The sequence below is a fragment of the Nelumbo nucifera genome, chromosome 3 (genome assembly GCF_055504915.1).
Source record: "Nelumbo nucifera cultivar China Antique chromosome 3, China Antique-T2T, whole genome shotgun sequence".
NCBI classification, from domain to species: domain Eukaryota; kingdom Viridiplantae; phylum Streptophyta; class Magnoliopsida; order Proteales; family Nelumbonaceae; genus Nelumbo; species Nelumbo nucifera.
In genome coordinates this window covers 34,412,358-34,699,346 of record NC_142651.1, presented here as the reverse complement: position 1 = coordinate 34,699,346, position 286,989 = coordinate 34,412,358, and the positions used below count along the sequence as shown (strand labels likewise).

Sequence of the window (286,989 nt, the reverse complement as noted above, 5' to 3'; positions counted from 1 at the left end):
ATAAAATAAAATTTCTCCAAGTTTTACGAGCACAAGGATTTCAATATTTCATCACCACTTGGGCTTAGGCATTCAGAGATTTCAATGCAAACTTGCAAAGAGCCTTCCTGCAATATTGTCTAATTACTCATATTGGAAAGACGTTTGTGTATTGTGGATATGGTAATAAGCAGCTTCTGCAGAAGACCCCTGTTAATAAGCTCTTGCGTGTGTTAAAAATAAATAAAAGTTTCATTAGTGCAGAGAATAATTACATCCAAAGACAAAATGTAGGCATGCAGCAAAGCTTTAATTAAACTTACAAAGGTTGTTTTTGGATAAGCTTAGGATTTTTGCTTTGAAAACCCAGCAGCATAAAGCTCCAAAACCCCAATTGCAGGCCTTGTGCTTTAGGGCTTAAAAGTGTTTTGGGTTCAGATTATATCATTATAATGTTTTTGAAAGCAATTCTTCCCAAACACTCAAAACACTTTTTGACTATTACTTTTCACAGCCCAAAGCTCAAAAGCAAAATGCTCATCCACATAGAGCTTAATATGGTAGATTTTATTGATCTCTCCAAATACATGTGTTGAATGATCTTTTTTGCACAGAACTATTTTAATTTGGTGAGTGGGTCACGGGTGGGATGGTCCAACCATCTGGTTTGACTCGCTTAAAATGAATTCAAAAAAAGGAAAATTATGAAAATAGCATATAGTTCTATATCACGTTTTAAGTATACCTTATCTTACAAACAATTGATATACCCTATAATTTCAAAAATTATAGCTGTTCAGAAGGCTGTGGAACCAATAATAACATGCTTATTTTCCTAGGTATCACTTAGGTGGATAAATAACTTTTTCACTTGGGAGGAAAGTCACTAACACTTGAATGGGACAAAAATACCCCTTTTAATAATGAATTTTTATGGCTAAAATGATCATTGCCTTATTTACCTAGGAAATAAAAGAACATGGGTAAATGCACTTACTTACCCAAATAAGTAATTTACCGAAAAGCGAACGGGCCTAACTGAATATATGGAGTTGTGGAAAACAGCCAGAACAAGAATTTCAACACAGCATATGAAAATCCAAAGAAAAAAAAAGAAACTCTTAAGACTCTTAGATGCATCTCTTTTTATGGTATCTACAACTCCAGCTCTTGCTATCTCGTTTTGGGGTTCTATTTTTCTTTGAATCTTTGTTCAACTGTGATTAGGGTTGGAACTCAGGGTGGAAAGAAAAAAGTGAGTTTGAAATTTCTTGAAATGGCATCCGGTGGTCTTTGAGACAACTGTTGATTGTTATGCCTTTATCTCTCTCTCTATATATATATAGATATAATGGTGACGGATATGAACATAAGAGTCATTTAACCCTTCATTTCATCCATTCATTAGGTTCCTAGCAAGAATGGCCCATGCAGTCTAATTGGAATGCCAGTACAAAGACGGTATAGAGATGGAAGTCTTCTCCATGCAATTCTTGGCATCTTCTCTTCTAGTCTTCTTAGGGTATCAATGCAAAGTTAAATTTGGAAAATTTGGAATGCGGATTAGCTGAACATTTTAGCTATGCAGCAAGCTGTGAAACCAATGATAATTCCCACACTAGTGATAAACTATATGGGCCCCACAATGAGAGGTTCTTAGTTATGGGTATCATGTATTTTATGACTGGTGTGGATAGGGCTGTCAATGGGTCAGGTCTATCTAATAGATCCAAACCAACCGAACCGATTATAATGGTTCTGGCTCCAAAATTTTGTCTTGATTAATAATTGGGTCAGTTCCGGTTTTTACTTGTCCTGACCTATTTAAATACATATAAGATAAGATTTTCTTAATTTTCTTATAACTTTTATCATATTTTATGTTTGAAATGGTAAATTTGGTAGATAATATATATGATGATATTATTTAAAAATGTATAATTTATTAAGATATAAATAATTTACTATATTTTTGTCATTTTTAAGGTTATATTATCAAATTTTAAATTTTAGGTTATTATTTGAATAAAAAAATATAATTTTCAATATAATCAAGTCTGGACCCAATAGACCCACCTATTAATTGGGATAGTTTTGGGTCTGTTATTTTGTCCCAATTAATAATTGGTTCAGAACTGGAACCGCCCTATCCAGACTCAGACACAACCTATTGACAGCCTTAGGTGTGGAGCATTATGATTGGTTCCACAGCCTACTGAACAGTTACTGCATTCAGCTAATCTTATCTCTGAAATATAACTATAAAATATGATCAAAGTTTTCGCAGTCAGTATATGAGAGTGAAATACAATCAAAGTTTCAATACTAACAGAGACGAAAGTCTTGCAACACTCTCCCATTCTTTGTGAAGATGATGAACATCAACTTTACTGTTCACCATTTGTTATTGTTGAATGGTAAACAAGGCATATATAAGCCGTTTGGTTCGCAGGAATAGGGGTCTGGAATCGGAATCCGAATGGGCTATTCCAATTCCAACTGTTTGGTTGAGCAGAATCAAAATCTCATTCCCATTCCTGCTGGAATGGCATTCCCCCATTTGAGGGAATGGCCATTCCCTACCCCTCTCTTGGGAATGAAATCTCATTCTTGCTGCTTCTAATTCTCATTCTTATTTCTGTCTGAACCAAATAGACCATGGAAATAGACCATTCTGATTCCGATTCCAAAGGATTTCGATTTCGATTCTGATTCCAATTCCGACTGTGAATCAAACGGACCCTAAGTAAGTATCCCTATATGTTAATATACATGTATTTGAGATAGATTTGACCAAGTCAATATTTCATGATGAGGAAGCCTAAAAAACCATTCTCACTGCCATTCCCTGGTTTTGATGGTCCAACCATCTAGTCCAATCTTAGTTTAACGAACTATTTTGAGCTTTAATTCTATCATTTTTGTGGAAAAATCTATGCTACCGGAAAGACATGATACCTGAATCTCTCTCCACTATTATAGTTAAAATATTGTATATTAAAATTAAAAAAAGAGAAAAAAAGAACATTGTGGATGGAGTTAGGGGTGCAAACAGATCGGATGGGATTCGAATCAAGGTATATTCAAATCCGATCCGACACTATTCATGTTGGATCCGATCCAATCCAAAAATTCGATTGGATATGATAGGACTCGATTTGAATTCCAATCCTATCGGTAAGTCGGATCTGATCTGATCCAACTTGTATTCTTTAAATTTTAACAAATTATTAAAAGAAAAATAAAATATACTAATTTAAATAAAGTAAAAACAAAAATACATGTAATTTTTAATTATTTTCATCATATATACATATTTTTTTATAAAAAAATAAATAATATAACAAATTTATAAAAAATATATTTATAAATAAATAAATAACATATATGTATTATATATGTTTATATTTATAAATATATAATATACATCAGATCGGATCGGATAGAGGTGATCCGAATCCGATCCATTTTTTTTTATGAAATCCTATTATCCAATCCAATCCAAAGATCCGATCAAAGATTATCTGAATTCGATCAAATAAAATCGAATCAGATCATGATCCAATCCATTTGCACCCATAAACGAAGCATTAACATATTCACTTATGATTGATTACATAACCAACCATAAATCAAGCTGAGCACAGGATTGGTTACATAACCACCGATCCATTTGCACCCCTTGACGGAGCATTAGCTGTATGAATTTTGGTTTTATACATTGTGCGATTTATCTTTGGCATATTTGAAGGCCAAAAATAAATCAAGCTGAGAAAACTATTCCTAATCAAAGCTTGCACGCAATAGGCTGCCTATATATCAAATATAGTTGCCTGTTGGGAAAAATTGCCATCTTCCATTTGTGAATCAATCAAAACCCTAATTCTACGATGATGCAAAGGTGTTGGATTTAACTCAGCTTACATGGAAGAAAACAATCAAGAATAATGGCATTAAATATTTAAATTCAAGTTAATGGATTTACTTAGTTTTGTTCCTACATAGTATGCCAAGAAACATGATATTCAAGAAATCTCATACATAAAGATTAGGAGAGTTATTGCTAAGGTCATTGACTAAAGCCCTAAAATTGATAAAAATCATTGACTTGATCAAAACCTATCCAACATGGACGGCTGAATCAATGACCCGTTCGACCCGATTACCAAGTCACAGTTTATATTATATATATATATGTTCTTTTCCTAGATTTCTTTGCCAAAAAAAAAAGGAATGGTGTAATGGTAAAATCTTGGGCGGCAAGAATAGGAATGTGAATTCAAGCTTGAAAGGAGGACCAGAATCGGCTTCAGTCAGGGCAAAGCCTGTTCGAGCAACCTTTACTGCCTTGCATTGAGAATATCTCCGTACTTATATGCTTTATTTCATAGAAAGATATTCCCAATGATAGGTATCAAATTAAAAGACTGTTAGAACGGTGTGGGCACAGGTTTGCCCTGATGGAAGCTGATCTCTTTAGGACCAACATTCCACCAAACACAAAGCTTAAAGTTGGGGTTTTGTACCTTTTAAGCTTGAAAGCACATATCCTTTAACCAAACGCCACCTAAAATTTCTTGGAGTGTCTGAGTGGTACCAACTAATTTGTAGGGCTAAGACCATACAACGATGAAGAAGATATGAGACTATTTATCGACGAAGTGCATGGAGATTGGATTGATAAATGTTTGAATTAGGATTTGGTTCTTACGTAACCATCCTCACAGCCTTTGGCAATCCTGCATGGATAACATCTTACCCGTTATGTGTTTTTTTTTATTGGATTTGGTTCCCAATGCACGGCTGTTAGGGGCTGTTAGGACAGTGTGAGGACATTTTGTTAGTACCAAATCCGATTCCCACTCAGATGGACAGTTGTAGGCTCTGCGGAGTAAAGTACATTGGCCATAATGCTGCTTAGGAACATCGTGTTCTCTCTTAATTTTAGAGAGCATAGTATAGTTTTCTCTCCTAAATTTAGAGAGCAGAGAATAATTTTCTTGTCTCGTCCTTTGCCATCTCTCTCTCTCTCTCTCTCTCATTCTCTCATCTTGTGATTTTCTGGTTTTTTTGAATTTGAATCAGAAATGCATGAGCTCTGTGATCTGAAAATCAATGTTAATGGGCAACACACTTTCTTTCTAAACGAGGTAATATGAACTTCCACCAGTAATCGTGTCCTTTAATCTCTGTTTGTTTTCCTTGTATGGTAACTTTAAATGTTTCTCTTCTTCATATTTGCAGAGAATTATCTCGATATTCTCAGGAAGATTGAAGAAGATAGTAAAGCAAGAAAAGAGAAAAACCCAGATCAGAAGCTCAGCAATTGAAGTTATTGATTTCCCTGGAGGCCCAGATGGGTTTGAGCTGATTTCAAGGTTCTGCTACAACAATGGCAGAATCCTAGTAACCCCATCAAATGTTTCTCTCCTCCATTGCTCTGCCATATTCCTTGAAATGACAGAAAAGGTCTCAAGCTTCAATCTTCTGCAACAGACGGAAAACTTTCTTGAAGGGATATTCGACTGGTCGTGGAATGACACATTGGTCTCTCTAAAGAGCTGTGAGTCGTTCTTCTTATCTGCAGATTCGTCCGGTCTTCTTCAAAAGCTCATCTCTTCACTTCTAGCAAAGATTGCTCAAAATTCAGATACAATCCCCAATGCTTTGTCATCCTCTTCTTCATCATCCCCTGAAACAACCTCTGGGTTTAGATTATCTTCATCCACTAAGACCGCACCAGAAACAGTGAAACCATGTTCTTCTTCAACTTCAAGCAAGGCCTGGTGGTTTGATGATTTGACCATTTTACCCCCCAAGATCATTGAAAAGGTCATCAAGACAATGGGCGCTTATGGAACGGATAACAACAGCTTAATCCTCACCAAGTTCCTACTCCACTACCTCAATACCGCTGTCCAAAGGAAAGGTGGAATTGGGTCCAAGTTTGAATATGGTGCACTTGCAGACACAGCTGTTTATGGGGTGATTTTGATGGGCAAAACCGCTTTCTCTTGCAGAGGGCTGTTTTGGGTATTGAGAGTGGTTTCTGGTTTGGGTCTGAGCAGAGAATACAGAGTTCGGTTGGAGAGATTGATTGGTGGAATGCTTGACCAGGCAACGTTGGATGATTTACTCATCTCTGGTCATGAAGGTGGTGGTGTTTATGATGTGAATCTAGTCTTGAGATTGGTTAGGGTGTTTGTTAATGATGATGGGCTGACAGTGCAGAAGATGAAAAAAGTTGTGAGGTTGATTGATAAATACATGAGAGAGATTTCTCCTGATCAGAACCTCAAAATCTCTAAGTTTCTTGCAGTTGCAGAGAGCTTACCTGACTCAGCTAGAGACTGCTTTAATGGAGTCTACAGAGCTATTGACATCTATCTCGAGGTAAATATCACCAACCCATCATTTCCTTTTCATTCTCTTTCCCCTCATTTCCCAGATTGTAAATTGAATGTAATTTTTTAAGGCACATAGTAAATCCACTTCTCTCTCTCTCTAGGAAGTTCTTTTGTTTTTCAAAATAATAATAATAAATAAAAACATTGTAATTTATATAATATGATTTCTCCCTCTTTTTTTTGTTTCCAAATTAGTAAATTTTGTGTGAGAATGACTTTTGGACATGGTTTCATACCCATCTGTAGTTCTTGAATGAAGGTTCTGAATTTCTTTCTTTAATTCTATAGTTGATATTGATATTTGTTTTACTTAGAGGTTTTTATTGATTCCTCCACTTCATAATTTTTTTTATTGAATTTGTACAATTGAAAATAATGACACGTGTAATTTATTTCACCTAACAAATTTTTATGAATTTGTACCATTGGAAAGGTGGGGAATGTGGGGTATTGTAGCATAGGTGGGGTTATATTCCTTTACTTTGATGATTCTATATAGCAAATTCTATATACCCAAATCGCTCATTCTCTTAGACCCAAAAAAAGGGGGAAATTCTAGATTAGTACCTATACTTAGGGTCTAGTAACATTTTTATCCCTGAATTTTAAAATGCGATAATTTAATATTCCAATTTTTAAAAAGTGTCAATCTAGTACCTTTCATTAACCAGCCCGTTTACCAGCTATTAAGTGCCATTTAAAAAGACACGAATACCCTTTGAGTGTAACTTAATTCTTTTTATCAACTATTCAAACATTGACAAAAAATGAACAATCCAAAATCCTTGCCTCTTCTTTTCAAGAAAGTTGAAATCACCAAAATGTCCATTGAGATGCAATCCTAACTTTCTTGAATAGAAGAGGTAAGGGTTTGAGATTGTTTATTTTTATCAATATGTTGATGGTTGATAAAGAAAATTAGATGACACTCAAAGAGCATTTGTATCTTTTCAAATGTCACTTAACGGCTGGTTAACAGATTGGTTAACAACAGGTATTATTAGATTGACACATTTTGAAAGTTCCAATATTGAATTGCCACGTTTTAAAGTTTGAGGACCAAAGTGGCACCAAATCCAAAGTACAGGGTATTAATCGAGAATTTACCCAAAAAAAAAACTAATACCTCTTTCTGGCTTTCTCCCCAAAAGAAAAAAAAAAAAATCATCCCTTTCCCCTTTCCTACATTTTATTTCTAATTTGGCTGCATTTGGTATAAAAGTGCTACTATGAATACTGAGTTTTTAAGTCAGAGATAAATCCTTATTTAATGCCAAATGCAGCCAAAGTCTTATCTTCAGCCCAAGGGCCCAAAACTTGAGAAAAACTATTATGTATTATCTGTAATCTCTCCCTCTCTCCCAATGAGATGAAATTTATGACGGAAGTGAATTAAATACTGATAATATAATGGATAATTTGTGTAGTCACATCCTACACTCTCTTTCGAGGAAAGATCAAGGCTGTGTAGATGTCTCAAGTACGAGAAGCTCACACTGGAAGCCTGTAAAGACCTCGCCAAGAACCCTCGAATTCCTCCAAGGATTGCCGTCCAAGCTCTCGCCTCTCAACAATCCAAGCTACTGAGCAATGATCCTGCTGTTCCTGAGAGCCCTAGCCCAAGTGAAACACAGTTGGTTTCTTACAATGAACCCGATGCTGAAAAGTTTCTGGGGCTCTCAGAAGACAAGCAAGAGACGAGAATGAACTTACAGAGGATGCAATTCAGAGTGGTTGAGTTGGAAAAGGTCTGCAGACAGATGAGAGGCCAGGTGACAAAGTTGGTGAAGGATAAAGGCATGACCACCCCTGCACACAATAGAGCCTTACCAAGGCTATGTTAACTGTTAAATCTCCTTCTCACATGAAATCTCAAATGTGCCATATTGTAAGAAATCTCTTCTCTGCGTGTGTGATGTTTTGAGATAAAGGGTAGTTCTGTAATTTTATCAAGTGAAAAAACTTTTTAATAAACTCAAACATTTTTAAATGCCAGGAAGACTTTGAGCCAGTATTCCCCACTGAGGCACTGAATCCCTCAGGCCCTCAGCCTTTGAGGGAAGCTCACTGCTCACCGTACTCTGGACCTGATAGAGAGGTATTTGGAATTTACTAAAATGACCTGATAGAGAGGTGTTGAAGACGAAGAGGACTGGACTGAACATTGAACAACTCCCACTGACTTGATCAGTGCTAGCTGGCAGCCTCCCCACTTGAGAACTTGAGATCCTCTCAGTGTCTCATGGGAGATCAGTAGGGCAAGAAGAGAGAGAGAGAGTCAGTCCAATCATGAGAGCATTTAAAACTTTGGTGAAGAGCAAATTTTACAGAAGCCAGATGGGGACCCACCTCTAATGCTTTCACCAAAATTATCTGGGTGGATTTATGTTCAGCCATCTCTAATCAAATTGAATTTTGTATTGATTGTTTTCATCAGATTTATTAACTGAAGGAGTAGAAGATTTTTGCAATGGTAAAAATTCTGGACTAATAAGTGTCAGAATTGTTTACCAAAAAAAAAAGATGAGTGTGAGAATGTGGACTCAAATATCTGAAAGTGAGTGACCTATTTCTGAAAAAAAAAATGGCAGAGGCCAGAGGATAGGTCTGTATCAACTTCGTCCTTCTGCCAAAGAGACCAGATAACGGGGACCAACATTAGATAAGGCCATAACGCCCCCCGTTCTTTTTGGCAATTGCTTAAATATATTTATAATATAGTTTGGTAGCGTTTGGGAAGTTTTGTGTGGCTTTTTTGGGCTCTTCAAAGTACAATAAACAAAAATTTGGTCCTTTGACAATGAAAGACAGGAATCTAGAAAGACTTATGTTTTAAAAAGATGACATAAGCCTAAAATGGATAAAACTTTCTGCATTTTTACATCTAAAATCTTTCATTTGACAGCTCTACAGACCATAGTAGATTAAGGTGGTGTTTGATTTATGACCTTTGAATTTCAAAAATGTTGCTTTTCAGATACCACTTATGTTTGGGTTAAGTATGAAAAAATGATCTGAATGTATTTTCAGATCTGAATTTGTAAGAGGCGGGCTAATGACTTAACGCGTTTAGACGTTTTTTAGACCACATTAAAAGACAAATGCTCATTCTTGTTATGCCCCTTGATGATGCGCGATCTGGTGTTCCCAGCTGGCAGACAATTCGGACGTTGGATTCAATAAGTCGCCTAGCTGAGCTATAAAAGGAGAGATCAAAGAGTCTGGGTTGCTTGACCTAGGGTGGACACTCCAATGCTTAAGTCAATGAAAAGTTTTAAGAGAGTTCTAGTGAATTGTGAGAGCTAAATCGCGCATACCTTTTATGAGGAAGGGGACACCTTTATATAGGCAAGCTGCCATGAGGCTCAAGAAACGCGTCCGAGATCTCCGACCTGTCTAGTTCGGAGGTGGTTTCACGCCTGGAAGTGGACTTCGCGCAAGCGAGTAGTGCTTATCCAGTCGCACCCGAAGCATGCGGGGTGATAACCGACTCTTTCGATATGGCATCGTGATCTTGGGGAAGTCAGAGATGACAACCCGCTTAAGGAGGAGGTCGTCCGATGCATCAGGCAGTTCGCCAACTAGGTCCCAATTAGGTTGGCAGGGTCTCAGGGGAGATCGCCCCTAGTGCCAAGGTTCCTAGCTCGGTCGTGATGAGGCCGCCACCTGAGTCTTCGTTAGGTCGGCGATGGTAGGTTGCCTCTTCTATTGGCCTAGTCTTGTCGAGATCTTACGCCATTAGGTCGGCGGAGGTAGGTCGCCAGCTGAGTCTCCATCAAGTTGGCAGAGGTAGGTCGTCAGTTGGGTCTCCGTCAGGTTAGGGGAGGTGTAGGTAGGTTGACCACCATGTCATGTAGGTTGCTACGTGGACATCAGTCTGGTCAGTGAGACCTTGGCGGGAGGTCTACCTTCGTGCCAAGGTTTCAAGATTGATCCTAAGGTGGTCGTCCCGATCCTGATGAGGCAGTGATGAAGCACCCTCAAGGCATGTGAGGCACATCCAACGTGGTTCCAAGTATATCTTCATCATTTTGTCTAAGGCAAGTCATCACCTTCGTGGTGCTGAGGTGTCATGCGACAATTCTGGGATCACCACATGGCGCGCTATCACTAGAGGGCTAAATCTGCCCTCATCAATTGCCCGCCACTCCTGAGTTGAGGTCAACTCGGAGAAGGGAATAGTTCGCTACACGTCTTAGGCCCGAAGTGATAGTTTAGTTGTTTTTTTTCTCTTTTTTTTGTGCCAACCCAATTTGCTCGCTTGAGCTAGAAGAGTCTAAGGGCTAAATGCGACACTAGGCAGAACATCGCCATCTTGACCACCGAGTGCAGGAGCGAACTCATCAATATGAGGAGAGGCACAACGAGCACTCCGAGGACATCTACCGAGCTGTGATGTAGTCATCGAGGAGTTCCGTCATTCGCCCAAGTACCTCAAAAGCAAAGTTTGTCATGCACTCCCTCAAGAAGGGATTTAAACTGTGCCATGCTTCCTTAAGTCGCTCCACTCACAAACTTCTATGCAATGTCCCTCAAGTCGGTCCTTGAATGGGTGGCCGACAAGGTCGATGTGAAGCCCAAAACCAAAGTGGAGGATAACGGAGAGGGCAACGAGAATGATGCCAATGAGGGTGTTGTTGACAAGGACAAGGATGATGTTGCATGTTTGAGCGAGCCGACGTGCGCTTAGCACAGGTCGGTCATCTGTTGTTGTCGTGTTTCAAATAGGTCGGCTTAAAGGAGCCTTAATGCTAAATGTGGTTTGGCTTCCCATTCGTAGATTTTCATTGAAGTGCTTGTATTGCGATTTGGCTCATCCAAGTCACTAAAGTTGGTTTCAGTCAAGTTGGCAGAATCAGGTAGCTTCTTACGCCGACCTGACCTTGCTGAAATATTAACAAGCCAACTTGCTCTTAGCACCTCACCCTACACACACCTCATCACCTCAGCAGGGCTGACTTGCAAGGGCGGCTCCATAGTTTGTTAGTCGTCAATTCCCACGAAAACCATATAGGGCTAACCTACGGGAGCGACTCCACAATCTATTGGCTATCAACACCCATGGGAACCATGGATGGCTCAACCTGCGGGGGCGGCTCCATAGTCTGTTGGTCATCAACTCCCATGGGAACCATACAGGGCTAACCTATGAGGGTGGCTCCATAGTTTGTTGGTCGTCAACACCCACAGGAACCATAGAGGGCTCAACCTGCGAGGGCGGCTCCACAGTTTGTTGTCCGTCAACTTCCATGGGAACCATGGAGGCCTCGACCTATGAGGACGGCCTCACAATCTGTTGGCCATCAACTCTTGCAGGGAGCACGGAGAGATCGACCCACGAGGGTGGCCTCACAGTCAAGGTTGGAAGATTCTATCCGAGCTGATCATTCTGATTCTGCCCTCCTACGAGGGTTCCTTCAATTCAGGCACTGCTATTGTTGTTTAAGGATTCCATCACTTGAGGCTCAGAGAACAGTTGAGAACTTAGCTTTTGTGTAGCATATTCCCACAGGCGGTGCCAATTGATGATGTGCGATCTAGTGATCCCTACTGGCATAAAAATAATTATTTTTTTTATTTTTGATCATTTTAAATGCAATAAAATGGTTGTGGATTAAATCTGAATCTGATCTGAAACCTGAATAATAATTGCATCATGTAGCTGGATCCCATCCGAATCTGATTCATTTACAGTCCTAATTTCCCCTTCCATTGTGCCTCATTTCTTGTTTTATAAATGTAAAATAAAATAGGTGAAAAAATAGATTTGACTGCCCAATTCAACAGAGAGGAGAGAGGACTAGAGAAAAAACATTGAAGTGAAAACTTTAACCCTTTCTTCTTCATCCAAGGAATAAAATCAGGGTGCAAGATCATGAGAGAATTTCCACGGGACAGTAAGAGCATTTTAGGCTGTTGGGCCCAGAGCAGCCCACATCCTGGGCCTAGGCTGGGGCAAGTAATGTAGGCTTAGGACGAAACAATGTTGGGTTGGCTTAACCCCTTAACCTACATACAAGTTGGGTTGGCTTATGTTAGATTGAGGTCAACCTTAACCCAACCCAAATTTGTTAACTCCCAAGTCACAACCTTAACTCTAACCTAACTTGAGGTTAAGACTCTAACCAATCATAACCGTCGTGAATTTTGGTGAAAATCTAATTGGCTGGTTCCTATTTTTATGATGCCGATTGATTGGTTATAAGTTTTTCCAATATCATGTTTTTATGGCATCATAGTTGAACTCTTTTTTTATTCACGCAATAACCCAACTTGAGAATGGGTTGGCTTAATTTATTCACTTTTGTACTTTTTAGAAAAAGAGAACTTTTTGCCCATGTTAAATGTCCTAACTTAAGGGGTGTTTTACAACATGGTTGGTTTTGTTGCCACATCAGTAAAACCAACCATGTTATCGAACACTCCCTTATGTTGTGTTTGGTTTGAAGGAAAAAGTAACGTTAGGAAGAGAAAGATAAGAAAACCTTTACAAACCTTGTATAGGTTTCCCTACTTTTTCCTTCAAACCAAACATAACCTTAATGGTTAGTTTTGAAGATTAAAATGTGTTGACAACCAGTACTTGCAAACACTAACATTATACGATAGAATTCCAATACTAGTGAGGGACCCGTGTGATGCACGGGTTTTGTTTATAAGCAAAATTGAGAACATAACTCTATGACATTTCCAATTAAGCAATGCCCATCTAAGTCCAATTCAAATATTATTTTTTGGGTTATGTCTAATTTATCCTGTCATAATTTAAGTTGCACTTTAGTGATAGTGGTCAGTTTCCTATTCTCTAGATAAATTTGTATTATATTTTGTATCCTAATGCTACCTTTTTATTAACAATTCTATAAACCACCTTTGTGTTTTGACCCTAACAAAGGCCTCTCCTATAGTTTTAAAGGTTGTGTTTGGTTGCAGTGCAAATTTATTTGCACTAGTACAAATGCATGGGAGTGCAAATGTAAAAAATGAAAATTCTTGTTTAATTATGTTTTGGATTTTACTTATTCTGCTTCATGTCTTAATTTACTTCATTGGTACTGCAATCAAACAAAATAAAACTAAAATTTGAAACAAAAATAGCTAAAAATTTACACTAAAATCATTTGCACTGCCATGGTTTTGCATCTGTGCAAATTAATTTAAATTGCAACCAAACACAGCCAAAAAGAAATTGCAATTACTTCATTTCTCTTGGCTTTTCTGTAACAAAAACATTGAAGTTACCAAAATACCCTTATCATTGTTAAAGCATTGCCGTACATAATTTAAAGTTTTTACTTTATCCTCCACTAATTTATTTTGCCCAACAACTTTCAAAAAGTATTTCTCCCTACCTGGATGAGGGAAGGTAAAAGGTTGAAGTGAAGTAAATTTACATGTGAACTAAGTTGGCTAAGGGTAAATTTAGTATTTAAAAAAAATGTATTACATCAACATTTTATTTGAAATACTAACGAAAAGAAGGTATTTAAGCCTTTTTTTTTCAAAACACTAGGGGAGGTTTTTGTTAAGGTCAAAACACAAAGGAGCTTCATAGGATTGTCAGAAAACCCAATGAGGTTTTTATAATTTTTCCTATTTTTAAATGGAATTTAAATTGATTTTAAATTAATTAAACTACATTTAAAATTAATAACTTTTATTAATCCTTATTAAATTTAATTAACTATATTAAGTTTTTATTTTTTAGTGGAACTTAAGTTGGTTTTGAATTAAAATAAAATAATTATAAAACTAATATAAATTGATATTAGTTTTTAATTTGTCTTATTTAATTCTATTGATTAAATTATTTTATTATATTAATACTATGATTAATTATTTTTTATTATTTTCTAGTGGAATATAAATGGATTATAATTTTATGATGTTTTATTCATTGTTTTCAAGTTGTCGTTGACTCGGACAATGAACCATTCAAACCATCACGTGACCCTATTTCTAATTTTGGGTTTCCTAAACCTGTTATGTTTGACCTAAGCAATAGACCATTGACCCAATCATTGAGCCACAAGTTACAATATACAATGCATTGAAAACTTTTGGAGGATTTAACTTTATGCTCGATTGTCTTATTGTGGACGATCTTATTTCTTTATTTTAGATAATTTTTCACAATCTTTGCAGTCTCGCTAAACAAAAAAAAAAGAAAAAAAAAACTAAATGTTGGCCTCAACTTTCAATTTTCAGCTCTAATATTTATAAAAAAATTAAAAACAAATAGACATTCTATTCTACATAATGGATGTTGTGTCATAGACTCACAGTTTGATTCAAACCTAGATAGTTGAACCATTGAACTATGACCTAGAGGCAAAAACTATTCAACGGCCAAGTTAGTTTTTAAAACATAGATTTTATTTTTTGGGTGGAGTAAATAATATTTATTCTGAAATGCAAATTATTTGATTAATTAACTTAAAAATTAATAATGGGAGTAAATTATTTAGCCTAAAAATTAATAAAACATTGAATATCTTCCTTTCAACATAATTAATCTTTATTAATAATTACAATTTAATATAAATGTATCTAATCTATATCCTCTTTCCCATTCTTTTACTTGTGTGTGTGTGTGTGAGTTATTGAAAGATGGAGTTAATGGCATAATTAATGAAGAGAGATAATTAAAAGAATTAATGGGACAGAGGATATAGAGTTAATAGAGTAAATGAGGAGAATTAAAAGTCTTCAAGGTGATTGGCCATTTGAATTATTTTCTTCAATTTTAAAATTATAAAAATTCAAAAAAAAAAAAAGATAAGTGCTTTTGAGAAGAAACTATATGCTAACTTGGCACATTCCATTTTAATATATATATATATAGATTCTGATTTAACTTTTATGAATGAGTACAAAATTATGATGTTTACCAATTGATGGTAGGGGTGTTAATGGACTGGTTTTGGATTGGACCCATCCAAATCAAAATGAATTTGGACTGATTGGACAAATCAATAGAACGTTGAATTTGACCAGTCTAGTCCAAAGTATTTATTTGATTGGATTAGACCTGATCCATCCATAATGGGTTTATATTGGATTGGACCAGATTAAACCAATATCCAGTTCGTTGATAAAAGATAAGAAAACAGGTGTTAATGGAACAAGTTTGGGTTGGAACCAATCTAAATTAAAACCAATTTGAACAAATTGAATGGTCCAAATATTAAATTGGACTGGTCCAAACTTTGGGATCACTCCTTGACCAAGGCTAAATCCAAAGTTAAGCCGAGTTCATACTTTTCAACACCAACCCTAACCCACTCACAACCCAACCCGAAGGGGTTTAGTCCAACGACTCCAACCTAATACTATCAAAAAAAGGACATGGTTTTCAAGCTGTCATTGTTTTGGACGGCCAAACCAATCAGCCCAAAAATCATTCAAGCAATCAGTTCCGTTTCACCATTGAGCCTTTTTTTTTTTGTCAAAATCCATTAACTTGGTCAGCAAACCATTGATTCAAGCAATCAAATCAATTTGACTCAAACAACGTTTTTTTATTGTTTTTTATCTTAATAATTTTTTATTTTCTATTTTTTAAATTTCAACGGGCTATCGTGGGAATTATCTGTAGCTTTCTGGTACAAGTCCGATACACAGAATGTATAGAAATTATCTATAGCATTCCTTTTTGTATGTATCGGACTGTTTCGGGCCTGTATCGACCAATACAGTTCCGAAACAATCCAATACAGCCTAATACAACTCCCCTTCTCTTTCATTAATTTCATATTTACTCCTATAAGTGCAATTTCTCTCTCATTAATTAGTTAATTACTCCTATAATTAATGCATAATTGTAAATTTCAATTTCAATTTTAAAGCCTAATTGGAATTCTCTTCTCATTAATTTTGTTAATTAATAACCCTCTTTCTCATTAAATTCATTTTGTTAGTATAAAACTACAAATTTAACAACTAGAGGATCACCACTAAGCCACAAGTGCCCCCACACCCATCTGCTTGCTAAAGGTTTATCCATTTTTATTTATAAGTAAATTTTCTCTTAGTAAATATATTAAAATTTTGTTTTTTCAAATTTTAATTATTTCATCATTTGTCAATAGTTACTAAGTGTGTTCCAATATCTTGAATTTTATATAGATCATTAAATTACAGTTTTTTTTACTTTTAAATAACTTATTTACAATTATATAAACAAACTTGTAACTATTGTTATCAATATATTTTTAGAAAAATGATGACCTAGGGTCAGAATTCATAGGCACAAAGTACAGTTGGGATAAGTATTAGCTCGGAATTAATACTAATTTACGGGCAGGCATTGGTGCATAGGGTGGGGGTCATTGACCTTTTGAAATATTGTAGATCTGCAATAGAAATCAGAATTTTGCAATGGACCTATCCGTACTTCTCCGTATATTTTTTAGGATTTATTTAATTTTTTTTTAACATATTTATATATACCTTGATTTTTCGTCTATACTTATGGTTATCCCAATATATCTATTAAAATGATTTTTTTATACACCTTACGTTTTCGATAGTTTAAACCTTTCTTCTAACCAAGAAACTGGTAACTAAAGCGATTCCAATTCCGATTCGATTTGTAAAACATTGGAAAATGATGATATCTATGTAACCAGTTGGGTCTTGTTTATAGCGATATACTTGTATTTACAGATATGGGTATCAGGTAGGTCGCCAATACAGAGATACAAATCCAAGGACCCTTCTGACCCTCTGATCACTCTAGAAGCCAAATCTCAAGGCATAAGCGCCATCACTTCTTGCAACACCAGTACTGTCTCATTGTATCGGTTTTGCGTCAACGGAATGTTTCGGATTTTCACCGCACTATTCAACTGCACCCCACATTCCAAAAGGAAATCATTAGACATCACCCAATCGTACGGCCCACATTCACGAACCAGAGGGGGGTACAGAATTCAGGAGTTACCTCGTCGATGTAGTGGAACAATCTGTTGGCAAGGTCGGTGAGAGGCTTCTTCTGTTCCTCCGACGCCCTGGAGATCACTTGGTTGAAGTCACAATACAGGAAGGTGGATCTGAGGCGGAGATCTCTCCCTATGAGGTCCCACGAATCCTCATCGTCCATTAGATCCCCCATCGAGAGTAGGTCAAACGCACACTTCTTAATACGGTTGGCGCTTCCACTTGACTCGATATCCACCATTGCTTTCTCTATCTCGCCAGGCGAAACCCTAACGAGACAAGGAGAAGGGCAAATTCGTCATTAAACAGAAAAATAAAAATAAAAACCTTTGCGAAGAAGAAAAGCACCGAAAAAGGAGAAGGGCAAATTCGTCATCAAACAAACCATAATATTTGGATTTTCTATGGGTCTTATGATTCCGTAAAACGACGAAAATACCCTCGTGGGAGAGTAAAGAAAGCAAGATTCATTCAGAACTCGTAAAAGAAAAGCAATTTCTTGAACAATAAAGAACGCAAATAAAAAGTAATCCAGAGCTCGAAAATCTGATCAGGCAAAGAAACCAATATGGACTAACAGTAAACAACTGCTTCGGATGAACGGATAAGGAAGCAAAGCCCCATTTTGGATTTCTCAACCCAGCATCGGTTCCAAGCAAAACAGACCACTTCGCATTTATCAAGGAAGAACAGAGAAAACAAGAGAAAAGAAGTTACCTCGATTTCTTCAAAAATCTGCTCTACCAACTGAGCCTTTGGAACCAGATTATTAATGCCCGAAACAGAAGACCTGGAACCCTTATTTATACGTAGAAAGATAAAAAGACGAGAGAAAGGGGGAAGGAAAGAATAAAGAGTAGGGGGATGACGATTGTTAACCTGGACGAGACGATTTTGTCCGTACGCCTGAAAAGAAAGGAAGAAAGAGAAAGAAATAGAGAGTAGAAGAGACGTAGAAAGATACGGAGTATCTGACTGTTGGTGGAGAAGAGAGTCGTATTTTTCTTCTATTTATGCTCAAATACGGTTTCTACCTCGTGGCTCTCATCAACTCCTTGCTAGCTAGTAGTCTTCCCGAGTTTCATTACCTAGGGATTTTGGGTACGACTCGAATTCTATTTGATTAGTGAGAGAAGGATTACTTGGTAGTTGATTTGTTAGTTAATCCCGAATTCTAGCTACTTGACAAATATAGTAGGGGAGCTCCCTTTGGGTAATGCAAGTGTAAAGAGTGTTTCTTCATACCAACCGATGAGATGATCCCACGAGTCCACGTCATATTAAGAGGCCAACCTTGGATTTTTAGTGGGCTGAGGAATAAGGATTCGTTGTCAATGGAAAATAACTTTTGGGTTCCCATTGCAAAGTGGCTTCGCTTTATCCCCTTTCTGCTATTCTTACAAGTATTTACCAGTTGAATTTAACTTTTATTACATGCACATAAAATCAAATAATAGTTGTGCTATGAAAGGCAAGTAATAGCAGTGGTATGCATGGATGGTACTCAAGTCCAGTATATGATTTTTTTTCCATGCCTACTCACACATCACTGGTCATACATTAGAACATCTCCTATATTTGCATGCTATCATTAATGGGGAGATGTTTTTATGTACAGTATAGTGTCATGAGAGTAGAATTCTGTGTAGGAAAGCCAAAGCCAAATTGTGCTTGGCTTCACGTCCAGGCCATTAAAGTTTAATAGCAAGTTTACTCACAAACCGCCACTCTGTACTTAGGGGGTGATGGGGCCCACTTGATTCACTTTAAGGAACCCATTTCTGAAGTTTGGATCTGCTCCTCAAAGAGTGTGCCTCACACTAATCTCACAGCATGTTCCAGCCGTGCATTGGAAACATCTCCCCATGAATAAAAATTTACAATTTTAGAGATGTTCCTGATGCACGGATGGAACGTGGTGTGAGATGTGCTCTATGATGAGCATATCCAAACTCCCATTTTTGGCTCATTATTGCCAAGATTGGACAGGAGTGGAGAATGGATCATGCTAAAATTTGATATGGTCATCTGTTCAATTTCTATCTAGAAGTGGGCAAGAATTTAAGCCCATTTCTTGTCCAAGTGTGGCATACCAAAAAGTCCTACTGTACTTGGGTACATGGTTTTGAAAACCGTATCGGATCAGATGGTCAAACCAATTGACCTAAGAACCGATCAGGTAACCAGTTCCATTTCACCCTAAAATCGCTTTTTGGCCAAAAACCGTTGATTTGGTCAATGACCCACTAACCCTAATGGTCAAACCGTCGACCTGGACAACGGTTTTTGCCAATTTTTTTATTTTTTTGAAGTCAGAATGAACCATCCATTCAAACCAGACAGTCAGACCATTCGACCCGGAAACCAGTCCCCGGAACAGTTCCATGTCTGGTGCAGTTTTTAAAACCTTGCTTAGGGTAAGAGTTGGCTTCATTTTTGGAAGAAATATGAAAATAGAATACAAAATATAAATTCACCAGCACACTATGCTTTATTACTTATCTTTGCTTTCATCAGTTTAATTGAGAATACTAAAATTATTATTGTTATTTTAAATTGTTACTTGCAAATTTACATGCACATTTACTAGTTAAATATAAATAATAGAACAAGTAGAAGCAGCCCATTCTTTATATCAAGTTGTGCTGCTTCTGCAAAAGGATGGGCCGGTAGTTGATTTTCTTTGCGGTGTTTAGTTTATGGTCTTAATACGGGTCTTCTATTAGGTTGCCTCCTTTGGTTTCGCTGTGTTTTTTAGTCTCTTTGTAACTATATATGTTGCCATGTATTTGTTTCTGGTGTGCGTTGAATGAAGCCATTATTTTTCCCAAAAAAATAAAACCCTACATTTTTAACAATCAAAACAATTGGATCAAATCAAATTGAGCTGAAATTCAAATCAGATATCCAGATATCCTTTTCTAACCTCTACAATCAAATCAAATCGAATTCAAATAATATATCCGGTAATATAATCGAATGAAATTTGAAATGTTGGAATTCAATTTGATACATTTGTATCCCTAGGGGCACCTTGGGTGTAAAGGAGAACGGGACTCAGCCGGCAAAGAGAGTTGCTCCGGAATACCTAAATCAATGAAATTTGTACAAGATGAAAAGTTTGGAAAAATAATGACTCGCCATGGTAGAATAATGTTACTTTTGGAAAGTGGCACCAGACGTCATTAGATTTTTAAAGTGATGCTGACTATTCCAACTAATAAAATATCAGCAGACAAAAAGCGCCACGGCTGTATTATAGTATATGCTTGGCATCGATGCTGCAGTGAGAAAACAGTGCTCCTGATGTGTGGTTTGAAACACCATTTTCTCAGAAAATTGTGCATTTATTTTTATTTGGAATCGTTGCAGATAGGTAGGATGTTTCTTGGAGTAACATACACTTTTTATGTTTAAAACCATTGCTCCAGGAAACGTTTTCAGCACTGGTACCCATTATCCAATGCCACATCACTGCCCTATTGGCAGAAGCAAACTGCAGCTCCAGGAAACACCAAATTTGGCGTTGCTCCAAGCCATGGCTTCCCGATTTCCGAGACATGGTTTGAAGCACCACTTTTTATGGAAGAATGGTTCCAAACAAATGCCCGTTTCCTGGATCACCGTTTTTTCCAATATGGCGTCGTTGCTCCAGGAAACAGCAACGATGCCAAACAGCCCCATAGAAATTCAAGTCCCTACTCCCTACATCTTCGCAAGTTTAAGTGAATATGGAGTTCGTGGTAGGTTTTTTTAGACACAGGTGTGATGTAAATTATTATGGTTGTGGTTGATAGGTTTTTAAAAATGGCTCATTTTGTGTATGTGCAAAAATAAGAATGGCAAAGGGGCAAGGCAGGGCTGAGTTTTGTCAGGCCCCGTACCCGACCCCAAATTCAAATTCCCTGCCCCAAACCCCGGCGGGGCTAAAAATCCTAACCCCATCCCCGTCCCTGTGGGGAATGAGGATCCCGACTTTGCCCCGCCCCACCCCACCCCGTTAATTCTTACTTGTATACATTAATTTATTTTTTTTATTTATTTTGAAACCTACCTTGAACTATTTTATCTTATGTAATATAAATTATATAATATAGTATAACATAACATAATATAATATAATATAATATAATATAATATAATATAATATAATATACATTAACATATATTAATAATTATATTTATATATATTATGTTTTATAATATAATCGGATTTTCCCCGAACCCCGATCAGTGGTCAAAAACCCGCCCCGATCAGGGCAGGGCGGGGCGGGGCGGGGCCTTACAGGGTGGGTGAAATTGCCATCCATATGCAAAAATAACAGATGCTACCCGTATTGCATTTTTGTTCTTCGGGAGATCATCGAAACTAATGGGTCGGCCAAAACTATCTCTTTACTCTTTAGATAAGAGTCTTTTTTGGAAAATTTTATAGTCATATAGGTATTGTCTATTGACTACTGAAGTGGTTAGTTGGAGTATGGAGGATAAAGTGTTTGGTGGGAAAAATGTCTCACACAAAGAGACAACTCTATCACAAGCAGATTTTGATTGAAACAATAGTAGTAAGAGGACAATAGGAAAGTCTTGTTCATGATTGTTTATGGGCGAAAGCCATTATATGCAGTTGATCTGGCACCTTTTCCAATCATGATGATACAGAAACCTTTGCTGAAGGATTCAACATATGATTCTAAAATGCGAGAAAATTAGAAAAATTAAGTTGGAGATTTAGTAATGATCTACAGTTTCCTATGTGTACATCTTTTTGTAGATCTTTGTGTACATCTTATAAATTGGAATTTCAAAAAATTAGTCCATGCAAGATGTTAAAAAATGAGTGAAAATGTAGCAAGAACAGTAGGACAATGGATTTATCCGATGTTTATTTTAGTCAACCTCTACAAGTACCACACAGATTCTATCCAGGAAGATGCGGCCAAAACTTCTAATGGATTGCTCAAATGCCCAGCTTCAATGTTTCAATTATGAAAAGTTCAAAGATGTCTTCCATGTACGGAAAACAAAAATGAGGAATGAGATGAACTCTATCAACAATACATTCATGAAAACTCATCAAGAGCCAGAAGCAATGAATATCTTGATCTTTTGACAAGGGAAAAGTAGAAATTGTGAATAAAATGGTGTATTCTGATCTATACACAAATAGGGGTCAAATAGGTATTTTACATATGGAATAGGGAATTTTCACCATTAAAAAAAAAGTCAGGGCTCAGTTTGGGAAGAGTACAAATACAAATATGTATTTGCATATACATATATGTTCCGTTTACAAGGTTTTGCACGAACATATTTGTATTTGCACTCTTCCCAAACTGAGCCAAGGAAATTTGTTCAAGCTTAGTTGTCAAAATCAATCCTAGAATGTGAAGTCGACTAATACAACTTACCAATAAAAAAATAACTAATACAAACTTTGGAATTTAAAAAAAAAAAGAAAAATAGAAAGTAGATATAAAGGTCTGGGAGTTTGTATGGGTGTGTTTAACAGTTCAAGGCAGGCAATGAAATTTAGTCTTTCTTATGCAACTAGTGTGATTTAATCCTTTGAATGCTAAGACCACAAGAGCAAACATTTGGATTTGAGTCCCAGGTCTTCCATTGGAGTTTTGGGATGAAGACTATCTAAGCTTAATCCTCAGGGATATCGGCCCAGTCATCAAACTAGACAAGAACACCAAAAGTCTTGCAAGAACAGCTTCCAAGAGTTTGTGTAATTCGGTTAGTGTTAATATTGAGAACCCATTCATTCTCGAGAGACATCCTACTGTGGGAGGAATGTGCAATATTTATGACGTGCTATATGAAAACATATTCAACCTATGTATAGCACGTAGTAAATCAAGGCACAAAGCTGGTGGGTGTATCTTCAATAGTAAGAGTGCCAGAAATGTTGAAGCAGGTGGATGGACAGAGGTAAAAAATAGAAAGAAAAAGACAACTAGTAGGCCAAAGATGGCTTCAAAGAGACGGGAGGACCAGAGAGGCAGAGAGCAATGATATATCCTAGATGGCAAAAAAAACTTGAGAAAAAATAAAATGCAAGGGAATCACAAGAAACCCAATACCCATTAAAACCAACACTGTTACTTTCGGGTTCATAACTATGGTACCAGTTGGAAATGGTGTGAAATGGGTGGTTAGGAATGAAACCAGCATGTGGGGTCATCTAAAAATCAAGAAGGCTCTGTCGATCTGAACCTCCTAAAAGTGACTCTAATGGCAAAGGTAACAAAAAGTGGAAGATGCAAGATGATGGCTGACCAATCAGATGCAGACTCAAATTCAGGTGAGGACCTCAGCAATGAAGTGATAATGATGGAAGGTAATGAAGGTGTTGAGACACAAATAAAGGGAATACAAGTGTACAAGAAAAGGCCACGTCAGCCTTTAAGTAATGTAACTGACAGCCAACCACTAGAACAAACTAAATAACAAACTGGACAAGTGGAGAGGCTGATATAACAGAATTGTATAAATAAGGAAAGGAAGCCAGAAGAGGAATTATTGATTTTGGGACTCTCTCTCTCTCTCTCTCTCTCTCTCTCTCTCTCTCTCTCGTTCAGGAAATCAAAGAAAGCTTCGCATCCTTGCTTGAACAACTGGAACAGACACCACCAGCGCCGAATCGGGAAGGGCAGGAAGAACGCAATGACACCAGTCATTGAAGCGGATCAAGAACGGCAAGAATTGAGTTTCCCGTCTTCGCAGGGGGAGATCCCACATCCTGGCTTCTGCGAACAGAAAGATACTTCGATTACCACGATCGCAGGGACCTGGTCATGTTCCATTAGCTTCCGCACACCTGGAAGGAGAGGCGATCGTCTGGTACCAGTGGTACCAACAACGGCACCCAAGAGCTACATGGGTGGACTTCACCGATGCCTTAACCACGAGATTTGGAGTCTCGGCCTTTGAAAACTATGATGAAAGCTTCACTAAGCTACGACAGACCGGCTCCGTCCAAAATTATCAGATGGCGTTCGAAAGGTTAGCTGTGCGCGTGCAAGGGTGGACAGAAAACGCACTTGTCGGCAGTTTTGTTGGTGGACTTAGGGAAGAATTGCGGCTGGAGGTGAAAGCCACGCAGCCCACCACCGTTCTTGACACATCAGCCTTAGCTCAACTCCATGAAGACAAACTGAATCGGGCAAGAAGGATTAATCGACCTTTGGGAGTTGCGGTCAGACCAGGTATACTGAATCCAAAACCAGGTATCTTGGGTAAACCGGAGTCCAAACCAGGAGTAGGAATCATAGGCAAGGACACCAACTTTGGTTCAGGCCCCGGCTCAGCCAAGAGGTTAACCTGGGCTAAGATGCAAGCCCGGCGGGAAAAGGGCCTTTGTTATGCATGTGGAGATAAATTCGGACCGGGCCATCGCTGTAAGATGCCGCAAGTTTTCTTCCTTCAACCTGAAACCGAAAACGTCGAGCAATCAGCAGACATGGAAGAACCAGTGCACAACCAAGAATGGGGGCAATGGACAAAGGAATACCCGGAAGTATCCCTGCAAGCCTTGATCGGCCTTGCTTCCTCTCAAATTATGAGAGTAGTCGGACTGGTACAAGGGCACCATGTGTCGTTTCTGATAGACAGTGGCAGCACTCTCAATTTCATTACCCAAACATTGGTCAGACAACTAGGGATTCCGGTCCAACCATGTACAGCATTTTGGGTGCACGTAGCTAATGGGAGCAACCTGGTGTGCGACAGTACGTGCATAGGATTAAAGATGAAGATACAGGGACACGAGTTCGAGGTAGATCTACATCCCCTGGAAATCAGTGGAGCAGATGTAGTTCTCGGAGTCCAATGGTTAAGGCAACTAAGGCCGGTGATATGTGATTGGGCCCGTCTAACCATGGATTTTCAAGTGGGCAGCTCACAGGTGCATATTCAAGGACAGTTGTCCAAGGGTCCAGGACCCATTAGTCTCGCCACCCTAAGAAAACAGGCAGCAGACCCAGCCCACATCATTTTAATGCAGATAGACTCCCACAGAAACGGCCCAATTCTAGCCCAAGGAAGTAACTCCAGCAGATCCGAAGAAGCCCACATACAACTACAACAGCTACTTTCAGAAGTTTTTAGTGATCTTCCAAGAGCCTAAAGAACTACCACCGAAACATGCTCATGATCATTGCATTCCATTGCTGCTTGGAACGGCACCCACAAATGTAAGGCCCTACCGTTACCCCTATTTTCAGAAACTAGAGATTGAAAGACAAGTGCAAGATATGCTTGATAGAAAAATTATACAACCCAGCCAAAGCCCATTCTCCTCGCCGGTATTACTTGTGAAAAAGAAGGATGGGACATGGCGGTTTTGTATAGACTATAGGGCCCTGAACAACATTACTGTGAAGGATCGATTTCCCATACCGGTAATCGATGAACTCGGCAAGGCCACCATATTCTCTAAACTAGACCTGAGATCGGGATATCATCAAATTCGAGTCCATGAGGGTGACAACCACAAGACTGCCTTTCATACACACGAGGGGCATTATGAGTTTTTGGTCATGTCGTTTGGGTTGACCAATGCGCCAGCTACATTCCAAGCACTTATGAATGACATATTTCGACCCCAGTTGCGCAAATTTATACTCGGAACTACTAAGGACTCATTAACTCTTTGCAAATGAGTCAAAGTGCGCATTTGGACAGACGCAAGTACACTACTTAGGGCACATAGTCGAAAAGCAGCAGACCCAAAAAAGATCTCAAGCATGATAAATTGGCCCCGACCTCAAAATGTTAAGGAGTTATGGGGCTTATTGGGTCTAACAGGGTACTACCGGCGATTCATCAGAGGATATGGACTGATTGCTGCCCCCTTGACAAGTTTACTTAAGAAGAATGGTTTCTGTTGGACTAGGGAGGCCCAACAGGCCTTCGAGACGCTCAAAACAACTGTCTCGTCCCCACCGACGCTTGCACTTCCATACTTCTAAAAGGACTTCATCATTGAATGTGATGTGTCAAGCCAAGGAGTAGGTGCGGTCCTCATGCAAGAAGAAAGGCCACTAGCGTTTTTCAGCAAAGCAATGACAGCACATCTTGACTTGGACTTGAGGATGCAACTTGGGAACCTAACTTGGACTTACAGACTAGATTTCCACATCTTGACCTTGAGGGCAAGGTCGCTTTCAAGGGAGGAGGGACTGTTGAGACACAAATAAAGGGAATATAAGTGTACAAGAAAATGCCACATCAGCCTTTAAGTAATGTAACTGACAGCCAACCACTAGAACAAACTAAATAATAAACTGGACAAGTGGAGAGGCTGATATAACAGAATTGTAACAGAAGTGTATAAATAAGGAAAGGAAGCCAGAAGAGGAATTATTGATTTTGGGAATACAATCTCTCTCTCTCTCTCTCTCTCTCTCTTTCTCTCTCTCTTCTTTCTCTCTCTCTCTCTCTCGTTCAGGAGGCAGGCTTCCTCGAAAAAGTCCCTGAGTTAGGCAGTTCCTAACAGAAGGTAACAAGGAAGAGGAAGGTGGTGAAGAAGACTATGGCGACCTAGAAGAGGAAAGAACAATTCTGTTATATGTATGCTTTTTTATTTGCTCTTATTTGTATGCTTTTTTCCTTGATAGTTACACTTGACATATGTACATGGTGAATGGATGGATTTGGGGAGAGATGTATGATGAATGCAATTTTATTTGCTCTTATTTGTATGCTATTTTCCTTGATAGTTACACTTGACATATGTCCATGGTGTATGGATGAGTTGGGTAGATATGTATGGCTATGTATTAGATGTTTGTGACAATATTATGGGCTTGGGGGAAGGAAAAATAAGTGGGTTTATTTACCTGCAATGGGTTCATCGGAGAGAGATTTGATTGTGTGAGAGGCTTCCTCGAAAAAGTCCCCGAGTTAGGCAGTTCCTAACAGAAGGTAACAAGGAAGAGGAAGGTGGTGAAGAAGACTGTGGCGACCTGGAAGAGGAAAGAACAATTCTGTTATATGTATGCTTTTTTATTTGCTCTTATTTGTATGCTTTTCTCCTTGATAGTTACACTTGACATATGTACATGGTGAATGGATGGATTTGGAGAGAGATGTATGATGAATGCAATTTTATTTGCTCTTATTTGTATGCTTTTTTCCTTGATAGTTACACTTGACATATGTCCATGGTGTATGGATGAGTTGGGTAGATATGCATGGCTATGTATTAGATGTTTGTGACAATATTATGGGCTTGGGGGAAGGAAAAATAAGTGGGTTTATTTACCTGCAATGGGTTCATCGGAGGGAGATTTGATTGTGTGGGAGGATAATAAGAGAGATTGTATGGAAAAAATTGTAGGAACTTATTTAGTGACAATGAAGTTCAAAGATAAAGGAGATGATTTTGAATGATGGTTAACTAATGTGTATGGGTCCTACTTCATGTAGAGAAAGGGAGAATCTTTGGGTGGAAGTGGAATTGTACAACATAAGTAGAGTGTGTGATGGGGAACGTTGTGTTGCTGAAGACTTTAATACCATGAAGATTCTGTGACTTGATGTATCTTATTAGTATAGTCCTTGTTGTACACTACATTACTTGTATTCTTTTTTCTCTTTCAACCCTAGATGGGCATTCTTGATTCTTGTAACTGTACATATCTTTTAATACATAAGAGACTCTTTGAGGTGAGGGTCAACTATTTCTGGACACTTCTAAGATTATTCTTGTTCCCCTCTATTTGGCCAAGAGTAGGAGTTCTCATAAAAACCTGAAAAACAACTGTGGAAATGGTATCTGTGATAGCTTAGAAAGTTAGGGGTGTGGGTAGCCCCCTTCACCCATGACACGTGAAATGGCTAATCGAACATAGGCAGATGTTTTGTTTCTCATGGAGACTTGTGTGAACCCCAAGAGTGGTGAAAAAATTATAAAATCATTTGGGCAAATCTGACACTAGTAGTTTTTCGGTTACCTTTGCTTATGCTCTACTAAATACAAATGAACAAGAGAGTGTGGAAATGGATAAGTGATATAGAAGTGTAAGTACATAGATCTAGGTCTTATGGAGAATGCACTGAAGACACTCAAGCAAGAGACCACAGCGCACTCTCATCGCGTCTGCAAGCCCGAATTTCCATGCTCAAAGAACAAAAGAAATGCTTGAAGAACACCTGGTGCATTATTGGCCTGTGCGTAAACTCTGCCTGACATTCCCTTGAACCCCCATTGAAGCCCTTCCCAAGTTTTCTGTAACCTCCCTCCCCTTTCCTCTTCCTCTTCAAAGCCATCTACCGTCTTTCAGGTAGACCCCTACTGTTGCCTTACTTTAGTCAATAAGCAAGAAGACTACTTGAATATAGGATTGTGCATTATTGGCAATCTAAATGCATATTGATCATAATTGATAAGAAAGGTGGCAAAGCTCCAAAAAGAGAGAAATCAAAAAAGTTTAATGAGATGATCAAGCCTCATGAGTTTAATCAAAAAAGTTTATATGAAAGGGAAAAAAAAAAGATTGGTGTTAACAAGCATTGAATGGGAAACAAAATACCTGAATTTGGTTATTATCAGAACAGTTCCAATGTGTTGAAGTTTTGGAGTTAACAGCTGTAAACAGTGCACTAGCAGTGGTCCTGTTTATATGGTAAGTCTCTTCAGTGAAGAGAGATGGAGGAAAGATTCGTAGAAGCAACAAGATGGAGGAAAGCGATGAAGATTGAAGCAAAAGATTTCATCTTCGAAGAAATAAGGATCAGAGGCCTGAAGAGCTTGAAGATTAGGGAGGCAAAGAAAGCCACAATACTGCTGGAAGGTCTGGAAGTGATCGAATGGATGCAGTAGTTTGTTTTAGAAGCAAGTTCTAAAGGTAAACAAGTGAACTTTATGGAGTTCAACTTAGATGGAAGAAAGAGATATGAGCTGGAATGTAAAAAGAATGCAAAAGGATGCTACATAACTCTGCAGGAATTCTTTGGAGGAAGAAAGAAGCAGTTAGTTTGCTTCCCAGAAGGTAGAAGGGGTAATGGATGGAAGGTAGTGGCAGAGTTACTGAGTGATTTTACTCAACAGCTGGAGAAAATGGAGTCCGAGGGTTTTTCACCGGCAGGTAAGTGGAGAAAAACTTTGACACTAGAAAGGAAAGAGTTATTATTAGAGGAGATCTTTTACCAAAAAGATTTCGTGATAAAGATAAGAGAAGGCAGGAGAGAACGATTCTGCTGGTGGGCGAAGTTGTACCCTGGTTTCAAAGTTTTTTGGATGGAGCAGGCTATGTAAGCTGGTGTGAACCATGGAAAGGAACCTTCAGCAGACAGTTACGGAGAGAATATGTTGCTGAGAGAAGGAAAAATGCCAAAGGCTGGTTTGTAACATTGGAGGAAAAGTTCGAAAAAAAAAAAGGAAAAAACAAACAATCATTATCCCTGAAGGTGACAAACTGCAGGGATGGATTGTGATGACTAACGTACTCCACAGGAGACTAGTCAATAAGGAGTCGGTGGCGGTGAAGACACAGGCAGAGAGAGTAGACCATGGATGGAGCAAGGAGGAAATGGTAGAAAGAAGGAAGAGACTGGAAAGGCTGGGTTTAGAAAATTCAGTTGAAAGCCAAGAACACCCAACAGTGGCATTCACAATACCAGAACCAAAAGTTTCAATGGTAAGGGAGAAAGGAGTCTGGGAGAAGAAATTATTCCTCTCTATGAAGGAAGGGGTTAAAGATTGGAAAGGGCTATTAGGGAGGTGACGACGAAACTCAGGTTACATAGAACTGTCATCCTAATACCATTCAATGAAAAGAAAGCAGTTCTAGATGTGGGGGAGGAAACGGTTGACTGTACCACAATGGAAACAAAGGAAGGAACTTTGAGAATTGAAAAGTGGTGTCCTTTGGCTAATGAGGTAACCTCTGTTGATGGGAGCTTCAAACTGAACTGCTGGGGCTACCCTTTCACCTATGGCAAAAAACCATTCTGGAGAAATTAGTTCTGGCAATGGGTGGTGTTCTCCTGCCATGCAAGACCTTAGATCTGAGAGAAGTCAATCTAAGGGTAGCTGGTTTGAAGCCTGAAGCTGTGCCAAGAACGATCAATCTGTGTGCAGAAGGTTACTGGTACAAGATCTGGGTCGCCTCAGAAGTCGAAGTGTTGCAGTGGTATGGGAGGGGGAAGCTTGAAGACAATGATGGCATGACAAGGTGGGTAACACTTGGCGGGAATAAGGAGAGGACTTATGGGCACATCAACAAATCTGGGGAGGACGTTTCTTCTAGAGAAAAGAAGATACTTTCCATGGAAGCTGAAAAGTCAAGTGCAAAAAGCCGAGTAGCTTTTATGGAAAATTTTTCAAATAATTTTGAAAATAAAAGAAACTTAGCTGCCAGTCTGTCCTATGCAGAATTGGTCAGAAGAGGAACTTGGTCAAATCAGGGGAGGGGCCAAATCAGAGCTGGAAATGGAAACCACATAACCCGCTCTGACCTGACCGGCCTATTACTGGGTCGTTCTGGGTCTAACCTTAAGGAGACCCACGGTGCTACAGTCGACTCATGTGACTTGTTAAGTGGTCACGTGAGTCGGGTCTCAAAGGAGTCATTGGTGGACCTTAGTGAGGGTCTATCTTCTTCCCCACAGGTGCTGAAATCGGGTGAAAGTAAAAATCTCTCAGGTGGACAGAAATCTTCGAGGCAAAATCTGTGATGGCTTCCAGTTGCTAAATCTAAAGAAGGGAACCAGGATAAGATGGGAGAAGACAGGCCAAACCCAAGATATTCCAGGGTTAGCAGAGATGAACTTGAAGAAGAGGATGACAGCTGGGTAAGCTGCGATTCCTCAGAGGATGACTTAGAGACAGATTGGGAAGCAGAAAACCAGTTTGACGAACGTAAAGGAAAGCTGGAAGACACCTTCAGCACAGCCATTCTATTTTCTGAGAACGCAGAAGATGCTACCTACTTGCTGAAACCCTCCACTGACAGTGGGACGCTAAATGATGCCAAGCGCTACTTGGATGCTAGGGGGGAAAACCGAACCTCAGGTAGGAAAGAATCAAGCCAGGAAATGAACAATGGGCAAGGAACTTGTGAGAAGACAATGGTTGATCACCAGATTTTAAAAATGGATATCTCAGGAAGGGATGAACGACAGAGCCTCGGAAGTACTAACAAGGGTGAATTAAGTCTAGGTTGTTCCCTGCAAAGTCCTACTTTGTTATTGACTGGTCGAACCCAACCGATTGATGATTGTCCACTCCCTCCAGACCCAGGTATGGTTTTGTTTTCGGATTTTGATACTAATGTCTGCTCTGCTCATGATGTTTGTCTCCCAGATTCCATACCTGCCTCCTTGCCGAATACCCATGGATTAGAAGCTGATAGAGGTGGTAATGTTGGGTAGGTAATAGGAGGGGGGTGAGAGGGAGGTGAGGGTGTGGAACTTAATAATTAAAGAGCTGGATAATTTGACTAGGGTGGAATTGAGAAGGAAAAGGTGACGGAGAGTAAGAATAGTGAGTCCAAAGTAGCCAAAGGAAGGATGGATCAGGAGAAGGAAAGCAAGAGGCACAGAGAGGACGGAAGTGAACAGACTGAAAAGGGAGATGAAAAAGAGGACTCTCTAGCTGAATTTGTAGAAAATCCAGGGTGCAAGGTTAAAAATCTGAATGAGCTGAAAGGGTATTTGAAGAGTAAAAAAGAGGATGGGAAAAGGAGAAAAAGAAGGCTAAGTGAAGTTCAGAGGTTGAAATTGGATGTGGAGGGGGACAAAGAATTTAGTGAAAGGAAGGGCCTTACCACAGATTGGCCCTCATACTAGTAGTTTCACCTGGTCTAATCTCCAAGTTGAACCAATTTGCTCCAAACTAGATAAATTCCTATTTACCACAGATTGGGAAGAGCACATTGGCAAGAATTGGTGTCAAGGGCCTTACCGAGAGTTACTTCCGATCATTGGCCAATTATGCTATGCAAGTCTGAATTTGGAAACAGTGGACCGTCCCCTTTTAGATATGAGAATATGTGGCTGCTTCACCCGGATTTTAAAGAGAAAGTGAAGAAGTGGTGGAACAAAAGTAACCCGAGGGCAAATTAGGCAGGGATGAAATTCCACTAGAAGCTAAAAGAGCTGAAAGTCAAAATCAAGGAGTGGAATGTTCTTCACTTCGGGAGGATAGAAGAAAGGAAGCAACAGTTGATAAGCCAAATCGAGGAATTAGATGCAAAGGAAGAACTAGGATGTTTTGGGGAAAGGGACAAAGAGTTGAGGTGGGAGTTGAGAAAAAATCTGGAGGACACAATTTTTATAGAAGAAATTAGTTGGAGGCAAAAATCTAGACACAAATGGGTGAAGGAAGGAGATAGGAATACAAAATTTTCCCATGCTATAGCTAATGGCATGAGAAAGAAAAACTCCATTTCTAAGTTGGTGGTTGATGGTACAACTTTAACCCAACAGAATTAGATTGTTGGGGCTTTTGTTGAACATTTCAAATCTATCTTCAGAAGGCCTCTAAACGAGAGATTAAGGATTGAAGGGTTGGATTGGCCCCGGCTCCCCGAAGAGTTGATTGAGTGGTTGGAAAGAGAGTTTGAACTGGAAGAAATAAGGGATGCCATCTTTTCTATGGATAGATCTAAAGCCCCGGGCCCTAATAGTTTCACGATGGATTTTTATCAAGACTGTTGGGAGATAATTAAGGTTGACATCCAAAGTGTTTTCTCAGAGTTCTTTGAAAGAGGGGTGATAAATCCATGCCTGAACTCTACCTTTATTGCCTTAATTCCAAAAAAGGAAGGAGCTTGTCACCCTAAAGAGTTTAGACCCATCAGTTTGGTTAACAGCCTCTATAAGGTCATTGATAAGGTGTTATCCCGAAGAATTAGAGAGGTGCTACTCACAATCATATCCCCTAATCAAGGTTCTTTTGTGAAGAATAGAAAAACTATGGACCAAATTGGATCTGGAAAAGGCTTATGATTTGGTGTAAGTGGATAAAAGGGTGTATCAGAACATGCCACTATTCTATACTGGTGAATGGCAAGGTGGTAGATCATTTTCCCACTACTAGGGGTATTAGGCAAGGGGACCCCCTCTCCCCCTTCCTTTTTACCCTGATTGTTGGAGTTTTAGGGAGGCTTATTGAGAGGGCAGATTCTAGAAGCTTTGTAAGTGGTTGGAGAGTTGGGAGGTGTGAGCTGAATGTTGTATTCGAAGTAGAGAAGTGAAGAAGAAAACCACTGGTATGCTGGAAAATGTCGAACTGAACTGCCCAGTCGACCAGCTATTATTTATATTTGAATGTAGTACAATGATACAAGAGTTTACTGGAATGCCCCTGATTAGTGATGGGACACCCAATTAACTTAAAAACATTAAACAGGCTTAGGCCCATTAACCCAGGCCCAGTTACAGGATAACTTAACTTAAGTATGGGCTAATAAGACTCTTATTAGCCGAACACTCATACAAAGAAACTTCATTCTAACATTCTAACACTCCCCCTCAAGCTAAGCATGGATATCAATCATGTTTAGCTTGCCAAGTAGGTCTCTGAACTTTGTTGCTGTCAGTCCTTTAGTCAATACATCTGCAATTTGCATCTCAGATGGTATATAGGGTACACAGAGTTCTCCTGAAACAATTCTCTCTCTGACAAAGTGTCGGTCAATTTCACTATGTTTTGTCCGGTCATGCTGCACGGGATTGTTGGCAATGTTGATAGCTGCTTTATTATCACAATACAGCCTGAGAGGGCCCTCAGCCTTAATACCAAGCTCGTTAAGAAGAGTTCTGAGCCATAAGAGTTCAGCAACCCCGTGTGCCATAGCTCGGTATTCTGCTTCTGCACTTGATCTAGCCACCACATTCTGCTTCTTACTGCGCCATGTGACCAGGTTCCCTCCTAAGAATGTACAGTAACCTGAGGTTGATTTCCTGTCTCCAATAGAACCAGCCCAATCTGCATCAGTGTAGGCTTCAATTTCAAGTTTGTTGCTTTCCTAAATAAGATTCCTTTCCCTGGGCAAGTCTTTAAGTACCTAAGAATTCTTTCCACTGCTCTCATATGAGGGGTCTTTGGCGAGTGCATGAATTGACTGACAACATGCACTGCATAGGCAATGTCTGGCCGAGTAAGGGATAAGTATATCAGCTTTCCTACCAATTTTTGGTACCTCTCTTTATCACAGTATTCCTCACCCATTGATTCTTGTAGTCCGTGGTTCGGTTCTATTGAGGTGTCTGCTGGCCTACATCCCATCATGCCTGTTTCCTGTAAGAGGTCTAACACATATTTCCGCTGACATATGTAGATTCCTTCTCTTGATCTAGCAACTTCAATCCCAAGAAAATATCCCAGATTTCCCAAGTCTTTGATGTCAAATTCTAAAGCTAAGAACTCTTTCAGCCTCTTCATCTCTTCCAAGTCATTTTCAGTGATCACCATGTCATCCACATAAACAATGAGTGTTGTAAGTTTGTCATCCTGTCTCCTTGTAAACAATGTGTGGTCTGCACTACTTTGAGTGTACCCCACTTTCTTCATAGCCATACAAAGTCTCTCGAACCATGTTCGGGGAGACTGCTTTAAACCATATAATGCTTTCCTTACCTTACATACCTTCTTTCCAACATCATAGCCTGGTGGGGGTTCCATGAATACCTCTTCACGAAGATCACCATTTAGGAAGGCATTCTTCACATCTAGTTGATGGAGTTCCCAAGATAAATTTGTTGCTAGTGATAGTAGGACCCGGATTGTGTTGAGCTTTGCTACTAGGGCAAAGGTTTCTTTGTAGTCAATTCCTTCCTTTTGTGTAAATCCCTTTGCCACAAGTCTAGCCTTATACCTTTCGATTGATCCATCTTCCCTGTGCTTTACTGTGAATACCCACTTGCACCCAACAGTGCCTTTCCCCTCTGGCAGGTCAACCAATTCCCACGTTCTTGCTTTCATTAGGGCTTTCATCTCTTCATTCATGGCTTCTTTCCACCTTGGATCAGATGCTGCCTCTGAGTACCTGGAAGGGACACGAACATGTTGGGACATAGTCAAAGAAGATTTGATTGAAGTCTTCAAGGAATTTGAGGATAATTCAGTGATTAGTCGTGGAATTAATGCTACTTTTTTAGCCTTAATTCCCAAGAAGAAAGAGGCCAAGCATCCAAAGGACTTTAAACCTATTAGTTTGGTGACTAGTGTATACAAGATTGTGGCTAAGGTCTTATCTTTGAGGATCAAAAAGGTGCTTCCTTGTCTTATCAGCCAAGCCCAAGGAGCTTTTGTTCAGGGGAAACAAATAGTAGATCAAATTCTAATAGCAAATGAATGTGTGGAAGAGGTTTGGGTATTGGGAACATAAGGAATAGGAACTTGGCACTGCTAGGGAAATGGCTATAGAGATTCTCATTGGAGAAGGATAAACTTTGGGCGAAGATAGTGGGTAGTATTCATGGGGTTGCAAACAATGGATGGGATTCTGGGATTCTGGCAAGGACTACAAAAGCATCTCCTTGGAAAGCTATTCAAGCTATTTTTCCATTGTTCTCTCCATGGATCAAGTATGACTTGCACTCAGGCAATAACATTAGTTTTTGGGAACATGTTTGGATTGGGGATTCTTCTTTAAAAGACCAATTCTCGAGTCTTTTTGCTCTTTCCACATTTAAAAATGAACTGGTTTCTTCCTTGTACCTTCTAACTCAGCTTCTGGGTTTGGCTGGAACTTGGGTTTGAGAAGAGAAATCAAGGACACAGAGTTAGATTGTATTTTATCCTTGTTATCCATTCTTGAAGGGGTTTTCCTAGAGCCAACAAAGGCAAACAATAGAATTTGGACACTCACTCCTTCGGGTTCTTTCACATGTGCTTCTTTCTTTAAAGCCCTAATACAACCTTCTTCTTTTTTTAATTGTCCTTCCCTATTAAAGAGGTGTTGTGTCATCCTATACCTCTAAAACTTGGGAGTTTCTGTTGGAAAGCCTTTCTGGAAAGAGTTAATATAGGAGATTAACTTCAAAGAAAAAGACCCAATAGTTGTTTGTCTCCTCACCGGTGTGCTCTCTGTAAAACTGATGGTGAATCTGGATACCATTTACTAATTTCCTTTCCTGTCAGTTTACTAAAGTCATTGGGAATGGTTTAATTCTTTGTTTGGGTGCAGGTGGACCCCCCCCCCTGAATGTGCAAAGCTTATTCATTTCCATGCCGAATTGGCCAACAAAAAGGGCCAAGATTATGTGGAGATGTATTAGGGCTGCAGTTTGTTGGACTGTTTAGGAGGAGAGATTCACGGATCTTCTCAGAATAGGAGAGAAGCTTGGAAGTAATATTGGAGGTCATCCATATTAGGGTGATACATTGGTTGAAAACTTTGGCATTGTTTGCAGAATTCTTAGTTGATGAGTTGCTAAGAAACTAGAAGGAGATCGCAGAATTGGCTTCAGCTAAGAAGGCCTCAAACTCTTGTTGGATTCCTCCACCTCATGGCTTTACTAAACTGAATTTTGATGGCAGCAGCATGGGTAATCCAGGGCCATCTGGAATATGGGGAGCAATAAGAGATGAACAAGGGAATCTATTAGCTATGTTTTCTGGACCAATAAGGGTGGGAGATTCCTTGAGGGCTGAGATACTTGCAGCTCTTGAAGGTGTACAAAGGGTCAAGGATATGCATATCAATAAGTTGATCATAGAAGGAGATTCTGAAGTTTTAGTGAACTGGCTAAAAGAGGATAGCTCTAGGCTCTGGAATTACAGCAATGAAAAGAGAAAACTTAAGTGGCTGACTAAGGACATTGAAATTCAATGCACATGGGTAAAGAGAAGTGCAAACTCATTGGCAAATGGTCTAGCTAGGCAAGGGGTGAACAGAAACTCTATATTTTGGGCTGTATTGTAATTGTTTTTGGTGTTCAATGGTTGTACTCGGGAGCTAAGATTGTTTAGCTCCGTTGCTTTTGTAATTTTTCATAATCTTCATTCAATTCACAGTTATTGATAAAAAAATGAATGTGTGGAGGAGATGAGGAAATCGGGTCGTCAAGGTTATGTTTGTAAACTAGATCTTGAAAAGGCCTATGACCTAGTGGATTGGGGTTTCTTATTACTCGTGCTAAGGAAGTGTGGGTTCGGGGATAGATGGTGCAAATGGATAAATGGTTGCCTTTCCTCTTGCCATTACTCCATCCTAGTCAATGGGGTAGTTAATGGTTTTTTCCCAGCTAGTAGGAGTTTGAGACAAGGTGATCCCATGTCACCTTTCCTATTCACTCTAGTTGTCGGCGCTTTTAATAGACTCCTCTCAGAAGCAGATAGGGTCGAGTCTTTAAGAGAGTGGAGAATAGGTAGAGATAGAGTTTTAGTTACCCATCTTCAATTTACAGATGACATACTAATCTTTTGTGAAGGTTGTGATCTGATGGAGGTAAGGAATCTGAAGGATTTAATAATTCACTTTGAGAGGGCCTCAAATTTGAAGATAAATTTTGAGTTGTGTTGTGGGCATGGTTTCAAATGTCACTAATGTCGCCCGACATATGTCGATGTCGAGGCTCACCAACATGAAAATGGAAGGTAGTATAAAAATTACATTATTTCGGTCGACATTTCCTATATTTCGGAAATGTTGACCAAAACGGTCCAAGTAACCAAAAAAAAAGACAATTTTTCCCATTATGTCGACAGGATGTCGACTAATGTACATTAATAATATAATATATTAGTAATATTATATTATTATAATACAGTATATTAATATAAATTATTCCATTAATAATTTCTATTTAATATTTCAAATAAAATATTTATAAAAAAGAATTAACAAAATATAAAAACAAAAGAATACATTAATTACTTTATAATATAAAACATAAAATATTTTTCAAGTAATAAAATATTAACTAGTTAGTATTTTTTAAAATATTTATAAAAATCGGAAAATGTTTATTAAATTTTATAATAAAAAATATTCTACATTTAATATAAAAAAATCAGAATAAATTTATTAAATTTTATACTAAATCATAATTTATTATAAGTTTAGTATTAAAATCATAATAAATTCATTAAGTTTTATAAGAAATCAGAATTTATCATAATCTTAATACTACAAAAAGGAGAATCAGTTTATTAAATTTATAATACAACATAAAGTATTATAACTTTAATATTTAAAAATCAGAATAAATATATTTCTATTTACTAGTGTGAAATAAATATATTAGAATTTATAATAAATCAGAATTAAGAATAAGAAAAGAAAATATCAGATAACCTTGTAAAAACATCAAAATGCATAACAAATCAGTAAATCGTCATTTACTAATTTGTTATTGATCTTAGTTTCTTATCTTTATTTAATGGTTGGGAATAAGACAATAGTTTAGAAATATGTATTAATGCTTCTTTTATCATTTTACAAAATATCATTGCATATTTCCACATATTTCATAAAATTTCCACAATGTCTCTAATTTTTACAACATTTCCCCTCGACATTTCCGACATATGTCCTATATTTTGGTAAGCAACATTTCCATCGACATCAACATTTTAAACCTTGGTTGTGGGAATAAATTGCACTTGGTCTCAGTTGTCTTTATCCTACCTAGGACTTCCCTTAGGTGCAAATCCAAAGGAAAGTAGGTTTTGGAACCTGGTGGTGGAAAAATTCGAAAAAAGATTGGCAGCTTGGAAGAGATACTAATATTCCTTGGGGGGTAGAGTTACTTTGATTAAGGCAACTTTAGCCAACTTTGCCATTATACTTCCTGTCAGTCTTTAGAATTCCTAAAAGGGAGACAAAGAGGTTGGAAAAACTGATGAGGGACTTCTTATGGGAACCTAGGGAAGATAAAAAATATCACTTGATTAGGTAATAGGTGGTGAATCGAAGCAAAGAAGGAGGCCTAGGCTTAGGGAATGTAGTGAGTAAGAATGAAGCTCTTTTAGGTAAGTGGCTTTGGAGGTGGTCCCTAGAGAGGGAGAGGTTGTGGCATGAAGTAGTGAAAAGCATCCATGGCTGTTCTGAATCAGGTTGGGACACAGGGGTATTTCGAAGGGCTTTGCTCACAACACCCTGGAAGGTTATTTCTGGCATTCTCCCCAAATTCCTCAATTTTGTAAGGTATGATGTTTGTTTTGGAAACTCCATTCTTTTTTGGGAAGATATTTGGGTGAGCACTCAACACCTAAAAGACCGTTTCCCTTCCCTCTATTCCATCTCCCTCTTTAAAAAGAAACTCATTTCATGGTTCCTCCCCGCCCCCTCCCCCTCCCCCGGTTCTCCCTTTGGCTTTAAACTGGGATTTTGGGTTTTGAAGAGGGTTAAGGGTTGAAGAAATTTCTTGTGTTTTAGACCTCTTGTTGCTTCTAGACTCGGTGTGTTTGGACCCCCCTAACCCAGATAAAAGGGTTCGTTCTCTAACCCAAGTTGGCTCCTTCACTTGTGCATCTTTCTTTAAATCCCTTTGCTCCAACCCCTCCTCTCAAGCCTTCACCGTTAAAGAGGTCTGGTCAAGGCCAATACCCCCTAAAATAGCAGTGTTTTGTTGGGAAGCCTATTATGGTAAGATCAATACTGTGGAAAATTTGCAAAAAAAAAAACAAAAAAACCTTATATGTGTTTGTCCCCAAATTGGTGCTTTATGTGTAAAGTGAAGGGTGAGGACTGTAACCATTTGATGACATCATGCTCTTTTGCTGCCAATATTTGGCACTGGGTTGTCTCATTATTTGGGTGCAGGTGGAACTTGCCCTCCAAAGTAAAGCTGTTGTTCATTCCATCTGCCTTTGGGAGAATGACAAAAAGAGGGAAGCTAATGTGGAAATGTATCAGAGCCGCTACCTTGTGGACGTTATGGGGGGAGAGAAATGCTCCTTTGATGACTTAAGGAGAAATTGGGCAGTAGTGCCTTCTACAGTCTCCACAAAGAACAAACCACAAGTTGAATGGAAACCCCCATCAGATGGAGTGGTAAAATTGAATTGTGATGGTAGCTGCCAAGGTAACCCAGGGCCATCCAGAATAGGAGGGATTCTGAGAGACAAAGACAGCAATATGTTGTCTTTATTTTCAGGACCACCGGGTGTTGGTGATTCTGTAAGGGCCGAGATACTAGCAGTAGTACAAGGTATACAGCTGGCCAGTCAACTTGGAGTGAACAATTTGATAGTAGAAGAGGATTCCAAGGTAGTAGTGGGCTGGCTGACAAGTCCAGAAACAACTTGTTGGGGCTACAGGGATCTGTTAAAGAAAGTTAAATGTCTGACAAGAAATATGACAGTCGGGGTTCAGTGGGTCAGCAGATCAACAAATGCAATGGCTGATTCTCTGGCCAAGCAAGGGGTATCAAAGGGAGATCTGTTTTGGGCTACCTTGTAATTATGTTTCAGGCTTATGTATGTTTAGTGTTTATGGTTCAGTCCTTGGGGGAGGTAACACCTCATGCATCCTCCTATGTTGACTGTACTTTCTTTATTTGAATTAATAAAATTACTCTCACTTATCAAAAAAAATACCCAAATGTCGTTTTAAAAAATTTGGCTTTTCTAAGTTTGGACAACTACCCCAAGTGGCTCAAAATAAACAAGAACTGGAATTGGGGGGCAAAGCCCTTTAAATTTTAAATAATGTGGGCCACTGACTCCTTTTGCTAGAACAGGTAACAATAACTGCATAGCAGAGAAATGCTATTGGATCTAGGGGTATGAACTAGAATTGGGGGGAAAAGCCCTTTAAATTTGAAATAATGTGGGCCACTGATCCCTTTCTAGAACAGGAAATAAGAACTGCATGGCAAAGAAACACTATTGGATCTAGGGGTATGCAATTAGTGGAGAAAATAAAAAATATGGTTCAAAAAATCCTGGAATAGGGATATTTTGGAAATATCCATAGGAAAAAACAATAAACAATGGACCACTCAGATAAAACTCAAGAAGAAAAACAAAATGACCCAGAAAATAGAACTTTAGAAAATAAGGAAAGAGCACTACAAAGGCAATTAAATTTAATTCTTTAGAGAGAAAAATGCACTAGGCCCAGAAAACCAGAATTTAACGGCTCAAAATGGGGGTCCAAAATAATAAATACTTCCATGCAATAACAATCATCAGAAGAAATAAAAGTAGGATTCACAAAATCAAGAGTTTAATGGATAATGGAGTAAAGACAAGGGTATATATAAGAAATGTTTCAAGAATCCTTTATTAGAAGGTTCACATCGGAAGGAACTGAGAATGTTGATGAACTTCTTAACATCATCAAACCAATTGTGGCTGAGAATCAAAACGAGAACAAATAGAGCTTACAGAAGACGGGATCATCCAGACTCTAAATTATATGCAAGATTTTGAAAGCCCCAGGGCCGGATGGCTTAAACTTGGCTTTCTTTAAGAAACATTAGGAAATAGTTGGGACTGGCATAGTCTTCCATTCAGGCAAAATGACTCAAGAAGTAAACAAGATATACATTACTCTCATTCCAAAATCAGAGAACCCTGAAAATCCGAATTATCGACCAGCAAGCTTATGAAATATGATATGTAAATTAATTGCAAAGATCCTGGTTAGTAAAATCAAGCCTATTCTGGGAGTATTGATATCCCCGTACCAAAGTGCCTTTGTCCCTAAAAGATAGGTATCCGACAATATTTTAGTAGGCAGAAACTTTTTTGTGCCTGTTTGTAATCTGTGGAGGGGTCACCTTGTTTTTTGAAGGTGACAGTTGTGCTAAGTTTCTTAAAGAATTAATGAAAGTTACTGTGTCCAATCCAAAAAAAAAAATCAGGTCTGATAGCATGCAACATTGATATGGAAAAAGCATACAATCAAATAGAATGGGATTTCATTAAAAATGGAGAAGTTTGGGTTCTCACCAAAATGGACCAACTGAGTTATGGAATTAAAGGCATCCTTTAAAAGATAAGGAACTATAACTGAATTATAAAACCGGCTTTTATAAGTATGGATTAAGCATTTAAGACCCAACTGAGTTATGGAATTAAAGGCATCCTTTAAAAGATAAGGAACTATAACTGAATTATAAAACCGGCTTTTATAAGTATGGATTAAGCATTTAAGACCCAAGCATGGACTTGTTTGGGCTTGCCTCAAAGGGCTTCATCAGAGGTTCAAAGGCAAAACCCCAGCCAAGCCATGATGCTTTAAAAAACACAAAAAGTGCACATAACCAAGGCACATGCTGAGGCGAAAGCCTCTTTAAAGGGAATGTGCCTATGCCTAAATGAGGCACAGGCCTTGAAATGCGCCTTTCTTGTGCACCTAGGTGCACCTTCTAAATCACTGATCCCAACCCAAAACTTAATCCCAACAAGAGGAATAAGACATATGGACCCTCTCTCTCCCCTTATTTATTTGTTTTATGTGGAGAAGCTCTAACCCGAAACATTGTCAAGGAAGCAAGGACCGGTAAAAACAGCGTAGGAATAAAAGGCCTCGAAAGACATCCCATTGGTTCCGATTCTGCAGTTTGTGGTATTCTCTACTCAAAGACAACAATTCTAGCATGCAACAAAATGACAAAAAAATTCTATCTAAACATGCAAAGGCATTTGGACAGCTCCCAAAGTATAGCAAATGGGCCATGGAATTCTCAAGAAATATGCATATACAACACCAGAAAATTCTCTCAAATATTCCAAAAATCCCAATCTCAAGTCAAAGCAACAAATATCTGGGAGCCCTTAAAATCAAAGGGAGGGTAACAAAAAACACCTTCAAGGAAATAGTTGAAGCTATGAAGAATAAACTTAAGAGTTGGAAAGGCAAACTCCTCTCATTAGGTGGTATGATTACGCTACTTAAGTCTGTAACAAGGAATATCCCTCAATTTATGTTCAGCTTTAGAGTTTCTAAAGAAAATCTAGAGCAAATTGACAAAATGTAAAGAAACTTCCTCTGGGCTAAAGATGGAGAGAAGTAACCCATGGCTCTAGTAAACTGGAATAGGGTTTGCAGTGCAAGCCAAGATGGAGGACGTGGCATCAAGCAAATGGAAAAAAATAATAATAATGTAGCAAACATAGCAAAACTAATTTGGAGAAGAGCATCAGGAAAGAGGAGCCTATGGGCGGATCTAACGAGGAAAAATATCTAAAAATAAATCTACTTAGGAGGTAAAAGTGAGACTCGTGAACCTGGAGAGGCATGTTTCACCGTAGGAAAGTGGCTCAACAAGGCATAAGGTATAGAATTGGAAATGGAGAATCAATCAACATTTGGAAGGATATTTGAGTGGGGGAGAAGCCAATTGAGAAAACAATCAATATGGATGAGATTAGTGAAGACATGAGATATCGGAGGTTAAGGACATCGTTGACAGAAAAATTAATCTAGGAATACTAACCTAATAGAAGACAAAATTCCATGTCATATCATCGAGGAGATTAAAGCTATCCCATTACCTCAAAGAAATAGAGATGATGAAATAAAATAGGGATTGGAACCCAAAGGAAAACTTTCAGTAAAATCAGCATATGGAAGTGCACAAAGGAGTTGCACAAGAAATTTTCGTTAAAAAGACAATACAAATAAAAAATTATTGCCCCCCAAAAATAAAAATTTTCCTATGGCTATTAGTTCCAGAGACGCAAGCTGCTGACCAAGAAATTCCCCAACAATAGAAAAATGGACACAGATATTGACTGCTCTTATTGTGGAGAAGTAGAAGGCATTGAACATGTCTTAACTTGTGCCTCTAACAAGACAGTTATTAGCAATAGTGGAGGAGCTTCTTCCTGGGCCAAGAATGAGCCAAGAGAGAACAAGACAGTGGTGGGAAAGAATGGAAGATGAGAACACAAAAGAAAACTATCCAAACTTACGGGAAAAATTAGTTTTATCTTATGGCTAATTTAGAAACAGAGGAATGAAAAATTATTAATAAGGAAACCTTCCCAGTATTATGGAAGAGTGCGGAAGGACTTAATTGAATACTTTGAAGCAAACAAAACATGCAACGAGAGGATCATTATGGGCCCAAAATGAGCCTGGATGAGGTGGCAACCCCCCCCTCCCGACCCAAGAGAAGGTATGATTAAAATCAATTTTGATGCCTCAAGACAATTAAATTGAAAATGTGTCTGTGGTTGTATAGCCAAGGATAGCAAAGGAAGGACCAAACAATAAAAGCAGGTACAATCGGAAGTACAACAATCAACATAGCAGAATTTTGGACAGCAAGAGAAGCACACGAGATAGCAAGACAAAGTGGAGTAGCCAATCCAGATCAAGGGTGATTCTATTGGTGATGGACTGCCTCCTTGAAAAGGAAAACCCTCTGCACACATGTGAAACCCTAGTGGAAGAAGGCAAAAGTAATAGTTGTACAAGGGATTCAGATTGCAAACCAACTTGGTGTGCACAGCCATAGAAGGAGATTCCAAGATGGTCATGGGGTGGTTGCTGGATACGGATTCTGTCACTTGGTGCTATAAGAACCTTCAAAAGAAAGTCAAATGGCAGACAAGGAATATGACAACTAGAAATGCAATGGCTGATTTCCTAGCCACACAAGGGGCTTCTAGGGAACATCTTTACTTGGATGTGTTTTTGTTTCTAGTTTTTTGAGAATTGTAATATCTTTTAAGGGAGAGGCCGTGCTTCATGCCTCACTTTGGGATGCTTGTAACAGTTTCCTTTCCTCATGAAAGTTTATTCACTTAAAAAAATGCAAAAGTAATAGTAAGAGATGGGAAAATGGAGATTTACTATGCTCACAGCCTCGCATATGGAGAGAAGGAAACCAAGTAGTGGAATAGTGGATTGGTTGGAGCATCAAGGTTAATACTGGTTATTATCATTTATTTTCTGTTTAGGCTCCCTACAAGGGCAGAAAAAAATAAGTTCTCAAATTGAAATGTTTCAGCCATATTTTCACCACTTTTATGAAAAAAAAAAAAGTTGTCTGCCCCTTGTACATCAAAATAGGCACAGCACTACTTTGAATTTCAATTAGATATTTTAGCACTGTGTGATCAACCACTACAATGCACTTCTGCACCTCCCTCTCCTTTTTCTTTTCAAACTTCATTTTATTTCTTTACTGTCCTTTCTGCATACTTTTTTCCTTTTTTATTATTGAAATTGCAATTTATTAGAGGATAGTGTCATATCTAGCATTTACATAGAAGTTGAACAAAAGCATCCAACAAACGGTAGTTTGAAGTAATAGATCAAAAAGATGAAGTAAGGGACTCTTGTTTTGATTGTGTATACAATACATTTTATTTTGAATACACAAAAAAGAATTTCAGATTGCAGTTGCTAATTCAATGGCAAATCAAACTAAACAAAGCCAAGAAGGAAAAAATGAAATAAAAAGAAATGAATAAAAGAAGATTGAATTCTGATACACGAACAGCATACAAGATGAATACCTGAACAGTTAACTCTTCCCAAAGTATTTACACTAAATTTATTCTGAAGGAGAAAAAATAATTTTCTTGGTAAAGAATTTGAAAAGAACAAATAAGAAAGAAGAGACAACAGAACTTTTCACCTTCATGAACTTGAGTGCAGAAGGGATGCTTTGGCAAGAACCAAATTGATGCTGATGTAGCAGAGAGATGATAAAAGTAATTTTGTTTTAAGTGAAAAACAAAGCCTCCAAATATTCATCTATATAAGCTAGGCATGGCCAATGATCAGTTCTAATTCGAACTAATGTTGATATATCACATACCTCCATCTGAAAAAGAAGATGGAATCTTGGTGGGAGAAATATGAGAATGAGAATATGTCCCATGTCTCTCTTACTAATGCTGAAATGATTTTCTCTGCCACTTTCACCAACATACTCAAGCTGAAGTGGACCACCATTAAAATCAGTTGCTGAGGTAGTATCAAGGACAGAATCTAGTGTCTCATCTTTCCAGATGATATCCCCGATGACCCCACCATCCTTCATCCTATTGATGAGAGGTCTCCCAGTCACACTTACAATAAAGGGTGCCAAGTGGCGCTCAACAGCTGGAATAAGAGACCCTGAGGGAACTTCCAGTAGCTTGACTGACTGAGTTCCACTGATAGCTGCAGAGCATTTGCCTCCTCTCAAAGGAAATGTCTCCCGTCCAATGTTTGATGAGTTACCACATGCCTCCCACAAAGCAACAAACAAGTCTGAGTAATAGCAAGGAACTTCATCTTCTGGGATGTCAGATGGAACATTAGCCTTGAGAAACATATCCTCAATGCCCACTGAGATGCTTTGAAGATGACCATGGATGATTTGTCCACTCTCTGCATTTGCTTCAATGGAAACATCCACTAGACCAGGCATTGGTTCTCGAGGCTCCAATTCAACCACCACTGGGACTCTGAAGTTTTCCTCCTCTTGAGATTGAGATTCATTTTCCACCAGAACAATATCAAGACAATCCCTTTTCTCTGAAGTATGATCTTTTCTGAGAGATTCACCAAGAAGAAAAGGTATGTGGCACGATGGAATAGACCCATACGGTGAAGAAGATGAAAATGTGAGTACAGTCGCATATATGGCTGGCATAGCCAATGCATCCACTCCATCCAAATTAGTAGCAGGTAAACCCCATATGCGATTGAAGGGCTCAGCTTCAAATCTAATAATACAAGGTATTCTAATTTTGATTCCTGGCATGTGTCGAAAATCAGGGATGCATGAAAAGTGCCTCCGTAATATCACCAAAATCTCTGAAACTTTTGTATCCATCACACGCAATGGCTCCGGTGACTGGCGATTTCTTTCAGTATTTGAAACAATCTGGACATCAGAACTGCCTTCAGGTTCTGTTTCCACATCTACAGGGGCTTCACTGTCTCCAATGCCCTCCAAGTAGCTGGTTCCTTCATCACCAACACTGAATGTAGGTAGAGACAAGGACCATGATTGTTTGACAAGCAATGGAATCACCCTCTCAAGGTAGATATAGGATGACAGATTCCTAGATTTCCTAAGATCATCATATGGCTGAGGAAATTCAGCATGGAGAAATGAACTACCAGGTTGTGATGGTGAAATACTAGGAAGTTGTTCCCCAAGGTTTAGTATGTCCCTAAGCTTCTTTCCTGGTATGCATACGAGCATCCGCAAGTAGATCCTGAAAACGTAAGAATTTCATGAGGGAAATAAAGTTCTCATGTAAAAAGTTTTAAATCTCTTTCATTCCTATAATCATTCTTAGGCATTCTTTTTTTTTCTTGTCCCCTTCTATATATTATTTATCACATTTTTATTTATTTTAAAATGGAAAATTTATTAATTTATGAAAAAGAGTTAAGAACAAATAAATGTGCCAAGCATCCTTATCAAGTGTTAGGCTAGCCCGAGCTACTTAACCCTTGTTTTCTGTTGTTTCATTTTTCAAATAAGTTGGGCATATAAGCTAGGAAACTACACCTCAAAGTTGAGAACGATGAGAGAAATACTGGGAAAGAGAGGAATTTATTGGCCCATGACCCAACTACTGACCTGCCCAAGTTGCATAGTTTAACCCGCTCATCAAATAGATGACCTTGGGTTGGGAGTATCTTGAATCCCCTTGGTAATCTGGCAAACACATTCACTCTTCTCCAGGTGTACATTATTTTTAGGGCTGCAAGTCAGGTTGCCTGACTTGAAGAATTTCAACTACATTGGGCTCAGATTCAGGCTAGGGCCTTTTGAAGTTTAGACAATGCCCTCAATAAAATTTTTCAAAGTTATTGGTCAAAAAAAAAAAAGTTTAGACAATGCCCAACCCAACCTGACCCAAGTTGCACCCTTAATTAATTTCCAGGAAAAAAAAACTATTTTTCACTTGACTATGTTTAGTCATGAAATTTTCCCTGGGTATGGTAGTAGTCAAACCAAAATGAGAAGTAAAGATGCAGTACAGCAATAATTTATTAGTGATAAATAGAGCAACTACCTTGCATTGTCCCGAATCTCTAGATCAGGAAAGTACAGGCAAGTGAATGCCAGAAGGTGGGTAAGTGTAAAGAAAACTCTGGAGCTATTATGATGCATGAGCATTGTCCGACAAATACCAAGAACTTTACTTCCCAGAGACCATGACTTCATTCCTGTATCTGGTCCATGTTTCTCCACTAGAGCAACTACAAATGAAGTAAGTAACTCTAACAATCCATGAGGAGGTATGGTATCATTCTCAGCAATCCTATTGAAAATTGGGAAGTAAGAAGCCAACTGGTAGTCCTTTATGACCTTTGGAAGCATATGCTCATCAAATGTCTGGAGCAGGCGCTCCCCCAACCAACAATGTGAGTGACAGCCCAACAAACGGTCAATGAAAGCAACGATTACTGGAACGAGTCTTCGGAACTCTAATGCCATGTTCACTAGCATCCTCTGCATCATTTGAAATTTTAAACAACCTCATTAGCAATAATCCTCTTTAGAGTAGCAAATATACAAGAAGAAAATAAGAAGTATGCATTCTTTTTTCTTTTTTTTTATAAGTTGAACAACAAGTATACATGTACCATTGCAAATCAACATTATAACAATGATATCAAAGATATCCTCTTGGCACACTACAAGGATAATACATTGGTACTTCTTTTTCATATTTCTCTGTTTACTTTCTTCTGACAAATCAAGGTCAAATCGTGTCAAGAAAAAGGCAAAAGGGCATATGACTGTATGCTAAGAACAACATATCTAAGACAGCACAAAAACCACGGTGAGATGAAGCACAAGGAATTAGCTATCCTTTGATGAATCCAGCAGTGGATGTAAACAGCCAATCATCACAGCAGCAAGGTTAAAACCAAATGTTTAACAATATCCTGTTGATAACTCAGAACAAGTATTACCTCTAAACATGGCACAGGGGTTGAAATAATATGTGATCTGTTACTGTTTGATAAAATAAACAAATATAAAAGGAGAGGAAGAAAGACAAGAGAAACAGCAAGGCTAAAGAAAAACCTGGCATGGAGAAGAGAAGAGAAGAGAGAATAACTTACTCTTCTCTCATAACCAGAATTTTATTTATATGTTTCTTAAGAAAAACAGAAAGGACTAAACTACCCTCTTTTAGCAAAACTTAAGTAGATGGACAATATTACCCTGCTGCCTACTCTAATACAAAATTGGATACTGTAGAGACCTTTATGGGGTTCGGTTTTGTTCTCACTGCAAACGTGAGGGTCCAATTGAAATGTGCAGATTATTGAATAACAAGACAGCTGGTTATGCTAATCAGAGTACACATAATGACAGTTCAGCTACACAGGATGGTAGTATGACAGGGCAGACATCTACACCCACTACTCCACCAGAAAGTAATAGTAGTATATTTACCAAAAAGGAATACATGAGACTTGTCTCACCTTCACAGGATTCCACTTCCACTGCCACACTAGATCAGATAGGTAGCTCATCCTGCTGCTTATCTACCAGCTCTCCAAGGGTCACTGACTATGGAGCCTCCAATCATATGAAAGGCACCCAAACTATTTTTACTCAGTTTCATTCTGTTTCTAACCCTTCACAGCATGTAAGCCTAACTAATGGATCTTCTTCTGTTGCTTCTGGCATTGGTACTGTTAAACCTACATCCCATCTTTTTTTATTTGCCCGTCTCTTATGTTCCCCAATTTCCTTTTAATCTCATGTTAGTTAGTAAATTAACTAAGTCTCTTAATTTCCTGTTACATTTTACCCTATTCATTGTGTGTTTCAGGACTTAATGACAAGAAAGCAGATTGGTGATGGACATGAACTAGGCAGTCTATATTACCTGGATGGTAGTGGTGATAGAAGTTTAGCCTTGTTGTCTTCTTCAATAGATTCTTGGCTTCAGTTACATTACCACCTTGGACATCCTTTTCTCTAGAATATGCATCTTTTGCTTCCATCTCTTAAGTCTCAGTCTAGTCTTCAATGTGAAGTTTGTTAACTAAGTAAACACCATTGGGTTTCCATTCCTTCTAGAACGCATGAGATGTATGTCAAGTCCCTTTGAATTAGTCCGTTCTCTGTCTGGGGCCATGTCTTATTGTTTCTTATTTGGGGTTTTGGTATTTTGTTAAATTTGTAGTTGATCATTCTAGAGCAATTATATTTGATGAAAAGATGAGTCTGAACTGTTTTCTATTTTTTTATGGTAAAGAATTGTTTTCTAGATTTCAATCTTTTATTATGAAAATAAACACACAATTTAATACCATTGTTCGTCCTTTGCAATCTAATAATGCAAAAGAATACTTATCTTCTACAGTGTTTTAAAAGCGCAAGGCACAAAAAAAGTGCAGAGGGTATTTTGCACCCAAGGCACAAGGCGATAAAATTCAAAAAATGTAAAAATCAAAATAAATTAAGAAAACATTAAAAATAATATTTAATTAAAATGCAAATTTTAATTTTAAACTAAATATTTTAACAAGCCTATTATTCAAATTAAAATGCATAACCATAACATATAAAACATATTCAAAGTGAAAATGCAAACAATAAAAGAATTAAGAATCACAAAACCTTTTTTTCTGTAGGAATTAAGAATTTAAGACCCTAACATTGATTTGTTTAGGCTTGCCTCAACAGGCTTGATCAGGGGTCTGGGGATGGAGTCCCCGGCCCAGCCATTGTACTTCAAAAAAACACAAAAAAGCGGAAGAATTAACAAAGGGGCACACCTGAGCTGAGGCACAAAGTGCACCAGGCATACACCTAGGCACACTAGATATGCACCTGTTCAAAGGGGCTGCCCCTAGGCCTAGGCAAGGTGCAGACCCTAAAATGCACGTCACCTGTGGGCCTAGGGTGCGCCTTTTAAATCATTTGTAGTGATTATGGAAGTTACCAAGGCTCTTCTCCTTCATATGTCAATCCCAAAACCCTATCGGAATGATGCTCTCACTGCTTGCTTTCTGATAAACAGGATGCCGTCATCTGTTCTTGGTGGAAAAATTCCCTATAAAGTTCTTTTTCCTAATAGTCCTCTCTTTTCTCTTACTCCTCGGCTCCTCGCACTTTTGGTTGTGTTTGTTTTGCCCATCAATTTGATTCCAAACTAGATAAACTTGGCCTTTGTGCTATTAAATGTGCCTTTCTTGGTTATTCCCAGACTCAAAGGATATAAATGTTACAGTTCTATTACACATCACCATTATATCTCTATTGATGTCACCATTTTTGAGTCCACTCCTTATTTCTCTTCTTCTTCTTCTTCCAGTTCTTCTAATATCTCACTTCCTATACCAGTTCTATCTCCTAAGCCACTTATGAGTTATGACACAGGTTTACACTGGACGGCTTCCTGCTCACATTCAGCCATAAATTGCTGAGACATCTGATAATTCTAGAGCTACATCCAACCTTAATATTACTCTAGGAAAGGGTAAGCATTCTTGTACTATGCATCCTATCAGCAATCTTGTTTCTTACTTTGTCTCCTCCAGTCCATTCCCTTTATTTCAGCCTTATCTGCCATATCTATCCCTAAGTCTGTACAAGAGGCTATGTCTAACTCTGGATAGAGGGCAGCTATGAACAAGGAGATTTCCACCCTACATCTTAATGATACTTGGGAGTTAGTACCTCTTGCACCTGGTACGAAATTTGTTAGGTGTCGATGTTTTTTTTTTCCATCAGCAACTAAAAGAAGATTTCATTAAATAAAGAAAAGAGGTACAAGTTTATGAGTATATACCATCAAGTATTTACCTGATGGCCTGATGGTCCTATTGAGAGACTTAAGGCTCACCTTGTTGCAAAGGAGTTTACCCAAATATATGATGTTGACTTTGCTGACACTTTTTCACCTGTTACTAAGATACCATCAGTTAGGGTTACTATATCTCTTGCTGCAGCTTTTCATTGGCCACTTTATCAATTAGATGTGATGAATGTCTTTCTGTATGGTGATTTTCATAGGTGTATATGGAGCAACCTCTTGGGTTTATTGCAGATCACTTCTTACTGATGCAATAAGTGATATTTTATGCATATTGCCAAATAACCTCTTTATGATAACAGCCGAAGTGGCTTAGCTAAAAAGCTTATTACTTTTCTTTTAGTAAATAAGTTTTTAAGGAGGTTCTGGGCTCCTTAGTGGCTGAAATTGAAGTTGGGTAATTAACTATAGCCTTGAATATTTTACTGTTTAACTGTTTTATCCACTAAAATAGAAAATATTGTTTAACTGTTTTTTTAGTGTTAAAAGAAACCAAGTAATTCAAGTAGAAAAGATAATTCTGTTTCTAACCCACGTTTTGCATCCTTCTCCACTCTTCTTAAAGCAATTATTTCACACAATAAAAGAATAAAACTAAAAATAACAATCTAAATGTACCTGTAACCTGTGAAAGATGGTAGACTCCATCAGAACCCTAATGGTCGAAGAATCACAAATAGAATGAGGGGTGGCGCCTATCAAGAACTTATGGAAGGTACGGAATGCCACTGCAGTTTCTGTGCTCCATGGGGGCAACCATTTGAATGCGGAAACAGAGACATGACCGTCTTCAAAGAGTTTCACCACAGAAACTTCAGTGTTCACTTCTTCACTTAAAACACCACTGGGATTTTCGGTCCTCGAGAGGTCAAGACAAATGGCACAGTAGGCAAGGATATCTAGCTTCAACGCTTTCAGCGCAAGTGGATCAAATACAGTGGGGTAAAAGCTCAATACCATATTGAAAATGGGATTTTTCTTTGTTAGTTCTCTCCTCTGTGTCAAACCAACAAAACCCAACAACCAGTGGATAGCAAGTAAGCGGAAAACCAGATGATGTTGAACTTCCCTTGAAATTAGCATCAGACGCCGCGCAATCTCAGCCTCTTGTCCATCAAATGCATCTGAGAAACGCGAATATAGCATGAGAACAACATGGCATAGGATAGGATCATACGAGTAAAGCAGGCCAGAGAATTGCACCTTCAACAGAGATGCCTGCAACTCCAGAGCCACTGCAACGCGCATTAGCATTGACATGAATTCTATCATTCCACAGGGGGTTAGAATCTGGGGCCTTTCCAGCAAGAAAGCCATCACTTTCCGAAGCTCCCTGATATTCGAAACTGAAAGCTCCTTATTCAAACCTGAACTTGAACCTGCTTCCCCTGTCGCAAGGAGTGAATGTGGAACATTGAAAGGCACCAGAGGAACTGATGTGGTGAGAATCGAAACATTCGTTTTTGAGATCACGAGATCGTGGATCACAGACGTTAACAATAGAATGTAGCTCTGTGAAGCATGAGTCCTCTCGCTCTGACACAAGCTCCACAAATGACCGGCAATCTCAGCAAGCAAACAAGGGTAGTTTCTCTCTAATTCCCTCAAGCACACACAGGCAATTGCTCTGGTCTGCCGATCCAAGCCGTGGTTCGGCCTATTAATAACCGTCAAGAGCAATTCGGTCAAGCTCTCGACATGCCGAATTGCACTCTTGAATCCATCAATGGTGATAACAACCGATGTAACCGAAATCATCATCTGTTCCTTAAGGGAATACGTCACTGAGATTCCATCCATGGGTGCTTGAACTACAGCACGAAGAGCTTCGATTAATCGGCCCAAAGCCTCTTCGACCTCGAATTCTCTAATCAAGACGTCTGCGAACTCTTCGAGGAAAACAATGAGCTGGAGCTTGAGCGGGAAATCCTTTCTGAGAATGGAGGAGAGAGAGACTTCGAGAAGGGCAAGACCTGAGTACTGTGAGAGCCATCTTTCTCGACGAGGGGCTCCAGATTGGAAATCGTCGATCAGAACCTCCCATTCCTGTGTTGAGAGCTGCTTTAATGGCTTCTCCATCTATATATAAAACCCTAGAAAGCTATCAATGCGCTAATTTTACTGGGAATATAAGAACTGAACCAGAGAAAGAAACTCTTGAAAGAAAACAAAGTAGGCATGTAGGGAAACAAAGTAGGCATGTAGGAAAGCCGCGGAGGTAGCGCCGGAACAAAGAACCAAAAACTGAAAAACTTCAGAGAGAGAGAGAGAGAGAGAGAGAAAGAGAGAGAGATCTGGGCGTCGGTCTGGGAGATCAATTCTAGTGATTCCATGAAATCTGGCTCAATTTGGAAGGCTCTTAGAGCTGCTAGATTGGAATAAGTAGTGGGACCCCATAGTATTTTTCGATAAATGACAGAATTCCACCTTGTACTTTGGGAGTAGTCACATCTTAAACCCCGAAGTTTCATTTGCGACAGCCCTTATTTTTTGTCGCGTCTACTCTGCGCCAGCCCTTAGCTCTGTTAGTTAACTTTCTCAAAATGACTCTACCTACCCCCCTGGACACCTCAAGGCTCAACCTATGGGTGAAGGCAAAGACTCGATCCTAGGCCTCTCCTTCGCAGGTTAATTGGCACCTTCCACAAAATGTTTTTATGAGATTGCTACGTGCATTTTTAAACATTTCTAAAATTAGGATTCATTGTTTGTGGTTGAATTGGAATCACCTATTCCCTACTCCCATTTGGTTTGGACTTCAATTGGAATCGGATTCTAATTGTTGTTAATTGGTTCAACCGGAAGCTAGAATTTGAATTCGCCGAAATTTCCAATTTTGCCTCTGTTCAAGTGGTAATGACAAAGAGGAGAATAAGACGAAGAATAAGGGAGAAAGGATTGGAGAAGAAATAAGAGGAACGGATTTGCTTTGTTCGGTTGTTGTCACAATGGTGGCAATGGGAGGTGAAGAAGTGGAAGAGGGGAAGAAAGAGGGTGGATCTACTAGATTCAAGTGGGTAGAGATTTGGAAGAAGAAGGGGAGGAAAAGAAAATAAATTATATGGGAATAAGAATAAGAGGAATCTACCAATACCGACCATCAAAATATTAGTAGTGGCGGTGGCAACACATATGAGGAGGGAAAAGGGGGTGAATAAGAGAGATAGGGGGGATGAAGAAGAAGAGCAATAGGAAGAATATATGAGAGAGGGGAAAACGGCCAGTTGACGATTAGTCTTACCTTGCCAGAGATGGTAGTTGTCGACAGCTACCTTGGATGAACGTACAAGGACTTGTGGTCCATAGACCTGTTCATGGGCCAAGCTCAGGCTTGGCTTTTGCCAAAATTTGAATGGGGCCTGGCCCGAAGCCCGACACAATGTAAGTTAAGCCCATGAACAGGCCTGGTGGTCGAGTAGGGCACTATAATGAGAGGAGAGGTTGGAATGGGAATCACATCCCCAATTGGGTGGAAATAGCCATTTCTACGTGTGGAAATCCCATTACACCTGGAATGGGAATGGGAAACCCATTCCGATCAACTAAGGCCATGTTTGGTTCACTGCTCTATGCCTCATTCTTTTAATTCTTGTTCATTATGGGCAAGATTGAGCAATAACGAATAACATTAGAGTGTTTGGTTACAAAATTCTTACCATGGGTCACATTCTTTTTATAATGAAAAATAAGTCCATAGCACAAAAATTGAAGTAGCCTACAGCATGAAAAATAATCATGCCCCATCTTGTTTGTTTTCATTCTTTGAGGAAACTCTGTCTACAAACCGTTACCATAGATGTTTACTATCATACTACTACGGATGTACTTTTACGAAAGCACTCTTACAAAAGTACTTCTACACAAAATCGCTTTTACAAAGGCACTTTTATAAAAAGCATTTTTGTAAAACCACTTTTGTGAAAGTACTTTTATCAACATATTTGTATGAAATTACTTTTACAAAAGTACTCTTACATAGGACACTTGTCGATCTGAAAATAATTCATTTTTAGGAAAAGAAAGTGTTTGGTTCATAGCAATATTTTCTCATTCTATCTATTTTTACCCATTATTGTCCATTTTAGAATTTCATGTAAGAATGATAATTGAACAAACATGGCCTAAGTGGTTGGAATTGGAATGGACTATTCTTATTCCGATTCTAGGTGCCTATCATTTGTATGAAATGAATTTTGTAGAAATTTTGATAAAATACAAAAAAAAAGTCATAAAATAAAAAAAAAACATGGCCAATTGTATGAAGTATATAAAATACAACATATGATTTGAAAAAAAAAGAAAAAGAAAACAAAATACAAATATATATATATACAAATAAGGAAAAAAATAAAATATAAATCATTTAAGTTTGTAATGAAGTGAAAACAAAATCAACAAAACATAAACTTAGAGGTTGGGACCTACCCTACAGGGGTTGGTTCCAGGTTTTTGGAGCAGGAACTTACCTTGTGAATGTTAGTTCCAAGGTCAGTTGTGGCCTTGGCGATTTTGGAGTCAATTATAGGGTTTATGCATGGAACTTGTTCTTCATTTACTTCCCATTCAAAATAAAAAAAGAAAGAAAGAAACATGTTTTTTAAAAACTTGATTTTTAATAAACATAATACATAGTTTAAAACTTATATTATCTTTATTGATTAAAATGATAAATTTAATATATAGATTATCATAATATATTAATATATAGTTGAAAAATATCGTTAAATTTTAAATTTTGTAAATATTACATTTTACATTATTTATTATACACATTCAAATATTAAAATGAAAACAAGACCAAATCACTTAAGTAACTCAATGGTCAAGTGAGACTGTGGCATTTGTAACCATGAGTGTTGGGGTTTAAATCTTTGCATCCTTAAGAGTATTTTGGGGTTTATTTCAAGTCAAGTTTAGTTCGATGACTTGTTCGACCAATGTTGGTTCCACCAAGGCCAACCAAGACTAGTTCATCAAACCGGTTCTATAGGATTAACCCCTAAACCATAAAACTAGCTTGTGTGGGGGTCAATTCCATAAATTTGGAACCATACCTACCTTGTAATTGAATGGGTATAGTTAGTTCAAAGCTAGTTCAATGTTGATTCCATTCGGTACCAAGTAGAACCTAACCATTTGCTCATCCATAATTAGTAGGAAGCAAAATAATATATCTAAACATTCATGATGAAAGCCAGTTGATTGGTTCACCACTTTTATGACATAAGTTAATTGGTTGTAAGTTCTTCCAGCATAATATCTTTCTAATTGATGTAACCAGCCAACAAAAGAAATATCACAGTTCGAAAACATTATTCAACCAACAGAGTATGAAAGTAAAGGTTCAAAGGTATCACAAATATTTCAAATATGTATCACAATATGCTTTAGACATGCATAAATGCCATGAAAAAATATGATAAGTTGCATATTAGTACCATGTACTTCATGGTAGTCTCACTTTACCTAAACTTTAAAATGTATCACCAGAGTACCTAAACTCTTGAAAACCGCCACCTTAGGCCCCTCGTTAGTATTTCATTAGTTATCTAGCACACGTGATGTCACATGTGATTTTAAACTTTTAAAATTCCAAAATTGCCCTCCAAAAGAAGACATTATTCATCATATTTTTCATCAACACTAAACCATAATAGTAGCAATAAGAGGTATAAACCCACCACCAATCCACCTCCTCTCCAAGATGCTTTGATGCTAATATTAAGTCATCATTTAAAGTCATAATGAAGAATTCCTTGTCTTTACAGTTTTAGATGAATGGAGCGAGTCCCCCAAATATAGGTGGCATATGGAAGAGACCAAATCGTCAATGACTTGCCAAGCATGGGGGTACGCCAACATATGGAAGAGACCAGTTCATTGATTTTATAAATGTATTTGGTTGTTTATGCTAGTTAATGCCAACTTGATAATTTTATTACCCATTTGTAACATTTGTTAAAGATGTTGGAGTAAATTGGCATTTTTCAATAGTTTAAGTATTATCATGGCACATTTTGAAGTTTAGGTACTAAAGTGAGATTACCCTCAAAATACATGATACTAATATGAAATTTACCCAAAAAAATAGAATATACATAGATATGTAAGGAAATTTTGAGTAATCATAAAAGTTACATGCTTTGATGGTCTATGTGAATTAAGGACTATTTGGGCACAATTAATAAATATTGAAATTTTAATGGAATAACTAGAATTTGAATGTATATTAGCGTATCTTAATCATAAAAATATCAACATAATTTATGTTAACATTTGTAAATATATAAATTAAAATAATCAGTTTTTAATATTTATTGGTAAACATCAACTATAAAGAAAGAAACGGTATGAAAGTTGTGATTTAGAACCCATGTAACCATAACAAGCAATTAGAGCATATATGTTAACATTGTCTTTCAAATTAAAGGCTAATGCTAGAATCTTTTCTTACTTGTAGGTTTCATATAAAACCAGTGTCTTATGGCAACGTTCAAAGCAATAATACACACGATATGCATAAGAGGGACAATAACATTAGGATGCGTTTGGTTAGAGGGAATAGGACCCTGGAATTGGAATCGGAATGGGTCTTACAGTTTGGTTGAGTGGACCATTCTTGCTGGAATGGGATTCCCCCATATGGGGGAATGGCCATTCCCGACCCCACCCCAAGGAATGTGATTCCCATTCCGGTCCATTTATTTATTGACAGAAAACACCCTATTTGATTTTAACCCTTACTCCATTAAAGTTTGAAGGCTGTGTAAGCAATTCCTTCAACCTCCATACTACCCGCTGTGGTGCCACCGTCGACCCCATCTCTGATGAAGTAAGACAACCATCAACCAACCCCATCTTTGATGAGTTAAGACTGTTGTCGACCATCTTTGGTCCTCTCCTCCTCCTTCTTCTTCTTCTTCCTCCAAATCAGCCACCACCGTTGCCGCTGCCAATCCCATCTCTTCAATTTCTAGATTTTTGTAAATATCATAAACCAGAGAGTAGAAGCATGATGTACGAACACAATGTGAGAATGGAGTTAAGGAAGTTGACGGAGCAAAGAAATTCATCAAGGAAGAGAAGTTTCAGGTCGTCGATCTCAACAACATGTCTATGGAATCTATCCCCAATCCGTCTCTGGATCTCGCCACTATCAGCAACTTAGATATTTCTGCTATCTACAATTTTTTATTAGCCTATTGGTTTCTATTTTGCTTAACTCTTGGAGTACTTTTTATCTCCACATATCAAATCTAAATGCAGTAAATGAGTCTCAGATTGTATGGCTTCTGGTTCTTCTACTTCTTTTGAAATTATTCTTTCCTCTTGGCATCATACACTCTACAGGTCATCCAATAATATTATTTTATTTCTTTGTTGTATTTTAATGTAAATCCAAGCATGTCTATCAACAGAAAATTTTATAAACATGCCTCTTCTTCAGTTATCTTGATTTATTCATAAATTTAATTTATCTACTTTTTTTTCTACAATGTTAACAGAGCATTCCAGTCATTAAACGGCAAGACTGTTGAACATTGTCGTGTCAAATGTTTACTCAAACCAGCTTAAAGTCTCTCCCAAACTCGACTGGATGATATTCCAAGCTCCAAGATCTTGAATATCTCTAACAACCTTATCAAATCCCTCCTTAAAACTATCGAGAATTGTAGGTGGGTCCTTTCTTCTTCTTCTTCGGATTACTGTTTCTTCACCAATACCATTGAAGTTCTTTTAACAGGGTCAAAGTTGGAAATTTAAGCTGATTCCCATTCCAGCTTCTGGTTGAACCAAACAGCAATGGTCAAAATCTGATTCCGATTCCTGATTGAACCAAACAGGCACCAGGAATTGGTGATTCTGATTTTGATTCCTAGAGATACCGATTCTGATTCCGATTCTGATCCTAGCCATGAACCAAACGGACCCTTAATTTTTTATTTCATATTAATATATTCGACGATAAACAGCCTACTATGGCTTAAATGCTTGAATGTAAAGAAACCCCTAAATCCATGTACATTGTGTTTCAATGGATTCAAATACCAACACGTATCATACAATACATTGTAATATCTTGAACCTCGTGTTATAGTAGTCAAAGGAATTTAATAGTGTGTGATCAAATCGACCCAACAAGTTTAGATTTAAAAAGTTACCTTAAATATATAAATTAATGAAGCAGAATAACTACATTAGTTGCACATATAAATTAATGAAAAAATCTTATTATAATACAAAAAAAAAGTTTGCCCACATAAACTCCCTTCTCCTCTCCCATTCATCCCTCTAAAATATTTGAATTCTCTGGTTTTTATTGAAAAAAAGGGTGCATTTAATGCTAGAGGAATAAAACCATTTTGTTTGAAATAGTCTTTTTGTTATTGTTAACATTGTTTAAAAATCAATGTCAAATAAACGAAACCAATAACAATAACATAAATTTATATGAATGGATAGTGAGAAAAATGCCTCGCTTTATATACAAAAGTGGTCTACGACAATCCCTTTTATGGGGAAAAAACATCATACACCCATGAAGATACATTCTCCTTTTTTTTATTTTTTCCATTGGCCATAGGTTTGTCCTTTTTCTCTATTTTTTTTCTATTGTTTTATTCATGCACTAATTGTATGACTTTGGTCATTTGAATGTTTTCTTCTTCTTATAGCCATAGAATACATCTGGCGAACTGATGGTGAATCGCTTAGAATTGATGGTTGTTTTCACTCTTTTTTCACTTTTCATAGTTAGAAAGTTTTTTTCATGTTAAAGTATTGTTTAATCATTTATATTATTTATTTCAAGAATCCTATTTAATACAAATTGTGTGTAATGCCCATGTTCTATTTTTAAACTCTAACAATTCTATAGGAAAAAAAAAATCAACCGGTTCCTATCCGTAGAACTAACAAATTGAATGTGTCAAAAAGTTGTTGGGAAGGGTCTTAGAATGCTCACATTGTTAGGAATCTCCAGGATTGGATTGCTCTCTATGCCGGTTTTGATGATCCAGTGTGCAAAGAATCTTCTAATGCATAAATATTGGGATCAAAGTTGGGAGAGTTGAGATCTCACCATTGCATGGAGCCGAAGGCTCCAAGAATAAAGATATGTTGATGGAGTAGTAAGTGGTAATGTTGGAGGTTTGGGTCATCATTAGAGATTGCTGGGGTGCTTTCTATTATGAAAGAGCAAAGAAGACTCTATGTTATTCGATTGAATAAGTATAAGTTCTTGTATCAGGCTATGTTTGGTTTGAAGGAAAAGGTAGGGAAAAGAAGGGAAAAGTAGGAAAACCTTTACAAACCTTGTGTAGGTTTCTCTGCCTTTCCCTTCCTTTCCCTAATTTTTCCTTCAAACCAAACACAGCCTGATGGTCTTCATATGGCATTAGACTTGGTGTTTCATCTATTGAAGTTGAAGTGGACTCTTATAGTTTACTTGATTAATTTACGCAATAATTACTTGTTTTTTTAAATAGAATATACCATTGAATATTATATAGGTTTTAAATTATAATTAAATAGAACTTAATTTTATTATGAAGTATATAGTAATTATATTAAGTTAATTTAATCTAATTAAGCTAATTATGTTTTAAATTTTTTTTGATTGAATTTTATTTTTATCAACAATTATAATTAAATGTAAATATACATAATGTATATAAAATTATAATTAAATTGAAATGGATATAGTCATATAGATATAGATGAAGTTAGTGAAACTTATAAATTTTAATGAAGTAATTGAAATGTTAGAGAATTAATGACATGAATTATTGGAGGGGAGTTAATGGTACGATCAATGAAGAAAGATAATTGATGGAGTTAGTGACAAAGATGATAGAGTTAATGATGTGGCTTTAAAAATGATGCTTTTGGTGATTTCTTCAGAAAAGTCTCTATCCATTATTTGTTTCCAAAATGATGCCACTTGTTTTAAAAAACAGAGAAAGGCCGTTTCTATTGTTTTTCTTCCTTTTTAGTATTAATTAAACAATTTATTAAGTGTTTTATTTTTTCATGATTGCTTATTTATTATATGACAATTTTAATATTTTTATTAATTATTTAAGTATTTCCCCTGTTGTATGAAGTAATTAATTATATTGGTGGTAGAAGGGTGTCATGTGAAACAGAACAGACTTTATGAAAGTCTATTCAAATAATATCAGGAATCAATTCTACTCAATATTGTCTTGATTTTTATGGTAATTTTTGGGTGATTATTCTTATCCTAGTCCAACCTATATAGCCTACATATTTTCAAGTTTTGACAAATAATTTTATGTTTGGATCTTACCCACCACATTAAATCCATAAATTAGTGGGCTGAGCCAGATTTATAAAACTAGGCCCAAGCCCAATCCACAAATTTGTTGGGATTAATGTGGTGGGTAGGACCTAATTACCTAAACATAAAATCCTAGGCCTAAGCTTGAAAATTTGTAGGCTAGGCTAAGAACGATCACCCCACCAAATACCATAAAAATCAAGATAATATTGAGTACAGTTAATTATCGTTGATGTTTGAATAGACTTTTACAGTACGTTAGGTTTTACATGACACACTTCTACAACTAATAAAATAGAAATAACAAATTAGTTCATTCATTTAAACAAGGGTAATATTTAAATAATTAATAAAAATATTAACACACTCCATATATTAAATAAGCAATCATGAAAAATAAAACATTTAAAATTTTGTTTATTTAATGCTAAAAATAATTAACCATATATATATGTATGTGTGTATGTATGTATATATATACACACACATGAAAATGATTAAATAATTAACAAAAATTAATTAAACAATGAATGGAAAATTTTAACTACCAATAATTAAATAGTATATAGCCATATTGCATGCATGATGCCACCAAGGTCCTGTTCGCTTTTCAGTAATTTGCAAATGTAGTTACCTGGGTAAGTATTTCCTGGGAAACATTTACCTAGGTAAGTGCATTTACCCATGTTCTTTTATTTCTTATGTAAATAAGGCAATGACCATTATAACCATACAAATCCATTATCAAAAGATGTATTTTTGGACCATTCAAGTGTTGACAACTTTCCCCTGGGTGGGAAAGCTATTTACCCATTTAGGAAGTGATACTCAAGAAAATAAAATTTCCCCAGTCCCCACATGAGTATGAAAAAAGAATATGGGATTCTTGGTCAATGAAAACCAAAATCCCATTGACCAATATCCCCCTCTCAAAATCCAAAAAACGAACGCCCCCAAGTGGAAATTAACATGCAGCAACATGGCTTTGTAGAACCCCACATTGCATAGGGAAATTTTGGTTGTCTCCTGTCGATAGGAATTCATGTCAATTTTCTATCTTGTTGTGATACGTGTTTATGAAACTCTATATGGATTTTTTTTTCCATTACTATTTCCCCCCTCTCTCTCTCACACACACACACTCGCACACAAGCATGCACACACCCCTAATCCATCCAAGAGAACTAGTCATCTGTCGCTGGTAGAGACAGTTGTAGTTGTAGACATTGATAATCTCCATCAAAGGATAGTCAACTGATGCAGACGAGGTTAATTGTATTTGGTAAAGGCATGCATCTATTCTAATCTCCGAGAATGTAATATTTGATGAGAGTGACAAAAGGAACACATTGTAAGAAAATCAGGTTTTCTTCTCACATGCCTAGTAAAAGAACTTTGGTGGTACCTTGATCTGATTCATGGAATTACGGTCAAGAGTAGCACTAAATTGGTTGTTGTTCATCACTGGGTACGGAAAAAAAAAATCAATGGAAACATGTGGGTAGAGATCTTTTATGGATTGGTTGTATTCCGCCTAATCCGATATTTTTTCTATGAAGATGACATTTTAGAAATGGAAACTATTGATTCTAACCAGTGGCAACTATGGAATGGTGAGCAATAGAAATGGCAACTATAAAAAATTCCGACCGAAGGTGGTGTCTTCTCTACTGAGAGAAGGGGGAGGAGAGGGAGAATGAGCCAAACGAAAAAAGAGATGAAAGAGATGGGATATTGGGGATCATGGAGAGAGAGAGAGAGAGGAACTTGGGGCCGATGGAATGGATGGGTGAGACCGTGAGAGATACAAAAGAAGAGGAGAGGGATAAAAGAACCATGGGCAAGTGGAGTTCTTTTGGCTTTATTTAGAAATGATGCAAATGGAGTGTAAATCCCGGTTCAGGGTAAATTTGCATTTTGGTTCACTTTTGCTTGTATTTGGCAACATTACATTTATGCATTGACAAATGACAGACCAATAATTAAACCCCTCTCGAGCCGTATATTGTTGGAAGGCATATGAACTTATATATTAGGTGTTGAATTTAATAATATATTAAATTTCATGTGAATGATAATTACGTATTATCTACATGTTTAATTAAATAGTTAGCACTTCATTGATGCTTGTTTGTGTTATTTTACTTGTTTATTGCTTATATGTAATAGAAAATTAGGGGTAGGTTCTAAACTAAACCAACCAACCCAACCCACTCACATTTAATGCAAAGAAGGTAGGGTCCATGAGGGTTTTGCATTTTGATATGTGAGAAGGGTTTGGATTACTAACTTGTGGATTTTGGGGAAGGTACTGGTTGGGAAGTCTAGGGAGACAATATGGTCTAAAATTTACAAAACCCTCCCCACCCACCATATTGCCACCCCTGATTATTAGTGGAAAGCCTTTGCTCAAAGTCAGTGTTGCAATCTAACCCTCCATGAGTATTCTTTCAATTTTCTCCTGAAAACAAATTCGGAAATCAAGAAAAAATAAAGAGTTTCTGGTGAGCCAAATCTGATTCAAATCCTCGTATTTTCCATTGGTGTGATTTGAATAGATTGGCCCAACCTAGAGGTTCTCGATTACTAAGATGGTAAATTTGATATTGTTAAAAATTTGTCATAGCCATTTATAAATGAACAATATAAACTTTGGGCCTAGCTTTAGAAATCCAAATACATCTGAGACAATTCCCTATTCTCTTATTCCATTAGGTTCCTTTATTTTGGAAGTCTGTGGCTCCCAAATTGAGTGATTTTTTTTTTCAGATAATTGGGTTTCTAGTGAATTCAAACTCATAGTTGCAATTGATTAGGTTCCTTGTGTGAAGATAAACAATAATGTATAGTTGTCCCAACATGTTTCATCAACCTTGAAGAATATCCCAATTTCGTCATTCATTTCAAATGGTTCTTGGAATCAATAGCTTTTTCAACATCATTTCAATAATGAGGATCTTCAAGATTTTCTTAACACTCGTATTTTTCCTGAGGAAAATTCTACTGCTTGGGTCATGAGTCTTCATCCCTCTGGGAATTTTTTTACTAAGCATGCTTATTTCCATAAAAGATGCTTTAAATGCATTTGGAAGCATCATGTTCCACATAGATATCAACTGTTCATTTGGCGGATTCTTAGCAGTTTTATTATAGTAAGACAATTCCTATTTTCACCCCAAAGATCAACAATGTAATATTTGTAAACAAGATTCTGAAACAATCAATCACTTATTTTTTGAATGCCCCTTCGCTAAATCTATCTTGTTTGTTGCCCCTTGGAATATCAATATTCAAAATGTTTTTCAAGGGTCCTCCTTAAATTGCATGAATGCACTAATAACCTCGCTGCCTGACCGTAATTTGATTTCTGTTGTAATAAGTTGGTATGTCATAGCTCTCTACAAAGTTGTTTTAGGGCTAAACAGATTTAGTACATCAAATCCTAGCTAAAATCAACAATACTTTCCTTTATGTTAATCCTCCCGTTTTTAATGGTCATATTGCTTTTATAAATCAGAACAAGTTTACATTAAGGGTGAATACAAATGTTGATTTATTATTTTGGATAAGTTCTCAATTAGTATCATGTACTTTGGGTCTAGTATCACTTTGGTCCCCAAACTTTAAAATGCGACAATTCAGTACCCAAATTCTAAAAAACATGACAATCCAATACCTGTTGTTAACTATTTGTTAATAAGCCATTAAGTGATATTTAAAAAGACACAAATACCCTTTCAAGTGTCATCTAATTTTCTTGATCAACTATTCAAATATTGACAAAAAAATTCATAGTCTTAAATCTTCGCCTCTTCTATTCAATAAAGTTGAAGTCACCAGAATGCCCACTCAAACGTAACCTCAGCTTTAGGGTTGTTATTTTTTTTTGCCAACGTTTAGATGGTTGACAAAGAAAATTAAATAACACCCGAAGGAGATTTTTGTCATTTTTCAAATGTCACTTAACAATAGGCTAACTATTGATTAATGACAAATATTGATTGTCATGTTTTAAAAGTTCGAATACTAAATTGTCATGTTTTAAAGTTCGAAAAACAAAATAGCACTAAATACAAAATACAAGGTACTAATCGACAAATTTTCTTATTATTTTTATAGATAGAAGAACAATATCCCAAATATCAATACTTTTGATGATATTTATTTACCATTGGAATTGTAGGGGGGGACTTCAAGGAACCGGGGATCGTGGTCGTGGAGGAAGCTGAGTTAAATGACATTCTACAAGGAATCCAATATGTTGCTAACTTCTTGAAAGGCCATATTTTGATGGATTCAGTTAATGTGATTCAAGTTTTGCAATAACCTAAGATCAAGCGCTCCTTCTTATTTTTTTGTATCTATAATCTATAAAAAAAATGCATAAACCTCTCAATTATAAAGTTGCTTGAATATTACTTTGGATCGTCCATGGTTGGACTTGCCAATAAATACCAGCGAGTTCGTATAATTTTTTGCCACGTCATGCGTTATCGCTTGACCGGCAGCCCTAATAATACAATAAATTTTGTTGTTAGATAAAAAACTAGCTCTAATAATACAATAAAATTACCAAAAGGCAAAGAACTACATACAAACTGGCTACGTTAACGACGCAGGGGCAGAGCATTTCACCATAAACCGGCAAGTCCTGAAACATGAAATCCTCCACACTTCCGGGGCATTTTCGTCCATTGATATGTTACTTTCGCTTCCGTTAAGCGTCTTAGCGGCTGTGCCTCAAAATTGTGTATACTCGAAGGGGGGTTTTGTATGAGTCTAAACGCAGACGATCCGGAGTGCTTTCTGGTCCATTGCCATCTCGGTAGAGAAAACAAAACCCTAACCAGTCCGAGTTTTAACTTCGAAAAGTCGAGCTGACGAGGAGAGAAAACTTCGATCGTCGGAAGATAATGGTTAAAAGAGTTGAAGATTGACACAAACTGACCTAGATTCAAAAAACAAACTCCATTGAAGTATTTTCCTGGAAATTGTTTACGGATTGAAGCTCATCTGCTGCAAAATTAGATTGAACTGAAACTCCTCTGAATACTCTTCCATACCAGGCATGTATTCTATTTCTTCTTCTTCTTCTTCTGAAACGAAAACTGGCCGTCGCCTGTCTTATTCTTTTAAACGAAAAAAGGGACTTCGCCCCATCTTCAAACTCTCTCTCTCTCTCTCCGCTTATTTGCCTACTCATCTTTACACCTGGTTGCAGGTTAGAGAAAAATTGGAGTTTGTCTGTTCAATTAAATGGTTCTATTGCTTATGTTTTTGCTCTATGCTTCAGTTATCGTCATTTCTTCTTTCTTTCATTTATTTTCTTGGAGCAGTCAGTGTTATGGTTTATTGTTTTATTCTGTAACGTTATACTCTGTATAAGCTTGGTTTTATTTTAGTGTAACTTAACTTTTTTAAGCTTTGGTGCAAGCAACGAGTGGAATGAATGTTTTGAAAATTTTCACATTTTCCAGACGCTTGCAGAAATCGATACTTTGCTTATAATTGACGAATTTTTGTTATTATTTCGTTTGCTTCGTAACTTTTAGTGTTCACAAATTATTAAACCTGCATCGTTGATTCTGAATTGGACGCTTCTATACAAATCTCGATAAGCAAATATATAATCATATTAAACCATTGCATTATGTTGAAGAATTGGGGGTCTACAGTCAGGGATGCTTAAGGTTAGAGGACATAGTCGATTTTCCCTGTCTTTTTTTTGGTGCTGCTGATGGTCTCCCAATCTAATTCTCGGTGTAGACTTCCTGGCTTATACTAATATTTCCAAGGTTTTACTACAATTTCAGATTATTTTTCTTACTTCGATAGTTTGTTTCTTAGTCTTTGAAATTTATTTCTCATGTTCACCATTTCCTTTTTATGTGAACATGGCACTGTATTTGGCTTAATACTCTGTGCATTGGATTCTTATCTCGTTATCTCTATATTTAGCAGATAAGTAATGTCCTCATCACAGGAGCTGCAGTCTTCAGCTTCTGGGATAACAGCTCAAGCCTCTGGTTTAGGACAAGCTACAGGCCCTTCAAATCCAACTGTTGCCTCCCCTGCACCAGTTTCGGGCCCATCAAATCCAAAGGGTCCAAGTGGTACCACAAATGAACCAGCACAAGAATCCATCAGAGCAAAATTCATTACCGGACCAGGCTATGTTGTTCCTGCACCTTCATTCTCTTACAGTGTGATTCCTAAGCAAAACACTGCTTCTGGAAGCTCCTTGGAGAATTCATCTAGTCCTGTAAGTTTCCACTTTTTTCATATCAGCAAAGTAAGGATTTATTGAAAACCTTCCAGTGTTTATCTCATCTTTTTGATTTATATAGATATTATCCCCCTCCGTTCCCCCATACAACTTTTTGTTTGTTTAATGCAGGCTTTAGTATCAAACCAACCAGCATCTGCAACAGCTTTTCAACCTTCAATCCCTGGCCAATCTTTATCAAGTGGACCAACTTTCTCATACAACATCATCCCACCTGCTAAGATAGGCTCCTCTGCTCAGCAGAAATTACAATCAAGCACCGTAAGACTTTGTACTAGTTTATAAGGTTTAAGATGCCAGTGTTAGTAGAAATATTGGCCATCTAAATATAAGAAATATGCCTGAAGTGTCAGAAATGCTATACGAGAATATTATAAAAATTATAGACATGGTGGAAGCATTGTGAAATGTGCAAAAAATATACAATGAATCTGATGCGTGTCCAAGAATCTGACTCAGCAAGATGAGAAAGCATGGGCTTGTAGACACGTCTATGGGAAAGTATAGACTACTAAAGTAATTCTTTTTTTTCTTTTGAATTCTGACATTTTACCTACAAAAAATGTTGTCTTTGTTACCAAGTGACATTTGATATCAAAACCAATACTTTTAGATTATTATGTTGTTCCAACTAGGCCTGTTCATGGGCCGGGCTCAGGCTTGGCTTTTGCCAAAATCTGGGTCAGGCCTGAAGCTCGGCTTGTGAACAGGTCTAGTTCCAACCCACCAAACAAAGCCAAGAAACTAAGGGTAATACAAAATAACATGCTGCAAAATTGTCCTGTGGATCTTTTAAGTGTTAAAACTATATAAGAGTAGGCTGAAGCAAAATTTGAACTAAAAAATTTAAAAACAATTACTGATAAAAAAGTAAAAATAATTCTAATCTATCAACCAGATAATCAATTACACAAATAAAAATTAGGTTTTAACATCACACCCCAAAAAGATTTTGAGATGGTTCAAAGTTGTCAGTCTCCATTACTTGGCCATTAATACAGCTGCTCCACGTATCTACAATACTGTTTTCAACCCATCATGTTATAACACCACCTTGTATATTCCACATAGTGCTAGTAGTTTCACTTGGGAGTATGTTGATTCCAATAGTATTTCGTGTTGGTATCCATGGAAATCAACACGTGTTCTGGAACTATTAGGAGATATGTTGACATTTTAAACATGTAAAGTAAAATCTGAGCATTATCAACCAATTAAACAGCAGTATGCAAAATGGGAAATAACTGCCATTTTGATTGCATCTAGGAGATATCCCTTACCTGATTTTTTTGATGAATGAACCTTACCTGATTTTTAATTGATTGGATTATCCTAACCAATGCAATCTATGCATTCTTGATTCTTCTCAATGGTTCAGAAGTATAGCTGGTGTCCCTGAAACCAAGTGAAAGATTGGGCACTTGGGATCATCAATCAGCTCATTGCTTAGCAAACTTGGTAGGTAGATCCCATCAAGTGGTAGGTTCAGTTCTTTTCTTTGTGCATTATCATAACTACTGAGATAGTGCAAGTGGATATGGGGGTGCTTGAGTACTTGTCAGTATTCAGTGTTAATGAATGGCATAGTGGTAGACTTCTTTCTAGCTAAGCGTGGGATACGACAAGGAGATCATCTTTCCCCTTTCTTTTCATACTTAGGGCTAGTGTGAGGTTGGAGAGTGGGAAGTGAAGATGTACCCATTACCCATTTACAATTTGTAGATGATACTATTCTTTTTTGTGAAGGAGACAACTTGGATTGGGTAAGGAATTTAAAACTATCAATGCAGCTGTTTGAAAGGATGTCAAATTTAAGGATAAATTTTGAAAAGAGCTGCTTAGCTGGGATAAATATAGAGAATGGGGAGCTTGGCAGAGTGTGCACGTATTTTAGGTTGCAGTGTTGTGTCATGGCCTCTGACCTATCTGGGATTGCCCCTTGGAGCAAATCCAAAAGAAGTGGGTTTTTGGAATCCAGTATTAGAAAGGTTCTGTAGAAAGTTGGCTAGTTGGAAGAAAGGATATTTGTCTCTAGGTGGCAGAATTGCTTCAATTAAATCAACACTAGCTAACTTGTCTATTACATGCCAATTTTTAAGATTTTAGAAAGTGTGAGCAAGAAATTAGAGGTAATGATGAGGGATTTTAAGGGGCTAGGGGAGGAAAGGAGAGATCACAAGATAAGCTGAAGTGGTGTGTAGGGATAAGTAGGGGGTTTGGCCCATAGTGATTTGCAAGGAAGAGAGGAGTGGAGGACCTGCTCCTTTTAGATTTGAAAATATGTGGTTACTCTATCCCGGGTTTACAAATAGGGTAAGGGAGTGGTGGAATGGGAGGGGATGGGATTTCATAAGAAGCTACAATTCCTGAAAGCTAAGATCAAGGAGTGGAATATCTTGGAGTATGGGAGGCTAGAAAAAAGGAAGAGAACTCTGATGGACAAAATTGAAAGCCTTGACTTTAAAGAAGAAAGGGGAGAATTTGGAGAGGGGGACAATGAACTAAGAAGAGACTTGAGAAGATAGTTAGAGGATTGCCTACATAAGGAGGAAGTTAGCTGGAGGCAGAAATCTAGGTGTAAATGGTTGCAAGAGGGGGACAAAAATACTAGGTACTTTCACTCTTTGGCAGATGGACGGAGAAGGAGAAATTTCAATTCCAAACTGGTTGTGGATGGAATTGAGTTAACTCAGCAAGAGGAGATAACTGGGGCATGTATAGAACATTTTAAATCCATTCTAAGAAGGCCTGTAAGTGGAAGGGTGTGGGTGGAAGGATTGGACTGGCCAGATGTAGGGGGGGATAACAGGAGAAGTTTGGAGAGGGGGTTTGACTTGGAAGAGATTAAGGAAGCTGTATTTTCTATGGATAGAACAAAAGCTCCGGGGTCGGATGGTTTTACAATGGCTTTCTATCAGGATTGTTGGGATATTCTGAAAGAGGACCTTCTACGGGTGTTTGAGGAGTTTCATAGGAGAGGAATTATTAATCGAGGGGTGAACTCCACTTTCATTGCTCTGATCCCCAGAAAGAAAGAAGCCTCACACCCAAGGGACTTCAGACCAATTAGTCTGGTTAATAGCCTGTACAAAATCATTGCAAAGGTGTTATCTTTGAGATTGAAGAAGGTATTGCTAGACTTAATTGAACAAAATCAGGGTGCCTTTGTGAGTGGAAGACAGATTACAGATCAAATCCTCATTGCCAATGAGAGTGTGGAGAGTTCCAAGAAGGATAAAAAGAAGGGGGTGGTTTGTAAATTGGATTTGGAGAAGGCATATGACATGGTTGATTGGGAATTTTTGAGGAAATTCATGACCAAATTGGGGTTTGGGGCTAGATGGTGTAAATGGATCATGGGGTGTGTTTGGAACTGTCATTACTCAATACTAGTGAATGGGATAGTGGTAGATTTTTTCCCAGCCACTAGGGGTATAGGATAGGGTGACCCCCTATCCCCTTTTCTGTTCTTACTTGTTGCTGATGTGCTGGGAAGGTTGATTCACAAAGCAGACTCTAGGGGCGTCGTTAGAGGATGGAGGGTTGGTAGGGAGGACATCCCACTCACTCAGTTTGTTGATGATACAATCTTGTTTTGTGAAGGAGGTAATGTGAAGTTCATTAGGATTTTGAAATTAGTGATTCAACTTTTTGAGCAAATGTCAAACTTGAAAGTGAACTTCGGGAAAAGTTGTGTAGTGGGTGTGAATATGGAGGAGGGAGAGGTTAGGGGGAATGCAAAAGTGCTTGGGTGTGAAGTATCAGATTGGCCTTTGAGTTATTTAGGTTTGCCCCTAGGTGATAATCCCAAGAGAGAGAGAGCTTTTGGAGCCCGATGGTGGAGAGATTTGAAAAAAAGGCTTGCTTCTTGGAAAAAGAATTATCTCTCCCTTGGTGGAAGGACTACACTGATCAAGGCCATGCTAGCAAACTTACCCATTTATTTCCTTTCAATGTTCAAAATTCCAATGAAGGTTCCTAGTAGGTTGGAGAGATTAATGTGAGATTTCCTTTGGGAGCCGGGAGAGGAGAAGATGGACCATAAAGTTAGCTGGAAAATGGTGACCAGGAGTAAAGCTTCTGGAGGTTTGGGGCTCGGGAATATCGGGAAAAGGAACTCGGCCCTCTTGTGAAAGTGGTTGTGGAGGTTTCCTTTGGAGCAGGAAAGGCTATGGGCTAGAATAGTGGCAAGCATACATGGGATGGAGCATAATGGGTGGGATGCTGGAATCAAAGCAAGGTCCACAAGCAATTCACTTTGGAAAGCCATTCATGATTTGCTTCCAGTCTTCTCCCCACTTATCAGGTATGATTTCAATTCTGGCACTTGCATAAAATTCTGGGAACAAACTTGGTTGGGGAATGTTCCACTTAAGGACCAGTTTCCTTCCTTGTATGCCCTCTCTAAGTTTAAAAATAAGCCAATTTCTTTTTTCAGCACCCCTTCCTCCTCCAGTTCTGGGTTTGGGTGGAACCTGGGATTGAGGAGGGCTGTGAGGGACTTTGACTTCCACAGTCTCTTGAGCCTCCTTGACCTTCTTGAATGTCTCCATTGACTCCTCTAAGGTGGACTCTAGAACTCGGACCCCGACCCCCATAGGCTCTTTTTCCTGTGCTTCCTTTTTCAAAGTCTTACGTCAGTCCACCAGTCCTGCAACCTCCCCTTTCCCGGTTAATGAGGTTTGGTGCAGACCAGTTCCTCCTAGGGTTGGTATTTTTTGTTGGGAAGCCTATCTGGAAAGATTCAACATTGGTGATTTGCTTCAAAAGAAGAGACCCAATACATGCTTATCACCTTATTGGTGTGTTCTATGCAAAGCGGATGGGGAGACTGGTTTTCACTTTCTGATGTTGTGCAAATTTGCAAAGTTAATTTGGGAATGGGTTTTTTCTCTCTTTAGGCGCAGGTTGAACCCTCCATCAGATTTGTAGAGCTTATTTTCTCCTTCTTTGTTCAGGTGGCGTGTGAAAAGGGGAAGGACTATGTGGAGAGGACTGAGGGCTGTAGTATGCTGGTCTCTATGGGAAGAAAGAAATCTTAGGATCTTCTCGGATGAAGAGAGAGGGGCTGAAGAATTGAGGGCTGTGATCCATATCAGGGCTGTATAGTGGCTGAAATCTCTAGAGCTATTCACAGGCTACATAGTGGATGACATGTTGAGGAAGTGGGGTGAGATTGCAAGCTGTATGAAGTCCAAATCAGTTGTGAAGGTGTCTAGGACACCCCCACCTGCTAGATTCCTAAAATTGAACTTTGATGGGAGTTGTAGGGGGAATCCTGGACAATCAGGGATTGGGGGTGTTTTTAGGGATGAGAACGGGGTCATTTCAGCCATGTTCTCAGGTCCAATTGGAGTGGGGGATTCTTTTAGATCTGAGATCTTGGCAGTTATGGAAGGAGTTCAGAAAGCTAAGGAGATGGACATCAGAAAACTCATAATTGAAGGGGACTCGGAGGTGGTGATAGGGTGGCTGAGGAAAGACAACTGTGGATTATGGAAGTACAGCAATGAGAGAAGAAAGTTCAAGTGGCTGGTGCGGGAAATGGAAATCAGGATGAGTTGGGTTAAAAGAACAGCTAACTCTATAGCTGATGGGCTAGCTAAACAGGGGATAGAAAGGGATGCAATGTTTTGGGCTAAGTTGTAACTAAATTGCTTCTTTTTTCCTTTTCTTTCTTTGAGGACTTAAGTTGTTTTTGGAAGATAAAGAGTGTTTATCTTCCTTGCTGTAACTATTCTTGTGATATTTTAATAAAATTGCTGAAGTTGTTATTGATCAAAAAAAAAAAAAAGAATAAATACAACTTTGTTAGGGAAGTGACTTTGGATGTTGCCTCAGGATAGGGACAAACTGTGGACAAAGGTGATAGCGAAGCGAGTATCCATAGGCTCTTGGACAATGTATGGGATGCTGGTATAATGCCTAGTGCAATTCTACGTTTATTCCTTCCTTTTATCATATACCACCTTTGTAATGCTAACAATGTTAAATTTTGGGAACACAATTGGTTAGGTGCCTCCCCTTTGAAGGACCAATATCCCTCTCTCTTTGCCTTACAAAGCTTTAAGGATGAGCCAATTTCTAAGATACTTGTTCAATCTCCATTTTCAAATAATGGGGTTAATTGGGATTGGATATCTGGAGGGGTGTTCGAGACTCAGAACTTCAGTGTGTTCTTAGCCTATTACAATTATTGGAAGGAGTCTTCCTTGAACCTTCAAGGCTTGATAACCGAGTCTGGACTTGTACCTCCTCGGGGTCCTTCTCGTATGCCTCCTTCAAAACCTTGTTACAACCCTCCACTAGTGGTCTGCCTTCTTTTCCAGTGAAAGAGGTGTGCTGCAAAGCTATCTCACTAAGGATTGTTGCCTTTTGTTGGGAAGTTGTACATGGAAAGATTAACACCCTTGATATACTTCAAAGAAAGTGGCCAAATGGTGTTTATTCCCTCATTGGTGTGTATCATGTAAGGCTGATGGTGGGAGTTGCTTTCACCTTTTTATCTCTTATTCCGTTATTACTCCTATTTGGGGTTGGTGCTTTTCCCTCTTTGGGTGTAGGTGGAATCCCCCAGCGGATGTTCAAAGCCTATTTGATACAACTACCTTTGGTTGGTCAACAAAGAGAGGGAGAATAATGTGGATATGCATAAGAGCTGCTGTTATGTGGACGGTTTGGGAGGAAAGGAATGCAAGTATCTTCTTAGAAAAAGAAAAACATAAAGATGATATCATTGAAACTATTAAGATTAAAGTGGTGCTCCTTGGCAGCCTTCTCTCATGTGTCAACAGCTGATTCAGTAAGAAGTTGGAAGGAAGTGACCGATTCTTCTGTACAAAGTCAGTCATTAATCATCTTTGGTCACCACTGACTAGAGACTTTGAAGCTTAATTTTGATGGTAGAAGTTTGGGAATCCTAGACCATCAGGTATTGTAGGTGTATTTAGAGACGAGGAGGGTAAAATTATTGATATGTTCTCGGGGCCAGTTGGGGAGGGAGACTCTCTGAGAGCAGAAGTGTTGGTAGTAGTGGAAGTCATTCAAAGGGAAAAACTAATGAACATTTGCAAGCTATTTGTGGAGGAAGACTCTAAACTGGTGATTTTCTGGTTACAAGAGGGGGGGGGGGATGAACATGTGGCTCTTTAATAATGAGGGGAAGAAAATCAGGTGGTGGCTAACCAGAGTTATGAATATAAATGTTGGGTGGGTTAAGATAACCGCTAATTCTATAGCAGATGCTTTGGCCAAACAAGGGATGGGGAGAGATTCTCTGATCTTGGCACAATTGAAAGGGAGTTGGATGTGTTGGGGGAGAGATAAGAGGTTTTATCTCTCGCAGTCTTTGTCTGTATTGAATGTCTTGTACATTTTCTTCCTACTTTAATTAATAAAATGCTTTAGTTATTGATAAAAAAACTACTGTTTCATCATTATACTGTTGTTGCATTCTATCCTGATAAGCATCTTATATACCTTCTTCATCTTGCGTGTTACTAATTTTTTTTCCTGTCAGATCATCAATCTCCTCTTGGTGCTTTTTTCATTCCTTAGTTTTCATCTTCTTAGTTCTATACTTGTTTATTTATTTTGTGCTTTGTTTTTTTTATCTTTTTTCTGCAATTGATATATAACCATTGTTTTGTTGCATCTTAGGATGTTGGTTCAGGACCTTTAGGTCATTCACAAGTTGGAAATAGTACTCCATCAACCACCGCAGCATCCTTGCAACCTCCAGTGCCAGGGCAACCTGGACATCCTAATACTTTTGGTCCTGGAACTGGTGCACAATTCATGGCATCTCAGGGCCCTTCACCTGTCTCTGTTCCAAAGGGAGCACCATCTATTGCAACAAGCTTTTCCTTCAATAGGATTCCACAGTTGGCACAGAAAGATCTATCGTCGAATTCGGTAAGATTTTTAATTGCATATATGCTTGATGCATGTGAGACTTGATAACCTTTAAACCTAGTTCTCATGCTTTTTGTACTGAATACTTACTTAACTGGCCTATAATCTTGAACAAATTTAAGAAAGATTTAGCCTTAGGCTGAATGCAGATTGGCCATTATAAAGTTTGCCTTTATATTCAAACATGATATGGTTCAACTTGGCTAAGTAATAAAGAATCAAATGTTAAAAGGTTGTTATCTACTGCTCCGAGTGTGAGTTGACCAATATCTGTCTATTTATTTGGGTAGGAGAGTACTGATAAGGTTTTAAAATTCAGTTTTAATGAAAAAATTACTCCATATGGAAGTGGGATTAATTTGTGGAAGTTTCTGGAACTTCACAGAAACATTTTAAAATTATGAAAATGATGAAAGGCTAAGCAAATGTTGGATATCTATGAAAAACCTTTATAAAATACGAAATAAACATCAGTACACACTTAGGACTTGTTATAGAAGCAGCACAGGTATTTAAAATAGGAAACATAAAATACGGAAAGTGATGCATCATGCATGTCCTTGTACATGTATGATAGTTTTAATATGGACAAGAAATCCTTTCATTCAAGGGGGAATTGAACAAAGGGGGCACAGTACACAACTTATGGCTGAACGTAGACAAATAATGATATATGTCTATAACTGCACTCCTGGGCCTGGAATCTCTTATATAGATTTACATATCCCTACCCTCCCTTTGCAAGTGAGTTATCAAGGGCATTGTAAATCAGTCAACTACACAATCTAATTGGCACTTGGAACTTTTGCTGGCTACCTTTTCTTTTCTGACTTCCATTTTGCTAACTGTGAATGCTATAACCCTCATTGGTTAAGAAAAGATACTAAAATGAAAAAGAGTATATTAATCTCATTCAAAATTTGAATTATTCTTGGAAGACTGGGTGTTGATTTGAGTCGTTGGAGGAAGGAGAATGATTGGGTTGAAAAGGGTGATGTTTTGGTGATTTCAAAAAGAAACCCAGAGCTTCAAGTCTAACGTTGTTCATGTTACAAAGGTTTTTTGAGACAGAAAGATGGTCTGGTAGGAGCAGGGCCTACTAACAAATACAAAAGAATTTATAAAAGAAGAGAAGCAAAATCTAGAAATTTTTGTTATGAGAACCCCCAAGTGGAGAAGTGATCTCTGCAGGTTGGATATGGGAATGAGTTTCATCCCTCTAACCCCCAAGATGATGGTCTGAAGAAGAAGGTTGGCTTGGTAGAGAAGATGGTTTGCTTGGATGAAAATAAAAGCCTTGAGATTTCTTCCAATGTGGTGCCATAGGAGAAGAAAAAGAAGGGAAGTGTGGATTTGAAGAGGTTAGTTGATAGAGAGGTGGAAATTGGCAAGTCCCTGGGCTTATTCTTTTTGGGAGGGGAGAGTTTTGCAAGGAAAGCTTTTGAAGCCTTTGAAAGGAAGAGGAAGGAAGAAAGTCTGAGAAAAGCTGGTGGTGCACTTGGAGGAGAAATTTGGGATGAGGAAGGAAGCCATGAAGAGTTTGGAGAGATTGAAGATTAATTGAGCTTCATTGTTGCAAATTTGCTTCTGATGTTTTAGTGGAAATTCGTTCTCTTTTGAGCTTTTCTTTGAGTTTTTGTCTTAGTTTGGGTGGGAGTCTTTCTATGATGTTATCTTAACACCTGTTTATTTGGTTCTATTCGGTTTTTGTTTCTTTAATAAAATTTTCCTTTTACTTATCAAAAAAATTATTCTTTGAATGGTTGCAGAGTGCCTCAGTTGCTGTTGCTCGAGAAGCTGGGACAGTATCTCCTGCATCGTCTAGTTCTGTTCCTGTATCGATGCCTTTTCATGTTTCTCCAAGTTCATTGGCTGCAGCTACGTCTCCTAACTTGTGTCCAGCAACATTGTGGATGCCTGTTGCACCATCTTTTGTTCCCCCTCCTGGAATGCCAATAACTCCTGGAACACCTGGACCCCCAGGGATAGCTCCTTCCACACCATTGTCCTCTACGGTCACTGTTAATTCAGAAGCCATGGATTCTTCATCTTCTACATCTCTGAGACCCGTCGTTCCATCAACCGTCCAGCAGCAAATGCATTCTCCTTATCCTGCTCTGCCCAGCATGCCTCCACCTCCTCAGGGACTTTGGTTACCACCACAAATTGGTGGCTTGCAAAGGCCTCCTTTTCTACCATACCCTGGTGTCCTTCCCGGATCCTATCCTTTGCCCATGCGTGGCATGCCTCTTCCTTCTGTTCCTGTGCCCGATTCACAACCTCCTGGTATTTCTCCTTTGGGACCTCCCGGAGGAACCCCCTCATCTTCTGTGGGATCTGTTCATCTGCCGTCAAACACCACTGGGAAACAACCAGATTTACCCCCTCCAGGAACTGGTAAGTCAAGACTCCAAAGTAGGGTGAGGTAATAATGTTGGATTTGTTAATTCTGGACTAATCTTTTATGGTTTTTGCAGATCAGCATAAACATATTGATGACCTTGCTGACAAAGTTGGAGCTACTGTTAATGCCAAAGTGGATGCGTGGACAGCCCACAAGACTGAGACAGGGGTTGTGTACTACTATAATGCTTTAACAGGAGAATCAACTTACGAGAGACCTTCAGAATTTCACGGGGAGGTAGTTGCAACTACGATTTAACATCTTTAGTTGTTTATGATTATTTATAACCATAGTTGCAGGGTGATACGAGTATGACTTCTTTGTCTGCAGACTGCAGTCATATCTTTTATAATAAATTCCTTTTTTTTTCAAAATATAAATAAAAATTCTTCCAAATTGAAATATCTAGAAATCCATTTCATATCCAGAAATCATCTATTTGCATCTAGCAAACTGTACCACCTTTTTGCTATTAAGAAGTTCTGTGGTTAGTTTTTTTTTTTTTTGTATAATGAATGTTTAGATGTAGGGAGGAAGACCTTGATGGACATATTTCTTTTTTTTGATAGTAAAGTGAAAATTATATTAAAGAAAAAAACAAGGTCTACAAAATTGGTGAAGGCTTTGCAGCCCAAGAGATTCACCCTAAGAACTAAAAGACCAAAAACATGAGACCCAACAACTTGGCAGCCAATTGCCTCAATCCTAAGGTAAACACCTATTACAAGCACCTAGATCCACCATTGAGCTCCAATATCCAACTACCAACCAAGCCGGACCTCCTAAAGCAACTCCCAGATGTGCTGATAGAAAAGCAACTCCCAGATGGTCTTTCGAGTCTTGACTGCCTCTGACTCATTGTGGCAGTTTCAATTTTCATGCAATTCCATCCACCTAAGTGTAGCTTCAATGATTTATTTTCCAACTAAGGAAAACAAACCCAATGATTCAATCACTTCTACCTCACAAGCCAGTGAATCCACCACTTTGTCCATTAGGAAACTTGGAGATGTTATCAACCTCATGAAACTTAATGTTTGAGCCCTTGCTTGTATCCACCTCAGTAGGATCAAAGAAAGTGGAAGTTGTGGCTCCCTTTCTCCCCCAATTTCAACGGTACTGATTACTGAAGGAAGGCAAACTCATCTTCCTTTGTCTTTGCATCTGATAGAGGAAATGCCTTATACGATTAGAGGATGTCTTTAGCAGAGTAGAGACCCTAGCCTTTTGTCGATGGCTTGCACTGGGGCCACCACTCATTGACCAATAGCAATGGACTAGGTGTTGCCACTGTGGAAAGTGGGAACTACTTTAGTTGAGGTCCTTGAGGAGGGCACTGTTATTGAGATCCGATTGCTCACTTCGTTTGAGCCAAGAATGGTGGATTCAGAAGTTTGTAAGCCTTTGACTCCAAATGTTAAGGCCCAATTGGAAAGAGTACTTTCTTCCCTACTCCTTTAAAAATCATAGGGATGCCCCTGAGAACTCTTTTTTTTTTTTGATAATGAAAAAAATTTTATTAGAAGAAAGTAAAAAGAGAATGAAGGTGACCAGCAGTCACTCGAGAGAAAAAAAAACACCCCCCAATGAACAGGACATGACCAAAACCCTCCAACAAAATACAGAAAGGAACAAACTCTCCATTATCCTAATAATTATATAGAAATCTCTTTACTTCTCCTACACGATTTCTTTGACTTTTTTTTTCACCTTCTTAGTAGGCCCAACTCCGTACAAACCCCCTTTAACCTTGCAAAGACTTTTGAAACTTGGACTGTTCTAAGGGCATTCTGATTATTGAATTATCTTACAGTGTTAGGTTACTTCTTCAGATCACTTAGAGCCATTTGATCATCATTGATTCTTCCCAACTCCAAGACTACATTCCTCTCAGAAAACTGAATTGGTGCCACCTCTTCCTCTCCTTTACAACCAGCCCCACCTCCAAGCAAATTTAGCTTCTTTTGATGACAAATTTAAGATGGATAGGAGGTAAGAAGCGTTTGGGGCTGTAGAGGTATAGGCTGGTCTTTTGTACCATTGTGAGAAGCTTCAGGGGGCATATTAACAATGTTGAGGAAGGAGGTGGTGGAGTCACTGGAAGAACTAATAAGTCGGTTCTCGTATCCTTAAAATTCAAGAACTTGGGTGGTGGCTTTACTTGTGTGTTGATGAACATTTATGGTTCCAATAGATATAGACAGAAAAGTGAATTATGGGAGGAGCTTTGTGAAATCAGAGGTTTATGGAATGGACCTTGTTGCTTAGGTGGAGACTTCAATGTGGTCAGGTTTACCAGTGAGACAAACAACCCCAAACAGGTAGTCTATACTAGTTAGAGGAAATTTAATGAGTTCATTAAGGTTTGTGAGCTTAAGCAAATGCCTACTCAGTAATGTGTGTTCACTTGGTCCAACTTACAAGTCCCCCTCAGCTGCTCAAATTGGATAGGTTCTTATTTAATATTGAATGGGAAGAACATTGGATAGGACTGTTGGCAAGAGCCTTACCACGAGTTACCTCTGACCACTGCCTAATTAGTATTGGAACTACAGATTTCTTGAGTGGCCCCAAACCTTTCAGGTTTGAAAACATATGGTTGACGACACACCCAGACTTTAATCATAAGGTGGAGGACTGGTGGGGAAAAGAAGTGAGGGGAGGGTTTTGGTAAGGTGTTAAATTTTATAGAAAATTACAAAGGCTTAAAACAAAGAGTGGAATAGAGAATATTTTGGAAGAATTGAGGAAAGGAAACTATTTGTAACCTCTTAAATAGAGCAGTTGGATAATAAGGAGAGTTAAGGTTTGATAAGAGAGGAGGACAAGGTCTTGAGATGGTCTTTGAAAAAAGAATTGGAAGAAATTTTGGTAAGGGAAGAGAATGTTGGATGCAGAAATTGAGGCACCAATGGATCAAAGAGGGGGATGGCAATACTAAGTTTTTCCATGCACTTGCTAATGGCAGAAGAAGGAAAAATTTTGTGGGGAAATTAGAAGTGAATGGAGAAAATTGATTGATCAAGAAGAGATTGTCAACTGTTTTGTCAATCACTTTAAGTTTGTGTTTAAACGTCAAGATATTGTGGGAATATCTGTGGAAGGATTGGAATGATCTAGGCTGAACCGGGAGATGGCAAGAATGTTGGAAAGGAATTTTGATCTGGAAGAGATAAAGGGGGCAGTGTTCTCAATGGATAGGTCAGAAATACCAGGACCGGATGGTTTCATTATGGCTTTTTATTAAGATTGCTGGGAGATAATTAAAATCGCTTTTTGGATAGTTTTTGAGGAATTTGCAAAGGAACATTTCATAAACCCAGGGATTAATTTCACCTTTCTAGCATTAATTCCTAAGAAGGGAGATGCCATTCGATCGAGAGATTTCAGACCCATTAGCCTGGTTAATAGTTTCTATAAAATCGTGGCCAAAGTCTTGTCCTTAAGATTATAGTTGGCCCTCCCTGACTTGATAAGACGTTCCCAAGGGGCGTTTATTAACTTTATTTAGGAAAGACAAATCACAAATCAAATTCTGATAGCTAATGGGTGTGTGGAGGATTTGAAAAAAGGGGAGAAAAAGGTTTTGTGTGTAAGTTGGATTTGAAGAAAGCCTTTGACATGGTTGATTGGTCTTTTCTTTTGGACACCCTGAGAAATTTTGGATTTGGAGGGAGGTGGTGTGGTTGGATGAAGGATACTTGAAAACTTGTCATTACTCAGTCTTAGTTAATGGAGTGGTCAGAGACTTCTTTCCCGCAACCAGAGGATTGGGACAAGGGGGTCCTCTCTCCCCATTCTTATTTACCTTGGTGGCTGAGATTTTTAGTAAACTTATCTCAAAAGGCAATGTCTTGGGACTTTTTAGAGGTTGGAGGGTGGGCAGAGAGAGTTCGGTAGTTACACACTTGCAGTTTGCTAATGATACAATAATTTTTGTGAAGGTGTGAAACTGCGAATCCTCAAAAGGTAAGGATTTTAAAGTAGATGATAAAATTGTTTGCATATATCTCTAAGGTTAAGATTAATTTTGAAAAGAGTTGTGTGATGGGGATGAATTTAGGGAGGAGGTGTCTAGGGTTGTTGAGACATTAGGTTGTTTTACCACTAGATGGCCGCTAAAATACCTAGTTTTGCCCTTGGGAGTCAACCCAAGGGAAGGAAACTTTTCGAGCCCAATTCTTGAAAGTTGTACTAAGAAATTGTCAGCTTGGAAGAGGAACTATGCATCTCTAGGTGGTCGTATTACCTTGATGAAGTCTACTTTAGCAAACCTTCTAGTTTATTACCTTTCAGTCTTTTAAGTGCCCAATTCTTGAAAGTTGTACTAAGAAATTGTCAGCTTGGAAGAGGAACTGTGTATATTTGGGTGGTCGTATTACCTTGATGAAGTCTACTTTAGCAAACCTTCTAGTTTATTACCTTTCAGTCTTTAAGTGCCACAAAGGGAGGTGTGGAATTGTAAAGTATAAAAAATCATGAGGGATTTCTTATGGGAGCTGAAAGAAGGAAGAAAAGATCACTTGGTGAGATGGGAGGTAGTTTGTAAGCGTAAGGAACAAAGGGGCTTAGGTATAGGTAATATAGGGAAGAAGAATGCAACTCAATTGGGTAACTGGTTGTGGATATGGCCATTAGAGAGGGAGAGGCTGTGAGACAAGGTTATAGGAAGTATTTATGGACACGAAGAGAATGGTTGGGATGTTGGAGTATTTTGGTGGGCTACTTTGAACCAATGTTTTAAAAGCGCAAGGGGCAATTTGCGCCCGAGGCGCAAGGCGAGGTGTGTGCCTTTTTGAAGAAAGGCGCAAAAATACAAAAAAAATGCTAAAAAAGTTGGAAAATTAAAAAAATAAAAAAATAAAAAATATTAAACATAATATTAATAAAAAATATAAACTTAAATGTTTTCAAAAACCTATAATCTAATATTAAAATACATAAATATAACATGTAAAGTGTATTTAAATGAAAATTTAAAAATAAAATCAAACATATAGATATTTCTAAGCATGTAAAACCCACAATCTCTTTTTTTCCTCAATTGCATTACTTTAAGTAGCTAATGTGATATAAAGCATATTACATTCTTGATTCTACGAGCCGCCTTTGTGCCACGTCTCTCGAGGCAAGCCCAAACAAGTCCATGTTATGGTCTTAAATTCTTAATTCTCACACAAAAAATAATGATTTTATAATTTAATTGCCTTTTAAGAAGATCAATGATTTAAAAGGCGTGCCTAGGCACAAACGGGGCGCATTTTAGGGTAGGCGCCTCACCTAGGTCTTAGGTGCAACAATTTCAAAAGGGGCACACCTGGTGTGCCTAGGCGTGCGCCTTTTGAAAATTTAACGCTTTTTTGCATTTTTTTGAAACTATCGCCCCCGGACCCTGTGCCACGCACCTCGAGGCAAGCCGAAACAAGTCCATGTTAGGGTCTTAAATTCTTAGTTCTCACACAAAAAATAATGGTTTTATAATTTTATTGCCTTTTAAGAAGATATCTGCTCTAGTTCGCTCGCTTTGCTCACTCACTGAAGCTTCGAGAACCCCCTATTTGGTAATGTTGTTCATTCATTCATCCTAATAAAATATCTTTTAAAAAATCAATTAAAATTATAAAATCATTATTTTTTGTGTTAGAACTAAGAATCTAAGACCCTAATATGGACTTGTTTGGGTTTGCCTCTAGGGGCGTGGCACAAACGCGACTTGTAGAATTAGGATTGTAAATTGTTTTAAATCACATTAGCTACTTGAAGTAATGCAATTGAGGAAAAAAAGTGATTGTGGGCTTTACATGCTTGAAAATGTTTTATATGTTAGATTTTATTTTTAAATTTTCATTTGAATATGCTTTACATGATATGTTTATGTATTTTAATTTAAGATCATAGCTGTCAAGGCGCCTAGGCGAGCCTAGGTGACCACAGGGTGCTCAGTTGCCTAGGCGACTAGACGGGCGCCTAGGCGATGGAATTTGAAAGTATAAAATATATACCCCTACCCCTCTTAAGCTACTTTATTGGTTTTTTGTACTAACCAACATACCTGTATGCTAGCTATTAACAATAAAGTCATTAGAGTAAAACATAAAATGCCATAGCTAGCATCCAGGTCAACAAAAATGGGGGATTGCAGATAAGAAAAGAGTGAAAAATAAGGGGGCAGAGCTCCTGTTTCGTTCCCAACATAAGTTGTCCAAGAGGACGGTGTGGACTGTGTTTAAGGGGGTGGAGATCCTGTTTCAGGCTAAAAAAAATGGAGGAGGAGGATTGTTGAAAGTAAAAAAGAAGAAGTACCAGTCTGATTTTAGAAAGGCACATCAGGCGCACACCTAGATGCACCAGGTGTGCGCCTTTTGAAAAAGCTGCACCTAGGACCTTGGCGAGGCACATACCCTAAAATGTGCCTAGCCTCTGTGCCTAGGAATACCTTTTAAATCACTGCTTTGAATTCTCTGTGGAAGGCTATTAATGGCATTCTTCCCCTCTTCTTGAGCCTTATCAGGTATGATGCTTGTACTGGAAATAGGGTTCTTTTTTGGGAAGACACCTGGATTGGCAACTCCACCCTTAAGGACCTCTTTCCCTCTTTGTATTCCCTCTACCTCCTTAAAAATGGATCCATTCAGTGGTTTGGGTCTTTCTCCCAATCTTTTCTCTTAAGTTGGAATCTGGGTTTTGGAAGGGATCTGAGAGACTCTGAGCTAGACCAAGCCGGTCTGCTTCTTAAAACCCTTGGCCCGGGAAGTGTCTCTTGGGAAAATAAACACCTTGGACATCCAGCAAAAGAAAAGACCCAACCTTAGTATTTCCCCTAATTGGTTTATCCTTTGTAAAGCTAATGGAGAAAGCTGTTACCACATACTAATCTCTTGCCCTTTTGTTGTAACTTTGGGAGAAGATTTTTGGTTTTTTTGGTTGCAGGTGGACGATGCCCTTGCAAATTGGGGGACTCTTTGACCCTACAAGCTTTCGGTGGCCTAAGAGAAGAGGGAGAGTTTTATGAAGATGTGTTAGGGCTGCTTTTGTATGGATAGTTTGGGTGGAAAGAAATAACAGAGATTTCAATCATAAAGAGAGGGACGAGGATTCTGTTTGGGAGTGCTTGCTAAACAGGGCCATTAATTGGATTAAAAGAACTTATTTCACAATTCTCTTTAGCTGACTTGTGGAGAAATGAGAAGTGATTACAAACTCCTCTTCTACTAAGAACAAACCGGTTGTTGTTTGGAAGGCCCCTGAAGGGGGTTTTATCAAGCTAAACTTTGATGGTAGCAGCCTTGGCAATCCTGGGCCTTCTGGTATTGGAGGTGTGTTTAGTAATGCAGAGGGTCAGGTTGTCACCTTGTTTTCTGGTCCAATTGGAGTGGGTGATGTGGTTAGTGCAGAGGACTTTGGTGAAGGAGCACTGCTGGCAAAAGATTTAAACTTCACGAGTTTGGTCATTAAAGGAGACTGTAAACTGGTAATTGGGTGGCTAAAAGAGCCAGAGACTGTAGCGTGGTCATATGGGGGGGGGTGATGAGAAGATTTAAGTGGCTAACCTCCAACTTAACAGTTAGAGTTTGGTGGGAAAGGAGTTCAGCTATGGCAGATCTTTTAGCCAAGCAAGGGTGCGTAGGTATCAATTATTCTGGGCTCAGTTGTAATTTTCCTTTGTTTCTGAGGCAACATCTCACGCCTCTTTGTGGAACTCTATCATGTACTTTATGTTGGCTCATATTAATTATTCTTAATAAATCACTTTATTACTTACAGAAAAAAAGACAAGTTTACCTTGAGTTCTGAGCAATTTCCTTGGAACCCAAACTGGAATTTCTATTATTCTTCAAAGGCATTGTATATCTTCTTCCAAAATTTTGAAACATTTTCCTAGCAAAATCCTCCCTCCAAGAATATGTAACTCCAAAGTTTACTTACCTCCATTTCTACCTCTACCACCTTTTCCAAATCAATTGTAATCTCAACTGCCTGAGTCTCATCCGTGATCACTTCCTCGCTTCTATATGCACCTAGTAAGAAACTTAATATAGAAAGATATACTGGTTGCATTTGGCTGGATCTGTCTCAGATAGGCATTTTACCATAGGCTATTACACCTTTTTAAGAGGTAATCTAATAATGTGAACAAGTAATAAGGAAAGTGTGGTGGTGAGAAGCAGTGTAGAGGTTGAGTACAGAGCAATGGCTCATACTACTTGTGAGCTGATGTGGTTGAAGCATTTCTTGACTGAAATTGGATTTCCTTTCACAAAGCATATGCCAGTTTACTACGATAACCAAGCTGCTGTTTGTATTGCATCCCTGGGCCTGTTGTTCTGGGGAGGGGAGGATTTTGCGAGGAAAGCTTTTGAGCAGTTTGGTAAAGTTAGAAGGGAGGAGAAAAACAAAAGAGAGGAAAGTATTAAGAAGAATAGAGGTTGGGGCAAAGAAGAGGATGAGGAAGAGGTGCTGGGTTGAGGACTTGTGAGGGGTTGAAGCCCAAATTTTGTAAGAGAACTATGAAGAGGGGGTAAGGATGATGGGTGAGGATGAATTAAGGGTAGTAGGAAGGATGGACAGTTTGCGGTGGCTTCTTTTTCTCTATGCTGGGTCCTTTGGATTGAAGGAAGTAGAAGATAGTTGGAAGATAAGTCAAAAGTTCTGAGTTGCTTGTGATGATGGTGGACTGAGTATCAGTGCGTTTAGAATTGGATCGAAGTAGTTGATCAGATATGGGGGAATATTTTTTGGAATGTCCTCGAAATTCAAGTTTGTAATACTGAACAATTTTCTGTTCTTTAGTATGTTGCTGTTTTGTATTGGTGAGGTGTAATCTTGTCACCTTTCGGATTGTATTTTCCGTTTTTGATAATGATGATTTTCCTTTTACTCTTCAACAAAAAGTCCACTCTTCCATGTAGGAACCAAACATATTGATATAGGCTGTCATTTTGTATGGGTGAAAGTCCTTAGTGTAGAGATGACTACTCCCTATGTGAAGACTGTAGATCAGTTTGCAAATTTATCCACAGATTCCCAATAAGAGTAGGATGGGTTATATTTATAACAAGTTAGAGCTTTTACACATCTAGGCACCAACTTGAGGGGAAGTATTGATGTGTTAATATGGTCCCTTGTTATTTTGTTGAAGTGTTAGTGAGGTCTCATGTCATTTTATGTTAAAAGGTTTTGTATGGGTAGTTTTGACTTTTCTCTTGGTTATTTGAGGACACTCCAGTCGTTATTTTTTACTTAAAAGAGACACTGATGCAATTGATCAATTATTACTAATCTATTTATACCCTGCCACCTGGTAGGTGTGAGATATGTTATTCATGCTCAGACATTAGGGAGTAGTGATCTCCTGTCTTGGCCTGGGGGGTGGGGGGAGTGTTACATTGTGTCAATTCATTAGGAATTTACTTAGGGAGGGGTGTTGTTGTCATAACACCTGTAAACTACAAGTTGGAAACAGATGGGAGATAAATTCTTAAAAGTAATTACTCTCCAACTTCTTTTTCTTATTTTCTTTTTTTGATCAGTAACAAGGATGGCATTCATTCAATTTGGAAAAAAAACCCATACAGTTCATGAAGAATTACATGGGAAAATGTATAAACAGCTTATAGCTGACCATTGTTGTTCTATATAGATGATGATGATTTTAGTACAAATCCCTCCCTGGATCTGGCAAACCCCTGTCTGAATAATTTTTGTGCATCCCTTCCCTGGATGATGCATCAGCAAATCTATTTACAGAATGCACATGAATGAGTTGGTTCATGTTGGATAGAATTTGCAGGGTATTTCTAATAGTCCAAGGGTGTTCATCTTCTGTAGTAATCCAGTCAATTATACTGTGGTTCATCATCTTTTATTCTATGTATCCACATGAATGAGGTGCTTTGATCACATTAAGAAATTATTAGACTGTGGTTCATCATCTTTTATTCTATGGTTGCTATTCTCTTTCATTATGAGAGGTTTTGTAAAACCATTTCTCTAACATACTGACGGAGTTGGAAAACAGGAAGAAAACTGAATAACTGCGGTATGTGGCCTGAATTTTAAAGAGAAAGAAAGAATGAGACCAACTCTGACATATGTCATAATTTTACTCTTTCCCTAACTTTTTCAGTTTTTGTTTTTTCTTTTGTATTGTCCAAAAACATTTGTTTTTCATATTCACTTTCATTGGAAAAATTGTTTTTATTTTGTAGCTTGTAGTTTGATGTTCAGACCTGGAGTGTTTTAGAATACATCTTCCTGCTGTATTAAAATATGTAATTTTCTATTACTATATCTTTTGTCAACAACATTATTTTTGAGTGATGCTTCTTTGATGACACGTTATATGTTGTACCTTTTATTGCAGCCAGATAAAGTCACTGTGCAACCAACTCCAGTTTCTTGGTAGGTTCAATGAGGTTTCCCTGTACCTTTGGTGTATCCAATATTATTTTTGTCTTGTCAGAACTCTTCATGAAGTTACTTCTTTTACTTTCTTCAGTTGGCTTATATATCCTTTACAAAAAAATAGAATTGCTAAATATAGTGTTTCACCTATCAATAAAAAATTTCCTTTCTGCTATTATTTTCTTGACAGAGATGAACAAATAATGGTTTCGTCAAAATGTAATTTAAATTTTGTTTTTTAATGGTCTCTAGAAACTTGTGTTTGAATTGACAAATTTTGACATCACAGATATGCTACTGAGATTGGTCTTGAACTTATGACTGCGTTGCAGCACTTGGGTAGTTACTCTATAGATGTTTCCTGGTTTCATCTTTACATCCTTTCATGTTACCATAAAGGAACCTATGCATGGTCTGGAATTTTATCAAAATTTTTCGATATTATAACTCATGGAGTTTCTTGATTGAGATGCTCAAAGTCTTTTGAGGAATTCTAGGAGACGAGTTTAAGCAACTCTTGGAATCATCACCCTACATAAATGGTGAATCCCATGAAAAGGCATTATAAAGAAAATTTCACAAGGGTCCCACCATGTCTGTAGGGAGGTATCAATAAGTTACACAAACGTTGTTGTTTACTAGCCTTCCTCATATGTTTTTTGATAGGTAACGGCTATTTTATTGATAAAAAGTATGTTTATAAAGAAAAATACACAAGGAAAAGGATAAGAAAACCTATGACACATATAGACCCTTACTAATGTTGTCCCCTTGGAACAAAATAGAAAACTAATTATTTTGAGCACCTAATTAGCACATTCCACTTGGTATTGATATTGAGTCTGTTTATGTCCTTGAAGTCTATGGGAACAAAAGTCAATTTCATAATAAAGAAACTTATATCCTTGCATATTCTATGCATTGGTCTTGTTTTTCTTTCAAAAATCCTTCTATTTCTCTCCTTCCAAAGACCCCACAATCTTTCTAGAGGGGCTGTGCCCTTCTTCATGTTTTTTTTTTAATTAACATGCATTCTGAATGGTATACAAAACTAGGGAAATATGAAAAGTTTTTTCTTTTTAATTTATGAAATTCTTATCACTTGAGCATAGCTTAGGCTAGGTGCCTGCTTTGATGACTAGGTGCCCCACTGTTGACTAGAATTGCATAGACTCCTTGATGAGTCTGGTTGGATACCATATTGCCTACAGTATCAAAACAGCAGGCATGCCTGTGGAGGTTGGTGTGCCTTGTATAGTACCTGAGATTTGTTGTCTAATTGGGGATGGGTTGAATCTTAAGGAGGATGGGAAAGCTAGAAATGGTGTTCAAATTTCACTTGAGAGGAGAGAATTTCCTTTTGAATTGAGAGTTCTTTAAGGGACTCGTCAAGGAATGTCTTGTGGAGTTCCACGTGTTATTCAATGAGGTTGGCAGTGTATATGTGGGCAAACATGGAGGTAGGGAGACAGCTGTCAATGGGACTGATAATTGGATAGGCTAGGGTTGAAGAGTGTCTAGGAGTAGGCCTGAAGAACCAAAGTACAACCCTTCTCTGGCTTGGTTGACTGAAACGGAGCCCACCAATGGATGCTTCATCAGTGGACTGTACTGGATTGGCTCTAGTAGCGTGATCAATTAGCGTAGTGGTACCCAACCCAATCGAGGTGTCAGTTTAGTTGAAGCCCAAGATACTTAGAGGCTCACCAACTCACCTATGGGTTCATTGAAGGGTATCACAGCAAGTAGGGGTCTTCATTCCTGTTGAAGAGGAGCAGTTAGCTGGTGTGCCAGAGGGGCATCATCGGCGTATGCAAGAGGCGGAGTTTTGAGATCAGTGCTCCCACTGATGGTGGTGTAGGATGAAGCCTTGGATGTTCTGCTGATTGTAGCTTTAAGAAATAGACTCAGTGCAGTTGTGCGGCACATTCACATGTGATCAATGCTAAGCCATGGGATTAAGTTGCCTAATATGAATACATGTATGGTCTTAATACCACACTCTGGAATTCTGGTACTAGCGTTTATTTGTACTGAAAATGAAAGTAAATTTGTTTTCTCAACTGTTTTTGCATTCAATGTTGGAGCCAAGTTTGCTTCATAAAATGGAAGTTAGTGTAAAATAGGTTTGTTCCAGCTGTTTTTTGGTAATCTGTTGGTTCTAGCATTGAGATTCATGTTCGATCCATTGGGTTAAGTCCTTGAGTAGTTTTGATGATATTTCCACAAATTACCTGCTTAGGAAGTGGAAGGAGGTAGCTGATTCTTCTCTTCCAAAAGCTGTTATCAGGCCGGTTTTGGTCTCACCTCCTAGTGGGTTTATTAAGCTGAAATTTGATGGTAGTAGTGAGGGGAATCTGGGCCCATCAGGTATTGGAGGTGTTTTTTGAAATGAGGAGGGAGGAATAATTGCCCTCAACTCGGGGCCAATAGATGTGGGAGACTCCTTGAGGGCAGAAATCTTGGCTGTGATGGAAGGGATCCAAAAAGCCAAGGAGTTGATCATAAGCAGATTGATCATAGAAGGGGATTCAAAGTTGGTAGTTAACTGGCTGCAAAAGGATGAGACAGGCTGGTGGAAATTTGCCAATGAAAGGAGGAAGATTAAGTATTTAACACAAGATATAGAATTCAAGTTGCAGTGGGTTAAAAGAAGTGCAAATGCCTTTGCTGATGCTTTGATAAACTCTTCTGGGCTGCTCCGTAATTTCTGTATTCTTCTGTCATCTTGGAGAGAGCTAAGAGAGATTATCTCTCTCTGAGATGCTCATTTGTATCTTTTTCATTAATATTAACAAAGATTTCTAGTTATTGATAAAAAAGACACTATAAATTTCTCAGTTTAAAGTGGAACCGGGTTCACATCCTTCTACTTTAACAAATTTGCATTCATATCAATGCATTCACTTTTAGCACTCTTACCATACACAACCTAGGGGGAATTTTTTTGATGTTGGGTCTGTTGACCTTCATATTCTGCTTGTACAGCTTTCTTTCTTTCTCAAAGTCTCTTACCTATAAAAAAGAAAATACAAATCTTGTGAGGTGAAGTCTAAAGTACCGGTGGATTAGCTATGAATACATTTTACAATGGCTTAATAGTACAAGCAAGGTGTTCCCACCTTAGAGAACCTCTTAAGTGAATATTAGCAAGATGAGAGTTTGGTAGGTCTAATTTATCTGTTGTTATTTGGGCTGCGTTTGCAGTGCAAAGGTATATATACAGATATGAATGCAAATTTGGTCAATAATGGGTGCAAGCTTGGTTTGGTTTTTCACTGATAAATTTTAGTGTCTTGTTTGGTTGTGATGGGTATAAAAACTAATTTCAAGGCTGGAAGAACCTATTTTACATTGATCAACTTCGAGTGCAGAGTTTGTTTCCATTTTTTGGAAGAAAACTTTTCTCTCCTTTTGAAAGAAAAGATGGTGAAAAATAATATGCTTAAAATTTTCAGTACAAAAACACATTCTTGCCAAACACCAGCAAAACAGAACCATAATGCAAATTTGCTTGAGTTCTGCATTTACACTCTTACCAAATGCAGTGCGGTGGTTAGAAATTAGGTTGCTACTTGGGTTGGGCCAACTGAATCCAGCTTGGCAAACTTTAGTTAGGCATAAACTGGATCATGGTTATAGTGGTTTAGGGCTAGCCCTAGGCTTATTTTGAAAACAGATATAAATATACAAGTAACAAAAGGCAATGCAACCCTGGTTGCAGCAGACTGAACAAAAGGCAATGATATTAAGGTGGTTTGGGCATGTGAATACTGAATAGAGGACCACCTATTCACTACTAAGAAGTGATCTGATGTAAGTTGAAGGATGTAATAAATAGGAAGGAGCAAAAAAAGACATGGGTTGGGGTAGTGAGAAATGATTTCAGGGCAGTGTTTTAAAAGTGCAAGGTGAGGCGTGTGCCTTTTTCAAGCAAGGTGCAAAAATACAAAAGATTGTAAAAAAATAAAAAAAATGTCAGAAAAGTAAAAAAATGCCAAAAAATTAAAAAAAATATTAATTATGGTTTTCTTTTTCTCTATTTGTGTCACAAATAATTGAGTTATTAATCACTAATCATATTGTTTTTCATTTATGCATCACAAATCTCAAGAACTTTTCTTCTATTAGAATTTAAATGTATCTTGGAATTTTCATGTCTTATAATTTGTGGATCTTGTATTGAAGCTGAATTCTCTTTTCACTGTTATTGACTTATAATAAAGTGTAATACCATCTGATAATATAGATTTACAAAATTTGCTGCCTACAATTGAATCTTTTTTTGGTGTTCCCAGTGAGAAGTTGGTTGGTACAGATTGGGCTTTAGTAACTACAAATGATGGAAAGAAGTATTATTACAATTCCAAAACCAAGGTATGTTTGAATTTGCATTTTTCCCCTTGTTGTGTTGAATAACACTATTGATGTTTTTTGATTTTATTATCTGTGGATCATGAAAACAGAGAATTGGATTCTGTTATTTTTCTCACCATATGCCTTTGTTTCCCATCGAGTATGTATTAGGTTGGCCAGGTGCAAAATGTTAGAGTTATTGTAGGTTGGTCATTGGTGTTTATGAAGATGTTAACTCTAAATATCTTCTTTTGATAGGAAGAAGTGTATAATAAAAGAAAAAAGAGGTACAGAGGATAAGTACAACAGGATAAAGCAAAAAGAACAGGCCTGCTAAAAAAGGACCTAAGCAGTAAAGCTAATCTAAAAAAGGGAAGAAAGGGAAATGTAGAATTACAAAGGATGCCAAAACCACAAAATATACTTATCCCATTATGTAAGACTTTACAAAGAGACATCCCACCACTCACCAGGTATGGGCAAAAACCACTAAAAGGATGCTGACACAACCTACCCATTGACATGCTAGGCCCACAGACAAAGATCCTCCTTCACCAAGGAAAGAATTATAAAAAAGAAAATGAAAAGAAGGCTGCAATTTAACTTCCTTAAGATATACTCTACTAAATTTGCCATTCAAGTTGAGACTTGAGACCTATCTTTTCACCTTAGCCTTCCTTCACTTCTTTCCACAGAGAGCTGAGCAATATCCTTCTTAAGCAGCTCATTTACTTTTCTGTAGGGTCAATTTGTCAGCTATGATACTCTGATATGGTAAGGACATGGGTGGATAGGGTATCAGTCTGTCAGATACGATATTTATGCTAAAAATGGAAGTATCAAACATGATACCGTTGTATATGTTGAGAATTTAAGACCCTAATGTGGGTTTGTTTGGGCTTCCCTCTGGGGGCTCTGTGCAAGCGGGTTGTAGAACTAGAGTAATGTGTTTAGGAAAGAAATAAAGAGATGAAGTTTCACATGCTTGTCTTATTGAGTGCTTGAATATGTGTTATATGTTATGTTTAACTTTATTTTTACTTTTTTACTTTGAATTCATTTTTATATGTCATATTTATGTATTTTGTTTTGAACTAATATGCTTTTTATAACATTCAGTTTTAAGTATGCATTTTTAATTAATATGGTTTTTATTTTTTTTTTCAAATTTTCATATCTGTTTTCTCTTACATTTTATACATTTTTTTTTGAAAAATTTATGCCTTTCTTTGTTGTGCCTTGCGCCTCAGGCGCAAAAAGGCCCTTGTGCATTTTTTGTGCCTTGCACTTTTAAAACACTGGTTGGGCCTAGAAGAACAATAGGTGCTTGCGTCTAGAAATTTGCAGGTTGGGCCGGGCTGGGCCAGGCCATAAATGATCATCCCTAAGTACAAGGAGCCTTATGACATTTCAAATTGAGCCATTATTATTTTTAATTGATTTTTATTATTCTATATGGAATGCAAATGGATGATTTTTATTACTTTTATTACTTTTACCTTTTATTTATTAATTTTAAATTTTTAATATTAGTTATTTGTAAATGCAAGTAGAATGTATTTTAATTCTTATTTTATGAAGTACTAATTTCATATTTTTTAACAATTGTGTGATAAAATTATTAGTTTTTAATATTTTTATTAACTTAAGTAAATTTTATTAATTTTTTGTTATCTCTAAGTGGGTTTTAAATTATAATTATGACAATTAATAAATTGATTTTTAATTAATTTAAACAAAACAATAAATTTTTATTATACTTAACTAATATCACTATTTTTAAATGGAACTATTAAGCGTGCCCGTGCTTAGCACGTGGCAATTCTAGATGATGATAATGATAGGAATAATGTATCCAAAATTTTTCTATAAAATTCATGTATTTTTTTTTAATTTTTTGTTTTTCACTATTAATTGGATGCATACTGCAAAATCTGGATCTGATTATGTAATGACCTCATATTGGGCTACAAAGTTTTGGGTATCATTGGCAGGCCTACCTATTTGGTTGGACTCTTCTTTTTGTAATGTTTTATCTTCTTAGTAGTTACTTTTTTGTTTATTTATAAAAAAAATGTAAGATTTAAAGAGGAGGAATTGAATGAGGTGAAAATTGTAGTTCAAACTACATTTTAAACTTCACAATTGAATAGGGATTAAATTCAAAAACTGGGCATTTTAGTCAAAAGAAAGTTCCACAATTGTATTCATATTTTATAAGTAGTGTAAATATGGAATTATAGATGTGTTCAATTTTTTCTATAATTTTTTATTTCCATGTGTGTAAAAATATTACTGTTATTTACACTTATTTTTTGTTTAATTTGTTAAATGTATGATATTATACATGTGCCCAAATGTTTTTTTTTTTTGTAAAATTTGTATATATATTTGTTTGTTTTTCATCATTTATTAATTTTTATTATTTAGTTATGACATTCAAGGTTGAAAGATTTAACCCAAAACTTGAACTATTGGTCTCTACCAAATAGGAGAATACTTTCATTTTTTGTTAGTTTTAGATTATGCATTTCATTTTAATCATCAATAAAAATAACTCTTGTTTATTACGCTTGTTTTTTAATTTGATTAACAAAAATATCATAAATGTGTTTATTTTTTCTACATTTTTGTAATTTTTTATATTTATTTCTATTTAAAAATTTTATTATCTAACCATGGCTTCATTGGTTGGCCAATTTGATTTGGATAGTTGAATTGCTTAGTCATCACTTGGATAAAGAATGATTTTTCTTTTGAGTAAGTTTTAAAATATATGGGTTTGTATTTTTAAAAGTATTGGGCATAGATCTAATTGGTAGCATTTATTAGTGAAAATTAACTTAAACATGAGATTTAATAAGAGAGAATGGGAGTTAATACCATAAACACAAGAGTTAATGAGAGGGGATTAAATGAGGTGAAAAGCATTAATTTTAATTACATTTTCAACCTTCATAATTAGAGATGGACTAAAGAATAAATGAGGGCATTTTAGTCAAGAAGAGTTCCACACCTTATTCGTACCTTTTATAATAGTATAGATTTGAATGTTTGTATCAGTGACTTGTAATTGAATCCCACTTTACACATGCTCTCTCTTTCTCATTTTGCAATACAATTGAACAAATAGGCTTATGATGGTAGAGGTGGGCAGTAGTAGGCTTTGGAATATTTAAATATTCTCTCTCTCTCTCTCTCTCTCTCGTTAATGATAAGTTCATGACTTTAGTCACTTTTTAGAGAAAAAAATTCAGAAAAAACCACAAAAAATATAGCTGCCAGTGTGAACGTCCATGTTTTAATATATTGATATCAAGATTGTGTACAAGTCAAATTATTTCAGTAAGGAAAACAAGGTTTAAAAATAAAAGAATCATATTGAAACAAATTATTTGCATGATACGTATGTATGTAGATGTAAATTGAAACTTTTTATATTGTTATATTGTAAAACTTGTTAAAAACAATATATTTTGTTTCAATATGGTAATCCAGTGGATCTCAACCAGGAGATTTACTTGGGTGTGTTGGTGCATTTAAAGGAGATAAATATTTTTTCCAGAAATTAAATATAAAAATATTAAAATTTTAAATAATTATGTTTAATCTTCCTTTTTGGTTAGATCAGATTGAGAACTATCTTTTCCTATCATTTGTTCTATTTTCCTTTCTCTCACTCTCTCTGAATTATAGTGTGTTAGTAAGTGAATCACATTCAGAATGGTAATCCAGTCATCCATCACAAAATTCCCATTTGTTCTTTTAGGAAAAGATTTTCAAAAAATTTTCTATGATTTTAATGAAATATTGGAAAGTTTGATGATATTCTAAAATTTTTAAATATTAGATACTTAATTTACCAATAAAATTGAAATTTCCTCAATATCAGAAATATGAGTGAAAAAGATTCATGAAATGAATGTTTCATATCTTCCCCAAGCAAAATGGGGACATTTCGCTAAACCTCCCCAACATTGTCAGCCATGATATAAAGTAAATAATATGATACATATATAAAGATGCAAACTACATGTAATGTTCGGATTTTATATGTTATGCTTGCTATTTTCTGGAAAGGCGGATAAAGTCTAGAAATACTCTTAACTGCTTATATATTCGTTCTTTCTGCTTGCAAACCTCTAAACTTTCTTGCTTGGATGATTGTGTAATCCAGATAAGTAGTTGGCAAGTCCCAATGGAAGTGACAGAACTAAGAAGGAAATATGATGATGATGCTCTGAAAGGAAACATGACGTTGGTTCAAAATTCTGTTGCATTTTCTGAAAAGTTATCTGCTCCTATCAGTGTGACTGCTCCTGCAATTAACACGGGTGGTCGTGAGGCCACATCTCTTAGACCTTCAGGTGTAGCAGGGTCATCATCTGCATTGGATTTGATAAAAAAGAAGCTGCAGGACTCCATTGCTCCTGCTACTTCCTCACCTCTTCCAACTTCTTCAGGGCCAACCACAGCAGACTTGAATGGGTCAAGACCTGTAGAGGCTGCAGTCAAGGGCCTGCAGAGTGAGAACAAGGATAAAGTAAAGGATATTAATGGGGATGGGAATATCTCTGATTCATCTTCAGATTCTGAAGATGAGGATAGTGGGCCTTCCAAGGAGGAGTGCATTATCCAGTTCAAGGTATTTTGGCTGTTTATATTCATGTGAAATTCATTAATGTATATCTTATGTCCTTAGTTGTTTGACTTCTCACTTTATAAGAGTCTATCTGTGGCTAATATCAAGTACTGCAAATGGGCTGGATTGAATTTTCTTTGGTCTTTGACATTAAGAACCTTGGTGAAGCCTGGCCTGTGGCAAGTCAGCCCAAAAGAGCATCATTCTTTGTTACCTCTCTCCTAAGCAGAATTGTTACTCATTGATACTTGAATTAGTAATTAGAGGTGGTAATTGATTTTGGGTTGAGCTATAATCCACAAATTTAACCCATGCACCTAACACTCATTTACATTTAACCTAAATGGTGGGGAGAGAGAAGACCAGTCTCATCGTGCTCCTATCCTTAATTTTTTTGATCAATAAAGCTTTATTAAAGATGTGAAACTTTAATTACAAGAGGGGGAGGTAAAATGTCTTAACTCCTATTCTTAAATTAATGGGCACACATTACCTAATCCAAACCCATCCATTTAAGTTGGACAGTTTGAGTTTGCCACCATTTGTTCCTATCCTGTTCCTATCCAGTCCACCCTTCCCAAGACCTCATATAGCTGGGACCAATATTGGGTAATGGCCTTTTTTAGTTCGAGCTTGCCTTGAGGTTGTGCTGCTTTACTTGGGTCCTTCTGGATTCAGAGACTCTATTAGGGCAGATCTATTAGCTGCTGTACAAGGGGTGCAATTTGCATACCAATTGGGGGTAGAACAGCTAATAATTGAAGAGGATTCCAAGGTGGTGGTGGGCTGGCTGAAAAACCCTGAGGATACCATTTGTTGCTACAAAAATGAAATTAAGAAATTTAATTGGCTGACAAGGAATATGTTGGTTTCTATACAGTAGGTGGGGAAATCAGCAAATGCTATGGCTGATGTGTTAGCCAAGCAAGGGGTAAATAGGGAAGTTATATTTTGGGCTCAGCTGTGATTTCTGTAATTTTTTAGTGTACTTGTAAGCTGCTAGGAGGGGCTGCAGCTCGCGCCTCTTCATGGGATGTTGTACGAAATTACAATTCTAAATCAGGTTCTGAATTAATAAAATTTTACTATCACTTATAAAAAGATGATAATTTCATTAATCAAAGAAGATAAGCTGTTACATGCTTCCCTTGGAGAGGTGCGAGGTGCAGCCTCTCCTAAACATTACAGTGAAACAAGAGCAACAAGAAAAATTACAAACTTGCCCAGAAAAGCTCTTCCCTAGATACCCCTTGTTTGGCTAGCAAGTCAGCCAAAGCATTTTCTGACCTATCTAGACCTGGCAAAAAGGTGACCCAACCCACGAACCTGACTCGACCCGACCCAGGAAAAACTGGGTTGGGTTGGGTTAGGTCATGGGTCAACCCGCTGACCCGAATGTCAAGTCTAATTGGGGCTATTTATGCATTGTTAGAACTTTCCACTCTTTAATTTTTTTCTATTTAGTCTTTACTTTGTTAAATGTTCAAGTTTTTTTATTTTATATTTGGAATTTTAAGGTTAATTCCTTTAATTTTGTCATTTTTCATGTAGTTTTTCTTTTTTTTTTTTTTTAAATTTCAGTTATTTTTTGGGATGATCGAATTGACCCATGGGTCAACCCTAACCCGAACATTTAGGGTTAGGGTCTAGCATTTGATAACCCAACCCGAAATTCAATCCGGCCCAAAATGAACCCGAAGTGTCTTGACCCAACCTGAACCCGACCGACCCAACCCAATTGCTAGGTCTAGACCTATTCACCCATTGGATTCTAATAGTCATGTGTCTTGTTAACCATTTAACTTTTTTCATAAGATCCCTATAGCACCAAGAAGCTGAATCTGGGTCTGGCAACCAACCCACAATCACTTTAGAGTCCCCTTCAACAAGTAATTTCTCTAATCCCAAGTTGGTTGGCAATCTGAGTTCCTTGTACAACAGCCAACAACTCAGCCCTTGTAAAGTCACCTACTCCCACTTGTCCTAAAAACAATGATAAGATATTGCACTCCTTAGTTCCAGTGATTTAAAAAGGCGCGCCTAATCGCACAGGCGAGGCACATTTTATGGTAAGCGCCTCACCCAGGTCCTAGGTGCAATACTTTCAAAAGGCACACAAAAGTAATTGATAAAATATCTTCTTAAAAGGCAACTCAAATTATAAAATCATTATTTTTTTTGTGTGGAAATTAAGAATTTAAGACCCTAATATGGACTTGTTTGGGCTTGCCTCGAGGGGCATGGCACAAAGGTGGCTCGTAGAATTAGGAATGTAATATGTTTTACATCACATTGGCTACTTGAAGTAATTTGAGGAAAAAAAGGAGATTGTTGGTTTTACATGCTTGAAAATGTTTTTTATGTTTGATTTTGTTTTTAAATTTTCATTTAAATATGCTTTACTTATTATGTTTATGTATTTTAATTTTAGATAAAAGATTTTTTAAAACATTTATTTTAAAATTTAAGTTTATATTTTTAATTAATATTTAATGATGATTTTTTTTTTTGCATTTTGACTTTTTTTTTTAAAATTTTTATCATTTGTTTTTTGTATTTTTGTGCCTTGCGCCTCGGGTGCAAATTGGCCCTTGTGCCTTTTTTGCGCCTTGCACTTTTAAAACACTTTAATTCTCAAGACTCCTCCAATCCTTGACAATCCCAGATTGCCTTGGCTACTCCCACCAAAATTCAGTTTTATAAAACATTCCAGAGGTGGTGGCCAAACTACTGCAGGTTTATTTTTCTTAGTGGACATGTTAGCTATTACAATCCAATTTCCCCAAAAGTCAGCAAAGGAAAATGGGGTAAAGGAGACTCATCAAAAAAAAGGGGTAAAGGAGACTCATCAAAAAAAAGGGGTAAAGGAGTCTAGGGTTCTTAGCCAATGTATAGCTCTAGTTAAAATTTATTCCTTCACTGCCGAAATGGTTCTCTCCTTGTCAAGAAAGATTCTGGAATTCCTTTCTTCCCAAATAGTCCACAAAATGGCTGCTCTGAGGCATCTCCACATGCATCCCTCGTTTTTTGTTGGCTAGACAAAGGTGGACGAGCTAAACAACAGTTTTACTTCTGGTGGTAGTGTCCACTTGCAACCAAATAAATTGGACATCTAATCCCGCAAAGCTGTAACAAAGGGGCAGGAAATCAGTAAGTGGTAGCAGTCCTCACTATGAGTTTTGCACAAAATACACAAGTTTGGGGATAGACACACAAAAAAGGCCTTCTCTTTTGCAAATTTTCCAAAGTATTAATCTTATGGTACACTTCCCAACAAAAGACAACTATTTTGGGGGGAATAGGCTTGGTCCAAACATCTCTCACAGGGAACGACCCAGGCACGTTACTAGAACACAGGGATTTGAAAAAAAAAAGAAGCACAGGTAAAAGAGCCTTGGGAAGCAGGGTCCCTAACTCTCTTATCGAAAGAAGAAGGGTCTAAACAAACATTACCAAGAAAAGCGAGCAACTCAGTGATACAAGGAAGTTCTGCCTCCCGCAAACTTCTACGAAATCCAAAATCCCAATTCAAAGAAAGAGGGAGGACGGGAGGGATAGAAAAGATGTAATAAGCTCTTTTTTATAAAGGGGAAGAGCGTAAAGAGAGGGGAAGAGATCTTTGAGAGGTAAATTACCCACCCAAATATCTTCCCAAAAAAGAACTAGATTGCCTGAACAAGCATCATACCTTACATATTGGAGAAACTTGGGAAGAATGCCGTGTGTTGCTTTCCAAGGAGATGATTGCATAGCCTGACGTGATATTTCGACATCCCAACCTAAATCAGAACAACCATGAATGCTAACCACCACTCTATGCCATAAACTCTCTCTCTCTCCACTGGCAATCTCCATAGCTATTTCCCCAACAATGCTTCATTTTTAAGAGCCAAATTCCCTAAACCTAGTCCCTCTCCCTCTTTGCTTTGACTCATTTTCTCCCAACTAGTTAGATGGTCCTTCTTACCCCCTGGTTCCCACAGAAAATCCCTCATCATCTTTTCCAATTTTCTAGCCTTCCTAGAGGGAATCCTGAAAACAGAAAGGAAGTATATTGGAAGATTGGTAAGCGTGGCCCTAATCAAGGTTACCCTCCCCCTCAAAGAAATGTAATTCTTTTTCTATGTTTCCAGTCTTTTTTCAAACTTCTCCACAACTGGATTCCAAAAACTACTTTCCTTAGGATTCCCACCCAAAGCCCAAGTAAGTCATGGGCCAGGAGGCAACATAGCACTCCAAGTAGGCAACAATGGACTCAACCTCATTATCCTCCAAATTGATACCTACCATGCAACTTTTTTCAAAGTTGACTTTAAGGTTGGAGACACTCTCAAAACCGGTTATTAAATCCTTAAGGTTGCTCACTAACCTCAAATCGCTTTCCTCACAAAATATGATAATATCATCCGCAAATTGAAAGTGGGTCATTGAAATACTATTTCTACCAATTTGCAGCCACTTATTACCTCCTTTCTATCTGCTTTGGAAATCCATCTACTAAGCACATCTGCCACCAAAGTAAAAAGGGAAAGGGAGAGTGGTTCAGCTTGTCTTAAGCCCCTAAAAGCTGGGAAGAAGTCTCTTACCACTCCATTGACTAGAACAGAGTAATGAGCCGAGGTGAGACAACTAGAGATCCAGTTATACCATCTTTCCCTGAAGCCACAGATTCTAAGTACCTCTAAGAGGAAGCTCCAATCCACCAAATCATATGCCTTCTCAAGGTCCAATTTATAGGCAAAACCTTGACTCCTGGATCTCCTCATATCCTCTACACACTCATTTATTATTAGTATTTGATTAGTAATTTGTTTTCCTTGTACAAATTAATGGGCCAGAATTTTGTAAATGCTAGTCACCAAACTAATGGACCTGTAGTTTTTAGGTTGCTTAGCATCAAAGAAAGCACCTTTGCTAGAATTTTGTAAATTCTTGGCCCCAAACTAATGGGCCTATAGTCTTTAGATTGCTTAGCATCAATCTTTTTAGGAATAAAGGGCTAGGAAAGTGACATTAACTCCAGGGCTGATTATATGTCTCTCTTCAAATTCCTTGAAAATTGCAAGTAGGTCCTCAACTATTTCCCAACAATCCTGATAGAAAGCCATGGTAAAGCCATTTGGTCCTGGGGCTTTTGATCTATCCATAGAAAAGACTGCTTGTTTTATTTCCTCTTCCTCAAAATCCCTTTCCAGCCATTTCAAGCGATTCTCCTCCAGTCTAGGCCAATCTAATGCTTCCAATCTTTCTCAAACCAAAAGAGGTCATCTTAAGATTGACTTGAAATGGTCCACAAAAAGCCTTGCTATCTTTTCTTGAGAATGAATCACTTCTCCATCTATCTCTAATTTAGCCACAAAAATTTTCCACCTCCTCCCATTAGCTACTGCATGAAGTATTTGTTATTTCCATCACCTTCTTTAATCCACTTGTACCTTGACTTTTGCCTCCAAGAAATTGCCACCATTGTCCCTAATGAAAAATGAAACACCCATATGCATTGTTTGGGTTCAACCAGGTTGGATTACATTTTGCCACTCCTAATACCTAGGTTTTGAAGATGTGCCATCTTATATTCAAATGAATATAATGCATTAAAAGAAACCAAAGCTATCACACCTCCACTTCTTTTTATAACCTGTTATTATTATATCACAATAAACAAATTTGAAGGCTTTCGAACTTCTGTACCGAGTTCTTGCTAAACAGGGGGTATTGAGGGAACATCTGTACTGGGCAAGGGCAACATTGTAATGTATTTGGTGTAGTTTTTACACTCACACTCAAACTCAAGGGAGGTTGCACCTCGTGCCTCTCCTTGGGGTTCTTGTAACATTTCTGCTATATCATTAATAAATAATTTCTTATTCATAAAAAAAAATTTCTGTATTGTGTTAATATATGATGGGGAACATGGTAAAATGCTTCCTCCACTTTTATACAGAACATTTTTATTATTAAAAAACCAACTTTAAGGGTAAGAGCGTAGGTGCATTACCTCGTATGCCTAATGCCTCCATACTGTAGGTGTACCCTCAGGCATCTCTACGGCTCCACTATGTGCCTCCAGGCATGTCTCCATCACCTTTTAAAACCCTGGTTATGATACAAACATTTCACACTGAGTTTCATTTTCCTGCAGGAGATTTATTAAGCAGTCATTTTTTTATATGCTTTTTCCCTGAAAGGATAGAAGTTCCCTGTCCTATATGAAGTTTATGTATGCAATGGATACATAGTATCTCAAAAAACACATGCTGCAGAGTTGATGCTCTTATCCTTGCTTGTCTTTAAGATCTCTTGTTTTGTATGCTTAACAATTTTTATTTCTATTAAAGTGAATAAATAATTGATCATACCTATCAAATTTGCAGGAGATGCTTAAAGAACGCGGAGTGGCGCCATTTTCGAAATGGGAGAAGGAATTGCCAAAGATAGTTTTTGATCCACGTTTTAAGGTTTGTTGAGTCTAAAGATTATGAATTATTTAGTACGGGAATTTTGGGCCTTTCCTACCACTGGAACTCCATGAAACAGGTTTGTTGAACTCATGTATTTTGTTAAGTTGTGACGGGGGAATTTATTTTGTCTATTTTCTGTAATAGTCATTTGTCATGCTTCTAGTATTCTATAATTCAATTATTGAGTGTGCTTTGAAGTACTTGTGTTTGCATATCAGAATTTTTCGTGAAAGCTTGGAAGGTCCAATGCCTCTTTTAGGGGCAAGTTAGTTATTGTTTTTTTTTTTTTTGAAATTTCTGCCTGAGAAAAAATATGTATGAAAAGAAGTCATGTCCTTATTGGAAATTTCACTTGTCTTGGTCCCCTTTGTGAATGCGTTTTGCTGCAAGCATCCAATATAGAAATTCTTGGTGTATACAATCAGGTGTGGTGGATAAGAAGGATATCCGTGCTGCATACCACAATTCAACTCAACTCAAATCAATAGAACCTTCTTCATCTGGTGTCAGATACGGGAATTCTTTTCTGCCACTTTGCTCTATTCAGTGCCATATCCATTGTTACATTTATGGAGAAATGATTAGCTGAATGCAATAGTTGTTCAGTGGGCTGTGGAACCAATGATAACACTCAATGCATTAATAAAACACACAGGCCCACAATCATTTAACCTCTAACTGTGGGCCCCATGTATTTTATCACTGGCATGGGGCTTCAGTGAATTAAGATGGTTATCTCTGAACTGTTCAGTAGAAAAAAAATCGTCATGTACAATGTGCAGAGCTTCCCCTTTGACCATAGTCATTGGTTGTTTGTTTCTGTTTAGGCTATATGCAGGTCTTCCAATTGCTCTGGTGTAGGGATATTGATTTTGTTTTCATTATCGGTGGGATTCCTTTGCCACTTGATACAACTCAATCTTTGGGTTAACTTCATCTTTTCTTGTTGTTCAATGTATTTTTTTGTTGGTATTTTGTTCGAAAACAGATGCTACCATATGCTCATTTGATTTTTCTGAGCTTTTATTGAATAGCTGTTCTAAAGTGTCACTCTTGTGGTGATATACATATATGCATATGCGTGGATCTTGGTGCAGAAATTTCATTTTTTTTCTAATTTACTAGTATAAAATGTAGTTTAAGCTTAGTGACCATTTGGACAATATAAGTTGATATTCAAAGAAGACTTGTGTATTGTTGGATTGTGCTTCCCTTTTTGTTTGGTAAGCTAAATTTGTTAAATAACAAGGAAAAACCTAATATTTGGAGGAGGAACTGGACAAAGTAAAGACCTCATATAACCACGTTACACAAAATGATCTTTTCCCATGGTCTCCCATATTACAAAAAAATTCAAGCAACACCTGAATAAGTTGAAATTTTCAGTTCATTCTACTTGGAATCCAGTCATTGGAAGATTGAGAGAAAGGTTTGGGATGTTAAATTGTGTTGGATTGAAATTTTCAGTTCATTCTACTTGGAATCCAGTCATTACAGGAGAATTAGCTTACAGAGGGTGGAAATGGAAAATTTTCAGTCAAGTCAAGTGTTATTGTGAAGCACTTAATAATAATCAGGTGGAACAAATTCCTTTGATGGGGACTTGGGGCAATCCTGTTACCCCAAGGGTTGAATAATTAATATAGTTATTATTGTTATTGAATAATATTTTGACAGTTGATCTTTTTTTTTAGAGGGGAATCTCTTGTTAGACAAGAGCTGGGGGGGGGTACATGAGATGATATACAGGAGGGCTTAGTAGTAGCAAAATGAAAAGCCCAATCAATGAAATGGTAAAATGTTTGCATTATACAAAAGATCCCTTTCCATCCCTATTTTAGCTAATGAGGGTGCAGTCTGATTTAGATCTCTAGGAATCCATCAGAATCTGCAATTATGAAATCTGAAATGTCAGCTATTCCATGAAGGAAAAATTGCTAGGACTTTGTTGTACAGTTTACAACCTGTCAGGCCTTTGTTTTCTTTGCAGAAATTGTGAGGTTGTGATGCATTTATTTTTACAATGAAATCCAGTGGACTTATATGGTCATGCTTTTTTCACGTACCTACGAGGCTAGAAGATCATAATTCAGACAGATAAATTTGAGAGTTTTTCCCTGGTACCTATAGCTGTGGGTAAAAAGGTAAAGATAATATGGAATGGTTGCTGCCTTGCTGGCTTATGCTGAATTTAAAGGCCTTCAGCATTGTCTTTGGGATCTGATTTTCTGATGATTTGAGGCTTAGACTTTGTATTGGAAGATGATTAATTTCTTTTGTAATTTGTTAGGAATTTGCTTTCTTTTTAGGTGATACTCTTCACCTATTGTAGTCATTTTTTATCACTATTTTTTAAGTATTTCATCACCATCATCATCATCGTCGTTGTCGTCGTCTAAGCCTTATCCCAACTATGTGGGGTAGGCTACATGAGTTCTGTTTCGCCATTCTGTTCTGTTTAATGCCATATCCATTGTTAAATTATGTGCTTAAATATCTTACTACTTTGATCCATGTCCTTTTTGATCTACCCCTAACCCTTCAACTTGCAACAAATCACTTCTTCTTATGGGTACTGTGAATGGTGTTCTATGCACATGACTAAAGCATCTTAGTTTACTTTCTCTGCTATTGCCACCTATTGGATTTACTTCTACATTTCTTCTAATGACTTCAGTTTTGACTCTATCCTTTGTAGTTTTTCAACTCATCAATCTCAGCATATGTGCTTCTGCCACGCTTGTATTTTGGACATGTTGTTTCTTGACTGCCCAACACTTTGTTTCTTTTGATGAGTTAATGAAAGTGTTATTGATCAAAAAAAAAAAATTAACTGTTTCATAGAGTTTTCCTTTCAATCAAGGTGGTATTCACTTATCATATAAATTTTCAGAATGCACCCCTCTATTTTGGCCATCCTTCTCTAATTCTATGGGTGATGTCCTCTTCAATCTTTTCCTTGTCATTAAATTATCAAACCAAGGTAATGGAAAAGGTCATAATGAATCCTAAGTGTCTCCTGATTTGCACTCTTATTGTTAGTAAATTTTCATATCTTATATTTTGTTTTAGTCCTGATTTTAAAAACTCTTGTTCCTAAAGTATTTATCCATAAAGGCATAAACTTAATTGGTTTTTGATCAACAACTAAAGCTTTTATTAGAAAATTTAGAAACAGATACAAGAAAGCAAGGGGAGAGGTAAACCCTCTTAACCCTTCCAAGAAAGTTCAAATTACAACATGGCCCAAAATAAACTTCCCCTTCGCACCCTTTGTTTTCCAAGTGTATCCGCAAAGAAATTAGCACCTCTCTTTATCCATTGTAGCTTTAGCTCAAAGTCCTGGGTCAGCCACTTAAACTTCCTTTTTTCATTCAAGTTTCAAAATTCCATTATGTTCTTTTTGTAGCCTACCTATGACCAACTTTGAGTCACCTTCAACAATCATGTTTCTAATATTCAACTCCTTTGCTCTTTTTATCCCTTCCATTGCCGCCAATACATCAGGTCTAAGTGAATCTCCTCCACCAATAGGACCTGAAAATAGAGCAATAACTTTCCCTCCTTCCTCCCTAAAAGATCCTCCTATACTTGAAGGACCCAGGTTACCTTCATTTCTTCTATCAAAATTCAACTTAGTGAAACCGACATTCGGTGGGTACCAAAGTGGAGAAGTCCTAGTTTTGAGGGGGGCTGAATTAGACATCCTTCCAGTTCTTAAACAAATAATTTGTAGAAATACCCTCAAATAAGTGCAAAGACATCACCCTATGAACCATCCTTACATCAACGGTTTCAAAGATGGCTTCTCTACTTCTTTCCTTTAAAAAAAAAGTCCTATGTTTCCTTTCTTCCCAAATTGTCCAACAAATAGCAGCTCCTGCAGATCTCCACAATATTCCACCCCTCTTCTTTGAAGTTTGAACACTTGATAGAAGAGTAAGCAAACAAGCTTTTTACATTTGGCGGGGGGTCCATCAAAACCAAACAATGGGTGAAACCAATCCCAAATCACTTAAACAAAAGGGCAAGAGATTAATAAGTGATAGCAACGTTCACCATTAGCCTTACAAAGGTTGCACTAATTCGGGGATAAACACCAATTAGATCTTTTTCTTTGGAGCAAATCACAAGTGTTGCACTTTTATAGGAAAGCTTCCCAACAGAAAGCTCCCATCCTAGGTGGAATTGGTTTATCCCAAACATCCTTTACTGAAAAGGTTGCCCAAGGATATTAGTGGGTTAAACATTACCCTTTTATCAGAGCAAGATCTAATATCGTTTTTTATCAGCATGAAGTTGATTTTATTAATTAATTAAATGTAAGATAACAGTACAGTTTGATTACCATAAAGTCATCCCAAGTAATGTTTGCTAGGTTACGTAGAAGCCCAAAACAACTGCTGCCTTTCCGCTCCTTGTTTAGCAAGGGAATCAGCTAGCCAGGTGTGCATGGTTCGGTTCTGTTCGGTTCCATGGCAGAACCTGGGACCTACCATATAGGGGTCGGTTCCAGGTTTTTGGAAGGAACCTTCCCTGTGAAGGTCGGTTCTAGCCTTGGTGGTTCTGGGGTTGGTTCCAGGGTCTACCCGTGGAACCTGTTCTTTATTGATTAAATTGAGTAATTTAATATGTAGATTATCATAATATATATGTGGTTCAAAAGTTGTCATTATAATTTAAATTTTGTAAGTATTACCTTTTACATTATTTATTATATGCATTCAAATGTGGAAATAAAAACAAACGATCAGAACACTTGAGTAACTCAATGGTCAAGTGAGACCATGGCTTTTGTAACCATGAGTGCTTGGGTTCAAATCTTTACTTCCTTAAAAATACTTTGGGGTTTATTTCATGGCAAGTTTGGTTCCAAGGCCGGCCCATCGGGTCGGTTTGGGTAGGGTAAACCTCTAGACCTTGGAATCGATTTGGTGGGGGTTGGTTTGAAGAATTTGGAACCCGACCCTACCCTGTAAAAGATTGGGTAGCATTGGTTCAAGGCCAGTTGGAGCTCGGTTCTGGGTAGAACCCCTATCCATTTGCACTCCTTACCCACTTGAAATCAGCATTTTGTTCTCTTGCAATCCTTTCAACTTCCCTGCAAGCATTCTTGAGAGTCCAAGGGATATGTTTGTTACATCTCGCCCAAGAAATAACTACTTTCGAATCCCCCTTCCAGTTCTATCTGTGTGAAATCCAGTTGCTTTGCCAACCAGAGACCATGTAGTTGAGCCAACAATTCAGCCTTCACAGAATTAGCTACTCCAATTTGTCCTGAATAAATGTCTAATATCTTGCCTTCCAAATTGCTGATTGCCCCACCTATTCCTGCCATACCTGGGTTGCCCATGGAGCTTCCATCAAAGTTCAACTTTACTTTGCTGCCTTGTGGGGGTTTCACCTCCAATCTTATTCTTTCTTTTTCTCTAGAGGATTGTGCTACCTCCTTCCATGCCCTTAGGATATCATTAATTGTGGAGTTCTGAAAGCACTCCATGGTTTTAATCCAAAACACAACCTTCATTTTTATGGCCTCTATTACATCCTTCAGTTCCACTCTTTCAATTGAATATTCTACTGTTCCTCACTTCCCAAACCAACAAAACATTTGCTGCCCAAGGTTTAAAAAAGTCACAGCGTATTGGCCAATATGTATTGTTTCCAGCGATATCCCAATAAACAAAACGCTACAAATCCAGTAGTTTTGTTCCTTTTTGTATGTTTCGGATAGATACAGACCCGTATTGGGTCGTTTTGGATTGATACAGGACAGGTACAGACCGATATACAATATGTATCGGCCGATACATATTGTAATATTAGATTCTCTCTCTCTCTCTCTTTCTCTCATAAATAAGCCTATTTAATAATTTGTTCTCTCTCTAGTAATTCCTACATTTAAGGACACTTGCCCTAAATAACTCCTAATCCCCTATAATTATTACCTCTCTCTTAATAACTTCTTTTCTCTCTTAATTAATTACTACATTTAAGACAATGTTCAAATTCAAATTTTAATTAAACTCACCATTAAAGCAATAAATTCGAAGTTGACTTGTCATTAAACCTACTTATTTAAAACTACAAATAAGAGAGGTAAGGAGAATTGAACCCTGGTAATTTGATTGTAATAAACATAAACAAACCACTATGCCATATTCAATTGTTGATTATAATTGTATGTATTTTTATTCTTAAGCAAATATTTTTCTTCTTAATGGATGTTCATTTATTAATGTTAAAATTGATTATTATAATTTATATACTAATAAATATAAATTATCTTCAACAATTACCAATTTGTCCCTATATCTCACATTTTATATAAACTATTGAGGTATGGGTTTGTATGTTTAAATAACTTGTTTTCTTTATAAGTGTTTAAATAACTTAATTAAGGCCATATAAAACTTATATTTATTGTTATTAATGCATTTTTTAATATTTGTATAAGCTCCCTAATGTATCTATGCATATCTTGATTTTTCATACGTATCCATGCGTATCCCAAAATGTCTCTTAAAATTGTCTTTCTAATACACCTTACGTTTCCGATACTTTGAACCTTTTTGCTGCCTTTGTTGGATCTAATATTGTTGTTGCACCAAATTTGCTGCTGATGTCTTCATTACATGATTTCAACACCTGTATGGATGAGCAGTGACTCTCCATCAAATGTAGATTCTTTTATGGTCGAAAAGAAGATAGTTAGGTGCATTATGCACTGATGTGGATACTGAAGCAAGAAAGAATACGTGGAGAAACAAATAAGTTTTCCATTCCTACAATAATCAGAATTTTTGGGTGATAGGATATATTGATATTGTTTGAGCTTTATATATATATGTATATTTGTATGGGTGTTTTAAGAATAGGGTTTTAGATTTTCCAGCAATTTTCCATTGTTTCAAAATTACTATTTACAGAACCTTGGACTTATGATTTATAATATTGTTCGAGGTGGTTTATTTTAACTTTTTCTAACATGAAAATTTTATATGGTTTCAGGCTGTGCCAGGCTATTCTGCTCGTAGAGCATTGTTTGAACACTATGTTCGAACACGAGCTGAGGAGGAGCGAAAAGAAAAACGTGCAGCTCAGAAAGCTGCAATTGAAGGCTTCAAGCAGTTGCTAGAAGAAGCTTCAGAGGTTATTAATTGATTATACTTATCCACTGTCCTGATTCCTTCAGAAAAGTTACATTTTGGAAGCTTTTGGTTTAAAATACATAGAGATTTGACACTTATTTCCAACTATCTTACATTTCTCAGGATATTGACCAGAGAACTGATTATCAGACATTCAAAATGAAATGGGGCAGTGATCCCCGATTTGAGGCCTTGGACCGCAAGGAGAGGGAGCTTCTATTGAATGAAAGGTATTACTTAATTCAGAGTGCTTGACTTCCGTTTTGTATGAGATGTTTGCATCTATAAATCAGCTAATGACTTTGCTGACCCTTTTGTGAGAGACTGGGTGTGGAGTGCTGCTTTAGAATTGTATCGGGGGTGGGGGTGCTATGAATTTTTTTAAGTAAAAAACATGTATCCTAGGGTAGTTCCCGAGTTTTCATAACCATATTTCCTTAACAATTATCCATAGTTTTCATAAGAAAAGTATAAACTCCATGTTAAAGTATAGAAAATCAACATATTCCAACATATTCATTAGAAGAAAAAGAAGAAAAGAAAATTAAAAAAATATAGGGGCTGAACCCCTATTTCTGTTATAGGAAAATAAGAAAAGAAAAGGTGGAAGAAGAGAAAATGTGTTGATTAGACAACATTTTAAGTTATTCCTTACTTAGTGAAGGCTTTGAGCGTTCAATATAGCATTCAGCAATGCTTGTGTTGATTAAACCCTAACAAATTAGAAGATGATAAAAAGAAATTAGTATATAAACACACAAAATGAATATTCTAGTTTATAATTGTAACCTCAAAAAATTAAGAATATAAAAGTTTTTTATAACACACTATAGAAAACTGCTTGCCGATTAGGTGAGGTGAGCCTCCAAGGGCACCTTGTCGCCTAGGCGGGCGCCTAGGCATCGCCTTGACAACTATGGAAACGCCTAGGTGACAAAGCACCTTTGGAGGCTCGCCTCGCCTAATTGCCAAGCAGTTTAGTATACTGTGTTATAAAATACTTTTATATTTCTATTTTTTTTTGAGATTATAATTAGAAAATAGACACATTACTAAACTAAAATATTCATTTTGTGTGTTTATATACTAACTTCTTTGTATTATTTTCTTATTTGTTAGGGTTTAATAAATACATACGTTGCTAACTGTTGTATTGAACCCTCAAAGACTTCAAAACCTGAACCAACAAGTAAGGAAGAACTTAAAATTTTGAACCTTCAAAAACTTCTTCTTTTGCTTCTTTTACTATAACAAAAATAGGGGTTCAGCCCCTATATTTTTTTATTTTTCTTTTCTTTCTTCTTTTTCTTCTCATGAATATGTTGATTTTCTATACCTAAACATGAAATTTATGCTTTTCTTTTGAAAATTATGGATAGTTATTATTGAAATATGGTTATGGAACCTAGGGAACTACCCTAGGATATATGTTTTTATTTTAAAAAATCCATTTCCTAGGCGACAAGGCGCCCCTTTGTCACCTACTTTCACCTTGGTGCCTTGAAAGCTATGGGTATCTTGGTGTAATGGCATAGTCTTGGGCTGACAAGCCTAAGAATGCTGGTTTGTGGCTTAGAGCAGCTGCTTTGTGTAAAATTCTTCAAAGATTAGGTTTCTATCCAGTCCATTCATATCAAGGCCCTAGACAGCCAAGAGCAACATTTGGTAATGGCCATTGGCCTCTGACTCAAGTCTGTCTTCTTTTGCACGTTATTAATAAATCTCCCTTGATTGTTGTTACTTGTTACTGATAAAAATACAGTCTGTTGTAATGTCTATCAGGAGATACGGTTGAGAAAATGAACCAAACTGATTGGGGGATCCTGAAATTACAGTCTGTTGTAATGCTTTCTTTTTATTTGTATTTGACTGGTTGTTACTTATTTATGAGAAAGCATGGAGTACAATAGTGTAATACATTCTACTAAGGGCGAAAGCCTGAGCTACTTGGCCCAACTGACCCTAGTCATATACAATAGTCGCACAGCTTACCTGAAGGGATGGCTGAGCACAAATTCTTCTGAATCACCAAATCTTTAGCAAGACAATCTGCTATCTCTTTTCATGACCTTCTCATCCATTTGAATGAGGTGTTAATTATAGTGGCTAAAGATCCTTCACCCTTCCTCTGATTAGATGTATGGAATTCCAGGTTCTTCCTCCTTGTTTCTCATCCACTAATTGCTACTTAACAGTCTCCTTCAGATTAGAGTGACTTAAGGTGTAACTCGACTGCAGCCCCTGAAGAAGCGATATGTGCTCATCTTGGATGGAACCCTCTTTCCAATTTATTTTAAGTACAGTTATGATACTTCTTGTGCTTGAGTTCTAACCTACTTATCCTGTGCCTAAATGTGATTCTTGAGTGATCTTTCAAAGGGTTCACTTATGGATTGAAATAGACTTTAGAGAGATCTTCTATGAAGGATCTTACAGTCTTTTCAACTTTTCAAGTGAAAACTCTTCTCATTAATGGCCTTTATTTAGTGGAAGTGGTCCTTACTCTCTAATGAGATTACTTTTATTAGAAATGCCAAGGAAAAGATTGAGGAGGATGATTTGGTTTTAAAAGAAGAAACAATAGAGAGAAACCCAGGGAATCAAATGGTAAAAATCCTACCATCCCACTCATTACAGTTAACTTATCAAAAATACATAATGGAAATGATCTATCCAACTTGAACACTCTTTAACCCTCCTGAATCCAAAATTCAATGAGAAGCTGTTAATAGTAGATTGGAGAGGTTGATGATTAAGGCCACGTTAGCAAACTTACCCATTTATTTTCTTTCAGTGTTTAAGATTCCAGGGAAGGTTTGTAGTAGATTGGAGAGGTTGATGAGAGATTTCCTTTGGGAGCCGGGAGAGGAGAAGAGGGACCACAGGGTTAGCTGGAAGGTGGTGACCAGAAGTAAAAACTATGGGGGTTTGGGGCTTGGGAACATTGGGATAAGGAATTCGGCCCTTTTGGGGAAATGGTTGTGGAGGTTCCCTCTGGAGCAGGAGAAGCTATGGGCTAGAATAGTGGCAAGCATACATGGGCAGGAGCAAGATGGATGGGAAGCTGGAATCAGAGCAAGGGCCACAAGCACTTCACCTTGGAAAGCCATTCATGATTTGCTTCTAGTCTTCTCCCCTCATGTCAGGTATGATTTGAATTAAGGTAATTCCATAAAATTCTGGGAACATATTTGGGTGGGGAATGTGTCTCTTAAGAAACAGTTTCCTTCTTTGTATGCTCTTTTCGAATTTAAAAATGAGCTAGTTTCTTCTTTCATCACCCCTTCTTCTAGTTTGGGGTTTGGGTGGAACTTGGGTCTGAGGAGGGCTGTGAGGGATTCCGACCTTGATAGTATTTCAAGCCTCTTTGAACTTCTTGATAATGTTTTCTTGGACCCTTCTAAGGTGGACTCTAGAATTTGGACGCCTACCCCCACAAGCTCTTTTTCTTGCGCTTCCTTCTTCAAAGTCCTTTGCCAGTCCACCAGTCCTACAACCTCCCCTTTCCCAGTTAGTGAGGTTTGGTGCAGACTGATTCCTCCTAGGGTTGGTAGTTTTTGTTGGGAAGCCTATTTGGAAAGATTCAACACTAGGGATTTGCTCCAAAAGAAGAGATCCAATACTTGTTTGTCACCTCATTGGTGTGTTCTTTGCAAAGCGGGCGGGGAGACTGGTTTTCACTTACTAGTGTCTTGCCAATTTGCAAAGTCAATCTGGGAGTGGGCTTTTTCTCTCTTTGGGTGTAGGTGGAACCCTCCATCAAACTTGCAGAGCCTATTTTCCCCTTCCTTTTTCAGGTGGCACATGAAAAGGGGAAGGACTATGTGAGAGGTCTGAGGGTTGCAGTATGCTGGACATTATGGGAGGAAAGAAATACTAGGATCTTCTTAGAAAATGAGAGAGGGGCTGAAGAATTGAGGGCTGTGATCCACATATGGGCAGTACAGTGGCTGAAATCACTAGAACTATTTGTAGATTACACAGTGGAAGACATGTTGAGAAAGTGGGGCGAGATTGCAAACTGCACTCAGTTCAAACCAATAATAAGGGTGTCCTGGACTCCCCCACTTGCTGGCTTCTTAAAGTTAAATTTTGATGGGAGTTGTAGGGGGAATCCAGGACAATCAGGGATTGGAGGTGTTTTTAGTGATGAGAACGGGGTCATTTATGCCCTGTTCTCAGGCCCAATTGGTGTGGGGGATTCCTTGAGAGATGAGATCTTGGCAGTTATGGAAGGAATTTAGAAAGCCAAGGAGATGATTATCAGGAAACTCATAATTGAATGGGACTCGGAGGTGGTGATAGGGTGGCTGATTAAAGATGAATGCGGTTTATGGAACTACAGAAACAAGTAGAGGAAATTCAGGTGGCTGGTGCGGGAGATGGAATTCAGGATGAATTGGGTTAAGAGATCAGTCTTTAGCTGATGGATTAGCTAAACAAGGGATAGAAAGGGAAGCAGTGTTTTGGGCTAAGCTGTAACTTAATTGTTTCTTTTTCTCTTTTGCTCTCTTTGGAGGGTTTAAGTTGTATTTGGAAGATAGGAGTTCTTGTCTTCCTTGCTGTAAATATTTTGATATTTCAATGAATTGATTGAATATGTTATTGATCAAAAAAAAAAAAAAAGCTGTTAATAGGTCAGGATAGGAGGGAAGAAATAGGTTGAAAACTAATTCACTGGTCAAATAGTACCTCTGTCCCAAAATATGTATAGAACCTAATAAACAATATTTTGATTAATCTGGATTTGTGTCTTGCCGTATATAATCTATACTACTAATAAAAGAGCAAATAACCCCATTTTCTGGACTTTTCATTAGACATTTTTACCCCTTATCTAAGCAACATACAATGGGCATAAAAAAAGGGCATATATGTCATTTACTCTCACTCCAAAAACTGCCCACTTATAACAGTTAATAAACTGCCCACTTTTAACTGTTCAAAAACTGTCCACTTATAACAGTTAAGAAACTGCCCACTTATAACTGTTCAAAAACTGTCAATGAATTGTAAATAGTTTTGTCTTGGAGATACTGTCACGTGCACGTACATGTTTACTAGTTTACTTATAGTCTATATGGATTGTGATGTAGTACCTTAAGACTTTTGACAAGGAAGGATTAATCTTTGTTCTCTCTTCTTTGGCATGCAGTAGGCATTGTGCTCTCCAGGTTTTCCCACGTAATAAGTCTATGATATCTAACCTGGAGCTTACTGCAGTTTGTGATGAGTTTTCCAGATCATGGTCAATTTCATGCATGGCATTGTTTGTCTGTCAAACTCACTTGTATTGGGCTGATGAATCATGCACATTTCATGCAGGGTTCTTCCACTAAAGAAGGCTGCTGAAGAGAAGGCCCAAGCTATACGTGCAGCTGCTGCTTCTGGCTTCAAGTCATTGCTTAGAGAAAAAGGAGACATAAATACAAGTTCTCGTTGGTCAAGGGTAGGACCCTTTGTGCATGGTTGAAATTTATGTTTTTTATTTTTTATTTTTTGCATACAAAGAAAGGAACATGAATTTGTTCTTGATTTTTCCTTTTAATATTGAAGATTTTGTTGCTGTTTTCAATAAGTGAACTTTTCTGAAATCCCATTTCATGTATGAATAAGAATTAAATAGAAAGTCATTTTAGCCGAGTAATTGCCTTTATAAATGAAAAAGAAATACTATTTTTAATTGGAAACTAAATGAGAATATTATTAATTAAATGAGCAAATATTGGAAGAGTATGGTAATATGGAACATGAACAACTTGAAAAAGAAGCAACAAACCCGGGCTCACCGCTCACTGCACACCCTTTTAATGCGTACACCAAATTTCTAATTAGGAAGGACTGACTAGAAATTATGATTAATAAACACAGTGACACATTGCAATATTGTCCTGTAGGCTTTAAGAGTTAATGTTACAAAGTAGAGAATGTGCAAAAGATTCTAATAGATCATTCAAAATGATCTATTACACAAGATAAATCAAAGAAGGAATGCCACATCACATCCAAAAAGCATTTTGAGTTGGCGGAAAGTGGTCTTCGCATCATCTTTGTTAAGTTGGCAATAATACTGCAACTCCACATATCTGCAATGTTTTGCCTAGTCATCATGTTATAATACCATCTTCTGTACTCTATATAGTATTGGTAATGTTCATCAAGGAATATGTCTACTCCAGTAATATTTCGTGTGGTGCCGGGTGCCCATGAAAATGGAAATGTATCATTGAAATATTAGGAAATATGTTGACATTCTAAACTATGGTTTAAACTGTAATGGTTTATTTGTGTTCTAAAGTTTCTGCACCTATAGTATGAAAAATATCTCCCTAAGCTTTCTTCTGTTTCCTTTTTATATTTTAAATTTCTTATGGAATTGGTTAGTACACATCCCCTTTTTGATAAAATAGGTTGATCCCTAATGAAAAGACAAAAATATCAGATTTATCACAGAAGTGAAAATAATGAGGGTGCTAAAAGCAAATGATTCGAGATATCTTTTAAAGCTGCATTGTATCAAAATATGCTTAAAATAAGTTTTATTTGATTATAATTGGTTTCATGAAGTCAACCTTTCTAAAAATTGGATGTGTAAAATCTTATTTGGCTGCCAATTCCCAGTTTTGATGGTCCATCTGGTTTGGTCTGAATTTGACATCACTAGAGGGAAGATAAAACCACAAAATGACCAATAAAAAGGATAAAAAAGTATACTTGCTATAAATGTTGAAATTCAACATTTTTTAACAAGCACTGATCAAAGATAAATAAAAAAGTGTATTTCTGACTGGATTTGTAGAAAGTTGAGAATGATGTCGTAGCTTATGCTTCATGGGTTCATGTACTGGTATCAGTTGTGAATGTGTCCAAGCACCATATCCTCCTGACATTAACGTTTTTACCACTAAAATGAAACATCCATCACCCATATGTCCCTGGTCTCTGAGTGTCAATCTGGGTACCTTGGGGTAAATCCCAGAATCTGGCAAACATCCTAACACAGATTGTGGCTTGTAACATTTTCAGAAGCTAATGTAGTTATAAGTTTATAGCAAATACATAATATCCTTCTGATAATAAGAGTCACTATTGGTTTTGTTATGAGATCTTCAGAAGAACGTGTAGTGTAGTCTAGATCAAATCGTATTTATATCATTGTATATCATTGTGCTTGTATTTTGTTGCTTTGCTTTCATTTTTGTATTTTAATCAGAAATGTATGACTTGTCATTGGTGCAGGTTAAGGATAGTTTAAGAAGTGATCCAAGATATAAATCTGTTAAGCATGAAGATAGAGAGCTTTTATTTAATGAGTACATATCAGAATTAAAAGCTGCAGATGAGGAAGCAGAACGGGAAGCAAAAGTGAAGAGGGAAGAGGAGGTAAGTGTATGGTCTTGTATATACTGTCAAAGAGATATGATAGTTAGATGCTAATGCACTTATTACAAGTGCATTATGATTGAGTAGTGGTTGATTATTATGGGATTTGGAAAACTATGATGCATACATGTTTGTGTGTTAGTGCATGCTCATGTACACACTCCTATCAATGTCCCATCTTTTTTTTTTTGTGATATCTTTTGAAGGACTACACAAGGTGTTTGAGCAATGATTAGGGCATGAAACTAGTGTAAAAGACAATCAATTTGTATACATGCCACAGAGATCAGCTATGGAAGATATCTTGATATTTGTTCATTTGGAAAATCATATGATTGGGTCCCTAGAAAAGTCATCTGGTGGGTTTTCAACTACAATGGTTCACAGCAAGGCTAAGATAGCCTTTTGCATTAATTGTGGATGAACTAATTAGACATTTATATGAGGAGATCCAATGGCGTATGTTTACTGATGAATGGATTAGGCATTTATAGGTGGAGGTCCCATGGTGTATGTTGTTTGGTAATGATGTAGTATTGATTGATAAGACTAAAGAGGGCTGAATGCATAGCTAGAAAAATTGAAAGGTATTTTATATTTGAAAGGTTTTGAGATAAGCCGGATTTGGAATAATGAATTTCTATTTTAGTAGAAATATTAGTAATAATGGTAGTGCAATTAAAATTGATGATGAGAAGATAAACTAAACTGACCTCTCTGGTACCTTACAAAAAATTAGTAAAGCTGCGATGATGATGTTGAGATGGATAGGTGGAAAGAGTAGGAAGGATAGAATGAGAAATAAGTGCATCATGCATTGGACATATCCACCGCTTGGTTGGGTTGGGCATTTGTTAAATTTTGAATGTGCCAGAACCCTAACCCATTACCAATGTTGTTGAAGCTCTTCAATTTAGGCAATCAGAGTTGCAACCCTAGGTGGTTTTACTTGGGCAAAACATAACGTAGGATTGTCTACATGTACTTTGAGAATGTACACAGGTCTTAATTGCAGTACCTATCAATAAAACGTGCTTCCACTGATTCACCCCCCTTCAAGCACAAAATGTAATTCACCAAGTGGTCTGGATTGGTTGTAAGCTTTTTGTCCCTGTGGATGCTTACAACAAGAACAATGCGGATTGATTGTAAGCATTCTGTTGTTTTGGATGCTTACAACAGGTAACAGTTTAGATTGGTTGTGAGCATTCTCTTCATGTGTTTAAAGATGTCTAAGACAATTAATTATCAAACTGTCAAAAGTTCATATAATGTGCATACAAATGTACAAGAATATGTATCTGACATCTTTCTATTGATTATCAGGATAAACTGAAGGAAAGGGAGAGAGAAATGCGGAAACGGAAAGAAAGAGAAGAACAAGAAATGGAGAGAGTGCGTCTGAAAGTGCAAAGAAAAGAGGCAGTTGCTTGTTATCAAGCTTTACTCGTAGAAACAATTAAAGATCCTCAGGTACATTTAGAGTCTGTTCTATTTCAGTGATGGGGCTACTGATGTTAGCAATGGTTGCCAATTCAAGAGTGTAGCTTCTACCTTGTTCAACGTGTATCCAGCAATTTTGAAACAAGGTTACTAAGTGAGGTCTGAGTTAATTTTGTGCATGAGTGGCAAATGATTCAAAATTGGCATGGATTGGAAAACAAAAATGTTGCATTTTGATTTTATCTGTTTTCCTCTCGACACAGACCTTTTCACTGGTTGCTTTTCGCTTGTAATGAATTTTACAGAAAGATTAATTTTTTATGCTGCCTGTTGTACCTCAATTTCTGAACTTTGATGAACTCCTAATTTAAACATTTCCCAACACTGCTTTGTAAATCAATATTGATTAACAATTCTATGCTTAAGCTTGTTAAATATGCCTGACTTGACCATCTTAAATGGTTTATTGGTCAACGGACGAGGACACAAAGTGTCATGTCTTGGTCTGGTGCTCATGGATTCTTGAGGGCACTTCTACATAACATTTCCTTTTTATCTCCTAGCTTATTTGACATAATTGAACAGATAGTCTATGAGATAAATCTGCTTTTTGTATATCGGGGGGGGGGGGGCTTTAACATGGTAAGATTTTCTCTTGAGAAGAAAGGGGGTTGGGGAGAAGTGGGGGAATGAGAAGTTTTCGCCAATTTATAAATAAATGGGGGCTGCTTGACCTACCTTAGTTGGAGGCCAATTTCATCTGCTCAACTAACTAGGAAGATCCTATTTTGGTGAAGTTGGGTTCATTGTGTCCTTGGATTGGGAGGACAGATTCCCAAATTTGACACAACAATCCCTGCCTGAACCTCAATTGGGTCGTACCCAATAATGTTGGATAGTGGGGGCCTGCTGGTGTAAAAAAATTCCTTTTAGCTTTGAGCATTGTTAGCTGGAAGAAGTCTTTGTGGAGTTGATGCATCAATGGCAGATAGAAGGATCAGTCATGTATTTGCTAAAAAGCTCCATATGTTGAAAGAGAAACTAAAAATAAGGAGAAGGAAGTATTTTTGGGTGTTGAGTTAGTTAAAAGGAGTGTTTGGACATATCTGCTGAAGCTGATGGAGCTGAGGAGCAAAAGTGGACTTTGATAGGGTGGAATACCAAGAGGAATTTAAATGGAGACAATGGTTCTGTTGTTTGCGACTTGAAGGGGACCAAAAAACAGCATTCTTTTACTGTATGGCTAGTGGGAGAAGAAAGGAGAATCTTATTAGAAAGCTGGAGGTGGATGGGGAGTTAATCGGGGCCAGAGTTATTCGCCAATAGATTGCTGCTTAAACACAGATTTGCTGGCTGGGCTTGATGGAATCACGATGCCTTTCTACAAGAGATGTTGGGGCTTTTTGTGATCCCTTCTTCCCTCTCTTATTCAATTTTTGTCAGAGGCAATAAGTGCTCGGTAGAGTAGTAGGGGGGGGTGTCTCTTTTTCAAATTTTCTGATAACACTTTTTTTTTCCGCAAAACGGCTTAGGACCATATTGAATTTAAGCTTCATTTTGAAATGGTTTGAAGCTGTTTCTGGGCCCAAAACCAATATACTAAAAGGTGAATTAATAGCTGTGGGAGGAGCAAATGTGCATATGCTTGCTGGGTCTTTTGCTTGTAAGGTTGGGAAGCTGCTGATGAAATAAATATGTTGGGCTGCCATTGGGGGAGAGATGCATCTCAAAAGATGTATGAGAGCTATGGTGGAAACGATGGAGAGAGGATTGGCTTGGTGGAAGGCCAAATATCAATCTAATGTGGAAGTGTGCTCTAATACATTCTGAGTTTTCTTCCAATTTATGTGATACCTCTTTTCCATATTCCAGCTAGTGTGGCTGGGGTTTTAGAAAAGAAGATGAGGGACTTCCTATGGGAGGGATGGAAGGATGAGTATAAAATGTATTTGGTTAATTGGAACGTTATTCTAGAAATGGTGGTGGGTTTGGCATTAGAAAAATGAAATAAGGCTTAGTTAGGCAAATGTTACTGGAGATTTAATGAAGACGTTGACAGTCTTTGGAGGAAGATTATTTATGATATGTACTATTCTAGAGGTGGGGCATGGGACCCGGATGATATTAGGCGCAAGCTATGGTTGTGCTCTTTGGAAAGAGATTTATGATATGTACTTTCAGAGGCATTATATATGGGATTGGTGGTGGAACTAGAGTGAGGTTTTGACTGGATCCATGGTGTGAGGAGCATGCTTGTGGGAGCTGTTCCCTTCCTTGTTTGTGGTGGCTCAGAACTAAGAGACTATGGTGGTTGATATGTTTGTTTATTACAGAAGTGCTGGGGCATTGAGTCCCACTTTTAGGAGAAACCTAAATGACTGGGAAATGGACAAATTTTTGGATCTATTGCAGAAAGTAATTTCAGTTGGCCCGAGTTTGGAAGTGCACTAAATATGGTATTTTCTAAGTTAAATCATTTTATAAAAGTTTTGCTGGTTCTGGGGAGGCTTATTTCCCTTGGGCCAGGATCTGGCACATGGTTGCTCCTGTCAGGGTTGCCTTTCTGTTGTGGACTGTTGAGTAAAACAACTGTTTGACTACAGCCAGTTTAATGAGATAGGGATTCTTGGTTTGGTTGATATTGTCGGATGCACTTTGTGGAATTAGAGTTTGGAGTTGATGGATCACTTGTCTCTTCATCGCTGTTTTGTATTTGCAGTTCATAGATGTTTTGGGGGTACCCCTTATGTTTTATATTTGTCTCTACATCTTGCTGTAGGAGGGATAACTGTTTGTTCTTTTTGATTAATACAATGCTTTAACTTTTCAAAAAAAAAAGTGATAAAAGCAGCATATTTTGTTGCTATGTAATCTTAGGAAGTTAGAATTCAAAATATATGAATTTATTTTAGTAGTATGTACTTTTCCATAGACATTTCTTTGAGTCCATGCTTTTTCATCTTACCGATTCAGACTCTTGGACACACATTTATTCTGACTCCCATGTCTGTGTCTGTGGTCCATGCAATACCGCTTTTGAGATGCATAATTGGCAGCTTGTTTCTTTCTTATTGGGCCTGTTTTATTTCTTACTGTTACTATTTTTTATTTCTTATTATTTTTGGGCTTTCATTCTTTTATTAGTCAGTCTATGGGTTAGGTGGCTAATTAGTTATTATCATTACAGATCTAAATTCCCCTTTAGTTAATTTAATCTTTATTTTCTGCTGTTATCAAGAAAGTCTACTTGGTTCCATAGCTCCGTTCAATCCTTTTACATTTTTTTTTCATGTAGACTCGAGATCAGCTATCTGCATGAGGGATTGAATGAGCTGATTGACTGCTTGTTTGAGGCTTGGTTTCGGAGGGTTTTTGGAGTACCAGTCAGTGGTTGGTTGGTTTGTAAAGGTTGGTTCAATGATTGTTTCCCAAGAATCAAGAAACCAGAGAAAAACTCTTGTCTGATCAGATTGGCCAAGGTAAAGATCAATCTGCTGTGGTGCTTGGGTGGTATTAGATCGGTTTTGATCTTTTTTAGTGTGTTACATTTGGGATTTTTTCTTGGAACTTTTGAGTGAGTGGCTGCAATTCTCCCTTTTTGAAGGATCTCAGCCAGTCTTCTATGTAAGCCGGTTGGTTGTTTTTACACTATTGTTGCAAATGGAAGCCTTAGGAATTAATTACAGAGATCCCTGCTTCACTGTAAGCACTCCTGGAGATGGGGTGAATACCCAGATCAGTACTATGAAGTTGGATGGTGACATTTATATGTAATGGGTCTCCATCAGCATGGATGTCTCAGTGATTTAAAAGGAGTGAATACCCAGATCAGTACTATGAAGTTGGATAGTGACATTTATCTGTAATGGGGCTCAATCAGCATGGATGTCTCAGTTATTTAAAAGGTGCGCCTAGGCGCCTAGGTCTTAGGCGCAGCCCTTTCAAAAGGCACGCCTAGGGCTGATGTGCCTTGTGCCTCAGCCTCAGCCCAGGCATCCACTCCGGTTTGCACGCTTCGCTCACTCATAGAAGCTTCGAGAGCCCCCTATTTGGTAATGTTGTTCATTCATTCATCCTAATAGAATATCATCTTAAAAAGCAATTAAAATTATAAAATCATTATTTTTTTGTGAGAACTAAGAAGTTAAGGCCCTAACATGGACTTGTTTGGGCTTGCCTTGAGGGGCTTGGCACAAAGGTGGCTCATAGAATCAGGAATATAATATGTTTTACATCACATTAGCTACTTGAAATAATGCAATTGAGGAAAATGTTGTATATGTTTGATTTCATTTTTAAATTCTCATTTGAATACGCTCAACATGTTATGTTTATGTATTTTAATTTTAGATAATAGGTTTTTTAAAACATTTATTTAAAATTTAAGTTTATATTTTTATTAATAATATGTTTAATATTTTTTTATTTTTTTACACTTTTTTGATTTTTTTTTGGCATTTTTTGATTTTTCTAACTTTTTATATTTTTTAGGATATTTTTTTTTTGCCTTGCTTCAAAAAGGCGCACACCTTGCCTTACGCCTTGCGCCTCGGGCGCAAATTGGCCCCTGCGCGTTGCGCTTTTAAAACATTGGGATGTCTGTAGGAGGAAATAGCAAGCTTGGTTATCTGATAGGGGCTGAAGCTGAACCTGACTCTTAGGGTCCTAGTCATGGAAGTTGGTGTAATAGAACTTACTTGCCACGTCATGGTTGGTGATTTTCTAAGTAAAAATTTTATTTTTACTATCCGAAAAGAAATCATTATTTCCCATACTTCTCTACCTTGAAATTTCTGTAGCAAGAGATAGTTTGTTTAGAAATTTCTGAGTGGTCGTGCTTTAAACTTTTAAATTCTTTGCAAGATTGAATCTTGAATATGATATCACTAGGCAAGATATTCTTGTTAGGGATGATATTTCTGTATCTCAAGCATGCTATCTTGTTCATGGTGAATAGAATGAGAGAAAGACTTTTTTGGGGGACTTCTACAAATCATACAGCTGTTGTTACATTTCAGCCTACATTTCCTAGGTTCTGGGAAAGGCAAACCGTGTTGAAGATTGGGGGCATATTTATTATTCTTTGAATTGGGGGTGGACTACGAGAAAGCAAGTTAATGCAAATGTAGCTGTGTATCATCTATGTCTTTTTAGAAATGCTAATTCCTGGGGCTCCATTTCTACATCTACACCTATTCCATTGACTGCTTTTTCTAACTGAAGTACTAAAACTTTTGACAATCTTGCTATTGCTTTAGGTAAGTCTATTCTTTGGATTATTGTATCTTGTGCTTCAGACCATATGAAGTGTGTATAATTGATAGGTCTCTTGCTCCAATTACAAGGAAGGGTAGCATTAAGATGACCAATGACTTAAGTCTTTTGTTTGTACTACATGTTCCTAAAGTAAATACAAATTTACTTTCTATTAGTCTCAGAAAAGGTTATGCAGCGTAGTGACCTTTTTCCCTAGTCGTTGTGAGGTTATGGAGTTTATTCTTGATTCTGCATTTTTACTAGATAGTTGCAGGAGTTCGGTTATTCATTATGTTTTTTTTTTTTTGTTAATTTGATTCAGTGGATTTGTCTAGTTTGCAATGTGGGAGTTGTCAGTTTTCTAAGCATCGTAGAACATAAAATTCAAATAATAAAGGATGTGGTTCTCCTTTTGATATTGTTCATAGTGATGTTTGGAGGTCATATTAGATGTAAATCAGTCCTCAAATATCAAGAACAAATTTAGGGATTAGAAGAAGTAAAGAATAGGTCTGAACAGCTATACATGAGAAGAAGATGGCAAAAAGAAGGTAAGAGAAGGAGTCAAATTAATCTCCATTCTCTTCTAACCCTATTTTATTAAGATCTAAATATTAGATGATGACAAGAATGCCCTTAAGTGGGCGGCCAGCTTGGCAGTTACATAAAGAGAATAAAACAAGAATAAATAACAGGCCCATTAAGTGTGGCCCATCAACAATAAAATAAAAGATATTACGAGAGAGGATGTTAGGGCCCCTTCGGCCCAGTCTCTTTACACTCCCCCTCAAGCTGAGCATAGATGTCAATCATGTCCAGCTTGCTTATATAGTGTCATTTTCCCTCTTGGAACTCCCTTGGTCAAGATATCAGCTAGTTGCTCTTCTGATGTGATGAATGGTAAACAAACTTCTCCTGAGGAAACTCTTTCCCTTATAAAATGCCTATCAACCTCAATGTGCTTAGTTCTGTCATGTTGAACAGGATTATGTGCAATGTTGATAGCAGCTTGGTTGTCACAATAGAGCATCATTGGTTTCTCGTAGTCCACCCCCAATTCTTCTAGAAGGGAACGTAGCCACAGTAATTCTGACACACCATGTGCCATTGCTCTGTATTTTGCTTCAGCTGAGGATCTAGCAACTACAGATTGTTTCTTACTCCTCCATGACACAATATTCCCAGCAACCAGAGCATAATAACCAGAGGTGGATTTTCTTTCATCAATACATCCTGCCCAATCGACATCAGTAAAAGCTTTCGGCTTCATGTGACAATGTTTAGCAAATAGAATACCTATCCCTGGGGTACCTTTCAAGTAGCACAGAATCCTTTCTACAGCAGCTAAATGAGTATCTCTGGGAGAATGCATAAATTGACTAATAACACTTACTGCATAGGAAATATCCCTAGGGTACCTTTCAAGTAGCACAGAATCCTTTCTGCAGCAGCTAAATGAGTATCTCTGGGAGAATGCATAAATTGACTAATAACACTTACTGCATAGGAAATATGTGGCCGAGTCATGCAAAGGTATAACAACTTCCCAAACAGTCTCTGAAACACTCCCTTATCAGACATAAGCTCACCATCTGTAGCAGAAAGCTTATGATTAGGATCAATAGGAGTGGAGATGGGTTTATCTCCAAATTTACCAGTTTTAGCAAGAAGATCAAGGACATATTTACGTTGAGAGATGAAGATACCATCCTTAGATCGAGCAACTTCAATGTCCAAGAAATACCGAAGATCTCCCAAATCCTTGATTTCAAATTCAGAGTTGAGAAATCTTTTTAGTTTACTAACCTCTTCAGTGTCATTACCCGTGACCACAATATCATCAACATAAACAACCAAGAAGGTCACCAGAGAGTCATTTCTCTTCAAGAACAGTGTATGATCAGATTGAGTTTGAGTGTAGCCAAAGGAGACAAGAGCAGCCCAAAATCTCTCAAACCAAGCCCAAGGAGATTGTTTGAGACCATAAATAGATTTGTATAGTTTACACACCTTACCTTTCATTTCCTTCCCATACACTCGTGGAGGTAGAGACATATAGACCTCTTCATGCAGGTCTCCATTCAAGAAGGCATTTTTAACATCAAACTAGCGTAGGGGCCAGTCAAAAGTAGCAGCTAGAGATAGTAAAACCCTGACTGAGGTCATCTTAGCTACAAGAGCAAATGTCCCAAGATAGTTAATGCCATACATTTGAGTGTAGCCCTTAGCAACCAACCGATCCTTAAAACTTCTCAACAGAGCCATCAGAGTGATATTTAATGGTAAACAGCCATTTACAACCCACTGGTTCCTTCCCTTCCGACAAGTCAACAATATCCCAGGTATGGTTCTTATGCAATGCATCTAGTTCGGCCATCATAGCATCCCTCCATTCAGCTTGAGGTAATGCTTTCGGTACAGACCTGGGTATCACATGGGAAGAAACAGAGGCAAGAAAGGAGTAGTAGGAAGGGGAGAGAAGGCTGTAAGACAAGTGTTTGGAGATACAATGGGTTGTACACTTTCGCTTGCCCTTGCGGAGAGCAATAGGAAGGTCAAGGTCTGGGACAGTCAGAGATGGGTGAGTAGAGGGCTGACCTGTTACCTCAGGAATGATGGGAGTGGCGAGATGCTCTTTTGAAGGAGGGGAAACAACCTACACATGTCTGAATCTCTGCCTTCGGTACCACCTTTGGAGAGCAGGAGCAGGAATATCGGACTCACAAGGAATATCAGAGGTAGGTCCAGTGGGAGAAGTGGACACCCCATGATCGGACTCACAAGGAATGGGAAGAGGAACAACTGGAGACATAGCAAAGGGCTCGCCAGATTTCTCCCCCTCAGGAGGAATGCTAAAGAAGGGAGTCAACTCGGCAAAGGTGTCATCCCGAGATACAAAGCGGGTTCCACGAACTGGATCAAAACAGCAATAACCCTTCTGTGTGGAAGCATATCCCAGAAAAACACATCTATGGGCCTTAGGTCCAAACTTGTGCCTTTGATGACTATGAATATGCACATAGCAAGTGCACCCAAAAACACGGAGAGGAAGAGAAAGAATATCCTCATCTGGGAAGAGAAGACTAAAAGGGGTTTTAATGCTAAGGACCCGGGAGGGCATACGGTTGATCAGAAAAGTAGCAGTAAGAACAACATCTCCCCAAAATTTTATAGGAACATGGGATGCAAATAAGAGGGATTTGGCAACCTCAACCACATGTCTGTTCTTTCTTTCCGCCACCCCGTTTTGTTGTGGAGTGTAGGAACAAGAACTTTGATGAATAACCCCAAAAGCTTCAAGATAGGTGGAGAGGGTTCTCTCAAAATACTCCTTAGCATTGTCAGAACGAAATATTTTGATACGAGTATTAAACTGGGTGAGGATGAGTTCATAAAATTTTTTCACAATAGCTAGTACTTCATCCTTGGATTTCATGAGATAAATCCAAGTGTAATGCGAATAATCATCAATAAAAAGGATAAAGTACCTGTAACCCCCCATGGTTGGCATATGATATGGCCCCCACACATCAGAGTGAACAATATGGAAAGGAGAAAGAGATCTTTTATTGCTAATTGAATAGGAATGTCTACAATGCTTTGCCAGTTCACATGACTCACAATGAAGACTCGATAAAGACACTCCTTTAAACATATTTGGGAACAAATGACTCAAAGCAGAAAAAGACAAGTGACCAAACCGAAAGTGACATAATAAAATTTTGTTAACAGACTCTGACACAACTGACTCTAAGGCAACTCCATGAGGTGGTCTCAAAGCTTGATCCGGTGTGTCCAACAAGTATATTCTGTTCGCCTCATGGCCACTCCCAATCATCCTCTGAGACTATAGGTCCTGAAAAACATAATGAGTGGGAAAGAAGGTTATGTTGCAATTCATAGGTTTTGTTAAGCTACTAACAGATAAAAGGTTTGTGTTAAGTTTATTGACATGAAGGATAGAGGATAAGAAAAGGGTGTCAGAGGTCTTTATATCACCTTTACCAGAGATGGGGGCAAGGGACCCATCGGCAAGGGATATTTTCTCTTTTCCAGAGAGAAGGTGATATGAACAAAAAAGATTAGACAGGCTGGTCATATGGTTTGATGCATTGGAATCATTAATCCAAGGGGTTTTATGATTACCTGAAACTGAAGCATGATTTGCAGAAGCATGAATACCTGAGTGAGCAAAAGCCGATGAAGATGATGTGTTGTTGGAAGGGTGAGCTGAAGAAACCGTAGCTTCCAAGTGATTTAGGAGCCTTCCATACTTTTCAAAATCCAGCTTCATTGCAGCCAACTACTCAATGGTTGATTTCTCTTCACTCTCCTTACTAACCCCTTCAGGTGCTGTAGCAACATTAGCAGTCTTAGGTTTTCCTACCTGACTGCCCTTCTTAGAGTTATTGTTATTCTTAAACCTATCAGGGAGAAGCTCAGGATGAAGCTTCCAGTAGGTGTCCTTTGTATGCCTCGGTTTCTTGCAATATTCACACATCTGCTCTCTTTTCTCAGTAGGGCCCTTTGGCTTCATTCCTACATGTGCAAAATGTTCTGTAGGTGGACTCTGCAACTGAACCTGCTGCCTACTCTCCTCACTACTTATCATAGCATATGCTTGTGAAAGAGTAACCTCATCTCTGGCCAAGATATTTTGTCTAATGTCAAACTCAGGGTTGAGTCCAGTGAGAAATTCAAACACCCTATTTCTCCCTCCAACTTTCTATACATTTCAGCATCCTTCTTACTCTCCCATACCATTGTCTCCATAACATCAATTTCCTACCATAGGGATTTCAGTATAGAGTAGTAGATTGCTACACTCTTCTCCCCCTGTCTCAGGTTCTTCACATCACTTTTCAACTTATAAGCTCTAGCTACATTCAATTTCTGTGAATGGGTCTCAGTAACACTGTCCCATATCTCCTTATCCGAAGACATCCAGAGATAGTGCTGGCTTATATGAGGTTGCATAGAGTTGACCAACCATCCTATGACAGTATAGTTCTCTTGCATCCGTTTTTCAAATTCAGGGTCTGTCTCTTCGGGTTTCACCTTACTGCCCGTGAGATACCCGAGTTTTCCTCTACTACAGACATTGATTCTTATAGACTGTGCCCAAGCAAGATAATTTGTCCCATCTAGCTTGACTGTGGTTACACCAGTCAAAACGGAATCTACTGAGCCAAGGCTAGAAACCGGGTGCTTGAAAAACTAGGGTTTTGCTCCGTCCAGCTGTTGGGAGGAAGAGAGAAGATGCATCCGCACCTATCGGACCAACCCAAATTCTTCCAAACTTGAACCGCCCTCCTTTAATAGTCACAAGACACCTTCCAAGCACAGAGCGCCACACCCAAGCTTCACCTTTCCTGGTAACCTCGAAAATCTCTAGTCGGCTAGGGTTTCGGGCAGCAGTAGAACAACACCGCTTCTTGGCAAAATCCAGCCAGATCTAAACTTTCCAAACCCTCTACCAAATGGGCAAGTGATCCTCTATACTATAGAGAACCTATCTCTCCATACACTCCCTTGATTTTAGAGTATATGGGAACGAAGGAAAAGAAAGAAGAACTAAACCTGCTATGATACCAAGATGTAAATCAGTCCTCAAATATCAAGAACAAATTTAGGGATTAGAAGAAGTAAAGAACATGTATGAACAGCTATACAGGAAAAGAAGATGGCGAAAAGAGAAGGTAAGAGAACAAGGAGTCGAATTAATCTCCATTCTCCTCTAACCCTATTTTTAAGATCTAAAAATTAGATGATGACAAGAATGCCCTTAAGTGGGCGGCCAGCTTGGCGGTTACATAAAGAGAATAAAACAAGAATAAATAACAAGCCCATTAAGTGTGGCCCATCAACAATAAAATAAAAGATATTACAAGAGAGGATGTTAGGGCCCATTCGGCCCAGTCTCTTTATAATATTATATTACTCTGTTCTCTTGGGTTTATTTGATGTGTTCCAAAAGCTGAGGTTTCCGCTCTAGTTTGACAGTTTCACCAAATGGTCTTGGCGCAATTTGGTGTGAGAGTTAACTTTTTAGATATGATAATACTAAAGAGTATTTTGAGAAGCATCCTACATCATATCTGATGGGTATATGGAATATCAAAATGCAAGAATGGACAGATTCTTGAAGTTTCTAGGAATCATGTTTAGTAGCAATTTTCCCATTCATTTTTTCGGGTGATGCTATCAAAACTGCTGTGTTTCTTGTTAATAGGGTTCCTTCTTATGTTCTTGGTCTTAAAACTCCATTTAGTGTTTCAGTTTGACTATGACACTGGAAATACACGATACCAGAAAAATTTAAAACCAATGAACCAGTATCTTGAAAGTGGTAACCAATCAGGTGGTATTTATAAAAATTCATGAGGGGATTTTGACTTGTTTACGGGTTTATTTCTACACTTGCTTTGTTCATGTTATGAGTCTTCATAGGTCCAAGTTTGACCCCAAGTAGGGCTGTAATTGAGTCCCCATCATAGGTAGGGCTGCAAATGAGTTCAATTTGATCCGATTCAAATTCCAATTCTGATTGGTTTAATGTTGGATTCTGATATCCTTTAATTAAAAGTGAGTCAGATTGGATCACAAAACTTGATTCTTTAAGATCCAATACGATCTGATCTATTTACAACATTATGTATTATATGACTTTTATGAATATAAAAAAATCTAAGTTTCTATTTTCATTCCCTTCTCTTTAACTAATGAGTTAGATTGGGCGTAGAAGGCAAGGTGCCAACCAGCTGGTTGGTAGGTCTCTTGCTAGTTGTAGCGGAGACTTGGGATTGAATCCCACCTGCACCTAGTTTGGGGGGATGGGCTACCCCCTCGTTGTGTAAAAAAAGTAAAAAAAAAAAAAAAAAAAGATTGGGCATGGAAGCTGAAACTTGGAAAACCGAACGACAAGGAACTCGAAACTTGTAATTACAGTGCTAATTACTATTGTATGTGGAACCCCTAATAGTCAAGTTAGTAATCAAGTATTTTCTTATTTAAATTCTCTACTCAATCTGTTTGGGGTTTGTATTTACTCTCATTGTGTATTTGAAATGATTTTTCTTCCCTTGGTTTCTTGGATTTCTCTCCAAATCCCTAACCAATCCAATGACACTCTTGGTCCCCTTATTCCTTTCATTGTTTCTCCACATGTGAACACAAAAGTTAAAAAAGTATGGGTTGATTGAGTTCTAATCTTGTAGTTGTATGTTGTATTTGCTTGATCATTGGTTTTATGGTGTACCTTTTTATGCTTTTTAGATTGAATTCGATTTGGATTAGTATCTCACTTTAGGGTAGGCGCCTAGGTGCACAGGTGAAGCGTGTTTTAGGGTAGGCACCTTGCCTAGGCCCCAAGCACAACACTTTTAAAAGGCACAAGCCTGGTGTGCCTAGAGGGGCGTGGCACAAAGGCGGTTAATGTAATATGTTATATGGACTTGTTTGGGCTTGCCTCGAGGGGTGTGGCACAATGGCGACTCGTAGAATCAGGAATGCAATATGTTATTTTGTTTTGCATCACATTAGCTACTTGAAGTAATGTAATTGAGGAGAAAAAGAGATTGTGGGCTTTGCATGGTTGAAAATGTTTTATATGTTTGATTTTATTTTTAAATTTTCATTTGAATATGCTTTACATGTTATGTTATGTATTTTAGTTTTAGATAATAGGTGTTTTAGACCATTAATTTTAGAATTTTAGGTTTATATTTCTTACTAATATTATGTTTAATATTTTTTTTGCATTTTTTTTTGAAATTTCTAAAATGTTTTTAGCAATTTTTTGTATTTTTGTGCCTTGCTTCAAAAGGGCGCGCGTCTTGTGCCTCTTGCCTCAGGTGCAATTTGGCCCTTGCACCTTGCGCTTTTAAAACAATTCCGATAACATTAACGAATCAGAAGAGAATCTTAATATGAAAATTCTGCCTGATCCTTATTGAGTTCGAATCTGGAAATTTTCTTATAATATTGAATTGAATATACCTGAATCCAAGTTCCAATCCATTTGCATCCCTAATCATAGGGGGACGGTTGTGGCGAAAAGAGTGCAAGTCGGCCTCCTATTCTCAAGGTTTAAAATGTTGATGTCGATGGAAATGTCAGTCATCCAAATATAAGAAACATGTTGGAAATGTTGTAAAAATTATAGACATGGTGGAAACATTGTAAAATATGCAAAATATAGAATGATATTTATGATACGGTAAAAGAAGCATATGCACACCTTTTTAAATATTATCTTGTTCTTAATCATTAAACAAACTAAGAAACTAAGGTTATAGACAAATGAATATGTTCTTAAGTTAACATATTAACCTTAAGATTTAGAGCTTCATGATAGAATGAGTTAAAGAACAATTTTAACTCAAAGAAAATGTAAATAGTTGTAATAGATCAATCAAATAATCTATTACACAAACAAAAAACTAATATTTAACTTCATGTTTGAAATGAATATTGAGCTAGCTCAAAGTGGTAATCATTTAAGTTAGGCTGACAATAACATTGTTACTTCACAATTCACATATCTATAATATTGTCACCAATGTTTTAAAACATGGAGGCGTGACATGAGACGTTCCACTACCTAGAGGTGTGAGGCATAAGCCTCCCGAACACAAGGAGGCGTAAGCCTCCTTAAGAGGGGGGGGATCTAATTTGTTTCTTTATTTTTAATAAAAGTCTTTTATATAAAGAAGAATAGAGATGCATAACAGTAGTTGAAAGGGGGGTCTTGTCGAAAAGGGAGCGGGGGAGAAACCTCGCGCCTCCAGGCATACGCCTCCCAGGCCTTTTAAAACACTGATTGTCACCAACTTATGTTGTAAACTTATAATACTATCTCTTGGATACCACATAGTACTGGTAGTGTTCATTGGGCAATATGTCGATTCTAATAAAATTTCATGTCGCTACCCATGGAAGTGGAAATAGAAATATGTTGTGTACTGCTATAGGTGATAGCCTAGATAAGCAGCTCTAGATGTACTAGAAAAGAAGAAAGATTGTTGCTCATGTGCCTTAGTTGACATCTCCTTTGACGATACTGATCTTGGATGATAACACTTGCCTCCATGCAAATCAAATGTAGATTGTCCCGTTGTCGTTAGGAAGGGTAAGAATCACACTTCTACTGTTCATGGCATCTCCTAGTTTATTTCCTATTATTATTATCTTCTAGGTATAAGTGTATTCTTTCCTTCATTTCCTATGTTTCTTTCCAATGAATGTAACTGAAGCACTAGCATAGCCTGAGTGGAGATTTGCTATGTAGAATGAGATGGATCCATTATTGAATAATGATAGTTGGGATATAGTAGGGGTTCCAAACAGAAGACTCCTATTGTCTGCAGGTGAGTTTTTACTGTAACGTACAAAGCTGGTGGAAGTATAGATCATTACAAGGATCTGTCTTGACATTGTCTACTCTTTTGAGTATGGTCAGTTAGTGTAGGGATGCTCATCGTACCCACTCATCTATCAGCTATACATTATTTGTTGTTTACTTTATGAGATGAAGGTGGAGGTGTTTACGGATGCAGATTGGGCAGGGTCCCTTCTGTGCTTTTGTTAGAGGAAATCTTGTCTCTTGGAAGAGCAAGGAGCAGTTTGTTGTTGCTCATTCTAGTGCAAAGACAGGGCATGAGGCTTTTATCATTACTTGTGTTGTATTATGATAAGCAAGCAGCCATCAACATTGCTTAAATATATTGAGGTGGATCATCGTTTTATTCGTGAATGCGCTATTTCTAGAGAGAGATGTCATCCTTATATGAAGACAGATCAGCAGGTGGCGGATGTGTTTACCAAAGGTGTGCTAGGCTTGCAGCTGCATAATATGTTTGGCAAGCTGCAAATTTTTGAACATCTATTCTCAGATTGAGGTGGAGTGTTTAGATCCATTATCCACAAACTTGTTTCTTTCTTATTGGGTTCAATTTATTTCTTACTGTTGCTATTTTTTATGTCTTGTTTTTGGTGGGCTTTTATTCTTTTACTGTTGTCTGTTGGGTCTTTGGCCAGCTTGCTAATTAGTTATTATCATTACTTCGTTCTGCAGCCTATGTGGGGAGAAGCAAGAACCCATGACCAGTCTTCTTAATCTTTATTTGCTGCTGTTATCAAGAAAGTCTACTACTGCTTAAACATACAAAAATAAACAAGACAACAAATAAATAAGTAATCTTTAACTACTCAAACCAAATCAGGAAACCCAATTCTTGGAATTTGGGAGTATGATTTGTTCATTCTGATTTGTTTTATAACTGTCCAACACTCAGCGGTAGTTCAAGTAGTTAATGTTATTGATTTGTAGGGTTTTAGAAGATTATAAAGGCTTCTTCTATTTGTTCTCTCTTGCTGACTGCTATTGATAACTGATTTGCCTGCTCTTGATCTACTTTTATTGATTACTACAATAGATGTTCCTCTTCTGTTGTTTGTGTGCTAGTTTCCAATTTCCGGACAATTAATTCAAGATTTGTTCATTCAATATGGTGATTGATTTGTTGACTTGAGAGTCGGGGTTTGGTTGGACCTGTGAAGGATGTTGTTGATGGCCCGCATGATTCAACCATGGTCACAGTTGGATTTGTGTACATCTATATAAATACTTATTAGTTGTTTTCACTTGCATTGTTAGGTATCTTGGACTGAATCGAGGCCTAGATTGGAGAAGGATCCCCAAGGGCGTGCCACTAACTCTGTTTTAGATTCAGGGGATGCAGAAAAGCTCTTCCGGGAACATGTGAAGATACTATATGAGGTAATTTTAAATAACATATATTAAGATGGTGCACTATTTTTACACTTTATAGTAATGCTTCCATGTAATATCGGTGAATGTTGTCTCAGTGGAGATCTATCAAGCATCACAAACCATAGTACCTAGAAGTAGTACCTTAGCCTCTTTTTCTCGTTTATCTTCCTTTTATTGCTTGATTACATGATTTTCAACCCTGCACATTGTCTTTACTATGAATCATATACACATTTGCGTATAGTTTGTATCTCTGTTTCAAAATAAAGATGTAAGCTGTAGGTGTTAGTGTGTTACAATAGCTGTGCATTGAACTTTGACAGAGATATTCACTACCTCTTACCCCCGTTTATTTAATCTTTCCAAAACCCAAGAATCCACGGTTGCTTCTTGTCTCCCTGCAACAGCTTGGAGCCTATGCTTAAGAAGACCTTTAAGGGATGTACAGATTGCTAAAATCCCAGATTTGCTACATTCCTTAAGAGAGGTTTATCTTTCTCCTTCAAACCCAGACCAATGAATTTGGAAGCTTCACCCTGATGCCAGTAAGTTTTCAACCAAGTCTTTTTTCATGAGGGGTTGGGACTTTTTAAAAGTTGGAGGGTTGGAGGAGAGACCACGGTTGTTATACATTTGCAGTCTGCTGATGATACAATTATTTTTTGTGAGAGTGCTATAATCCTCAGAAGGCATGTGATATAGGAGCTGAAGAGTAAAAAAGTTGAATTTTGTGAAGTTTTATGTATTTTTGTATTTTTGGACACCAGGGATATTTTTTCCATTTTACAAATTTTCTGTAGGGTTCAATAATAGGATTTGATTATCTTTTTATAGTTTGTTTATGTTTAATATTTTGGAGTCATTGCATAAGTAGGATTAGAGTTATTAAGTCTTCTTTGAATTGAAATAGGATATGACAGCTTAGTTTGAGTCCTAGGATTATTGAGTCTAACAGTTTGACTCCTGGGACTATTGTGAATCTAACAGTTTGACTCCTAGGATTATTATGAGTTTAGAGTCTATAAATATATATGGACGTTTTACACAAAGAGCAATGAAGTTTATTGAGTTTTCTTCAGCTTATGCTAACTAGGGTGAGTGATTCCCATGCCCTAGAGTGATTCTAGGCACCTTGTGAATGATTCCAGGTATTTTGTCTCTCTTTCTCTCCCTATTTTCTCTCTTATTTCTTCAAGAAGCCATTACAGCCATCAACAGCCATAAAATTCTAATCAAAGAAAACCATTCAACATCTCTAAGGATTAGAACTGAGCTGGTCCTACATCAACATGTAATTTGAAGTAGGTGATAAAATTGTTTGAATTTGTATCTAAATTGAAGATCAATTTTGAAAGGAGCTGTGTAGTGAGTGGGGTTGAGCGTGGGGGAGGAGTTGGTTGGGTTGCAGAAGCCATAGGTTGTCCTACCACTAGTTGGCCATTGAAATATCTAGGTATGCCTTTAGGAGCCAACCCATGGGATGGAAGCTTTTGGAGCCCAATTCTTGAAAGATATGCTAATAAATTATCACATTGGAAGAGGAATTATGTGTCTCTAGGGGGTCGCATTTACTCCGATTAAGTATACTTTAGCAAATCTTCTAGTTTTCTTCCTCTCGGTCTTTAAGATGCTACAAGGGGGGTGCTGAAAGTAGAGAAGATCATGAGGGGGTTCTTATGGGAACTTGGTGAAGGAAGAAAAGATCACTTGGTGAGATGGGATGTAGTATGTAGAAGTAAGGAGCAAGGGGGTTGGGGGTAGGCAAAATGGGGAAAAAGAATGTTAAATGGCTATGGAGATGGCCTTTAGAGAGAGAGAGGCTTTGGCATAAGGTTGTTGATTTAAATTAATAATTTGAATCAAGATCTTTTTGTTTAGCATCTCTTCTCACTTTCATCAAAGGTTAAATCACTTGGGTTCCTCCATATTATCCAAGTGACTTTCTCCCTACTCTTTTTCGATTTCCTTCTTTTTCTTCAAGATCAATTGAAATCCTACTCAAATTTAGTCGTCCCTCATCATTCTGCATTAGAATTTACCCTATTAAGTTTCTAATCCAAAATTGAAATTTGGGTTTTCTTTCACCAATGAAGCTTTTCATCCCTTTGTGGCTAAACTAAATAGAACTTGTTCATATTTATTTCCCCATACATCCATTCCAAGACCTACTGTTTTGGTTCTCGAAAATTTTATCTGTTCAAGGAGAAACTGATGAATTGGTCAAATTGCAGTTCTGTGGTTGATCCAATAAACTCTCCTAAAGCTACAGTTTATAGGTCCTTTGTTTCATAGCATCTTGCCTCATGCCTTTGCATTTTTGTACATTGCAAGTTGCAATTATGTGATTATTTTTTGAACTCACAGATTGCTTGCATTGTGTTAGCAAACATTAGAATTCTAGCTATTTCATTTTTGTGTTATAATTAATTTCCATCAAATCGAGAAATGTTGAATTTGTAACCTGGCTAAGTGTATTAACATCATGCATGTACGTTAGTATTTGCTGTGTGCTTAACCCATTGATATCCCTCCTAGTTGATGGTTTGATAAATGGGGGTTGACTTTGTTTTGTTCATATGGGAGTTTGGAACCAAATGAAAGTATTAATGTGAAGTTTCTTACAGTTATGATGGTTTAAGCAGGAAGAAGTGAATCTTATGGTAATGTCATAGTTTGTCAGTTGTATGCAGATTCATATAGCTAGGAATTACATATTTCTCTCTATTATACAAGAGTTTTGGTATAGGGTTGCTGAAATGTACTCTCAAGCCCAGAATATATCTTAAGTGTATCAGCTGAGAAGGGAAGTGGTTTAATCTAAATCAGGGCATGTTTTCTTGTGTACAAACTAATTTGGACCAAATAGTTTAGTTATAAACCTAGAAGATTAGGATTTTTTGAATTCTTGCCTTGTTTGAACTCACCATGCAACATATTCTTAATTGGGATGCATTGAGTTTTCCTCAAGCATGGGCATTGGTGCAAGGGAAAGAGACTTGCAAGCTGACCATTCTTCAATCTTATTGTTCTAGGCATGCTGCCATGGTCTCTGCAAAGACCAGGCAAAATAACACCATAGAGCTTTGGCTAAGGTATTAGATAAAGTGAACTGACCTGTTGCCATAAAATACTAGTTTTCTCATGACAAATGTTGGAAGCTAAATTGTCATCTGAGACCAATAAGATTGCAAGGTATAGCTGCCACTTTAAAGTCTTTTTTGTCAAGTGATTTTACTCTTACTAAGTTACTATTAAATTGTTCTCTTTCCTTTACTTAGATAGCTAATCCTTCCCTTACATATCATGTTTCCACATCCCCCCTTTGAATTGTTAGCTTTGGTTCTTCAAATAAATTTCTTAGTTACATTCCAAAAATTTACTTTTTGGCCATGGTAAAGTCCCTATGGTTGATGGATCACTAGATGCTTGTAGAGATGCAGTTGACAGTTTATTTTCTGTTTATATCACCTGTTTTTGTCTTTTTTGTATTGCTTTTATTATCATGGTCATTGTACAATATTTTATTGTCTCCTAAAAAATACCAATGGTTGGGGCCGCAGGATCATTTCTGCTCCCCTTTTCACCCATTCTCTTCTCTGCTTCTTCTCTTATTTTTCTGCTTCTCTTTTGTTCTTTTTTAGTGCTGTTCTTCTTCCATTCTTCAACATTAAATAGTGTTCTAGTTATAGACCACTCAACAAGTATCCTATCTTTGGGAAAGATGATGTTAAGTTTAGTTACAATTATAGACTGCTCAAACCCACAGAGCCCCAGGCTCTCTATGATATGGCCAGTGGGCCTCGTGCACCGTGCTCTTTCACCACCCCTGATTCCCCTGCATTGTGTGCTATGTAATAGCAAAAAAAAAAATTAACAAGAAAAAAAGCTTTGTGACAATATCACTCGTCTTTATTCTTTCATGTCCCCATATTAACCACCAATCTTATTTCTAGGATGTGGGCAGGAGTTTTTTTTTTTTTTTTTTGATTTATCAGAAGAGGAAGGTTGGAAGTGGTCATAAAGTTAATGAGGTTTATTGTTGTTTATTGTCCACCTAAATAATCTATAGCCTATCATCTTGCGATCTTAACAAAGTCATGGTCTTCAATTAATGAAGCTTGGGTTGTGAAGTTGTGTTGTGGTATATTTGACTTGGCCATATTTTTTCTTGTCTCTTCTACTTATTTGGTCATCTACGTCAATTTCTCCATTGAGTTTCAGTATGAAGTGTGTCAGCTTATCAAACATTGTAGATCATATTTTCCAAGTGATTAAAGAACTTATGTTTCTTTATTTTGTGCATTAGTATATAGAGGCCTTACTATTTTCCCATTATGGGTGGCTACTGGTATTTTTCTTCTTTCTTTAGATGACTCTTCACATTAAACTTGGCTTTATCTGTATTGCATAATAGATGAAGTTCCACAAATTATTAAACATTTCTATGGTATGGTGGAAACTGGAAACTCAACTTGAAAAAGAATCAAGACTTTCCATATAATGCAAAGGATTACTTAAAAGAAAATTGACATTGTTCTTTGAGCAGACAACCACCTACATGATCAATCAGATGCCATCCACGTTGCTTCAATTTAAGTTGTCATCAGCTCTTGTTTGCAGATCTGCCCGCTTTTTAACCTTCCTTAAGGTTATTTTTTATGGGTGCTTTGAACCCAAGTGCAAATGTGATCCTCAAGCCATTTTATATGTTTTTAGGGTATGCACCTGTTCAAATGGGTTATTGATTTTTTTTTTTTTTTTGAGAAACTTTAACCAAGATTTATTGAGAATAAAAGGGGGGGGGGGGGGGGAACCCCTGCAAGTTACAAAGGAGGAAGCTTGTCGCTATACAGATGCTCCAAATACACACCAAATTTAGCTAGGCCATCTGCAGTATGATTGTATTCCCTAGGAATCCAAACTAAGTTAACATTCAATCCATCCAAAGAATCCCAAGCTTCAGTCAGAAAGTGGTAAAGTCTCCAAGGGCCCCCTTTTTTGTCTCTTAACCATTTTATTGTATTTGCTGAATCACCTGCAATGATCAAATTCTGAATTCCCAAATTCTTAATTATCCTGATTCCGGTGAGAGCAGCCTTCACTTCAGCCTTTGTGGAGTCGGCCCAACCGGTTGGGCCACTAAAAGTCCAGCAGATATTGCCCCTTTCGTCCCTTACTGTACCACCAATACCTGCAAAGCCTGGATTGCCTAAGGCACAACCGTCAAAATTAAGGGTTATTACACCTTCACTGTCAAAATTAAGGGTTATCACACCTTCACTGATGGAAACGGGATGCCTCAAGGGAGGGAGTTTGCTAAGGATGAGGTAGAAACAGAAAGGGGTGAATATTTCTGATAATATCATTGACTGAAAGTCCTTTAAATAGATCTGAATTCACCGACCAAAGGATGCAAAGATAGGTAATATCTGAGATTAACTCCTCCAAGGTTCTGCTTTTATTGTCAAAGACATGGGTGTTTCTTTCATCCCAAACGCCCCACATTACTGCATGAGGCACTGATTGCCAAAAGACTTTACCCCTTTTGCTAAGCCCTATTCCTTGCCATTAATTCAAGTTGTCCATATGTGTTTTGGAAAAGCCCACCTGTACCCTGCCATATTCAAGAAATGGGTTTATTGATGTTTTTATCCTTTATGAAATGGCTCATCACCAAGGATAGTACCTTTTTTTTTAGTGCTGTCCATTTTTCCTTTTCATCTCTCTCTTTAGAGGGAAATTACTGATGAAAAGGGTTTTTGCATTTCCTCTTCCTATTCCAACTACTGATGATAATCAGAATTCTCCTGCTACTGAGACGCCATGTAAAGAACACCCCCATTATCGATCTACTACAGAAATCAGATACCTTGGACAGGTAACTTAGCAGGTTATTCCCTTCTTTGTTTTTTTTCTTCATTAATTAATCACAAAAGCAATTACAAGGAGGAAGATAAACTTTCTTATCTTCCAACTTGAGCTTGAGCTCCCAAGAACAGAAAAAGTAAAAACAACACTTGTGCCCAAAACATTGACTCCCTCTTGACTCCTTGCTTAGCTAACCCATCAGCAAAAGTGTTGGCTGATCTTTTCACCCAGCTGATCTTAACTTCCATCTCTTGAACCAGCCACCTAAATTTCCTCCTCTCATTACTATACATCCATAATCTGCTATTTTCTTTATTCAGACACCCTACCACCACCTCCGAGTCCCCTTCAATGATGAGTTTTCTTATATTCATCTCCTTAGCTCTTTGGACTCCTTCCAAAACTGCAAAGATCTCAGCCCTGAGTTATTCCCTTATTTCTGGTCTTGGTATTCGTTCATCCAGTCTTTTAGTAGGAGAAAGTGTACTGAATCCTCTTCCAGTGTTGCTTATATTCTATCACATTTTGTTTCGTATGATTGATTTTTCCCTCGTTTAACTATGCATGTGTGTTTCCATTGATCAGAAGGAAAGAAGAGAAAATGATGAAATGAAAGGAAGAAATGCCACTGCACTGTAAACTTGTCTGTTGCAACTTAGGAAGAACTAAGAACTGTCTTTATTGTAATATTGTGCTCTTTCATATTCCTAATCCTGTCTATGGTTCCATTCCCAGCGCTGTGCACGTGAGTTCCGTACTCTATTATGTGAGGTCATAACCACTGAAGCAGCTTCCCAAATGACCAATGATGGGAAGACAGTTCTTACTTCTTGGTCCACAGCAAAACGTCTTTTAAAAACTGATCCTAGGTATTCAAAGATGCCAAGGAAAGAAAGGGAAGCCCTATGGCGGAGACATGCCGAGGAAATACTGTGGAAGAAAAAGCTCGTCTCAGATCCAAAGGAAGAGAAGCTTAATATAGAGACAAAAGCAAGAAGCTCACTTGATTCTGGTAGGTCCCCAACAGGGTTGAGGAGATCCCATAGCCGGAGATAGCTTATTTTATATAAGGTAAACAGTTGAACTTTCTTTTCATCTTTATGTTACAAAATTGTTTGCACTTTCTATTTTTAAGACCTCAGGGTGTAGTTTTGCAGTGTCTGTGTATGTTAATATGTTGCTTGAATCAATTACTGTGATTGTTTCTATCAGTAAATAATGATAGCTATGGCGGTTAGAAGTTACTATATATTATTAGACTTAATCCTATAGGACCTCCACAGTAAGGCTTGGACTTGGCCATTGACTGGTAGATTTCTGGTGAACAATATTTGGACAATGTAGACCATTTAATTAATTGTGAGAGAGAGAGAGAGAACTTCCTGGATGCTTGGAACTGGCTAGATTTTTAGACTGAATTTCTTACGTGTTGGGCTTATTATTGATCTAGTCCTGAACCCCCCTTTGGTGGTGGAGGTTGTGTTGCGATGCCATAATGCAACAGTGTGCTTGGTTTTCATACATTGATATAGTTAGTAGTACTCACTTGCATGAGCAAATATGAAATTGCATTTACGTGAGCTCTGATGTGCCCTGATTTTTTGAGCTGAAAGTTTCTCAAATTGAGACTCTTTGAGATTAATTACAAATTGGTATACCAGTGAATGTTGCAGAAATGGCAATTTCATATTCATTGAGATTTTCCTCCTGTTAGGTGAACTGAACACTGGCTAGATGCAGGGAACATGCTGTAAGAGACCAAGTTAAGATTATTCTGAATGAAATCCTGGTGCAGATTGGGGCTGTCACGGTATTAAAATAGAACATTTGTATACTGCTCGGCGGATCAAGGGAACCAAACCAAAAACTGAGGCACGCTAAGACCTATTTATGAAGAACTTGAACTTAGCAAGTCTTTTCTGCCTTTAGTTGCAGTCAGCGTTGCATTCAATGGTTATCGCTTACTCAAATATTTTATGCTTCAGGATGCCAAATTTGCTTATTGGCAATTCTATTGCCTTTTCTTCTGGAAAATGTGAGCTTCATTTAGCTTGGCAACTTCCAGCATTCATTGGATGTATAAAATCTTACTTGGGATCTGGATTTTTAATTTGAGCTGAGCTGTCCATCATTCATCCTGTACTGAAATTTGAGTTATATGATATCTATTTTTGCCTACTTATGTTTATTGATCAAAAGGACAGTCAGGGGACTGAAGGGTTCAGATGTGTTGTAATGCCCCACAAAATCTGATTTTTACTGAAATGCCTTAACCTGATAATTTGACAATAAATCTTGTCTCGTTCTCTCTCCCTTCAAAAGATCTAATATATCTCCCTATAAAATGACAATGAAAATATATTAAAGGGCCCGTTTGGTTCGTAGGAATAGTGGTCCAGAATCGGAATTCCATTCCCATTCCTGCTGGAATTGAGGGATTGGCCATTCCCTCTCCGGTTTCCCCTCCCTTGGGAATGAGAATCCATAAAGTAAGGGGAATAGACCATTTCAAATTTTCAATTCTGATTTTGATTCTAACTATGAATCAAAATGTTTATAGATTCCAACGGACCCCAACATGTTTATAGATATCATTGTCACACACGTATGTATATGCGCACAAGGATATACACCTTATATACAATGAAAATATACACCTGATTATGGTATTGTATCAATGGTCCATTGATACATTATTTTTAAGGGATTTTCAAAAACCAATCTTTTTAAATGATTAATAATGTTAAAACCGGCCCCCTGTGAAATTTTGAAAGCAAAAATAAATAAAAATAAAATAGTTTTTCATTCTATCAAAAACACCTGATATGCATGTTTGTGCGTATCACCCGATATGCATGTTCCTCTTCTTTGCTTCTAAATTCTAATCGTCTCTTCTAGTAGTAGGCTTGGCGACAACCCCTTTTCTGCAACAAGCTCTCATCTTCAGATTTGAAACAAGGAAAAGATGATGAAAGGTAACTAGACCCGGCAAAAAGTTGACCCAACCCAACCCGAAAAATAGGGTTAGGGTCTCATATTTAGCAACCCGAATGTGAAAATGACCCGACCCGACCTGATCCGAAAAAACTGGGTTGGGTTGGGTCATGGGTCAATCCGTTGACCCGATTGTTAAGTTTAATTGGGATTATTTATGCATTGTTAGAAGTTTCCACTTTTTAATTTTTTTTATTTAGTCTTTATTTTTTATTGTTTACTCATTAAATTGTTAAATGTTCAAGTTTTTATTTTATATTTGTTATTTTAAGGATAATTCTTTTGATTTTGACATTTTTCATGTAAAATTTCTTTATTTTTTTTTTAAATTTCAATTATTTTTTGGATGACCCGAATTGACCCATGGGTCAACCCTAACCCGAACATTTAGGGTTAGGGTCTAGCATTTGACAACCCAACCCGAAATTCAACCCAACCCAAAATCAACCCGAAATATCTTGACCCAACCCACCCAACCCGATTGCCAGGTCTATATGTAACAGCCCACAGATCCATGTTCCACCACCTCCGCCGTTGCGGCAACCATCAAAGCGATAGTCATGGGGAAGGCAACCATTGATGTTCTTGTCGGGGGAAGAGATAAGGAGAGAGAGAGAGAGAGAGAGAGAGAGAGAGGGAGAGAGAGAGAGAGATGTAATAATTACATCAAAAAATTTTGATGTATTTATTACATTGATTACCAATGTAATTATCGGTTTAAAATTCATTTTACCAAATGCTTGCAAAATCGAACTGGGGTGCAAAGTTTACCCTGGTTCGATTTTACACCTCTACCAAATGCAGCCAAAATGATTATAGGTTCATGACTAAACTGGATCTAATTAGGTTCATGACTAATATCAAAACACTTACGCCCCCATTCATTTTTTGGTAAGTTATTTACCTGGGTAAATGCAATTACTTGGGTAAGTGTTTCCTTACCCAGGTAAGTGCATTTACCAATGTTTTTTTATTTCTCAGGTAAATAAGGCAATGACCATTTTAGACATAAAAATCCATTATTAAAAGGGGCATTTGTGTCCCATTCAAGTGTTGACAGCTTTCCCCTTATGTGGTAAAGTTATTTACCCACCTAGGAGATGGGTATCACTTTCCTAGGTAAGTGATACCAAGTAAAATAAACTTTCCATGGTCACCACATTAATCTGAAAAATGAACATGGGATTCTTGGTCAATGAGAACTAAAATCCCATTGACCAACTTTCCCCCCTCCAAATCAAAAAAAAAAAAAAAAAATTAGAAGAACCTACCAGTAGGTTAGCAGCTCTTTCCCATTTGAAGTGAAACAAAGGTTGCCAAATTTGAGTTGGCTGGATTTACTGCCAATATTTGCCATGGTTTTTTTTATTGTTGTTTATTGCTCGATTAATTATATATTCATACATTACTTTATACCCACATACGTTATTTCTAACTCAGTATTTTATAGATTGAAAATGTTTTAAGGAGGTCCTTTACATGTTCAGATAGAGACAAATTTGATAAAGTTTTACATGTAGAGTTCTTTTAAGTGAGTTTTAGCATATTAAAGCAACTTGAATTTGTAATATATTTTGAACACGTAGATGTATACAAAATACACTTGAATCGTAATTTATTGTTTTAATAATATAGTCTTTTTATTGGAAACTTGTGTTCAAGTTCCGGATTATAAGTATGAAGAAATAACTTGCACGGAAAACTTCAGGCATTAAGATTTAGCCACGGTTTTTTAGGAATTGTAGCTATAAATTCAAAATTTTAAAAGATATAGATTTAAATATTAGTTACATGATTACATCTTACGTACATCTTTAAACTATAGCTATAGATTCATATTTTTAGCTATCTACAACTTGAAAATTGTAATTATAGATGAACTTTTAGGTTGTGTTTGGTTGCAGTGTAAATAAATTTGCACTAATGCAAAATTATGGTAGTGCAAATGATTTGGATGCAAATTCTGATTTATTTTTGTCCCAAATTTTATCTTATATTGTTTCATTGCAGTACAAATGAAGTAAAATAAGACGTGGAACAAAATGAAATAAAATTCAAAACTAAATTAAACCAAAACTTGTGTTCTTTTTATTTGTACTCCCATGCTTTTGCACTATTACAAATAAAATTGCACTGCAGCCAAGCACAACCTTAGCTATGGTTTTGTCCACAGCTATAAGCACATGGTTTTCAGTAGGGGGTCCATGAAAAATTGTAAAACTGAACCAAACCAAGAAAACTGAACCGAAAAATGTGGTTAACCAAATTGGTCAATTCGGTATTTTTGAAAAACCGAAGGACCGATTCAGTTTTTGGTTAACCTACAAAAAACCGGTGGTTAACTGAACTAACTGGTATATATATTTATATGTATATTTTATATATATTTTTAATATATGTCACATATTTTCTATATGTTATATATAAATATATATTCATTATATATATAAATATATACATATATTATATTTATAATAATCTATTATAAATATATTATATATTTTCATAACATTTATAATATATTATATATCATTTATTATTTATAATATAATATTATACATATATTTATATAATATATATTATAAATATAAAAAACCGAAACTGATAGGCCGATTAACCGGTGGTACCGGTTCAGTTTACAAAAACTGCCCATGGTTCAGTTAACGGAACCGTGGACACCCCTAGTTTTTAGTTCAGTTTTTAGCTATGAACGGAGACCATAGCTGTAGGCGGGTTTTAGCTACAGATTCTTTTAGCCTTAGCTATACTTATATTATTATTGCTATTAAACATTATATATATATATATATATTATGTATTATTTATATATGCACGTGAGATTTAAACAAATTAACCTATACCTAAATACAATTAGAAAGGATAATTCCGAATAAAGTAATAGGAATAAATTTCCTTATTTCCATGATTATAGTGTTTAGATGGTTGCTTTAGTGCTCCCTAAATGCTAATATAGATTCTAAAAAACCTCAAAATCCATTCTTTAAAATAACTACACGACTCATACTTAAAGTCCCATAGCCACCCAAAATCCACAAACTCAAGCCAATCTTATTAAATACCAATATTCATATCCCCTAGACTCATCTTAAACATGGTAAAATGTTTGAAAAATAGAAATGAATAAAAAATTATAAATTAATTAAAATTTATTAAAATGAATAAAAAATTTAGTAACAAATAAAACAACAAAAAATGTTTACAAAGTTAAGAAATTGTTTAAAAATAAAAAATATTACTAATATTTTCGTTATCCTATATTCCTATATATATATATATATACATTTCCATTTTATCATTATCATCATCATTATTGTTACTAATACTATTACTACTCGTGCTACCAGCATTTTTGTGTTTAGAGGGTTGCTTTAGTGCTCCTTAGATGCTAAATTGCCAATAAAGATTTCACAAAACTTCAAAATTCACTCCTCCAAATTCCAACCTCAACAACTTCACAACCCCTTAAAAAAATAACTACGACTCACATTTAAAACTCTAAAGGCCACTTGCTTATCAAAAAAAAAAACAAAACCCTAAATACAAATAACATCCCAATATTACTCATACAACACATCCCAACAGTGTATCTCGCAATGACAACTATGGGAGATGTTTCCCATACACACTCAGATGTGCATGTGGGGCACCCGTGGGGGCAGGGCAGATCCAAATTTCCAAAAAACATCCACAAAACACTAATTCACAACCTCCAACCAAAAAACCTAATCTCAAAACACCCCCAACCTCAACCTGTCTTTCCTGAGAAAACTTTGCCTATTTGGGAAAAACAGCTGGGCAAATTTGTCATGAGTGTGGGTAAAACAATGCTTACTTGCAATTAATATTCTTCTAGCCAAAAAGACAAACGAGGACCTCAGTTAGAGTTAGGTAATGTGTCCTTTACGGGAAGTTGGAAATCAGCCCTTGGTAGTTGGTAAAAGGGTGTAATCACCTTCTTTCTTTTTTAGGGATATTATCTAAAACTTGCTATGACTTTTTTTGCATTTTCCTTAAATCTATCATGACTTTTCCAAGCCTCTAGAGAGCCCCTATTTCCTATTGATGAGTTATTGTTCAAAATTCATCTTCCATTATGATTTTCATTAGATCATTAACAGAAGTTGTCCATATAATCATTTGAATATTTTACATGACCAAACTACCCTTGAATGATCATACAACCTTATTAAATATTTTCATGACAAAATTACCCAACTACTACAGGCCTGATGTAGGTTCGGGCTCAAGTCACAAATAATTTTGTCACAAAAAATACTAATAAGCTTGATTGGCCATTTAAGAGTAATTTGGTCATGTAAAATACTCAAATGCTTGTGTAGACAACTTTTGTTAATAATCACTAACATTGATTTAATGAAAATCTTAAAGGAAGGTGAGTGACACTAAAAGTCATGGCTAGTTTTAGGCTGCATTTGGCATTCCTTATTTTAAGGACTTATCTCTTTTTTGCAGTTAAAAATTCAATGTTCATGGGACATTTTAACTGCAAAAAGGAGATAAGTCTTTAAAATAAGGAATGCCAAATGCAGCCTTAGATAATATCCCTCTTTGTTAATATAAGGGCAATTTAGTCATAAGAAAATTGTTTATCTTCTCATTCACTATTTTTCGTAGAGCTGCACTTTGGTAAGATTGCAAATACAAATATGTATGGCTCAAGAAAATGCATAATTGGTTTAGTTTTGCATGAATAAATTTTGTATTTTTGTAAAAGGCATTTGATTGTGTTGGGCACAAACACAGATTTGAAGACTGAAATCTACCTTTTTTTTTTCTTTTACATTGACCAACTTTGAGTGTAAAGATTGCTTCCATTTTTTGAAAGCATACTTTGCTCCCATTTTGAATGCAAAAATGTGAAAAAAAAAGGGAAAATCTATAATACCGAGAAAGACATGGTATTGAAGAGTTTTGGCCCATCAAAACCCACTTGTAAACTTTGATAAATTCCACCTGATTGGTTAACATGCTTACGATACAGGTTGATTGGTCACAAATTTTTCCGATATTATGTCTTTTTGGTATCATAGTCGAACCCAAAAAATTACAAATGTGTTGCCATTTTTAATACAAGGATTTTTTGCAAAAAAAAAAAAACCAAGTTTGGTTAATTGACAAATTCGGTTATGTTTCATAAATAATATCGAATTCAGTAAGAGAAAACATAGACATTTTATGATGAAATTACCCTTTGTTAAAAACAGAATCCACCGAATCTTGTTTCATTCGTTCTTCTCCAAGCTCGAGTGATTTGGGGGCTCCCATTCTCTATCTCACGTAGATAACTGAGTAAGCATCTATTCAAACTACAGTTGGATGGGAAGCATGGACTCCATCTTCAAAGCAATATCAGAATCTACAACTGAGAAGCATCGACTCCATCTTCAAAGCAATTTTAGAATCTTCAACTGGGAAAAATCGGTTCCATCTTCAAAGCAATATCAGAAAATGTATATATGTTCAACCGTTAGTTTCAATATGTTTTGTCTTTCATGCTAGAATTGATGACAGAGGGTTTTGACAACTAAAGTTCCTTAGTGCTTGGTTTGGTTCAAAGCGGAGCTCCAAATCACTATTTCTAATTCTTTGAACACCTTCACCATATGAATAGCTTGAAAAAAGTTTTGGCCTCCATAAATCCCATGCATGCTCTTGAGAATCAGCATAGAATTAATTTTTTGCACGTTTGATTTTATTTTCATGCTTAGGTTGATGGCAATATCATATTTATTCTCTACCCTGAGTAGATTGCATGTTGAGAATTGAGCTAATTGATTATTCAGATTATGCAAAATAACTTTCTCTAATGTTAATTAAAATAAATAATTATGGACAAATCTAATTACTTGACATAAAAATAGTCATGTAAGGTGTTTATTTCATTACTCATATAGACAACATAATATTGTGTCTTACTTCATTGATGTATATGTAAGTAATTTTGTCTTTTGTTTTTTGTTCATTCTATTCAATCTGTTTTTTTGTTCTTCAAACTCATATGGGAGAATATGCTTTGTTCGTTAATGAAAAAGACCATCACGATTAGATCTTTTGACCCCTTAAAGATCAAAATAAAATAAACAGAAAAAACCCATGCATTAACAGATTCCTAGGTATTGGCCCCATTCCTTCATCATTGAAAGTCTTTGATTCCAGCCATATACTTGGTCATCATCAATAACACAACACATGCATTAACACATAAACAACAATATTAATTACTAAAACAAAGCTATTTAGGGTTCCTTTCTTCCCTTTCTATTGATTTATTATTTACCTTCATCTAAGAATCCAACAATGACATCTTGCCCATATCTGGCTTTGTGCATTAAACCTTCTCCCTTACTCCTATCAAGTCTATCTTTTACACCCAGAAATTCCCAAGACCTTGTAGTCTAAAGAGACCACTTCTTTGCTTGGTTTGGAAACACATACACCACTTCATCTAGATCGATTGGAAATAAGCCATTTAAGATCAAAAGATAAGCTAAAGATAGAGAACAAGAATGACAAGAACCCAATTGGAATTTTTTCATACCAGATAATTTGGTGACTTCATCTGGGCTTAACAAGGTAGCAAAGCCATTGATGTTGTTCTTATAACTATAGATTATTTTATGAGAAGGTAAAGTAAATTTATTAAAAAAGAGAACTAGAATACAGCTCAGCCCAAGAAAGGCTGAAACAAATGCCATTACAAACTCCAGACTAACTGAGTTCTTAGGACATGAGATACATTCAAATGAGTAAAAGCCGGATTGATAGCATCCCAGGAAGTAAGCTTGCCCACTGCACAATGCACCATCTCTTCAAGACTCTTCTTTCTGTTATAAAGCACTTTGTTGTTCCTCTTTGACCAAATGGTCCATAGAATAGTTGTCAAGATTGTCTTCCACACCACTTTTCCTCTTTCCTTCAAGCCTCTGATTTTCCAACTAAAGAATTCTTTGATAGTTCTTGACATGACCCAATTGAGTCCCACCACCTTGAGAAAATGAGCCCATACCTCGGCTGCTATAGGACAATGCAAACACAAATGATCAGTGGATTCAGGATGTGTTTCACATAGCCCACAACAAATATCAGAAATTTGAACCCCTCTCCTCACTAGATTCATTTTGAACAAGCATTTGTTAATAGTCATAGTCCAAACCAGAAAATTAACTCTAGAAGGACTGACAGAAGTCCAAGTCTGCTTATTTGGAAAATTCTCAATAACTGGACTACTTAACTTGCAAGCTGAAGAGTTAACTGAGGAGTTAACTGAGAAGCACCCATTCTTGCTCCATTTCCAACTCCACTCAATATCTGAATTAAAATCTAAAACCTGATTTTGAAGAATTGTCAGCAACCTTACAACCTCTTCCAATTCCCAGTCAAACAAGTTCCTCCTAAACTAAGGGACTCATGCTCTACATTTTCTGAGATGGAATAATAATAAGCAATCAAAGCATCTTGATTTACAACAACTTGAAATAGGAGAGGGAAGGAATCAGCCAGAAGAGTCTCCAAGCACCAAGGGTCATTCCAAAAGCAAACTCTATCACCTTTTCCCACTTTAAAATTTAGACCTTCCCCTAAGGAAGGGAAAAACTTTAAGATACCCTTCCAAATTGAACAGCCCCAACTAGAGAAGGGATCTTGAGAACTCCAATTCCCACTAGTTACTCCAAATTTGGATGCAATAAGGTTCCTCCACCAAGAACATCTTTCATGAGCAAAATCTCCACAGCCATTTACTAAGGAGTGTCGGGTTGAAGACCTTGATTTTCCTTTAACTTAATCCACCCTCTTCCAAAGGGAGGCAAATCTAATCCCATCCAACCCAATGGATTTTCTTTTCATCCTCCCAACCCTTCAAAAGAAAATTCTTTTGTAGAGTCTCCAACTTTTTGGCCACTTTGGAAGGGACTGGGAACAAAGAAAAGAATGAAGTAGGAAGATTAGTAAGTGTACTTTTCGACAGAGTAACTCTACCTCTAAAAGAAATAGGTGGTGGGTGTTTATAGTTCTTGTAACTATAGATAAGGAAAGCCTCAAGCATCCTCTTTTCTTTATAGTGGAGAGAAACAAGTGGTGGGAATCTTCAATTTCATGCAATGCTTTCTCTCCATTGTGTTCTCGAAAGTGTAATACATAAGGTCGCTGCTAAGATTAAGAATTTTGGTGAGAACATTAGCACAAATAAAGAGAACAATTTTTTTTTCCACATTTCTTCATCTATGAATAAATTTGGAGCATTATGTTTTTATAGTAAAGTGTTTGACTCACAGACACTTATTGTCCATGTTGAATAATTTTAAACAATTTTATGTTTTTTACTTATGTACAACAATATGGGAGAATGAGGACGACATGCTCAAGATAACACACCATATGTGCCTTTGATACGTTTTTTACTTATATTTTTTACTTGATCTTTCATCTTAGCAATCCAATCTTATGTTCCATGCAGATCAACTCTTTTCCATTAGGCATATTAATGGGTATGGGCTGCTCTACCCCAAATTGCATCATGCATCTATTGGGCAAGTGCCATTCCACAATGTTAAAACACACAAGCCATGTTTGTGCACGTCCATAAATCTTTGCCTCTAGTGCCTCTAATGGGACTTTTTCAGCTTTCAAATCATTATATGGTTGCCATTTAACCTACAATTCAAATAAAGATTATAAATAAGTGTATATATAGAAGTGAAAAAAAAGCATTACCAATATAAACTACTTACATGCTCTATGCGGAGCAAGTCGAGCTCTTAGCGATAAAATAAATGGTTGTGATGAGGGTTTATTCTGTATCTAGGCACCCAACACTTTGCAAGTGACACCTTTCTTGTAGAACCAATAAGGGATGGTTCTGGATAACCAACCAATAGATGTTCATGTGCCCAACACGGTTAGGTAGTATTGATTTAATATAATAGTGCACAAATTGAACAAATACAAAATACCATAAAAAACATACTTACAATAATGTTAGGTATACATATATATTTCTGCAACTAGGAGATGTAGCCTTTGATAATGATCTATAGAGGTATGCAAGAGATGCAACACCCAATGCATATTTCCATACCTTTGTAATATTATCGAATAATTGAAGATAAATCGGGTTGACAGAAAACTTGGTACTATTAGAGAAAATGGTACATCCCAGCAAATATAACAAATAAGCTCTAGTATGATGTAGGATGACCATTTCACTATGATTTCTCAACAAATGACTGAAAGTGTCTCTTAACAATTTTATTGACACTCTTCCATTTCTTATTTGTGGGTTTCTAGATCCTAAGTGTTTTAAACATAGATCTTTTGCCTTCATGCTTGAACCTAATACCACAACACCAGAAACTTAGAGGCCAGTGATATACCCCACATCCTATAATGTAATTGTCATTTCACTCCAAGGTATATGAAAGGTATTTGTTTCATTTCTCCATCTCTCAACAAGTGAATTGACCAAATGATGGTCAATGTGTATATGTCCAACTATGCGAAGTGGTTCTAAGCCACATTGTCTAACGAGACCCTTCATATCTTCATTTTCAATAGCCCACATGGTTAAAGCCTTTGTATGCTCAATGCACTTCAACATTCCCCTTTCCTACAAAGAAAGAATAAGTGATTATGTATTGTGTAATTATTGGGTTATATGCTTTAGTTAATTATTGAATCAATTATTCCTATTACCTTTCCTTGCCATATTTCTTTGAAGACATGGCTATCTTGAGCATACAAAATAGATGGATCTTCAAGTCCTGGATGATTTTGTGCCATATTGCATATGTAGACCACTTGTTAGTATATTTATTTATAGATTGTTTAATCATATTTTCTCTTGATTCAGATTCTTACAATCTCATGGAACCAAATGAAGTAATAGACAAATGCTTATAGGGATTGAAAGTAATCACATATGATGGGAGCCAAATGAAAGCAAAACTTCTTAGGAATATGCTCATTCAGTTTTCTAGAGGAATCAAGTTCCAGATTGGTAATTGATCCATATTAAAAGCTTGGAATGATAATTATCAAATAAAAAACTTATTATGGCTAACAAGATACAGCATTTGCCTGAGTCGATCATTGGATATCCCTATTAATACTTCTCCCCATGTGATATCTTGGTGCATACATAATTTCCTTTCAATATATATTCTTAATATTTTCTTGTCTATCTTTGGATAATCTTATGCTTTCAATTGACTTGATGTTGTGACACATTGGCTTGACCAAGTTGTTTTGCCTAATTGTGGATTTGAGATCCTTTTTTTTTTTTGTTTCTTGATAATTATGCAGAATTTTAGGCTATGCTTTATTAAGATCCTGCTCCAAAGAATTACTATTTGAAGCATGTGTTTTGAGCCAACAATGATTATTTTTTGAAGAAAATATTTATTCGCAAAAGTCAATTGTTAGAATGAGTTTTGAGCCCATAAAAGGAATTAGTTCCAGAAATTCTCATACATCCAATCTTAAAAGTGATTCATAGAATTAAAAATTCATTGGAATTATTCTTTGATTGGATTCCAAAAAATAACCTTATTGAAGAAGGTGAGGAGGGGGGTGACACTCCAATACAAGAGGAAAGCAAAGAGCTTTCAAACTACTACTTAGAAAAACACCCCTTCTAACTATCATAAATGATAAAAGATCCACTTGTTATAGATGTTGGATTTCTGAATCCCCTCAAATTATCTAAGGATTAAAGTCCATGAAAATTTCAATCATTCAATGGGCTTTCCAAAGGAAGCGACAAATAGGAAAAAGGAGCCAATTCCATAAGATGTTCCTTATACTATTGCTGGCCAACAGGCTACTAACCCCACAAAGTCATCGGGAATAACCTATTACCATCTTCTCATCTTTAAGTTAATGAAGTTACAATTATTGATCCAAGAAAACCTATTACGATCCTAACAACTTAGCTAAATGCCATCACACAGAGGCTGAAAATCTGTAACGGAAGTTCTAAAATATTAATAAGAATGAGGTAAAAACACATTCATTTGTCATGGCTTTTCCTCTCGCAATCATATTGATGGTATTCAAGAATTTATTCAGGTAAGCTGTCCACATGAAGAAGCACGTTTTGGTTGGAATTTGAGTAGACCATATACACTGCCAAGGGAAGCACGTTTTGTTGGTTAATTGTACTCTTCTAAATTGGGGGTTGTTGGCTACTGGGAATGTTAGCAAGGGGTTGAATGGGTTAACATACCATGCCCATGACCATTCCCAACAACTTAGGTTGTTGGCCTTCAACAACCAACGTTTTTTTCTTTTAGGCATTTCATCATATAGGTGGGAGTTTAACTTTCTATAACACTAAAAATTAGTAACTACAGAAGGAACTAGTTATTCATCAACCAAATGAACAAAGAACACATGAAACAAGGTGCTATGAATCAAAAGAAGCCAAAGTTAATTGCTTTAATTGACCCAGGACTGCTGGCAAACGTCAATTACTTAAACAATAAAATACAAATACAAAGAAACAACAAACAACAAATAAAAAGAGTTGGAGAAACAAGAAACAAGAAAAAAGTGCATACATTCATTTTCCTTCGAGACTCTACCCGTCAAACAAAGAAACAAGAAGAAAAACCCGAGATACGAAATCAAACTAAGTGTTTTTCTAATAAAACTTAAATAGCAAAATCAAACTAAGAAAACCTAGGATACGATACCTCTGAGAGATGACAACAAGCTCAGATTGATGTTTACACCCTATTGTTGCAAGTGCGATACAGGATTGAACTTGGAAAGATGGAGCCTTCGAGGTTAGAAGAAGAGACCCCTCCCTGCTAGGTCTGAAGTTTGCAAGAAGACAAACAACCAAACGGGATAATTTCAAACTCGAAATCAAACTTGGAGAATGGAACCCCAAATCACTCGAAGTCGAACTTGGATCGAGAATGGGACCCCGAATTACTCGAGATCAAACTTGGAGAAGAATGGGACCCCAAATCACTCAAACTCGAACTTGGACAGAGAATGAGACCACATCACTCGAACTCGAACTTGGAGAAGACGAATGAAACATGAATGTCTTTTTGGATTCGATGGATTCCGTTTTTAACAAAAGGGTAATTTTGTAATAACAAGTAATGTTTTCTCCCGCTCAATGAATTCACTATTATTTTTAAAACATCATTGAAAAAAGCACTTTCGCCCTAGGAAAATAATTTATAAAAACTATATTGCACTCTATTTCAGAATTCTAAATTCTATTGCAGATTTACAATAATTCAAAATTTTAAATATCTTATAACACCAATATTCATCCATGTTTTGACATCAATTCAGAGCTGGCACTTACTCTAATTGTACGTTAGAGCTAAGATTTATTACCAAAAAAGGTATGATACACCTTCGACCAATTAAAAAATAGAACGCCTGTGATTTTTTTTTTTTTTAAGTTAAAAAACACGGCATTTACCACCTGATCGATTGGCACCTTTATTGAGATCGATTGATTGATATCATAATCGAACTGTTAGATCGGAATATGTTTGATAACAGGTCATGTTTTCTAGAAGACGCCATACGTGACGGAGTCAGATCTCCTGCCCACATAAATTATAATCACGTTTATTCATATAACATGGCAATCACACATGGAAAACATCTTATCCATGTTTCCGATTGATAGGGATAATGTGTTGAGGGGCATAATTCTTGTGTGTAGGAGATGTGGAGTCAATTTGATGTCGAAAATGATTGACCATTAATGGGATTACATGGCAACTAGTAAGCTGTCCGAAATGGCGAAAAGATATCAATTTGAGAATCTATGATGCCGTAAGGATATGATACCTGAAGAAGTTTGAGGAATCAAAACGCTCCCGCCAACCAAATGCGATGAAAACCACCTGATTGGCTATGACCTTTTCGATATCATGTATTTTCGGTATGAAAGTTGATGAGCATTGTCGTTCAGAACGGAGACAGGAGACACTCCTGTAGGTGTCGCCCCTCGCCCCCCAAACTCTGCTTACAAATGCAACGTGGCATTTTTTGACCAAATTAAAATATGGTAACCGTAAGATCAACTTAATCCTCTAACCTTCAACGGGTGATATTGATACACGTGGCATGCGAAGACATATTCGAAAACTCGAAAAGAATTAAAAAAATAAAAGTTACAGGAAAAAAAGCAACGTTTATTAAGGAGAGGGAAGGTGAAAGAAGACACTCCGGCCGTTAGGCTGTGAGTAAGCCCCGCCTTACTCCGCGGGGACTCCATAACAGCACCTCGATCCGATCGCAAAACCTTAAAAATAATTTTCTCTCTCTCTCTCTCTCTCTCTCTCTCTCTCTCTGTTTCTCTCTGTGTGTGTCTCTCTCTTTGTTTCTGTTTCTGTCTCTCTTGGTTCGACTTAACGAAGCTCAGAGCTTCCGACGATCATGGAGGAAAAAATCGAGGACGTCGACGGGGAACCCGTAGTAACTCTAAGCACGGGACGTCCGCACCGTAAAACGAATTCCTACACTCAGTTCGGTAACTTCGGTTTCTCAGGAGGCACGAAGCGCAATACAGTGAGGAAGCACAGCCTCGACGAGGAACGAATTGGTAAGAATTTCGATCGGTATTTAGAGTTGCCCGACGATGAATACAATCTCTCCGGTGCTGGTGGCGGCATTGGTGGTTTTGGTAGTGTAAGCGAGCGTGAGTATATGAGCCAATTCAAGGAACAAAATCCTGCGGACGGTTCAGACGAGCAGCGGCGGCCGTTGCCAGAGTTTATAGGTAGCGGTGGTGGGACTGGGATCTTTAAGGTGCCGGTGAGGGCGGCGGTGCATCCTGGTCGTCCGCCGAGCTTGGAATTGAGGCCTCATCCGTTGAGGGAGACGCAGGTGGGGTCGTTCTTGAGGACCATTACGTGTACTGAGACTCAATTGTGGGCAGGACAGGAATGTGGTGTTAGGTGTTGGAATTTCTCGGATGTATTTGTGCCCGGGTGTGGATTTGGAAAGGTTCGGAGAGGGGATGAGGACGCGGCACCGTTCCAGGAATCGGCGCAGACTCCTCCGACAATTTGTATTGTTGTGGATAAGGGGAATAGGTTGATTTGGACGGGGCACAAGGACGGGAGGATTAGATCGTGGAAGATGGATCAGTCTTTAGATGGAACTTCTTTCAAGGAAGGCCTCTCATGGCTCGCTCATCGTGGGCCTGTTCTATCCATGGTTATCTCTGCTTACGGTTGGTGTCCTTCTTCTTTTTTTTTTGTATAATAGAAATAAAATTTTCATTAAAAGAAATATAAGTTACAAGATCAGGTGCTAAACTATCACGAAAGAAAGAAATTAAAAAAAAAGGAAGAATAGGAAGATAACATCAACAACATCCACCAACACCCAGTGCAAATCCCTTCAAGAGTCATGAGCATTCCCAAACCACACCCACGTAATGATAATACCTCCATCTGCGAAAGAAAAAAGACCAACCATCAATTGTTCATTTTGTTCTTTCCTTTTTTTTCTCTGATTATTTGGAATGCTTTTGTGGAATTCCGCTTATTTAGAAATAATTCTGAGAAAATGGTAGTTTGCATGGAAAACACGAAACTAAACATGGAAGACGGGAATATGATGACTATATGGTGCTCTTGGATTAGTTGCACTAGATGGTAGAATTGTTAATTGGGTATCTGGAATCACACATGAATTATTTTGGAATGGAATTCATTCATTATTTATTTATTTTTTTCCCAGGGTGTTCGAATTTACAAGATTAATATTTTAACCGGAAACGTCAATGAAATGACAAAAATGAAGTAATTTTAGGACTTTCTGGAACGAAGCCATCAAGCCATTTGGAAGTTTGCTACTATTTCTTGATTATTTCGAATTCTTCTCCTTTCACAGATGTTACCTTAACTAAGTAATTTGTGGTGTGACTGGTGTCTATATACCGCATGGGCAATAAGCAATTAAGTTGCTTCTTTCTTTCTTATTTTTAATTTGATGATTTAAATTGTTAGATCCTGCCAAAAATACTGTGGACTCTCTATCTAGGGAGGGAATGCATAGAAATGATTTATCTTCAGTATGCCAGATCTGGATGGGATTTATTGAGTGTAAATAGTAATTTTTTAATAGAGGAGGGAGCATGAATAACTTATAATATAGCTCCTGGCTATGGTAGCAACAGAAAAAGAATTCTTTATTCAGTCCTTAGTATTGAAAATACAATAGAATAGAATAGGTTGTCCTCTACAAGATCTGTTGACACTCTTTTATAGACCCAAAAGCAACAACTTCCAACTTGTTCTTGCACTCTAACTCCTACTTCTATTCATACTTCAAAAATATAGAAACTTCCTTTTCAAAATAGGACACTTCCATAACTTTCTAGTTCTAGTAAAACTAATTAAATATAATAAACCAGAGTTTACTATAATAATAAGTCATGATTCACTATGATGAAACTTGCTATGTATAGTGTTACAACCTGGGAAGAAGGCAAGAAAAAGGAAGGGAAAAGGTAGAGAGAGGTAGTGTACAGAAGAAAGTAAGTAGGAAAGAAAGTGAGAGAGAAAAGAAGTCTTGAGGAAGAAGATCTGAACCAGTCTCTTCTCCCCCATTGGCCTGAACTATTATTCCACTGTTTAGAAATTATAAAGTTACAAAAATGACCCTGTTAAGTGATTTTTAATAGGGGAAATACAAGGCTATACCAAAAGACAAAAATGCCCCTCATGGGCATGCATTTCAACACTCCGCCTCAACCTGGATCATATATATTATAGAGCTCCAGCTTGTTACAAATATAATCCATTCTAGTATAACACAAGCTCTTGGTAAATAAATCTACTAGCTGATCTTCTAACTTGACATAAGGAGTAAAAATATCACCATTTGTCACCTTTTCTCTTACAAAATGACAATTAACTTTAAGTGTCTTTTAAAAAGATCTTTTATCAAGATGAATGAATGAGCAACATTAGCAAATATGAGGTTTTATAGGAATTAAGAATTTAAGACCCTAATATGGATTTGTTTGGACTTTTCTCGAGGGACTTGGTACAAAGGCAAATCCTAGAATCAAGAATGCATAATGTTTAACATCATATTAGCTATTTGAAGTAATGCAATTGGGAAAAAAATAAAGAGATTAAGAGTTTACTTGCTTGAATATGTTTTATATGTAATGTTTGATTTTATTTTTAATTTTCATTTTAAATATGTTTTACATGTTATGTTTATGTATTTTAATTTGAGACAATAGGTTTTTTTAAAGCATTTATTTTTAAATTTAAGTTCATATTTTTAATTAACAATTTGTTTAATGTTTTGTCAATTTGCATATTTTTTGAGTTTTTGAAAATTTTGTCATTTTTTTGAATTTTTTTAGATTTTTCTTTTTTGCATTTTTTGCGCCTTGCTTCAAAAAGGTGTGTGCGTCGCTTTGGCCTTGGGCACAAAATGGCCCTAGCTCTTTTTTTTGTGCCTTTCGCTTTTAAAACACTGCTCTGAAGTAGTTGAATGATCATTTCTGGGGTTGACATACCCTTTGGATACGAGAAAACACCTCAGAGAGGGAAGGGAGATCACTACTTCCCAAGGTTTGAGCCCTCACAGGTTCAAACTTAAACCCCAGTCCTGACAAGAATTTGGCAACATCTAAATGTTCCTGTTGAGCTAGTTGTACCTTTAGATTGGGGGAAAGAGGTTAATAAACATTCAACTCATTCTGTAGACTTTTTAAGGTAGCATAATATTCCTTGACACTCTTATAATCCTGTTGAAGAGAGAAAAAATCTTGGTAAAGTTGGTAGATCCTTGTTACATTATCCTGCTTTGAATACAATTGTTGGGCATGCTCGCAAATTTCCTTAGCAGTATCCAAGAACATAAGATTGGCATTAACATTTTTCTCAATACTATTCCATAAGGCAGTCATAATCTGAGCATTTTCTTGCACCCATTCACCGTAGCCTTCAGACCCACTCTTCGGTTAATATTCGTTAACATATTTCAACTTCCCTCTTGCAATTAAGGAAACTTCCACAGATTTTATGCATGGTACATAATTAGTACCATTGAGCTTAACAATAGTTAATTAGGTGTTCATAAGGTCCGATTGCACTACTACAACAGACTTGGAGTTACTATTGGTGGCAGCCATAAGTAGAATGAAACACCAACCAGCAAGGAAATCAGTCCCAAAACTTTATTCACCTCGACTTCTTCATTCATCACTGTTTCAAGTCAATTGATCCATCAACTTCATGAGTTTCATCTAGTATCACTTCCACCTCTGCTGGTTGACCCCCTTCTTCAGATTCAGCTTCCATCACCACCTTTGCTTCTTTCACTGGTTTAGTTCTGTACTTCCTTTTCCTTTGGAAGGCATTTAACTGAAAAATTTTGCACCTTTCTTTCTCTACACACCCTCCTTTCCATCATCAACACCACCCTCTTTCTTAAATTCTCCCAGGTAGACCCGCTCACCTCCCCTTTTTATTTTTTTTTATCAGAAACACAGGAATAATTTCATTAATAAAAAGAAAGCATGGGTACAACAAGAGGTTGTGCAAAAAGAACACAACTATACAAAAGCTGACCCAGCTCAATAATTACAATTGAGCTCAATACATATGAGTTCTTTGCCCCTTGCTTAACTAGACCATTTACCAAGCTGTTGGCAGTTATCCTCGCCCACTTAACTCAGATTGTCATGTCCTCTGTTAGCCATTTAAATCATCTGAATTCATTCCTCAAATGCCATGTCACCCCTCCCCCTCCTTCAGCCATTTCACAACAGTTCTTGAGTCACCTGCAATGATTAGGTTATCAATACCCAGCTCTTTTGCCTTCTCAATCCCATATACTGCAGCCAATAGTTCTACTCTTTTCACATCACCTTGTTCAGTAGGTCCCGCATATAAGGCTATGATGTTTCCTCCCTAATCCCTAATGACCTTCATGCCTGAAGGGCCTAGATTACCCAGACAATTCCCATCAAAATTCAGTTACTCAGCCACATATTGGGGGTGACCACTTCTCAACAGATTTCTGTCTTCTAGATGATGAGACAGCAACAACACCCCAGGCCCTAAAAATGTCTTCAACCTTAAAATCTAAAAAAAGTTTCAGACTTTTTTCTGAGTGTGCCATTCTTAGAGTTATGATTTCTACCAAGGCTTCCTTGCTTCTTTCTCTTTCTTCAAATATTATTGAGTTTCTTTCCTCCAAAACTGTCCATAACAGCACTGCTCTTGTACATATCCCCATTATCCTGCCGCTCCTTTTAGTGTAGCTAAAAATAAAGGGCTAAACAATCCTTTCAGGAGAAGACCATTTGCATCTAAAAGGGGAAGAAAGCCAATTCCAAATAAAGCTAACAAGAGGACAAGAGATTAGGAATCCCAACAGAACTTAACTTACATGGTACGCACCAGCTGGGGGTCTAACACCAAGTTGGTCTTTTTCTTTGAAGCAAGTCAAAGGTATTAATACAATTATGAATCCCAACAGAAAGCACTGATTTTTGGGGGAATGGGAAAGCGCGGGATTTCCTTTACTGGGAAAGAAGAAGGGGAGGTGGATACCAAGGAATTAAAGAAAGATTACAAGAGAACAATCCATAAGGATTAATGCCTCGAACCCTGGAACCCAAGCCACCTTCTCCCAAACACACTGAATTCAGCAAGTCTAACAACTCAGACACACTAGGAATTTCAGATTCTCCAAGGTTCCTGTTAAAGCCAAAGTTCCAATTCAGCCTTGAAGGATGAAGGTGCTGGCCTAAGAAGTTAAATATATGTCTACCCTTAAAACTGGAAAGAACAAAAAGAGCAGGAAATCTCTCACCCAAGGGGATATCCCCAATCCACACATCCTTCCAAAACCTAATTTTCTGACCCGAAGCCAAATCATACTTGACATGATTTAGAAAGGTAGGAAGAATCTCGTGGATGGCCTTCCAAGGAGCAGCCAGCGTAGCTCTACAGAGACAACCAGCATCCCATCCATTGTTTGATATGCCATGAATACTTGCAACAACTTTGTGCCATTATTTCTCATTCTCATTAGGGAACCTCCACAACCATTTGCTGAGCAAAGACAAATTCTTTAACTTGATATTACCAATTCCTAACCCCCCTTATGCCTTCAATTTCACCACTTTTTCCCATATAATCAAATGATCCTTCTTTTTTAACCCTGGTTCCTAGAGAAAATCCCTCATGATTTTTTCAAATTTCCTCAACACCCTAAGTATCTCATAGGCCACTCTCCCTTCTCATAACCAAGAGAACCTGTCATAGCCCTCAAATCATCTTTTTCTATGTTGATTCCAACAACTAAGCTCTTCTACCAATTGATCCTCAAGTTAGACAACCTCTTGAAAGAGTTTTCTTTTTTTTGATGAATGAAAATAATTTATTAAATCAGAAAAAAGGCAGTACAGGAAACCCTGAAGAGGCACAAGCTGTTACCTCTTCAGAAAAGTATTACATCAAAATAAAACATAATTAGCCCTAAATAAAATTACAAAGCAGCCCAAAATAACTGCTCCCTTGTAGCCCCCTGCTTAGCTAACCCATCCGTTAAGGTGTTTGCTGATCTTCCCACCCAAAGAGAGGTAACAGTCATATTTCTTGTAAGCCAGTTGAATTTCCTTAATAAATCTCTGTGTCGCCACATGGCTGAAGCTGGATCTGTCAGCCATCCCACAACAATTTGAGAGTCTCCTTCAACTACCAAGTGCTGAACTCCTAACCTCTCAAAGAGTTTCACCACCAGTTTCAAAATTTCCACCCCCTCATTGTAGAAATTCAGGAGATCATTTGCAAACTTCAAGTGATTAATTAAAATATCTCTCTCCCAACTGACTAACCTCTGAAAAACTGCAAGCAATTTGCTCTTGAAATCAACTTACTCAGCATCAGCTACCAACTTCAAGCCAATCTATGTAACCACAGATTTGAGCAGCTTGAGCTCTAATACCAACTAAAGCAAAAATCTCCCAGCATGCAGCGATAGGCTTGAGCCAAAAGTTTCTCAGAGCAAAAATTTCAACTCAATGTAATGGTTGGATGAAGTACTCCTACATGATAAGGAAGACATACTTAGGAAGCTACTTTGGCATAGTGCAAATATACAGGATACTGATTTTCTATTTGTGTTAACTGTGCTTTGGGTATTTATACATTTAGCCTCTAATTTTAGCTTCACAATTTTCAGCATCCCTTAAATATCTACAATCATTCTACAAAATCTAACAAATTTATGCTAGTTCTGAACAATGTTTTGGGGTTTATCTTGCTTAGTTCTATTTAATCTCGTGCTTCTCAAAATTATCTATTATCTATATCAATGACATAGAATTGTTTTTTTTATTCAATTTATCATCTGATTGCATCAGGAGTTGTTGCTTGAAACTTTATATTCTCAGGACTCCAATTCCTCAAATGAAAGCAGTTATATGTGCAAAAATTCATAATTTTATGATTTTAACTTTTAATTACTCCAAATTCAGGTGACTTATGGTCCGGTTCTGAGGGTGGTTCTGTTAAGATTTGGCCTTGGGAATCAATAGAAAAATCCCTTTCTCTAACAGCAGAGGAACGACGCATGGCTGCATTATTAGTAGAGAGGTCATGTGTTGACCTGAGGAGCCAAGTCACCATTAATGGTGTCTGCTCCATATCTGCTTCAGATGTCAAATTTCTTTTATCTGATAATTCAAGGGGAAAAGTGTGGAGTGCTGGTTCCCAGTCATTTGCATTGTGGTATGTATTTGCTTCAAATAATGTCCTCTCTAAGATTTTGTTTATCAGTATTGCCCATATACTGAAAGCAGACTAGCAATTAATTAATAGGCTTGTTTTTTTTGAATACTTTCATGGTATCACCTGAATTCTTTAAATATTTGAATGTGTTTTGTTTATGGAATTCTGGAGTGTTATCAGAAAGATGTTCTAGGAGAGAATAGAAGAACGTCTATTGAAATCCTTGGATTATTTTTTGTCTCCATTGGAGTGAAAAACTTAAAGGGTCATTTACTAAGACAGCCCCTGTACTTTATCATATTAATTAAGACACCCCCTGTAGTTTCTACCCATCTTACTTAATGCTCTTTCTCTTTAACAGAAGTTTAACAGAAGTGTAACTTGGCATTTTTAACCTTGAGGTCTGTTAAACTATATTTTTTTAAATGAAAACTAGTGTAAGAGTACGTGCTTTGCACATGTACAAGTTTTAACCATATATCATATATAGTATTTGGGTTTAACTTTTATGACCTGCACAGAACCCAAGGAAAGTATCCCAAAGAAATTGTTGTGAAGACTAGCAAACTATGTGGGGCCATTTCATTCATGGGTACCTCCTTTTCTGTAGTCCATTTTCCTAGTTCAAGGTATTCAAGACATGATAATCACCATGGCAATGAGAAATCCCCCTTTCTCATTTGAAGATCCCTTCCTGAAATTTATCATTTATCAATGGGATTGAAGACAAAACACAAGACAAGAACCCAAAAGTTAGGTTCAATATCTGATTCTAAGAAAACTGTTGCTGGGAAGTTCAACAAATGGTATTATGAGGAAGAGGAACAGGATAGACTGTTGTGGCAACTCTTGTTCACAGGGAGAACAGCATGCGGTGGTTGACTCTTTCCATTGATGTTTTGTGAAAGGTTGTCTCATTGAATCTGTATTTTAGAGTTATTCTGTAATTGTACCTCAACTGAAGCCTAACTTACTTTCTTTCCCTTTTTTTTTTGCTCTGTCCATGGGATCCAGCCTCTTTGTTGTTCTTCCTTCCTTGCTAAGATTAACTAAGCATGCTTACTGGAAGAAATCCAAACCAAACCTTTCGCATAAGATTTTGTCCTGGGTTAACCTTCTTTTCTTACAAGTCTTATCTGTTAATCATTTCATCTGGTTTACCATCTCACTTTGTCTCTCTATCTGTTGCTCTGTTTCTTTCTGGTTCGTTGTTATCTAATCTGGGGGTAGATTGTGGATTTCTTCTTCAAGGATCGAGAGAAGTTATGGTGAGCCAAACAGCAAGCCAAATGAAATTCGGAGCATTGAAGCATGAGAGTGGAATTGCAGGGAACACGACCATTATTGCGGAGACAGTTGTTATACGGTGAGCTGTGTTGATCTTAAGAGATGAATATCATGGTATTACCCTTGTAACAAAGTATGCTTAGTATCCAAAACCTATCTGGTGGTCAGTCAAATGGCTGATGACAACTCCAGAACTTGTAGCTTCAACGAAGCAGGCTCCAGCTCCAAGGATGTCCAACAAGATCAGAAAAACGGAGATTGGCTTTCAACTGGCAATTGGTGATAATAAGATGGAACCAACCGCTCCAACAGTCAGATCAGATGATTGGTTGAGCATGATCTGTTACTACCTGGCGGTGGCAGTGGTAGTAGTAGCTCACAATTTAAACCACTATTAACCCCTCTCTTCCATATGAATGAGTTCAGATCTCCTCATCCATGCAGTGCTAGTGGTGATACCAGTATCATCGGTATGCCTTTGTTCTTTCCGCACCCAAGGACCAGATTGAGTGTTCCTCAACTGGAGGTCCCATGGATTTATGAGTCACGTGACCATTCATGGACAAAATCACAGACAGTTCTTGATGGACAGAGCATTAAGTAAGATGGGTGCAAACTACAGGGTGTGTCTTAATAAAATGACCCAAATTTAAACATCAATATTTTCAAAAACCCAATGACTTTTATTGTTTCATCACGATGTTCATTGTAGATTGAAGTATGAATGCCCATTTTCAGAGATCATTCTATAAGAGCAAGTTTGCTTAATGATGTTAGTGTCTTTTTCAAAAAAATAAAATAAAATAAAAAACCCTTCCAATCTGAAGGATTGCCTCTTGTTCCACACTTGCATGTCTATCATCCTAAGCCAATCCAGATTTGGTTTTTATTCTGCAGGGATGCTCGTACAAGGGAACTTTTGAAAGTTTTTAATGTAGATGGCCAGATTGAAAATCGTGGTGACATGTCATCAATGCAGGATTCATCTGTAGAAGATGAGGTGAAGACGAAATCAGCTTCCACATCAAAAAAGGAGAAACCACAAGGCTTCTTACAACGCTCACGAAATGCTATCATGGGAGCAGCTGATGCTGTCCGCCGAGTAGCAGTTAAAGGGGGGGCTTTAGGGGGAGCATTTTTAGATGATAATCGGAGAACTGAAGCAGCACTCCTAACCATGGATGGAATGATCTGGACTGGATGTGCAAGTGGGTTACTTGTGCAGTGGGATGGAAATGGAAGTAGGATACAAGATTTCCATCACCATTCTTCTCCTGTCCAATCCATTTGCACTTATGGGGCACGAATATGGGTAGGCTATGTAAGTGGCACTATACAGGTTCTAGATCTTGAGGGTAACCTGCTTGGAGGATGGGTTGCTCACAATGGTCCTGTTATAAAAATTGCTATTGGAGCAGGTTATATTTTCACATTGGCTAGTCATGGTGGAATCCGTGGTTGGAGCCTTGCATCGCCAGGTCCTCTTGATAACATATTGCGATCAGAACTGACCAGCAAAGAACATCTTTATATGAAGCTAGAAAATCTGAAAATATTGACAGGCACTTGGAATGTTGGACAAGGAAGAGCCTCTAATGACTCCCTTGTCTCTTGGCTGGGTTCTGTTGCATCAGATGTTGGGGTTATTGTTGTTGGGTTGCAAGAAGTGGAAATGGGTGCTGGTTTTCTTGCGATGTCTGCAGCAAAAGAAACTGTGAGATGTCTTGTGCTTCCATATCTAATATTTCTTACTTGCATTGCTGATGTTGTGGTTGTGTTGGAAACTAACTGAAATTCAGTAGTTAAAACTACATAAGGAACATGGATTACTCCATTGATTTACATGTATCATCATTTTCATAGTTCATGCTATTATTTTTTCATATATCCACAACCCATGAGTTCCAATATGGTGCATGGAAATATGTCTTTTATGAACTCAATAGCATTGCATATTTGCAAAAGGCCAGAGACCTGATACCAAAATTGTTGCATTCTTTATTTATATCTGTGTGTTATTTTATGCTTTGTTAGATTTTGTTCTTCAGCACTGAATTGACTTCTGAACCCTAAAAAATTTGCTTTTCAGATGCAATAAGCTTATATATATATATTATATTAAATATAATATAATATGTAATATTACAGAACAATCTTTACTATATAATGTTGATGGTTTCCTTGGCCCCATGTCAATATGATAATCATCTCAAACTTTTAGTGCATTTGTTTTCCTCTCACTCAATTAGTATAATAGAATATCATATATTCATCAGAAAATATTATAATGTAACATATTAAGATATAGTAAAATGTAATGTTATTTAATATACTTATTATATAATGTAAAAGTTGTATATTGTATGATATATTAACTTTTATATTTTGATATATAATATACAGTTTTATAGTATATTATATTATACTATATTATATTGTTATATGATATAATATTATAAAATATTATAAAAGATATAAGATATTAGAGAGAAATATTTCTTCCCTAGTGATATCTTGTCACCATACTCTTGTATTTCCTAAATCCTTTTTTATTTTAATGAAAATTTATTTTATTATCAAAAATATATTTAGAATTGCATAAAAAATTATAATCATAATATAGTTATTATATGATATAGTTCATGGAGGATTTGAGTTTGGAGAGAGAAATGCAAGAGGTGATACAATTTTAGAATTTCCAATAGCTTATGATATGGAAATAGTAAACACATTTAACAAGAAGGATGAACCTTTAATAACATTTAAAAGTATATCAAACTTAATTCAAATAGATTTTTTTTTTCCTTTTTTCTCTGAAGAAGTATTTTATTGTATTAATATTGTATACAAAAGAGCACACCAGCCCATGTACAATGAGAACCTCTACATTGGGAATATACAAAACATAGGGAAATCAACCAAAGAAAGGTCCAACTTGAAAAAAAGAACTAAGTTGGACACCATGAAATAACATTCGTACACCTAGCCTAGAACAAAGCAAACCTATAAGATTACTTTTAACTTCTTCCAGGTTAGAGTATTTGTTATAAAAAATGTGATGATTTCTCTCCTTCCATAATGTGCACATGATGGCAGCTGGGGAAGTGTTCTCTAATAGTTTACCCTTACTATTTGTCTCCCTACAACAAAGGCCCCTTTGGTTTTGGGAAACTACCAAGGGTAAAACAACCTTTAGCCTTTCTGCCAAGACTTTGCAATGATTTTGTAAAGGCTACCAATAAGACTTATAGGTTTGCAATCCTTAGGGGTTCTAGAATCGAGAAACCATCAGGTCCCAGGGCTTTTGACCTTTCCATATTGAAAGACTGCCTCATGGACCTCATCCTCACTGGAGGCTCTTTCCATGAAAGCAGCTTTATGAGTTGGAATCTTCTCCCAAATCAAGTCCCTTAAATCCACAGTCCTTTCTTCTAGGGTGGCAAAAATTGATTTAAAATAATCCACAAAGCACTTTTCAATTCCCTCCTTTGAAGTTATTATTCGGTCTTCACTCACAATGCTAGAAATTATATTCTTCCTTCTCCCATTTGCCAAAGAATGAAATAATTTTGAATTTCCATCTCCATCCAGTAACCACTTACACCTTGATTTTTTGCCTCCAAGAAATTTCTTCCTTAGAATTTCCTCTAGCTGCACTTTCAATTTCCATCTTTCAGATCTGTCTTTCAAACCACACTCTCTTTGGGCCTCTTTTTGGTCTATTTCCTCTATCCTTTTAGCAATCTCCTCCTTTTTCCTGACCACAAATTTCATTTTCCTGAAAATTTGACCAAGTGATAGAGGCTTGTAGCAGTTGAGGTTCTTTTAGCTCTAGGGACTCTATCAGGTTGTTGAACTTTCTCATGCTTTTGGTTATTGTCTAGTTTGTGTTATTTGTTTCATTTGTGTACCTAATAACATTGAACCCCCCCGACTCCCCTCCCATAATCCCCTTACTACAGCTAGTTCTTCCCAAAATGAGTCCCTATCTCTGTATGAGTTAGGGCCATACACGTTTGTCAGCACCCATTCTCTACCATCACTTACATTCTTTGCTTTTATTGAGACAGAAAATTGGCCAAGCAGTTCTTCTTGGCACTCCACTTCCTCATTCTTCCATATTGTTAGTATTCCCCCTGAGGCACCCCATGATGGGGCATAGGCCCAACTTAATCCTCTACTGCTCTAAATGCTTCCTTCTTACCCATCACTTGTCCACATCTTGGAGTTTTGTTTCTTGCACATCACAACATCCTGTCTTTCTTTCCTCAATACATTCCTGATCACTCTCCTCTTTTTAGAACTTCCAAGAACTCTTACATTCCAGCAAATAATCTTCATTTTGAACGGTTTGAGGTGGCCCTTTCCTAAAACCCAGCTACAAGTCTCCCCTCATTTTCTCCCTTTTCCGGTTTTCTACCTTATCATAAGTGACTCCACTAGCTAACTTCTCCACTTCCTTCACTCAATTTCCTCTTCTTATTTTTCTCCTTGCCCACCTCTCTTGTTAAACAAGGAAAACCCAAATGTTAGAAGTGTTAACTTCCACATTCATTATAGAATTTTTAAAATAAGGGCATCAGTTGAGATTAGTTAGTTTGATCTCCGTTGCTTTCCAGCCCTAATTCTTTTTTTATCAATATTCCAGCTCTAGCTCTCCTCTCTATTCTCTTCTCTTCTTCCCCACATCTTCTCTTCTTATTTACTTCTCAATTCTGAATATTTTCTGGCTTTCTTTTATTTGTTTCAGGTCTGATCACATGGTATCAGCGCCATAGTGATCGACCTGTTCTGTTCCAGATGTCATATAACTCTTTTCAAGTAGATAACTCTCTCTACTCATTAGAGAAAGGAAAAGAGATCTAAAAGGACTCATTGCCTTCTGAAGGAGGTATTCATGCCTCTACTGTGGTTTGTGTGTGGTTGGTGGCTTTCTAGAATCCCTCTAGTTGGTGATTCAAATAGGGGTTGCTTTCAGATGTTATAGGTCACTTGTTTAAATTGTTGATTTTTCCAATGGATAGTATGCTTGAATGCTGTGGGTTGATGAGATAATCAAGTCCTGTGCATGCCATTGAGATCAGCTAGTGTGTTGTGGAGGTTTTATATGATGTTCTGAATTGTGGCTACTAGAATCTGGTGTTTTGGGTTTTGGAACTTTCTGTTTGGTGATTTCTTATGTTGATTTCGATTGATTTCTTGTGAAATATAGTTGAAAGCATATTAGAATTGTGGGAAAATCTATGATGCAGGAAAGACATGGTACAAAAAGAGTTTTGACCAATCAAAACCCACCCATGAATTTTTATAAATAACACCTAATTGGCTACCGCATTTATGATTCCTGTTAGAGTTAGCCGAATAAGGGTAGATTAGTCAACTCACCTTGGTTAAGTTATGAGCTTATGTGGCAGTCTTATTAGAGGTTCTCTGTCCCATACTTAAGTAGGGGCAGTTTAGTCCTTGTACATTTAATTAGAAGCCTAATCACTATTAAGAGGTCGACTGATAGGGTTTAGCTATCAGGTTTGACAGTTCTTTCATCTTCTTCTTCTTCTTCTTCTTCTTCTTCTTCTTCTTCTCCTTCTCTTTCTTCTTCTCCTTACTGGTTCGGACTACTGTAGCTACAGTAGAAACATGGTATCAGAGCGTGACAACTTCAGTTCGTGACCTGTTTCAGTTCGTGACAACTTCAGTTCGTGCTTCAGTTCTCTCCTTTTCTTCTCTGGGCTGTCAATGGAGAAAAGTGGTTCGTCCCAGGCCTGAAACATCACAGCTCTTCTTTTTTCTGGTGCACAGAACCTCCTTTCCTAAGAAAACAACTTCAGAGCAGTGAATGGTTGGCTGAAGCTCTCAAACGAAGGTTGGTTATCTCTCCTCTGTGTGCTGTTGGTATTTCTGGGTTGAAAATCTTCAAGAACTTGAGAGGACTGATCAGAACCTAGAGAACTAGGTTGGTTGTTGCCCTGGTTCTTGGAAAAATTCCAAGAACAGGCTGTGTTTACAGTGACCAAATGGTGTAAGGACTGCTATTGTAGGTGGCCGAATGGTGCAAGGTGTAATGCAATGGTACTAGTTGAGTTTTTGTTGGTCTTGTGGTGCCCTCTTAAAAGCGTTAAAGCAGGTCTGTATTGTGTGTGACAGCTATGGCTGTGTGGTGGTGCTTGTGATGCACAAACTCTGTTGAGTAGTTGTAAGAGAGCTTGCATGTGGTTAGTAAGTGCTGAATTAATGTCGGTGTAGTCTGTGTTTTTTTTTTGTGAAATCAGTAGTGGTGTGGATAAGAACAAAGGCGTGTGTATCTATCATTGTGTTTAGGGACTGCTGTAGGTTCTGGAACATCAAACTCTTGACAGCAGCACTTAGTTGGTGATTGGGAATTCAGATTAGAGGCAGCATTGAAAGAGTATCATGGCAGCAATGGGAGATGGCTGTAGTGATCAGAAACCTAGTGTGGTGGTTTCCTCTAACTATCTAGGTGTACAGATGACCTCAATTAAACTGAATGGGAGAACTATGTTCCATGGGCCAAGTTGGTGGAAGTTTTTCTCAAGGCAAAGAGAAAAGTGAAGCATGTGAAAGAAGATAAACCACCGGCTGACTCTCCAGGGTTTGATGATTGAGAACAGGAGGATGCTCAAATCATGACATGGCTATGGAACAGTATGGAACCCAAAATAAGTGCCAACTTCATGTTCTTAGATACAACTAAGGACATATGGGAACATGCCAAGAAACTGTATTCTGGGCAAGATAATACTACAAGGGTATATCAGCTCTATCAGGAGTACTTTGGTCTGCAACAAGGAAATAAATCCCTAGAAGAGTACTATGCCAGTATGAAGAACCTCAGAAATGAACTCAATGTCTATCATCCTCTCACTCCAGATGTTAAGGTTCAGCAACAACAGAGGGAACAACTAGATGTTACAAGGTTCTTAGTGGGGTTGAAATCAGAGTATGAACCAGTTAGGGCCCAAATATTGGGGGGCTCTACCCTTCCTACACTTGAGGAAGTGTTTGCTCGGCTTCGCAGGATTTCTTTGGGACAGACAGAGAATCCCACACAGTCTGATAGATCAGCTTTTGTGACAGCCAGAGGAGGTGGACGTGGTACGAAAGGGGGAGGACATGCCTCCCGAGGAGGTCGTGGTGGTTCCATATTTGGCCGTGGCAAAGAAAAAGGCAGCTCTACAAGGAAGTGTACCCACTGTGGCAGGGAAGGACATTCCGTAAATTTCTGTTATGATCTTCATGGCCGCCCTCCCTCTAAATGGGCCAATCATGTTGTTGCTGGTGGGGTTGATGTCAGTGATAATCAACAGGTAGACTTAACTCCTTCCACATCTACATCTGTTTCCGGAAGGGAGATGGTGAGTGTACCGCGTGATGAGTATGAGCGGTTCCTTCAGTCCACTTCACAGCACACTACTGCTACTCTTGCCCACTCAGGTATAGCTTGCCTGTCATCTAAAACCTCTCATTGGATTATTGACTCTAGAGCCTCTGATCACATGACCGGGACTCCAGGTGTGTTCTCTTCTCTCTTTGAAACTTCCACATCTCAAACTGTTACCCTTGCCAATGGTTCCTCCTCTCCCATCTGTGGTGTTGGCAATGTTGACATGGCTTCTCTTTCTTTATCATCTGTTCTATATGTCCCTAAGTTTCCATTCAATCTTATGTCTGTTAGTAAATTAACCAAGACTCTTAACTGCTCTGTTACTTTTTTCCCTTCCTCTTGTGTTTTTCAGGATCTCAGGACGGGGAAGAAGATTGGTGGGGGGCATGAAGCTGGTGATTTGTATTACCTTGACGGTGGTGAATCGTCAGTTGCACTTCAGATTTCACTCACTCCTCTATAGTGGCATTGTCGACTGGGACATCCTTCTCTCAAGGCACTCAAGATACTAGTTCCGTCTTTGAGTCATTTGTCAGTGTTACAGTGTGAGTCGTGTTAGTTTGGGAAACATCGTCGTGTTTCCTTCAGTCCTAGAGTTGAAAGTCGTATGTTGAGTCCTTTTGCTTTGGTTCATTCAGATGTTTGGGGCCCAATCAAAATAGAGTCTTATAATGGTTACAAGTATTTTGTCACTTTTATTGATGATTGTTCAAGAATGACATGGATTTATTTAATGAAAGAAAGGAGTGAATTATTTTCCATTTTTCAAAAATTCCATGCTGAAATACGTACACAATTTGGTGTTCCAATCAAAGTTCTTCGTTCAGATAATGGTCGTGAATATTTTCTAACTTCCTTTCAACAGTATTTAGAACAGCATGGCATCATTCATCAAACTGCTTGTGCATCCACTCCTCAACAAAATGGGGTGGCTGAACGGAAGAACCGTCATCTCCTTGAAACAGCTCAGCCTATTCTTCATCATATGAGTGTTCCTAAACGGTTTTGGAGTGATGCTGTACTTACTGTGTGTTTCCTCATTAATCGGATGCCCTCCTTTATTCTTCATGGTCGGTCTCCCTTCTCTATCTTGTTCCCCACCTTGTCTCCCTTTCCATTAACACTTCGTATCTTTGGCTGTGTGTGCTTTGTTCACAATCTGAGTCCTGGAATAGACAAGTTGGATGCACGCTCCATTAAGTGTCTTTCTTGGCTACTCTCGGACTCAAAAAGGGTACAAGTGTTACAATCCCATTACTCGGAAGTGCTACGTCTGTCCTGATGTCACCTTTTTTGAGTCTGTTCCCTTCTTCTTAGGAACTGAAGCATCTTCGTCTCCACCTTTACTTCCTCTTCCTTTTCCGGTCAGTGATCCCGTTCCGGGTGTTCCTGTTGGAGTTGACTCGTCACCTCATCCAGTGCCGATCCCTACTGAACGATCACCAATTCGGCAAGTGTATACATGTCGAACGACACCAGTCCCTCCTCCAGCTTCTACCTTGTCCGCGGATCCTGTCGTTGCTCCTGTTGCTGAACCTTCAGGACTTGTCCTACCCATTGCCTTACGGAAAGGTAAACGTAGTTCTACTCTCCATCCCATTTCCAATTTTGTTTCAATATCTCGCCTTTCCGCCTCACATCGCCAGTTTGTTTCACTATTGTCATCTATTTCCATACCTAACAATGTCCAAGAGGCTCTTAGTTCACTTGGGTGGAGGCAGGCAATGGAGGAACTCTCTGCTCTTCAGCATACTCACACGTGGGAGCTCACTACTCTTCCTCCTGGTAAGCATGTTGTGGGTTGTAAATGGGTGTATACTGTTAAATACTTGCCAGATGGTAGTGTGGAGCATCTGAAAGCCAGACTTATTGCTAAAGGGTATTCACAGTTGTATGGAGTGGACTATATGGAGACCTTCTCTCCAGTGGCTAAGATTAGCTCTGTCCGTGTGTTAATTTCCCTGGCAGTTATGTATGATTGGCCCTTATTTCAACTTGACATAAAAAATGCCTTCCTTCATGGTGACCTTATAGAGGAGGTATATATGGAGCAACCACTTGGGTTTGTTGCTTAGGGGGAGACTGGTAAGGTGTGTAGACTGAAAAAGGCAATTTATGGGTTGAAACAATCACCTCCTGCTTGGTTCGGGAAGTTTAGTGAAGTGGTGAAGAATTTTGGAATGAAACAATGCCAGGTTGATCACTCAGTGTTCAGCTATGACTCAGAAGCTGGAAAGATTTTATTAGTGGTCTATGTGGATGATATTGTCATAACTGGCAGTGACAAATTGGGGATCGACAAACTCAAGGTCTTTTTGCAAAATCATTTTCAAACAAAAGACCTTGGGACATTGAAGTATTTCTTGGGTATAGAAGTTGCTAGATCAAGACAAGGTGTAAACCTGTGCCAAAGAAAATATGTTTTCGATCTATTGGACGGAATAGGACTGTTAGGTGCAAAACCGGCTGAGACTCCTATGGAACCAAATGTTAAGTTGAGCAGTGATACAGGGGAAATATTTGATGATCCTGGAAGGTATAGACGACTAGTGGGGAAGTTGAACTATTTGACTATAACGAGACCAGACATCTCCTTTGCAGTCAGTGTGGTGAGCCAATTTATGCAGAACCCTCGTATATCTCACTGGGATGCAGTTCTTAGAATTGTAAGATATTTGAAGGGAGCTCCGGGCCGTGGGCTATTGTATAAACCAAGAGGAAAACTTGAAGTAGTTGGGTACACGGATGCAGATTGGGCGAGCTTTGTGTCTGATAGAAGATCTACTATAGGTTACTGCACATTTCTTGGAGGAAATCTTGTGACATGTAAGAGTAAAAAGCAGACGGTTGTGGCTAGAAGCAGTGCTGAAGCCGAGTACAGAGCCATGACACACACTACATGTGAATTAGTGTGGTTGAGGAATCTCCTACAAGAAATCGGGTTCCACATGGATAAACCTATGAAGTTGTACTGTGACAATCAAGCTGCGCTCCATATCTCATCCAACCTTGTTTTTCATGAGAGAACAAAGCACATAGAGATTGATTGCCACTTTGTGAGGGAGAAGGTTCTTACTGGAGAGATAAGCACAGAACATGTAAGCTCAGGTGATCAGTGGGCAGATTTGTTTACAAAAGCCTTAAGCTCAGGGAGAGTGAACTATATATGTAACAAGCTGGGATTATATGACATATATTCTCCAGCTTGAGGGGGAGTGTTAGAGTTAGCCGAATAAGGGTAGATTAGTCAACTCACCTTGGTTAAGTTATGAGCTTATGTGGCAGTCTTATTAGAGGTTCTCTGTCCCATACTTAAGTAGGGGCAGTTTAGTCCTTGTTCATTTAATTAGAAGCCTAATCACTATTAAGAGGTCGACTGATAGGGTTTAGCTATCAGGTTTGACAGTTCTTTCATCTTCTTCTTCTTCTCTTCTTCTTCTTCTTCTTCTTCTTCTCCTTCTCTTTCTTCTTCTCCTTACTGGTTCGGGCTACTGTAGCTACAGTAGAAACAATTCCAATTACTTGGTAAGATATTTTCGGATATCATTTCTTTTCCATATCATAGTGGAACCCTAGAATTGTACTCTTGTGCCATGGCATCATTGCAAAGTGAAATTATATCTAGTGTAGTGATGCAACTATACTTGTGCCATGGTTGTCCAGATGACTTTTGTGAAGCTTAATGGTACAAATTACATACCTCAGGAAAAATCTGTTGAAATGAGTCTAACTACTAGGGGTAAATTGAAGTATATTAAGGATAATAAACCATATTCAAGTACCGCTGGGTATAATGATTGTGTACTCTTGTAATTTTCCTTTTATTTTAAACACCCTAATATATGAGTTAGTAAGGGCACCACCCCTGACATATTTTGGCAAATATTTTTCTCTTTTCTTCTACCGTTTCTCTCTTCTCTTCTTTCTCTTCCACTCTAGATGGTATCAAAGCAGGTTTGATAGCAGTTTGAGGCTCGAGTGGATCTTTCTTTCTCTTCTCCCTCTCTGTTTTCTCTGGAAATGACTAAAACTTTCCAAATCTGAAAAGGATCTGATTGGGTAAGGTTTTCTTTGCTATTCCTTTTTTTTCCTTTTGGTTGTAGGACCAAAAGGGTGATTGTTTGGGTGCTTCTATCATATCCTATGATGGGGTTTTGAGTATGTGGAGAGGCAGCTCTCAGTTGTTTTCTGGTTGTGTGGTTTGAGATCCATTTGGCTGTGTGGTGTGCCTTGTTTTATGGATCTCACACCAGGTTCCAACTTAAGTGATATTGGTAGTGCTGTATTTGATGTTTGAAGTGCCTACTAATCCCTTGAAAATCAAGTTTTTTTGGTGGTACATAACCTCTGAGATTCAGCTAAAGATTTTTTCTTTCCTTTTTCTTCCTCTATTACTCCTACATCACATGTATCAACATCAGGTAACCAGGCCTCTGCATTCCATGTGTCTACTTCATCCTCCAACCCTTGGATCATTGATTCTGGGTCAACCAACCACTTGGCTGGTAAGCCAAATTTGTTTTCAGCATATCATTTACTTTCTGGTAGAGACAAAGTTAGGCTAGCTAATGGTTTTCACACCACCATTACTGGCCAAGGTACTATGCCCTTACATAATGGGGTTCTCCTCCATTCAATCTATCATCATGTACCCAAATTTCCTACCAACATTTTATCTATTAGTTGCATTACCAAATCCTTGAATTGAAGTGTGACCTTTTCTTTCGATTCTGTGTTTTCCAAGATTTGACTTCTGGGAGAACGATTGGTTGATGGTCTCTACATCCTGGATGATGTTGCTGCTCTGGTGTCAAGTAATACAACAAATTTTGTGAGTCAGATTGAGAGTCCTTGTAATAAGGCCCAAATTTTGTTGTGGCATTATTGACTGGGTCATTTGTCTTTTCCGTCTTTGAGAATCTTGTTTCCAAAGTTATTTAAGTCAGCGTCTGAGTCTTCACTTCAACGCCCAACTTGTCCTTTAAGCAAACATTGTAGAACGAGTTTTCCTCTAAGAAATAAAATTGTTGAATTTCCTTTTCAAATTGTTCGCTTTAACGTGTGGGGTCCTACTGCTATTATTGCTGAAGGTGGTTATAGATATTTTATTAGTTTCATTGATTTTCTCACGATACACTTAGACTTACTTCATTCACAGGATGAAGCTCCTAAAATAATACAAGGTTTCCAAAGAATGGTGTTTACTCAGTTTCATGTGGAAGTGCAAATATTTCACTCAAATAATGCTTGTGAATATTTCGGAGATGATCAAAGTCAGTTTTTTTTCCAGCATGGTACCATTCATTAGAGTACTTGCCCCAGGACCCCTCAACAGAATGGTATTGTTGAGAGGAAGAACAAGCATCTCCTTGAAGTGGCTTGTAGCTTGATGTTGCATATACATGTTCGTAAGAGATTTTGGGCTGATTTTTGCGTTGGCATGTGCATTTCCTTAGTCCCCATTGTTTTCTATCTTTGTTCATACTTTCAGATGTCGATGTTTGTCTAGGATTTGTCACCATTTTGTGGTAAGCTTGACCTGCCCTCTATTCCTTGTATTTTTTTTGGGATATCCCACAACTCAAAAGGGATATAAGTTTATGATCCCTCTTCTCATCACACTTTCATATCCATTGATGGACTTTTGATGAGTATCATCATGCTTCTCTTCAAGGGAAGAATAGTACTTTGGAGGAGAAACACATATTCTTGTTACGTCGTTCACGTTCTCTTGTTCATGCTTTTGTCCAATGTGTTTACTCTCGCTCTATATCTTGTTCCCGCCCTTCACATTGTCTGCCAGATCACCATACATCACCAAGTGAAGGCAAACTTGAAACTGTACCTTCTGAGCATATGGATTCTCAAGAGGCAAACCTAAAGAGTAGTGCATCCCCTATTAAATCAGGTAATGTTTCCCTTCGTGACCTTAAATGTGATCTTGATCTCCCTATTTCTGTTCAGAAAGATACCCATTCATGTACTACTAAGCACATCATTAGCCATTTCACCACTTGTAGTAACTTGTATCCTTATCGTTCTTTCCATTTTGCTATTTTTAGTGTTTTTGTTCCCAAGTTTGTTGCAGAGGCCCTAAGTTCTTCTAAGTGGAAAAATGCTATGTTGAAGGAAATTGATGCTCTTCATGAGAATTGCATGTGGGATTTGGTTGACCTTCCTAAGGCTTGGTTCAGCAGATTTAATAATGCAGTCAAGCAGGTTGGTTTTAAGCAGTGTCAGAGTGGTCATACTCTCTTTGTTGAGAGATGGGGGTCTGGTGGCTATTCTTATCATTTATGTGGATGACATTTTTATTATAGGGAACTGTGAGTTAGAGATATAGAAACTAAAAAATTTCTTGGGTGCTTAAATTGATGTTAAAGATATAGGTCCTTTAAGGTATTTCCTTGGGATTGATGTTGCAAGATCAGACAAGGGCGTCTTTATTTCTCAGAGGAAGTACATCCTAGATCTCCTACAAGACATTGCTAAACTTGGAGTTAAGCTAGCAAATACTCCAATTGATAGTAATCATAAGCTTGGGGAAGAAGGTGGTGAGCCCCTCTCTGATGTGAGGCAATTTTAGAGACTTATTGGGAGATTGTTGTACTTATCTATGCCTAGGCTTGACATTGCCTATGCTATTGGGGTGTTAAGCCAGTATATGTAAGGGTGTGAATGGACCGGTTTTGGATTGGACCTCGTCCCGTCCAAAATCAATTTGGATGGATTGGATGGACCAACAAGGCATATTGGATTGGACCAATCTGGTCCAAAATATTTATTAGATTGGATTGGACCTGGTCCGTCCGTAATAAATTTATTTTGGATTGGGTTGGATTAAACCAATATCTGGTCGATTCTTATAAGGTAAGAATATAGGTGTCAATGGACCAGGTTTGGGTTGAAACCAATCTAAATCAAAACAAATTTGAACAGATTGGATGATCCAGACAATGAATTGGACCAGTCCAAAATATTCATCGGATTGGATTGAACCTGGTCCATTTATAATGGACTCATATTGGATTGGATTGGATTAGACCAAATCCAGTCCAATTGACACCCCTAAGTATATGCATGCCCCTAGGACCACTCATCTTGCCACTATAGAGCATGTTCTAAGTACTTGAAGAAATATCCTAGTAAAGGTATTCTCTTTTCCAAGCATGGTCACTTGAAGGTAGAAACCATCATTGGTTCTAATTAGATGGGCTCAGTTGATGACAAGAGTTGGGAGTTGAAGTTACATCCCAATGTCATTGTATTCTGATAACAAGGCAACAATTAATATATCCCACAATCCTGTCATGCATGAGAGAACAAAACATACCAAAGTTGACAAACATTTCATTCATGAGGAACTTGAAGCTAGTGAAATCTGCATTCCTTATGTAAATTCTGTGGATCAGTTAGGTGATATTTTCACCAAGGCTGTTTCAGGTACCTGACATGTTGGCATATGTACCAAGTTGGGAATAATAGATATATAGCCCAACTTGAGGGGGAGTGTTGTTAGGACTGTTATTAGACTGTTAGTGGACTGGTTTTATTGTCTTTTCTCTATTAAGTTGTAATCAGGGGTACTCTTGTACTGATTCTCTAATATATAAGTCATTCGCCCCTAACATCTTTTGGCAATTATTCTTCTCTTTTCTTCTACTGATTCTCTCTTTTCTTTTTTCTCTTCCATTCTAGAAGTGTGAATATGATGCTCCTATATACTACTATAGAAATTTGGGACCACGCTAAGCAACTATATTCTAGACAGGATAATTTAACAAGAATTTATTAGCTGTATTAGGAATATTTTTAGTTGCAATAGGGTGATAAGAATGTGGAGGAGTATTATGCTAGTCTCAGGAGTTTGCACAATGAGTTAAATTCTTATCAACTGTTGTCAAATAATCTGAAAGTACAACAACAACAAAGGGATCAGCTGGATGTTGCACGGTTTCTTTCAGGAATGAGAACAGAGTATGAACCAACTCGTGCACAAATCCTTGGTGGTAGTGAGATTCCTACTTTGTCAGAAGTCTTTTCTAGAGTGAAAAGAGTTTCCAATCTACAGGTCGATAGCTCTCCTATTTTTGAGTAGGCTACTTTAGCTGCAGCCAGGGGTGGTAGAAGTAATGTTAGAGGAAGTGGTTGTGGCATAATAAGTGGTAGGGATGCAAGTGCTATTAGAGGTGAAGTCATTGGAGGACATGGTATAGCGTGTGAGTGTACCCATTGTGGGCATGAAATTGTGAACTTCTGTTATAATCTACATGGCCTACCATCCATATGGGCTAATCATGCTTTTATAGGAGAAGACCATGGTACAACTGGTGATGACTCCTCTGCCTTAGGTTCTTAGGAGATGGTATCCATTTCCCATGAGGAGTGTAAAAAAACTTCGTTTATCTCTTTGTTCTACTAACATGCTACCCTTGCAAAGTCAAGTATAACTCGTTTAGCATTTTCTTCCAGATCAAACATTATAGGTTCTGGAGCTTTAGACCATATGACTAGGTCTCTAGATAATTTTGTTTTTTTATTCCCTTACTCTACATGCGAAACTATTACTTTTGCTAATGGTACTACCTCTACCATCCAATACAAGTGATGTCTCTTTTGCTTTGGGTCTTACTTTACCATTGTTCTTTGGTGGCTAAAGGTTATACTCAGACTTATGATGTTGACTACATTGATACCTTCCCTCCAGTTGCTAAGATGGGCTTTGTACATGTTATATCCTTGGCTGCCCACCATGACCGGCCTTTATTTCAGTTTAGATGTGAAGAATGGGCTCCTCCAAGGTGATCTTTTCGAGGTGTATATGGAGAAACCTCTTGGATATGTTGCTTAGGGGGAGGTTGGGAAGGTGTGTAAACTAAAGAAGCCAATCTATGGGCTGAAACAATCACTGTGAGCCTAATTTGGTCGGTTTAGTAGTGTGATACACAGTTTGGATTGTAGCAGTGTAGTGTTGATCACTCTGTTTTTAGTAGAGATATATCTTCTGGTAAGATTGTCCTGGTGGTGTACATTGATGGCATCATTATCACAGGGAGTGATACACATAGAACCGAGGAGTTGAAACAATTTCTATAACATGTCTCAAACCAAGGACCTGAGACATTTGGGATATTTTCTAGGCATTGAAGTAGCAAGGTCGAAGTGGGGAATCTCCCTCTCATAGAGAAAATATGTAGTACACTTGGTAGAAGAAATAGGATTACTAGGAGCACAACTAGTGGGCAATCTTATTGATCCAAATGCCAAGATATCTGATAGTGAGCAGGAGTTCCTGGATGACCCTGGAAGATATAGAAGACTAGTACGGAAACTCATTTATCTCACTATCACAAGGCCAGACATCTCTTTCAGTGTTGGAGTATTAAGAAAAGAGGAGAACTGTCTTTGGAAGGATACATAGATGCAAACTAGGTAGGATCTATTTCTGGAAGGAAGTCCACAATAGGCTATTATATGTTTATTGGAGGAATTCCGATTACTTAGAAAAGCAAAAAAGCTGACTTTGGTTGGAAGGAGTAGTGCTACAAGGCCATGGCACATACAACTTGTGAGTTGGTTTGGCTAAAATAGCTACTATATGAAATTGGTGAAAAGGTTTCAGCTCCTATGAGATTATTTTGTGATAATCAAGCAGCAATTCACATTTCTTGTAACCCATTGTTTTATGAAAGAACCAAACATATAGAGGTGGATTGCCACCTTGTAAGGGAAAGGTCACAAGTGGAGAAATTTGTTGAGATGGATGAGTGGAGAAACTAGAAAGGATAGGGTTAGAAATGAAGCCATTAGAAGAAACCTAGGAGTAGCTCCGAAAGGTGATAAAATGAGAGAAAGTAGACTAAGATTGTTTGGTCACGTGCAGAGAAGACCATCTACATCACCTATAAGAAGCAAATCTATTACAAATTGAAAGGGGCTAAAAGAGCTAGGGCCAGACTTTAAGTGCTCCTAATTTAAGAATTGATATTGTAATGAACAGAACTGAATGACAAAACAAGATTTATATGGTTGATCCCATAGTTGGGACATGTTGAGAATATGTAATGGAATGTATTATGTAGTGTTCCAAGGGTATGTCAGTCATTTTACCTTTTTTTATTTGGGTGCTCATTTAAGGGCAATCTTATATTTTTCCTCTAATATAAATACTATGTTTTTGGTGTGAATAGTAACAAGACACCATTCATAACTTGTCTCTCTTTCTCTTCTCTTCTTCTCCCTCCTTATTCTTCCTTCTTCTCCAATCAACAACTTGGTGTTAAAGCACCTTCTAGGTTCGTGGGAAGACTTCTTCTGGTGTTCTAAATCCTAGATGTGACCTGCTGACATCAGACCACCACTGGGTGATGTCAGTAGTCCGTACAAGTGGTGGCAACAATCCTTGATTCTGGTACAGTTCAAATTGCCCTGATTTTAGGAACTTTTTTGAATGAGTTTCATAGCCATACGAAGCTGGTATGATTTGTTATGATTTTTCCAAAGTGAAAGTTCACAGAATTTTCAGATTTGATATTGAAGCTGTTTCAGTACATTTGCTGGAGTGTTTCTCCTTTAAGCCATCACTATTTGGATTGTTTTACTTTTCAAAGACTGTAGCTTTATTTCTGCTGTTATATCTGCTGTAGTGGGCCTTCTTTATGGGCCTAATTCTTATTTCTTGCTTTTGTTTTAAGTCAGCCTCCCAACTAAGGGCACTCCTGTAACTTTACATATATTTTATTTCAGCATATATAAATTAAATCAGATAGACAGAGAGGAGAGATTGAACAACTCTCTTTCTCTTCTCTTCTCTTCTCTTCCATTTTTCCATCTTCTCTCTAAGCTTATGCTGAACCTCCTCTTCTCCTTTTCTTCTTCTTCTTCCATTTATTCTATTTTCAAATTTATTACAGGTGTGTTTTGCAACTTGGTATCAAAGCAGGTTCCCACCTTCGACAACTTCTTCCTTTTTTTGGCCCATACACTAGTGTGTATGGAGAACTGATCGGCTGATTGATTAGCAGCTTCTGTTGCCTAGTTTAGGAGGGTTTTTGGAGAGGTTTTTATCCTTAGTTGAAGCCCAAGGCAGGTTTTTGGAGATTTTCCCAGAAACCCTAGATAACTGGAGAAACTAAGTTATAGGTTCTAGAGACACTTTGAAGCTGTTACTTGGGGCTTAAAGGGAACCTTTTTGATTTCCTTTGAGATTGATTCAAGTTGGATAGCGTTCTGGAATCTTTTGGTAGGAGCGGCTACACTTTCTCTCATTCTCTCATGTTATCGGGTCCTATGAAACCCTAGTTTTGAGTGGTTAAAGAGCAGTTTTTGCATCAGGTTAGTAATTCTTGATTAGTAAAGCCCTAATTTGATATTTGTTTGTGCTTCCGTTTAGTTAGTGGAGCAAATTGGAGGAGAAATAAAATATCCCACAAATTCTGGGTTAGGGCATGGAGGGTTTGTGGAGACTTTATTAGGGGTAGTAACCATTGTAAAGCTGGATGGAACCAATTATTTGGCTTGGTCTCAGTCTATAAAGATCCATGTGTGTAGTAGAGGGAAATGGGGGTGGCCCTACCTATGAGAAGTGGATGCAGGAGATTACATAGTAGGGGGCTGGTTAGTAAACTCCATGCAGCCAAATATTAGCCAACACTACCTATGGATGTTGATTGCGAAGGAAGTGTGGGATAGTGTCACAGAGACCTATTCCCAAAAGTTGAATGTTGTTTGGGCCTACAAACTAAAGAATAATGTGAACAATCTAAGACAACTGGAGAAGCCCTTAGTTGTCTACTTCATACCGAAATCTTTGGCAAGAGATTGACTTGATGGAGATTGTTGTATGGGGGTGCACAAAAGATGTTGAGCAAATAGGAAATTGGTGGAGAGAAACTGGGTTTTTGAGTTCCTCACCAGTTTGTAGAGCAAATAGGAAGTTGTTGAGCAAAAGATGTTGTCTCAAGCCTATTTTGTGGTGAGTAGTAAGGAGAGCAGGAGACAAGTCTAGTCTGTAGAGCTTCAAGTTGATCACTATGCTAAATCTAGGATTAAGTTGAAGGTCAATATTGGGAAGAGATGTATGTGAATATTGCAAGAACCCAAACATATTAAGGATACCCATTGGAAGCTGCATTCAGAGCTCATGCCTACCAGATTCAAGAATGAAAATAGTGGTAAAAAGAATGAGAGTGGAAAAGTGGTAAGGCAAATGTAGCCACCTCATCATAGAGTGAATAGGGGCTAAGTGTTTTGAAGTCAGTGAGGGAGCAACTTGCAGCCACCAGGGCTGAGTATGAGAAATATGGTCGAATTATTAGTTACTTGGAGTCTACAAGACAATTCCCTCCTCTGGTTATGCACACTCGGGTATTCACGCCATTGCAAATCATGCTACTATTTCAGGCAATTGTAAAATCCCTTGGATAATTGACTCTAGTGCCTCTAACTATATGACCAGTGTTTTACACTTATTCTCCTCCTACCAACTTCTATCTAACCGAGATAAAATATTCTTTGTTAATGGATTTCTTTCTCCTATCATAGGCAAGGGAGACATCAAGATCTTACATGCCCTGACCTTATCATCTGTCCTTCATGTGCCTAAGCTTAATAGCAATTTGCTTTAAGTTAGTCATCTAACTAAATCCCTGAATCGTAGTGTAACATTTTCCCCTTCATATTGTGTTTTCCAGGACATGAAATCTTAGAAGGTGACTGGGAGTGGTCATGAGGCGAATCAGATTTATCTGTTAGACATGCTTGAGTAGAGCCAAGTATAGCGTTAGAAAACTGCCTTTGTTTCAAAGTCAACTAGTCACATTATGTTATGTCATTATTGTTTGTATCAATTGTCCTTTTCTTCATCAAGTCTTTTGTTTCCAGCATCATTTAAAGGAATGAGTTTGTTTAGTTTACATTGAGTCTTGTGGGTTCTCGAAACATTGGAAGAACACTTATCCTTCGAGCAATAAAAGATTTACTATTCCTTTTGATATTATTCACTGTGATGTGTGGGGGCCTTACCATTTACCTTGTATGGGTAGCTATAAATATTTCATCCTATTTATTGATTATTTTTCATGATATACCTAGATCTATCTTATGGACTCTTGTGCTAGGGTACCTAAACTTGTGCAATAGTTCCATGAATATATATACTCACTCAATTTGATACCCACATTAAAGTATTCTAATCAAACATTGCTAAGGAATATTCTAAGAAGGACCTTACCACCTATTTTGAAATTTGGAGTTGTTCATCAGAGTTCTTGTGTCCATACTCCACAATAAATTGGAGTAGTGGAGAGGAAAAGCAGGCACATTGTGGAAGTTGCAAGGAGTATTCTTTTTGCTACCCATGTTCCTGTGAAATTCTGGGGTGATGTAGTTTTAACAGCCACCTACCTTATTAATTGTATGCCTTCTCGAGTCTTGGGGTTTAAGTCTTCTTTTGGTATCCTCTTCTCTGGGGTTGATGTCTTTTTCATCCCTCTACATTTCTTAGGTTGCACTTGCTATGTACACATTCCCAATTCCAAGAGACATAAGTCTGAACCCAAGGTTTGGAAGTGTATCTTCCTTGGTTATGCCTCCACACAGAAAGGGTATTGTTGTTTTGATCCCATTAGTGGCACCCAGTTTATTTCTATGAATATCACTTTTGTAGAATTCGTTCCTTTTTACAGTCATTCTTCTGAGGGGGAGAGTTCTCTTGAATTGTTTTCTTCACCTCTTCCTCTGCCAAATCCTATTGAATCTTGTGTTGAGTCCTCCATAGTTCCTTCCACTTCCGTGGAGTGCTCCTCTCCTCATAGTTCTCCTATTCCTGTGCCTCCCCCTCTTCCTTATAGTCCTCATTTTTTTATCACTCATCCCTTTTTTTTTGAAAAAAGGTTAACTTTATTCGATAAAAAGAAGAGGTACATGAGGAGATGTACACAACAATTAAGCACTCAGAAAGTTACATAGGCAGAAAACTATCACTAAATAGGTAATCCCTGTGAGCGCCAGATCTAGCTAGACTGTCAGCTTCAGAGTTTAGCTCCCTCGGAATCCAGACCACATGAACATTTAAGGAAGAGAGGAAGTCTCTTGCTTCATCCTATTCTCTAGAGGTGGTACCAACGGAAAATGCTAAGGCATACATAGGTTGTTCCCACATCTCCAATTGAGCCTCTGGTGCTTCTAATCATTGAAGAAAGGACAGGTCCGACATCACCATCACCAGCAACTTCTTTCCAAACCTTGACCTTCCCATTGATGTGAGAAAAGGTAAGAGGAAATGTACAACTCATTGTATTTCCAAACATCTTTTTAACAACCTATTGCCCCCTTCCTGTTATTCTTTTCTAGCCTCTATTTCCTCTCAACCCAAAGTGGAAGGGTGCTACGAGGATTGAAACAAAAGCCCTTCATAAAAAATAATGCCTATGGGATATTGTTGACTTGCCTGTTGGGTATTAGTGGGTTTGCACCATCAAGTATCATTTTGATGGATCGATTGAGAGGTATAAGGCATGCCTTGTTGCCACGGGATATACCTAGGTGTATGGGATAGATTATACTGAGACCTCTCTAGTTGCTAAAATGACTTCCGTAAGGTTTTTTCTATCTTTGGCAATGAGTTATGATTGGTTTATCTATCAATTTGATGTTAAGAATGTATTCTTAAATGGTGACCTCATTGAAGAAGTATATATGCCTCTTCCCCCTAGTATGTATGGTAAGGAGATGCAAGGCAAGGTATGCAAGCTAAAGAAGTCACTTTATGGCTTGAAGAAATCTCCATGTGCTTGGTTTGACAGGTTTAGAGCTGCTCTTGTTTAGTTTAGATACACTTAGACTCAATCAGATCATACCCTCTTTATTAGGAGGAGAAATTTCTTGGGCATTGAAGTTTCTAGATATAAAGAAGGAATCTTCATTTCCCAATGGAATTATGTGCCGGGCCTTCTCGCTAAGACTGGGAAGCTTGGTGCTAAACCTGCCTCCACCCCCATTATTGGGGAAACTTATTTACCTTTGTATGACACATCTAGACATTTCATATGTTGTGAATGTAATTAGCCAATTCATGCATGCTCCAAAGACATACATATGGCTGCTGCAGAAAAGGTGCTATGTTATCTTAAGGGCACTCTTGGGAAGGGCATACTATTTTCCAAACATGGTCATGTGAAGGTAGAGGTCTATACAGATGTTGATAGGATAGGTAGTATAGATGATAGGAGATCCACATCGGGTTATTGTGCTATGGAAGCTGGAAATATTGTCTCCTAGAGGAGTAAAAAGTAGTCAATGGTAGCTAGATCTTCAATTGAGGCAGAGTATAGGGTAATGGCCCAGGGGGTTTCAGAGTTATTATGGTTTAGATCTCTCTTAGATGAGATGGGTATCTCTTTTGATAAGCCCCTAATGTTATATTTTGATAATTAGGGCAGCTATAATGCATTGCTCATAACCTAGTTCAACATGATAGAACTAAGCACATTGTGGTAGACAAACACTTTATATGGGAGAGAGTGGCCTCAAGGGTAGTGTGTCTTCCTTTCATTGCTTCAGAAGAACAACTAGCAGATTTTTTTGACTAACGGAGTTCCCAGGGCAAAGCTATAACATTATGTAAGCAAGCTGGGCATGATTGACATCTATGATCAGCTTAAGGGGGAGTGTAGAGAGATTGGGCCGAATGGGCCTTAGTTTTCTTTTATTCAAGTAGTATAATTTCTTCTGCTATATCTGCTGTAGTGGGCCTTCTTTCTGGGCCTATTTCTTATTTCTTGCTTATGTTTTAAGTCAGCCACCCAAGTAAGGGCACTCTTGTAACTTTACATATATCTTATTTCAGCATATATAAATTAAATCAGAGAGACAGAGGATAGATCAAACAACTCTCTTTCTTTTCTCTTCTCCTTCCATTCTTCCATCTTCTCTCTAAGCTTCTGTTGAACCTCCTCTTCTCCTTTTCTTTTTCCATTTATTCTATTTACAGATTTATTACAGGTGTGTTTTGCAACTAACTTGAAATCCCCATATCTTATTTCAGCATATATAAATTAAATCAGAGAGACAGAGGAGAGATCAAACAACTCTCTTTCTTTTCTCTTCTCTTCCATTCTTCCATCTTCTCTCTAAGCTTCTGTTGAACCTCCTCTTCTCCTTTTCTTTTTCCATTTATTCTATTTATAGATTTATTACAGGTGTGTTTTGCAACTAACTTGAAATCCCCAAGTGAAAGCATATGTGGATGGGATGTTTTACTATGCTTGGATGACAACCTCCACTAAAACAGCCCTGAGGAAGGAAGCTCGTAGGAGGAAGATGAGGGGTTAGAGAAAGAAAGTCTATGTTGCAAGCAATGTTTTGTTGATTCGAAAGGGATGAGAGTTATATGAAAATGGAAGAACAGAATCTAGATAAAGAGAAAGCAAAGGTGTTATGCGAAGAAATTATTATTGCGGTAAAAGGAAATGGGTCAACATGTGGCAGGTCATACGCTTAGGCATTGACCAGTGGAATTAATGGTTTTCAGCATGTGCAGAAGAGTTGAGATTTTAATGGGAAGTTGAAGATTTGTGGAGAGGGTCATGGGTTGAACTAAACCGTTGAGTTCAACTAGGGGAATCAAGTGAGCTAGGCCCCATTGTGTGACATATTAAGTAGTCACATGAGGGTGATAGGTAAAATGTGCAATAGGCCTAACAGTCTAAAGCTTGCAAGTGTAGGGTTAGTCTACAAGATAAAAAACCTTTGTATAAATCTTAATAATCACCACAAAGGAGGAAATGATTTTTAGGAGATTTGGGATTTAATTCAATTGTGAGGGAGTTTGATGAAGAGGGAAGTATGGGGCTGTTAAATTTATGAAAGAGGACAAGGCACCAGGTCTGGATGCGCTCAAAAAGCTACAGGAGGAGATGATGGGCATGTTCAAATAGCTATAGAAGGAGAAGAAATTTGAAAAAATGGCTAATGCTACTTTTATATCCTTGATTCTAAAGTTGGAGGAGGCATGTAGAGTGAGAGAATTTAGACCAATCAGCTTAATTTCCAGTCTGTATAAGATCATAGCAAAGGTTCTATCAGCTAGATTAAATAGGGTACTGCATCTTCTAGTAGGTCCAACTCAAGTGGGTTTTGTGGAAAGGAGGCAAAGAGGCAAATATTGGATGAAGTGCTGATAACTACTAAATGTGTGTATTCGAGGATTAGAAGTGGTGTGGAAGGAGTCATCTATTAAATTGATATAGAGAAGGTGTTTGATCACGTTGGTTGGGGTTTTGGAGGAAGTCCTTACAAGGATGAGTTTGGGGGAAAAGAAGTTGGATGCTTACATTATGTTTGGTGTAGGGGACATATCTCAATCCTTACTTGAGGAATATGCGGTGACTTTGGGTTGTCCTGTGGGTGAATTCCCTTTTACTTGGATAGAATAGAACAATGGTTGGCTGGTTGGAACTTGGAAGGGGGACTATCTATCTCTTGGCCAATGATCAGAGATACAACGAGATTTAATAGACTGCTGGCAGTTGGGAAAATGTTCCTCCCAAGCATTGGTCATAAGGAACATGTCCAGTCTTCTTCTTACCGCATATTCCTGCATGTTTGACCAGGTAAAAGAGCCATTGCTAAGAGGGAGATCTCTAAGATTGTGCCTTGCAATAAAGTCTGAGAAGTCTTTCATGCTTCTTGTTACTCTCCTACAATTAGAATTCTCAATACAGCATATTGGGGCAAAATCAGCTGCTACTTCCACGTGGCAACTGATGTTGGATAGAATAGAACAATGGTTGGCTGGTTGGAAGGGGGACTATCTATCTCTTGGCGGTAGGCTTGCACTCATCGCAAATGTTCTCTCAAATCTACCCACCTATTATCTATCTATTCTCAAAGTCTAGGGGTTGGTGGCTGAAGAAATTGAAGGGATTCAAAGAGATTTTTTATGGAACATTAAGGTGGAACAAGAAAAAGCTTCACTTGGTAGGATGGGGTTGGTTTGTAGAGCAAAGAAGGATGGAGGCTTGGGCATTAGAAGGGTAAGGTTATTTAATAAAGGATTGTTGGGGAAATGGTGGTTGGAAGCTTGGAGTGAAGAGGGAGTCTTTGTGGAGGAGGGTGGTGGCGTGTATGTATAGGGTGGTTAACTTCGGGTGGGATTCTAAGGAGGTTTCTTCATCGTATGGGGTGGGTGTGTGGAAGGGGATCATGAAGTTCCATTCTTTAACAGTGGGCTGCACATCTTGGAGAATGGGGGAGGAAATAGCATTAGGTTTTAGGAAGAAGATTGTGGGGGTGGAGAAGCTATATGATATGTGTCCAAGATTGTATAATTTGAGTGAGAAGTTTCCCACTGATTTGTGATGCTGCAGGCATTGGTGGTTTGGTATCCTAAATTTTGAAGATCATTGTTGGATTGGGAGATTGAGTAGTGTATGTTGTTTCTGTCAAAGCTACTAGGGGTGGAGATCAATCTGGAGAGGCCTGATGCAAGGTGGTGGAAGGAATACAAAAATGGTAAAAAGAGCTATATTGAATTGTATTTGGGGTAACCCTATCCCACCAAGGGTGAAATTGTTCTCTCGGTTGGTGGATATGGATAGTATCCCTACTCAAAACCATATGAGAAGCAAGGGATTTCAAATGGCTAATAGATGTGTGTTGTGTGAATCAAAGGAGGAGGATGTGCTCCATCTATTCTTTGGTTGTGTCTTCACAAGATTTATTTAGGGTTTCTTCTTTTGGCTTGTCAACAAGGATGATTGGAATCCAAGGTCCCTTAGTGAGATCTTTGCAAAATGACCTGTTCTTCATGGAAGCAAGAATTCTAAAATATTTTGGATCTTTGTTCCTTTTGTACTAGTTTGGGAGGTTTTGAAAGGGAAGATGTGATTGAGGATAAGCTTCAAGCTGCTGGATTGGGTCTTGGTCTTACCATAATTTAAAAAAGTAAATAGTCATTTGGGGAAGGGCCGGCAGGTGTTTGGTCTTTATTAGAATTGCAAAATGTTGAGGTTAGGGGATAACCTTTTGTATTTTGTTATGTTTATGTATTTTTCTTTTTGGGTGATTGCTTCACCAATTGTGATGTAATTTTACCTTTTCTATATTAAACAAATTTTCTTCTTTAAAGAAATGATACTACTTTTTTGTGTCAACTTCCACTCATTTGCTAGGAAATGCATTAGACTTTTTTTAAAAGAAGAAGAAGAAGAAGAAGAAATGTATATCCAGCATGAAATTAAAACTTTCAAAATTTCTCCTCTTTGAGTATTATGGATATCATTGATTCAGTGAAATGCTTACATTACATAATCATATCATCCCATGAGAAATTCGTCTTACTCAATTGACCTTTTCTAGATATTGGGTCCTTTCTATATGCATTGCTTCTTCATTTACCATGTTTATACTAATTGCAGGTGGGACTTGAAGGGAGCTCCATTGGGCAATGGTGGCTTGATACCATAGGTAAAACCTTAGATGATTTTGAACGTCTGGGTTCTAGGCAGCTGGCTGCATTGCTAATAGCTGTTTGGTAAGTTAACCATTGAAGGAGCATTAGGAGATTCTCTTTCCTTTTTTTTCATTTTTGGAAAGCAAGCCTTTTTATGTATGGACTTTTAAGTCTCCTTTTCCATGTTAAGGGTTTAATTTACTAGATATTCCTTAGGATTTTCTTTCCTTGATAGGTTCTTTAACGGTTAACATTATGAGTTAATATTTCTTTTCAGGGTTAGGAAAAGTCTTAAGTCATATATCGGGGATGTTGATGCTGCAGCAGTACCTTGTGGATTTGGGCGTGCCATTGGCAATAAGGTATATGTGTCTTTACAATCTATCTATGCAATTTATGAAGGCCTGTAATAGGTTATACTAAAATATTTTATTGAAAAACCAAGTTGCAATAAATGATTGAGTTTGAACAGTATTCAGGTGTTGTATTTACTCCTTTAATTAATTATTTTTGAAGAATCTTCATGATAGCATGTTTAATGAGTGCATTTTAGTTCTTCCCGCTGTTAGTACTATGCTATTCATTGTCCTTCCAAATAATTGAGATGACAAGTTAAATGCAGCATATCATTTAGAACAAAGATATTATTGTCTATCTAATATATATGTTTAACCTGTTTCTGAAAATCAAAATTCTGCATTAATCTTGATTTATTTATTTTCTGTTGGGAATGTTATAGTAGGTTGTCCAAAATTGTGATCACAAACACTTTCTTCAATGACTTTGATTTCCCATATAAATTGCCTCATACTTTTCAAGTCAAAATTCTTTGTCTTGGTCATGAGTTCCATTAGTGTTGTAAATGTGTAAGGCGGTGACCATCACTTTGGCCTCTCTAGTAGATATGGTGACTGGTTGTTACCTAGGCACTGACTAGTCGATGGAAAATAGATATGTTCTAGATTTAAGATGTTGATGAAATCTCATAAATGAATTAATATAGGTGATAGGCTACAACTATTCAATATGCCATTTGCTTGTGGCAACTCTATATCAACATGCCATTGATTGGAAAAAGAAATTTCCATTGTCTTCTTTCTTTTTTATTTTATATACCTTCATCCAATCATGTTTCATCACAAATATTTAAAGAAACAACACGAATCTAACAAAATGTAAACATATCCTATATTGCTTCAAATTATTGGGGATAAGTGACTAGTCATTCCATTTTTTAGTAGAGATTAGCTTCCTACTTTGAGCTGAGTCTTATGCACAAGTTTAGAGTGAGGGAGGTGGAAGAGTTGCTATTTCAAATGTATGGTATTACACCCTTGGAGAGATGAGCATGATGATAGTGATAATTTTTTTATTGGTAATCATGATTGTAGAGAAGATGGGTCGAATGGCCCATAGGTTGTTTATCCTTTTTTACCTTTTATGTTTTTTGCTGTAATGGGCCTTAATCTGGGCTTTATTCTTTATTATGTTATGTCTTTTTAATTTTCTGCCCAACTAGGGGCTTCTCTGTAAATTACTAAAGTTTAACTTAATGAAATAGAATTAGGGGAGTAAGAGAAGAGATTATGTTCGAAAATCTCTCTCTGAACCCAAGTTGCCGCCACCTTCTTCTTCTTCTCTCCTCTTGAACTCTGACTTCTGCTACTTTCTTTTGAATTTTTGCAACTTTCTAAACAATCCTTTCTTCTCAAAAGGTTGTTTTTCTTCTTGGTATCAGAGCCAGGTTTGTTTTTCTCAAAAGACTGAATCGTATGAATAGTTAAAGAAACCTATTTCAGCCAGTTGTTGTCCTCTTGACAGATTCAAGTGTGTTGCCCAAAACCCTAATTTTTTGGAGAAATCTGATTGCGGGCCCCACAGGGAGTTTGACCTGGGCGCTTAGTGACTGAAGGCCTACTCATTCTTCTTCTTGAAGATTGAATCAAGTGGATTGGTGTTCTGTGAAGTCTACAAGGAGCGGCTGAGTTTTATCTGTTTCTCCTAGCTTCCGGGTGTGACGTAGGTTATTGGTGCGGCTGCATAGAGGTTGGCTCACAACACAGTTTTAAGAAGATGAACTCCTCAGACTTTGAAAACAAGCATGTTGTTGGAGCCTCTGTAGACTCTCTACTGGTTGTGACCACAGTCAAGTTGGATGGAACTAATTATCTGGCTTGGTCACAATCAGTTAAAGTTCATATTTGTAGTAGAGGCAAATGGGGTTTTATCTTCGGGAGCAAAAAGGCTCATCTGGAAGATGATCCATCATATGAAAAGTGGATGCAAGAAAATTATACTGTTATAGGATGGCTTGTGAACTCAATGCAACCACAGATTAGTCAGCACTATTTGTGGATGAATTCAGCAAAGAAAATTTGGGATAGTGTTGCTGAAACATATTCCCAAAAATTAAATGTGGCTAGGGTTTACAAGTTGAGAAGTGATGTGAAGAATTTGAGACAGGGGGAGAAACAATTAGTTGTATACTTTTCAACATTGAAGTCCTTATGGCAAGAAATAGATTTGATAGAAGTTGTAGCCTGGGACACCACTAAGGATGCTGAGACCTACAGAAAACTGGTTGAGAGAAATAGGGTGTTTGAGTTCTTGACAGGGTTAAATCCAGAGTACGACATTACAAAGCAAAATATTTTATCCAAGGATAGTGTCTCACTGTCTCAAGCATACGCCTTGGTAAGTAGTGAAGAAAGCAGAAGACTTATCCAGGTCCAAGGTGCTGGTCTAAATGATCACTTTGCTAATATGGGAGTGAAACCCAAGGGGGTTGCAAGGACTCCAAGTAGCTCAGGGAAGAAAGAGATTATCTGTGAGTACTGTAAAAAGCCAAAACACACTAAAGACAAGTACTGGAAATTGCATCCTGAGCTCCTACCACTTCGGTTTCAGAAGAAGTCTGATAATATAAAGGCAGGGAGTGCCAATGTTGCTATTGGTCCAGATAGTGACAGATATCAAATTGAAGAGATGATGGATAGTGAGCAGTTAGTAGCTATGAAGGCAGAATGAGAAGTTTGGGAGGATGATCAGTCACCTAGAGGGTGTGACCTCTTCTTCCAACCCTCCAGGAAATTCAACCTCTTCTGCATTTGCTCATTCAGGTATACGGGTTTCTGCCAATCATACAACCATTTCAGGTAATCGTAGGATCCCTTGGATTATTGATTCTGGTGCTTCTGATCATATGACCAGCCTTTCCACTTTGTTTGTTTCATATGATTTACTTCCTGAACGTGACAAAATCACCCTAGCTGGTGGCTCTCTTGCCCCTATCTCCGGCAAGGGAACCATCAAGGCTACAGATTTTTTGGTTCTTCCTTCTGCTCGTCATGTACCCAGGCTAAATACAAAGTTGTTATCTGTAAGTAGCCTAACTAAGTCATTAAACTGCTGTGTAACCTTCTTTCCTTCCTACTATGTCTTTCAGGATTTGGAGTCTCATAAGATGATTGGGAGTGGCCATGAGGCGAATGGAATATATCTACTGGATACTCTTGGACAGTGCCATGAACAACCTGGAAAAACTGCTTTTGGATCTACATCTACAGAGTCCATCAGTCAAGTCATGTTATGTCATTTTCGTTTGGGTCATTTGTCTTTTTTTGCATTAAGTCATCTATTCCCAGAACTGTTAAAGGGAATTAGTTTGTCCAGTCTTCATTGTGAGTCGATTGAACTATCAAAACATTGGAGAAACAATTATCATCTGAGTAATAAAGATCTTCTCCTTTTCATATTGTGCATTCTTATGTGTGGGGGCCTTACCACTTACCTTCTATGGGTGGCTACAAATATTTTATCTTGTTCATTGATGACTTTTCTCAGTTCACTTGGATATTTTTTATGAAGTCTTGTGATGAAGTTCCCGGACTTGTGAGGCAATTCCATGAATTTGTCATAACCCAGTTTGATACCAAAATTAAAATTTCCATACCCGACAATGCAAAAGAATATTTTGAGAAAAACCTGACTTGCTATCTCACTGATTTGGGGGTTATTCACCAAGGCTCCTGTGTTAGGACCCCAGAACAGAATGGAGTTGCTGAAAGAAAAAATAGACATATTGTTGAAGTCACAAGAAGTATTCTATTTGCCTCACATGTCCCTACAAAATTTTGGGGTGATGTTGTTCTCACTGCTACCTACCTTATCAACCGTATGCCATCCAGGGTTTTGGGGTTTAAGTCTCCCTTCAATCTTCTTCATTCGGATAAGGATCTTTTTCCTATTCCTCTTCGTGTCTTTGGCTGCACTTGTTATGTACATATCCCAAGTGTCCAGAGACATAAATTTGAACCAAAAGCCCACAAGTGTATCTTCCTTGGTTATTCCCCCACACAGAAGGGTTACTGTTGTTTTGATCCGAAGACTGGAGAAACATTGTCCAAAGGGGAGGATTTGTCACAGGTGTTTACCCTTCCTCTTCCTGTCCCAGTTGAGTCTTTTGTTGAGTCTCTTCCTCCTTCAAATGAGTCAAGGGAGGATCTGTCACTTCACTCTCATTCAAGTGTTCCTATTCCTCCTCCTTTACCTCCTCGCCCTCTTTTTAATCCCGGGTTGTACCAACGGCAGAGAACCGGAAATGAGCAAATTGTTTCCCCTCCAACACATGAGCCTCATGCACTTCCAGTTACAGATCAGACAACAGGTATTGTTATAGCCCCTGACCTTGATATCCCCATTGCTATTAGGAAAGGAAAAAGGAAGTGTACCGCACATTGCATTTCTAAACACCTTTCTTATAGTTTGCTCTCTCCTTCATATTTTGCCTACTTTTCTTCTGTTGCTTCTAACCCAATTCTCAGGTCTGTGTCAGAAGCTCTTACCATTCCAGAATGGAGGGATGCTATGAGAACAGAAATTGATGCCCTGCACAAGAATGACACTTGGGAAGTGGTTGATTTGCCTGAAGGGAAGGATCCAGTAGGCTGTAAGTGGGTTTTTACTATCAAATATCATGTTGATGGCACCATTGAAAGGTACAAGGCTAGGCTGGTTGCAAAAGGCTATACACAGACATATAGGATTGATTATCTGGAGACCTTTGCCCCTGTTTTGTGAGAGTTGTGCTATCTTTGGCTGCACACTCAGACTGGCCACTTTATCAACTGGATGTAAAGAATGCATTTCTGAACGGAGAGTTATATGAGGAGGTCTATATGTCTCTTCCTCCAGGGATGTATGAAACAGATATGAAAGGAAAGGTCTGTAGGCTGAAGAAATCTCTTTATGGACTCAAACAGTCCCCTAGAGCATGGTTTGAAAGGTTTTGGGCTGCCCTTGTTAGCTTCGGCTATGTACAGACACAGTCTGATCATACCCTCTTTGTGAAGAGGAGAGGATCCTTGGTCGTTTACCTGATTGTGTATGTTGATGATATTGTTGTGACTGGTAATGATGTCTCAGGGATTAATGATCTCAAATCTTTCCTTCATACAGAGTTTGAGATCAAAGATCTGGGGGAATTGAGATACTTTCTTGGCATAGAAGTTGCTAGATCCTAGGATGGGATCCTTATCTCTTAGAGAAAGTATGTTCTTGATTTGCTCTCTGAAACAGGGAAGATTGGTGCTAGATCAGCTGCTACTCCTATCGATATGAGCCATAAACTCTCTGCTTCAGATGGAATATTGTTAGAAGATAAGAGAGTCTTCCAGAGACTACTTGGAAAACTTCTTTATCTATGCATGACTCGGCCAGACATTGCATATGCTGTCAGTTGCAACAGTCAATTCATGCATGCTCCCAGGGATACTCACATGGCAGCAGCAGAGCGGATTCTGTGTTATTTAAAGGGCTCCCCTGGAAAGGGAATTCTATTTGCTAAGCATGGCCATATGAAACTTGAAGCCTACATAGATGCTGATTGGGCCGGAAACATTGATGACAGAAGATCTACCTCTGGATACTGTAGTTTGGTGGCAGGTAATATTGTCTCTTGGAGAAGCAAGAAACAATCAGTTATTGCTCGATCTTCAGCCGAAGCAGAATACAGAGCCATGGCTCATGGAGTTTCTGAACTATTGTGGCTTAGATCCTTGATGGAGGAACTGGGTATTGAGCATGATAAGCCAATGATGTTATACTGTGATAATCAGGTCGCCATCAACATTGCTCACAACCCAGTGCAACATGACAGAACTAAGCATATTGAAGTTGACAGACACTTCATTCGAGAAAGAGTGGCTTCTGGAGAAGTGTGTCTACCTTTCATCACTTCAGCATGATATTGGCAAGCTTGGCATGATTGACATCTATGCTTATCTTTTATGTTCTTTGTTGTAATGGGCCTTAATCTGGGCTTTGTTCTTTCTTATGTTATGTCTTTTTAATTTTCTGCCCAACTAAGGGTTTCTCTGTAAATTACTGAAGTTTAACTTAATGAAATAGAATTAGGGGAGTAAGAGAAGAGATTATGTTCGAAAATCTCTCTCTGAACCCAAGTTGCCGCCACCATCTTCTTATTCTTCTCTCCTCTTGAACTCTGATTTCTGCTACTTTCTTTTGAATTTTTGCAACTTTCTAAACAGTCCTTTCTTCTCAAAAGGATGTTTTTCTTCTATGACAGAGATCATTGTTATAAATTCCATGAGTGCCTTACTGGGCTCAATAAGAAAGGTAACAATTTTACTGCAGTAGTGTTCCTATTGAACCATCTATTGCATCTATATCTAGTGGTTCCAAAAAGTTTGTGACTATTCCTAAGAGTGGTATGATTATTCAATGATTTTAGTGAGGAATAAGAAGAGAAGAACATAATTTAAAATGTTCATAAATTTCCTAATATTTCAATGGCATTTCCATTTCCATGGCTATTGACAGTCTGAGATAAAATATTTATTAGAACCAACATATTCCTCAATGAAAGCTATTGGTACCATGTGGAGTACAAGATATAGTATTATGACATAAGTCGGACATGTCAATCTGCTAGGATTCCACACCACAACCAAGAGAAGAAGAAAACAAAAAGGGGGGTGTATTTGAATGAGTGCCCCCCCCCCTCCCAAAGAGAAGAACATAAATGTCCTTATTAGGAGGACATGTTAGAGAGAACAAGAAAATACAAGCAAGGAATACAAGAAATACATGATATCCTATATACAAAGCTACTACATTACAGTAGGACAACTAGAACTTTCTACACTCGACCTCTAACTGATTTGGGGGAAGCATCAGTTTGTTTATAAGGAACTGATGGTGCACATGAGTCATAGATTTGGTGAAGATGTCAGCAAGTTAAAGCTCAGATGATACATGTAGAAGAGTAATTGTCTCTGCAACGAACTAGTAGTAAATGAAATGACAACCAACCTTAATATGTTTGGTGTGCTCATGGAAGATAGGATTGGAGGCAATTCAGATTGCACTTCAAATATGGGAAATGTAGTTCCTAAAGAAGATCACTTTTTCTGATGATTTAGACATAGTAGTATGCTTCTTGCACTTTCAGGAGATAAGAGAATGACCAAGAAACATACCATCCTGTTGTAGAACAACGGGTATAGGACACCCTGCCCAATTAGCATTTGAATATGGCTGAAGATGGAGTGAAGAAGAAGAAGAAGAGAAGAATAAATCACAATCAATGGTACCATGAAGATATTAGCTAATCTTGTGAACAGCGGTAAGATAAGGATACTAGGTGCAGCTACAAGTTGACTAACCACTTGTGCAACATGAACAATATCCAGTCGAGTCATAATAAGATAAATGAGACTGCCAACTAGACAATGATATAAAGAAAGGATCTAACAAAGATTCTCCATCACAAGACAACTTCACATTTAGTTCCATAAGAGTGTCAACTTGTTTGATGTTTGTGAAATGAGCTAGCTGAATCAAGTCTTCTTTGTACTTTTGTTGAGTCACAAAGTGATGCCATGGTGAAGATTGCACCTCTAACCCGAAAAAATAGTCATAGTGCACTGTTGAGCAAGAGCAAGTGAAGAGAGGAGAGGAGAAGAGAGAAGAGAGGTGAGTCGAGTGACTGAAAGCCCTCCAGAACTTAGGGGGCGAAAGAATGATTTTATTATTTATACTAGTACAGTCGAACAATATAAACAGAGGAGAAATTACAACAGTACCCTTATGGTACTAAACATAAACAACCGTCAACACTCCCCCTCAAATTGGAGCATAGATATCAATCATGCCCAACTTGTCACAAAGATCATGATGTCTGGAAAGGTTTAAACCCTTTGTAAAGATGTCTGCAAGCTGGTTCTCAGAAGTGACATACACACTTCGTCTGTGATAATTTTCTCTCTGATAAAATGCTTGTCAACTTCGATGTGCTTTGTTCTATCATGTAGTACCGGATTGGCAGCAATGCTTGTGGCTGCTTTGTTATCACAAAATAGAGTTATAGGTTTGGTCACTGGGAAACCCAACTCCCCCAACAAATTCTTTATCCACATGCCTTCAGCAACCCCGTGGGCCATAGCACGATATTCAGCTTCAGCATTGGATCTAGCCACCACATTTTGCTTTTTACTCCTCCATGTAACAAGGTTCCCTCCTATAAAGGTGTAGTAGCCACTGGTAGACTTTCTATCACTTTGGGATCCAGCCCAATCTGCATCTGTATAAACTTCAACTTTCAAATGTCCGTGCTTTTGAAATAACAAGCCAGTACCTGGATACTTCTTTAGATATCGGAGGATTCTCTCTGTTGCTTCAAGATGAGAAGACCTAGGAGCATGCATGAACTGACTGAGGACTCCAACAGCATATGCAATGTATGGGCGAGTCATAGAAAGGTATAACAATCTCCCTACAAGCCTTTGAAACTGTTTCACATCCTTGAGCGATTCACCACAGTTGTCACCTAATTTATGGTTGGGGTCAATGGGAGAGTCAACTGGCTTCACCCCCATCTTTCCAGTGTCCTGAAGTAAATCTAGGACATATTTCCTTTGGGAAATGAAGATACACTTCTTTGATCGGGCAACTTCAATTCCATGGAAGTATCTGGCAGGTCCTAGATCCTTCACTTCAAACTGAGTGGCAAGAAAAAAATTCAATTTCTGAATTTCATCCTCCCAATCACCAGTAACAATTATGTCATCCACATGTACAATTAGAGCAGCAATTTTACCTTCTCCTTTTTTCACAAACAGTGTGTGATCTGATTGACATTGCCTGTATCCTTTCTGCTGAACTGCCACATGGAATCTGCTGAACCAAGCTCTTGGTGATTGTTTCAGCCCGTATAAGGACTTCTTCAACTTGCACACTTTCTATTCATTGCTTTGGGCTAGAGAACCAGGAGGTTGTATCATGTACACTTCCTCTTCAAGGTCACCATTCAAGAATGCATTCTTGATGTCCAACTAGTGTAAAACCCAGTCCAGATTAGCCGCAAGAGAGAAAAGGACTCTAATGGAATTCATCTTGGCAACGGGGGCAAAAGTTTCTGCATAATCAACTCCATACACTTGAGTAAATTCCTTTGCTACTAAGCGAGCTTTATACCTTTCCACTATTCCATCAGCCTTATGCTTGACTGTGAACACCCATTTACATCCAACTGGAACCTTTCCCTTAGGAAGATCAACAAGTTCCCATGTGCCATTTTTGTGAAGGGCATTAATTTCTTCCCTCATGGCATTTGTCCATTCAGGAACTGAAAGAGCTTCTGCCACATTCTTAGGGATAGGGACACTGTCAATAGAGGTAAGGAAGGCATGGAATGAGGATGAAATGTTCTCATAGGAGACAAAGTTGGAAATGGGATGTTTAGTGGTGCACAATCTAACACCCTTCCTGTGAGCAATAGGACGGTCAAGATCATTAGTAGTAGAGGAATCATTTTCAATAGATTCAAGGACATCATTGGGAGCCAAAATACCTAAGTGAGTATGATCCTCCCCCGAGGAGTCTGGTGGCACTAGAGGTACAGCTTCTGGATTCTCTACAGCTCTTGAATTTGGTGGGCCTTTGCGACGACGAGAAAAAACACGAAAAGGTGGAGGGTCAGGGAGAGAGGGAAGCTGAACCAGTTTCTCCTCATGCCTACACTCCCCCTGAGGAGAAACAGGATAGAAAGGCATCTTCAAAGAAAGAAACATCCATGGAGACATAGAATTTACGAGAAACAGGATCAAAACAACGGTATCCCTTTTGAGTGAAGGAGTAACCAAGAAATATGCAAGGGATAGCACGAGAATCCAATTTCCCACGGGTGGGAGACAAATTTTGGACAAAACACCGGCAACCAAAGACACGAGGAGGACTAGAAAGAAGGGGAGCCTTAGGAAAGAGAAGTTGATGTGGGGCTTTGTACTCTAACCGACGAGAGGGCATACGGTTTATAAGGTAAGTGGAACAAAGAACTGCTTCAAGCCAAAACTGTTTGGGAACATTCATATGAAGTAGTAAACCTCGAGCCACTTCAAGGAGATGTCGGTTCTTCCGTTCGGCCACACCATTTTGTTGTGGTGTGTGGGCACAAGAGCTACGGTGAAGGGAACCATGCGAAGCAAAAAATTCCGTGAGGTCACTATGAAAAAATTCTTTTGCATTGTCTGATTGGAAAATTTGGATTTCAGTTTGAAATTGAGTGAAGACCATCCGCTGGAAATCTTGAATGATTTTTGGTACTTCTTCCCTGGTTCGCATCGGGTATACCCAAGTATATCTAGAATAATCATCAATGAGGGTAATGAAATACTTGTAGCCACTCTCGGATGGTAAAGTAATGGGGCCCCACACATCAGAATGAACAATGTGAAACGGAGATTCATATTTACTATTTCTTTGAAGAAAATGAGTTCTACAATGCTTACTCAACTGACACGTTTGACAAGAAAAATCAGAAACCGACATTGACTTAAACAGTTCTTGGAATACAACTTTCAAAGACTCAAAAGACAAATGACCAAGACGACAATGCCATAAATAGACTTTTTTTCTTACAGGACTGACTCATAGACTGACTCATAGACTCTGTAACATGAAGACCAGCCTTATTCTCCAGCATGTAAAGTCCATCAGCCATACGACCCCTACCAATCGTCCTCCCCGAGGCCAGATCCTGAATCACACAATGAGAAGGGAAAAAAAGTCATTGAGCAATTCAAGGAATTAGTAGCACTACTAACAGAGAACAAATTAATGGGAAAATTTGGAACATGAAGAACATCAGAAAGGGTAAGGCCAAGAGGAAGAGAGAGTTCCTTGACCAGCTATGGAAGAGTATGATCCATCGGCTAGTCTCACCTTGTCTCTTCCAGAAAGAGGGTGATAGGTTTGAAAGTAAGAGGACGTACCAGTCATATGTTTTGATGCTCCAGAACCAATGATCCATGGAGAGTCAGGGGTGTGAGAAGCAACATGGAAAGCAGTGGCAGGGTTACCTGACGTAGATGCAAATGAGGTTGAGGGAGGAGCATCCATCTAACGAATTGTTCTACCATAGAGCTCTAAATGGTCACGGAAGGAATTCATAATGTCCTCCCTCGGGTCAGGTCCAGTGAGATGTGTCTGAGTCATAGTAGAAATGGGGGGCTGATTCTCTCGAGTAGCCATGTTGGCCATGTGATGTTTCTTTGTACTTTGCTGTCCGTACTTCTTATTCACCTCTGAACCTTGCTTCTTAGTCAGATCTTGAGCCCATTTTGGTTTCCCATGAAGATCCCAACAGGTATCTTTGGTGTGTCGGGGTTTCTGGCAATGAGTGCACCACAATTTTTCCTTATCTTCTGTTTTTTTCTGGAGATCTCCTTTCCGGGAAGAAGATCTATCTTTGGTGTGTCGGGGTTTCTGGCAATGAGTGCACCACAATTTTTCCTTATCTTCTGTTTTTTTCTGGAGATCTCCTTTCCGGGAAGAAGATCCCACACTAGTAGATACACCCCCTTTTGCAACTAACACAACAGCATCCCCACCAGGGCTCTTCATCAAATTTCTCCTGCTTTTTTCAGACTGTACAAGAGCATAGACTTCCTGAACAGAAGGGAGATCCTTAGAGCTGAGAATCTGAACCCTGATAGATTCATACATAGGATTCAGACCATGTAAGAATGCAAACACCCTTTGCTGGGAGACAAGCTGTTTGTACTTCTTAGCATCCTCATCACACTTCCAATCCACACTCTGGTAGTGATCCAACTCCTTCCAGGTAGATGTTAAGTCAGAGTAATAGACCGATAAACACCTCTCCCCCTGTCTACAAGTAGAAGATGCTGCCTGCAGTTGATAAATTTTGGCATAGTGTCGCAATTCTGAATATGTAGATTTTGCTTGTTCCCAGATTTCATTCGCAGTTTCAGCCCACATGAAATTCTTCCTGATTTGAGGTTGCATGGAAACCAAGAGCCAGGACATAACAATACTGTTCTCCTGATTCCATCTATCATATTCAGCACTCCCGGAGGATGGTTCTTTTATCCTCCTATTAATATAGCCTATCTTCCCCCTTGCAGTGATGCATAATTTGATCCCTCTTGACCACTCTAGGTAGTTTAAACCATCAAGAGGGACAACAGCCATAGGAAAGGATAGGTCACCCCCACCCATTTTATTCAGCATTGAGGAAACTCCAAATGTGGCTGAATCTTCACTGCCCATGATATCTGAATAAAAAGTTGAAACAGCAACCAAAAAAATACAGCCGTACAAGACTATTTCAGAGATAGGTCCTTCTGACCACCGGTTTCACTGAGAACAAAAGAAAGAGCACTGCTGTTGCAGTACAAGAACAGGTCCTTCTGACCTACAGTTTCACTGAGAACAAATAACAAACTGAACACTGCTGTTGCAGTACAAGAACAGGTCCTTCTGACCTACAGTTTCACTGAGAACAAACCACAAACTGAACACTGCTGTTGCAGTACTGAAACAAGTCCTTCTGACCTACGGTTTCACTGAAACAAGTCTGCACACTGCTGTTGCAGTACAAGAACAGGTCTGAATGACCTACTTAGTAGGGCTGATAGCTAACCAGTCAAGGAGATCAATAGGGTAGCCGAACAGTCAATTAATAAGATTAATATTGAGCAGACAATTAGTCAGCTAAACAGACCATCAACAGTCCACAATACCAACAAAAAAGGTTTGAATACAGTTACTGTGTTAAGGAATACAGTAGGGCAGCCGAACAGTTCATCAGTCGAGCAGACAACAGTAGGGTAGCCGAACAGTCATCAAACAGTTCAGCAAACAATAGGCATCCGAACAGACAAGGATGATAGTACCTCTTTTAGTTTCAGATGATAGTCTCCCTTATGGTAAACCAGAACTCCTTGACTGTAAACCAGAGCTCCTTCTACGAATCCTCAAACAATAGGCAGCCGAACAGAAGATGAGCAATACTTCTTTTAGTTTCAGATGATAGCCTTTCTGAAGACGGAACACCCTCTACGAACTGCAAGCAATAGTCTCTCTACAGTCGAGCAAATGGATGCAACAGTAGTTCGATTGGAGACAAAAGACTCTGATGCAACAGTAGTTTCTGGGCTGGAATACGAAAAGACTCTGTAACTTCTGGGTCGAACTGATTTCACCAGATTAGGAGTTCGATTGGAGACAGCACTGGATGCAACAGTAGTTAGCTTGACACCACCCTTCAGGCCTAGACGACTTGCTCTGATACCATGTTGAGCAAGAGCAAGTGAAGAGAGGAGAGGAGAAGAGAGAAGAGAGGTGAGTCGAGTGACTGAAAGCCCTCCAGAACTTAGGGGGCGAAAGAATGATTTTATTATTTATACTAGTACAGTCGAACAGTATAAACAGAGGAGTAATTACAACAGTACCCTTATGGTACTAAACCTGAATACATAAACAGCTGTTAACATGCACTAATCCTTGTTCTTGAAGGTACGCTGATGAAAGAGGTTGAGATGTTAAACAGCTTCAAGATCACCACTAGTAATGAAGATATCAACAACATCAACAAGAAGAATAGTAATAACTAAAGTGAAGAATCACAAGAACTCTGATGAAAACCAGCCTCCACAAGAGCATGATGAATCATTCAAACCAATATTCAAATTTTCGATACAATACACTCCATAATTATTGAGATATAATCTCCCCTGAACTTTCATTTGCAACAAAGAACCCCCTTGAACTTTCAGATTCTGGCAAAGATCCCCCTCTGTTAGCATTCCATCAGTTAACTTTGAAAAAGATTTTCATGTGATTATTTAAACTTTTCTAAATCCCCAAACTATTTTTCCAAGGATTTTCTAAAACAAGTGTTGGGGTTCATTTTTTCTCCAAAAAAAAAGTGTTGGGGTTTGTTTTAGCGTTTTTTTTCGATCCCCATTTTTTATTACTTTAGTTGATATTAATTGCATGTTGTGTTTGTTACAATTCTAGGTTTTCATAGAATTTTTTTTTTTTTTGCAATTTCCATTTTATAGAAGTTTATCAAGTGGGTATTTTGGTAAATTAACTTCTTCTGTCACTCAACTTAATGGAGAGGGGGTCTTTGTTGAAATCTGAAAGCTCAAGGGGATCTTTGTTGCAAATGAAAGTTCAAGGTGTAATTGCCACTACCCCTAAAGGTAGTAATCTGTAATTTACCCAAATTTAAAATGTCACTTTTCTTTCTCAAACAATAAATCCATGTAAATTAAGTGTAGTCATTTATGAACAATACAAAGTACTTGAATCCCATTTTAGACAAAACAAGTATAGGTCCCCATACATCACTATAATCAATTTCAAATGGTGAGGAAGAATGCCGATGTTTAAATAGGGAAGGGTAAAACGATGCTCTTACTCAAACAACCAGAATGAAAATTTTCAAATGGTGAGGAAGAACACCAATGTTTAACAGCAGAAGACTCCAAAGGAGGTAATCTACCCTTCAAACAACCAAAATGAATAATAACATTAAGTCTATCAAAATGTGGATGAGAACGATCAAACTCCAGCACAAAGTGACGTCCAACCTTATGACCCCTCCCGATGAATCTCCTAGTGACTTTAAGTCGTTAATTTAGGAACAAGAAAAATTCGTTTCAAGGACAAAGAACCTATAGGGGAAGCAGTATAAGAGAGGGACATAACTGTCCTTTCTTACTCTGTTATTACCCTATTATATAAGCCATTTCTTTGGGTTGTATTCTGATCTCTAGACACACCCATCTAAACTCTGTTCTTCTGTTTTGAACTGCATTTGATAGACCTTATTAATAAAATAGAGAAATGGTCTGGAAGGAAATCTTTGAATGGTCTTTTCTCCGAGACCGGCCACTTTGTTCAAAAAATGGAAAAGGTCAGGACTGTGTCTAGTCTACTCCTCCCAAGACCCTAGATAGCTGGGACCAACATTGGGTAATGGCCTTTTTTAGTCAACTTGGGTTGCATGGGGCCAGGTGAGTTAAAAAGGGGGTGGGCCAAGAAGGTTGGGGGCTCAAAAGAAATTTAATAATAGCCGGGTGAGATGAGGGTTGGCCCGCAATTCAAATAAAGAGGTCGAGGTGGGCCAAGGGCTTCAAATAGAAAAGGTATTGAGGCATTTGAGAAAAATATCAAAGGTGTTAGTGCAGTTGGAGAGGTAGATTCTATATGGTTCTTCAAATGGAGGAGGAAGATGGGAACTGCGATTGAAATACAATCTGCAGTTCTATAGTTCGAGAGATTAGATTAGACAGAATTTGCAACAATAAGAAACAAAGAGGAGGTAGATAGTGGAGGCGAGACAAATTGCCCAGGTTCAATTTGCTAAGAAGGCGTATAATGAGCAAACAAATGAAGTTGATGAGGGTGAAGATGAAGATGTGCCTCATTTAACGGATTAATCAATGTGGATGTGGTAGTGGCTACAAAAGTTGAGGTGAGTAAAACATTGAGTCAGAAGAAAAGAGGGACAAAGGTGAAAGGGGGAGTTTGCTAAGAAGGCATATAAAGAGTCAGAAGAAAAAGGAATTGAAAAAAAGGGGGACAAAGGTGAAGGGATTTTTTTCTGAACAAGTAGTTTTAGGCTCTTCCAATAATGGGGAACTGGAAGTGCATTTAGAGGTCACAAATGAGAATATTTTAGCTATATTTTCAAGACTATAGGGGGAGAGAACTCTATTAGGGATGAGCTGTTACAGCATTGCAAGGTTTATGATTGCCAAGGAACCTATACTTGAGGATGTTGCCCAGATAAGCAACCCAAAAGGGGGGGTGGGGGGTGGGGGGGGGGGGGAGGGGGAGGGGGATGAATTGGGTTATCTATAATTTTGGGTTTGATTTTATTAACTACAGATATTTGTATTACTTAATCATAATAAATAGAACTAGTTATAATAGTGACTGCTAAGTGAATAAACTGGATCTTTCAATTAATAGAGCCAATTAGAGTCAAAATTAATTCCATTATACTAGTTGAGTTTATTAACAATATTTATGATTCAACAAGTGCCAACGTATACTGATAAATTAAAGTTTACTAATTCTGAGATACTGCACACAAGGATTTATAGTGGTTCAATTTTCCCAGCCTAAATCCACTCCTCAAGAAACCCCCTTGAGAGTTTCAAATCCACTATTCCACCAAATAGTACAAGAAACCAGTTTTCCTTGGTGCTGGTTAAACCTCTTACACCAACCAGTTTTGATGGTGCCAGTCACACCACTCTCAACCCAACCAGTTTTGTAGTGCTGGTCAAACCACTCCCTGCAGGTTGACACAGTGCCTGCTCACTCACCAAGAATATTCCCACTCTCACAATCAATCAATCATATTTGAATCTTTACAATGAAGCTCATAATATGATCTTCAGTCTAGTATAACATTACCGCTCAAACTACTCAGCTCAGATTTTCAGATTGGGGCCCATGATAATATTGGAGCTATTACAGAAATTTAACAATTTTTTTTAGCTCAAACTTGAAACTCCCTCCTTCACTTTTAATTTTTCTTCTATATTGAAAACCTAAGCTCTAGAATAAGTAAATTTAACATTCCCCCTTGCAGATTTTTCCTTCTAATTTGAAAAACTTAACCTCAAGAAAATCATTTTTCCGATTTGATTTAACACCTTAAAAACATTCAAAATCCGCATCCTTAAAAATGATCTGATTCAGCTTTTATAGGGTAACCCCAAGATTTTACCATTGGTCAAATGCCAGCATTTAATCCTCTTCCGACCATTTGGATACAGAGCAATAAATACAGAAACAGGGCATTTAATGTGGGCACAACGATTTTAAATTTTTGAAGAGTGCATCACCTAGGGGTCGACTCTACACAAGTCAAGGGTCAAATCCTCACAGTTCCGTTCAGACTCTCACTTGGGGCATGACTCTTCATCCCTCTGGGGTCACCTCTTGATCTAGAATTGAGATTACCATTCTGTTAATCTCTCAAGGGACATCCCCTACAAAGGCAGGGCTCGTCTCTTGTTACCTAGAGATTGTAAATCAATCTTGCTTTGACCAAGATCAATTTAAAAAGAAAAAAAGCTAAATCTAATGACATCCCTCGGTCAATGGGATTTGGGCCCTTTTTGAGTTCATAAGAGGTGATTTACATAAGATGACCCTAAATGGCCAAATATGACGCTGAAGCACAGAAGCTTGTATAGCTGTTGGCTCTAAAACCTTCGAACTGGATTCAAGCCAATCTTCTGGAGATGGAGTGTTGGAGATCATAGAGTGAGGAAGAGGAGCTTGGACTAAAATCTCACTGAAAGTGGAAGAGGTAAAATGGACTGGACTTTTTTGGAAAAGACATTAGAAAACCGCTGTTTCGACTGCTGCTACAGTAGTCCGAACAGGAAGAAGAAGAAGAAGAAGAAGAAGAAGAAGAAGAAGAAGAAGAAGAAGAAGAAGAGAAGAAGAAGGGTCAGTCGAAAATCTGATGGTTAACCCATCCAGTCGACCCCCTTAATCTATATTAGATTCTAATGATGTTTACAAAGACAGAAATGCCCTTACTTAAGTGTGGGGCAGAGTAACTCTAATAACACTGCCACATAAGCAAGTTACTTAATAAACAAAAGAAGACTAAACTACCCCTATTCGGCACATCTTAACACTCCCCCTCAAGCTGGAGAATATATGTCATATAATCCCAGCTTGTTACATAGATAGTTCACTTTCCCTGAGCTTAGAGCTTTTGTAAACAAATCTGCCCACTGGTCATTGGAGCCCACATGTTCTGTAATTATCTCTCCGGCAAGAACCTTCTCTCTCACAAAGTGGCAATCAACCTCTATGTGCTTTGTTCTCTCATGAAAGACAGGATTGGATGAGATATGGAGTGCAGCTTGGTTGTCACAATACAATTTCATAGGTTTATCCATGTGAAACCCAATTTCTTGTAGGAGATTCCTCAGCCACACTAATTCACAGGTAGTGTGAGCCATGGCCCTATATTCGGCTTCAACACTGCTTTTGGCTACAACCGTCTGCTTTTTACTCTTCCTTGTCACAAGATTTCCTCTCAGAAATGTGCAATAGCTTGTAGTAGATCTTCTGTCACTCACTGAGCCTGCCCAGTCTGCATCTGTATACCCAACTACTTCAAGTTTTCCTCCTGGTTTATACAATAGCCCACGGCTTGAAGCTCCTTTTAGATACCTCACAATTCTAAGGACTGCATCCCAGTGAGGTATACGAGGGTTCTGCATGAATTGGCTCACCGCACTGACTGCAAAGGAGATGTCGGGTCTTGTGATAGTCAGATAGTTCAGCTTTCCCACTAGTCGTCTATACCTTCCAGGATCTTCAAATACTTCTCCTGTATCATTGCTCAACTTAACATTTGGTTCCATAGGGGTCTCAGCCGGTTTTGTACCTGACAGTCCTGTTTCTTCCAATAGATCAAGGACATATTTCCTTTGGCACAGATTCACACCTTGTTTTGACCTGGCAACCTCTATTCCCAAGAAATACTTTAATGTTCCAAGGTCCTTTGTTTGAAAATGATTTTGCAGAAATACCTTTAGTTTGCCAATCCCCAATTTATCACTACCAGTGATGACAATATCATCCACATAGACCACTAATAAAATCTTCCCAGCTTCTGAGTCATAGCTGAACACTGAGTGATCAACCTGGCATTGCTTCATTCCAAAACTCTTCACCACTTCGCTGAACTTCCCAAACCAAGCACGTGGAGATTGCTTCAACCCATAAATTGCTTTCTTCAGCTTGCACACCTTACCACCCTCCCCCTGAGCAACAAACCCAGGTGGTTGCTCCATATATACCTCCTCCACTAGATCACCATGGAGGAAGGCATTCTTTATGTCAAGTTGAAGGAGAGGCCAATCATACATAACTGCCAAGGAAATTAGGACACGAACGGAACCAATTTTAGCCACCGGAGAGAATGTCTCCATGTAGTCCACACCATACAACTGTGAGTAACCTTTAGCAACAAGTCTGGCCTTCAGACGCTCCACACTACCATCTGGCAAGTATTTCACAATATACACCCATTTACAGCCCATAGCATGCTTACCAGGTGGGAGAGTAGTAAGTTCCCACGTTTGAGTATGTTGAAGAGCAGAAAGTTCCTCCTCCATTGCCCGCCGCCATCCAGGTGAACTAAGAGCTTCTTGAACATTGTTAGGTATAGAAATAGAAGACAAAAAGTGAGACAAACTGGCGATGTGAGGTAGAAAGACGAGATAATGAAACAAAATTGGAAATGGGATGGAGTGTAGAACTACGTTTACCTTTTAAGGCAATGGGTAGGTCAAGATCTGAAGGTTTAGCAATAGGAGCCATGAGAGGATCCGCAGATGGGGTAGAAGTAGGAGGGGCCGGTGTCGTTCGACGTGTATACACTTGTCAGATCGGTGATCGTTTAGTGGTGACCTGCGTTGGATGAGGAGATGAGTCTACTCCAACAACAGCCTCTGGAACGGAATCACTGACAGGAAGAGGAAGAGGAGGTAAGGGTGAGGACAAGGGTGCTTCATGACTGGAGAAGAAGGGGACAGACTCAAAAAAGGTGACATCAGGGCAGACATAGCACTTTCGGGCAATGGGATTATAACACTTGTACCCTTTTTGAGTCTGAGAGTAGCCAAGGAAGACACATTTAATTGAGCGTGCATCTAGCTTGTCTATTCCAGGACTCAGATTATGAACAAAGCACACACAACCAAAGACACGAGGAGTTAATGGAAACGGAGATAAAGTGGGAAACAAGATGGAGAAGGGGGACCGACCATGGAGAATAAAAGAGGGCATCCGATTAATGAGAAAACATGCAGTGAGTACAACATCACTCCAAAACCGTTTAGGAACATTCATGTGGTGAAGCATAGACCGAGCAATTTCAAGAAGATGACGATTCTTCCGTTCAGCCACCCCATTTTGTTGAGGGGTGAAAGCACACGAGGTCTGATGAATAATGCCATGCTGTTCTAAATACTGTTGAAATGCAGTAAGAAAGTATTCACGACCATTATCTGAACGGAGAACTTTGATTGGAACACCGAATTGTGTGCGTATTTCAGCATGGAATTTTTGAAAAATGGAAAATAATATACTTCTTTCTTTCATTAAGTAAATCCATGTCATTCTTGAACAATCATCAATAAAGGAGACAAAATACTTGCACCCATTATAAGACTCTATTTTGATTGGACCCCAAACATCTGAATGAACCAAAGAAAAAGGACTCAACATACGACTCTCAACTCTTGGACTGAAGGACACACGACGGTGTTTACCAAACTGACATGACTCACATTGTAAAACTGACAACCGACTCAATGATGGAACCAACATCTTGAGAACCTTGAGAGATGGATGTCCCAGTCGGCAATGCCATTGTAGAGAAGTAAGGGAAGTCTGAAGTGCAATTGAAGATCTACCGCCGTTAAGGTAATACAATCCACCAGCTTCATGCCCCCCACCAATCTTCTTCCCCGTCTTGAGATCCTGAAAAACACAAGTGGAAGGAAAGAAGGTAACAGAACAGTTAAGAGCTTTGGTTATTTTACTAACAGATATAAGATTGAATGGAAACTTAGGTACATATAAAACAGATGATAAAGGGACAAAAGCCAAATCAACATTACCAACACCACAGATGGGAGATGAGGACCCATTGGCAAGTGTAACAGTTTGTGATGTGGAGGTTTCAGAAAGAGAAGAGAACACACCTGGAGTCCCGGTCATATGATCTGAGGCTCAAGAGTCAATAATCCAGGAAGGAGTTTTAGATGACATGCAAGCAATACCTGATTGGGCATATGTGGCAGTGGTATGCTATGAAGTAGTTTGAAGGAACCGTTCATACTCATCACGCGGAACACTCACCATCTCCCTCCCAGAAGTAGATGTAGATGTGGGAGGTGTTCGGTCTGCCAGTTTACTGTCACGAATAGCAACCTCGCCTGCTACAGCATGATTAGCCCATTTAGAGGAAGGGCCATGTAGGTCATAACAGAAATTCACTGTGTGTCCATCCCTACCACAGTGAGTAGACTTCCTTGTAGAGTTATTTTTTCCTCTGCCACGGCCTCCCCCTAAGTCACGGCCACCCCGACCAATCATGGAATTGCCACGGCCCCCTCTGGAATGACCTCCCCCTCTTGTACTATGTCCACCACCTCTAGCTGTCACAAGTGCTGATCTATCATACTGTGTGGGGTTCTCTGTCTGGCCCAAAGAAATTCTACGAAGTCTTGAGAATACTTCCTCAAGTGTAGGAAGAGTAGAGCCCCCCAATATTTGAGCTCTAACTGGTTCATATTCCGACTTCAGCCCCACTAAAAATCTTATAACATCTAGCTGCTCCCTTTGCTGTTGCTGAACTTGAATATCTGGAGTAAGGGGATGATAAACATTGAGTTCATTCCTTATATTCTTCATGCAGGCATAGTACTCTTCTAGTGTTTTGGTTCCTTGTTGTAAATCAAAGTACTCCTGATACAGCTGATATACTCTTGTTGTGTTATCTTGTCCAAAATATAGCTTCTTAGCATGCTCCCATATATCCTTAGCTGTATCAAGGAACATGAAGTTGGCACTGATTTTGGGTTCCATACTATTCCACAGCCAAGTCATGATTTGAGCATCTTCTTGTTCCCAATCATCAAACCCTGGAGAGTTAACCGGTGGCTTCTCATCTCTTACATGCTTTACTTTCTTCTTTGCCTTGAGAAAAACTTCCACTGATTTAACCCATGGAACATAGTTCTCCCCATTTACTACACTAGGTTTCTGATCATTGTAGCCATCTCCTATTGCTGCCATTGTACTCTTTCATAGTTGTCTCTAACTTTACTTCTCAGCTACAAGCTGATTGATGTTGTTCACAGTTTGATATTTCAGCACCTGTTGCAGCCTCAAAACACCACAGTGGAAGCACACACTTGTTCTTATTCACACTACTGCTGACTTCACACACTTACATCCCACATAAGCATCAGTTTACCATTCACTAATCACAAGTAGAGGCCCTCTTACAACCACTCAAGCACCACAACACAGCCAAATCTGCTGCACCCAGTTCAGACTTGTTTAACACACTTAAGAGGGCATTACACAACCACAAGGAGTTTGGCAAGGTCACTGCATTCTACCTTACACCATTCGGCCACTTACAGCAGCCCTAACACCATTCAACAACTTACAGCAGCCCTACACCATTTGGCTACTGCACACACAGCCCTTCCTAGGGCAACAATGAACCTAGTTCTCTAGGTTCTACTCAATACTAACAGCTTCTTGTAGGGTTTCTACCCAGAAATATAAGTAACACTAGAAGAAGAGAGAACCAACCTTCCTTTGAGAATATCACTCAACCATTCACTGCTGAAGTCACTTTCCTTGTTGAAGAAGGTTATGCGCAGCAGAGAGACAAGCTGTAATGTTCCTGACCTAGGGCGAACCCAGTTCTCTCCATCGACTGACCAGAAACGAAGGTGAAGAGTCACGAACAATGCTGAGGTGCTTTACCAACTGACGTAGGTCAGGAGCATGGCTCTGATACCATGTTTCGACTGCTGCTACAGTAGTCCGAACAGGAAGAAGAAGAAGAAGAAGAAAAAGAAGAAGAAGAAGAAGAAGAGAAGAAGGGTCAGTCGAAAATCTGATGGTTAACCCATCCAGTCGACCCCCTTAATCTATATTAGATTCTAATGATGTTTACAAAGACAGAAATGCCCTTACTTAAGTGTGGGGCAGAGTAACTCTAATAACACTGCCACATAAGCAAGTTACTTAATAAACAGAAGAAGACTAAACTACCCCTATTCGGCACATCTTAACAACTGCAATAGGCCTTCTGAGCCACTGAGACGAGCGGACAGGGGAAAGATAATGACCATCCTAGTTGCAGAAAATAGATGGGGAAGATATATCAAACTAAGCCGATGGGAAGGAACAAGCAGAACGTGAAGCATTTGTGTCCCTGAAGAAGCAAACACTTTCGGATGGGAGATGTTTACTAGATTTTGATAGGAGTATATGGCCCAAATTCTCCATCAAAGAGAGGAAGACTATGGGAAGAATTGGACGTTGTGCATGAATTTGATGACCTACTTTGGTGTGTCAGTGGTGATTTTAATGTCACAAGATTCTGTATTGAGAGTTCTAATTGTAGGAGAGTAACAAGAAGCACGAAAGACTTCTCAGACTTTATTGCAAGGCACAATATTAGAGATCTCCCTCTTAGCAATGGCTCTTTTACCTGGTCAAACATGCAGGAATATGCAGTAAGCAGAAGACTGGACAGGTTCCTTATGACCAATGCTTGGGAGGAACATTTTCCCAACTGCCTGCAGTCTATTAAATTTTGTTGTATCTCTGACCATTGGCCAATGGTTCTCCATAATGAAATTTTGAGAAAAGGAAAGGCTCCTTTCAGGTTAGAGAAGCTTTGGACTACCCACAAGGATTTTCAGCAAAGAGTAGCTTCTTGGTGGGAGGAATGTAGTGTGGTTGGGTGGGCAGGATTCCGGTTTCAGCAGAAGTTAAAATACTTAAAGAGGATGCTAAAAGTTTGGGGCAAAGAGGAGTTTAAAGGATTTGTGGAGGAAAAGAATAAGCTAATCCAAGAATTAGATGACTTAAGGAAGAATTACATCTCAAAAGTGAGGGTGGGGCAGAGAGAGATAGAAGACAAGGGAGAAATTTCAGAAGCTATTGTGCAACTTTTCAAAGGGCTCTACTCAAAGGATGGGTCTAGTAGAATTTCTTTAAATAGGTGGGAGGGATCTAAGCTGTCTGAAGACAAAAAGATCTAGTTAGAAAGATCTTTTAAAGAGCAAGAAATTAAGGAATCAGTGTTTAAGATGGACGGAGACAGAGCTCCTAGACCGGATGGCCGGATGGGTTCCCTATACTCTTTTACCAGTTGGTGTTGGGACATGATCAAGTCTGATCTGGTGGAGGTCCTGAAAGACTCGACTTTCATCACTTTAGTTCCAAAGAAAGAGGTGATCTTGGAAGTAAAGGACTTCAGACCCATCAGTTTGTTGGGGAGTTTATACAAAGTTGTAGCTGAAGTTTTGGAGACAAGACTAAAGGAGGTCCTGAAAAACTTGATTTCAAGCAACCAATTCGCTTTTCTGAAAGGGCAACAAATTATTGACAGCATATTAGTGGCAAATGAATGTGTAGAAGAAAGAATACAAAGTGGTAAGGCAGGGGTGATAATCAAGTTGGACCTGGAAAAGGCGTACAACAAAGTGGATTGAGATTGCTTGCTAGAGAATCTAAGCCTGAGAGGCTTTGGTAGAAGGTGGGTGAGATGGATTAGAGGGTGCATAAGTTCTGCTCGGTTTTCAATCTTAATAAATGAACCTACTGACTACTTTAATGCAAATAGGGGCATGAGGCAAGGTTGTCCTCTCTCCCCTTACTCTTCACTTTGGTAGCTGATGTCTTCAGCTATTTGCTTCAAAAAGCAAGGGAGTCAAATTTGCTGAAAGTCTTCACGGTGGGTAGGGAAGCAGCTCAGGCGTTTCACTTGATGTTTGCAGATGACATAATCCTGTTCTTGGAAGCTGAATGGGAGAACATCTCTAACCTAAAAAGGGTGTTAAAAAGCTTTGATATGGTGACTGGTCTTAGAGTAAACTTCTCCAAATGCAGTATAGTGGGATTAAATGTAAGCGACTCTCTCTTGGATAGATTCAAAGCTGTTAGGTTGTAAATTCGAGAGGCTTCCCATTTCCTATTTGGGAATGCCCCTTGGTGGGAACCTGATAAGCCAAAGCTTTTGGAATTGAGTGGTGGAAAATGTGAGAAAATATTGTCCACATGGAAAAAAAGTTACCTGTTAAAAGGGGGAGGGATTACACTTATGAAGGCTTCTTTTGCTAATTTGTCAATCTATTTCTTGTTAGTGTTTTGAGTCCCGGGCAAAGTAAAAGACAAGATTGAAAAGCTCCAGAGGGATTTCTTATGGGAAGGAGGTGGTGAGAAGAAAAGCCATTTAGTGTGTTGGAATCAGGTGTGCAAGATTAAGGAAGCCAGTGGTCTAGGGCTAGGGCATATTAATGAAAGGAACTTAGCCCTTCTTGGCAAATGATTATGGAGGTACCCCTTGGAGACGGAAGCACTGTGGACATCCATCATCATGAGCAAGCATAACATACCAACAGTTGGGATAGCAAGGTCCACTTGAACCCAGTGAAAGATTCTAACCCTTGGAAAGGTATCTCTTCTACCTATGACCTCTTCATTAAGTCTGCTAGATATCAGGTGGGAAACGGAAGTAGAATTAAATTTTGGACTGATTTGTGGTGGGGTGAGGATACCCTTGCTAACTCTTATCCTAGAATTTTTAACCTGTCCTAGTCCTAAGAAGCCACAATAGCTTTGAGCCTTTCCCCCTCACCCTCAGAAACCTCTTGGAACCTAAACCTCAGATGGCCATTAAGAGAGGTAAAGATTGCTGATTTAGAAACCAAAGGATCTGGAAACTTAATTCAGCTAGCAAGTTCTCCACTAACTCTTTTTTCAAGGCTCTAGTGTCAGAAGATTTGTGGTGGGGTGAGGATACCTTTGCTAACTCTTATCCTAGAATTTTTCTCCTATCCTAGTCCCAAGAAGCCATAGTAGCCTTGAGCCTTTCCCCCTCACCCTCAGGAACCTCTTGGAAACTAAACCTCAGAAAGCCATTAAGAGAGGTAGAGATTGCTGATTTAGCAACCAAAGGATCTAGAAACTTAATTCAGCTGGCAAGTTCTCCACTAACTCTTTTTTCAAGGCTCTAGTGTCGGAATATCAGGTTTATCCCTTTCTTGTTAAGGTTTAGAGCTCAAATATCCTCCCTAGAATCTCCTTTGTTTGAGAGGCTTGCTTAAAGAGAATAAATGAATGTGATCTGACCCAGAAAATTTTAGAGGCAGATTATCTATCTTCCCCCATGTCTGTCCTCTTTGCCTCTGTGATGGAGAGACAACTGAACACATTCTTCTCCATTGTCCTGTCACAAGGATGTCTGGTGCTACTTCCTGAACTTAGTGGGATACAGGTTGGTGTTCTTAGGGAAGGTGGTGGACATCATTTGGCAATGGCAAGGTAGAGGGCTAGGAAAAAGAGGAAGACTCTACTGGGTTACAGTGACTCATGAAGTCTTGTGGGGCATTTGGGAAGAAAGGAATAATAGAATTTTTGAAATAAAGCTAGAAATGTTGGGTGCTACTATCTGGAGACTTTTGCTCCTGTTGCAAAGATGACATCTGTGCGGGTTCTACTATCTTTGGCTGCTCATTTAGATTGGCCTCTTTATCAGTTGGATGTGGAAAATGCATTCTTGAATGGAGAATTACATGAAGAAGTTTATATGTCTCTCCCACCAGGGATGTATGGCACGGGCATGGAGGGAAAAGTGTGCAAGTTGAAGAATTCTCTCTATGGACTCAAACAGTCACTTAGGGCGTGGTATGAAAGGTTTAGGGCTGCCCTTGTTAACTTTGGTTATGTACAAACTCAGTTTGATCATACCCTCTTTGTGAAGAAGAGAAGTTCATTGGTGGTATATCTCATAGTCTATGTTGATGATGTTGTAGTGACTGGCAATGATGTGATAGGGATTGATGATCTTAAATCTTTCCTTCATACAAAGTTTGAGATCAAAGATCTAGGGGAGTTGAGGTATTTCCTTGGCATTGAAGTGGCTCGGTTTAAGGATGGAATTTTTATCTCTCAACGAAAGTATATGCTAGACTTGCTCACTGAAACAGGCAAAATGGGTGCAAGACTAGTGGCTACTCCTATTGATATGAGTCACAAACTTTCTGCCTCGGATGGAGAACTATTGAAGGATAAGGGAGTATTTCAAAGGTTACAAGGGAAACTGCTATATCTTTGTATGACTCGGCCTGACATTGCATATGTTGTCAGCTGCATTAGCTAGTTCATGCATGCTCCCAGGGACACTCATATGTCAACAACAGAATGAATTTTATGTTATTTGAAGAGTACTCTTAGGAAGGGCATTCTTTTTGCTAAGCATAGTCATATGAAACTGGATTCTTACACAGATGTTAGCTGGGCGGGAAACATTGATGATAGGAGGTCAACTTCTGGATACTGTAGCATGGTGGCGGGTAATTTTGTTTCTTGGAGGAGCAAGAAACAATCTGTTGTTGCCGGATCTTCAGCTGAGGCCGAGTACAGGGCTATGGCTCATGGAGTGTTAGAGTTACTTTGGCTTTGATCCTTGATGGAGGAACTAGGTGTTGAGTATGATAAGCCATTGATGCTATATTGTGATAAACAGGCCGCCATCAACATTGCCCACAATCTGGTGCAACATGATAGGACTAAACATATTGAAGTTGATAGGCATTTTATCAGAGAAAGAGTGGCTTCTAGAGAAGTTTGTCTACCATTCATTACATTTGAAGAACAGTTAGCTAACATTCTTACCAAGGGAATCTCCAAGGCCAAACTACAACATGACAGTGGCAAGTTGGGCATGATTGACATCTATGCTCAGCTTGAGGGGGAGTGTAGAGAGAATGGGCCAAATGGCCCATAGGATGTTCTTATTTATTTATGTTTCTGTTTCTTTTGTTAATGGGCCTTTTATGTTTCTTTGTGTTTATGTTTAATTAAGTTAAACACCCAATTAAGGGCCTCTCTGTAAATACAAAACTCTGTAAATTACTTTTTAATAAAAGGATTAGGGAAGGGAGTGGGGTTTGAACAACTTCTCTCCCAAAACCCAATTGCCGCCAACTTCTTCTTCTTCTCTCTTTGCTGCTGATATCTAATCCTTTTTCACAACTTTTAAATCACTCCTCTCATTCTTTTGGACTGTTTTTCTTCTAAGACCTAACTTCCCACATTATTTTTCTCTGTAACCTCTGGATGATTAATTCTGAAGCTTTCAAAGGACTCTCCTTAAATGATCTTCAAAGCAACCTTTTAGCAATCCTGTACTCCTCTCCAAGAATTGAGTCTTCTTTGAGATCTTCTTCTAGAGAGGAAGCAGTGTTGACTCTAAGCTTTGATGGTAGTGCCCAAGGCTCTACAGGTCAAGCAAGAATTGGAGATGTTATCCGTGGGGAGGAATATCTGTTGGGCTTTTAGTGGTCCGATTGGGAAGGCAGATGCCACAACAGCGGAGGTCTTGGCTGCACACTTACAGGAATTCGTTTTGCTAAACAGCTAGGTTTTTCCTCTCTAACCATTGAAGGGGATTCCACAAATACTATCTTGGTTAAGGGAGAAGGAAACAGGGCCTTGGAGACTAGCACACTTGCTAGCTGAAGCTAGGGATATTTTGGGCTCTTTGAATGTAAAGCTGGTCTGGATTCCTAGGGAGCCAAAACACTGTTGCTGACAGCCTAGCAAAATCAGCGGTTCTGAGAGAAAGTTTGTTTAGTGGAAATCATTTACCTTTGTAATTTTGCCTTAACCGTTTCAGGCTACTGTACATCCTCTCTTGTTCTTCTTTCTTTCACTTTTCAATAAAAAAGTTAACTTTGCTTAAAAAAAAAAATTCGACTTTGACAAAGCTGCACCTGCACCTGAGCAGCAAAGGTTCGTACATGTTTCCTTACCTTTCCCTCTCCTTTCATTCAAACCAAACACAGCCTTATTTACAAGCTTCTTGAAAGAGAGAAATCTTGATTCTTGAGCAACACACATCTATCTTCTTTCTCTTGCATACCTTTTGAATGAATGGCCTTGAAGCACTTGGATAGAAGACTTTTCACACTTTGAATGACTTAAGGCTGCAAGACTTAACCACAGAATTAGTAAAACCAGTGAGTGAGTTTATTATCATCAAAACACATTTGGCTACTGCCAACAAAGGAAAATTGTAATGGAAGGGGGACTCAAAAAATGGTGTTGCAATGGTTGCAACACAAAAAACACAGCGCATGATAATATTGGAGCCACTTGAAAGAGCTGAGAACCTTATCATCAGAACGGAATGCAAGTTTTATTTGGACCTATAGATCAGAAAATATACTGGCCAATGCCATGACCAATAAAGGGGTAAACAGTGTATACATGGTTTGGGGTAATCTGCTGTAAGGAACTTAATGTAGGGTGAGGGACAAGTGCCTCGAGAGAGTGCATGGCATTCCTATTTCTTTTGAGATGATTGGCATACTGTACATATTCATTCTTTAGTTCAAGTAAGGAAATGTTTCATAGTTCCTAATAAGAAAACAAGTTGAATTTACAAAATTACAAGACCTGGATCTTAGTGAATAAATAACTCAATTCACCAAATGACACCAAAATCAAACAAAATAAACAAGTACTGACCTCTGTAAAATCAGATGAAAGAAAATTTGTGTGATTGCATTTAGAAGACTCTAACACCTCTCCAATGTTCTTCTTTAAACTACTATTACCCTTTAAGACATTCTATCCTTAAGATGCCAACAAACTAGAGAGTAACTTTGAAAGCCTCAAAGATGCCAAAATCTAAATTACCCAGAAAAAGAAATTGTGATCAGTTTAGGAATGTGAAGAAACTAAATTCCATCTTCCATGGTTTCTTTCATTGCTTTCTACACCTGCATTATGATGGTATCTTTAGGGCTGATAAGTTGATTTGTTTAGAACTCTTTTTTTCTCCCCCTACAGCAAGAGACAAACTGGCAGGATGTAAGAAGTGCAGTGAAGCGTGCTAGTGTCCAGAACGTTGTCAGAAGCTATCCAAGTTTAAAGATGTTTCTTGTTTTCTTGCTGGGTTCTGGGCAATAAATCTAAACTTTGTTGGTCAAGGCATTGTCTACACTGTCAGCAGACAGGACTCCAATTAAATAGTGTACCTATCTCCCTTGCTAACTATTTGTCCCTCTAACTATATGTCTATGCTCACAATTCCCAAGGGCCCAAGCACTCATTCTTCAACCAGACTGCTACAACTGCTCATGACTCCACCTTCCATCAGTATGTTCTGATATTTGAATTTTTTTTTCAGCTTTAACCCTCGCTGAACTGCCAGCAGTTCTGCCCTTATGGATTTTCCAAACTTAATAGGTAGAGTGCCAAGGTATGTCCATCACTATTACTGAAAATGCCCCCCGCTCCTAAAATTCCTGGGCCAAAGTTGCAAGCAACAGCCTACCATCAATGGAGAATGAAGAGAAAACATCCATGGACTAGTTTGCTGTATTTTTTTTTATCTTCTTCCTCGCCCTGTGGAAGCCATGGTCTGAGGGGTTCCTTCTGGCTTTTTATGGATGATGTAAGAAGTGCTTTCTGCAGTCTTCTGTTATTCAAATTCTGTGGCATCACAAACTCTATAGTTTACCTTCTTCCTATACATGGAAAACTCTGACAGATAACTTTTTGTTTTTCATCTTTTCTAACCAACACATACATATAAAGAAGAAGAAGAAAGAAAGAATAGAACAAAAACTTTGATTCCAACATCAAAAATTAATCAAGACCTTCTGTTTATATTAATAGAAAAAGTTTGTTGTACTTTCCCATTTATCCATTAATGTGACTAGGGATTGTTTTAAGCAGGGAGCTGTAGGTTTGCGACTGAGAGTATATGACCGGCTGATTTGCTTTGCCTGTTGTCATTTTGCTGCACACCTTGAAGCAGTCAACCGCCGAAATGCTGACTTTGATCATATCTATCGAACAATGGTCTTTAGCCGGTCATCTAACCTGTTTAATGCTGCTGCTGGTATGCTGCCATACCTGTTTTTGTATTGCTCTCTTGCCTGCTTCGCATATTTATGTTGGCTACTTTATTCTTCTGGCTTGCCATTGGTCCTCTCTGTTGCAGCTGGTGTCTCATCTGCTGTTCAGTTGCTTCGTGGTACAAATGTATGTACATACTTTAATTGGTCTCATAGGAGTCTGATATTAAAATTTATTTTACTTTTTTAGTCATTTTGATCTTCAAATTTATTATCTTGTGAGTTATTGGTTCTTTAATGTTAAGAGTTAAAGGGCATTGTTAATCTTACAGGCAGCTGGTGTCCATACTGAAGATGCAAAACCAGAGTTACCTGATGCAGATATGGTTGTATTTTTTGGTGATTTCAACTACCGGCTTCATAGCATTTCTTATGATGAGGCAAGGGACCATGTTTCACAAAGATGCTTTGATTGGCTTAGAGAAAGGGATCAGCTTAGGAAAGAAATGAAAGCTGGGAAAGTTTTCCAAGGGATGCGTGAAGCGCTGATAACATTTCCTCCCACATATAAGTTTGAAAAGCACAAACCAGGTTTAGCAGGTAAACTTCAGTATAGAAAAGTATAACTTCTGGGTTGACTGGCACGAAATAAATTTTTTTATGGTAACATTAATAGAAAAAAGACATACAACCTAGCACGTGATGAGGTAACACCCACATACAAGAAACCAACAGAAAATACTAGTTACTTATCAGTTAGTGACTTGTCTATGTTAGAATGATATTGTAGAGAAGATGGGCCGAATGGCCCATAGACAGTTAGTTCATGTTATGTTATGTTATGTTATGTTATGTTTCTCTCTGTTGTGGGCCTTATTCTGGGCCCATACTCTGTATTATTCTGTTTTTTGTATTTTCCTGCTCTCTCAAGGGCCTCTCTGTAATTTGTCAAAGATTAACTTATTAATAAGATGTTTAGAGTGTTAGAGAGAGGTTATGTTCGAACCTCTTACTCTCTAACACTCATTGCCGCCAGCTCTTTCTTCTCTACTTCTCTTGTTTGTTCTCTTTTCTGGTTTGCATCTAATCTCAAACAGTTCCACACATCAAGTGGGCTGTTTTTCAACTTGGTATCAGAGCGGGCCATTGCTTGGCGTGTCCCTCATGTGGTTCTAGTTCAGCCAACTACATGAGGAGGTTCTAGGGCTGAAGTTTACAGTCATCCGCCTGGTTCTTGGAGGTCATTGGAGGGTGCCCAAGTTTCTATACACTTGGAGAAGGGTTCGGTGACCAGGAGGAATCAGAGAGCAAGTTTTTCAGCCTGATTTGAAATCAGAGAAAAGGGATTCCGAAGCTAGATTTCGAAGCTAGCTCAGAGAAAGTGTTCGGCCTGGTTTGAAGTTCAAACCAGAGATACTGTAAGTTGTTTTCTCAGTTCTTTGCTGAGTTATTTTTGTTATTTGGGAGGACTGTTAAAGCATTCAAAGCACACCTCCATTCGGCCCACTGTTGCTGGACTGATTTCTGGGTTATTCTGGAAGTGTGGTTCGGCTGTTATTGGGCTTCCAAACTGCTAAAAAACTGATCTAAATTAAGTGGTACAAGCCTCTACTTTAGTTCAGCTGCTTCTTGCACTTAGACAAAGTGTTCTTGAAGTGATTTCTGCTTGTTAACAGTGAAGTGTTGACTGTTGCATACATAGTGTTTGTAAAAAGTCCTCTTAGGTACTGTGGACTGTTTTTCTTTGTTCTCCTTGGGAAATTATTGTTGGGAACCAAGAATACATATTGTTTGGAGGCCTACTACTTTTTCTTGAAGGTTGAATCAAGGTTTCTCCTCTTTGAAAGTGCTGCCACCGAACTTGGTTCTCACGGCTGTCAGTTCTGAACTGAGTTTTGTGTGTTGTTGTGTTTGCTATTGTTCAACTCAATCTGAGTTCCTTGAAATCAGATCACTTTTAAGGGCCTGCCGAAACCCTAATTGAAGTTGTTACATAATGGACTTCTCAGAAATTGAGAACAAGAGCACTGCTGAATATGGACATAATTTGGGAACTACAACTGATTCCTTGTTGGCTGTAACTACAGTTAAACTGGATGGAACCAATTATTTGGCCTGGTCACAATCCGTAAAAATTCATATTTGCAGTAGAGGAAAGTGGGGGTTTATCTCTGGGAGCAAGAAAGCTCCCCCAGAGGAGGATCCCTCTTATGAGAAATGGGTGCAGGAGAATTACACAGTGATTGGGTGGCTTGTGAACTCAATGCAGCCACAGATTAGCCAACATTACCTGTGGATGAACTCGGCTAAAGAAATCTGGGATAGTGTTGCAGAAACTTACTCCCAGAAGTTGAATGTTGCCAGAGCTTACAAACTAAGAAGTGATGTGAAGAATCTAAGACAGGGGGAGAAGTCACTTGCAGCATACTTCTCAGCCCTAAAATCTATATGGCAAGAGATTGATTTGATAGAGGCCGTGACATGGGATACCCTTAAGGATGCTGAAACATATAGGAAATTGGTTGAAAGGAATAGGGTCTTTGAGTTCTTGACAGGACTGAATTCTGAATATGACATTACAAAGCAAAACATCTTGTCCAAGGAAGATGTTTCATTGTCTCAAGCATATGCCTTGGTCAGCAGTGAAGAAAGCAGGAGGCAAGTGCAGGTTCAAGGGGTCGGTATCAATGATCATTTTGCAAATATGGGAATCAAACCCAAAGGGGTTACAGGAGCCCCCAGTGGCACAGGAAAGAAGGAGGTAGTGTGTGAATATTGCAAGAAGCCGAAACACACTAAGGACAAGTGCTGGAAATTGCATCCCAGTCTTGTCCCTATCCGATTCCAGAAGAAGAATGACAGTAGAAAGACAGGAAGTGCACATACAGCCACAAGTACAGATACAGAGTTTGAGTCTGCAAGTGCACAATTGGCAGCCATGAAAGCTGATTATGAGAAGTTTGGAAGGATGATCAGCTAGCTTGAAGGTGTAACTTCATCATCCAACCCTTCTGGAAGTCCAGCCACCACTGCATTTGCTCACTCAGGTATAAGGGCTTCTGCTAACCATGCATCTACCTCAGGTAATCCCAAGACCCCTTGGATCATTGACTCAGGTGCTTCTGATCACATGACCAACCTTTCCACTTTGTTTGTGTCATATGATTTGCTTCCTGGTCGTGACAAAATCACCTTAGCTGATGGTTCTCTTGCCCCCATTTCTGGCAAGGGAACTGTCAAGCCTACAGACTCTTTACTTTTATCTTCCACTCTTCATGTACCAAAGTTAAATACCAACTTGTTATCTGTAAGTAGCTTGACCAAGTCATTGAATTGTTGTGTAACCTTTTTCCCTTCTCACTGTGTGTTTCAGGACCTGAAGTCTCGGAAGGTGATTGGGAGTGGCCATGAAGCGAATGGAATATACTTGCTCGACACCCCTGGGCAATGCTTTGATCATCCCAAGAATGCTGCTTTCGGTTCTACTTCTTCAGAGTCTGTCAGTCAAATTATGTTGAGTCATTGTCGGTTGGGTCATTTACCTTTTTCTGCTTTAAGTCATTTGCTTCCTAAACTGTTTAAGGGAGTCAGTGTCCAGTCTCAGTTGTGAGTCATGTCAGTTGTCAAAGCATTGTAGAAAAAATTACCCTGTGAGCAATAAAAGATCCTCTTTTCTTTTTCATATTGTACACTCTGATGTGTGGGGGCCTTACCACTTATCCTCTATGGGGGGCTACAAATACTTTATCCTGTTTATTGATGACTTTTCTAGATTCACTTGGATATACTTAATGAAATCCCGAGATGAAGTCCCGAGACTTGTGAGGCAATTTCATGAGCTTATTTTGACTCAATTTGGTACCAGAATTAAGGTTTTCAGATCTGACAATGCAAAAGAGTATTTTGAGAAGAGCCTATCCTTGTATCTCTCTGACATGGGGGTTATTCACCAAAGCTCCTGTGTTAGAACCCCTGAACAAAATGGAGTTGCTGAGAGAAAAAATAGACATATTGTTGAAGTTGCAAGGAGCCTTTTATTTGCCTCACATGTTCCCACAAGATTTTGGGGTGATGCTGTACTTACTGCTACCTATCTCATAAACCGTATGCCATCCAGGGTTTTAGGGTTTAAATCCCCCTTCAGTCTTCTTCATCCAGATAAGGATCTCTTCCCAATTCCTCTTCGTGTGTTTGGTTGTACCTGTTATGTTCACATTCCAAGTGTGCAGAGACACAAGTTTGAACCAAAAGCCCACAAATGCATCTTCCTCGGTTACTCCCCCACACAAAAGGGTTATTGTTGTTTTGATCCAAAGACTGGCACCAGATATGTCTCTATGGATGTTACCTTTGATGAACCTTCTCCTTTTTATGGTTCCCCTCAGGAAGGACATTGTCAACAGGGGGAGAGTCTGTCACAAGTTTTTGCTCTTCCCCTTCCTGTCCCAGTTCAGTCTCCTGACAAATCTGTATCCTCACAAAATGAATCGAAGGAGGATCAGCCACTCCATTCCTCTTGTCCTAGTGCTCCTATTTCTTTACCTCCTCGTCCTACCCATAATCCCAAAGTGTATCAGAGGCAGAGATCCAGGAATGAGCAAGTGGTTTCCCTTACAACAGATGAGGCTCATACCCTCCCAATCACAGATGAGATACCAGGTACTGCTTCAGCTCCCTTGGAATCCCCCTTCCCAGATCTTGATGTCCCCATTGCTGTTAGGAAAGGAAAGCGGAAGTGTACTGCACACTGCATTTCCAAACACCTTTCTTATGACCTACTTTCCCCTTCATATTGTGCCTACCTCTCTTCAGTTGCTTCTAACCACATTCCTAGGTCTGTATCAGAAGCTCTTGGGATTCCAGCATGGAGAGATGCCATGCAGGCTGAAATGGATGCTCTACATGAAAATGGTACTTGGGAGGTGGTGGATTTGCCTGAAGGGAAGGATCCAGTTGGATGCAAGTGGGTTTTTACCATTAAATACAGGGCAGATGGGACTATTGAGAGGTACAAGGCCAGACTTGTTGCAAAGGGCTACACACAGACATATGGGATTGACTATCTGGAGACTTTTGCCCCTGTTGCTAAGATGACATCTGTAAGGGTTCTTTTATCTCTGGCAGCTCACTTTGATTGGCCTCTCTATCAGTTAGATGTAAAGAATGCATTTCTGAATGGTGACTTACATGAGGAGGTCTACATGTGTCTTCCTCCAGGAATGTATGGGAAAGATATGCAAGGAAAGGTATGTAAACTGAAGAAATCTCTTTATGGCCTCAAACAATCTCCTAGAGCCTGGTTTGAGAGATTTAGAGCTGCACTTGTTAAATTCGGCTATGTTCAGACACAGTCAGATCATACTCTTTTTGTGAAGAAAAGTGGGTCTCTAGCAGTGTATCTCATTGTGTATGTTGATGACATTATAGTGACTGGTGATGATGTCTCAGGCATTCTGGGCCTTAAGTCTTTCCTCCGTACAGAATTTGAGATTAAGGATCTGGGGGAGTTGAGATATTTCCTTGGCATAGAAGTTGCCAGATCCAGGGATGGGATTCTTATTTCCCAGAGGAAATATGTCCTTGATTTGTTGTCTGAAACTGGAAAATTGGGTGCAAGACCAGCTGCAACTCCTCTTGATATGAGTCACAAACTTTCAGCTTCGGATGGAACTTTGTTGGAAGACAAAGGGGTCTTTCAGAGACTTCTTGGGAAGCTTTTGTACCTGTGCATGACTCGGCCAGATATTGCGTATGCTGTCAGTTGCATTAGCCAGTTCATGCATGCTCCTAGAGATACCCATATGGCAGCAGCAGAACGGATTTTGTGCTATCTGAAAGGCTCTCCAGGAAAAGGAATTCTATTTGCCAAACATGGTCATCTGAAACTCGAAGCCTATACGGATGCTGATTGGGCTGGAAATATTGATGATAGAAGATCTACTTCAGGGTATTGCAGTCTGGTGGCTGGTAATGTTGTCTCTTGGAGGAGTAAGAAACAAACAGTTGTGGCTCGATCCTCCGCCGAAGCAGAATATAGAGCCATGGCACATGGAGTCTCGGAATTGTTGTGGTTAAGGTCATTAATGGAAGAACTTGGGGTAGATCATGACAAACCCATGATGTTGTACTGTGATAATCAGGCTGCCATCAACATTGCTCACAACCCGGTACAACATGATAGAACCAAACATATTGCGGTTGATAGACACTTTATTCGTGAAAGAGTCTCCTCCGGTGAAGTGTGTCTTCCATTCATTACTTCTGACGGACAACTGGCAGATTTTCTCACCAAGGGCATTTCCAAGGCAAGGCTTCAACATGACACTGGCAAGCTGGGCATGATTAACATCTATGCTCAGCTTGAGGGGGAGTGTAGAGAAGATGGGCCGAATGGCCCATAGACAGTTAGTTCATGTTATGTTATGTTATGTTATGTTATGTTTCTCTCTGTTGTGGGCCTTATTCTGGGCCCATACTCTGTATTATTCTGTTTTTTGTATTTTCCTGCTCTCTCAAGGGCCTCTCTGTAATTTGTCAAAGATTAACTTATTAATAAGATGTTTAGAGTGTTAGAGAGAGGTTATGTTCGAACCTCTTACTCTCTAACACTCATTGCCGCCAGCTCTTTCTTCTCTACTTCTCTTGTTTGTTCTCTTTTCTGGTTTGCATCTAATCTCAAACAGTTCCACACATCAAGTGGGTTGTTTTTCAACTGATATGTTAGAAGGCTTGAGTGTGTTCGGCTGATAAGAATTCCTATTAGCCCATTCTTATGTTAATCTTATCTTGTAACTGGGCCTTTACTAATGGGCCTAATCTTGTTTGTCTTAAGTCTTCTGGGTGTCCCATCACTAATCAGAGGTATCCCAGTAATTTCCTGTACTTTGTACTTCACTTATATATATAAATAAAGGCATGGTCGACTGGAAGTACAGTTCGACATTTCAGCATCTCTTCTTCTTCTCCTCTTCTCTGCTACTTCGACTACAGTGGTTCAGCTTTCATGGTATCAGAGCATTGAGCACTTTCCTGGTTACTGTCGACGCCATCCCATCTTTCTTGCTGTAGTTCACCTTTTTTTTTATCTGGGTTGCTGCTGTGAAACCCTAGGGTTGCAGGAGAACAACACAAGGTTCGACCTAGGGTTTCCCTTGGTTGTAGGGCGCAAGGGAGGTAAGACCCTGAAGCTGGAGTCCTACTAGTTTCTAGTAGTTAGCAGCTATTCGGCTGCTAAGAAGAGGTCTGTATAGGACAGACCTAGTTGAGGACTGATTTCAGCAGTCCTAGTGTTGTCTGTAAGGAGGGGAACTCCCTTTACAGTAGCAGTACTCGAAGTGCAAAGTGGAGTCTACATAGCACAGGTCGGTTACCAGCCCAGAACACTTTTTGCTGCTGTAACAGAGCTGCTTCAGAACTGTGACAGTCTCGGCAAGTCTGAAACTGTGTTGCGAGCTGTCAGGACCTGCTGAGGTTACTTCAGCTAATCAGAACCTGCATCAGAACTGGTTCAGAAAAACCTTAACAAGACTGTGGCGACTTCAGTTACAGATCATTTCCAGGTCGGTTACCAGCCCTACTCCAGCTCTGTGAACTGGTTCAGTTACAGAATTTTTTTTCTTGCTGCTGTACCCGAACTGGTTTAGTCCAAGTGAAGCCTATCCGGTGTGCTACCAGCACTGTGAACTCTGAGGTGAAGCCTATCTGTGTGCTATCAGCACTGTGAACTCTGTGACTACTTCGGCCAGTCCTAACCAGAACCACCAACAGTACTGTAAACAACTCCTTGACCGAAGTTAGGATGTCATCACTATCCAGTGAAGTTTCTTCTAAAGATAACAGACTTGTTATAAGGTCTTCAAACCTGGAGAACCCTAATCTGCATAGCTTGCAGATTACAAGTGTGCTATTGGATGAGTATAACTTTAGAGAGTGGTCTGTCTCAGCAAGACTGTTTATTACCTCTCGTGACCTCATTGGCTATTTGGATGGAGATAAAAAGGAACCAGAAATCAGCAGCCCTGAATACACTGTGTGGCGCAAGGAAAATGCCACAGTTATGTCTTGGTTGCTGGCCTCCATGACTCCTTGGGTGGCCAGAACTGTTCATCATTTTCCTACAGCCACTAAAATCTGGGAGAAAGTATCTAAGACATATGGCCAAAAGAAGAATAATTCTAGAATCTACAGGCTGAACCAAGATATTGCAGCCCTAAGGCAAGGAGACATGTCTGTGGCAACATACTTTGCAACACTGGAAGGTCTCTGGGAAGAGCTTGACCATCACATGATTTTGGACTGGGAAAATGCTAGGGATAAGGAGAGGCATGACAAGCAGATTGAGGAGGGCAGAGCCTTCAAGTTCCTGGCAGGCTTAGACCCTATATATGAAGGTGTAAGGTCACAGATTCTAGGAAGAGATGAATTACCTGAGCTTCATCATGTTTACTACCTGGTGAGGAATGAAGAAGTAAGGAGAAAGGAGATGCAGGTTGACTCCCAGACACAAGCAACAGAATTATCTAGGGAACATTCAGCCTTAGTCTCCACTAAGGGAAGCAGATTTTCAGACAAGAAGTCCCTCAAGTGTACCCATTGTGGTGGTGAGAAACACACAAAGGAGAAATGTTGGGTCTTGTACCCTCATCTGAAGCCAGCTGCTCTGAGAAAGGAAAAAAGGCAACATAAGGGCCACACAGCAAGTGGGAATCTTGTTACCAACAACAATAGTGACATCTCACAGAGTACTCAGCCAGTGTCCTCTTCCACCACAAAGCAGGTTGTTGATTCCTCTGGACCAAGTACCTTGGGCTTTACAGCTAGTGAGGTAGAGGTTCTCAGCCGGGCATTTGCCCGTCTGAAGAACAATCCTTTAGCTTCCACCTCTCTTGCCAAATCAGGTACAGCCTCTGCATTTAGTGCAACTAGTTCCATTAATTCTAGCTCTTGGGTGATTGACTCAGGAGCCACTGACCATATGACACATATGTCCTCATTATTCTCCTCATATCATTTATTGTCTGACCAGGATAAGATGAGAGTAGCTGATGGGTCCTTCTCCACCATCTCGGGAAAGGGAGTGGTTGACCTAAGCAAGGATCTCTCTCTTAAATCAGTCTTACATGTTCCTAGTCTTACATCAAAATTGTTGTCTGTTTCAAAGCTTACAAGAAATTTGAACTGCAGTATAACCTTTTTTCCCTCTCATTGTGTTTTCCAGGACAGATTGACGAGGAGAACGATTGGGAGTGGTCATGAGTATGAGGGCCTCTACTATTTTGATGCAGATGTCAGTTCAGCACTGCAAGCTTCTACTACTACTAGTCTAGAAAGTGTGGAGTCAAGAGCTAGGCTAGGTCATTTGTCTTTTTCTTCTTTAGCAATGTTGTTTCCCGATTTATGTAAGGGCATTCCGAGTCAAAGTTTAGTTTGTGATGTGTGTCAAATGTCAAAACAATGCAGATCAATGTATCCAATTTCTAGTAATGAAATTCAAGCCCCTTTTGATTTGGTCCATTCTGATGTTTGGGGTCCTTCACCCATTGTCTCCATTGATGGCTTCCGTTATTTTATCAGTTTTATTGACCATTATTCTCGGTGCACTTGGATTTATCTATTAAAATGACGTGAAGAAGTTCCACGGATAACTATGATGTTTTGCAAGATGGTTGAAACACAATTTGATAAGAAGATTAAACAATTCCGTTCAGACAATGCAGCTGAATATTTTGAAAGATCCTTGAACTCATTCATGGAAGACGAAGGCATGTTACATCAATCATCATGTGCTTACACCCCTCAGCAAAATGGAGTTGCTGAGCGCAAGAACAAGCACCTAATGGAGACAGCTCGAGCTCTACTTTTCCAACACAATGTGCCCAAGCAATATTGGTCTCAAGTTGTTCTCACTGCATCATACCTGATAAATCGGATGCCATCTAAGGTACTGGGTATGAAGACCCCTTTCTCTGTGTTGTGTCCCACTCTTCCAGAATTTCCTCTTCCCTTACGGGTTTTTGGATGTACATGTTTCATACATGTGAAGGATCCAAAGAAAACCAAGTTGGATCCGAAGGCTACAAAGGGAATATTTTTGGGTTACTCTCCTACGCAAAAGGGGTATAAGTGTTATGATCCTATCTCCAAGAAAAAATGTCACCAGAGATGTAGTCTTTTTTGAGTCTCAACCCTATTTCAAATCTTCTTAGAATCCTCTTCAGGGGGAGACTAGTGGGATGGAAGAGGATTCTCATTCTCCCTTCTTTTTTGTTCCCCTTTCATCACCTTCCACTACCCCTAGCTGTAACATTCCGAGTCGACCTAGTGAGACTCCCGCTGTGCCAGTTACATCTCCAGTTTCAGCTGATGCTCCTGATGATTCCAGTAGGCAAGAGAAAGAGATACTTACATACAGTAGAAGGAAGAAGGGCTCTCAACCTCATGATTGCAACCAGTTGGACTCAGATCAATCTGTCTCTACAATCCAAGGTAATTCTGACTCTCTCAATTCAGATTTGGATCTTCCCATTGCTCTCCGTAAGCCTGTCCGTTCTTGTACCACTTGGCATTCCATAGCTGATTATGTCTCTTACTCACATTTATCACCTGCCTATCATTCCTTTGTGTCTGCTCTTTCCTCTGTATGTGTTCCTTCCAGATATTCAGAGGCGGTATCTGATCCAAGGTGGAAAGAAGCCATGAATGAAGAGATGAAAGCCCTAATGAAAGCAAGAACGTGGGAATTGGTGGACCTGCCAGAAGGGAAAGGCACTGTTGGGTGCAAGTGGGTATTCACAGTAAAACACAGGGAAGATGGGTCAATTGAAAGATACAAGGCCAGACTCGTGGAAAAGGGATTTACACAAAAGGAAGGAATTGACTACAAGGAAACCTTTGCCCCGGTAGCAAAGCTCAACACAATCAGGATTCTACTGTCATTAGCTGCAAAATTATCTTGGGAACTTCATCAGCTGGATGTGAAGAATGCTTTCCTAAATGGTGATCTACATGAAGAGGTTTCCATGGAACCCCCACCTGGATATAATGTTGGAAAGAAGGTGTGTAAACTAAGGAAAGCTTTGTATGGCTTGAAGCAATCTCCCCGGGCATGGTTTGAGAGACTTTGTACGGCCATGAAGAAAGTGGGGTACACTCAGAGCAGTGCAGATCATACATTGTTTACAAGGAGACAGGATGAAAAACTTACAGCTCTCATTGTCTATGTGGATGATATGGTGACCACTGGAAATGATGTGAAAGAGATGAAGAGGCTGAAGGAGTTCTTAGCTTCAGAATTTGAGATCAAGGACCTGGGAAATCTGAGATATTTTCTCGGGATTGAAGTTGCTAGATCAAGAGAAGGAATCTACATATGTCAACGAAAATATGTGCCAGATCTCCTAGAAGAAACAGGCATGATGGGGTGCAGGCCAGCAGACACACCAATAGAACCGAACCATGGATTACAAGAATCAGTGGGTGAGGAATACTGTAATAAGGAAAGGTACAAAAATTTGGTAGGAAAACTGATATACCTATCCCTCACTCGGCCAGACATTGCCTATGCAGTGCATGTTGTCAGTCAATTCATGCACTCACCAAAGACTCCTCATATGAGAGCAGTGGAAAGAATTCTAAGATACTTGAAAACTTGCCCAGGGAAAGGAATTCTATTCAGGAAGAACAGCATACTTGGAATTGAAGCCTACACTGATGCTGATTGGGCTAGGTCTGTTGGAGATAGAAAATCAACCTCAGGTTACTGTACATTCTTGGGAGGAAACCTAGTCACATGGCGCAGTAAGAAGCAGAATGTTGTGGCTAGATCAAGTGCAGAAGCAGAATACCGAGCTATGGCACACGGGGTTGCTGAACTCTTATGGCTCAGAACTCTCCTTAATGAGCTTGGTATCAAGACTGAAGGTCCTCTCAAGTTGTATTGTGATAATAAAGCTGCTATCAACATTGCCAATAATCCAGTACAACATGACAGGACAAAACATATTGAAATTGATCGACACTTTGTAAGAGAGAGAATTGTTTCAGGGGAACTCTGTGTGCCTTATACTCCATCAGAAATGCAGATTGCAGATGTATTAACAAAAGGGCTGGCAACTACAAAGTTCAAGGACATACTTGGCAAGCTAAACATGATTGATATCCATGTTTAGCTTGAGGGGGAGTGTTAGAATGATATGTTAGAAGGCTTGAGTGTGTTCAGCTGATAAGAATTCCTATTAGCCCATTCTTATGTTAATCTTATCTTGTAACTGGGCCTTTACTAATGGGCCTAATCTTGTTTATGTCTTAAGTCTTCTGGGTGTCCCATCACTAATCAGGGGTATCCCAGTAATTTCCTGTACTTTGTACTTCACTTATATATATAAATAAAGGCATGGTCGACTGGAAGTACAGTTCGACATTTCAGTATCTCTTCTTCTTCTCCTCTTCTCTGCTACTTCGACTACAGTGGTTCAGCTTTCAGTCTAAATTCTGGTAATATCAAGACCCACTCTGCAACAGATTTGCTAATTGCCACCACTATCCTGTCCAATGTCCAAGTTTTGTTTTCAAAAATTCTTTTATTTATTTCCTTCCAGATGTTCCAGCATATTTAAATGGGATGAAATTCTAAATTATTCTTTCTATCCTGCTTCCTCTTATCTTTGGCCAAGAAGAAAAAATTTCTGCAGATGTTCTTGGTTGAAAATCTTGTACCCCAGACATAGCTGTGAACAGTCTCCAAATAAAACCAGAAATCTTGTAGGAGAGAAACAAATGGCAAATAGTTTCCTCCTGGTCTTTTTATAGGAAGCACATGTTATCCATGTTGAAGCCTCTCAATTTCAGGTGGTCCACAGTTAGAATGCTGTCCCTTGCTGCAAGCCATGCAAATGGCCATCTTGTTATCTGGAATTTCTTTGTATTTTTATGCCAGATATGCTAATTAGTCTATGGTTTTGATTTTTGAGTGTATCTTGGGAATTTATGGTTTTCTCCTAATAAATGTTCTAGACTCTAATTTGTGCCATCTATCCCTTTCTAGGATATGATTCTGGTGAGAAGAAGCGCATCCCTGCCTGGTGTGATAGGGTATTATACCGTGATAATCGATCGACTACAGCATCTGAGTGCAATTTACAGTGTCCTGTAGTTGCTTCTATTATACAGTACGTTTCTTTGTAGTATTGCTTCATAGTCAATGATTTTAATCTTATTTTATAAGATTTGAAATATCCATTTTTATCAGGTATGAAGCTTGCATGGATGTCACAGACAGTGATCACAAGCCAGTTCGTTGCATATTTAATATTGATATTGCCCGTATGGATGAGTCAATAAAGAGACAAGAGTTCGGAGATATCATCAAATCTAATGAGAAAATCAGGGCCTTGATTGAAGAATTATGTGTTGCTCCTGAGACTATTGTTAGCACAGACAACATAATCCTTCAAAACCAGGACACATCCCTTCTAAAAATCACCAACAAATGTGCAGATGACAAAGCTTTGTTTGAAATTATTTGTGAAGGCCAGTCAACTGCGGAGGATGGTAAAGCTGTTGAATATCGTGCAAGAGGTTCCCATGGCTTTCCCCGCTGGCTTGAGGTAACTTTGCTTGCTTTTTTGTCTGAATATATTTATGATCATTTCATAGTGCACTCCATATTTTTGTATATTATATACCTAATGATGTTTATATTTTTAACAAGTAGTGGAAATTTTCTTCATAAGAAAAAAATGGAATTACCGAGTACTAGTATGGACTATGGAACAATGAGATAAGAGCATGTGTGTGGAAAGTGGCTATACGTTATTACCACTTGCAGATGTTTTTTCTATCAATATTATCAGTTGTGAATATTGTTCTAAATATGCAAAGAAAGAAGAGTAGAGAAGAGATGAAAGAAAAGAGGGAAATGAATGATCTGTGAACTTCGATGAGTCAGTGTACTAAGAGATCTCTTTTATATTAAAACTGAGGAAAGGAAAAAATGCCCCTAATTAGGCAACTACACAAATAGCGTTGTTTTAACACTCCCGCCAATCTGACCGGTGATATTAATCATGACCAACTTACCCAATAAATCAGTAAGCTTTGATTTAACCACTCTTTTCACAAGTTCATTAGCAAGTTGACATTCAGATTTTACAAGGTAAGCGTATTTTTCTTTTTCTATACAAAACTTTTTTCCTTGATAAAATTCCTATCCACCTCAATATGCTAAATGTGGTTGCACTGAACAGGATTGTTAGTTATTTGGGTATTTATAATGAACAAGTGAAAAAGGACTCAAGTGTCTCTTATGTTCCCTTGAAACAAAGAGCACTCTATGATGCTTACTAAATCGACACAATTCACACTCTAAATTTGTAACTGACCCTAAAGGAAGAACCAACTTCTTGTAGACTTAGAGAGATGGATGACCATAGTGGCAATGCCACTAGTGAGGAGTAAGGGATGAATGAAGAGCTTTCTGTGAACCACCATCATATAGATAATATAGTCCTCCAATTTCTTGCCCTCCACCAATCGTCTTTCCCATATTGAGATCCTGAAAAACACAAGAAGGATAAAATGAGTCTGAGCAACTAGGGGATTTAGTTAGCTTACAAACAACAGACTAAAGGGAAATTTGGGCACACATAACACAAAAGATAAGGTAAGATTAGAATTAATGGACACATTACTAATACTATTATACTAGTGGAGGAGGTAGTATCATCAACCAAGGTGACACTCTGATATGGAGGGAGGAGATAATGACAAACAAATTTGGAGACCTAGTTGTGTGGTCTAAAACTCCAGAATCTACTACCCTAAGGTGCAGACTTAGGACGGGAGGCTAAACAAGCTATACCTAATTTAGCAAGGGTAGCAGTAATGCTGGAAGAAGAAGATTGCCGAAGCTTCTCATACTCATCACATGTTATAGGTACTAATTCCTTCTCCTTCCCACCTCTCATCTCCAACTGCAGCATGGTTAGCCCAAGTGGATGGTGGCCCATACAAATCATCACAAAAGTTAACCATATCTCCTTGACAGCCATAGTGATTACATTCACACACCAACCCATGTCCATCACTCTACTTCTGCCACGAGTCATAGCAGTTCCTCTCCACCACCACCACTACGATCACCTATGGAACCACGACCAACACCTCTCATAGCACCTTTGCCCTGTACGCCCTCTATCAGCACCTCCTCCTCTATTAATAGCCAAAGCCAACCTCTTTGATGTAGGGGTGTTCTCATTATATGGATTGGAGATTCTTCTAATATGGGAGAAGAGGGATGAGATATCACTGCTACCCAAAATTTGTTGTTGTTGTACCTTCAAATATGTAGAAAGGGGCTGGTATACATTCAACTCATTCCGTAAATATTTTAGGGCTGAATAGTATTCCTCCACAGTATTTTAACCTTGTTGAAGGAAAATAATCTTGATACAGCTGATATATCATTATCATATTATCTTGACCAGAACAAAGTTGCTTCACATGATCCCAAATTTCTTTATTCGTATCTATGAACATAAGATTAACACTGATGATGTCTCCATGTTATTTCGTAGCCAAGTCATAATCCATGCATCCAATCATTATATCTGTAGAGGAGATGGGCCGAATGGCCCATAGCCCACTGTTGTTATTTCTTCTTTTTTCTTCTGTTTTGTTTTGTTAATGGACCTGTTAACATCATTTTTATTTTGCTTAATTAACTGGCCACCCAATTAAGGGCTTACTTGTAATTTCTGAAAATTAGTGATTAATTTTTTAATGAAAGGATTAGGGGAAGGAGGGATAGTATGAACAACTCTTCTCCTCACCCTTCTCACAACTGAACTCTTCTTCTTCTTGCTGCTGCTATCTGCTTTGTTTTTCTCCTTCTTTTAATCAGTTTTCTTGTTCTTTTGGGACTGTTTTTCTTCTTGGTACCAGAGCAGGTCCCTTTTTTCTTTCCCTTTTTTTCTTTTTTTTTCCCATACATAGTGTGTATGGAGAGCTGAATCAAATGATTGATTGAAAAAGATATTCAGCCCAGTTGGTAGTGGTTTCATGGAGAAAAAGGAAGATATCCTTCTCATCTTTTTAACAGTTTTTTGTTTTTTTGCCCAAAAACCCTAATCAACTGGAGAGTTCTGATTGCGGGTCTCATAGGAAGCTTCACCTTGGCGCTTGGTGGGTGAAGGGGCTCTTTTTGATTACCTTGAAGATCAATTCAAGCTTTGCACAGTTCTGTGAAGCCTATAGGGAGTGGCTGCCTTTTTTCTATTTCTCCCGGGTTCCGGGTGAGACACAGTTGGTTGTTAGGGATCTGTGAAGGTTGGTACTTGGTGTCTGTTATTTCCTGTCTTCTTTATTTGTCATCTGAAACCGTTTTAGGAGTTGTTTAAGGAAGATGGATGCTTCTGGAGTTGAAAATAAGTGGCTCTCAGAGTCTGGACAGGTTCTAGGAACACTTGTAGACTCTATTGGCTATGACCACAGTCAAGCTTGATGGGACTAACTATCTAGCATGGTCACAATCAATAAAGATACATGTTTGTAGTAGAGGCAAGTGGGCATATATTTCCGGGAGCAAGAAAGCACCAAAGGAAGATGACTAAGGCAGGGGAGAAACCTTTAGTAGTCTACTTCTCAATGCTGAAATCCTTGTGGCAAGAGAGAGATCTCATGGAAACAGTTGTATGGGAAAGTACAAATGATGCAGAGACATATAGAAAATTAGTTGAGAGGAATAGGGTTTTCGAATTCCTGACAGGGTTGAATCCAGAATTTGATATTACCAGATAGAATATCCTAGCTAAAGACAATGTATCTTTGTCTTTAGCTTATGCCATGGTGAGCAGTGAGGAGAACAAGAGGATGGTTCAGGTTCAAGGGACTATTCCAATTGACCATTTTTCTAATATGGGGTTGAAACCTAAGATGATTACAGGTGATATAGGGAAGGAGGTTATATGTGAATACTGTAAGAAACCAAGACATACAAAGGATAAATGTTGGAAGCTACAGACTTTATTCCATCCCGTTTTCAAAAGAAGGTCGAAAATGGGAAGATCGGGAGTGCCAATGCAGCCATAGTGTCAGATAATGACAGGAGTGTCACAGATGAGAAAGATGCTAGTGAGCAGTTAGCTGTTATGAAGGTAGAGTATGAGAATTATGGGAGGATGATCAGCCACCTTGAGAGTGCAGCCACCTCCTCCAACTCTTCAAGCAATCCAACTACGTCTGCATTTTCTCATTTAGGTATACGTGCTACTGCCAACCATGCAGCCATCTCAGGTAATCGTAGGATCCCTTGGATTATTAATTCAGGTGCTTCTGATCATATGATTTCTACTATGTTTAGCAATTATGACTTAATTTCTGGCCATGATAAGATTACCCTAGTCGATCGCTCTCTTGCTCCTATCTCTGGCAAGGGAGTCATCAAGGCCATTGACTCCCTTTCCCTTACTCCTGTCCTTCATGTCCCTAAACTGCATACTAATTTGATGTCAGTGAGTAGCCTAACTAAATCCTTAAACTACAGTGTGTAGCCTAACTAAATCCTTAAACTACAATGTGTAACCTTCTTCCCTTCTTAATGTGTTTTTCAGGACATGAAGTCTCTGAAAGTGATTGGGAGTGGCCATGAGGCGAATGGAATATATCCGCTAGATGCTCTTGGACAAAGCCAAGGACAGCCTGAAAGAATTGCTTTTGGATCTACTTCTTCAGAGTCTTTTAGTCGTGTCATATTATGTCATTTTCATTTGGGCCATTTATCCTTTTCTGCTTTGAGTCATTTATTCCCAAAGTTATTTACGGGAATTAACTTGTCTAGTCTTCATTGTGAGTCATGTGAGTTATCAAAACATTGTAGAAGCACTTATCCTTTAAGTAATAAGAGATCCACTTTTCCTTTTCATATCGTGCACTCTGATGTGTGGAGGTCATACCACTTGCCTTCTATGGGTGGTTATCGATGTTTTATCTTGTTCATTGATGATTTTTCTCGGTGTACTTGGTTATTTTTTATGAGATCTTGTGACGAAGTTCCCAAGCTTGTAAGACAATTTTATGAATTTGTTCTTACCCAGATTGATACAAGAATCAAGATATTTAGGTCTGGTAATGCAAAAAAAATACTTTGAGAAAAACCTAACCTCTTATCTCATTGACTTTGTGGTCATCCACCCAATCTCTTGTGTTCGCACTTCGGACTCCGGAACAAAATAGAGTAGTTGAGAGGAAGAATCGTCACATAGCTGAAGTTGCAAGAAGCATTTTGTTTGCCTCACATGTTCCTACAAAGTTCTGGGGAGATGTTGTTCTCACTGCAACATACCTAACCAATCGTATGCCATCCATAGTTTTGGGCTTTAAGTCTCCTTTTAATCTTCTTTGTCCAGATAAGGAACTTTTTTCTCTTCCCTTCGTGTCTTTGGCTACACCTGTTATGTACACATTTCTAGTACCCAGAGACATAAATTTGAACCAGAGGCCCATAAGTGCATTTTTCTTGGTTATGCCTCCACATAGAAGGGTTATTGCTGTTTTAATCCTAGTAGTGGGACTTGTTATGTCTCAATGGATGTCACTTTTGCTGAGGCCACTCCTTTCTATGGTTTATCTCAGGGGGAGCATCGTTCTCAGGGGGAGTATTTGTCACAGTTGTTTGCACTCCCCCTTGTTCCTGTTGAGTCTTATTCACTTGAGTCTTCTTTTGTTAGTCCATGAGGGAACAATCATCTCCAGATCCATTCACTATTCTTGTTCCTCCTCCATTGCCCCCTCGTCCTCTTTCTACTCACAGGTGGTAGTATGGTACCAGTAGCAAAAGACCAGGAGTGAGCAGTTTGTTTCCTCTACACCACATGAGCCTCCTACACTTCCAGTTACTGAAGAGACAACAAGTACTGAGGTCACACCCTTGTAGCCTCCCTTCCCAGACCTTGGTGTCCCTATTGCCATAAGGAAAGGTAAACATAAGTGTATTGCACATTGCATTTCTAAACATCTTTCCTATGGCCTTCTTTCTCCTTTATATTATTCCTTTCTTTCCTCTGTTGCTTCTAATCCTATACCCAGGTCTATATCAGAAGATCTCTCTATTCCATAATGGAGGGATGCTATGAGAACCAAGATAGAGGCTCTGCACAAGAATGACACATGGGAAGTGGTTGATTTGCTTGAAGGGAAGGAACCAGTGGGCTGTAAATGGGTGTACACCATCAAATATCATGTTGATGGCTATATTGAGAGACACAAAGCTCAATTGGTTGCAAAAGGCTACACACTGACTTATGGGATTGACTACCTAGAGACTTTTTCCCCTGTTGCAATCTATGAGGGTCCTGCTATCTTTGGCAACTCATTCAGATTGGCCCCTCTATCAGCTAGATGTGAAAAATGCCTTCTTGAATGGAGAATTACATGAGGAGGTTTATATGTCTCTTCCCACTAGGGATGTATGGCACAAACATGGAGGGTAAGGTGTGCAAGCTGAAGAAGTCTCTCTTTAGGCTCAAACAGTCACCTAAAGCCTGGTTTGAAAGGTTTAGGGATGCACTTGTTAAATTTGGTTACACACAGACTCAGTCTAACCATACCCTCTTTGTGAAGAGGAGAGGTTCATTAGTGGTATATCTTACAGTCTATGCGGATGACATTGTAGTAATTGGGACTGATGTGATAGGGATTGATAACCTTAAATCCTTCCTTCACGCAAAGTTTGAGATCAAATACCTAGGGGAATTGAGGTATTTCCTAGGTATTGAAGTGGCTCGGTCTAAAGGTGGAATCTTTATTTCTCAACACAAGTATGTGCTGAACTTGTTCACTGAAACAGGTAAAATGGGTGCAAGACTAGTGGCTACACCTATTGGTATGAGTCACAAGCTTTCTACCTCTAATGGAGAACTATTGGAGGATAAGGGAGTGTTTCAAAGGTTACTAGGGAAACTACTATTTCTTTGTATGACTCGCCTTGGCACTGCATATGTTGTTAGTTGCATTAGATAGTTCATGCATGTTCCCAGAGATACACATATGGCAGCAGCAAAGAGGATTTTATGTTACTTGAAGAGCACTCCGGGGAAGGGTATTCATTTTGCTAAACATGGTCATATGAAATTGGAGGCCTATATAGATGTTGACTGGGCAGGCAACATTGATGATAGGAGGTCAACTTCGGGATGCTGTAGTATGGTGGCAGGCAATATTGTTTCTTGGAGTAGCAAGAAACAATCTGTGGTTGCTAGATCCTGAGGCAGAGTACAGAGCTATGGCTCATGGAGTTTCTGAGTTATTTTGGCTTTGATCCCTGATGGAGGAATTAGGTGTTGAGTATGACAGACCACTGATGTTGTATTGTGACAATCAGGTTGCCATTAACATTGCCCATAATCCTGTGCAACACGATAGAATTAAACACATTGAAGTTGATAGGCATTTCATAAGAGAAAGAGTGGCTTCTGGAGAAGTTTGTCTACCTTTCATTGCATCTGAAGAACAGTTAGCTGGCATTCTTTCCAAAGGAGTCTGCAAGGCCAAGCTACAATATGATACAGGCAAGTTGGGCATGATTGACATCTATGCTCAGCTTGAGGGGGAGTGTAGAGAAGATGGGCCAAATGGCCCATAGCCCACAGTTGTTATTTCTTCTTTTTTCTTCTGTTTTGTTTTGTTAATGGGCCTGTTAACATCTTTTTTATTTTGTTTAATTAGCTGGCCCCCCAATTAAAGGCTTACTTGTAATTTCTGAAAATTAGTGATTAATTTTTTAATGAAAGGATTAGGGGAAGGAGGGATAGTACGAACAACTCTTCTCCTCACCCTTCTCACAACTGAACTCTTCTTCTCTCTTCTTCTTCTTCTTGCTGCTGCTGCTATCTGCTTTGTTTTTCCCCTTCTTTTAATCAGTTTTCTTGTTCTTTTGGGACTGTTTTTCCTCTATATCCCATATCCTCTTTCTAGCTGTGAACATTTGATGTACTTCAACTTCCCTTTTCCAGTAAGAAAGACCTCAACTGATTTTACCCATGGAACATAATTAGTACCATTCAATTTAACTGAAGTCATCTGGACAGCTATAAAATCTGGGTTAATCAATCCAGATTTATTTTCACTACTAGAAAGAGCCATCAGAGCATATCTGAATCTGAAAAACAAAATAACTAGCAATTGCACACCTTCATAGACCTCTGGCTACCTTCTTTCAGCACCAACACACTTCTGAACGTGATATCCCAATAAACTGCCATTTTAAGCACCATACAAATGCACAAAACAGATGTAACATCTCATTCAAGGACTGCCAACCCAAAGAAGCTAACTATAACTGATTGCCAACCTCAAGAAACTCAACTAGAACAACTTGCATCAACTCAAAACTCCTTGATTGGCAGCACAAGAAAACCAAAGAAAACTCACCTAAAACACATACCATACAGCCATCTTTGAACTGCCAAGTAGGTCTCAAACCACCATTCGACTCATATCAACATTAGACCAAAGAAAACTCACCTAAAACACATACCACACATCTCTCTGTGAACTGCCAAGTAGAATTCCTCAAACCACCATTAGACTTACACCAACAAACTCAAACTGAGTCATAAAATTCTAATTCTTTGATCTGATCAGTCACAACAAGTCAGCATGATCTTCTACTATGAGAAAAGATTGAAAACTTGTTCAGAAACCAACTAAAAGGGTCTCAGATCGAATGGGGTATCGAGGATGCTCTGGTACGGTGATACCATGAAAACAGCCTGGAAACGATCTCAGAAGAACAGAAAGAGAAAATACCAGAAATCTGACCAGAGATTGAGAGGAAAGAGAGAATAAATAAGAAAGGAAGGAAATCAGGAAGAACAGAATAGGAGAGTTCGACCAACTCTTAACTGCTGCCCAGATTTTATTTATAGTATAATGTATTGTAAAATTACAAGAATACCCCTGTTTTTATAAAAACAAGGACACCTAAGTCTTGCCGCTTATATGCTGCCTATATTTCCAAAACTTTGGAAACAGGGGGAATCAAAAAGGATCACTTGATTAGCTGGCCAACAATGTGCTAGAGCAAAGAGGAAGGAGGGTTAGGTATGGGAATGGTGTTTTTGAGAAATTCCTCTCTTCTTCTAGAAAAATGTCTTTTTTGATTTAGAAGCTATGACATTTGGTTATAAAAAGCACTAATTCTCTGTTAGATAATGGTTAGGACATATGACTTAATGTTAGAACAACTAAACAACTCCCTTCTCCTCAACAATTTCTTCTATTTTGCCCCCTTTCCTCCATTTTATCCATTACAATGCTCTCTCAGATAATAAAGTCTGATTTTGGGAAGACCTTTAGTGGCAATGCCTGCCTTTAAATGATAAATTCCAAGATTTTTGTACTCCATCTCATTAAACCAAAAAACAATCACTATCTTCCTTCGTACCACTTTTTCTTCACATGGATTGGTGTGTGATTTGGGTCCAAGGGAAGGGCCAAGAGACCATGAGATGACATCTGTAACCTCCTTACTTGAATCATTGGAGTGAGTCTTTCTTGATAATGCTGGTAGTGATGATAGGGTCTTAACATTGAACTTATTTCTTTGTGCATCCTATTTTAAATATCTCATAATTATCCCTCCTCTTTATTTGATCTGTGCAATCAAATTCATTTGGAAATCTATTCTATTGAAAATTAAAGGTTTCTTTTGGGAGGCCTACTATGATAAAATTAACACCTTTGAGAATCTTTAGAGGGAAAACCCTATTTACATCTATCTCCTGATGTATGCGCTTTGTGTAAGGCAAGTGATGAAATACTTACTATTTACCAATAGAATCAAGGGAAAGATGAAATTTTATGGGTGCAGCCTAGGGAACTCAGAATCCCCTGAAGTAGGAGGAGCATCCGAGAATGGGGAGGAAACATTCTAGCACTTAATCAGAAGTTTTGCATTGCCTAAGGCTGGCTAATTTTTTTATATAGTAAAAGGAATACTTCATAAAGAAAATAAAAGATACCATCAGGTTAAGAACTTTCACTGACAAGTACTAGAAAAATTCTAACACCAACAGAAACATTAAAGTCCATTACCCATTGTTGGTCCCAGCTATCTGGGGTCTTGGGAGGGGTGGACTGGATTTTGTCCAAACATTTGACATTTTTTCACACAAAGTGGCCGCTCTCAGAATTGAACCCACATTCTCGGGCTTGACGACCCCGAGATTTTACCATTGCAGTAAATAATGGCCTCTCACCAACAGAAACATGAAACAAAAAAAAAAGAGCTAAAAACTACCCATTAACAAACTTCTGAGATTCCCATAACTTAACCTCACGTCTAGTCTTGCCTTTAAATATTCTCTTGATTTGTTCTCTCCAAATTCCCCAACAAGCTGCAAAGGAATGATACTCCAAAATATTTTAGTTTTCTTGCTTCCAGAGAATCTTGGCCAAAAGCACCTTGAATAATGAAGAAAAGAATTACCAAACGAATTTGCAACCTGACAATAAATAAATGAATTCCATGCATCTTCTTCATGCTGTTTGCACATGACACTTGAGCTTGAAAGTTGAAATCTAAAATCCCCTAGACTTCAAGAGATCGATTGTGAGAAAATTGACAATAAATGCTCCAACAGGCTGCAAAGGAATGATACTCCAAAATATTTTAGTTTTCTTGCTTCCAGAGAATCCTGGCCAAAGGCACCTTGAATAATGAAGAAAAGAATGACCAAATGAATTTTGCAACCTGACAATAAATAAATGAATGCTATGCATAGTTTTCTTGCTTCCAGAGAATCCTGGCCAAAGGCACCTTGAATAATGAAGAAAAGAATGACCAAATGAATTTTGCAACCTGACAATAAATAAATGAATGTTATGCATCTTCTCCATGCTGTTTGCACATGACACTTAAGCTTGAAAGTTGAAAGTTGAAATCCCCTAGACTTCAAGAGATCAGTTGTGACAAAACTATCCAGCTATAGAAGCCACACAAATGCCTCTAATCTTCTCCATTTTCTCAGATACCACTGTAGGAGCTTTGAGAAGTGATAAATAATAAACTAAAAGGCTCATTAAAGCACATTTGATGAGTGTAATCCTCCCACCCAGTGATAAGTATCTGCATTCCCATGATGCCAACTTTCTTCACACCCTGTCAATCAGCAGCTTCCTTGTGGACAAGACGAGGCTCTTGCACCTATGGGAATACCCAATTATGTAAATGGAATCATACAAATCTGGCAATTCAAAGTAGGAACACAATCATCAATCATTCAATCACTCCAACTCCAATCACAACACTCACGTTCAGGTTTATTTTTAAACCAAAAAGAAAACCTTCAAAATTTTATTTAAAATGGCTTTGGGATTCAGTGCTTTCTCAACCAATGCATTAAGAAAAACCAATGTATCATCTTCGTATTGAAGATGAGAAAGTGACAGCCCAGCAATAATCACTTTGGATCCTTCAATAAGCCCCATCTGGTCACTAGAAAATAGCATAGCACTTAGCACTTCAACCACCAAAACAACAATAATTGGTGAAGACATTCAAGAGAACATCCATCCTCTCCATTTTCTCCAAATCCATCACTCTCCTCACCTCTTCACAAAAACCCCATTCCACATGATCATAGGTTTTCTCAATTAAACTGAAAACACCACTTGTTAATTTAGCATTCACACATTCACTAACAATCAAAAACCATCTAAAACCCACTTTTTAACAATAAATGTCATCTGATTTGAACTTGAAGATTATTAGCCCTAGTTTAGAGAAGAGGAGAAAAGAGAAGAGAAGAGAAGATAAAGTTTGAGGAGAAAAATGTGCAGCAACTTATTTCTCTCCAGCCCCTTGTTGTTATTTACATGAGAACATTGCACAAATATAAGGATTGACAAATATGCCCCTACTTAGGTGGCACTAAGATACAAACATAAAGCACAAGACAAAATAAGCCCAGGCCCATTACACCCAATAATGAGTAACAAACACATAACAGAATGTAATAGGCCCAAGCCCATACTATTAGGTCCCACAACACTCCCCCTCAAACTAAGGATAGGTACCTATCATGCTCAGCTTGCATAAAAGCTCTAGAAATATCGATCTAGTAAGACCCTTGGTGAACACATCTTCTAGCTGTCTTGTAGAAGGCATGTAAGGAATACATAGGTTTCCAGGGACAGTCCTTTCTCTCACAATGTGACTATCAATTTCAATATGTTTGGTTCTATCATGCTGAACTGGATTATCTGCAATGTTAATTGTGGCTTAATTGCCACAATATAACTTCAAAGGTCCAGTCATCCTTATCCCCAGTTCACTTAAGAGAATTTTGAAGCAAAGTAATTCAGAAACTCCATGAGCCATAGCCCTATACTCAACTTCAGCACTTGATCTAGCTACTACAATTTGCTTCCTACTTCTCTAAGAGACTAGATTCCCACCTACAAAGTTGCAGTATCCTGATGTAGATCTCCTATCTCCAGATGAACCAACCCAATCATCAACATTGTAAGCCTCCACATCAATTTTAGTGTGATTCTTGAACAATAGTCCCTTTCCAAGGCAGGTCCTGAGGTATCTCAAGATCCTTTCTACTACCTTCATATGTAAGACCCGAGGAGCATGCATGAATTGGATAACCACATGAGCTAAATAGGCAATGTAAAGTTTGGTGAGGGATAAATAGAGTAGTTTTCAAACAAGTCTCTGGTATCTCTCTTTGTCAAGATATAACTTTCCATCACCTTCTTGTAGACCATGATTCTGCTCAATAGGGGTGTCTACAAGTCTTGCTTCTAGCTTTTCTATCTCCTTTAATAAGTCCAAAGCATATTTTCTTTGATAGATATAGATTCCCTCTTTGGATCTAGCAACTTTTATCCCTAAAAAATACCTTAGAGATCCCACATCTTTGATCTCAAATTCTATGGCTAAGAAGCATTTCAACTTCTGAACCTCACTCGGGTCATTTCTAGTAAGTAGTAACCACCATATGATCAACATACACAATTAATGTTGTTAGCTTTTCTCCATTTCTTTTGTAGAACAATGTGTGGTTAGCATTGATTTGTTGATATCCAACTACCTTCATTGCTTTGCACAATCTTGAACCAAGCCCTTGGGGATTGTTTAAATCCATACAAGGCCCTCTTTAGTCTGCACACCTTTCCTCCCATGTCATACCCTGGAGGAGGGTCCATGTAAACCTCCCCTTGCAAGTCTCTATTCAAGAAGGCATTCTTGACATCCAAATGATGCAATTCTCAAGAGAGATTAGCTGCTAGAGAGACTAACACCTATATGATATTCAACTTAGAAACTAGAGCAAATGTCTCCTTATAGTCAACATCCTCCTTTTGTGCGAATCCTTTTGCAACAAGTCTAGACTTATACCTCTTAATAGAGACATCATCCTTGTGCTTGATAATATAGGCCCAATTGCAGCCCACCGTGTTCTTCCCATCTGGTAGATCCACTATCTCCTAAGTATTTGCATTCAATAAGGCTCCCATTTCCTCATGCATCGCTAACCTTCATTTGGGATTGCAAACAGCCTCAGAGTACCTGGAAGCAGTGGGAACATAAGACAAGACAAAAAACAAAAGAGTGATAGGTAGGAGACAAATGAGATTAGGAAACAAATCAATTAATAGGATAAAGGGTGCATGATCGAACAGGTTTCCTCAAGGCAATAAGCAAATCAAAATCAGAACTAGTGGAATCAGTAGGAGGAACAGAACCTTGGTCGGCATCAGTAGCACCCAATTGGTTGTAGTATTCAGCTAGCATATCCCTCTTTCTCTTTCTGCAATAAAGAATTATCTCTCTCTTATCATTAAGACTAGGAGTAGAGGCTTTCATGCTAAAAGTAGTGTTGACTGGTGTCTCATCAATTGGAGTCTCTTCTGGATAAGAAGACTCAGTAGAAGGGGAAACTTCTAAGATGGGAGGATCAGAGGGAGCAAAAGAAGCAGCAGGAGCATGAACAAAAGGATTGTTCTCAGAGGAAATCTCTTCCACCCCACAAGTCCCCCCCTAAAGAGAATTCTGAGAGGGTTCAAAAAAGGACTATGACTCACAAAAGGTGACATCTTTGGTGATGAGCTTTCTTCTAGAAATAGGATCAAGATACTTGCACTCCTTTTGTGTGGGTGAATAGCCTAAAAACACACCATGGATAGCTTAGGATCCAACATGTATAAAATAGACACAACCAAAGCCTTTGGAGGCAAAGAAAACAAATGTTGATTTAGAGAAGGGAGTTTTCATACCCAGTAACCGTAGATGACATTTTGTTGATTAGGTAATATGCCGTGAGCACTGCGACTCCTTTCATGTCACCATGCAATTAATTGTTGTATAATGATATTCTTTATATCTAGAACTTAGATTTGATGCAAAAACCCAGACATGGCCCATATTGATTAAACTTTATAGTGGTTTTATCATGGAGTAATAATAATGCTGTCTTACGATTATAGTTTGAATAATGGACCAGTTGATTGTTCTTGACAAATTATGATATATCAACTATCGGTCATCCTGTGAAGTGCTAACATGGTTGCTGTATTGTATAAAGGCATTGCCAAAGAACATGATCACCGTAACTTGGCTAAATGGTATCCTCCTGCTTTTAATTAATGCCGTTTTGAGTATCATTTTATTGTTCTTGTGGTTGAACAGGTCACTCCAGCAGTTGGTGTTATCAAACCTGGCCAAACTGTTGAGGTTATTGTGCGTCATCAGGATTTTCATGCCGAAGATCTTGCTGATGGCAGCAGCAACCAACAGAACTGGTCGTGTGAAGATAACAAGGACAAGGAAGTAATACTGGTTATAAATGTCCAAGGCAGTTGCAGCACTGAGACAAGAAACCACCGAGTTTCTGTTCGTCTTTGCCCTTCAGCCAAAACCTTACGCACTAGCAGTTCTAAGAAAAACCAAATCAACTTCAACCGATCTGATTCCCAAAACCGCAGTGTTTCCTCGGATGTAGTTGATGACGCACGCAATTTACAAACTCCATGAAATGGCAGAATATTCTTTGGGAAGGAAATTAATCCATCTATCTGCCTAATGATTGAGGCAAGCATCCATCTGATGCCAGAGACATTCTCTTCAGACTGCATGGTAGATGCATCTTGATGTAAATAGCACTGAAGCTTATTTGCCATTTTTATGCATTATGGGACAGGTGCTATTGTTTGTTAGAATTTTTATCCATTATTCTGGTACAAATTGTTATCCATCATTGGCTATGGCCCTTATTCTTGCGCAAATTCTTCAATTCTTTAACCCCCCCCCCCCCCCCAAGTTTTGTTTAATTGAGCCAAAACAGCTTGTAATTTTCTCCAGGACCTTCCATTCAGTTTTCTTATGAAAAAAAAAAAGACTACAGCAAACATCAGGATTCAGGAGTCTTTTATTTCCTTTTTGTTCCTAGTAAATGCCATTTGAATAACGATGAGCATTCGTTTTTGCCCATAGCAGCTAAGAGAAACCAGGTATTTAAGATACTCTTTCCTTATTTCATTTCTAATCATGCATCGTTTTACCCTATTTTACTAGAGATCTAGGGGTCAGTTATAAAAAATTGATAGAGAGAGAGAGAGAGAGAGAGAGAAATCCAGAGTGCAGCGCCAAATTATGTAGTTTTGTTTATCATTCACATTTACATTGTTAAGATTACAAAGCATTCCAAGGAGAGCTCTACAATTGCATCAACTTGACTATTTTGTTAGAAAAGATAACCACTTACTAAATTAGAGAGCAGTCAAACAGGCTGAAGGACTTATAAGGTTCCTGTCTCACTCAAAGCAAGAAAGTTAAGCAAAAAGTAACTAGAATCAAGTAATCAACTAAACCCATTAACTCATAAGCTGCCTGATTAGAATATCTCTTTACAAAACAAAAAGGAGATATTTAAACCTTGGACCTGCGCTAGGATATCCTTAACCAAAAAGAAAACATCCTTAACCAGAGAAACCACAAGCTTTTGCAAGACCAATGCCTTCAAGAATACCCATAGCTTCAGCTTGAACTGGAGAGGAAACATGGCAGCACTGGCAGGGGCCAAAACCAACAGTCTGAGGTCCACCATTACAATCTCCTAAGATAGCTCCATAATTGGCACCTTTATTTGCACAAAAGCCTCCACCAGAATTGGTTTTAACAGTACCTGGGCACGGAGGACACCAAAAAGGTCTACTGTCACCTTAGATTAGGATGCTGGGCAGACTTTGGCCATTTCTAGAAGGAAAATCCTTCCTCACTGTCAGTTGCCTGTTAACCGAAAGCAAAATATCAGAGCTCAAAAATAACAAAGTTACGAGCCTTCCAAACATTCCACATTATCAGAATTGAATATAACCGGAGCTCCTGCTTCATATCAGGAATGGAGTTATACCTATCAAAGACGAGAACCAAATTGCAAAACATGGAGGCTGAGACTTGAGAGGAGTCCTTTCTGATGTTGAAAGAGCTGTCAAACCACACACAGCTATCTACTTGACACAAACACAGAGAATGAAACATTGTTTCCTTGTCACAACCACACACAGGACAGATGTTGCTAGAAGCAGTTCCTCTTTTGACTAGGACAGAATAAACAGCAACTGCTTTTCAACCCAGCTACCCTGCCTCTATCACTAAAGAGAATCAGCCGAATCATCAATATGTTTTGCTAAGTGGTAGGTAGATCTTAGCCTTGTTTGCGTCTCGATAAATGATTTATTTAAGTAGCAAGTGTTTATTAGGAAATACTTAGATAATTTACTCTTCAGGTAAAGATGTATAATAATCGATTTATCCAATCAAATGACATTATTAAAAGGAAAATATTGTCCCATTATTTTATTAGTGATAATGCAGGTGGGTAAATAATTTATCCGAGTATTATTTTCCCAAGTAAATGAATCACTCGAGAATCATTTTTTGTAAGATCCATTAATACCAAAAAATCGAATGTGGGTTTATTTCTTTTTCATGGAATCTACCAACTTACCTGCCCCTATTTCTCTAAAAACGAGCAAGGGCCTTTGAGTGAAATGTCCTCTAGGATTTGGAGACCACACCAACCTATCACCCCGTTAACCCCTATGCAAGTTAATAAGCAAAACATAGTTTGCAATGGAACTCTGGGAACTTGGACCGAATGAGATCCTCCCACTACCTCTCATTTGCCATCATTAATTCCTTGACCCAAACCAAGTTTGGTTCATTTATTCTTGAGTCAACAATCTTGAAGCCTTCCATCTCCAAAAGCCAAGGATCATCCCATATCCTGGTTTTTGAACCGGTATCCACACTCCAATAAATTCCTTTGCGGAGAACTGCTCTCCCACCCGATAATCTCTACCAACCTCAATAGCCTTTGTTTGATAGTCTTGATGAATATAAGAAATTTTTATTTTTCAATTTTTTAGTTTTGGTGACCTTAACCCAAAGATTGTCTCCTCGGTTCAATTTTTAAATATTTTATTATTTAACTATGACATCATGGATTCATCCAATTGGTCCCTCACAATTAAAGAGGGACTAAGTTCAAATATAGGGGTTCCACACCCTTATTATTGTTTAGTATGTCAAATATATGATGTTAAAAATGTTTCAAATTTTCTTTAATTCCTATATTTCTTTTTGTGTTTTATATATTTTTCAATTTTTATTGTTTAATTGTGGCAACATGAATTGGCCCATTTGGCCCAAAATGGTTTAATTTCTTACCACCACCTAGATAAAAGCACTATTTTTCCATGTAGATTTAAAAAGTATTTTTTTTATGTTATTAGAATTATTAATTTATTATGTATAAATTTAATTAGTGGAATTTAGTGATGAGAATAAATTAATGCTTTAAATATATAATTCAATGAGGGTGAATGGGAGTTATTACCATAAATGTGAGATTTATTGAGAAGAATTGAATGCATTAAATAATAGTATTCAAATTACATTTTCTACCCTCACAACAAAGGGACCATATTTCAAAAAAGGGAGGTATTTTAGTTAATAAAAATTCTAGAAATTTTAGAAGCTATCCGTACTTTTTATAGTAGTATAGATTTGTGTAGGAATTAAAAAACAAGACAAGGTGTTAATAGGGATATCAATGATGACTGATTTAATCAAAATTTCTTTTCCAACTTGATTGAGGTTAAGGTCACCCTATGGGTTAGTTTTAGAGACCACTCTATCAAACATCTCTCTTTTAGATCTCCCAATGTCAGTTGGTAAACCTAAATAAATTGTAGGGTGACCCACTCTTTTCATGTGCAAGAAATTGGATAGCAGTTTCTTCAATTTAGGATGGATATTAGGACAGGAAAAAAAGTATTTTGCAAAATTTACTTGTTGTCTTGAAGCTCTTTCATAGGCATGAATAGTGTCTAAAAGCACATGCATTTCTCAAAATTTGTTTTAATGAAGATGTAACTATCATCTGCAAAGAGCAGATGAGAGATAGTAGGGCAATCTCTATTGAGTTTACTACCAAATAATTGTGCATTTACCACCAAAAAATTAGTATTTGCAAATAAAACCTCAGAGCAAAGAAGAAAAAGTGTAGAGTTAAGGGATCTCCTTATCTTAACCTCCTTTTAGGGTTAAACCATTTACCAGGAGAGCCATTGATAAGAATCTAGTAAGACACAACAGATACACATTCCATGATGGCATGATCCACCTAATCCAATTCTCTTCAAACCCTAATCTCTTCATTACCTTTTCAAGGAAAATCCACTCAACTCGATAATAGGCATTGCTCATGTAAAAATTCAAGGCCATACTAGCTTTTTTAGATTTACTCTCTTTTATGGAGTCAATGATTTCGTGGGTAAATTATTTACTCTCTTTTGGGTTCTTAGTATTTCTTGTTAGGTCAGTTCCAGTTCTACCCAAACCCAATCCATTGACAGCCCTAGGCATCTACTATATTGAAGAAAAAAGTATCGAAGGAGAAATGTCATTATTAAATGTAAAAATTCCTAGAACAAATTTTGATCAACATGGGACCATTGGGTCTACCATCCATGCCCCGTCTGCATGATAATGGGTACTCATTCCTTATCTCCACTCATGTTGGAGCACCACCACCTTTTCAGAGGAGGAATGTATGCTCAGGTAATGCTAATGCCTTTCTTCAATGGGTCTTCCTATTCTCCTTTACTCTGTATCAATCTCAACTCCAACAGTAACACCATTCTCAAACAAAACCAAACCAACAACCCCATCATCATCACCACACAAGCATCAACAGAACCAGTAGCAAACTCCAATAGAGTTGAAACTCTAACAGCTTTCCTGTCTTAAAGAATTGGCCTACAACCAAAACAGAACCTGTGGATAGTAGAGAATTTCATGCTCACAAGAACATCTGTGGCCAGGACTACGCGTTGCAGTTTCACCCACATCATCAGTATTTCCATCTTGATAAGTATATATGATAACTGGATCATGTAAGATGGATTTATCGTGCATAACATGCATCACTTTAAAGGATGAATTAGTTGGTACCTGTGCAATGTACACGATTTTTTTTTTTTTAACTGAATTGTAAATTAGAGTTAATGGGCTTTTATAGAGCCTTAGATACCTATAAACACCTTACCATAAAATTTCATCACGGATATATCCTTCATTTAACCCTTCATCAAACTGAGATTTCAATCTAAACTATCTCATTGACTAAGATATTCATTTCTTATATGCCCTTGATTATACCATTTATAGACCAATCAAATAATCATAATATATTAATGAGTTATATTTATTAAATATATTAATAAGATTTATTAACATTATTTATAGACCAATCAAGATATCCATTTGTTCAGCTCATTGCTGAAACCCCCAATTTACCTCAAACACCAAATCAAACCGTTCCCTTCAAAGCACCTAAAAATCCCTCCAGTTATCATATATACTTATCAAGATGGAAATGTAGACGTGAAAGAAAGGGTAAATGTAGAAATTGGCATTTATGACATGCCTCGATTAAACAAAATGAGCCCTAACTCCGATGATCTGACTGACAATCTTTTATTTTTTACATTTTTATTATATGTATAATAAAATTTTATCGGTTTACCTTTATTTATATTATTCTAATATTTATAAATCACTTTATTATATTTTATAATTTATTATTATTATTAAATGATATTTTTTAAATATTTAATTTTTATTACCATTATTATTTTCTTTTTCCACATTTTTATTATATTTGTAATAATTTGTACTACTTTATCATTTTTAACATTATTTTTTAATTTTTATTATATTTTATATTTTTTATTATTTTGTAATATTGTACAATATCATTTTACTTTAATCATTTTCGTTTACTTTTATTTAAATAATGGCTTAAGGGGTAAATTTGTAAAATACGACTTCTTCATGCATCACAACATTTATATTATTAAACCAACGTTTTCGAACCGTTGTTGATTTGGATAGTCAGTTCGTTCGGCCCGAGAACCGTCTAAGCAATCGGTTTCATTTTACTCCAAACCTAGAATCTAGTAAAAAAACATTAAAAAAATCAACAAATCATTGACCCAGGTGGTCGAACCGTCAATCCGTTCCCAAGAGCGAAGGTTTTGAACTTTTAATAGTTTATTCGAAACGGTTCTGAAACCCTCCCAAACGGGCCCTAAAACTGGGGGTTCGTCCAGCTAATAAGAATAACTTGATCGAGAAGAAACTCGAGGAGCAATTTGAGGGCTTTGGAAAGAAAAGAGACTCAAATCAAAGGCAGAGCGCAGAGGAGAATCGGAGCAGGAGATTAATTAGGTACAGCCGTACAGCTACAACTAGAGAACTGGAGAAGGAAATTATCAATTAGGAAATTCGATTGAAGAAATCAGGAGCGACAAAAGTCTATATATTGGCGTCATATCCTGAAAAAAGAAATCAATTTCTCAAACAGAAAAAAGAAATATATTGTGTGTGGAGGAGGCAAGAGAGTTCGACTGACAGAGGATCGAAGAACTAATGTGGAGGAATTAGTTGAAACTAATGCTGGGAATTCTCACACAAGCCCAGGGATCGAGAAAGTAGTAGAGGTAAGTTCGAACCACTTGAAAGGGTTGGGAGGAATCAACGAAGAATCCAAGGTGTGGCGGTGGAAGTAGTCGTCATGACCACCTTCCTGCTCAAGAGTATACAGAAGAAAGAGAAAGTATCGAACTAGGCATCTGCAAGAAAGTAATGATACTGGGGTCGATGGTGAAGGTCATGATGAAGATAGTTACTCAAGTGACTTAACTGAAGATGAGATTCGGGTGGATGAAACCCATATTATCGAGAGATCAATGGACTTACAAAGAATGGTGAATACAAAGGTAGAAGTGAACAAGTCATCGGGGTTCTTTCTCTTAAAGAGTTGGAGGAGAAATATAGGAAGCCTATGAATAAGAGTGGTATAGGGTCTGAAAAGCAAGCAACTGAGGCATTGGACGGACATTTTTGTCGACTGCCTGATCAAGGGAGGTAGAGGGTCTAAAATCGTGAGAGGTTGAGGGAGAGGAGATAGAGGAGGAAAGCCATTTAATTTTGCGTTCCAGGTAGTGGGATTGATGGGCAGCATTATTTATTTATTTTTTTGAACCTGAGGGGCTAAAAGTGACAGCTTGCATTCCTACTTATTGGCATGCATATTATTCGGGGCATACTCTGAATTGTTGAGGAGAAATGTCAATTTAAAACCTTCTTAATCTGCAGGGTTTGACAGAGTTCTGCACAAGTATAAACAACTGAAATCATTTTGGGTAAGAACTTCTGCTGACAATAGGTAGAGCTCATTGCTTCCACCATATTGCTTGTATGCTCTTTCTCTTTTCTTTCCCTCATTTCCTAACTTGTTCTTTTTTCTGATTTTATTGTTTATCCTTTGTTAGATGGGGATAGGACCTGAATTTGAGGTCATAATTAATTTGATAGGAAATCTTTTTTTTTTTTTTGTAACTGTTTACTATTTTTATCTAGTTTCACTATGAAATATATTTAGATTATTTTTGCTATCAAATAATTTAACCTATGGTCTACCTCATCAGCTTCTTTTTCTTTTTCTATTTTTTCCCATTTTGTCTCCCATATGAAAGGGCTCTTCCTCTGAGCATTATTACCATTTCTTTGTATGTCAATTTCAGCACTTATATCAGTTTATTACTCGTTCTTCCATTCCAATTTCCATGGGCATTCCCAGCAAGTAAATTAGTTCCCCCGCCAAAAAATAAAGTAAAATAAAAAGTTCGTTTCTTCACTGAACTATGGTCCAAACCAGCAAATAATGCATCAAGGTTCTCTTATTTGAGTTGGTTACACTGAACTTTATTAAGGGCTCAAATAACCTCAAGAAGCTCAAAAATTAATGCTACGTATTTGACTAGAGAGTAATGCCATATAATTTCAAATGAACTCAGTGGAACACGTCATTTGCTTTCCGGTGAACTTCACCTGCTATTTGGCAATCAAAAAGGCCATTAGCCCATTACCCAATTTTGGTCCCAGCTATCTGGGATCTTGGTAGGAGTGGACTGGATACCGACCTAACATTTGGCTTTTTTTTGGCATAAAGTTGCTGCCCATTGTTAATTCTGAGTCTGAAATTGTAGTTATTAAAATTGCAGTTATCTCTCTAATTTTTTGGCAACCTTAACTTCAAAGTTCATGAGAAGAATAAGAAAGGTGTCCTTGGTAAAAGGATAATCAAGTATAATCTCTATTTTCCCCCTTTTTCTGTTTTACTGAATCACCCAAGCTACTAACTTAATCACACTATTTTCCTATAAACCAATAGAAAACATTCAAGATTCTGTACTGGACTTCAAAGTTGTTTTCTTTTTCTTTTCTTTTTTTTTCATTTCTAACAATTTGATTTGGATGTGTTTAAAGGTTTGACTAAGGTAAGATCCTACAGCCTAGGATAGTGAAGAAAATCCAACTACTAACTTCATCACACTATTTTCCCATAAATCAATAGAAAATATTCAAGATTCTGTACTGGACTTCAAAGTTAGTTTTTTTTTTTTTGGTTGTCATTTCTAACAATTTGATTTGGATGTGTTTAAAGGTATAACTAAGGTAAGACCCTACAGCCTAGGATAGTGAAGAAAATCCAACTAAAAGAAAAACAAACATGGATGATGTTAATGTACATGTGGGGAGAAGGCGACAGTTACCACTATGGATGCAGGGTGTAGTTGCTGCTGACCAGGTAAGGAAGTCTAGGAATGAAGATGAAGAAAAATCCACTTCCGAATTAAGATCTGTGACATCTCAAGCTCCAGAGCTTAAGAAGAAATCCACAACTAAAAAGCTTGACAATGTGGTTGAACTTTGTGACAAGGAACATTTGAAGATGGAGTCAAACTTTCGTAGAAAATGTGAAAAAATGGAGAGGAAAAGGAAATTATGCCAGAAAGATGTGGTTTGTGAAAGTCCTAACCACAGAAAAGGTGATTTGCAGAATAAAAGAACCAAGAGAAGTAACATCATAGTACCCACAGTCCAGAAACCTGCTTCTCAAAGGAAACAAAGAGGAAATTATGAGCATGGAAATAGTGAGGATATTGGAACCCCATTGCCAAGTGAAGAGGATGGAGAACTGACAATGGAAGATCTAATGACTATTGCCAAAGAGGTGATATACATCTCCTTAATGCAATAAATTAAATTAACATTAGATGGTCTATTTTTGCCTATTGTTATCTTCTCAATTACAAGTATAAAAAATTTAAATATGTTCTGAAATTGGTATTCTGGTGTTTAATAATTTCAGATGTTTCTCTGATATATGATACCCCTTAGCTCAACTAAGAAAGCTCTGAGTTGCAATTATGTATCTCCACCCCACCAGGATTGAATTGAACCATAGGATTTAATTGCAGAATTGATAAACAGCCTACATACACTACCAAATGATTCTAGATAGTAATTACATCCTGTCTTTTTTTATCAATAACTGTAAACTTTTGTTAACAGAGGGAAAGTAATTTGTGAGCACGATAAATGTATGCAAACAGTGAGAGATAAGCTCTTTTATCTCTCCCCAAAGAACTCGTTTTCTTACAATTGTGCTCAGAATAGCTGATCTCTTCCCACCCCCTAGCTACAGCATTGGCTAAGGAATTTGCACTTTATGTTTTGCTGCATCAACCATTTAAGTTTCTTTCTTTCATTGTTATAGCTACATAATTTTGCCTCCTCACTTTGTAGTCACCCCACAACCAGCTTGGAGTTTCCTTCAATAACTAGTTTTCTAATGTTTAGGTTTCTTGCCATCTGTACTCCTTCAAGCGTTGCCATAATCTCAGCCCTTAGAGAATCTCCTACACCGATTGATCCTGAAAATAAAACAACTATTTTGTCCTCTTCATTGCTAAACACCCCTCCTATTCCTGAAATGCCTTACCCAAGCTACTTCCATCAAATTTGAGCTTAATGAACCCACCTTCCTGTGAAGACCAAAGAGGATTGATTACATCCTTATTTATAGCAGAATCAACCACTTCCTTTCAATTTCTAACGATGTCATCCACTGAAACATTAAAGAAGGGTTCCAAGGACTTCAACAAATGAGCCACTCTAATAATAATAGTTTTAATGATAGTGCTTTGCTTTTCTCCTTTTCCAAGAAAATTCTTGAGTTCCTTTGTTCCTATTATAACCAATCTTATAGCATCCCTTGTACATCTCCACATGATCCTCTATTTTGTCCAAACAAAAGATGTTGAGACAAAAAAGCTTTGCACATTGTTTGTGAGATTCAACCTACACCCAAACAAAAGATAAAAATCATTCCCAAATGCATATTACAAAAGGATAGGAGCTTAATAAGTGATAGCATACATTGGTTTTACATAGAACACACCAGTGAGGGGATAAACACCACTTCGATCTCTTTCTTTGGAACAAATCATAGGTATTAATTCTTAGGATAATTTCCCAACAAAAATCTCCAACCCTTGGGGGGATAGGCTTACACCAAATCTCCTTGATAGGAAAAGATTGCCTAGTGCTAGAAGCGGGTTGAATTAAGGCCTTAAAGAAGGAAAGGACAAGAGAAGGAGATAGAAGGAGAGGGTCCAAATTCAGCTATCAGGTTTAGAAGGATTAAAAAACATCCCATCAAGGATTTGAAATAAAGTAAAAACACTGTTTAGTTTAGAGTCCCTTATACCCCTCCTAAAGCTCAAGTCCAGTTGAACCCAATTCTTGAGTTAGAAAGAAAAAGGAAAGTGTATAAAGACTTATCTTTGAAGTAAGAAAGTGCAAATAAAGAAGGGAGTTGTTTCCCACCTAAACATGTTCCCAAAATTTAATATGGTCCCTAATACAAGGATCATATCTGACAAAGGGAAGGATGGTAAAATAGCATGAATGGCCTTCCAGGGAGAAGCTTGGGTTGCCCTAGCCAGATTTCCAGCATCCTAAGATTCCCAACCATTTGTCAATAGCCAATGAATTCTCAACACCACCTTTTTTTGAAGAGGGAAAAGTATTATAATGCAATAGAAAGAAAACTAAATACATCATCCCATGTACAAAGAGAGCTTGTACACATGAAGGTTAGCTAGGGTAGACCTAGTCAAGGTAATCCTACCTCCTAGTGAGAGGTAACCCTTCTTCCAACAAGCAAGCCTCCAAGTGAATCTTTTTAATACAGGGTTCCAGAAGCTAAGACTTTCTAATACAGACAAATAATACACATGAAGGTAAGCCTAAATATATAAGGAACCATTGAGATACAACACACCCCAAAATAGCTGCACAATTTGTTACCTCTGTCTCAACCATGTTAACCCCTTCTATATAACTCTTATCAAAGTTCACCTTGAGGTTTGACATTTGTTCAATAAGTTGCACAGTTAATTTCAAGTTTCTAACCCACCTTAATTCATCTTCTTTCATAGAATAGAATTGTATCATTTGCAAGCTGCAAGTGAGTAATTGGCACACCATCTCTACCTATTCTCCACCTTCTCACTAAGTGTGTGAGTCAGCCCTAGAAATTAGCCTACTGAGAACATCTGCAATGAGGGTAAAAAGAAAGGGAGAAAGTGGGTCACCCTATTTGATCCTTCAAATAGCAGGGAAGAAATCCATCACTGTTCCATTCATCAACACTGAATAATGGCACTCCTGAAGGCATCCCATAATCCACTTACACCATCTCTTCTCAAAACCATAATTTCTCATTACCTCCAACAAGAATGACCAATCCACCAAATCATAGGCCTTCTTCAAATCTAATTTGCAAATTAAACATTTTTTCCTACTCATTTCATATCCTCTACACTGCTACACATTCATGGGCAATCAAAATTTGGTCAGTAATTTGCTTATTCTGAACAAAGGCCCCTTGATTAGATACAATGATGGAAGGATTTGCCAAATCCTCAGAGATAAGACTTTAGCTATTATTTTATAAAGGCTATTACTGCAACCATCTTAGCATACTTAGCATCAAAAAAAGAATTACAAAATAATGGGAAGCAATTGGTTACCGTATCTGTGCAGCATGTCAAAGCTGAGAAGGAGATGGACCATCAACAATCTGCAAAAATGGAACTAAAATCAGAAAACCAACTTCCAGCCACCCTTTTATTCCGAGACAAATCCGAAGAGTCTCTCAGGGTCAATCAAGGCAGCAAGAAATCATTCACACATACAGCAATAGGATCCACTTCTCATCTTACTGAGACTAGATTGAAGGATGAAGATGGTTCAGCAAGTGAAAGTGTCCTAGACAATCCCCACAGAACAGGTGATGCTACTGCAGATATGTTGGATCTATTTTTGGGTCCATTGCTTAAGAAGCCCCAAGATAAAGAAAGAAAGCTTGAATTTGTTATGGAGGACATGCCATCTTCCCGTGAGTTCAAGAGTCAAAGCAAGGTTGTTGGGGAGGAAGCAGTCCTTCTGACAAAGAAGAAGAGCAGCCTTAAAGACAGGGTTGCAATGTTCCTTGACTGAATAGTTTGTTTGTATTTGGAAATGGGAAGCTCTACAGCACAGTGAAGCAGCCTTATGGATGTTACAGAACCTCCCACAGTTTATGACTATATTTGCAGTCAATGATGTAGCCTTGACCAGCATCCACACCACAGGTTATAACATACTTATAATGGAGAGGTTCCATATACATGATAATTGCAATTTATGAGGTAAATGTTGTTTCACACTTTTTTTTCTGTAACTATTTTGTAAATAAAGCAATATAAAGGATTGAAGTGATAGAATTGCATAAAGGCTGATTGTACTTGTGTAATTTAGTTATATTTAAATTCATGATCTGGCTGATGAATTATCCATGGGAAATGCCACGTGTCCTGCTTCATTAGGGAGGGCCATGCCTTGGTTCACTGATGAATTATGTGGTCTAGCATATACCGAGGTACCTAAGGAGGCCCATACTTGGCAGACAAATTGGCCAACTTTGAATTGATGAAAATGGATCTGCAAGGATGACTATTTCAGAACATAGTTTATATGTTTGGGTGGGATTTTGTTTGGTTTCTGGTTAAGTTTTTTTCTTATGGTAGATTATCATGTTATTATTTGTTCCCATTCTCTTGTTGCATATTTATATATAGGGGTCACTTAAATGGGAAAACTCAAAACAGAAGAGTAATCCTCTCTAGCTTGTACTTGGCAGTGGCAAGCTAAATGTTGGTTGTTGATTGGAGTCTACTGGCAGAGGCAAGGTGGACTGGATAAAGAGTGGTTTGAGGAAGAAATTGAAGGAGGCAATATTTGAAATTTGTTTGGAGAATGATCTGGGTGCATGTGGTGTTACTATGAGTTTCTTTTAGAAGTTCTGGCATATCATCAAGTAAGATATGTTCAAGATTTTTGACGACCTCTATGTGTTTAGTGTGATCAGGAAAAAATTAAATCCTATTTCATTGCTGCCATTTCAAAGAATAACAATAGGGCCATGAAATGTTTGACTTAATAATGTCAACTGTTTACAACAATGTTTTAAAAACCGACCCGGAGTCTGAACCGTTTTTGCCTCTAGGTTGTGGGCCATTGATTCAACTGGCTGGGTCAAACGGTTCAGACTGAAAATATATAGTTATATACAAGTATGTCTTAGATATGTTATATGTATTATTTTATATTTAATATATATTTTTAAATTCAGTTTTTAATTTTTTTATTTATAAAAAAAATTAAATTTGTAATTTGAGGCCAAAAAAGGGATTTTTTCATGAAAATAGTGGGGCAATGTGCCTTGGGATGCATTAGATCTTGAAAAGCTATCCAAAATAAAATAAAATAAAAAAATCACCCCAATTGGACATCGAAGTTATAGCATTTAAAAGTTTGTATATATTCAGTGTATAATCTGTAACCCGATCACTGGGTCGAATAAGTCAACTGTCAAACTGACCAAATAAGAACATGGGTTGAAGTAGTGAAAAATGATTTAAATGCCCATAATTTAATAATGTATATGGCATTGAACAAAATGAAATGGTGAAATAGGAACCTTATAGCCAATCCCATATAATTGGGATAAGCCTTGGATGATGATGTTTTGATCCATGACATCAAGGGTTGACCCTTTTGATCAGGATAGTTGACCGTTGACCCACCATTGAAGGAAAAAGTGGTTCCATTTCCAGGTATTTTTCTTAAACATTGAGTTAGGATGCTTTAATAAGCAAAGGTACAGAACCCAAGAGTGAAGACACATGAATGATGACAATGAGGATTATATGGTTATGTCTAAAACATTAAGGGCCCATTTGGTTAATGGGAATAGGGGTCTAGAATCGAAATTGGAATGGGTGGAATTGGAACCCCATTCCCATTCCCTCCCTCTCCCTTGCGAATGAAATTTCATTCCAGCTTATTTCAATTCCGATTCCATTTCCTGTCTGAACCAAACAGACTATGAGAATAGGCTATTTCAATTCTGATTCTGAATACAAACCAAACGGATCCTAAGAGTCTTAATTCACTATTTTGCTCTCACTTCTACATGAAAAGAATCACTGCTAGGCAATCAATGAGAGAGAGAAATCAGTTAGCTAATTTTAATCTTAACTTTCCACCTAGGGTTCAGGTATTGGGGAGTATAGATTTTATACCACTTATAATGAGAATAGGAGCAACAAGAAGCCATAATGTAGTAAGAGGAAGAAGAGCTCTGGCATTTGACTTGCATGATTGGTTGATCTCTTGTATAAACTTTTTTTGAGACTCCAAAGTTTACCCCAAGTGGATGGGTGGCCACCTTGGATTTTGGGGATGTTAGGAACCATGGCTGTTTTTCATAAAAAACGGTGCCACGTTAGATCTACATAGGCATTTCAACAAATGTCCATGTATTTCATTGTTTGGTTTAGCCGATTATTAAAAAATCGGGCATGCCTTAAAAATCGGGACCCCACCGATGCATGAAATGCGTTCATGCATCAGTGAACCGTTTCCCCCTATGGTTGGCTGATGTGTATCCTATGTGGTGCTTACCTGTCAGCACATACATGAAAAACGGTGATGAAAATCACCTTACCAAACAGCATAGTGTTGCTCATTGCCTGCATGGCAGAAGCGTTTTTTGTAAAAAAACAGGTCTTGAAAGCATGGGCATTTTTTATTGAAAATCGGTCTCAAAAAGTGCCCACACTTCCAAACACCATGTTTATTACAAAATTGCTAAAAGAAAAGACCTAAGGAAAATTTGTTTGGATCTAAGTTTATACATTACCCCTCTTATAACTAAACCAATTCCATTACATGTTTCTATTATTCCTTCCAAAATTCTATAGTTATATGACTGGTAATTATAGCATTTTTTTTTTATACAATTTGTCATCTGGTAGAGGTAAGGTAAGGCTAACTAACGTTTTTTTGTCCACTCTTTCTAGTCAAATAACTCTAACCATCTCATATGCATTCTTAGTTTTACTTTGATTCATGCTCTTACATTATCCTTTTAACTTTATTTTCATCAATAGTATCACAAAGTTCTGGAACTATAACTTAAACTATTTCTAGATTCTTGTGTTTTCTGAGATTTGGCTTAGATGGTTGGTAGAGTAGAGAGTCCATGGTAGATGGATTATATTCTTCATATTGGAATTGGATCAAGTGAATTCTTCTATATATGGTTCAAATTATTGATACATATTGTATTTTATTATACGATACACCGGTATTTGAGGTTTGTTGATACATATGCAGTACCGATTCTTACACTAGTTGTAATGAAAGTCAAATATGACACTATTAGTTAGGTCATTTGTAATGTTATACATCTGCACAGAGGAATTGGAATCTAATAGTTGCATTGAGTTTCATCCAAAATACCATGCATGGAATACAATTAATAATTATTTGTACGAGTACATAGTACATGCTCTTACATTAATTGCAATAAAAGCTAAGTTGTTTTCTATAGTGTGTTATAAAAAGTTTTTACATTCTTAATTTTTTGAGGTTATAATTATAAAATAGATATTTTTAAATTAAAATATTCATTTCGTGTGTTTATATACTAATTTATTTTTATTATTTCCTTATTTTTTAGGATTTAATCAACACAAACATTGTTAAATGCTGAATTGAACCCTTAAAACTTCAAAACCTGAACCAATAAGCAAGGAATAACATAAAATGTTGTCCAATCAACACATTTTCTTATTTTTCTTTACTAATTTTGTGTGTTTGTATACTAATTTCTTCTTCTTCTTCTTTCACCTTTTCTTTTCTTCTTTTCCTATAACAGAAATAGGGGCTCAGCCCCTATATATTTTTTTTAATTTTCTTTTCTTTCTTCTTTTTCTTCTCATGAATATGTTGGAATGTGTTGATTTTCTATACTTTAACATGAAGTTTATACTTTTTTTATGAAAATTATGGATCTTTATTAAGAAAATATGATTATGGAACCTAGGGAACTACCATATAATACATGTTTTTACTTAAAAAAATCTATCACCTAGGCGATTAGGCAACATTGCCTAATATGATATATAGAAAATCCTAACCTCACCTTGGTGCCTTGAAAACTATAATACATGTTTGGGAGTTTGAGTACTTGATAAATTCAAAAATGTGATTTTTGGACATGCATAAATAGTATTTTATAATATATATATATATAAACATATTTAAAATATTGTTTGTAATTTAAAATTTTTATTTATTTTAAGTAATTTTTTTTCAAAAAAAACTATTGTCTAAAAAAATTTGGAGATTTGAGTCTCTGCGGGGAACCCATCCCCGTCGGGAATCGGGGATGGAGAACAAATTTTATTCACAACAGGGATGGGATTAATTTCAGAACCGGAGGACAGGGAATATGACCGCCACCGCCATGCATTTTTCTCCTTGTTAAAATATCACATGTTGCAATTAGTGAGACTTAAACATAGGTCACCCAAATCTGAAATATGCTCAGCTCTACACCATTAGACCATCTTACCAACTCGAAATGAAATAAAATAATTTTTATTTAATTTATTGTGCACGTGTAATTTAAATAAATAATAATATATATTTAAAATTAAGATTTTATAAATGTTAATGAAATGAATAATTTATCAAATCCATAAATCCACATTTATATAAAAAAAGATGTTGTTTAATCTAGCAAATTTATAGAATCATTTTACTGTTTGTTTTGAGTTTGTTAATACAATAGTAAATAGAAATACAACCATGCATGACTCAACAGGAACTAGAATCTTCATTGCATTGCTCTCTGCTGCTTATTAATAAAGTTTTATTCTCAACTCAGCTTCTAGCTACTTGTCACCATTTAATATGAAAGTTAGCATGTATCCAATATTTCCATCGATCAAAATTAGATTAGAGCTCTCAAATATCAATCTGCATGTATCAATTAAAGTTCAAAATATCGATACATCCGATGTGCCGGTAAGGGTGTAATGGGCAAATCGATGCCTTTTTTTTTACTTTTTTCAAAACCTCCAGTTCTAGGAGACCGGTTTAGAGCTCCTCTACCCCGTGAACCAGTCAGACCCCGATACATCCACTATAAGGGCATATTAGAGAGATCTCAGAACAATATGTATCAGCCGATACGGACCAATACGTATCGATACTTTAAACCTTGGTATCAACCAATAATAATATCTGAGTTTAACGGTGTTAATATGTTTAAGCTAAAGGAGAAATCTTGGAAGGCCAACTTTGTGGCCAGTCTTCTTCACATCTTCCTGAACTTGTCTCCTGTATTCATCAAATGTGAATTTCCTGTAAACGGAGGGCTCCTTGAAACTTCCAATCAGAGAGTCATAGGATGGGCACAGAAAGTAGGCTATTGAGTACCTATCCACCTTTTTATTACTCATAACCTTGTGCTCTACGCTCTTGTATATGTTGTTGCTCCAAGCCTGCATTTGGTATTAATCAATGAATCAATCTTTCAAATTTGACACTAATACAAATACAGTGTAAATGCATACAAAAGACAAGGTTTTGCATTTTATATATTTGTATTTGTATTCTCTCCAAACTGAGCCTAAGGCTGTATTTGATTGCAATGCAAATAAATTTACAACATGTAAAATTATGACAGTGCAAATGATTTGAGTGTAATTTTTTACCTATTTTTGTTTCAAATTTTAACTTATTTTGTTTGATTGCAGTACAAATAAAGTAAATTAAGACATGAAACAGAATAAAGTAAAACCCAAAACAAAATTAAACTAAAAGTAGCATTTTCTTCATTTGCACTCCCATGCATTTGTACTAGAGCGAATAAAATTAGACACCAGCCAAACACAGCATAAAGGAATTTTCAATTACTTCGCACAGAAAGCAGGCAATTAGTTGTATTCTAGTAGTTTTCTAAGGACAGTTTTTCCCATTCAATTTAATCTTAATATTAATATTAATATTATTATTTATTTTTCTCAACTTGTCTTTCCCTTTAAGTCAATAGCAATTATGTTGTTATTAGTATCATAATTAGTTCTCATGGATTTGTATTGTAAATTTCCCCTTCAATTAAATAGCACCTTAAATGCTATTATTTGTAACATTTGCCATTTCTAATCTCCTTAAATTCTGAAATTCAATCCTTATTTTATGTTACCTTTGTAATGGATAGCCATGATTTAGTGTAATTAAGCTGTAAAAGGCCCCTCTACATGTAATGGTACACCAAATATCACAACTTTATTAGTATAATAGTTCATTGTCCTCATAAGTTTGTGATGTAATTTTGCCCAGGAATGCTACTGAACAATGAGCTTATGCAATTCTTTATTTTCTTGGCCTAATAAACAAGGTGGGACTCAAGAAAAAGGCATGTCCAACCTTGTATATATAGTTTGTAATGCATGATGTTGTTGTTTACTTAGAACTAGCAACAGGCAAGTAAATCCATGCAATGCATAATAGAAATTTGACTAGCTTTAGGTTGAGAAATTTGGGTCCAAGCCAAGGTCCATATTTAATTAGGGTTGGTCTTGGGTTGGCTCTTAACCCAACCTAATGTAATGCACCTAGTTTAAGAGTTAAAAGGGGTTGAGAGAGAGAGAGAGAGAGTGTTAAGATTGATCTTATTAAAGAGAGTAATGAAGGATTTTACTATAGACAAATTTAAGAGCTGAGAGCATTTTTATTGTGGCTTCTTATATTTTAATAAATTAAATTTAAAAATAAATAACCACATGTACAAAAAAATGAGAAGAGAGGGAGGTCCATGTGAGCATTGAGGTGAGTGGAATATTGGTGATGCTTTCCTTTTCCTTTATATAGTAGATATAGTTTCCTTTTGACATTAAGGCTGCATTTGGTTGCAATGCAAATGCATATATGTACACCGCATATCAGCTTATAAATGCAAACACGATTCAGATTTTAAATCGTTTTTGCACTTATTTTGTTTGTTTGAAATCGGTGCTAAGTATGGGTCCCATCATTAAATGCTCCAATTATCTTAACTTTGATTAAAAAGTTGATTATCAAAAGAATACAAAATTTTATCCAAAAAATAGGTACAGTAATGATCTATTTTTAGAATATAAAAAATGTTAAAAAATACATCTTTGATCTGATAATCTTTACTTTTTTACATGTCAAACAAATGCTTACAAACGCGAACCGTAATATATAAATACCCTGATTCGATATCTGTATTACAAACAAAGTGAACCTAAATGTTAATTTTATTAACCATTATCTATGTATTTCTTCTTTGTGCCTCTTAAATTCCACCAATTCAGCACTATACCTTCTGTATAATATATAAAATTCCAAAGAATGAAAGAAAAGGCAATGAGGCAATGTTGCACCTTTTCTTAATAAATTTTCAAAAGTTAAAAAGCATTTTTACAATATCCTTCACATACGGCTTAACTTGTGTAATACAGTAAAAGATGACATTTGGAAACAGGAAACAACTGGTGTGGGGTGGAGGGAAAGAGCTCAACCACCCTCCCCACCCCTGCCACCACAAAAAATAAATAAATAAATAATTGCATAAGGTAGGGGCCGGCCACCAAAGGCTTGGAAATTTCAATATAGTGGCTGACCGCCCCCCCCCCCCCCCCTCCCCCCCCTAAGGGAGGTTTCCTGAGTCTCCCTATAAATGCCCACTTGTATTTGAATCTAAGTAATAATTATTTAAGTGGGTTTCCCCCTTTCATTCATCCCTTTGAATAATAGACCCACTCACTCACTCACTTCTGAAATAGTTTTGCTTTAATTTGAAAGATAAGTGATTAATTCACCATTAATGATTTGAAAAGACAATTAGTTTATTCAATTATATATATATATATATATATATCGGATTTTAAAAGTAAATATGAATCAGGTCAAATCATATCATCAGGATAAGCATATATATACCTGAAAAAGATCACCTATATTGACGACCAGTGCATCTTGATTGGGTTGTACAGAGACCCATCTGGAATCCTTCATTAGTTGTAATCCACCAATTTGATCTTGATAAAGTATTGTTAGAAAGTCGCTGTCTGTATGAGGTACTAAGCCATGGATATCTGATGATGAGATTGGGCATCGTGGGTAGTGATTCAATCGAAGAAAACATGTGTTCTCGTTGCAATATTCGTCGAAAAGAGCTCTTGGATGACCCAGATTCTCTGCTAAAACACTTGCCAGCAACCGGGCAACTTCCGACATGGCTGTAGCCAATTTCCTCATCACTTCCCTGCATCACCGGCTAGCTAGCGTTAATTTACAACTTAATTAGTAATTAACATTCCAATCACCATCTTCCACCACCTCTCAACTCATCAGTAGTGACTTGAAATCTAAGGTAGCGGCATTTGATAAATTTGAAATATGAAATTTGAAAAATTAAAAAGATATATTATCTATGTTTGAAATCTGAAAAGAGACATAGATACTTTTTTATTTTTTAGAGGTTTTGGATAGATAAACTTGTTTGTGTTGGATTAAATCTTTAATATCTGAAATTCCTTGATTTTACTATTTTACCATTAGAACATACTATTTAGTAAAAATTATAAAAAAAAAGTAATTTATTAAAATCAAATAATATTGAAAAATATGAATAAATTCCAATGAAGAAGTAATAAAATAGTTAATAATTAATAAAAAATAAAATATGTAACCGGCCTCGATGATCTTTCAGTCAATTCCTCTTGATAACAATCCTGCCACTGTTAATGGGTATTGAGTTCCGCCAAGGAGAAGACAGAGCTCGGTGTTTGCATCGGCTGGCGGCACCTCAACCGTCCAATTAGAGTGATTTGTAGTCAGTTCGACGGTTGGCCTTTTTCCAACCTCTTCGTTCTCATCTTCTATGGTTAATGTGATTTGCAGTTGGTTCGACGATTGGTCCTTTTCCAACCTCTTTGTTCTCATCTTATGTGGTTACAGTGATTTGCAGTCGTTCTCATATACTCGAGTATTGACATTCAGAAAGAGAAAGAGAATTCCATTGTTGTAAGCTATAGTGGCAATCGAAAATGAAAAACAGAGGACAAAAGCCGCGGGACCAGAAAGGAAGAAGAAGAAAAAGAGGAAAGAAGAGAGAGAGAGAGAGAGTCACTTGCCGCCACTGATTTTCTGTTGCATCAAGTGGAGAAGATGAACAGTGAGAGGGAGAAACATATGCTTGTCTTTAATCAAGGGTATTTTGTACTTTCGGCTAGGTTTGAAATGCGTATGAGCACGTCCAACATCTAGCATGGGTCTTATTACTTTAGATCTAAAAATTCATTTTAGACCAAAATTCAAATACACTTTCAAACACCTTTGGCGTCTGAAAAGCAATATTTTCAAACTTCAAAGGTCTAAGAAGTGCTATCAAACAGCACCTAACTTTCTAGCTACCTATAAATTAAACTCGATCTCCAATAAACAATAGAATAAGAATAGAAAGTAGATGCATGTTTGGCATTGGACCTCAGCTAACTGTTTAATTTTTTTTACGTTGGAGGGTTTCTTAACATGGTATCAGAGCTTTTTTGACCAGATGGTTCAATGTTTGATCTTTTCCAATTTTTATTATAATTATTAAGTTTCAACATAAGCTATATATGATTGTGTACCCACACTTCAAGCCGAAAAGGGCGTGTGAAAGAATAAAAACCTATAGGATGAAGGTTTGTAATTTAAAAATATAGTAATGGAATCAGCCCTAGGGCATGTTAGAGAGAGAGAGATTATTACAACTGATGCTCATCAGTATATATAAGAGAAGCTTAAGGCAAGTGGAAGCTTATATATATTCTTCAAAACCAACAATTAAACTCAAAATGTCAAGTTAGTGAACCAACGTATAATAATACCTTAGAGATAGATAGGTAAGGTCTTGATAAAAAGCCTCATCTGATATCTTGGTGAGAGGAATATGGAAAGCCTCAGACCAAGATAATTGGTTGGGACAAGTCGCAGTAGAATTTCCCCACCTGTATGAATCGTTGAGAAATCCACCATGACCACTAGCTTTTCTCTGGAAAGGTGTCTCAAACACCTTGACTTGCTCTCTCCTCATCTCACCCAGAAGCTGGGGACTTATGTTATGGTTCACCACCTGGAAGAAGCCCCACTCCGACGACGCCCTCACGATATCCGCTGCACAAGCCTGCCGCTTCCCTCCGTCGTTGCTCCACAGACCACCAAGATCTATTACCGGGAGTAGTCCACATTCCTCCACCACTCCATGCTGCCTACCGTCGCCCCGAGTTGTGTAAACTTGTCCAGCTGAGCGGTGTAACAATGCTGTGTACTGATCTAGCAGAGGTGGGTCTGAGCTGTCTGGTGCAAATTTTGGATCAGTACTCATGGTTTTCATGCAACCCCAAATGCCAGAGAAACGTTACCAATCAATAAACGAGAATAATCCAGAGGAATGCTAGAAACCCAAGTATATATGTGAATTGTGTGATGAATATTGATGATGCAGTAGTCTGACTCTGGCAGAGAAGATATATGAACAAATTAAGGGGGTTTAATTAGAGAGTACTGTGGGATCGAGGACTAAGCACAAGGAGAAAAGACAAGAAAAAAGGAGATGGACTGATGGGTGAAGGTGATAAAAAGGAGCTACCTAGGGAGGACCATGCAATGGCCTAACTCTTCTTTTTGACTTTGTATCGACGACAAGGTGGGCGCTGAATGGAAGTTATCATCAGTTCATTCCACCTCCTGCAACGATCGATAGCGTGGCCCTGGTCTCTGGATGAAAGTTATTGGTTCATTCCACTTCCTAAACAGCACAGATATCTCCACTACTGTGAATCTCTGACATTTCTATATATATTCTTCTTTTAGGCTTATGCATGCGCTACACATGTAGGAAATTGTAACGAGAAATCATGGCAGCATTGAAACATTGGTAAATAATCGTCTCCCATTGAACTCATTACAAATTGAAGATCTCTCATCACCAAGTTTTTTTCTTGGGATTTTTCTGTTGTCTCTGACGGACTCTTTAATAGTAATGCAGTCCCCATTGGTGATTGTGTTGTCAAATAAAAAATAAATAATGATATCTGATTGGATTGAATTTGGATATCTAAGGCTTCGATGATGATTTCTTTTGAAGCCAAGAATTCAAAAACTTCATCCATAAATTCTCGGATTACAAATCTATAAAATATACAAATTAACAGCAAGTGAAAATTATAACAATGGAGAGATGATTAAACTTGCTGATGAACAACAAAGAAGTAATCTAGAGCACTGGGAATTGAAACAAACAGCCCATGAAACCTCTATGAACAGCGCAAAAGATATGAGATGCCGAAAAGGAGGAGCAAACTGCTTCCAACAGAAATCAATCTCAGCTAAACAAATTGCAATATGAGGTGATGATCATGATGATCATGAATTGGGTTTGAAGATTCGAATTAATTGGCTGAATTTGAATATTTGATTGTTCAATCAAATTTGAATTTGGGTGCTCTTTTCATATTTGATTATTCAAATTTGAATATTATCTGTTTCTCTTCAAATTAACTCTGTTGACACCCTTAAACCCATGAATTTAGGAAAAAGAAAATATGAAACACAATGCATAATTGACATGTGGGTCACAGCTAAACCAAGGATTGTTCAATGTGTTGTAACTTGTAAGATATGGGGTAAGATAGGTCACTTTATAAAAATTAATTTGAGCTTCATTAATGAAAAAAAAAATGAGCTTAGGTGAAGTGGGGCTGGAATTCCCAAGTTAATTATTTCTATGGTAAACTAAATATACCTCCTTTGGATTTTTTTTCTTCTTTTTGATAGATTACCTCCTTTGGAGTTTCGGTCAAATATTAAGATCTTCTTTTACTTATGAACTTTAAAAAAATTATAAAAACTTCCCTAGGGTTTCTAACAATCTAATAAACCTTCCTTATTTTTTACCCTAACAATAACCTCCTCTGTAGTTTTGTAAAAAAAAAGTGAAAATACCTCTCTTCCATTAGCTTTCGGATGGAAAATGTTGTTATAATGTATTTTTTTTTAATAGGAAAATGTTGTTATAATGTATTATGTTTTTTTTTGAATACCAAGGCCGTATTTGGCAAGTCTGTTCGTGCGGGCTTTCGGCTGTTTAGAAGCCTGGAAGCTCGATTTTCAGGCTTTTCCCATTTGGTAAATGATAGATCTATTTGTAAAAGGGCACAGCCCACAAAAGACAAGAAAAGACCGAATTTGGGCTTTTTCAGGAAGCTTCAAATGAAGCTTCCACAATCTTCTGTCTTCTTCGAATGTGTGCCACAACGCACACGCTTGTGACAAAATGCCAATCCTTCGATAAAACTCTCAGATGTTTCGACCCCTAGCTCTCAGCTCCGCCATTGTCGACCTGCGTAATATTCTCTTCTTCTTCAAGTGTCTTTTTGCTCTTTTTCTTCTTCATGCGAGCTAATCTTTCTCTCCTTTTTGCAGGTATACCATCAGGGTAACTTACAATGATCAGAGGTTTGAAAACTTACTAACAAGACAGGTACAACCCCATTTCCCTTCTTTGTCTGGAATTTCTTCTTCGTCTCCTATTGTTGTTGTTATAGTATAAACCCTTCTTCGTTTGGAACCCCTTAAGCCAACCTACAGCTTCCAATCCTACCAAAACCATTTCCCTACTATCCTCCCTAATTTTCCCCAAAATTGTTTCTCTTTAATTTTCACTGTGGCTCCCTGATTTTCAACAAATTTTGATCATTCTCATTGTTGTCTAGTGTCTACCTGCATAAGTCCCTTTCTTATCAGCACTCTCTTTGAAAAGTAGAAGCTTTCTCGATGAAGAAAGTCGATATTGTTTTGCCACTTCTGTCCATTGTTCTCTGCCTTGTCCTCCTCAGTACGACTTGATCTGAGCGAATGAGACACAATGGGACACCTTCCTTCTAAACCTTTTACTCTTTACTGAGAGTTAATTGCTAGCTCAGCCTCTTCTTTTCTATCCTGTCTTACCAATAACTCTCAGTGGAATGTCCCAACCCCCTGTAATGTAGCTCCCATGGACGTCACACCATCCTCATCCTAAATATCTACTCTAGACATTATATATCCATGTGTAGGCCATGAGGTCCACCTCTTGTAAATAATATTAGGGCGGTCTAAGATCGATGTTTGTGATTTGTGTGATTAGAGTTGGTGAAAAGACCCACCTCTCACCTCTCTGTTTTGGAGTTTACACTCGTTATCAATCTTTTAACACTTATAGTTTACAATGCTGCTATGCAAAACTTTAGTTGTGCAGGATCATATTGAGCTTTAACCTTTGATTCTCTGTACATTTGTCTCAAAGTACAATCATTTTGAATTTTGATTATAGATAGATAAAAAAAAGATCCAATGCATTTATATATCTATGATCTACCACACATTAGTCCAAAGCAACAAAGAGAAACACAATTCCACTGTAATTGAATTAATGTGATTTAATCTTGTTGACTAACTACTAGTTGTGATTGGAAGCTGGACTGCCTTGCTTGGCCAATAATTCATTTTGGGTGGAGAGCTGTCCTTGTTCATAAGCCCTAGATTTCATGCATCGTGTCACATTCACTAGGGATTATGAAATATCTTTGACCTATGTAATGGAGTGAATAACAGTTATCACCTAACTGTTTTGCCAGATGTATACTGATTTTTCTTTTTTTTTAATTTCTTTGGGTTATGATGCTTCGGGATTCATACTTTTTCTCTAATGTCGGAGTAAAGCAATCAATAATTTTTTATGCAAAGGCACAATGTGGAAGCTCAGTTTATTGATCTAGGTGCATCAGAATCATTTCTATTTATTGATCTAGTTGGTTACAATCTATAAAGATTGGGTGAAACAAATTTTGGCTACTGGGTTCCAATCAATAAAAATTGGGTGAAACAGATTTTGCTCCATCAGAATCACTTCTATTGCTAGTTGGTTCCAAGCTATAAAGATTGGTATTTGAACATGTGAGACATAAGTATTTGTAAAAAGCATGCATACACCGACCCTCTAGAAGTACACACTCATCCAATCTAATTCAATTAGGGCCTAAAAAGCATGCTACTTAATCAAATTGGCCTCAAACCCAAACCAGACAGAGTTGCATATCTCTCTAGACCTTTCATTGTTATTCAAGGTTGTAAATGGTTTGGATCCAAATCAAATATATGTAGATTTGAATTTCTGTTAGCAATAATATTTGAATTTGAATGAAATATTATCCATCAAAATTAATTTGGATATTATGTATTATCAGTAAAATTCATTAAGAATAGTTTTTAATGAGGCTTGACATAGTAGACACCAATGATGATTTCGGTGTAAATTCTTATTTATTTTTGTTTCAGTTTCTACTTTATTTTATTTATTTGCATTGCAGCAAAAAAAATAAAACCTGAAGCTAATTAAGGGAGTGTTCCAATGAATAGTTCTAATCAACAATGCAATCCACAGAGTTATGAAAGACCTGCTTACATATATCATATGCTTCTCCACCTGTTTACAATATATCATATGCTTCTCCACCTGTTTATATATATCATATAATTTTCCACTATTAAATTGTTTTGTTTCATCGTAAACTTCATGTTGTAGATCTGATGTAAAAAGACATGTTTACATACACCTATTTTTTTAATGTATCTTTATAAGGTGGTGAACTTGGTTGCTTGGGGGTTGTACCAGCAAGTTTGCTAAAGATATCAAACTTTGTTTTCTTTTTTTGTGCAACTTTATATTACAGCCATTTGCATATTTTTTGGGTTCATCTACCACAGGTGACTCCTATCACTGTAAGTAATTCCATACTTGTGCTATTTGCTTATTCAACACAAAATTTAAAATGATTCTAGCACTTCGATAGTAACTAATGATATGATTATTATATAAATGGAAAATAGTGTAGTCAATACCACAACATTTGATGATGCACCCATTATTAATGCAAATTGGGCTCTTGCGCAAGAAAATGTTTTCATAGATTTACTAGTACTTCAAGTACAAAGTGAGAGAATGGTTTCTGGGTGTCTAAAACCAAATGGGATGTTCAACAAAGTTTTTTTGCACAAGTTGGGTTGAAGTTCAACACTAAATCCTTTAATAACAAAATACAAGATCTAAAAAGTAGGTATAAGGAGTTTAAGAAATTAAGGTTCGGACAAACGGGATTTGGCTGGGACGAGGAGAAGCAGATGGTTGTAGCCACCCTAGAGACATGGGAGAATTATTTGTTGGTATTTTCTGAACTTTGAATTTATTTAGAGATCATCTTTATTTGTGACTTTATATGTATGTAAATGTATATATTGATTGGTGTCCCCTTATTTTTTTAGGCTAACCTCAAGGCGAAAAGGTTTTGTAGTATGGGTTGTCCAGAGTATAACAGCCTTGAAATTATATTTGGGGGTACCACACCTACAGGAAGGTTCTCTACATCTCTAGCACGTGGAATAGAATCTCCACCCCGGGAGGACGGGCATGTCTCCAATGATCCACACCTTGAAGAAGTTCAACAACCATCACCTGGCATTGCTGATTCAGCCAATATTGATGGTGATCAAATTTCTATTACAACCACCAAGAAAAATGCTCATAGGAAGAGACCATCTGAATTTTCTGATGCAATTTTTGAACAAAATGTATCAGTAGATAAGAGATTTGAGAAGTTGGTGGAAGCAATTAATGGAATGAATAAAAAATCGGAGAATCATGTCTCTATGAGCAATGTTTTAGCAGAATTGAATTCTTTTGAAGGGTTGGATCATAATGACTACCTAAAACTTTATGAAGTGTTTGAGAAGTCGGATGCAAGAGAGTGGTTCATGAACGTGCCTGTTAATCTTAGGAAGAATTGGGTGTTCGGTGTCCTTAATCGTTAGATTCTTGAATGTTATGTTCTCATCCATGAACCCTTTTTTTTAATGTTTTAAGAGAACAATTGTTTAGAATTGTTATGACTTCTTAAACTACTTCATATGTGTAGGATTGAACAATGGTTTCAGTAGATACAATTCATATGGTATTATATAGTTTTGTGGATTGCTTATTAATTATTGTTTGGATGGTTTAATGGATAGGGTAGCACATTTGGTCCTTAATTTATGATGTGCAGGTTTGCAATTAATCAAACATAAAGCCTTATGTTTATAAGTAAATGTTGTATCAGATTTACAATGGTTGATAATCCAACCAAGAGGGTAGTGTTGCAAGGAATTTTGGCTGCTGTTGTAGATGATGAAGAGCAGCAAATGATGCCAAATGTCCTCATTGCGAAGGAACTTGAGAAGGAAGAAATGTATCTCTCAAAGACACCTTACCACAATGACATTTTGAACAGGTAAAAGTGGTTGAAAAATGTCGTATGCAATTAAGGTAATAGGTGTTTGGAAATGTTTAGAATGACCCCAGAAGCATTTGTTAGCCTAGTAGGTGCATTGAGACAGCGAGGGTTAGTGAAAGATAGTAGACATGTATCAACTGATGAACAGGTTGAAATTCTTTTAAAGATCATAGGATACAACAAATCAAATAGAGATACTACAGACCGCTTTCAACACTTTAGTTCTGCATTAAAGGCAATTTGTGAATTTGGCAAGGAAATTGTACAACTCGGTGATCTAACTACTGTACAGCCTAAGATACTCAACAGTCCAAAATATTATCCATGGTTTGAGGTATCTCATACTATATGCGAGATAATTTTTTTAATTATTTATTCTTTATTAAAAAATCCATCACCAAACTGGATTATTTTTTTCATCTGCAAAATTGTGTAAGTGCAATAGATGGAACCCATGTTCATGTTTGTGTTCCATCTGGTGATCAAGTTCTATTTAGGGGAAGAAAATCAACAACCACCCAGAATGTGATGTGTGCATGTTCGTTTGATATGCTCGTCACTTTTGTTGAGGCAGGATGGGAGGGTGTTGCACATGATTCAAGAGTTTTCTTGGAGACAATTCAAAACCCCGACAATATGTTCCCACTGCCACCAGAAAGTTAGCAAAATTATCAAATAACTCACCAAAGTTTTTTATTCAATACACTAATACATTTGTTCTATCATATAGGAAAATATTACGTAGTTGACTCGGGTTATACAAATATGCTTGGATTTTTGTCTCTATGTCGACCAGAGAGATATCATTTAAGAGACTTTCAAGGAAGAGATGGTTGATCCAAGAATGCCGAAGAGTACTTTAATTATATTCATTCTTCATTGAGGAATGTCATAGAACGTTGCTTCGGTGTTCTTAAGGCAAGATTCACAATACTAAAGTTGATGCCTCCATACGTTCACAAGCAAATTAGAATTGTATTTGCTTGTTGTATGTTACATAATTCCATTCGATTATCGAGAATCCAATATGTGTTTTGGAATGGCTTCCTTCAAGATGGTGTTCTCGTTGAAGGAGAGGGAGGAATGTTTCATGGTACAACACCAACAACTATTGATGTAGGATCCTAGGCATCTGGACGGATGGAATAAGTTCGTGATGAAATTATGTTCAAGATGGCTGATCATTACAACTTACGTATCAATCGCACCCACCCAAAAAATATACGCAGGAGGCAATCAAATTAGTTAGGGATTTCAATGAATTATTGAACAATTAATGCTTATGTGTTTTTAATTATGACATTGGTATGTTCTCGACTAGTGATCATGTGCTTGTTGGAAATTTCACAAATCATTTGTTAGGTTACAAACAATTTTATTGTGATATGATATTCAATTGTTTTGTTATTTAGTCATGGCAACAAATCGAAGGGGACCGATGTGTCCATGTGGGCGTGGACGTATGAAATTGTGGATGGCAAAAATCGAGAAAAATTACAGAAGATGGTTTTATAAATGTCCAATCGGTGAGGTATAAGTCCAATACCCAAAAAACCATATTGATCAATACTTGTGCTTGACATGGATTGAAAATTGTTAACATTTTTTTCTTTCAGCCACATGAATATGACTTCATGTGTGCAGATAACTACACCCCCAAAAGAATCAGAAGTCCACATCATTGAACAACATAATATTGCTCATGAACATGCAAATTACAAGAAAGAGTGGGTTGTTGCAATTGGGGCTTGTGCTTGTTGTTGTGCCATGATGTGTTTGATCATTTTTTTGCTAATTTTGATTATCGTTTTATTAGCCTGAAAGTAGGATAGATACCACTAGAAGTGTGGTTAGTATGCCCCTATCATGAACCGGCGTATGGCTTTTCCATTTTGGATATCTTTGTAGTTGTATTACACTAAAGTTGTATTATTAAAATTAAGGTTATTATGCTACTAACATGTACAAAAAATTTGAATGTGTAAGTGGGTCCCACCAATGGTATATACATATGGGGTCCACATTATGTATTATGCATATGTTGAAGTGTATGTGGGGCCCACATTGAAAAAAATATTTATGGACTCCATAATGAAGGATAAAAATTGCATGTGGGGCCCACATTAATGCATTATGCATATGTCAGATGTACATGGAACCCACCTTGAAAAATATTTATAGGTTTCAAAATGAATGACATGCATAAGTGGACTTACATGTGGGGCCCACATTAATGCCTTATGCATATGTTGAAATGTATGTGGGGACCCCATTGAAAAAATATTTATGAACTCCATAATGAAGGGTACACATAGCTGGAATGGCATGTGGGGCCCACATTAATGCATTATGTATATGTTGAAATGTATGTGGAACCCACATTGAAAAAATATTTATGAACTCCATGAAGGATATACATAGTTAGAATTGCATGTGGGGCCCACATTATGTATTATTTTTATGCTGAAATGTTTGTGGGGTCCACATTATGTATTATTTTTATGCTGAAATGTTTGTGGGGTCCACATTACGTACTATATATATGTTGAAATGTATGTGGGGCCCACCTTGAAAAAATATTTGTGGACCCCATAGTGATGGATATGCATATGTGGACTTAATGTGGGGCCCATTTATGGTAAGTGCACGAGGGGCCCACAACTATGAAATGAATGTTGACCTGTATGTGGGTCCCAAATGTGCTAAATGAATGGTTTGTTGGCCCACACATGAGACATTCATATATTACATAACACATATTTTCATGATCTACTTGCAAAAGCACACCTAGTCTTTTAACCATCAAATCTTGCAACACATTCTGAAAAAGACTTGCCAAACAGGCACCAAATTTATCCTTAACCAACTTCATTTAGATGTACTATGATACTTCAAAAAGAATAAATTCACCTCCCTTTATTTTATTTCAACCTTTTTTTACCTTGAAGCATGGTTTTCAAAACCAAACCGAATCGGATGGTCGAACCAAAAAAACCGGGAACCAGTCACCTGACCGGTTCCGTTTTTCCCCAAACCCGCTTTTTTCCCCAAAACCGTTGATTTTGGTCAACAAACCGCTGAACCGGTTGGTTAACTGTTCGAACGATTTTGACCATTTTAAAAATTTTTTTTTTGTCAGAATGGATTGGCCATTCAGGTCAAACGATCGGACCGTTCGAACCGGTAATCAGACCCTTGACCAGTTCGATCACCAGTTCGGTTTTAAAAACCATGCCTTAAATCATTCAAAAAGAATAGAGGAAATTATTCTTCTGAAAGTTGTTAGGCATAATAAATTAATAAAGGGTAAAGTTGGCATTTTAAATTGTGTATGACAATGCCTTAGGCTATATTTGGTTTGAAGAAAAAGGTAGGGAAAGGCAGGCAAGGTTTAAACAATTGAAACTAGGGTTGTTCACGGATCGGGTTGGGTCGGTTTACTTGGGTTTTCCCAACCGACCCGACCTGGTCGGGTTACCTGAGATGGAAACCGAAACCGACCCAGTGTTAAGCAAAACCGACCTGGTCGGTTTGAGTCAGGTTGGGTCGGTTTCAGTCGGTTTCGGTTTTGCTCCTGTACAAAAAGGACATAGAAGCCTAGAAGGAAATATCTATTCTGAAAACTGAAGTTTTTAAGATATTTTCTGGAAATATATTTAAAAAGTTAGAATTAGAACAGAAGACAAAAATTATCAAGAAAATAGAAAGTCAAACTGTTTTATAGAAAGAATGCTGAAATTTGTATATTTCAAGAAACTTTCTAAGTTCTAATCTAAGTAAAAAATGACACCTAATTCTAATTGTAATTGCCTAATTGGTTGCGTATTTGGTGTAAAAGACTATAGAAACTAGGATAGAGACAACTTAGTTAAATAGGAACTAGAAGACTAGGTTAGGTTGTAATTAGGAATTAGGATAGAGGCAACTTAATTAAGTAGGAACTAAGTCGGTTCAGATCGGATCGGTTTTGGTTTTCACACAAGAAAACCAAAACCGACCCGAACCATCGGTTTATGAATTTGTACAACCCAAAACAGACCGGTGCTTATGAAAACCCGGCCAACTTAGGTTGAATCAGTCCAAATTAGTCGGTTTAGTCGGGTTGGGCCTTCTTATGAACAGCCCTAATTGAAACTCTGATCCGGATTCAACGAACTGAAACAATTGTGCATGACAATGCCTTACAGGTTTTTAATGAAATCAATGAAACTCTGATCTGGATTCAACGAATTTAAACAATTGAAAAAACATTTATATGTTTTTTTAGGTATTCGGTGCTATATATGCACCATTAATAATTTCCCCTTGATCCCTTTTCTATCAAAGTGCAGTGCTGGTTGCGAGATTCAATTCGGCGTCAATGCCAAAACAAGCCAGCTAATTAATACACCAACGAATCAGCCCTCATTTGGTATATATGTTGGAATCTTATGTTAGGACTTTTGAAGAAATTGTGATAGTAATTAACCTTCAGATGATTCACACTATGTATACAACAGAAGCCAAATAAGTTGGAAGTTGATCCTCTCTCTACGTGGTATGAAAGATAAAAGTATCACTTTCAAAAAAGATGGGACAGTAAAAGTTGGTAAAACCTTATCATTGGTTTCACAGCTTACAAAACAATTAAAGAGTTCAACTAAACCTTATTCAACAAAAGTACTAAATAGATCTTGAAACTAGGGCAAGCATGTCACTTAAATTTTTTTTTTTTGTTTATTTTTGTCTAACAATTTCACAAATTTTTATATTTATGAAAGTATTTAAGTTTAAAGTAACAAAAACCCCATTCAAATTTCTCCCCTTTTGAATGTTTAAGTGTCGTTGAAGTAGGAGTTAATTTCATTCATCCATTAAATGCCTGGTGGTCGCCAGTTAGAGTTTGACCCATACATTCAGAGGATCCACCGACCAAGTATATGGAGAGAGTTGCCCATGAAAGAATCCTGCTAAGTTATGAGGAACTTTATTGGCTTCCCTGCCCACCTAAACAAAAGACATCAACAAAAAGACAATAAAATTCCAAACCTAAAACTTTAGGTGGGTTGGACTAGGATTGTTAAACCCCCAATCTTTTGACTCTAAGGGTTTGCAACATGGGTATCATGTTTTAGAAAAAAATTTGCCTTTAAACTTAAAGTTTTAATATAT

The 286,989-nt window shown here is 37.9% G+C and overlaps 6 protein-coding genes and 4 long non-coding RNA genes across 16 annotated transcripts; 6 read left to right on the top strand and 4 right to left on the bottom strand.

The window, feature by feature from the left end:
* Nucleotides 1-4,919: 4,919 nt before the first annotated feature.
* On the top strand, nucleotides 4,920-9,043 carry LOC104592570 (BTB/POZ domain-containing protein At3g19850-like). Of its 2 annotated transcripts, XM_010252025.3 has the most exons (4): nucleotides 4,920-5,129; nucleotides 5,224-6,372; nucleotides 7,814-8,274; nucleotides 8,383-9,043. In XM_010252025.3, the coding sequence occupies exons 1-3, from the start codon at nucleotides 5,067-5,069 to the stop codon at nucleotides 8,228-8,230; spliced, it is 1,629 nt and encodes a 542-aa protein (XP_010250327.1). In that variant the 5' UTR covers nucleotides 4,920-5,066; the 3' UTR covers nucleotides 8,231-8,274; nucleotides 8,383-9,043. The 2 variants fall into 2 exon arrangements, with proteins under 2 accessions (XP_010250327.1, XP_010250318.1); XM_010252016.3 differs by lacking the exon at nucleotides 8,383-9,043 and having other exon boundaries at nucleotides 7,814-8,381.
* Nucleotides 9,044-16,927: 7,884 nt separating this feature from the next.
* On the bottom strand, nucleotides 16,928-18,470 carry LOC104592565 (uncharacterized). The gene is made up of 3 exons (XR_734430.3): nucleotides 18,045-18,470; nucleotides 17,332-17,596; nucleotides 16,928-17,236 (listed from the first exon to the last, which is right to left on the bottom strand). It is a non-coding gene; the product is annotated as an uncharacterized LOC104592565 (long non-coding RNA).
* A 27,013-nt stretch (nucleotides 18,471-45,483) lies between these two features.
* On the bottom strand, nucleotides 45,484-54,261 carry LOC104592558 (AP-5 complex subunit beta-like protein). The gene is made up of 3 exons (XM_010251996.3): nucleotides 52,612-54,261; nucleotides 48,223-48,662; nucleotides 45,484-47,412 (listed from the first exon to the last, which is right to left on the bottom strand). The coding sequence occupies exons 1-3, from the start codon at nucleotides 54,070-54,072 to the stop codon at nucleotides 45,924-45,926; spliced, it is 3,390 nt and encodes a 1,129-aa protein (XP_010250298.1). The 5' UTR covers nucleotides 54,073-54,261; the 3' UTR covers nucleotides 45,484-45,923.
* A 12,653-nt stretch (nucleotides 54,262-66,914) lies between these two features.
* PRP40C (pre-mRNA-processing protein 40C) lies at nucleotides 66,915-144,817 on the top strand. Its single transcript, XM_010251966.3, has 18 exons — nucleotides 66,915-67,362; nucleotides 68,258-68,558; nucleotides 68,694-68,843; nucleotides 76,242-76,496; nucleotides 78,266-78,893; nucleotides 78,974-79,137; nucleotides 89,264-89,301; nucleotides 93,603-93,681; nucleotides 97,838-98,305; nucleotides 104,677-104,760; nucleotides 111,775-111,915; nucleotides 112,038-112,144; nucleotides 117,240-117,363; nucleotides 119,154-119,297; nucleotides 120,624-120,770; nucleotides 136,654-136,776; nucleotides 143,374-143,709; nucleotides 144,353-144,817. Exons 2-17 carry the CDS (start codon nucleotides 68,265-68,267, stop codon nucleotides 143,692-143,694), a joined length of 3,267 nt encoding a protein of 1,088 aa, XP_010250268.1. The 5' UTR covers nucleotides 66,915-67,362; nucleotides 68,258-68,264; the 3' UTR covers nucleotides 143,695-143,709; nucleotides 144,353-144,817.
* Nucleotides 144,818-150,661: 5,844 nt separating this feature from the next.
* LOC148801114 (uncharacterized) lies at nucleotides 150,662-157,752 on the top strand. The gene is made up of 2 exons (XR_016084003.1): nucleotides 150,662-151,124; nucleotides 155,522-157,752. It is a non-coding gene; the product is annotated as an uncharacterized LOC148801114 (long non-coding RNA).
* A 1,097-nt stretch (nucleotides 157,753-158,849) lies between these two features.
* Nucleotides 158,850-253,983, top strand: LOC104592526 (type I inositol polyphosphate 5-phosphatase 12-like). Of its 2 annotated transcripts, XM_010251956.3 has the most exons (11): nucleotides 158,851-159,883; nucleotides 166,169-166,421; nucleotides 168,606-169,422; nucleotides 194,529-194,644; nucleotides 194,841-194,925; nucleotides 225,449-225,614; nucleotides 225,717-225,757; nucleotides 225,903-226,170; nucleotides 238,613-238,736; nucleotides 238,817-239,174; nucleotides 253,265-253,983. In XM_010251956.3, exons 1-11 carry the CDS (start codon nucleotides 159,085-159,087, stop codon nucleotides 253,607-253,609), a joined length of 3,372 nt encoding a protein of 1,123 aa, XP_010250258.1. In that variant the 5' UTR covers nucleotides 158,851-159,084; the 3' UTR covers nucleotides 253,610-253,983. The 2 variants fall into 2 exon arrangements, with proteins under 2 accessions (XP_010250250.1, XP_010250258.1); XM_010251948.3 differs by having other exon boundaries at nucleotides 158,850-159,883; nucleotides 225,449-225,757.
* On the bottom strand, nucleotides 239,183-255,229 carry LOC148801113 (uncharacterized). Of its 3 annotated transcripts, none has more exons than XR_016084001.1 (3): nucleotides 254,988-255,225; nucleotides 254,340-254,863; nucleotides 239,183-240,121 (listed from the first exon to the last, which is right to left on the bottom strand). It is a non-coding gene; the product is annotated as an uncharacterized LOC148801113 (long non-coding RNA). The 3 variants fall into 3 exon arrangements; XR_016084002.1 differs by lacking the exon at nucleotides 239,183-240,121 and adding an exon at nucleotides 254,214-254,305 and having other exon boundaries at nucleotides 254,393-254,863; nucleotides 254,988-255,223; XR_016084000.1 differs by lacking the exon at nucleotides 239,183-240,121 and having other exon boundaries at nucleotides 254,433-254,863; nucleotides 254,988-255,229.
* Nucleotides 255,230-259,272: 4,043 nt separating this feature from the next.
* LOC104592515 (uncharacterized) lies at nucleotides 259,273-266,396 on the top strand. Of its 3 annotated transcripts, XR_734419.3 has the most exons (4): nucleotides 259,273-260,349; nucleotides 261,654-262,223; nucleotides 265,103-265,749; nucleotides 266,241-266,396. XR_734419.3 is itself a non-coding variant. In XM_010251933.3 (3 exons), the coding sequence occupies exons 2-3, from the start codon at nucleotides 261,720-261,722 to the stop codon at nucleotides 265,556-265,558; spliced, it is 960 nt and encodes a 319-aa protein (XP_010250235.1). In that variant the 5' UTR covers nucleotides 259,273-260,349; nucleotides 261,654-261,719; the 3' UTR covers nucleotides 265,559-265,903. The 3 variants fall into 3 exon arrangements, 2 of the variants coding, with proteins under 2 accessions (XP_010250235.1, XP_088758415.1); XM_010251933.3 differs by lacking the exon at nucleotides 266,241-266,396 and having other exon boundaries at nucleotides 265,103-265,903; XM_088902289.1 differs by lacking the exon at nucleotides 266,241-266,396 and having other exon boundaries at nucleotides 259,273-262,223; nucleotides 265,103-265,903.
* Nucleotides 266,397-270,381: 3,985 nt separating this feature from the next.
* On the bottom strand, nucleotides 270,382-276,185 carry LOC104595000 (gibberellin 2-beta-dioxygenase 6-like). Its single transcript, XM_010255549.2, has 3 exons — nucleotides 275,359-276,185; nucleotides 273,425-273,749; nucleotides 270,382-270,957 (listed from the first exon to the last, which is right to left on the bottom strand). Exons 1-3 carry the CDS (start codon nucleotides 275,862-275,864, stop codon nucleotides 270,727-270,729), a joined length of 1,062 nt encoding a protein of 353 aa, XP_010253851.2. The 5' UTR covers nucleotides 275,865-276,185; the 3' UTR covers nucleotides 270,382-270,726.
* Nucleotides 276,186-277,884: 1,699 nt separating this feature from the next.
* Nucleotides 277,885-282,007, top strand: LOC148801112 (uncharacterized). The gene is made up of 3 exons (XR_016083797.1): nucleotides 277,885-278,012; nucleotides 280,243-280,291; nucleotides 281,665-282,007. It is a non-coding gene; the product is annotated as an uncharacterized LOC148801112 (long non-coding RNA).
* Nucleotides 282,008-286,989: the final 4,982 nt, after the last annotated feature.

Bases quoted from the DNA above. Each gene is read 5' to 3' on its own strand.
- LOC104592570 (XM_010252025.3), top strand. From the start codon at position 5,067: ATGCATGAGCTCTGTGATCTGAAAATCAATGTTAATGGGCAACACACT. The intron at 5,130-5,223 runs GTAATATGAACT...TCATATTTGCAG, and splicing joins ACACTTTCTTTCTAAACGAG to AGAATTATCTCGATATTCTC. The intron at 6,373-7,813 runs GTAAATATCACC...TAATTTGTGTAG, and splicing joins CTATTGACATCTATCTCGAG to TCACATCCTACACTCTCTTT.
- LOC104592558 (XM_010251996.3), bottom strand. From the start codon at position 54,072: ATGGAGAAGCCATTAAAGCAGCTCTCAACACAGGAATGGGAGGTTCTG. The intron at 48,663-52,611 runs GTACATTTAGAT...CAAATGATGCAG, and splicing joins CCATCTTTCACAGGTTACAG to AGGATGCTAGTGAACATGGC. The intron at 47,413-48,222 runs GTAGTTGCTCTA...TTACGTTTTCAG, and splicing joins GAGATTCGGGACAATGCAAG to GATCTACTTGCGGATGCTCG.
- PRP40C (XM_010251966.3), top strand. From the start codon at position 68,265: ATGTCCTCATCACAGGAGCTGCAGTCTTCAGCTTCTGGGATAACAGCT. The intron at 93,682-97,837 runs GTATGTTTGAAT...TGTGTAATCCAG, and splicing joins ATTACAATTCCAAAACCAAG to ATAAGTAGTTGGCAAGTCCC. The intron at 136,777-143,373 runs GTAATTTTAAAT...TTCCATTCCCAG, and splicing joins ATGTGAAGATACTATATGAG to CGCTGTGCACGTGAGTTCCG.
- LOC104592526 (XM_010251948.3), top strand. From the start codon at position 159,085: ATGGAGGAAAAAATCGAGGACGTCGACGGGGAACCCGTAGTAACTCTA. The intron at 238,737-238,816 runs GTACGTTTCTTT...CATTTTTATCAG, and splicing joins GTAGTTGCTTCTATTATACA to GTATGAAGCTTGCATGGATG. The intron at 239,175-253,264 runs GTAACTTTGCTT...GTGGTTGAACAG, and splicing joins GCTTTCCCCGCTGGCTTGAG to GTCACTCCAGCAGTTGGTGT.
- LOC104592515 (XM_010251933.3), top strand. From the start codon at position 261,720: ATGGATGATGTTAATGTACATGTGGGGAGAAGGCGACAGTTACCACTA. The intron at 262,224-265,102 runs GTGATATACATC...GTATCTGTGCAG, and splicing joins TAATGACTATTGCCAAAGAG to CATGTCAAAGCTGAGAAGGA.
- LOC104595000 (XM_010255549.2), bottom strand. From the start codon at position 275,864: ATGAAAACCATGAGTACTGATCCAAAATTTGCACCAGACAGCTCAGAC. The intron at 273,750-275,358 runs GTATTATTATAC...CCGGTGATGCAG, and splicing joins CTTACCTATCTATCTCTAAG to GGAAGTGATGAGGAAATTGG. The intron at 270,958-273,424 runs GTATATATATGC...TACCAAATGCAG, and splicing joins ATATAGGTGATCTTTTTCAG to GCTTGGAGCAACAACATATA.